We start from the raw sequence: 288,358 nt of genomic DNA, 5'->3' as shown, positions 1-288,358 counted from the left end.
TAGCCTCCATAGTACCCCATTCTCAGCTCGTGGCACCCATATACCAGGTTCTGATCCCGGGATCCTACAAAGAGGATTTCCAACATACATTTATCTCATAAGAAGTATAACCATAAGCATAACCCACAACAACAACAACCAGAAACATCACCACATATCTACTATAATAAAAAACTTTAAGTACAAAGCATAATGGAAATACAATATCAATATCAAAAGCTCCAGAAGACAACTGCACGCTCCAATCTCAATGCTGTCGCGGCATCCTAGTGTCACCTGCACACAATGATCTTACATAAGCTTATAGAAAGCTTAGAGAGTGGTGTAAGTGTGTGCACAAGGTAAGTGCCAAGTATGCAATATCAGAGCAATGTGGAAATATGCCGGTAAGCCCATGAATGCTGTTAGCCGTACCAAGGCTATGCAATGCAAGGCATAAATGCTATCGGCCATACCAAGGCCATACGATGTGAAGCCTACGTAGCCAAATGTCATATGTGAGATGCAACGGAAGCATGTCAGTCCTCATTTGAATCCACATAACAATACAGCTCATCTCTGGAATATCACCGGTAGTACACTCCAAACTAGATTGTCGCTCCATCGCATGCAACAAGGTGAGTGGAAGAAGCCATCAAATCCATTAATCGATGCATAGCCTCAGCCTAACTGGCCATGTATCTGTAAGTTTTTTCAATTTGAATACAAAATTGCTCAATTTAAGCTCTTCCATATTCTTATACATGTTGAATACTCAGTTGTACATCTCAAAGTATAACTGCTATCTTGTCTGGAGGAATGGCCTGAGAGGTCAATGCTCCTTTTTGCTTCCTAGTACCGAGCGTTGGACTATTGTTCAGATTCAACACTTCCAGGACTGCTTGAACCAGCGCATCCTGTACTAGAGATGGTGCGGTTGGCATAAAGGGATCGATCCCAACAATTTGAGTATTTCTTCTATTCATAATTAGTAATATTATGCCAATAAATTAGAGACGGTCTTACCAGGTGTGCCAAAAACCACTGCTGCTCGATTTTCGAATATTAGAATGCGGGTGTGCCAAAATTGGATTTACGGTTTAATTCAAACTAAATAGTTATGACACCAAGTGCCAAGATAGGCAGACACGTAGTGTATGATTGAGATCTGATGAGATCGGTTGCCTATTCAACCATTCGCTCAATGTGTAAATAGGATCAGGCAATATTCAGAGGGTAGGATTCGTTCATTGATGATGGGTTACACCTATGCCCTTTTCGATACATATAAAGGAAAATGAGAAAGGAGTTCTTATAGTCTGCCATGAAAAATAATTGCAAAACACATTCCCAAGTGAAGAATTGTAGCCAACGTGCAAGCGTAAATTCAAATTACACCTAAAATTACTAGCTACTTGATTAGCGCTACGGATTAAACTACGTAATGTAAACAACAAACTGAAAGTAAAAGATTATACTAAGAAATGTAATTAACTTAGTAAGAAAAGTAAAGTGATTACACTAAAAAATGTAATTGACTGGTAATTAAAAGGATAATTGAAAGATAATGTGTGGTTTTGATTGGGATGGTATGAAAACTTTTTTTTTTCTTTTTTTGTTGAATTCCTTTATTATTTATATCTTAAATTTGACTATCTAAATCCTTCCCACATTTTGACACTTGCCATAACAGCTTAATACTATTTGGCTTTGTCTGTTTTTCTTCCACCATTTGTTCTCTAACTGCTTTTTTACTATTATTCTTCCATCGGTCACTTAAACAATAATATAGCATTGATTGATGTGTTCCATTGTGTTATCAAGAAATCTCTCCAATATATATTTGTAGATCTTCTAATCCACTACGGCTATATGTTTGCAAATCTTCATCCACTATTCGCATCCATTCAGATCACATGAATACAAATTCGATTGCTTATGATAAGGAACGATGATAGTGGGGATGAACATGGACAAAAATGAATTTTCTAGATATTGCACCCACGTGGTAGGGGCATATACCCGATTGATGGCTTAGATCTTAAACATATATTTCGTAGTATCACATCCTCTGGCGTGTGTAATAGCTGCCTTGTACGTGCACGGGGGCTAGGAAAAGCTCGTCCTTACATTAAGATGGCACTGCGAGCGTGTAGAGTGGGGTAAGCGAGTTGGGTGGGCGCTGTGGGGCCCACCGTGATGTACATGTCTTGTTCACACCGTCCATCAGTTTTTCCGTCTACTCAAGGGTAAGCCCATGAATGAAGCGGATCCAAAGCTGAACTCAACCACACCAAAGGAAAGAGTGGGAGATGATGACAGCCACCGTTGAAACCTTCCCAGGGCCTAACGTATTCTTTTATTTTTCATCGAACCTATTGCTAAGGCCATGCAGACCTGGAAGACTCAAATAAGAAATATCAGCTTCATCCAAAACTTTTGTGGCCCCAAGAAGTTCTCAATGGTAGTTGTTCAATCACTACTGTTTCCTCTCTTGTGGTTCCCTTGTTCTTTCGTTCTTCTTCATTTTGGGCTCATGCCTTAAAATGACCTTTTAAAGCGAATGGACGGCTTGGATAAAACACATACATCACAGTGGGCCCCACAACGCCCAACATCACCTAGCTGGGTGGTGGTGGGTCACCACCCAATCCGCTCCCTGTAGGGTGAGCTGCGCACGAGTTCACTTGGCAAGCATCGGTGCGATCATGGTGCCACGTGGAACTTTTTGGTCCTCTCTTTTTGCCACATGCCACATGGCAGACAGATCGACTAGCATCAAAACAGCAATATTATACACCAAAGGCAGGAACCTTACTGTACGCTTTTGTAATAGTGTGGCTCACCCATTCATTTGATGCAACAGTCATAGGAGAGACCTACCGTCGATGGCCCATGTACCGGGAGATTTTATTCCTTAAAAAGCTTTATCAAGCCCACGCGCATGTGCAATACAACTCACACAGGTTCCATCATGGTGTGTACGAATGAGATCCAGTCCATCCATCAGAACGGCACGCTATATTGGTGTCCTAAACTTAAATCATTTTGATCCAATGGTCAGGTGGGACACAGTTTGCAAAAAAAAATATACGGCTCTGAAAATCTTGGCTGAAGTTCCTGAATTGGGGCCCACCTGTTGAGTGGACAAAATTTACTTTTAGGAAACCATGTACAAGGTCGGACCAACCTGATAGATGGATTAGATCTCGCACCGTACGATGCTGGCACATGTGTGGCGTGTACATTATTGCACACGCGTGTGGGCTTAGCGAAGCTCTTGATTAAACCACGTGTGTGATATTTTTTGCGATGATACGGAGAGCCGAAGAACTGGATAAGGTAGAGCCATCTCTCCATCGAATCTTCGTAGGGTTATCTGTAAATCAGGACCATTCATATGATTTTTCCTACAATGGATAAAGAAATGGAGAAAATATACATGGGTCCGACGGTTGTATCCCTTCGATCGGTGGTCATCAAACAGACGGTAAGAAATTGAGATAGATAATATCAAATATTTAGCGGGTGAAATTGAAGGAGAGTGATGGATGGATTGGATTATAGGTTTGATTTTCAAATAGTAGCTATTCATAATAGAGATAGATCTGATTTATACACCGTACTGCCACATGTACTGCAGAGATTACTGCATAGGGATGGCTCTACAGTATTCTTCCGGTCTCCCTTGTTTCTCGTCCATTTAAAAAAATAGAAAAAGAAAAACAACCTTTGGCATTTTTAGTCGAATATGGACCGTTGATGTATTTTCTTCCTTGACTTTCTATTTTCTGGCTATGAATTGAATCATTAGTATTTTTTTATCGAGGACATTTTTTGTGGACGGCTGTACAGAATGAGCACATGGAATCAGTGGTTATGATTACCGAACCATGGGCCCCACTAGGAATCTCACGCTTTGAAGCCAATAAATCCTTGGGCGAGCCTAGACCAGAAGATATGTATAGTACACTCGAATTTTCCTTTTTGTGCGAGTACGGCGCAATCTTCCTGTGATCTAGACCGTTGGTCTGTTTTTTTTTTTTTCAGTACGCTCACCTGAATATTCTAGTTAGTGGCTTGCAGATAGATGGTTAAGAAGAAAAACAACAACGGCCTGCATTCGACTTACAGAAGGGCCACATTCGATGATCGAAACCGTTCCTCAAGTGGAGCTCCACCTGGATGGCTCATCGGGGTCAAACCGTTGGTCAGGTAGGATCCATCAAATGTACGGCTAAAAGCTAGAAGGCCAACCGTTTACATCCAAGGATCATATCTACTAGTTGGGTGGTTGCGATAGGCCAAACTCCTAAAACAGGCCAGACTATGTCAATAATTTTGACCACCCAAAGTGGGTCCCACCCCGCGGACTTCTATTTCATGTAGTCTACGCCGAGAAATGATCAGAGTCCGTTGGCTGTAATGTAAGTTACGACACAACCATTCATTCCCACCGAACGTCTCAAATACGTTGAATATCCCATGCGGACAAAAGGTGGGGCACACCGTGAAGATCACCTGATGTGAAAATCAGGTGAATCCACACAGAGCAGGACAGAGCGTAGATGCCAATGGTTATGAGTTGGTGAAACTGGTGTGGCCCACCTAGCGAGAGGATCGGCCTATTTTTGTACTAGGAAATCATCGTAGTGGCCCACTTTCATATGGACTGGGCCCAAAAAAATCAGGTCCTTCAACCCACAGGTGGGATAGACAATGGAAAACAGCTGACATGAAAAGTCCTAATCGTTCAAATTCTGCGTGGGTCCACCTTAGTGAATATATGCCATTGGTTTTACAACGTTTTTCCTGTGCCGTGACTTTTTACTTTATGGTGTTAGCTTGTTAGTACACACTCCACCATTAGCCACCCAACAGGGAATTGATACCAAGACCTCAGTGTTGAAAAATGTGTTACATGTGAAACTCAAGTGGGCCACATCATAAAAACCAATTCAAATTGAATAAAACTCTGCAAAAACCAATGAAAATTGAATAAAACTCAAGTCAACCGTTAAAACCTCCCGGGGGCATAAAAGTTTTGGATCAAGTTATTCTTTGTTTTTTTCCCTTCATCTGGCCTGTATGACATAATCAATAGATTGGATGTCAAATAAACAGTATAGTGGGCCTTAGGAGAATTTTAATGGTGGATATCCAATCACTATTGTTTTCCTGTGGTGTGGTCCACCAGAGATATATATCCCTCTCATTTTTTGTGTGAAGCCCTAAAATGATGGGTAAAAATGGAAAAACGGAATGTATAAAACACATGCATCATGATGGGCTCACAGAGCACCAACCACCAGCCACACAGGATTGGTGGTAGGGGGAGTAGATACATGTCGTGGGAAGACGAGCGCCTACGCTCCCCGTGCTCCCCGCGTTGTGTGAACGGTTCAAAGGGGACGCGGATGGGATACTTACATACTGAGTAGCGAGACTGGGCACTGAAGTGACGTCAGCAACTTCTGTGGGCCCCACCATGGTGTATGTGTTGTATCCACACCGTCCATACATTTTGAGATCATTTTAGGGCATGGTCTAAAGAATGAGGCGGGTCCAAGGCTGGGGGTGGGCCCCACCATAGAAAATAGTAATGAGAGTGATGCCCATCATTGAAACCTTCCGAAGGTCCACCATGATGTTTATTTCAGATCCCACCTATTGATGTGTTAAAGCAGATATGAAAGAAGGGAAAACACAAATATTGGCTTGATCAAAAACTTTTGTGGCTTTTAAAATTTTTTAAAGGTGGGCGTCACTCTCCATATTGTTTTTCTATGGTGGGGTCCTCTTGAGCTTTGGAGATGGGCAATGTAGATACAAAACATACATCATGGTTAGGGGTGTACATGAACCAAGCCTGCTCAGTTAACTTGCTCGACTCGGCTCGAAAAAGCTTGACTCGAAACTGAGTTCAATCCGAGTCAAGCCATTTTTTATAGCTCGAAAATGAGTTCAAGCTGACCTCAGCTCAGCTCAACTTAGATCAATACTCGCTTCGACTCGGCTCAACTCGGATCCACTCAAATGTTAATTAAAAACCCTAAAACACTTTTCATTTCTCCCCCCTTTTCAAAATACGGCCGCCAGACCCTAGCACCCTCTCCCGCCAAACCCTTTTCATTTCTCTACCCTTTTTAAATTCTCTTGTTTTGCAGATTTGTATAGAAACAATGATGCATTTGACTTGTACAAACATGCTAGCGGAGAAGATCGACCATCCTCTGGATACCATCAAAACCAATGGCATCTAGAATGTTTTGGCTCTTAGGGGGGTACCATCAAAGCCAATGACTTCCTCGTCCGATGATTTCTAGTACATTGCCGGATTTCTCTTCTGTAGCAAAATTCTGATGATTCGCAAGACGATTTCAACTGTCTACGAATTGGTTCGTATTTTCTCCAAATTCGAAATTCTTTTTTTCCTCCTCTAATTTTCTTCATTTATTAATCTCTACTTAGAAGGTGTTTGAGAAAATACCTATAAAACCATTACCTTTATTTGTAAAATAATGGGCTTTGGAAGTTGAAAAGGCCGAGCTATACGTCCTAACGAGGGGTTGAATAGGATTATGCCAAATTAAAATAAAATAATTGCGGAATTGTAAGAAAGATGGCACAATTCAAATAATAATAAAGCACAAGAATAACAACTTCAAATGTACTAGTCTTAAGAGGTTGATACAAACTTAGGTCTAAGGACAATCTAACACCAAAAACCAAAGGCTTATGACAGGACAACCTTACTAGAACGTTTGTAAGTATCAAAAACCCAAACTAACAAAAAAGCAAAGGAAATGGCAAATAAAATAAACTAAGTTATTACAACATTCCTACAAGTGCTTAAAATAAATTACACCATTTACCGCAAATGCTTAAAATAAATTACAACATTTAAACACATAAGTACATTCAATCATTCACCACAACTTCAGGAATTATAGTGGTTTTCTTGTGTGTACACCAACTGTTGGAAAACAGCCACACAACTACTCTACTCCTAATATCCACTCCCTTGGGATATTAGCGTTCACTATGAAAAAAGGTTTTCCAAGGTTTACCTTAAAACCTTCAAAATTGTGTCTTTGATTGGGCTTACATAATTCCAAAAACCCCACACTCTGAGATTTTCTAGATCACCTTAGACAAAACCAAAAAAAGAGATTTTTTTTCTGGCACAACCTCAAAAACAAAAAAGATACAAAATTGTAAATAATACTTACCTGAAAATTCTCCTTTAAAGACGCTTGGTAGAACCGATCCGATGAAGACGAAGATGTTCAATATCCAGTCTCACAGATGAAAAGGTTCTAGTTCTAAATGTTTTTTAATTAAATTAACTTATGCTAACTTGATTTTATTTTGATCTCAAAAAAGGAAAAAACTCAAATCCCTTCTTAATATAAGATTGGAATGAAGATCTCAAAATCAAATAGCAACAGCTAATTAAAGAGAATTTAAAATGAGCACAGAATAGCTTAATAAATTCACAAACTTATCTCCCAAAGTGGTGTCTTGATTTTTCTTTTAATGAATGAATAAACTCTGAAATTCATACTTTATATATAAGTGAAAATACTGTTCACTCGACTGGTTTAAGGGTTGGTTCGACTGGTCGAAAGACCAACAAAATTTTAAAATTTCTGGCGCGATAAGATAAGACCGTTACTCAATTGGTCGAGTGGCCTGCTCGACTGGTCGAATGGCCTGCTCAACTGGTCGAGTAATGCACTCGACTGGTCCAGTGGGACCAAAAAATGTTGTTGGACTTTGAGTCGAGCCTACACGACCACTACCAGAAAACGGGGCAAAGGCTACAGATAAAATCCATAGCCTTAAACCTATGGCTATGGTTCTAGTCTGTAGCATGACCGTAGTCGTAGGTGCCGTAACAATAGGTTTGGAACCTATAGCTACGAATTTAATCCGTAGCTATAGGTTACAACAGCTACAGATATAATCCGTAGCAATTATATCTGTAGCGATAAATATAAACAGCTACGGATATTATTTATAGCTAAAAGTCTGTAGCAATATGCCAAATTTAACAATGGCTATAGCTGTCGGATTACCGGCTTCAGTCAATATCCGTAGCTATTTCGTACATTAAAAAAATATATATAATCATTTGTTCATTCAATTACCACCTGTATAATCATTCATTCATTCTACTACAATCAATTACAATCATTCATTCATTCCATTATAATCAATTACAATCCTTCATTCAATCAATTATAATTATAACCAATTACAATCCTTCATTCAATCAATTACAATTACAATAATGCTGAAAATACAAATCTTTGGCTTCATTAGAGAAATTTGTTCGACTTCACCCTGAAATTTCAATTATAAAGAATTGAAAGAGAAGATATATTTTGACGGTATGATATTTTTTTCACAAGTAAATAGGCCTTTTTCAGCCATCACCCACCAGAAGAATCAAAAACCGATTATTGTCCAAGTCCACTCCTTTTCCTTTCAATTTCTTAGTAACCTCTATAAAATTACTTCCACGGTCATTTATGTAGTACTTTGAAGAGTTGTCTCGAAATGCAACTCTAGTAAGGACAAAGTTACTTCCTGTAACAGCTTCGTATATTCCATCATCTTACAAATAGTCATGGCATTCATAAATCAGTATGACCATTGGGGGAAAGAAAAAAAAAGTGAAAGAAGTGCATCATGTATAACCATTTTTTTGTCTTAATGAATTAATAAAAACTCAAAGAGGAATGAAATTGACACAAAAGGAATGGTCTCACCATATGGTTTGTAGGGCCAAAATAAACGTCTGGACGATTTCCGCAAGGAGGACCATTGGTAGCCACAAGTACCCACTTCCCAAGGAATGGTCTCACCATATGGTTTAGGTTATAAGTTTATGTTAATGTCGTAGGTTATAAGTTTAGGTTCAGGGATTTGAGAATACATTTACGTTTTAGGTTTAGGTTTAGGTTTTACGTTTAGGTTAAGGTTACAGGTTTAGGTTTAGATTTAGGTTTAAGTTATAAGTGTAGGTTATAGGTTTAGGTTTAGGTTAGGTTATATATTAAGGTTTAGGGAATTGAGTTTAGGTTATAGGTTCAGGTTTAGGTTTAAGTTATAGGTTTAGGTTTAGGTTATAGTTTTGGGATTTGAGAATAAGTTTAGGTTATAAGTATAGGTTTAGGTTAATATTATAGGTTATAGGTTTAGGTTATAAGTTTATGTTAATGTTATAGGTTTAGGTTTAGTGATTTGAGAATACATTTAGGTTTTAGGTTTAGGTTTAGGTTATAGGTTATAGCTTTAGGGAATTGAGAATAGGTTAAGGTTTAGGTTTAGGAAATCGGGTTCGGGTTTGGGTTCGAGATCGGATTTAGGTTTGGGTTTTCAAGTTTAGGTTTAGGTTTAGGTTAGGGAGTTGAGTTTAGGTTTAGGTTTTAGGTTTAGGTTTAGGTTAATGTTAGGTTATAGGTTATAAGTTTAGGTTATGTTAAGGTTTAGGTTATAGGTTTTGGTTTAGGTTAAGGTTAAGGTTTAGGTTTAGGTTTAGGTTATAGGTTATATGTTATAGGTTATAGTTTTTGGGAATTGAGAATAAGTTAAGATTTATGTTTAAAAAATCGGGTTTGGGTTCGGGATTGGGTTTAAGTTTGGGTTTTCAAGTTTAGGTTTAGGTTTAGGTTATAGGTTATATGTTATAGGTTATAGCTTTTGGGAATTGAGAATAGGTTAAGATTTATGTATAAGAAATCGGGTTCGGGTTCAGGATTGGGTTTAAGTTTGGGTTTTCAAGTTTAGGTTTAGGTTTAGGTTAGGGAGTTGAGATTAGGATGAGGTGTAAGTTTAGGTTTAGGGATTTGAGAATACATTTAGGTTATAGGTTTAGGTTTATGTTTAGATTATAGGTTTAGGTTATAGGTTATATGATATAGGTTATAGTTATAGGTTTTGGTTTAGGTTAAGGTTATAAGTTTAGGTTTAGGTTTAGGTTATAGGTTTAGGTTTATATGTTATAGGTTATAGTTTTTGGGAATTGAGAATTGGTTAAGGTTTAGGTTTAGGAAATCAAGTTCGGGTTCGGGATCGGGTTTAGGTTTGAATTTTCAAGTTTAGGTTTAGGTTTAGGTTAGCAAGTTGAGATTAGGATTACATGTAGATTTAGGTTTAGGAATTTGAGAATACATTTAGATTTAGGTTTTAAGGTTAGGTTAAGGTTATAGGTTTAGGTTTAGGTTATAAGTTATAGGTATAGGTTTTGGGATTTGAGAATAGGTTTAGGTTAAGGTTTAGGTTATAGGTTATAAGTATAGGTTTATATTTAGGTTAAGGTCTAGGTTTAGGTTATAGGTTTAGATTAGGGAGTTGAGATTAGGATTAAGTGTAGGTTTAAGTTTAGGGATTTGAGAATACATTTAGGTTTTAGGTTTAGGTTTAGGTATTTGAGAATACATTTAAGTTTTAGGTTTAGGTTTTGGGATTTGAGAATAGTTTTAGGTTATAAGTATAGGTTTAGGTTGGGTTATAGGTTAAGGTTTAAGGATTTGAGTTTAGGTTATAGGTTATGGGTTATATGGTTTAGGTTATAGGTTTAGGTTTAAGTTACAGGTTTAGGTTTAGGTTTAGGTTTTAGGTTTAGGTATAGGCTTAGGTTATAGGTTATAGGTTATATGTTTAGGTTAAGGTTTAGGGATTCGAGTTCGGGTTCGGGTTCGGGTTCGGGTTTAGGCTATAGGTTTTGGTTTAGGTTATAGGTTATAGGTTTAGGTTAAGGTTTAGGTTATGGGTTTTGGGATTTGAGAATAGGTTTAGGTTATAAGTATAGGTTTAGGTTGGGTTATAGGTTTTGGTTTAGGTTTAGGTTATAGGTTTTGGGATTTGAGAATAGGTTTAGGTTATAAGTTTAGGTTTAGGTTGGGTTATAAGTTTAGGTTTAGGTTTAGGTTATAGGTTTTGGGATTTGACAATAGGTTTATGTTATAAGTTTAGGTTATAGGTTATAGGTTTAGGTTTAAGTTATAGGTTTAGGTTTAGGTTAAGGTTTTTGGTTTAGGTATAGGCTTAGGTTATAAGTTATAGGTTATATGTTTAGGTTAAGGTTTAGGTTACAGGTTATAGGTTATAAGTATAGGTTTAGGTTTAGGTTAAGGTCTAGGTTTAGCTTATAAGTATAGGTTTTGGGATTTGAGAATAGATTTATATTAAGGTTATAAGTTTAGGTTAAGGTTATAAGTATAGGTTATATGTTTAGGTTTAGGTTATAGGTTATAAGTATATGTTTATGTTTAGGTTAAGGTCTAGATTTAGGTTTAGGTTATAGGTTTAGGGTGTGGTTTAGGTTAAGAGTGTGGTACCTGCAAATACAGATATAAACACGGCCTATCCAAATGGTCGGCCCCTCCAATGTTGTCCATAGGAAATGGATTGCTTCATCATGGTCATAATAGCAGTTATATGTGGGACCCATATTGATTTTGTTTATTGATTTTATTTATTGATTTTGTCATTTGAGGGCCCACATATGTGCGACCCATCTTGTTGTATGTATATAGGGAGGGCCCATAGTGGCGGGGTCCCTCCCCTCCATCACGTCTCTCTCTCTCTCTCTCTCTCTCTCTCTCTCTCTCTCTCTCTCTCTCTCTCTCTCTCCTTCCTTTATTTTGTGGCCCACATGATGAGTGTATATGGTGTCTTGACCGTCCATTAAATGGACCCCATGGCCGACCAAACCACGTGGGCCCTACCTGAAGGATGTTGGGAAAATACAAATATTAGATAGATCCAATCAAGTGAGGCCACGTCCATGTGGGACCCACCTGGTGAGTTATATTCACACCGTCCAGCATCCCTAGATGCTGGACGTGGAGTGAAGTGTGAACAGACAGTGGATGCACTAACAAATAAAATAATATATTTAGCTTGATTTAAGCTTTTTAGGTGGGCCGCTCATGTAGGCCCCTCCATGATGTATGACTTCAATCCACGCCATCCATCCTATTTCCCAACTCATTTTAGGCGTTGAGCCGAAAAATGAAGCCAATCCGACTATCTAGCAGGCCATAGCATAGAAAATAATGTTCTTTTACCTTTGAAATCCACTTGATGTTTCTACACACCGAAATATATTGAATATTGGGCTTATGGGTCTGTCTTGAGCCCTGGAATCCAACAGCTAGGTCGGATTCACCTGATGCAGGCCCCGTATACGAAAAACCTCAAGAAAATAGGTTTTCAAAAAAAAAATTTAAATAACACAGCAGCAACGCTGCTGCTACTGACCATCCAGAGGACACGCAGCAGCGTCCTGCACTGCGCTGTGGACGGACAAGCAGGGACGTAGGTCCTTACCTGGGCCCCATCGTGATGTGTGTGATGCATATTAACACCGTGCATTGGGTAGGCCACCTTCCAGCAGTGGGCCACCTCCAAAAGTCAGCCGCGTGTGGGACTCGGGTGGCCCACATGGCAGGAAACAGTGTGATTGAACGGCTACCATTGAAACCCTTTTTAGGTTGATAGAAGTTTTGGATCATTATGAAGTTCATTTTTTCTCTTTATCCAGGTCCGTGTGACCTTATCAACAGTTGATGACAGATAAACGTTATGGTGGGCCCCACGTGGGACCTACTGATGTAAGTGTTTTACCCACTCCATCCCCACGTGTGGGAGGTGGGATGGTTGGTGGACCTCACTCCAGCTATATGGCTGTTGTAGTGATGTTACCATGGTCTATGGGGCCTGCCTTGATTTATGTGATATATATCCACACCGTCTAGAGGTTGTGGATCCCTCATTATGTATGTTATATCCACATCGTCCGCCATAGCATGTGGGACCGACCATGATGTATGTGTTTGACCCACTGTCCATCTATTTTTGCCAAATCATGGGCTGCCTTATGAAGCCCATCTTGATGTATTTGTGGTCGTCCGTTGAGGCCTTCCTTGATTTATATGAGGCCCATGTGATGCGACCCATTTAATGTATTTGGGGCCCATTTGATGAGGCCCGATGTAATGTATTGGGGCCCATGGGCAAGGCCCAATGTGATGTATTCGAGGCCCATGGGCATGGCCCAATGTGATGTATTCGAGGCCCGTGGGCGAAGCCCAATGTGATGTATTCGAGGCCCATGGGCAAGGCCCAATGTGATGTATTCGAGGCCCATGGGTGAAGCCCAATGTGATGTATTCGAGGCCCATGGGCAAGGCCCAATGTGATGTATTCGAGGCCCGTGGGTGAGGCCCAATGTGATGTATTCGAGGCCCATGCAATGCGGCCCACTTGATGTGTATATGGCCCTTATGTGAGGCCACGAGCTCATTATATGTTTGGCTCTATGTGGGTCATTCCTTGGGAGCAATGTTGGTTAAATGACCACGTTGATGGGCAATGTTGGTTAAATGTGCACATTGTGACCTTCCCTTAGACCGATTGTCGAGGCCGATTATCGAGGCCGGTTATCGACACCAATTATGAGTATGTGACAACATAGCATCATAATACATACCCATACGCATCATCTACATGTCTGTTATGAGATGTGATTGACCATTGCATATGTCATTGGACAGGTTGCTATGAGACTTCCTGATAGGCAGAGATTGTCTCACATAAGCGCACGATATGCGTAAGATGGATGCATGACTGAATTGTATGACTCATGTATCTTGCATTGCATGTTGTAAGTACTGTACACCCTAGCAACATCAGGGTTGTGGCCTCCACAGGCATATCGTGGATGGCCAAATGGGACACCAAAAATATTTGATTCTAGCATATGGGCGTCATAGATTCCCTGGGTGTAAATCCCTAAACCTCCGTGGCTAGGAGACGCCCCAACGTCAAGACCAAGTGGATTTATATGAGCATATGAGGGCAGTATATCAGTAGGCCGCGTCTCTCACTGTGTCGTGGTCTGTTGGAAAGGGGTGTGACCTTACCTGCCTAAGTGAGGGGGCAATATCTAAGTTGAGTCTGACCGGCTTAAGGAATGGGTCCGCTATCGACGATTCAGGCCCGATATTGGCAGCGGATAGTGAGGTCTCTTCCACTTACCCAATTGTGAGCTCGGATAGGGGTAGCAAGCTAGCGTATAGTTAATAGACCCCTGTGATGATCTTAGAGAGGAACCGTTCTGATATATGGACTTATTGAGCAGGAGTTGCATACTCATTCATTCATTCATTCATTCACTATCCACTCGGGTTGGTGGTGCGCAACTATTTTTTACGTGTACCTTCACAATGGCCAGGATTTCAGTTGGGGCGCACGACTAACCTAAGATCAGGAGTTTACCACATTGTGTCTGAGTATCTAAATTTATGTATGGGACTGGTTTGGATAGAAGTCCCTTCTGGTGGACCCTGTAGCCTGTGATACTACGTACTATCATCTCGACTTCACACTTCAACTTGGTCATTTCATTCGCATCGCATATTGCATTACATCCGCAGGCATGTGGCATTTTGGGTTGCTATGTTTCTGCACTTATATGGCCTAGACGGACTTAGCAGGATTTACATGTTGCATTGTATCCTCGGCATCTGATATTTGGCTCTCTATGACTCCTCATTTGCATAGCTGATTTGTATTGCGTACTCTGATATTATATGACTCATGGACTTACTAGTATATTTTCGCTTACTCTGAATACTCTGATATTGCTTACTTGGCACTTACCTTACGCACACTTTCACCACCCTCTAAGCTTTCTATAAGCTTATGCTCGATAGATACGTGCAAGTGGCATTAGGTTGTAGCAGCGTTGAGCTTGGACTATGCAACAGACTTTTGGAGCTTTGATTTTTGACATTTGTATTTCCCTTTCAGCATTGTATTAAACTGTTTATATTAGTAGATATGTGATGATGATGTTGCCTTTGTCATTTGGGTAAACTTGTGGTTATGTTTATTACAAGGCAAATGCACGTTGGAAAATCCTCCTTGTATGATCCCAGGATCGGAATCTGGCGTATGCGCATTGGGAGCCAAGAATGGGGTACTACGGTAGCTATCAGTACTGGATTCGACAATCGAAAATTTTTTGAGATTGATTTTCGAGTTTGGGGTGTGACAGACGAGCCTCCCCGTAGTGTCCATTGAGCAACCCAAACTCATGAGCTAAATATGGTGGTATGAGACACTATATTCGAGCCGTCTGCCTACTTTAAGGTGATGAGCCTTTCTCGCAGTAACCTCGAGTATAAAATATGCCTACTATCGGGTGATGAGCCCCTTGTAGTGACCTCGAGTGTGAATTAAGCTTATGCTGAGGTGACGAGCATCCCGTAGTAACCTATAGTGTGAACTTGCGAACTTGCCTATCGTATGTGATTAACCATGATTGACGACCCTAGATGGATCATTGTTTGGGTAAATGATATAAAGGAAGGTACCTTAGCTTTCTCAACCTACTGTATGAATATGACTAATAAATCACTCAGTTAACATGACAATGCATCGCAATGCATGTCCCTTAGGCGTTGAAGAGCACGTGTCCGGAGTGGTGTATGCCGCGATCGTGAGATGATGTCGTTGAGGTAGTGCAGGCGAGGGCATGTATTATCACACCCCGAACTCGAAAACTGGGCTCACATAATTCCCGATTGCCGAATCCGGCACCAACAGCCTCCGTAGAACCCCATTCTCGGCTCCCGACACCCATTTACCAGATTCTGATCCTGGGATACTACAAGGAGGATTTATAATTATTAGTCTGATTCATAATGAGCATAACCAAAAGCATAACCCACGAACAATAACCACGAGAACACCATCATAAAATCCACTATGATCGAAAAATTTTAAGTACAATGCATCTGAAGGGAATACAAGATAATGCAAAAGATAGAAACTCTAAAGTTCGTCTATACGCTCCTGCTGCTATTATGCTACGGCTGCGTCCTGGCGTCACCTGCATGCATCAATCGTGCATAAGCTTATAGAAAGCTTAGAGGGTGGTGTAAGTGTGTGCGCAATATAAGCATGCTCAGAATGCAAGGTCAGAGTAATGCGGAATCATGGTGATGAGTACACAAATGCAATCAACCGTACCAAGGCTATGCGGTGTAAGATATGAATGCTATCAGCTATAACACGGTCATGTGATGCGAGATGCAAATCAAGCATGCTAATCCTCATCATATATCAGTACAGTTCTCATTCTAGATAATCACCGAGGTTCAATACACTCCAAATGGCACTGTCGCTCTCCTAGCCGCACAGTCCAAGTGAGCGTAAGAAACCTCACTATCCGCCTGGCCAATAGTCTGCCAATACCTATCCGGCACGTCAATAGCGAACCCATTCACGAGATGGTCAAACTCAGCCTAGTATTGCCCCCTACCCTCGGGCGAGTAAGGCCACACCCCTTTCCAACCGACCACAACACAGTGGGAGACGCAGCCTCCTGGTATTCAGTCCTCATGCGCTCATATATCCACTCAGTCTCGACGTTGGAGTCATCCTCTGGTACTATCAGGTTTAGAGATTTTCACCCAGGGACATCTATGGCGCCCGTATGCCAGAACCAAACATTTTCGGTATCCAACTCAGCCACCCATGATGTGTCTGTGGAAGCTATGGCCCTGATGTTGCTAGGGCATACAATAATCATGATCACACAAATGCAAGTGTATAAATCACCCTACCAAGCATGCAACAATCCTGTGCGTACTGAGCGCTCATGTGGGGCGACTCTACCTATCAGGGATCCCATAAACGATCTGCCTGAAAGCATATGCTATGATCAATCACTTCTCATATGAGGCATACATATGATGCATATGATCATGAATCATGGGTCTATGCTATACATGTTATGTGGTGATGGGCTCTGATCAAAACGAAGATGGGCCTAGACGGCCTACACACTGCAAGTATGGGCCTATTAATAGGCCCTAGGGAGAAAGTGACAATGCAGACATTTAACCGACATCATTCTTACAATGTGGGCATCTAACCATCATTGCTCCGAAGGTGTAGCCCGCTATAAGATTAACACGTATACCATGGTGGAATCATACTACTATGGGCCTTATGTACGTCCTATAGGGCCTTGACCCATGGGCCTCCAGTACATCAAATGGGCCTTATACATGGGTCTTGCATACATCACAATGGGCCTCATAATATGGGCCTTATACAATTCAAGGTGGGCCTTGTATGTATCACGGTGGGCCTCAAAGGACGGCCTACAAACATACCAAGATGGGCCTTATCACATGGCATTAAAATATTTTCCAAAATGATTGGACGGTTTGGATGAAACACATGCATCATGGTGGGGCCCACACTAATGGAGGGTGTGGATTACAATACATACTTAAGTGGGTCCCAAGTGGGGCCTACCATAATGTTTATTTTCCATCCATCCCATTAACAAGGTCACTCAGACATGGGGCCCACAGTAATGTTTATTTTTCACCCAACCTGGGCCCACAGTAATGTTTATTTTCCACCCAACTTGGGCCCACTGTAATGTTTATTTTCCATACAACCTGTTGATAGGGTTGCGTGGACCAGGGCGCCCACTATAATATTTATTTGCATCCAACCTGTTGACAGGGACACGTGGACCAGGGGTGGGACTAGGGCCCACCGTAATGTTTATTTACCATGGGGCCCACGGTCAGGGAGAGGGCCCACCGTAATATTTATTTACCATTCAACCTATTTATAAGGTCACCGTAATGTTTCGGTTTGAACCGAATTCGGTATGCGGGACTCGGCTTAGGATCGCGCGCAAATGTCGGATACGGTGCGAAGGTTGCCGAAATTCGACTGGAAGGACCGTGGAAGGTAATGGAATGGTACAGACTAGGACACGGGTGTTACAACTCTCTCCTTCAAATAAAAATTTTATCCTTGAAATTTACACAATCATTGCAACTAGACTTAACTCATGATAGAAGAGGAAACAAGGCATCATCAATAAAATCGGAGACAGCATACATGATACAATATATGATCAATCATCAAAGAGATGGGAATAGCGCTCTCGAATCTCAGCCTTGCTCTCCCAAGATGCCTCATCAACAGAATGGTGACCCCACTGAACCTTCACCAAAGGAATGACCTTGGTTCGGAGGACCTGTTCCTTCCGATCAAGGATACGAACTGGCTGCTCAATGTAAGAAGCGTCCTCACGAACCTCCAACGGCTGTTAATCAATGACAGGAACTACGTCTGACCCACACTTTCTCAACATAGAGAAGTGGAAAATGTTGTGGAATCCAGACAACTGAGATGGCAAGGCAAGTCGATAGGCCACGGTGCCAATGCGCTCAGTGATCTCGAAAGGTCCTATGAATCTCGGGGCAAGCTTGCCCTTCGCTCCAAATCGAACTACGCCCTTCATGGGCGAGACCTTGAGATACACATGGTCCCCTACATCAAACTCCAAGGGATGATGCCGGCGATTAGCAAAACTCTTCTGCCGGCTCTGAGCTGTGCGCATCCTCTGCCTGATGATATCAATAGCCTCTGACGTCTGCTGCATGAGCTCGGGACCTAGGAGATGCCGCTTTCCAACCTTAGTCCAACAACTCGAAGATCTGCATGGTCTGCCATATAATGCATCAAAAGGAGCCATGCCAATGGTCACCTGATAGCTGTTGTTGTATGCGAACTCAGCCAATCACAGATGCTCATCCCATCTACCCCCGAAGTCAATCACGCAGGCCCGAAGCATATCCTCAAAGATCTGGTTAACCCTCTCGGTCTGGCCATCGGTCTGCGGATGATACGTGGTACTGAGCTGCAAATCAGTGCCCATAGCTCTTTAAAAGCTCTTCTAAAACTGAGACATGAACCTCAGATCTCGGTTAGAAACGATCGAGACCGGAACACCGTACAGTCTCACAATCTCCTCGATGAATAACCTAGCAAGCCGGTCCAAAGGCCAAGTCGCACGAATCGCAAGGAAATGTGCCGACTTCGTCAGACGGTCCACAACAAACCAGATAGCGTCATGACAGCGTTGAGTCCTCAGCAAACCCATGATAAAATCAGTAGATATGTGCTCCTACTTCCATGTCGGGACACGCAATGGCTGCAATAAACCAGGAGGTCTCTGGTGATCGGCCTTGACACGCTGGCATGTGTCACACTTGGCCACAAAACTGGCAATCTGACGCTTCATCCCTGCTCAAAAATACTGTCACCTCATATCACGATACATCTTCGTCGAGCCAGGGTGGATGGAAAACCGCGATCAATGTGCCTCGATCATAAGATCTCTGCGCAACTCGGGAATATCCGGGACACATAATCGGCCTCTGAAGAGAAGTCCACCATTAGCACCAATCTGCCAATCTGTCTGACTCTCAGATGCTGCCTCTGCTCGGTAATCCTATAACGACTCATCTGTCTGCTGAGCCTCAATCACCCTGCGACAAGAGAAGGTTTAATTGACAGGCTCGATAGCTGAACAATAGAAGACTGCAGACCAAAATCAAAGTCGTACTCTGCTATATCCTCGAGCATCCTCCACTCCTGAATCATCATATGTGCTACCAGGCCTCGTGGCTGATGGCTGAGGGCATTTGCCACCACATTCACCTTGCCTGGGTGATACTGGAGGTCGAAATCATAATCCTTCAGAAGCTCCATCCAGCGTCTCTGCCTCATGTTCAGCTTGGACTGAGAGAATAAATACTTTAAGCTCTTGTGGTCAGAGAAGAGCTCGAACCTGACCCATAATGATAGTGTCTCCACACCTTCAATGTAAAGACAACTGCTGCCAGCTCTAAATCGTGTGTGGGATAGTTCAGCTCATGGACCTTGAGCTGACGAGACGCGAAGGCTACAGGCCTGCCGTGCTGCATCAGGACAGCACTTAATCCAATACGCGAAGCATCAGTAAATATAACAAATCCATCACTCCCAGAGGGAAGAGTGAGGATAAGAGCGGACGTCAGACAGTCCTTCAGCTCCACAAATGCTCGCTCACAGGCGTCACTCCAAATAAACTCTACACCCTTCCGAGTCAACCTGGTCAACGGGGATGCGATACGGGAGAAGCCCTCAATGAAACATCGATAGTATCCCGCTAAACCAAGGAAACTGCGGATCTCGGATACAGTCGTGGGCTGGCTCCACTGACGCACTGCCTCAACCTTTGAGGGGTCCACTGTGACACCCTCCCTCGTCACCACGTGACCAAGGAATCTCACCTCCTCCTGCGAGAACTCGCACTTCTCCAATTTCACATACAGCTGGTGGGCACGGAGGGTCTGCAAAGTGATCTCCAAATGCTGCATATGGTCCTCACGGGTCCTCGAATATATTCGAATGTTATCGATGAAGACCATCACAAACTGATCGAGATATGGACGGAAGAACTCATTCATCAACTGCATGAAGACCGCGAGTGCATTGGTCAGCCCAAAGGACATGACCTGAAACTTAAAATGACCATAATGTGTCCTGAAAGCTGTCTTCGGGATGTCCTTCTCTCGGACACGAATCTGATGATAACCGGAACGCAGGTCAATCTTTGAAAAGAACTGTGCACCCTACAGCTGATCAAACAAATCATCTATCCTCGGGAGCAGATACTTGTTTTTAATCGTGACCCAGTTGAGCTCGCGGTAATCCACGCAGAGCCTCAACGAGCCATCCTTCTTCCTGACGATGTGTACCGGCGCTCCCTACAGAGAATTGCTCAGACGAATGAATCTCAACTCACGTAACTCATCCAACTGCCGCTGCAGCTCATGCAACTCCATCGATGCCATACGGTACGGGGCCTTCGAGATAGGTGCAGTACCAGGCACAAGATCTATCTAGAACTCAATATGACGATGCGGTGGCAATCCCGGAATCTCCTGGAATACGTCGGGAAAATCACAAATAACTGGCCACTGATCAATACAAATGGCAACAGGCTCCTCAACGGCGCAGGACATCAAGCAAGATAGCGACTCTCCTCTGGGCTCGGCAATGAACTGGGATTGTGGCAAGCCGGGTATAGAGAATGTGATATTCCTCACGGAACAATCCAACACGGCGTGGTACTCGGCAAGCCAATCCATGCCCAAGATAACGTCGAAATCTGACATCGGCAGCATAATTAGATCGGCGGGCAAAAAGATATCACCGACCAGAATCGGGCAAGAAAAACAGAAGCGGCCCAACACTGTGGCCTTCCCCAAGGGTGTCGACACAGTCAACCCCTCGCGAGCAGGCTTTGTCGGTCATCCAGTCGAATGACAAAAATCCTCAGACATGAATGAATGCGATGCACAGGAATCAAACAGTACACGTGCGATACATGCGGAGACGAAAAGAATACCCTCAATGACTCCTCCAGATGACTGCGGATCTTACTGAGCTGCGTAGAACCTAACCTGAGCTGGCTGGGGAGGTGTATGTCCCCTCTGAGGTCCCTGGTGCTGATGCTGCCTCTATGGCGACTTGTACTGCTACCTCTGCTGCTGTTGGGGCCTCGCGGCTGAGGTGGTTGCGGTCGTTGCTAATGGGGTCGCTGCTGTGCTGGAGGATGTTGCTGAGGTCGCTGCTGCACTGGAGGCTGCTGCGGTGCTCTCGGAGGCTCTAGATGAGGGCGAGGGCACTCAAACAAGCGGTGCCCTGTCCCACCGCATCCAAAACAAGCCTCTGTAAACGGCTGCTGGGGTAACGCTGGAGGTGCTGCTGGTGCTCTAGCAGGTGGGTGGCTCATATACCTCTGTCGCCGTCGATGCTACTGCAAGCTACTGGAGGGGGCCTGACTCTTCCGATTCTGACCCCTCCTCTGATCTCGGTCACCCTGCAAGCCGGCCCACTCAGTCTCATAAATCTGAGCCCTCCGCACTACCGCCTGAAAAGTCGGAAGCTCATGTCCAATAACACGGCCTCGAAGACCGTAACGTAAGCCGTTCTCAAAACAACGGGCCTTCTTCCCCTCATCATCAACCATATATGGCACGAACCTCGATAGTGCCACGAAACGTGCCACGTACTGCGCCACGGTCATGTCCCCTTACACCAGAGTCTCGAACTCCAGTGCTCTCTAACGTCGAATATGGTCAGGGAAGTACTGCTCCTCGAATCGGTCGATAAAGTCCTCCCATGTCCAGACATAGTCAAGTCTTGTGACGTGGGTAACGGAGGTCCACCAGTGCTCGGCCTCGCCCTGGAAAAGAAACACTGCCAACCGGACTCGCTGCTCGGTCATACATGACATGGTATCAAAAATATTCTCCACATCGGAACGCCATCTCTCAGCTGCTGTCGGATCTGGCTCGCCCTGGAAACATGGAGGATCAAGCTGTCTGAACTCACGAAGAAGGGCGCTCGAGTGTTCCTGCTCGGTCTGGGCTGGAGAAATAGCTGGGCGCCTGCCCTGCCCCTGAAGCGCAGCAGTCACAGCCTGCAACATCTACTGTAAGTACGAGGCATGGTCGGATCCGCACCAGCATCAGGTGGGGAACGTCATCCTCAGGCAGGAGAGCAGGGATCTCTAGTGGTGGAACTGGAGGCGCAGATGGTAAAGCTGAAGCCTCAGGTGGTGGAGCAGGGTGGGCTCGGGTCACTCTCCTGGGCGGCATGTCCTATAGGAAAGAACAATGACGCCAATCAACCTTGAGAATCGCACGTTAGGGAACTCAATCGGAAGGTTTCACACTCGGAAGCTAACCGCCTTAAACTCATAGCAAACATGTGATGTCGTTCTCGGTTATTCCCAAGTTATGCTCTGATACCAACTTCTGTTACGCCCCGAACTAGAAAATCGGGCTCACAAAATTCCCGATCGCTGAATCCGGCGCCGACAGCCTCCGTAGAACCCCATTCTCGGCTCCCGGCACCTATTTACAAGGTTCCGATCCTGGGATACTACAAGGAAGATTTATAATCATTAGTCTGATTCATAATGAGCATAACCAAAAGCATAACCCACGAACAATAACTACGAGAACACCATCACAAAATTCACTATGATAAAAAAACTTTTAAGTACAATGCATCTGAATGGAATACAAGATAATGTAAAAGATAAAAACTCCAAAGTTCGTCTGCACACTCCTGCTGCTACTATGCTACAGCTGCGTCCTGGTGTCACCTGCACGCATCAATCGTGCATAAGCTTATAGAAAGCTTAGAGGGTAGTGTAAGTGTGTGCGCAATATAAGTGTGCTCAGAATGCAAGGTCAGAGTAATGCGGAATCATGGTGATGAGTACACGAATGCAATCAGCCGTACCAAGGCTATGCGGTGCAAGATATGAATGCTATCGGCTATAACACGGCCATGCGATGCGAGATGCAACTCAAGCATGCCAATCCTCATCATATATCAGTCAGTTCTCATTCTGTATAATCACCGGGGTTCAATACACTCCAAATAGCACTGTCGCTCTCCTAGCCGCATAGTCCAAGTGAGCGTAAGAAACCTCACTATCCGCCTGGCCAATAGTCTGTCAATACCTATCCGGCACGTCGATAGCAAACTCATTCATGAGCTGGTTAAACTCAGCCTAGTATTGCCCCCTACCTTTGGGCGAGTAAGGCCACACCCCTTTCCAACTGACCACGACACAGTGGGAGACACGGCCTGGTGGTATTCGGTCCTTGTGCGCTCATATATCCACTCGGTCTTGACGTTGGAGTCATCCTATGGTACCATCGGGTTTAGGGATTTTCACCCAGGGACATCTATGGCACCCGTATGCTAGAACCAAACATTTTCAGTATCCAACTCAGCCACCCACGATGTGTCTATGGAGGCTATTGCCCTGATGTTGCTAAGGCATACAATAATCATGATCACACAAATGCAAGTGCATGAATCACCTTACCAAGCATGTAACAATTCTGCGCGTACCGAGCGCTCATGTGGGGCGACTCCGCCTATCAGGGAGCCCATAAACGATCTGCCCGAAGGCATATGCTATGATCAATCACTTCTCATATCAGGCATACATATGATGCGTATGATCATGAATCATGGGTCTATGTTACACATGTTATGTGGTGATGGGCTTTGATCAAAATGAAGATGGGCCTAGACGGCCTACACACTGCAAGTATGGGCCTATTAATGGGCCCTAGGGAGAGTGACAATGCGGACATTTAACCGACATCATCCTTACAATGTGGGCATCTAACCATCATTGCTCCCAAGGTGTAGCCCGCTATAAAATTAACACGTATACCATGGTGGAATCATACTACTATGGGCCTTATGTACGTCCTATAGGGCCTTGACCCATGGGCCTCCAGTACATCAAATGGGCCTCATACATGAGTCTTGCATACATCACAATGGGCATCATAATATGGGCCTTATACAATTCAAGGTGGGCCTTGTATGTATCAAGGTGGGCCTCAACGGACGGCCCACAAACATACCAAGATGGGCCTTATCACATGGCATTAAAATATTGTCCAAAATGATTGGACGGTTTGGATGAAAACACATGCATCATAGTGGGGCCCACACTAATGGAGGGTGTGGATTACAATACATACTTAAGTGGGTCCCAAGTGGGGCCTACCATAATGTTTATTTTCCATCCATCCCATTAACAAGGTCACTCAGACCTGGGGCTCACAGTAATGTTTATTTTCCACCCAACTTGGGCCCATAGTAATGTTTATTTTCCACCCAACTTGGGCCCACTGTAATGTTTATTTTCCATACAACCTGTTGATAGGGTCGCATGGACCACGGGGCCCACTGTAATATTTATTTGCATCCAACCTATTAACAGGGACACGTGGACCAGGGGTGGGACGGGGGCCCACCGTATTGTTTATTTGCCATGGGGCCCACGGTCGGGGAGGGGGCCCACCGTAATATTTATTTACCATTCAACCTATTTATAAGGTCACGTGGACCTGGGGCCTACTGTACTGTGGCTCACAAATCCAGTCCACCCATTATGTGTGTCCCACTTTGCTGAGGGTTCAGACCAAGCTCCAGCCGCATCAAATTTTCAGGTAGGCCCCACTAAGTGTTTTTATATGTTTAGGCAAGTCTTCACATGATTTTAAATGATGTGGCCCACCTGAGTTCCGTATATGGCTGATTTTTGCGGTGGACACCTGGTCTGTGGGGACCCATCAAATGCATGGTGTTGATGTTCTAAACGCATTACGGTGGGGCCCACAACTAGGGCCGTGAGGGCCTGCCAGGCCATCCGCCCGCCAGCCGCAGGCAGCGCCTGTTACGTTCTGACAGCAGCAGCACTACTGTGCATGTTGTTTGTTTTTTTTAAAAAAAAAAAATCTGCAGTTTTTCATAGATATGGCCCACATCTGAAAAATCCAATCTGGCCATTGGATTCTACAGCCTCTAATCGACCAAATGAGACCAATATGCAATGTGTTCTCGGCGAATAGAAGATTCAAGATGGTTTTTAACAGTATTGCCGTTATTTCCTATGGTATGGCCCGTCCAAGAATCGGATTGGTCCCAAAATTTAACTCAACGCCTAAAATGATCGGGGAAATAGGATGGACGGCTTGGATTATATACAAGCATCAAGGTGGGACCTGCATAGCAGCCCACCCCAAACTTTTAAATTTTTTTTTTAATAGCTGCTAGTGCATGCCCATGTTAGTACACGCAGTTCATGACAGCCACACCGTCCACGGCTGCACATCCAGCGTCCCTAGACACTAGACAGTGTTGATACAACCCATGCACCATGGTGGGTCCCACATGTACATGGCCCACCACCATGCTTATATATATATTATTAATATAAAATAAATATAATATATTATTTATAGCATGTGAGACTTCCCACCATCCCAAAAATGGACGGTGGATTTCGCCTAAAATGTGGTGGGCCACACCATTGATGAATGGAGTAGATTTAACATGATTTGGTGGGGCCCACTACATTCTAGGGAGAGGAAAGAGAGAGAGAGATACGGTGATAGAGAGGAGGGACCTCGCCACTGTGGGCCCTCCATTGATACAACACATACATCAAGTGGGCCCCACAACAAGTGGGCCCTTCAAATTGAAAACAACGGTAGATCACCCACCTTTAGGGCTTCTCCTTGCTCCCTTAGGCTCCTAAGTTCCTTGCCTTCAACTTTGATGGAGGTTGATGGGGTTTTGATGGTGTGGATGAGAGATGAGAGGAGTGGGCCACACTTGATTTTTTATTTTTTTTGGGAAAACTTGGGAATGCTTGGACGTGTGAGGCTTTGAGTTGCTTAGGAGAGAGTTTTTAAGAAATAAGGGAAAATGGAGAATTAATGGATGAAGGGATGGGTGGAGTGGTGGTTGTAAGGAGAGGTATGGGTTGGGTTGAAAATTTTGTAAAAGATGTATGGTTGTGGTTGAAATTTGAAAAAAGAAGAATGGTGAGGTGGAGAGAGAGTGGAATTTTGAAAAAGTGGGGATGAGTTGTTGTACTTGAGGTATGGTTGTACTTGACATTGATTGATTGATTGATTGATTGATGGGACATATCATAGAGATTCTCTCGATATTCGCAACGCACGGCGTTTCTTTAAAACAAAAGCTGGCCCACATCTCCTGGCCTGGGCATCGGTTCGGTGCGTGAGTCGCAGCGTCGAAATCGTGGCAACGGCACGGTCGCTAAGGTACAGGTTTCAGTTCGAGCCGACTTCGGTATGCGGGACTCGGCTTAAGATCGCGTGCAAACGTCGGATACGGTGCGAAGGTTGCCGGAATTCGACCGGAAGGACCGTGTAAGCTAATGGAACGGTACGGACTAGAACACGGGTCTTACATGCATCATTACAGCATATCATTCTTGCATTAACAAGAATATTTAGGACATGATTGCTGTACTGCTTTATTATTACTACTTGATTGAATTGATAACATGTTAACCTTTGCCTTATAGCTCCACTGAGTTGATCACTCACTTCCACTCTGGGACGGTGTTTTAAAACACCAACCAGACTCTGTTGTAGCTTCAGGTGATGGCGATGCTTATGAGGTGAAGCCTGACTTTTATGATGACGAGTAAGAGTTCTCCTACATGCAACTCTCTGGCAGGTCTATGTAGATCTGGAGTTGCGTCGATAGGGTTATAGGGATACAAACTAGATGCCATTACATTGTATCATTTTGTAAATTTTGGAACTATACATATAATTATTTAACCTAGTGACATGTTCATAATCTGGGGACTTACAACCACTTATATGCTTTATATATCTATCATAGTCTTCCGCTTACGTAATTAAATTATTTCTGATGTATGATATGTTGTTTTAGTGTAATCTCATTCATGTTTAATGCATTAATACGGACAACATTCAATTATCATTATTTATGTTGCATAAGTGATGCGACGGATCTCGGGAGTTGAGTTCTACTTGACACTCGAAATTCGTGGGGTCATACCTCTTTTGGGCTGATGGAAGCTGGTGAGCTGGTGGAAATGTGGAAGCAATAGGTACCTTCACCATAGCTTTTTAGCGCTTTGGTTGAGGAGTTGTTGTTTCGGTTGGTGAAGTTTGCAGGGAAGATGCAGTGATCGATTTAGTCTTCGACTTATTTACTTTTCGGCTAGGAGTTGCGGCTGATTATGGTGTTGTTCTTTTCTTCCTCGAAGTTCTATGGTAGAATATATCTGAGCTATGATATCTTGTGAAGATTTATTGATCAGTTTTTTTTTATAGTGGCTATCTCACTAGGTGTCCATTACTTAAGGCTGATTTGGATAGCAGGATAGATCGAGAGTCAGGCTGGCCAACTGAAAGGTAGAATGTAGAGAGTGATAAAGATCGATGCGATCAGTGATCAGTCCTGTGAAAGGAGGTTGATTGCAGGTTGTTTGAGTAAATGGGCAGTTAATGCACTAGATAAAACCAAATTGGAGAGCAAGCAAGTTTGGGAAGTACTGTTCGATCTTGACCTTAGCATTTTTGTTAGTGTCAATTGTACCACCATAAGGAAAATCCCTGTAAATGACGTAGCTCTCTCACACAAGGTACATCTGAGACATTTCTTGATCATCCTCCTAATCATATCAGCCAATGAACCAAGCAAAGTCATATTCTCTGTCATGAAAAGGAATGAACAATTGACTCCTTTTGCCTCTTTCCAAAGAAAAGAAAGAAGTGTTATATATATATATACAAAAAATGGTTTGAATTCTTGAGGGGAGTTGATGATGCGTTCACCGTATGAAGAATAAATAGCTTTATAGTAGATGAAATATCCTGCATCAGAATACTAACTTAAGTAGCAGAGCATTACACCTAGGTGTACTTTGCTGCTCATTGTTTTTAGTAGTTTGAATGCAAGCGTGCCAGAATTGAATTTGCGGCTCAATTCAAACTGAATAACTATGACCCCAAGTGCCGAGATAGACAAATATGCATTGTATGACCGAAAGCTAATGAGATTGTCCGCCTATTCAACCACTTGCTCGATGTGTAAACACTAAACAGGATTAAGCAATATTTAGAGGGTAGGGTTTGTCCTCTAATGATGGGTTATACCTTTGCCTTCAGTATGAAAGGATTTTTCGATATAAATTATCTGTAGGAATGAGAAAGAGATTCTTATAGTCGGTCGCGAAAGACAATTGCAAAACACTTCTCCTGATAAAGAATTGAATCCATTATATGAGCTTAGACTTAAATTATAACTATAACAACTACTTGATTACTGCTACGAATTACACTATGAAATTATATACAATAACTAGAAAGTAAGGATTATACTAAGAAATGTTATTTAATATAAAATAATTGATAATTGAAAGGGATAATTAGAAGATAATGTTTGTATTTGATTGAGTTGGTACGAGACGAAATCTTTTCACTGCATTTATCTTTTATTTATAGCTTTACCCTATCCATCTACATTCTTATTTCATTATGCGAAAAAAATAAATACTTCAATACGAATAACTAATGGTTAAATTTTGAGAATTTAATATAAACTTCCTAATATCCATATATAATATCCATATATGTAAGAATAGTGAATGTATTCCCTCATCTTTTCTCGTTGTTAAAAATCTGACTCACAATGTAATCTTGGGAACTCCATTCATTTTAAAAATTCAACCCTTCATTGTTTCATCAAGAGAAATCACTGCCGTAAAAATAACAAAGAATTAAAATTTGAATTCATTAATCCTCCAAAAATTGGAAAATTTGATGTAATAATCAATTTAATAACATACCGATAAAGCCATCTAAGTTCCAATTATAACTAATGATGTCTCTTAACTTAGAGGGGACCCACCAAAATCAAGCTGTGGATGTAACACTCATCACGGTGGGCCTACCAAATGCGCCCTGATGTGCATTAGACATCCACCCATCAATAGGATGCACCCTTCCATGGTGGGCCATGGGCGTAAAACTTTGGCCAATCCATGACTTAGGTGGGCCACACCACGGCTCCTTTCTGATTGTTTATAAGGCTTAACAAGATGTGGTTCAGACATCTAACCCATCCATGATGTATGTTTAACTCGGATGAGAGGGCATACCAAATTTCAGGCCCATTCCAAAACCTAGTGCCCTACCAAGTGTTTTTATATGGTTTAGGCGTGATGTTAGATGGTGGCTCATCTGAGTTCCCATGATCCAAAAGAGACTCACCAAAATGCACCGTGTGATGTCTGACGCACATTATAATGGGCCGTAGAGACCTCATAGGAAGCTTCCATGAAGTCAACATTATAATACCATGTCCCTGCAGTACTGCTCTTCTAAATCTGTAGCGCGCAAGGAGCTTAATGTGAGAACTTATGGTTAGTATTATAAGGGAACACTAATCATAAGGAGCTGAATGTTGTCAGTGGATTGTCTTAAGATCCGTAGGATTGGGATCAGATCACCGACTCTGTTTGGCACGCCAGGCTAATCACGGGATTTAACATCCAATCCCTTCAAATACCATCCAATCCCTTCCAATCCGACCGGCCAAACGGGCCCTTAGTCTGTACCACATGAATCATAGGTGGATGTAATTATTGGGTATTGAACCAAATCTGTGGTGACTCATCTGTTGGTTGGAATGGATGTCACGAACACAGCATGGAGGGCCCCATACAAAATCAAGGGTGGGTGTTCCCCTCTTAATAATTTTCCTTGTTATGGCCTATCCAAATCATGAATGAGCCTGATTTTTGGGCCATCGGTTTAACATGAGGTGACACATCTGATGGTCGAAGTGGATGTCACATACACATCACGGTAGGACCTGAACAAAATCAAGAGTCGGTGTCTCCCTCCCAACCATTTTCCATGGTGTGGCCCACCGAATGATGAACCAATCTGATTTTTGGGCCCTGAGTCTAATATGAGTTGACACATCCGATGGTCGGAGAAGATGTTATGTACACATTACGGTGTGGGCCACCCCAACCATGCCCAAAAGTTCTCACGTTAAGCGCAGGCTCCCAGGGGATATTAGAAAAAAGAAAAAGAAAAAATATATATATATATATTTCTTTACATGTGTGATCCACTTGATAAAAGGAGATATTAGAAAAACTCAAAAGTGAAATGGGGTTTGGGTCGTGCCTAAGCAATTTTTCCAGGGTAGGCCCATGTCAGGCCTGTCAGACTAAGCCTGTATCAGGCTTGGCTGGCCTACCCTGGCCTGCCCATTGCCTCCTCTGGCTCTACACGTAGTCCTATTTGACTGAAACGTAAATATCAACTGAAACGACTAAAAAACTCTCAGCCGACAGTCTCGTTAGGCCCGTTTTGAATGGAGGTGGAATAACGCCTAACGGGATGTTAGGCTTCTTGGGTTGGCTTCCAGTCAAACCATAGAGACCGTAGGATATTTTAGTGGTACTTGTGATGCACAATATAATATAGTTTAACGTACATGGATGCCGTCCGTACTCCACTTTTATTCAAGTCGTAAATTATGGTGACAGTTTGCTTCAACTCTTAAAGTGGTGGTGAATGGCCCACTGTAAATGTGTCATCCGTGCAATGCAATCCAGATGGTGCAGATCGCAGGACCCATCACTAGATATTTGGTCCACTGACCATGTCTTTTACATTTATATTCATACACTGAGGACATTTAATTACGAAGGTTGGCTAGACCACACCCCTGACTATGTTAGTCCGTTCTTACATGAAGAGTAGGAGCTTGATCTTTATCATTCTTAAATTTCTCCCACGAAATTGATAGATATTTGTCATCAATTGTGATGTACGGTTAGGATCACTTTATCGTTGTTATTTTCTTACTATGCTCCATTGACGATGGGGTCCGTGATTGGGTGGACTCAGATAAATCAAGACAGAGCCGGGTATGATATTTTGAACAGTAGAAATTAGGTCCATTTAACTGCTTGTTAGGACAAGTCCCAATGTGGGCCGGTTTGAATCCGATTGGATCTGGATCCAGTACCTCACATGGTGAGTTAGTGATTTTTGAATTGACAAATCTTTTGTTTGGTTGAAGTCTTAAGTGGGCATAGTCATGATTGCGTAATGTAAGCACCCAAACCTAAGATAAAAGGTATGCAGAAAATTGAAAGGGACTGGGGATGGAGTGGGATGGTACCCTTTTAAAGGGTTGACGAGTGCTGCGTAGAGTAGAATCTTGAGCTTGGTATTATTCCATTAGGATAGGTATAGTAGGATATGCATTGATAGATTAGGATCATACAGGGGCATATATAGCTGTATAATTCTTGTAAGATTGTATCTTAATGTATATATTGATTATTCTATTAATAAGATATAAATGATTTTCTGCAATGCAGTCTCTATATTATTATGTTTTAAAAGCTCTAAAAAAGTGGACGAATCACACAAATTAAACATTTTTCAATACAACAGGGTTTTACTTTTACCTCTCCTCTCTTGGAAAAGAAACCCTACATCTAGAGAGAGAGAGAGAGACAGAGAGAGACAGAGAGAGCAATAAACCCTCCGGGGTTATTTGGCACCATGGATTTGGGGGGATTTCAAATCCCTTTATTGTTTTATAGCATAAAGTACCTAGGTGAGAGCTTGGATTACACCTAAAATCCTTTCAATAGTTGCATGTGTAACATATGTGTCATTGGACTATTATTTTATTGGGCACATGGCCCACTAATGATATCCAAAAAACAATTAGATTATCAATTGCATCACTATAATTACTTTAATATGATGATCAACACTATCAAAACATTGTCCATGTAAATCAATGGTTAAAAATCATTGGTTAATCACTCGAACATGATCTTGTGCTTGTGACCCATCTGAGACTTAGGAATTTCATCATTTTTGGACAAAAGCATATATTTCAGCAGGCTTATTACAACTACTGTGTCAAACATTACATTTGTCACTAATTAGAGATATTAAAGTTAATTTAGTAATTAAATTCAAAACTCTATAAATATACCATACATAGCTAGATTCGGATTAAAGTTGATTCCCAATCCAGGGTGCCAAACACAATAAAAGGATTTCAAATGCAGGGGGTTTTGGAGGGGTTTTGGAGGGGTTTCAAATCCACACCCCCGAGCAGGCCCATAGTTATTAGAAATTTTACTACTATGTGCACCTTATTAACTTCCTCTTCATTGAACATTGTATTCTGGAAAGCGTCAGTAGTCTCTTGTAGTGATTCTATACGCCAATGAGTGTGAACTATCTTGTTTTGCCGCAACCAAATATTCTTATAAGGGGTGAAGTTCCAATGGAATCTAATATAATTTATTCTTACATTTCCTTAAGCATTTGGTTGTGCACTTTCACTTTTTCCTTCCCTTTTGCTTTTTGCTTTAATTATAATATTTGAAAATAAGAAAACTAATTATAATATAAAGACTACAAAATAAGTATTGTGTTTGGCTCCTTGGATTGGGAATCAACTTTAATCCCCTCTCACAAAACAATCTAAGATTAACCAATAAAAAGACGAACCGTTACGATGTTTAAATCCAAACTAAATGGCATTTGAACATGGTTAGACCAGTAGTCATATCTGCAAAAACAAGGCTTGTAGTAGATATCATTTTCGCCACGTAGACGATGCGAGCCAGTTGCACCCAAGGTTTAAAATCAGTGCTTTATTCACCATCGAATGTGGCCCGTTTTGTACTTTTTCATGGACAATGTAACATGCAATGATGTTAATGCTATGACTGAGATAAGTATATATATAGAAATTGACATATTTAAATCCGTTTTGTAAGGGTTTTGGATTGAAAGCTGTCGTTGGTCAAGAATGATATGATACAATACATGTATTTTCCAAAGGCCCGATTAACGCGCATGCATAGCATTGCGACAGTATCCAAAAATGGTGGGAAACAATCACCAACGTCTTCTTTACTATTTTAATATTTTAATAGCTTGACTAAGATGTGACCCTTGGTCCAGCTTCTATACTTTGGTCGTTATCTACCCAAAGTGGACCTACTTAATCTAAATATATTTAAAGAGAATAAAAATAAATAAATAAATACATAATCTGCTTTTGTATGGAAAAGACAGGTGCCTTTAGATGTTCTTTGCTATCGTTTTGAGAAGGCCTCATTATCTTAATGGCAATTGGACAAGATATCCTTGGGCGCCATTCCTTTCGGTGGGTCAAAAAGTCAAGTTTCTAGGTAAGAACGTATGTTCAAATTGACTCGAATATCTATCCCCAGTTACATGGAATCAGGTACGCAAGTTGCACGAGGGCCTTCTAAATGAGACGTGGGTGCGTAGTCCACCACCTCCTTATTTATTTATTTTTGTTTTATACATGTCGCATTTGTAGAACAGTTATAGCCTGTTCGGGCGGTGGGATTAGAAGGGATTAGGTGGGATGAGATTCAAAAAACATAATTACTACCTATGGCAGGGATTCTCCCCGTTGCCATGGGATAAGATTAATGTCATGCTTTGTTGGTAATACGGTGGTATATTGAATGGATATACCCACCATCATTTGAAATTATTGAGAATAACACACTTGTGATATCTATAAGCCGTTCATTTGTTTTGTAACCTCATTTTATGGCATAGGCCTAAAAATGTGATAGATTCAAAACTTATGTGGCCCCAAAGAAGTTTTCAACAGTAAGTATTCAATCCTCGTTGCTTTCTATAGTGGGATCCACTTGAGCTTTAGATTTACCTGATTTTTTGACCCATGCTCTAAAATAATCTTGAAAAATGGGTGGACGGGGTGGATATAGCCCACACATCATGGTGGGACCTACACAACTTGCTAACATTGAGTGAAATTGACACAGGACCCAATGCAATTCCATCTAATCTAATTCCCTCCCACCCCCCCCCCCCCCCCACCAAATCCCTTCTAATCCCACCGCCCAAACACACCCTTAGAGTCGTGGCAAAGAATTACAGAGAGTTGTCCTAATGATTTTTATTTCGGATCATGTTTGAGTGGAAACGTTTTCATTATCATTATAGTGAGAACTAGTTCAATGGACCCCACCATGATATGTCGATGATATCGTCTCTGATGACCATGTACCCCATCCCTTGTTTGGCCATGGACCCAAAAATCAGGCCGGTCTATGACTCATTTGGGGGACAGGAGCAAGAACATTTGGGAGGGAGATGACATGCCCTCTCAAGCATTCTCTTTAATATGCCTCACCAGAGCCATGGATCATCGTAATGTTTGGGCCCCTGGCTAAACATGGGAGAATGTGCATGATAGTAGGAGTGGATGTCATTAACACATCATGGTGGGGCTTAGAGCCGGAAAGAGTATTGTGGGCCCAGCTGGAAAGAGTATGGTGGGCCCCACCGTGGAAATAACCTGGGTCCAAGACCAAGTTAGTCAACCCAACAGACGGGCCACACTGAAAATCATCATACAGCCGTTGATCTGACTCAATATTGCTGGTATGGTCCACATATGAAGTGAATTAATGGTGCAATTGGTGGGCCATGGTACAAAGTGGTATGTGGTTTTTCATGTACACCACGGGTCACTTCAGTGGAACATTTGAATCACTGAAAAGTTTGAACATACCGTTAGAGTCACCTCGAGGGGGGGAATTAAGACCACCTAAATATTAGGTGGTTGCAAAATCTTGAGGGTGTGGCATATTGTGTTTTTAAAAATAAATTGGTATTTGAAAAATTAGCTAGCCTCTTGTTTCTTTTGTTTTGGAAAAAAATATTATTTTTCATGGCTCTCTTATCTCATGTTAGAAATGACCATGAAAAATATAAGCTTATAAGAGAGGACTTTAACATTAGGCTTGAGTTCTTTCATGGGGCATATGAATTTAGTTTAATGGAAAGGCTATGCCGTTAGCTCAAATCTATACTATTAATTACACACGTGCACATGATGAACTGAACTGTTCTGATTCTAATTTATGTGTGGACTAAGAGTACACTCGTGTTAACCAGACACACACATATATTTGGGTAGTTATACCAGTTGAGCTTAACCCCAACAAACTTAAACCATTTGAAACAGTACTTTAAGCAGCTAGTCATGGTTTATAAATAGACAGACTCTAATTCATATTAAATTCTACATGCTGGTTTGGGCTCATATACAATGAGTGTACCGATAAAACCTGTCCAGGATTCCTTTATACTTGGGATACGGTCCAAGGAATGCATATTTGATTTCAAGCGATTGGCTCATTCACGCCTACAATCACATATAAGTATCTTTTCTTTATTATTTTATTTCTTGTTTTTCGAATTCTATCCACTGTTTTCAACTCATCTTTTCCAACATGGCCCACCTAATGAGTTGGTGTGCATTTTACCACATGTGATCTTTGTGTGGGTTGGATGTTCTACAATGGCGACACATTGGTGGAAAATAAAGCTTTAAGTGCAAGAGACCATCAACAATTCAATTAATCAATTTAAACTATCCATCAAGCTAGCTCAATCATCTATGTTAGAAAATGGACAGTCAAGATTATTTATAGTAAATTCAGCCCGATCAAAATTTTGATCCATTTATTTGGGGACTACCATAGATAACTCATGTTTATGTGGAAACTCATTCATGAGAGATCCCATCAGTCTCATGAAAAATTCATCCTGTCAAAAGGACGTCCAACATATGTGAATGAATTTTCTGTCAGACTAAATAGACCCATTATCCCCATGCTATTAAGTGCACCACTAGTTATTGATTTTATTTTGTAACCGAGGGATTTTTTTACTGTGAAGTTCCTGTTAAATTCCGAAATTGTACTAAGCCTCCTCCAAAAATGAAATTACTGGAACCTCCCTCTTTTATACTCAATTTTGCATCAACTCTTCGAATCACGCAAATTCAATGAGCTCTCTTGCGGAGGACGCGGATTAGCTACTGACAGTTTGAGTAGCAAGACTGGCTACTGAAGTGACGTCACCAGGTTATGTGGACCCCACAATGATGTATGCATTGTATCCCACCGTCCATCCATTTGGAAAATTCATTTTAGGGCTTGACTCAAAGAACAATGCAGATCTAAAGCTGTAGTGGACCCCACCACAGAAAATAGTGGGAGAGTGATGCCTACCATTGAAACCTTCCTAAGGCTCACCATTATGTTTATTTGAGATCTAACCTGTTCATGAGTTAACACAGACATGGAAGAAGGAAAAACACAAATATCAGCTTGATCGAAAACTTTTGTAACCCTTTAAAATTTTTAATGGTGTGGGTCACTCTCTCTACTATTTTCTGTGGTGGGGTCCACTGGAGCTTTGGATCTGACACATTCTTTATCTTATACCCTAAAATGACCTCTCTAAATGGATGGACGGTGTGAATATAAAACATATATCATGGTGGGGCCCACAGACCTTGATACAGACCTTGATGACCTCACTTCAGTAGCAAGTCCTCAACCTGTCAGTGGCTAATCCGCGTCCGCTTGGCGCCACGCCCTCACTCCTTGAATCACGCAGATTCAATGAGCTCTGTTGCGAGGCGCCAGGCCCATTAGTCGGAGGCAATGTAAGCATGAGTACCTCACTGAAGTGACTGAGATCCTACCTTTAAACAGGTGAAGCCCAACAGGTGGGCCATGTGTACAAGGAAAAAATGCATGGTCATTAAATAAATAAATAAATAACCAGTGGTCCAAATACAACCTCACATGGCCCATCATATGAGTTGGGATACCTAACTTATGTTACCCTATGGCCCCACCTGATAAAACAGGCCTTTCCACCAACGTGTCAATTGTGAATAAATATCTGACCATGCAAAAGGCAGGCCGCATCATAAAGATAATCTGCGGATAAATGATCAAAATGTTCCATTTTTCTAGCGGGCTACACCATTGTAAACTAAGGGATAGAATGTATGTGTTTGGCCCATCTGACAAGTACATTGTTTAATTTTTCGTTCCGTAATGTTATGGCCCACCCTTTTCTCAATTTCAGCTATTCACGGAAGGAACACATTGGCATACAATCGTGAAAGGGATGCGGCTTTGGTGGATCTCTGACTGTGGGGCCTATCATGATGTATTTTCATTACATCTTTGTCCATCCATTTTGACTGCTCATTGTAGGGCATTATTCCAAAAAAAAAAAAAAAAAGTTGTTGTAAATCCAAATCACAGGTTCCACCACACCACAGAAACAGCGGTGATTTATCATAAAAAGCTTCTTGTCGGACACAAGTTATGGATCAAGCTGAGATTTTTTTATTTTATTATTATTATTATTATTTTTTTTTGTTTAACACACGCACACACACCCTACACACTCACACTAGCTAATAGAATTTCACCACCTATACCACCTATGGATACTCGAACCCTTGACTGGGTGTTGAAACTCCTGAGAGTCTAGCACCCGAGCAAGAGTAAGGATCCGATCAAGCTGATTATTGTGTGGTCACTTCTTCCAGATCTTTGTTGACCCTATCAATAGGTTTGATAACATAATAATAATAATAATAATAAACATTCCAGTGCCCTCAGTTACATGGAATCAGGTATGCAAGTTGCATGAGGGCGTGGGTACGTAGTTCACCATACCCTTATTGATTTATTTTTATTTTGTACCTGTCACATGAGTAGAACAGTAGAACCATGGATAAGGGGGTGAGTTTCATGCATGGCAAAAGAAATTCAGAGAAATGTGCATCTACAATGATTTTATTTTCGGTCATGTTCCAGTGGAAACATTTTTACTATAATTATAGTGCGAACTAGTTCAACGGGCCCACTCTAATATATCCATGCCACCATCTCTGATGATCATGCATGTCATCCCTTGTTCGCCTGTGTGCCCAAAAATCAGACCAATCCATGAATCAGATGGGGCACAGGAGAAGGAACATTTGGAAAGGAGATGAGGTGCCCTCTCAAGCATTCTCTGTAATGCAGCTCACCAGAGTCATGGATCAGCATGATTTTTGGCCCCCCACCCCATGGTGGGCCCCACCGTGGAAATAACCTGGGTCGAAAACCAAGTTGGTCAACCTAGAAGGCAGCCTACACTGCAAATCATTATACAGCCGTTGATCTGACTCAATGCATGTTGTGAGGATGGTTTCATTCAATGTTATTGGTGTGGCCCACGTAATGAGTTGGTTGGTCTGCATTTTGCCGCAGGTGATCTTTATGGTTAAGCCCATGCTTTTGTGTGGCTTGGATGTTCTACAAAGGTGATACATTAGCGGAAAATAAAGCCAAATGTGCGAGAGATGCTTTGGCAATCCAATTAATCAATTTAAACTGTCCATCAGCTTAGCTCAATTATCTGCTACCATGCAAAAAATCACACGGATTGAATGGTTGTAACCAAATGACCAATCAATTGGAAAATTGATGGTCAAGATCAGTTGTATTAAATTCAGCCCAATCAAAATTTTGATCCATCTACCTGGAGACCATCATAGGTTATTCATGGCTCCGTGGAAACTCATTTATGATCGATCCCAGCCGTCACATGGAAGATTCATCTTATAAAAAGGAAGGCCAACATATAGGAGGACAGGATCATCCAATCAGTATGATTTTTGTTTCACACTAAATGCATTAATTGATTATCCAGATGCAATTAAGTGCATTATTAGTTATTAATTTTATTTCGCAACTAAAGGTTTTTTACAGTGAAGTTCCTATTAAATACCGAAATTAGACTAAGACCCCTCCAAAAATAAAATTACTGAAACCTCCATCTCTTATATTCAATTTCACACCAACTCGAATCACGTAAAATCAATGAGCTCTGATGCGGAGCGCAATGCCCTTTAGCCGGAGGCAATGTAAGCATGAGTACCTAGCAGAAGTGACTGGGATCCAACCTTTAATCGGGTGAAGCGCAACAAGTGGGCGATGTGTACAAGGAAAAAATGGATGTGTGCAAGGAAAAAATGACTCATGTGTACGAGGAAAAAATGGATGGTCATTAAAATAAATAAATAAATAAAACGCTAACCCATATCCAACGTACACATTGACCCGCCATATGAGTTGGAATACCTAGCTCATGTTACCCCATTGCCCCCACTTGATAAAACTCGCCCTGCCCACCAATGCATCAATTGTGTGTAACATCTGACCATGCAAAAGGCGGGCTAGACTTCGTCCAATCCAAACTGAAACTGAGTCGAGTTCCGGTCACCCACTAACTCGACTTGATTCGACCCAAAATCTAACTCAGTACTTACTCAACTTGATCCAAAACTCGACTTGTACATTAAAAAAAATAATAATAATAATAAACCAGATTCGATGTTCCAAATCTTAGATGCCATATAGCCGATGGAGAGGCCGCAATTCCAGTAGGTGCACCTAGGCTTTGAGTCGTGACTTCAACTCGTGGATACTTGTTACACTTGACCTAACTTGGTGCTGATTCGACCCAACTCAGTACCTCCGACCAAATCGGACTCAGTCTAAATTAGTCCAGGCCAAAATCAGACTCAAATTGAGTCAGGCATGTTGGACTCGGTATCGAGTTGAGTCGAGTTCAGATCAGGTCTATTTCAAAACTGGTTTGAGTTGGGGTCAACCCTAACTCAGTCCGACTTGACTCGATGCCCAGCTCTTGAAAATATATCATGATAGGCCCCAAGGTCAGAGATGCACCAAAGTCGTGTCCCTTTTATGTTTGTATGCTAATGTGTTCCTACAGTGGATAGCTGAAATTGAGAAAAGGGTGGGCCATAACATTTCCGAATGAAAAATTGAACAATGTACTTGTCAAGTGGGCCAAACACACACGTTGTGTCATACCAGCTATCCCTTGGTTTTCAAGGGTGTAGCCCACTTGATGAATGGAACATTTTGATTATTTTTCCCCATATTATCTTTATGATGTGACTCAGTTCAAATCGACTCACCCACTTGGTTTGGGTCGAATTGGGTTTGAACGAGTCAGACGAGTCGTGTCTGCCAAGTCAAGTTGTCCTATGCCCAACTCTAATTTTCGTTACATTCACACCATTCATCTCTTTTGAAAGCTCATTGTAGGGCATTATCTAAAAAAATGTAGCAATAGTGATTTTATCCGTTGGGACTCGTGGAAGCACATAAATTAAAATCAAACAAAGTAATCACAATCGCACAAGTAAATCCAACTAGAGAATAATCCAAATTTATGTTGAAAAATCATTGTGGGAAAAAACCACAACATAAAGTGAGAATGCGCTATGAAAAATGAAGTTACAAGAAATGAAATCTTACCGATTAAAGTCTCAAGAGGAAAAACCATAGCCTTTTTCTCTCCAAAACCCTCAAGCACGTCCTAGAGAACCCTTAACCTTACCCTAATTCTAATTACATCCAATATATATACTACCACGACCAAAATAGGAAATAAATCGTGCACTTACGCAATTTTGTGTCTCTAATGGGACCTTCGATGGCATCAACAGCCATCAGGGACCATTCGATGACATCGAAGCAACCTTCGATGCCATCGAGTAGTAACTTCGAAACTGTCCAACAATAAACTAGGATTTTTTCAGATTTTCTCGATGGGATCGAGCATCTGTCAATGGCATCGACATCTACTCGATGGAATCGAGTAGTCTATCAATGTCATCAACAGATCCTGTTACAGACAGATTTAAGACATTAGACAACAATCTCCATCATGTTTTCAATTTTCATACTTCATTGCTCATTTTCCATACTTGATCCTCTATCTCTACTTCGCCTCCATCATATCTTCACAATTATCGCTTCTCGTGCACACTCCGTCTTCATTCTATCTTTATTAAACCCAGAGAAGCTGAACAAAATTTGAACTTCTCTACATGAACTACCTTTGTAAGCATGTCAGTCGGATTCACGTGTGTGCAGTTGTTCATAAGAGTCACAACTCCTCCTTTAAGCACCTCTCGGATAAAATAATGACAAACATCAATATGTTTCGTATGTAAGTGATAAACAGAGTTTTTTGCCAACTTAATCACGCTTTTTCTGTCACAATTAACAGGTATGACCTCCTATTAGAGCCTTAACTAATTTGTTATTCCCCACAACCAAATCGCTTCCTATTGTGTTTGGTTCCTAATTGGAAATAACTTTAATCTAAATGTAGCTATGTATGTTGTATTTATAAGGTTTGAATTTAATTACTAAATCAATTTTAATATCTTTAATTAGTGAACGTATGCAATATTTGACATAATAGTTGTAATAAGCTAGTTGAAATATATACTTTGCCCGAAATTGATGAAATTCCAAGTCTCAGATGGGCCACAAGCTCAAAATCACATCTAAGTGACTAGCCAACGATTTTTAACTATTGATTTACATAGATAATGAGGCAGATTAGATGGTGACAGGTTAAGTAGCTAGACTCACCAGTGAAGTCACGTCACCATGTTCCATGGACCTCATGATGATATATGTGTTGTATCCAAAATGTCCATCCATTGGGAGATATCATTTTAAGGCATGAGCCAAAAAAATGAGGCAGATCCAACGCTTTAGTGGACCTACCACAAAAAACAGCCGGAAGATTGATGCCCACCGTTGAAACCATCCCTAAGGCCTACCATGATGTTTATTTTTAAAATCCAACCTATTCAAAAGTTGACAAATACATTAGAGAAGGGAAAACACTAATATCAGCTGGATTGAAAGCTTTTATAACCTTTAAAAGTTTTTAATGGTGGCATCACTCTCCCCACCGTTTTCTATGGTGGGGTCCACTGGAGCTTTATATGTAACTCATTCTTTGGATATTACCCTAAAATGATCTCTCCAAATGGATGGAATGCCTGGATATGAAACATACATCATGGCGGGGCTAAAGAATTGGTGATGTCACTTCAGTAGCAATCTCGCTACTGAACCTGTCAGTAGTCAATCCGCGTCCCATGAATAATGTTTGGACAGCGCTGATCACTGTTTTAAAGTAATTTTTATAGCAGTTCAATTACCCAATGATAAACTAAGTATAACTTTTTGTACCAAAGTTGCTTAATTTTTAAGTGCATGTGTATTAGCCATCGCACCTACCCAGTGTATTAAAACTTTTCTCTATGAAGAAAGTCATACTTATATGATGCCCAACCCAAAGACGTCCCCACTGTTCTTAAATCTTTGACCATGTTATTGTGGACCCAAGTTAAAGAAATTAGATAAAATTTGTGGCGAATGTCAGATTGGAAAACAAACTAGGAGTGCTCATAAGAAAATGAACTCCAGTGCCAAATCCAAACCCCTTGAACTCCTACATATGGATCTCGTTGAACTAACTATAACAAAGAGTCGAGGCAGTAAAAAATATATACTGGTAATTGTAGATGACTTTACCAAAATACATGGGTAGCTTTCATGAGGGAGAAATCCGAGACTCTCGATGAAGTGAAAAGGATACTCAAGCGTATCCAAACTGAGAAAGAATCACATGTCACCAAAATCCGTAGTGATCATGGTTCCGAATTCAATAATAGTAGTTTTGAGAAGTTCTGTAGCGATCATGGAATATCGGATGAGTGTTCTGCACCGAAGAGACCTCAACAAAATGGGTTAGTTGAGAGGAAAAATAGAGTACTTCAAAAAATGGCTAATATAATGTTAAATAGTATGAAACTTCCTAAAAAAATTGGGCTGAAGTTGTGAACACGGCGTGCTATATCACTAACCATGTTTATGCGAAAAAGTCTAATAATAAGACTGCATATGAACTATGATTCAATAAGAAGCCTACTGTTAAATACTTTCGAGTTTTTGGCAACAAGTGATACATTTTACGTGATTAGGAAAATCTGAGAAAATTCGACACTAAAAGTGACGAGGGTATTTTCCTAGGATATGCGCTAAATAGTTGAGCGTATCGTGTTCTCAACAAGAGGATCGGTGTTATTCAAAAATCCATTAATGTGGTTATAGATGATCACTTGAATACGCCTGTCTCAAGTTCAGAAGATGATAAAGTCTCTTTATTTGATAAATCAGACTCTTCATCTAGTCAAAATGACATTGAACTATGGTTAGTAAAAGATCATCCAACTAATCAAATTCTTGGAAATTCTCTCACTGGTGTGTGCACTCGTAGACAATTAGAAAACATCTGTAATTATGTGTGCTGCACATCCCAGATTGAGGTAGCTAATGTAAGAGAAGCTCTTACTGATGAAAACTGGATTGTAGCTATGCAAGATGAACTTAATCAATTTGTAAGGAATGATGTATGGTACTTAGTTCCTAGACCTAATAATAAACATATTATTGGAACTAAATGGATATTTAAAAATAAGTCAATGAACTTGGTAATATTGTAAGAAACAAGGCTAGACTGGTTGTACAAGGGTACACTCAGATAGAAGGCATCGATTATGATAAAACCTTTGCTCTAGTATCTCATCTTGAATCTATCAAACTATTTATTTCTATTGCTTGTTACAAAAAGTTTAAAATTTATCAAATGGATGTTAAGAATACATTCTTAAATGGTGATCTACATGAGGAAGTATATGTTAAACAGCCTAAGGGTTTTGAAGACTCTAAACATACTGATCATGTTTATCGCCTGAAAAAGGCACTCTATGGATTGAAACAAGCTCCCAGGGCATGGTATGAGAAATTGACTAAGTTTTTACTAAGTCATAACTTTATAATGGGGAGTGTTGATAAGACACTTTTTGTAAAGAAACACAATGATCATATACTGATAGTACAGATATATATTGATATCCTTATCTATGGATCTACCTGTTCTAACATGACTGTTGAGTTTGTAGATTTAATGAAATCCAAATTTGAGATGAGCATGGTTGGAAAACTGAACTATTTCTTAGGTTTACAAGTAAAATAACTTCCTGATGGGTTCTTTATCTCTCAAACCAAATACGCTCTAAATTTGGTTAAAAAATTTAGTTTTAAGAGCAGTAAAAATTTCAATATTCCTATGAGTACGACACTTAAACTCTCTAAGGATTCAACACATAAAAGTATAGATCCTAAGTTGTATCACAATATGATAAATAGTTTGTTATATTTAACTGCGAGCCGACCCGATATTGCATTTAGCGTAGGAATCTGTGTTAAATATCAATCGGACCCTAAATAGTCCCACCTGATAGTTATAAAGTGCATTTTAAAATATGTCATAAGTATGGCCAAACTTGGTCTTTGGTATCCTCATGATACTAATGTTCAATTAACCAATTATTCGAATGCTGATTGGGCTGGTAATATGATGACCACAAGTCTACCAGCGGTGAATGTTTTTATATTGGGAACTGTTTAGTTTCATGGCATAGTAAGAAACAGAGTTCCCTATCACTTTCCACAGCTGAGGCTGAGTATATTACAACTGGTAATGTATGCACCCAGCTTGTGTGGATGAAGAGAACGTTAAGTGATTGCGGATTTGTGCAAGATTATATAGTATTATATTGTAACAATTCTAGCGCAATTAACATTTCTAAAAATTCAATTCAGCAATCATGAACTAAGCATATTGACATTAAATATCATTATATTCATGAATTAGTAGAAGATAAGATTATTTCTGTGAATTATATTCAGACTAAAAATCAACTTGCAGACATATTTACAAAACCGCTTGATAGGAACAGGTTTGCTAAGTTGAAATTGGATATAGGTTTGTGCAATATGAACTAAATTGCATGCGTTTATTTATAATATATTGCATATTTTTATTTTATTTATTTTTATAAACTTTTTAATTTTCAGAATATGAAAATATGCAAAAATTTTGTGGCACGACCGATCGAGTATGTACTCGACTAATCGACCTGCTCAGTTTTGGAGATTTTTATTGTGCAAAAAGCATTTTTTCTTCATTTGTTTCATCTTCCACAACCAGCCCTACCACGATCGGTTGAACCCCCCTTCGATTCCTTCATGGTTAGTGCATCTTTTTTATTTCCTTATGGATTTAAGTTCTTTGCTCTTCTATTTCCTTGGTTTTGTAGTTTATTTCAAAGTTTATAGTGGTTTGTTGGGTTTTCTAGCTAAAAATTTGATTTCTTTGAAATCCATTTTTCATTTTTTGTATTGCTTATATTCCTTGTCTTTCTTGTGCAATGGATAGAAGAATTAAGAAAAGAGTCTCTCGTGGTCCCTCTTATTCTTATTCCGTTTCAATCACGGTGCGCCATCTTCAGTCACCCAAAGAAGATCTCGAGTATGTGCGGGATATTCAACTATGCAATGTGATTGTTAAACAGATGGTCAACTCTGATCATTTGGCACCTTTCGGTATTGTTCTCATCCTTCAAGCTGTAGGTTGGGCCAACATTTTACATTGGGGCGGTCCGGCATACCATTCCATAGCGCAGGTCATATTTGATTGCATTAGTGACTTCTCTACTGAGAATCTGACTTTTACTATTACAACCAGAGAAGGTCCAATTGATGTGGACTGTCACTTAATTTTTGGATTGATGGATCTTCCGGTTAATGATGACGGTATTCTTATCTCTACTCTAGTGGCAAGACTTTCTGACTCTGAAAAATAGATGTTAACTAAAGTATTATGCAACATGGATGCTGATTGGAACTCAGGTGTGGCGCTCAGTTCCAACTATATGTTACCCAGATAAAGGATTCTCCATCGAATTTTCATTTCTAATGTCTATCCTAGGTCTGGTAACAAGACTAAACTTACTTCTTTCATGACTCGCATCTTTCATTCTATTGTTACTGGTGTTCCTGTATGTCTTCCATCTCTTATCTGTTACATCATTATTCAGTTTCGTCTCTATTCGGGTCATAGTGATATTTCCTTTACCTATCTTATGACTGCTCTAGCTACCCATAGTCTTGTGGCTATGCCTATTGGAGAAGCTCCCATTAACCATCTTCCATTCAACAATTCGAACATAAATAAGATGAATCTGAGGTTGGCTCCTAGCCAAGTTGATGTGGGTGCTGGAGGAGCTGCTGAAGAGGAGGATACTTTACCTTCAGATGATGTTAATATGGATGACTTATTTGATGAGATTGATGAGTTAGACTCTGCGGTTGATCCTGACTTTCATCCTTCTGACTTTGATGTGTGTTTGTGATCCCTTGAGGAGAGGGTGGAGGGTCTATATGTGTCCTAAGAAAATCAATTTAAATACATGCGCAAATATCTTAGGCGCATTAACAAAGGACTACATTAGATAGATCCTTCTATTCTTGCTCCTTCATCTGGATCTGATTATTTTTTTAATATGTTTTAATACTTTTTACTCTTGGATTTATGTTGGGATCATGTGTGTTGGGATATTTCATGGACATATTTATACTTTTTAGTATGTAGTCATGGTATTATGCTTTAAGTTAATATTTTGATTATCATGATGATATTTCTTATCTTATTTCATTTACTTCTCTTCTCTTTGTACTTCTTTCCTTTGTCCGATTGTGACAAAAACGAGGAGAAATTGTAGAGGTGTGTGATGATGTCGAATTTTAGAGTGGTATGTATTTTTTTTACAGGTTCTACTAATCACCTCTCCTAGATTGAGGGGGAGTGATAAAATGAGGGGGAGATGTGTCTGTTGATCATTTGTTACTTAAATGGTGCATAATTCTTTATTATGCATATAAATGATGTATGATTCCTTGTTGGTACATGACTGGTGCATGTTTCTTTATTTGGTTTTATCTATTTGGTTTTGTCACAAATTTGACAAAGGGGGAGATTGTAAATGCTATTGTATAAATCTAGCACCCGTTGTATTGTCAAATTTTGTTGTATCAAACTATTTAGTATTTGTATCATGCTGAGTTGAAGTGATCAGGTTCATACATGTTAAAATTCTTTGGATTTTCATCAAACTTGCCTACATCTTCAAGTTGAAGTGAAGCGTGTTGTTTCAAGATCAAATTCAAGAACTCAAGTTCAAGTTGAAGTTCAACTATTGTACTTTAAAGACTCAAGAACTCAAGTGTGACTCAAGCTTATGTTCAAGACATCAAACTCAAACTTCAAGCATCACAAATGTTCAAGATTTTAAAGCGAGTGATGTTTCAATTGATCCAACTCACAAATAGGTTTGGATGACCCTAGATTAACCCTAGATTGTGTCATATTCGTTGTATATTTAATGTGGGTCATTTCATGTGTTTATAGGTTATTTTCTCTACTAGTCTTAAACCTTGTTTGACTAGTCCAAGTACTAGCTCGACCAGTCTAAGAGTTTTCTCAACCAGTTTAAGGTTTGTTGCTATTTTTTAGAATTTTCTGTTAGACTCTCGACTAGTCCTGAAGACTACTAGACTAGTCGAGTGAACAGTGCTTGACTCAAAGTCCAACAACATTTTTTGGTCTCACTCGACCAGTCGAGTTCATTGCTCAACCAGTTAAATAGGCCACTCGACCAGTCGAGTAACGATTTTATCTTATCGCGCTAGAAAATTTAAAATTTTATTGGTCCTTCGACCAGTCGAACCGACCCTTAGACCAGTTGAGTGAATAGTATTTTCACCTATAAATAGAGCACGAATTTCAAAGTTTATTTATTCATTAAAAAAAATCACGACACTACTCTAAGAGATAAGTTCGTGAATTTATTAAGTTATTCTGTGCTCATTTTACATTTTCTTTAATTAACTTTTTTTTATTTAATTTTGAGATCTTCATTCCAATCTTATATTAAGAAAGGATTTGAGTTTTCTCCTTTCTCGAGATCAAAATCAAATCAAGTTAGCCCGGGTTAATTTAATTAAAAATCATTTAGAACTAGAACCTTTTCATCTGTAAGACTGGACTTTGAACATATTCGTCTTCATCGGATCGGTTCTATCCGGCTTCTTCAAAGCAAAATTTCCAAATAAGTATTATTTAAAATTCTGTATCTTTTTTGTTTTTAAGGTTGTGGCAGAAAATCTCAGAGTGTGAGGTTTTTGGAATTGTGTAAGCCCAATCAAGGACACAATTGTGAAGGTTTTAAGGTAAACCCTAAAAAACCTTTTTTCATAGTGAATGCTAATATCCCGAGGGAGTGGATATTAGGAGTGGAATAGTTGTGTAGTTTTTTTCTAACAGTCAGTGTACACACAAGTAAACTACTATAATTCTTGGAGCTGTGGTGGATGATTTAATATTCTTATGTGTTTGAATGTTGTAATTTATTTTAAGCATTTGTGGTGAATGGTGTAATTTACTTTATGCACTTATGAGAATGTTGTAATAACTTAGTTTATTTTTTTGTCATTTCCTTTGCCTCTTTATTAGTTTGAGTTTTTGATACTTACAAACGTTCTAGTAAGGTTGTCCTGCCATAAGCCTTTGGTTTTTGGTGTTAAGTTGTTCTTAGAACAAAGTTTGTATCAACCTCTCAAGACTAGTACATTTGAGGTTGTTATTTACTTGTACTTTATCATTATTTGAATTGTGCTATCTTTCTTTAAATTTTATATTTATTTTTTAATTTAGCATAGTCATATTCACCCCCACCCCTCTAGGACATATTGTTCGGCCTTTTCAAATGTTTATCCTTATGGGGCCATCAAGATAAAGAATTCGACAAATAGGAATGTTTTCAAAGTGAATGGACATTGTCTCAAGCTATATGTTGAAAAGTTTGATTCAGAGGACATGTCCATGCCTCTGACTGATCCTGTGTACCAAGATTGACCTCCTAGTCTGATGGAGGTGTAGTTAGGTTTATTGCCTTCATAAAATTTAGGATTAAAATAGTTTGATTTCATTTTGTTTAGTCTTCATGCTAGCCCATCTTCACATTGAGAACTTTAGAAAAGCTTCAATTCTTCTTCTTCAGGCATTATCTTCCTATCACTTCCCATTTCTTTTCATTGCTTCATGTGCATTGTTTGCTCATATCTTTTACATTGAGGACTATGTAAATTTGAGGTTGGGATGTGGATTGAATTAGATAAACTAATTAGTATTTTCTTAGTCTTTGAACAAAAAAATTTGAGAATTTTCAATTTTTCAAATAAAAAATCTGTTTGGTAAACAAAAGTTTGTGCACTTAAAAATGTTTTGAGTATGATAATAAAATGGAGATTGAATTTTGAGTTTTTGGAGCTTGGTCAACCAAGTAAACTATCACTTAAGTTCTTGCACTTAAGTGATAGTTGAATCAAAGAAGAAGTTTGAATATCATTTTAATCTAAGTCACAAGCTACATTTAAATTACTTTCTATGAATTGTATTAGAATTTCTCATTGTTAGTATATGTATCATTGATGGATATTGAGAATTAAGTCTGTAGAATTCGATCCACCTTAAAAAGATGAAAATAACCAGTTAAAAATAATGAGATCGACAAAAAGGTCATGAATAATGAAAAGACTGAAAAAGAATGAAAAATATGAAAAGAATAAAGACGTAAAGTTTGAAAAGAATAAATTAGAAAAAAGACAGTCGATATAAAAGCAAAAACTAGGAAAAGAAGAAAAATGAGATAAGTTCGAAATCAACATTTGATTATTCAATTAGTCTTGAGGTGATGAGCATGGCTAATATTATGAAATGATAGTATTTTTATGGAAAGTAAGTTGGAAATGACTGATCACATTGGAAAAACTTGATATATGAACTTATGCTCTTAATTGATTGATAAGAACCTATTTGATTCATTGCTGATTTGATTCGGATCTAAGTTTTCAAATTTTCACTCTTGCTTCTTTGAATTATACTCATTCATACTTGTTTACACAAAAGATTGTTTTCTTAAAGAACTTTGAACACTGAGAATTGAAGATCACTTCACTCATATTTTTCTCGGGAATAGCAAAATGCTAGTTGAGGGGTATGTTGAGTGTGTAATATTACATATTTCTCTCTATTTATACCTTAGTTTTATAAACATGATAGTGTTTAATCGATCTAATTATGCATGTTTTCATGTGCGAGGTAATTTCGAGAGCTTAAGGTGAAATCGATGTCAAAAGAAAGATTTACGTTCAAAAGATTACTGAATGAAGATTTGAAAGTCATTACTGAAGAATTCACATGCCAAAGATCCAAAAAAACCAATGAGGAATGAAGAGAATCAAAGATTTGAAGTGAAGAAAAGGAATCTTGAAATTGTCATGAAAACAAACATATTATTAAAATTGTTCTAAAAAGCATATTCTGAAACTCTGAGTTTTTTAGGAAACTGCGCAGAGTAAAGTATATTTTGAGAAACTGCGTAGAGTGTGTAAATTTGAGGCGGTTTCTAGATTTTTCCAACTAGGTGCGAAAGTTGGAATTCCACAACTATAAATAAGACTCCCTAGGATGCTCCAAAGCATTTTCTAGGGTTTGGAACGGTCTCAAGAAGCATAGCTCAAGGGTGGAGCAACCGTGTAACACCCCGAATCTTCAGGACCCGAGTATATGACCCGTGTCCCAAAAGCTTGAGTGTTAACTTTAAAGGATGGTCAAATTCGAGTGTACCTTTTTTTTAAACTATCAGAGTAGGCAGATGAGCGTAGTGTGGACAAATCGACATAAAGGAAAATTTTATTATCGTTCAAATATATAAAAAGCTGCCCATAATGACTTATACAAACCAATGTCTCTGAATTTAACCAAGTACAAGATTTACATGAATTTAATGCATGAAGAATAGCAGAAAGCATATAAATATAAGCCGCAAGATCACGCAGCTCCTCCAGGTAAATACAACTATGCATCCCTGACGATCGTACCCTGCTCCTCATCAAGTCTGAACATACATATCACTAAAGCCACCTGTACTACCTGTATGGTTGTATATTTGATGGATGAGTAGCCAACTCAGTGTGAATTTCCCTCAAGATTACACACCGCCGCATTAGGTAAGCATAGTTATAAAGCGACCAGACAACTAAAATTGAGTAAATGCAGTCTTATTAGATGCATGGATACATGAATGCAATCATGGACCCGGGTAAAACATCCAAACAGTCTGTGCCCTAGGAAAAACATCCGAACGGGCATTGGGGTTGTCACCCAAGGATGTGACTGGTCATCAGCGCAACACTCGGCGTAATCACATGGGCATGAAGATCCAAGTCATCATCATAAATCGAATGGCTGGTCATAAGCGCAACATTCAGCGTAATCGTAGGGCAAAGTGATCCAAGCCATCGTAATATGCCATACATGCATGATTAACCAAGTCATTATTAGTCCATTTACAACTAGCCAATTTAGATAAGCTTAAAGGTCATTACGGGGAGCACATGGCCCAGCGTAACCCGACAGCTTGGGCATAGTGTCCCATTACTACCATCCCCGGCCCATGAGGTTACCATCTTAGGATGTTTAATGGAAAACCGTCGATTAGTGGCCAATCATATTATAGTATATGGGGCTTACCATCGCATGGTTGCACGGTATAAAACATCAAACTCATGTAGGAAAAATACTAGAACAAAACCATATAGGGCGATATCAAACAAGCCACATAGGGCAATTTTCAAAATATGCCTCATAGGGCGAGTATCAAAACCATGCAATAAAAGACCATCCTTGAAAACCATTGGACACAACAACCCTAGGTGGTAGGCCCACATCCATGATCCATTTAGACCATCACTCAATAACCACTAAGCCGAAGGTCCATTTTAATCACAACCAGTTGGGTTACATCCCAAGTATGGGTGTACATTTATAGGTGAGGGTTTCCCACTAATGTACCAGTTTAAAGTCCATAAGCAATACACAAATAATGAATAAATATACAGGATGAACATTAAGCATGTAATATAGAAATTTAATTTCAATAATTAACACGTGTGCTTATAGAATGGAGATATCAATTATAAATTGAAATAAAAACTATAACTTAAGCTAATGGGAAAATGGAAAGCTCAAGGGGAAGAATCATCACCTTATACTTTGGATCGCCTTCTAATGTCGCTAAGTGCTTGCGCCCTTAGAATTGTATCCTACCACAAATCATGAACTTGTATAATTAGGTCAAAGTTCTAATCACTACCTAGGGTTTGGATTTATTTTAGGGTTTTAATATGGAATTAGGGCTTCATCCTGGAGTTTTAGCTCTAAGAGTTGAATTAGGGTGTAGGTGTAGCTTAAACACAATGTAATAATATGGTTAGTTACAGTTTTAACATTAATGATATGACTAATATTTGTGACCATGGTAATACTAAGTATTACAATGTAACAGTGTAATTTATTTTTAATGATAATATTCTTAGGTGATGGATACTACACTAACATCGTTAATGGTAACTTGCTTATAATGACTAGCATTAGCGCAAACCGTGTTTTGATGTAGAGTTAGGTTTCCATCCTAGAGTTTAGCCTTAGACTTAGGTTCTAGGATCTACATTGTAATTGGCGTACAATAAATTATAATGTTAATTTAATAATTAGAAAAATGATTATTAACCTTAATGTTATAATTAATGTTAGCTAAGATGGTGATAATAATTATTATGATAATAATAAATACGATGATCTATTATTAAAGCAAGACCTATTATAGTACTAAATCAATTGATTTACTTTAGGAGTGAAGGCTGACTTATATCTTAGTTGAGATTAGGAAATCTATTAACCAACTAAACTACAAACTGGAATTTCAATGAGAGGTAAAAGGATGCACCTAGTCGACTCGAATAGGTCGAGTTAACTCGGCTCAAATCTTTTCCCTTTCTCTTTCTTCTTCTCCTTTCTTTCTTCCTCTATTTTCTTTCTTTTCTTTCTTCCCTGGGATGAACCAGACCGTTTTAGGCCCATCTCGGTTTGGGTTTGACAGCGTGTGCAGCGCCCCCACTCTCTTCTTCTTCTCTTTCTTCTCTTTTCTTCCTTCTCCTTTTTTTTTTCTCTTCTTCCTATTTCTCTCTATTTTCCATGTGCTGGAAAGTCTAGCAATGTCTAAACTGGACCAGACTTACGCCCAACTCGGACTGAACCAGGTCCGACACTCGCAACCCGACCCAGCTGGCTTGGCTCGGGTCGAGCTGGTGCAACGCTCGACTGCACCCTCTCTTCTCTCTCATTTTTCTCTCTCCTTCTTTCTCTTTCTTTCTGTCTGATTAGAAACGTCCCACAGGGGGATGCCAATTAGGCCAGACTCAGCCCAAACTCGACTCGTTTCGAGTCACTAGGTGCGGTAGAACGGCAAAGAAGAAGGTCGGCCTCCAATGGTGGATTGAAATGCGGCCCAGCGTTCTTCAAAATGAGGCTACTGGAGGGTCTAGCCCTTCCATATGGTGCTTGCAGATGGGTTGTTTTGAAGCTTTGGAGAGATTTGGGTGGTGGGTTCTAAATGGAGAAGAAACGGCTAGTTTCATGGCTACGGCTGCAAAAATAGAGGGTGAGTTACTGTTCCTCAATCCCCACGCCTTATATGCTTGTCCTGATCCCTCCTAAACCATCGGATCAATAGCAAGCGGCCAGGATCTCCTCTGGCTGAAACCGCCTCCAAAACAGTGGACGGAATGGGGACCGATTATGGTTTTGAGCCCTAAACTGCTGTTGGAATGAACGGCTGAGATGTCGCTAGGATGGATGGCTGGGATTGGAAAGGGGAGAGGGCACGCGGATCGCTGAGCTGGAAAGAAGACAAGTATCCATTTTCGGAAACGTTGTCTTTGTAGGTCTTGTTTGGGTCGAAGATGGTGCGCATGCACATGTTCTCCAACACGTGAAAAAGAGTAGGTTTTGGTTGGACCTATGCTGTGCACATGATGGACGGATCAGATTGTCCATATGATCTAAGATGGTGGCCCATAGTAGGCCTCAAACAGACGTTGTCCGTCGACTGTATGCAAAATGAAGAGAGAGAGAGAGAGAGAGAGAGAGAGAGAGAGAGAGAGAAGGAGAGAAATCTCTCTTTTTATGGAAATTACGGGTCAGACCTGTTTGATCGTGTTTGGGAAGCTGGTGCACTGCAAGTATGCACCAGTTGTGCACACGCACTCCACTAGGTGGGGTCCAACATGATGTTTACAGGAAATCCACTCCGTCCAATCCATTTAGAAGTTCTAAATTAGACCTGGGATCATGGATCAGGCCGCTGAATGCCTATGTGGGGCCCACAACGTGATTTAGGTCGTATTGGTGGGTTTTTGGTCAATCTAGTGGTCGGATGATTTCGAAGTTGGACGTCAACGGTTAAAAGGGTCCAAGGGACCACCCAAGCTAGAAGTCACTTGTTAGCTCATGGATATATGACCTGTTATATTTTAATAACACTAAATATCACGTTATACTACTCTTAATAATGTTATTTACTATTATTATTATTACTATCACTTATATATTTTATAATATCACAAGTTATTATCCTGTAAATTATACGAATGTTAGCATGCAAAGGTTAATGTATATATCATTTGTACATTATTTGTAGGGTCACATGTGTTATGTTTTAATTTCATATAAGTTATTAAATTGTTTGGAATATGTCATTCATTGTAACCCTTTCTAGCATATTTTATATTTAGGTATTATAGATTTTGTAATTTATATTAATTTAGAGTACACGATAACACCCGAGTACTAAAAAAATACAGGTTGTTACAAACCGCCAAAGAGTTTTTCTTCTTCCCTAGTTTATTTTTCATGCTTTGTTTGAGAAATTTGGTTTCAATCATGTCTATGGTTGACTAAAATTCTTAACTAGGACTAAGAGGTAAAGCTTGCAGCATGTTGAGATGTTTATTTTGCTTTGATTCTTGTTTTTATTGAATTTCATTGATTTCTAGTTTGATATTAAATGAATATTTTTAACTTTCTATGATTTATTGTGACTCAAATTACAATAAATGTTATGATAGATTTAGATATCTTCTTTTCCTATTTTGAGATAGTGAGATTGGTAAATCTCATTATTTACCATCGTCTCCTGGGCATGGTAGGGTGATGGAATCCCTTCCAATCTTTATAATTCTCCTCTATTGAGATTTAGATTAATGAAAAGTTGAAATTTGATTTAAATTATTTTATCTTCCAATTGGATAGAATAGGACTTCAATTCCAATTGTGCTGATTGAATCAAGCAAGGTAGCATCTTAATAGCTATAAGTGGATCCTTGGCACCCTAGTTCCCACATTTAATTAATAGTTTAAACATTATTCACAATTACTCTTTTTTATTTCAAAATTCAAATTTATATTTTTTTCTAGTTCTAGTTCTTTTCAAAATATGTACAAGTTTGAACTCGACCTCGTTCTCACGAGTAATTACTACACCGCGACCCTACACTTGGGGTTGCGAACACTTATTTAGTTATTGAGGATAAGATAGGATCTTAAGATGGACTGGAAAAAATATATATATATCTTTTTTAAAATGCTATTATATGGATTGCCTTCAATCCATTTTTACTAACCGTTTAGACAAATTATACCATTTCTCAAGGTAAAGTTAGAAATCAGAATATCAAAAAGCATGAAAACACCAATTGTATTATAACACACAAAAGGTTAAAGTGATTAATTAAACCACCCAATTAGAAAAATAAACAATTGACATAAAATTAATAGCGCTAAGTAATTTTAGCTAATTAAAACCCTAGCCTTGAAGGCTTGTTCACTAATTGAGGATAGGATATTAAGATTGACTGTAAAAAATATGTAGTAAAAAAAAAAGTTACAATATGAGTTGCCTACAATCCATTTTTACAAAGAGTTTAGATGAAGTATATGCTTTCCCAAGGGTTTTTTTTAAAATAAAAAATAAAAAATAAAATCATAAGACAATAAAATACTAATTGTATTCTCACGTACAAAAGGTTGCATCGTGACCAATTAAATCAACGCCGTCAGAATAATATTAGCTAGTTAAAACCCTAGGCTTGAAGGCTTGTTCACTTACTATAGAGGTATTCAGGACAATGATCAAAACAGACACTTAAAACGACCCTAAATTGTTTGGACAAGGATATGATGAGGGTGATCACGGGAATTATGAGTCTTATCGACATTGTGTTCAGACATGGAACTTTTGAAAATAGCCATTATTAGATATGAAATTTCGTGGGCCCCACGCCGCCGCCGACCTGCCATTTGAGTCAGTGTGGCACCATGTTGGAAAAGGAGATTCCAAAGTGCATGGCAACAACGGATAGGAATTTGATCATCTAAGGATCAAGATTGTCAAATCTTTCATGTCTAAACCTGGCCTGTGTGGTTTAGATTCTTTGTGGTTTTGGGCCAAACATCAACTCATGTTATGGGAGAATCACTTGATGGAGATACCGAAAGTCGATATCCTGTCGAGCATCTCAAGTAACATCATGGCCCATATATGCATCTACCATCACGTCTTCTCTTCGGAAGTGAGCCCCCCACATTAATCAATTGGATCGAACATTGGATTGGATCCTCGTCATGATGGTCGAGCTGATACTTTCAACCTGTAAGTCAACTAGGAATAATATGATCTTTGATATGAGGTCATCTATAGGAACCTCATGTTCTTAGTTGGAACAAGTGGGGTCCACTGTTCAGTGATTCCCACCATGGATAAACCATACTCCAAAGTAGTTATGGATTGCAAGATCTGAGTCGTCCAATCTTTGGCCTCTTTTTAAGTGCATGAATTAAATTTCTATTTTATTTTGTACGACATGACATGGCTCATCTAAAGTTGGTTCCATTAACGGTCTGGATCACTTAGAGGTGGCCCATTTGTAGAAATGAAGCTTGACGGTACTAAAATTCTCTGCTGAGCATTGCATGGGGGCCTGTTTGGATTCGTGGAAAGAGAAGGGACGCGGATCGCGTCCTACCCCCGGCCGGACGGATTACCGTCCGGGTAGGTCTTTGTGGGGCCACCATGGTTTAATTGTTTTATCCATGCCATTCATCGTTTTTCTCATATCATTTTAAGGTATCAACCAGAAAATGAGAGAGGTAAAGATCTTAAATAGACCACAAAGTGGGGAATGAATGTTCACCATTAAAAACTTCTTGGGAGCTGGACCAGTTTCGGATCAAGCAGATATTTGTTTTTTCACTTCATCCACGTCTACATGACCTCATGAATAGGTTGGATGGTAAAAAATTAAAAAAATTAAAAAAATTAAAAAAAAAATCACATTGGCCCTTAGAAAGGTTTCAACGGTGGGTGTCATTATCACTGCAGCTTCCTTTGGTGTAGTCCACTGGGGCTGTGGACCTGCTTAACCTTTTAAAACATACCTTAAAATGATCTGAGAAAAGTGATGAACGGCGTGGATAAAACACTTACATTACTTTGGGCCCCATAGAGGCCTGCCCGGACGGGGGTAGGGCGCAATCCACGTCCGAACACGAGGTAAGTGGAGTTTATGAACAAAGGCTATTTTTAGAAAACGGTATGAAATGGAAAATTATTTCCTTGATTATGGTGATACGTGTTTGCTATTAAGATGGACTGTGGCACATTCGTCGTGTATACGACATGTTGCCTTGGCACATGTGTGACAATAGCACGTATGATGCTTACAGATGCATGGTAGAGCATGTTGCTCATGTGGCATGTTGATTAGTGTGGCACATATATTACATTGTCACACATGCTGCCTTGACACACGTGTGACATTGGCAAGTGTAGGATGCTTTAAGATGGTATCACATATTGCACATGTGGCATGTTGATGAGGGTGGCACATGTGAGAGCTTGAAGTTAAGGATGGCAGATGTTACACATGCAGCATATTGGCATGTAGACACACTTACAATGGTTGGTAGTACATGTTACACATTAGCATGTATATAGTGCTTTCCAATGGATTATGTCCATGTGGGCACTAAATGAATATTTGTACCGGTAGAACACTTGAAGATGGTTGGTGACATATATTGCACATGTGAGGTACTTAAAGATTAACAATGGCATGAAGCACATGTCGTGAATGTAAGACTTTCAAAGATAAGGACAGAATTAGGTGCACATGGCACATTAATGGTGTATGACACACTGCAAAGTGGGTCACTAGAAAAGGGAAAGAGCATGTGTTGCACTGGCACACCCATGGTATGGTGCTTTAAAATAAATGATGGTACATGCTCAACATGTGACACAATGGGATATGTGGAAAACTTGAAGATAGATGATTGCAAATGCATGACATGTAGAAGATAAGAAATAGCACATGTGACAAGCAGGTAGACTATTTTATTTATTTAATAATAATAATAATAATAATAATAATAATGAAGAAGAAGAAGAAGAGTTAATTTCCACCTATTTTAATTAGAGAGTGTTTGATTTTTATTTAAACATTATGCAAATGAGTAATTACTACTTACTATTGCATTTACCTTCTACAACAGTAATTGCTTGCGCATTGATAGCAAACTTGTTTAGAATGCTACCGCCTGAACCTGAGGAAAGAAGATTTTTATCTGCTAATTATCCGTGGGAATCACTGTTATGCATACCTTCGATCCATGCCCCCATCTATTTTTCCCACATGAGTCCAAAAATGAGGCAGATCGGTAGCTCAAGTAAACCACACCCCATTATTAAACAAGGGGAATTGAATGCTTAATGTTAAATTCTTCTTGTGGGCCACCGAAGTTTTGAATCAAGATGGTATTTGTATTTACGTATGCGTGAAGTGATAAACAAGTTAAATGATAAGTACACATTGCTGCCGGCCCGAAACTCATTTTGACTTTCAATGATAGGCGTTCAGTTCAACATACTTTTCTATCCACTTAAGCTTTAGATATACCTCATTTTTTGGTTCATGCCCTGAGACGAGCGTGTGGAATAGATGGACAGAGTAGAACAGACCTATGCATAACAACAGGTTCCACAAATCTTGCAAGCATAATTCTATCTTATTTCCCTGCATTTATGCCAAAAGTCCCAATTACACCGTAAATACCTCTCTTCCATTCACATGCAAAATATAATAATTACTTTGAAAATTAAATAAGCCTTTAATTTCTTGAAAATGATGTTGCTTAAGATTAAACTAGAAAATAAGGGACCTTTTCAAGACAAGTAAAATGAAAATGGTGTTTTCAAGAAATTTACAAAAGAAAAAAAAAATTGTCATTGTCATGAAAATAAAATTTTCTATATTTATATTTCAACCAATCCAAAACAAACCCTTATCAAATTTCTCATGGAAAAGATTTAGGTACATCCCTGCAAAGCAAAAACTAGGGCTGGGCCCATAATGGGACAAGCAGACCCAAGCCCAGTCACCCACCTTTATGCAAGATCCGGGCCGTCCATTAGTTGTGGTCCACTGCAGGTAGTTCATTACAAAAATGCCCACGAAACCCGAAAAGGCGCACAGGGCAAATTCCAACCCATCTTACCCAAAGTCGTTCGGGCCCGAAAGTTTTCAGGGTAGATGGCCCACTAGGTTTATCCGAAAGGTGAAGCTCCATGATATGACTGGACGACCCAATAATCAGGCCGATCCATTCTTTTAGTGCGCCACACTATAGAAAATAATGTACACTATTCGTTAAAATCGGGTCTAGATTTGGTTGGGGCTCATGTTCCGCCCGGATCCGAAACCGGTCCTCTTCAGAAACATGGCCTTCGTATGGTACCCGATATGACCCAATTTCTGAATGGGCGGACCCGAACCAGACTTGATTGTCGGTCCAGCCGTCAATCTCGATCTTGATCGTGATCGTGATCCTGATCCGATTATAATAGGCCAGATTCTTCTTATTAACGGTCAGGGTACCAGTTTACAGCCCTAACGGTTCAGATGAGAGCTCTAGAATTCATACATATGCCTAGCTATGGACTGACTTGGGCCCATTGAGCTTGCTGGACCAGATCAACACAGAATGGCCCAGTCCTGATTTGCGGGCCAATGAGATCTGCTGGACCCGACTTTCATCCATGCCACATGGACCCAGTCTTACAACCTGGAGGTTTGCTAATTCCACACGTATATGGGAACGGTACCGCACCCACATGTGATACATGTGCGAATATAAAACGTGTGTGAGATCTGATCTTTCCGTCAGGTGAGATGCGCTGTTTAGATCTCCTGTCATAAAAATCAGGCCATTTCATGTCTTAGGTGGGTCACAGCATGTCATAAACAAACGAATGGCTAGAAATTTAAAAAAAAAAAAAAAAAAACTGTTAACCATCGATTAACTTGGAAAATTGTGGCCCACCTAAAGAGTGGAAATGTCTCTTACAATTGTTTCCAACGTAATGGAAAGCTCAGATCTCACACATGTTTCATATTTGCACGTGCGCCCCACATGTGATAGCCCTTATTGCTATCATGGGCTTACTTGAATTCTGGACCCGATGTATAAATGGGTTGATCCAGCCTATTAACGACCTGCTTAGGCTTGTGGGCCCTCTTTTACAACCGTCCATGCTGTGGCCTAATCCAAGGCCCAGGCCCATTTATTCTTCCCATCGTCATCTGCTGATCATGAACATTGGGCCAGCAATAGAGTCCTCTCCGACACCGTAGGAAGAGCCGGTGTTCTATGGTTCCACCGTGATTTCTGGTCGACATCCACTCCGTCCATCGAGTAACTGATTTTTTGAAGTAAGGCCCCACACCAGATTAATTTACATTGTTCCCTTGGTGCTTTCGCAGGAAGTTCCTGTGCTGGGAACTTAGGTGGGGCTCACTGTGATGTTTGTGAGAAATCTTCCCTGTCAATCCGTTTTGTGAGTTCATTTTAGGACATGTAGCCAAAAACAACTATCGAAAGCTCAAATGAGCCGTACTAAAGGAAAATGTGGTTAGGGAAATTCTTACCGTTGAAACCTTCCTGGGTTCAACAGTGATGTTTAGATGCCATCCATACCGTTAATAACGTCATTCCTATTGGGATGAACTGAAAACGAAAACATTAGCATGAATTAAAACTTCTATGGCTCCATGAATATTTTATCCGTGGACGTTTTATTATCACATTTTCAGCTCACTTGAGCTTTGGATACTGTTAATTTTTGACAACATGTCCTAAAATGAATTCACAAAACGGATGAATGGGGAACATTTTTCAAAAACATCACAGTGGGCTCCACCTGGTTCCCAGGGCAGGAACTTCCTTCATTGATGGTCGGTGCTCTGTGGGCCCACCATGATGTATGTGTTTCATCCATTCCGTTCATCCATTTTTAAAGATCATTTTAAGGCTTTAACATAAAAATAAGAGAGATATAAATCTTATGTGGACCACACCACAGGAAAACAATAGTGATTGGATATCCATCATTTAAATCCTCCTAAGGCCCACTGTACTGTTTATCTGACATCCAATCTGTTGATTAGGTCACAAAGACCCAGATGAAGGGAAAAAATAAATATCAGCTTGATCCAATACTTTTATGGCTCCCAAAAAGTTTTTAATGGTCAAAGTTCATTCAACACTGTTTCTTGTAATGTGATTCACTTGAGATTGGGACATATCTCGTTTTTTGTGTAATACCATAAAATGATCTACAAAAATAGATGGACAGCATGGATGAAACACAAACATCATTATGGGGCCCACAGAGAACCAAACACCAGCCATTGGCTGGCAGGGGAGTAGCCAATCCGTTTCTAACTTCCTCCGACAGGTGTTGTAGAGGGAAACGGATTGGCTACTCCCCCTGCCACTAGCCAATGGCTGGTGGTCAGTGCTCTGTGAGCTCTACCATGATGTACGTGTTTCATCCATGCCGTCTATCTATTTTTCCAGATAATTTTATGGCATAAGACAAAAAATGAGGTATATCCCAATCTCAACTAAACCATATTACAGAAACAGTGTTGAATAAGTGTGGACCATTAAAAACCTTTTAGGGGCAAGCTAATCTTTGGTTGTTCCCTTCATCTGGTCCTTTATGACCTAATCAACAGATTGGATGTCAAATAAACAGTACAGTGGGCCTTAGGAGGATTTTAATGGTGGATATCCAATCACCATTGTTTTCATGTGGTGTGGTCCACTTGAGATTTATATCCCTCTCATTTTTGGTATAAAACCCTAAAATAATCTGTAAAAATGGATAAATGGAATAGATGAAACACATACATCATAGTGGAGCCCACAGAGCACTTACCACTAGCTACGACGGTGGTGGCAGGGGGAGTAGCTAATCCGTTTCCAGATTCTAGAAAGGGATTGGCTACTCCCCCTACACCGGCCCTGTGGTTGATGGTCGGTGCTCTATGGGCCCCACCATGATGTATGTGTTTCATGCTTTCCGTTCATCCACCTTTACGGATCATTTTATTAATTGATCCCAAAAATGAGAGGTATATAAATCTCAGGTGGACCACACCACATGAAAATAATAGTGATTGGATATCCATCATTAAAATCGTCCTAAGGCCCAATGTACTTTGACATCCAATAGGTTGATTAGGTCATGCAGCCCACATGAAAGGAAAAAACAAAAATCAGCTTTATGCAAAACTTTCATGGCCCCAAAATGTTTTTTAATGGTTGACGCTCAATGGTTGACACTCATTCAACACTGTTTCCTTTAATGTGGTCCACTTCAGATTGGGATATACCTTATTTTTGGTCTCATACCTTAAAATGATCTGTTAAAATAGATGGACAGCATGGATGAAACACATACATCATGGTGGGGCCCACGGAGCACCGACCACCAGCCATTACCTGGTGTCAGGGGGAGTAGCCAATCCGTTTCCAGATATCTGGTCCCGTACGCCCTAGCTCATACATGCGAGCCACATGGCTTGATTAGCTGAAAATGAGAAATTTCTTACTGTACAACCCATTTATGGCCACTAACCTTTGACGCCCACTTATTTTTACCTCCTAGTAGAGCTCGGCATCAGATTGGGTCCAACTCAACTCGGGCCGAGTTTTGCTTGGCCTGACTCGAACTCGGTCCGATCCGAAACCGAGTCAAGGTCATCTGACTCGAACCAATCCTAACTCATGCTGGCCTTAATCGATCCGAGTCCGACTCGGTCAAGAAAATAGAGTCGGATCAAATTTGGCCAGGTTTGGATCCGTTGTGCTCCACAACTTTTATAACTACTCATACTGTAAGCAAACGTGTGCACTGCACGCTTAATTGAACTATTCCATGCGCCACATCTTAATGGTTGTTTGCACCTAAGATTTAAAAAAAAAAAAACAATCCTATAGTTTAAAATTCATTCTAATTCCTCGGGAACTTGGGGTCCATCTAACAAATGAAAAGCAAAAAGAAAAAAAAAACGAAGAAGAAAAAAATCAAATTGCCAAACATGGCCTGGATAAACCAAACAAGGCTCCACATCTCTGTTGGTTTTCATTCTTCTAAAATGTTTATTTCTTTGTGTATATGTGGCCACTTGATCAATGAATAGATTAGGAACATTCAAGTGAGACGAGAATTTTATCAATTTTAGGGTTGCAATGGATCAGGCCTGGGACCAACCATGCCAGACTCGAGCTTGGCTCAGGCCTTGAGCCTTCGGTGTCAGACCAGGCCCAGTCTAAACTGGCCCATTGCCACCCTTCCCACCCACAAAAACACTATTCTTCTCATTCCAATTTGTCCATTTGAGCTTGTTTTCCATGCTACCCACATGCTTGTTAAGTTCAAAATGAAGTCACACCAAAAACCGATTCAGGGAACTTCCAAATGCGGCCTTGGGTATTCCATGAGCAATATTATTTTCTTCTCACTGCAATTCCTGCCTATTTGCAGAGATGTCATCATCGGTGCTAGTAGCAATGACGGAACTCTTCTGGTTGATGGCCTTGGTGATGGAGTATTCTTAGAAGCCCTTGGGCAAGATTTCAATTTTCTAAGAAACACATCCTTCAATTTACTCCAAGGCTGCAGAATGAGAAACACAAAAACGGTATGTGTTCGTACTCAACACTCCAGTTAACAGCTGATGACCTTGATGCATCTCTCAGTCCCACTGAAATTAGAAAAAATGCACACTTGTTTGAATCTTCTTGTAGGAGTATATCTCGTGCCCATCCTGTGGACGGACTCTGTTCGACCTCCAAGAGATAAGTGCCGAGATAAGAGAGAAGACGGCTCACTTGCCTGTTGTTTCAGTAACCCTAGAGCCTTCCTGCACTCCAATAGAAGAACATTAATAGACAACATAGTTTCCTCTGAACAAAAGCCTAAACAGTTTGTTGTCTTTTTATGGCAGATTGCAATCATGGGTTGCATTGTAAATGGGCCAGGAGAGATGGCAGATGCAGATTTTGGGTATGTATTGATGCAGCCATTTCCTATCTGTGCAATGTGTCACATTTGTAGATGCTATTGCTATTGCTTAAGAGATAGTATCACAAAAATAGTATTCAAAGCAAAACCTAATAAAGTCTTAGTGCTCACCATCTTGCCAACTTTCTACAAAATTGAAATAAGAACTCTCTTTTAGCAGTTCACTTCTCACTCGAGGTTCCACAAAAACATTTATTTTATTGTGATCTTTCAACCATCTGCACGGATAAGAATGGATAAGCCTAACAAAGAAAACTAATGTCGTGAAATAAAACCAAGCATAGCTATTGCACATGATGAGAAGAGATGATAAATAAGGAGAAAATCAATCCATTATCACATCACAATAAATGTCACAATAACCTTGTCTGAGCAAGTGTAGCAAAAGCACACTTGCTTTTCATACATCCCAAACATTTCAACCAGAAAGTAAATGGCCATAACATACAACAATGGTCCTACCTTAGGCATTTAAAAGTATCTTGATATCCTTGCTTTTGTTTGTATTAGTCTGTTGGGTCTTTGACACATAACTAAAGCAGTGTTTCCTGCTAAGATGCTCCAAAAAATTGTATGTGCTGGGTGTACCGATCCATGTTGATACCAATACTGGCATAGAATACTGTATAGCTATGTGTCAAAGAGAGGCCCACCACCTTGATTTCACCCTGTCTTTCTGTCTACAGATACCTCTGCTGAATTTTGATTCTTACAAAAATATCACAACCAAAATTCTTCGTCTCTTAATTCCTTTACATGCAAATGCTATGCGTGCAGTATTTTCTTGCATCAAGACAAGAAATAAAGAGAGGCCAAAAATAAAAGTAACTGACCTTACAAAAGGCGAAATAAGGGACTGTTGAAACCGAATACGACTCCGAAATATCAGGTTGTTCTTCTGCTTCAAGCCTTCAACCTGAGAAAGGAACAGAAACAAATAAAGATTAATATATTGGGATAAATGATTAAAAGAAAGCAATGTCAAGCATATAACCCTTAACCCCACTCCCCAGTCCCCACATCAGAAAAGAAACATATTCTGCAGGAGGTTTTTGGTCCATAGCTAAAAAGACAAGCGGCCAAATGGAAAAATCCCTTTTAAAAAATTCTTTACTTCTACTGGGCTTTGCAAAATCTAACACAAGCCCATCAAATCCCTATTCATTGGTTCCATGTTGGAGGTTTGCTAAGACCACACTTGTGTCCAATACAGATCAACATACAAACGGTGGTCGAGATCTAATCCATCCACAAGGTTAGTCCCATCTTTTAGATGTTTTCCCAAAAATAAATCTAGCCAACTGCTGAGGTAGGCCCCAAGACACTGATGAAAGTATTTACATTGCTTTCATCAGTGTCTAAGGCATTGTTGGGTGCTTTCTCCTTCAGACACTGAAATCCTTATGGTGGAGAAAAAAGATACACAAAACAGGTATGTGGTTACAGGAAAGCTTGCAGGCTTACATAATTGAGTGTAAAACAGTCACCAAGAATACAAAGGAATATAATAAAATGCACTGAAAGGAGAGAACAATAGAGTAAACCTGCATTGTAATCATGGAAAAGCTCTCTAATTTTAACATAGTTTACAAGCTTAAATTGCAAGCTCTGGGATCAACACAAAATAGGCATTCATATAATTCAACACAAAATGGAGCTCCCTTGTGTTGGATGAGAAAAGGGAGCTTTTACTTTTTGGTACACAAATTGTTACACAACCATGCTCAAAAATCACAAATTATTTTGGTGCACAATGAAACAAGTTGCCAAAAAAAGGCCAAAAACAAGAATAAAAAAATCCAGAACAGGTCATAACAGTTTCAGTGTCCAGGCCAGTAGCAGTCCAAAATGAAACCATTATTACTTGCACCGATTCATTCCATTTCAGTGCTTCATTGCCCACTGCAGTCTCTGTTGGCAGCAATACAAGGCTGCAGTGCAAAGCAGAATGAGTTGGGCAAGTCATATCAATTTTGATCTCCAGGAAAGTCCCAATTCAAAACCACCATTTAAAGCAATGCATGGCCCGAGATAAACAACCTAATCCACTATCTATACATTTAATAGTGTGATGACGGAATTTTAGCAACTAGAATCTCACCAAAGAATGATCCAGTAACCATGAGAATAAAAAAAATACAGTATATAGAGCTAGATTCTCATGCATATATAAGTGAGACACATTACATGGGAGATCTGAAAGCCACAGAAAACGTGGGTTTAACATGGTAGAAGAAACCATCATCTGACCCAGGGTTTAACATTTGATATGTTCTAATCAACCGGACTACTAAATGGGATGGTTTGGAACCTCTGTAATAAAGCTGGACAGACTGGACTCTGATGTTGATTTTTAATTGGACTGATTTGTGCAATTATAAAATCAAACCCACTAGCACCAACATTTTATTTTATTTTAATTTGCCAACACCCAACCTAAGTCGTGTAAGAAGCTAATTTCTATGAGTCCCTTTAGCTTGTATTGTAAGTCTCATCTTTTCCCACCAAACTGTCTCTTGTGCAGGCTATCCATGCAGATCCAACATGAAAGTCACATGTTCTGGAAATCAGACTAATTCATTCATTAGATGGACCAAGTGCTCTTCTTGTTAATTTGATCTTGGCCTCTTTGTATATAAGAATGGAAACCTCTATAGATGGACTATAAATGTGGAAAATTACGTTCATTGTTTGTTTTGCATTTATATTTTTCATGCAAACTGATTGTTTGTTTTCATGGATACAAGTTTAGCATCGAAAGCAGAAAGGAGCGCTTACTGTCAGTTGACCCCCAAGACATGACTCTGGATTAGAGAGAATACATAAGGAAAACAAAAAACAGATTATCAACATGGGTTAGGGTAAAAGAAATTTAAAAAAAAAAAAAAAAAAAAAAAAAAAAACCCGAAAATACTTAGGGCCTGTTTGGATGCCTGTAACTTTTCTAAAATGTAACAAAGTTACAGGTGACTTTGTTACAATTGGTGTTTGGGGGAGGAAAGTCACAAGTAACTTTCTCTCAACCTGTGACTTTCTTACAGGAGAAAAAGGCGAAAATTTTACAGGCGCTTGAGTCGTTTTTCAAGTTACCTGTATGTTTGATACAGGTAACGGTTGAAATTTTTGAAATGAAAATCGTTGGGAAGAATCGCACATGCATTGAAGAAGCGTCCCTCTCTCAAGTCTCCTTCTCCCTCTCTCAGTCTACTTCTCCCTCTCCCATCGAGCTTCAGCAAGGTAGGAAACCCCTTTTCTCTCTTTTTCCTTTCTTTCCGTTTTTTTTATTATTTTTTTTTAATTATTTTTTTTATTTTTATTTTTTAATTTTTTGCTTCTGCGTTGACGGACGCAGCTTAATGAGGTGGCGTGGATAATGGCTGATGATCTGTGGGGCCCACCATATTGTATTTGTTTTATCCATGCCATCCATCCATTCTTTTGGATCGTTTTAGGGCTTGATTCCAAAAACGAGGGATATCTAAATCTCAGGTGGACCACACCACTGAAAACAATAATGATTGAAAGTCCACCATTAAAAAACTACTAGGGCCCACTGTAATGTTTGTTTCACATCCAAGTTGTTGATTAGGTCATAAAGACCTAGATGAAGGGAACAAAACAAATATTAGTTTGATCGAAAACATTGGTGGCCCACCAAAAGTTTTTAATGTTGGGTTTTCAATCACATTGTTTCCAGTGATGTGGTCCACCCGAAATTTTAATGTACCTTATTTTTGGGCTGATGACTTAAAATGATATGGAATAATGGATAGATGGTGTGGATGAAACAAATACATCATACTGGGCCCACATAACACGTCACATAGCCTTCATGGCTTACTTATAGTGATAGCATCGTTTAAAAAATTTGCAAATCAAGTCACTTCTGGTTTATGGTTGTACTTGTTGTATTTGGTTATTCTCCTTTGTTAATGAAATCGTTACCCTGAGCTTTGCTAATCCCACACATGCAACCATACATACCAACTTGTCATGTATGGGAGAACCAGGCCATGCATCAAGCGGGTGCCCTTGTGTAGATGTATTGGCCCAAACATTGGCCATTTTGCTCGGCAGATGGATTGTTTCAGTGGTCCACGTTCAGTGTACAAGTTGGCCTTCTGATAACTAGACCATTCTAATTTTATGGGTTAGTCATGGGACACAGTGGACCCATCTGATGGTCAGCTAGGATGTCAAAAACACTTGTAGCTCAAGTTTTTTGCCCACATTACTAGCATTTTGAAAACATGGGCTCACTTTTATGGCCCACCTGTTGATTAGTTTAGCCTAAGAATCGGCCAAACTATTCATTTACATGGGCTTAATAAAATGGAATAATTTTATCCCATCTTTTGTATGTGTCAATCTGATTTTTCAACGATTCCCTATTTCAACTCTATCTAGTGTGAATATCCAACTTATTACCTGTAACAAGGTTACAGGTTATCCTAACATAAAAACAAAGTTGCTGTAAGTAAGTTACAACTTACATCCAAACAGGATTACCTATAAGTAAGTTACATGTAACTTTCTTACAACTTAAAAAAGTTACAGGCATCCAAACAGGCCCTTACCCAATTCGATGCAGACAGAGACGGCACTACAGCAGCTGGTGGGCTCGGATCATTCGTTCGTTCGGGCGGGACAGTGACGGACGGCGGGACAGTACGGGCGTCGGGCACTGAAGAAGAAGAGGAGACTGGAGAGGGTGAAGATCGGGTAAGGTAAGAAAAGAGGAAGAAGATCTGGAGAGTGGAGAGTGGAGAGGAAAAAGAAAAGCAGAGGCTCGTTTGTTATTCAGGTAGGGTAAAAAAAGAGGGGAGGGGTTTAATCGGGCTAGGGTAAAAAAATCAAAAAGAGTATTTATAGTACCCGCTGGGTCGGGTCTGTTTGGTTCAGGCCGGATTCTTTCGGGTATCCGAGTCGGATCGGTCCGGATAGATCTCTATCCGCACCCGACCCGAAATATGATCGGATTTGGGTGGCCAGACTCGATCAGGCTGATCTTAGCCATCAGTTCTGTTCGAAACGGTACCGAGTCAAGTCGGATTGGGTCGGATCCCTCGGATCGGGTCCAAGATGCCCAACTCTACCTTCTAGGATAAGCCCTAGCTGTACAGACAACTTTTCTCACGTCGAAAATGCCCTTGCTTTTCCTACCGCATGCGGATTGGCTGGTGCTCAAAGACGAGTGCTGACGCTCCTCGAACTCCGAGTTGTAGGAACGGTTCAAAAGATATCAAAGTTACATGGGCCCCATAGTTATGTATTTATTATATCCACAACGTTCATCCATATTTCGAGATCATTTCGGAGCATTATCAAAAAAAAAAAAAAAAAATCATATCCAAAGATCAACTGGACTACACCACAGAGTAGCAGGAAAAATGATTTTCATCGTTAAAAATTTTATAGGGCCCACCATAACATTTATTTTCCATCCAATCTATTCATAAAGTCACAAAGACCTGGATGAAGAGGAAAAACAAATTTCATAATGATCCAAAACTTCTGTGACCCCTAAAAGGGTTTCAATGGTAGACGTTCAATCCCCCACTGCCTTTTATAGTGTGGTCCACTTGATGGTTAGATCTGTCTTATTTTTCATCTCAAGCCTTAATACAAGCTCGCCAAATAGATGAATGCTTTGGATATAACACATACCTCATGATTGGACCCACAAAAGCAGTGGGGATTGCACTAGGAGGAAAAAAAAAAGCATATAAATTTTTTTTCTCTTTTTATTAGTTTATTTCTTTATTCATTTAATAAACATATCTCTTAAACTAGAATGAGTTACTTGACGTACCATATATGATTTTGGGGTAGGAGAAGCTACTTTATCTAACCAACCTAGTTATTTTTCAAGATTCCATCAGATCGATGGTTGAAAATCCATTTCATTTACTTCGTGATCAATTTCATTCACTTCGCAGTCAATTTCAATCAGTTCGCAATGAATTTCATTAACTTCAGGGTCAATGTCATTCACTTCGTGGTCAATTTCAATCACTTCACTGTTAATTCCCTTCATTTCACGGTCAATTTCATGCATTTCACAGTCAATTCCGGCGATTCCCCTTCACTTCACGGTCAATTTAATTCGTTTCACGATCAATTCCATGCATTTCACAGTTAATTCCCTTCACTTCACAGTCATTTTCATTCATTTCGCGGTCAATTCCCTTCACTTCACGGTCAATTTCATGCATTTCACGGTCAATTCCCTTCACTTCATAGTCAATTCCATGCATTTCACGGTCAATTTCAGCGAATTCCCTTCACTTCACGGTCAATTCCTTGCATTTTACGGTTAATTCCCTTCACTTCACGGTCATTTCCATTCATTTCATGGTCAATTCCCTTCACTTCACAGTCAATTTCATGCATTTCACGGTCAATTGCCTTCACTTCACGGTCAATTCCATGCATTTCACAGTCAATCCTGGCGATTCCCCTTCACTTCACGGTCAGTTCCATGCATTTCATGGTCAATTCCCTTCACTTCACAGTCATTTCTATTCATTTCACGGTCAACTCCCTTCACTTCAGGGTCAATTCCATGCATTTCACGATCAATTTCCCTTCACTCCAGGGTCAATTGACCGTGAAATGCATGGAAATGACTGTGAAGTGAAGGGAATTGACCACGAAATGCATGGAATTGACCGTGAAGTGAAAGGATTTGACCGTTAAATGCATGGATTTGACCATGAAGTGAAGGGAATTGACCGTGAAATGCATGGAATTGACCGTAAAGTGAAGAGGAATCACCAAGATTGACCATGAAGTGAAGGGAATTAACCGTGAAATGCTTGGAAATGACTGTGAAGTGAAGGGGAATCACCGAGATTGACCATGAAGTGAAGGGAATTAACCATGAAATGCTTAGAAATGACCGTGAAGTGAAGGCAATTGACCGTGAAATGCATGGAAATGACTGTGAAGTGAAGGGAATTCACCATGAAATGCATGGAATTGGCTATGAAGTGAAGGGAATTGACCGTGAAATGCATGGAAATGACCGTGAAGTGAAGGGAATTAACCGTGAAATGCATGGAATTGACCATGAAGTGAAGGGGAATCGCCGGGATTGACCATGAAATGCATGGAATTGACCATGAAGTTGACCGATCAATTCAGAAAATTGACCACCAAACTTCGTCAAATTGATCGCTAATTTCTTGAAGTTTATTGGATAACCACGTAAAATTGACTTAGCAATGCATGAAATTGACCACAAACTTCTAGGTAATTTCTTAAGAATTTAAACGTCCTTACCTCCCATAGCCGCCGTATCAGTGAAATTCGTGTTCGGAAAAAAGAATAAGAGTGCATTGATGTGAAACACGTTCTTCGGATAAAAGCCTACAATATTTCACATTTATCAATGCATTCACATCCTCTCAGAAAACGAATGCAAGTAGCCTTGAGTAGGATGGAACATGAAAGATGTAATATGATAACAGGATAGAGATTCTATGAAGATTTTACGGTCAATTTCAATCACTTCACAGTCAATTCCCTTTACTTCATGGTCAATTCCATGCATTTCAAAGTCAATTCAGGTGATTCCCCTTCACTTCACAGTCCATTCCGTGTATTTCACGGTCAATTCCATGCATTTCATAGTCAATTCTGACAACTCCCCTTCACTTCACGATCAATTCAATTCATTTCACGGTCAATTCCCTTCACTTCATGGTGAATTCAATTCATTTCACGGTCAATTCCCTTCATTTCACGGTCAATTCAATTCATTTTATGGAAGTTTTTCGGAATTGCCAGAATTGATCGTGAAATGCATGGAATTGATCGTGAAGTGAAGGGAATTAACTGTGAAATGCACGGAATTGACCGTGAAGTGAAGGGAATTGATTGTGAAATGAATTGAATTGACCATGAAGTGAAGGGGAATCGTCGGAATTGACCATGAAATGCATGGAATTGACCGTGAAATGAAGGGAATTAACCGTGAAATGAATTGAATTGACCGTGAAGTGAAGGGAATTGACCGTGAAATGAATTGAATTGACCGTGAAGTGAAGGGGAATCACCGTAATTGACCGTGGAATGCATGGAAATGATCGTGAAGGGGAATCACCGGAATTGACCGTGAAATGCATGGAATTACCGTGAAATGAAGGGAATTGACTGTGAAATGAATTGAATGGATCGTGAAGTGAAGGGAATTGATTGTGAAATGGATTGAATTGACCTTGAAGGAAGGGGAATCGCCGGAATTGACCATGAAATGCATGGAATTGACCATGAAGTGATTGAAATTGACCGCGAAGTGAATGAAATTGACCTCGAAGTTAATGAAATTCATCGCGAACTGATTAAAATTGACTGCAAAGTGAATGACCACGAAGTGAATGAAATGGATTTTCGACCATCGACCTGATGGAATCTTGGAAAATAACCAGGTTGGTTGGCTAAAGTAGCTTCTACTACCCCAAAATCATATGGGGTACGTCAAGTAACTAATTTTAGTTTAGAAGATATTCTTGTTAAATGAAAAAAAAAATTATATGCTTATATATACATATTTATATAAACATATATTAAAAAAAAATGTAGGTAGAATAAAGTTATTCATGTTATTAAAAAAAAAAAGGTGCATAGCGGCACTACCTACGGTGGTACTGCTATGTGGTAGTCCGTACACTTATTATGGGCTACGGTTATAATCCGTAGCCATAGCACTCTATATTTCAGAAATCACATTTCTTATTAAGAGGGGTGTACTCAATGGCTGCGCCTATGGCTACGGTTATAAGCCGCAGCCAGAGGAAACCACAGCTTTCAGAAATCACGTCTGAATATAGCAAGGGCATTCTCGACCCGTGAAAAACTGTCCGTACAGCTGGGGCTCATTCTTGGAAGCTAAAAGCAAGTGGGCTTTAAAAGGTTCCTGGGCCATATATGGGTCGTACGGTTGGAAATTTCTCGCTGGAAATGAGCTGGTCTTTTGGACTGTGTAAAGGGTATCTGTGAGATTAACGCCTTTTTTTTCTTTTTTTTTTGCTGTGTTGCTTTTATGGGTCCATCATGAGGTCTGTGTTATATCCAAACCGTCCATCTATTTGGAGAGCCCATATTAAGGCTTGAGACGAAAAATAAGATAGAGCTAACTATCAAGTGGACCACACTGTAAAAGGCAGTGGGGAATTGAACGTCTACCATTGAAACCCTTTTAGGGGTTACAGAAGTTTTGGATCATTATGAAATTTGTTTTTCCTCTTCATCCAGGCCTTTGTGACCTTATGAATAGATTAGATGGAAAATAAATGTTATGGTGGGCCCTACAAAATTTTTAACGGTGAAAATCAATTTTCTCGCTGCTCTTTGTGGTGTGGTCCAGTTGATCTTTGGATATGATTTTTTTTTTTTTTTTTTGGATAATGCTCCGAAATGATCTCGAAATATGGATGAACGTTGTGGATATAATAAATACATAGCTGTGGGGCCATGTAACTTTGATCTATTTTGAGCCGTTCGTACAACTCTCGGTTGGAGGAGCGTCAGCGCTCGTCTTCGAAAGGAAGGGAGGGGTATTTTCGTCCTCAAATTCGCTGTCCGTACGAGCAGGTCTAAGTTCCAAAACTAAGTTTGTATTGTTTCGTAAAAACAGCTGGATAAAAGGTGGGGTCCACAGTCCTAAATTTCTCTTTTGAACAAGAGGTGCGCACTAGTGGTACCGGTAAACCATCGGGAAGATGAGGGGCCCAGGTGATGTCTGGACACCATCCAACTCATTCATCAGATGCATTATCTCAGGATGAACCAAGATCCAACGATTCAGTCCGATCCATCACTCAAGTAGGCCACCGATAGTGGTACAAAGGAGGAGACACCCACCCTTTATTTTCACTGGGGACCACCGAGTTGTGAAACCTCTTATTTTTTTGGCTGACTCCTCATCCATTTCAGATGAAGTTTTTGAACCCAAATAATATATAAACACTATGATCTGCAACCCCCCCATTCACATTTAACGTTTCCAGTGCACTCTCAACTTTTTCCCTGTTCTGTTGCTAACCTAAGATTTTGATCGAGCTGATTTTTGTTTCCATCAAGTAACATGATCACATGCATCCAATGGACGGGTTGGATTCCGTGAACACATGATGGAATCCCCACATCTACAATGGATCACTGTAGCTTATGTGGTAGCCGTATCACTGGAACGCCCCCAATCAAAGTTAGAAATGGATACAACAAAGTTAGAAAAAACCGTTTCCTAGAAAACAGCCGTCCGACCATTTTCCTTGGCATTGTAAAACCTCCAAAGACCCCTTCAAAAATAGAGGCTCTCTCTCTCTCTCTCTCTCTCTCTCTCTCTCTCTCGTGGCCATGGATCAGAGCCACCCATTTCTCTCCCAACCCCTTTTCAAAAGACATGCAACCTATGCTTTCTCCTTTCTCTTTTTCTTACTCTCTTTCCTTGTTTGCATGACTGTCATTACACCATTCCACCCTTATTCGCTTCTAAGTATCGGTTTTCTATCCGATATTCTATCAAAACACCGAAATTTGGCCTCACAAGCTTATGATTATTCAAATGGCAGATGGGTCCACGATGAAAGTTATCGTCTCGGATCCTATTTTGAGGACTGCCAATTTCTCGACCCAGGCTTCAAATGCCATCAAAATGGACGGACGGATATAGACTATCTCAACTGGCGTTGGCAACCAGACAATTACGATCTTCCAAGGTAGGAATTCGGTAAACAAATTGCCTCAATGAACATTGGTGCTTAAACATGCAAGTATGCATTGGAGATGGTATTTTAAGTTTGCATGCTTACGACAGGTGGCCCAACGGCGTCGCATAGTGTATGTTGGCATTTTGATTTTGGAACTTTGCAAGTGACAGTCAATTTCCGATCTCTAAAATTGTCAATGACAGGAAGTACCCCCAAAAGGAACATTTTTGATATCTTGGGTTGTGATCATTGCATACCAATTAGAATAAAATTAAATAAATTTTATAAGACAAATACAAGAGCAACGATGCTTTATGGGATAGAATGTTAGGCTAGTTAAAAGAACAACATTTTCATAAGATGAGGATAGATTAAATGAGGATGTTGAGATAGGCAAGTGGTAGGGCGAGGGGCAATAGGAATAGGAATAGGATTATAAATGAATGTATTTGAGGGTAGATAGAAATAACAGCAGTAGGTAATAAGATGAGAGAACCAAATTAAGTACAGGGATCAATGTTGCTCCTACAAGCCAATTTCAAACCTCTCCATACCAACCAGGCTCACTTTGCTTAATGAAATAGGCGTTAACAATGTACCTTATTCAACTCTTCTAACCTATGGTTCTATAGCTATACTAATTAGGAATGAATGAGTTGGTTTAAGTCAAATGTTCTATTTTTTTGTCCTTGATAGAATAGAATGGTGGAAAAAGATTCATGTAGACAACCTCGATTAATTGAGATAACATTTAGGTGATAATGATGATGAACTACCAAGGATAAAATGAAATAAATTTTTTTTTATTATATAAAAATCAAATATTTTCTCACATTAATATAGCATTGTATTATCAATAATAATTTTTTTTAAAAATCAATTTTGCCAAACAAATGTTTGATTCCTTAGAGATGTCCTAAAAGGTCCAGCAACCCAACGTTGTTCCCTTAAACAAGAAGGTCAAGTCTCTCTACTTAAGATGGACCTTGATAGTGAGATACTCAGGGTTATCTTTCCTCTAAGTTGATAAGGTTAATTGGACTTCTCACATCTTCGCCAATGGACACCTCACCAGAAGATTACTATATTTTTAACTTCTATCTAATAGGTCCCACTTTGAAATCGCATATACGATACTTGAGTCCCTGACTTGTTTAATTTAATGCACCTCACCATTAGGACCAGGCAAACCAATAATCAGGCTGATCCAACCATCATGTAGGCCACATGTGGTGAATCAGGAGGTATTTCTGTGTACATTATTTTTTATGGTGTGGCCCACCTGATGATTGGATTCAACTTATTTTTCATATGTCAGATCAACATGGTAGGGTGTGCCTGTTGGACACTTAAGGTCATAATGCTCGACTTTATCTTCTTTAGGAAAGAAATAGATGATATTTTTCTCAAAGAATTTTGCTGTGAAAATACCCTAATCTGATCACAAAATTCTGGAGAAAAAAACTAACAGAGATTCCATAGCCATGCATAGGAAGATAACTATGTATATGAAAGGCGGTAACATCATCATATGCAAAGCACGTTTCATTTTTGGCAGATAATGCATACTCTTTAATTTCTTCTGTTGTTATTATTTGTTAATTTATCTCCTGATTATAGATTCAACGCTAGTGAGTTGCTTGAAAGGAGCAGAAACAGACGCATTGTATTCGTAGGGGATTCAATAGGAAGGAACCAATGGGAATCTCTAGTATGCATGCTCGCACAGGCAGTTTCAAATAAGTCTAGCATCTACGAAGAAAATAGAAACCCCATAACCAAGCACAAGGGCTACCTCTCCATCCGGTTCGACACCTACAACTTCACTGTTGAATACTACAGGGCGCCATTCCTGGTAATAGCTGACCGCCTGCCTGCAAATTCCTCCCATAACATCAAGAGCCTGGTTCGGGTTGACACGCTGCATCGGCGCTCTCAACAGTGGGTCGGTGCAGATGTTCTAATTTTTAATGGTGGACACTGGTATAGCCAAGACAAGACGGTAAATATGTAAGTTTTATTATTATTATTATTGCACCATCGTGATTTGTAACAGGTCCAATTCAATTCAGTGCTATTGACCTCCTCTTCTAGAATTCAATGAAAAGAAATGCCTTCATGTGCCAGGCCATCCATCTACGGGGTTCTAACCATGTATGGCCCACGGTATGACAATCAAAGCCATCTGACAGAAGAAAAATGAAAATGGTCTAAATTCAGTGGAGGAAGATTATCTTTAGTATTGTAGGTAAGAGCCACTAGATGGACGGTCAAGATCAACTTCACCACCAGCAACATGAAATGTCAGACACTAGGATGGTATCGAAGGAAATATTCAACTGGCAATAGAAACATTGTGTTTTGTCTTTCAGGGGTTACTATTTTCAGGAAGGGGCAGTCATAAACATGGCCATGGACGTGAAAGAAGCTTTCAGAAAGTCCCTACAGACATGGAAGCAGTGGGTCATCGAGAATTTAGATCCAGAAAGGAGTCATATCTTCTTTCGGAGCCACTCTCCAGTGCATTACAGGTAAATAGAGCAGCCCCTTCCTTGGAAAAGGCTATACCAAGGAACTGTAGGATCCACAATGGCAAATGATATGCAGAATATCCGTGCTATATATGAATTCCCATAAGTGGGCCCCACAGCTGATGATAGAGATCACTAATCGGACTGGACCCAGCGAGGATGGGCAAAATCTCCTAGATTGGATCTTTGTTCTTCGGATGTGGGCTGTTGCCGTATATTCAAAAGCATGAACCATCAAGGTAGGGACCCATCATGGAAGTGATCCTCATCACCAAACCATGGGCCCCACCTGTAGGAACTCAATATATGGATATGGTACTATGAGGCCGACCTCATGGGAACTTTCCCATGAGGTCGAGCTGTGTGGGCCCCACTGTGATGTGTCAAACATCAACACAGTGCATTTGATGGGTCCCATTTAGGTTAAAGGGATATCCAAAAATCAGTTGTATATGTAACTCAGGTTGGCCATACCATCTAAAACCATGTGAAGACAAGCCTAAAACATATGAAAGCCCCATTGGGCCCTCCTGAATTTTGGATGCGGCTGAAATTTCGTCTGACCCCTCATCCAAGTGGGACACACAATGGATGGGCTGGATTTGTGAACCACATCTCAGTAGGCTCAATAAATGATTATCGATGTTTTAATGGGAGGTAATCCCTCTCAACTGTTGTATGTGGTGTGGCTGACCCAAGTCATGGATTGACTTGAATTTTAAGCACCTAGCTCGCCATGGAATGGTGCATCTGACTGATGGGGTAAATGTTCAACACACATCATGGTGGGGCCCACATAGCACGACCTCATAGAACCATTTCCCATATATATATATATAGAGAGAGAGAGAGAGAGAGAGAGAGAGAGAGAGAGAGAGAGAGAGAGAGAGGAATGCTGCTCTCACCCCGGCACCTCCTTATGTGAGCACCCGTGTCTTAGGCACAAAATCTGAACGGTTTGCGTGATGCAACAACCCTTGAAACTCAATGGGCCCAATTTCCAGCCTGATCCAAAACTCTAGTGGGCCATAATAAAGAGAAATGCAAATCAAGAGAGGAAATTGTTTCCTTTTTCCATGGCCCACCAGAGTTTTGTATTGGGCTGAAAGTTAGGCTTGTTAGGTTTCAAGGGGTGCCGCATCACGTTGATCGTTCGGATTTGGTGCATAAGACACGTGTACAAAGGTGCACACAGGTGAAGGTGGGCAGGTGAGCATTCATATATAGACATACACACACAAGTCAAGAACCCTACATCTATCATACAACCATGAGCCTAAGCAGCTCCGGTGTGTGCAATAAAGCTAGCACACAACCCACACATGTGCCAGCATGGCAAATAGGTCTGAGATTGAAGCAATCCATCAGGTTGCTCTGAACTTGTGCATGCGTGCCCCAATATTGGAAACAGGTGGCTGGGTAGAAAACTTCAGCCAAGCTTTTTGGAGCCAGGCATTGGTTCTGCAAATGATGGCCCACCTGACCAGTGGGTCAACCTGATTCTGGAGCTAGGGCAGCAATGTACTGGTGCAGTTCTGATGGGTGGATTGGATATCGGGCCCAACGTGCCATGCTAGCACATGCGTGGCATGTACATGAGCTTCAATGCACCCACGTGTGGGCCTACCAAAGTTCTATAATCACATGCAAGATCATTACATGAACAATCTACTTGCAGGGGAGGACCATGGGATGGCAACGGTAGTTGTAGTTCTTTTAAGGCACCGGAAACCAACTATTTGGAACTCGAAACCGAGTCATGGAATAACCAATTCATTTCGGAAACAATCAAAGAGATGAGGAATTCAAAAAGAAAGGTTGAGTTCCTAAATATAACATATCTTACAGAGTTTAGGAAAGATGGCCACCCTTCGATTCATCGGGAGACTGCAAGGCGGATTGCGCTTGTGGAAGACTGCAGCCATTGGTGCCTTCCGGGAGTGCCCGACACGTGGAATGAGCTTCTCTACGCCCGTCTGTTGTTGAACTGCTATGGCACCAAAAACAACACACAAAGTATAAAGATAGCTTAAGAAGCACTTTAGATCATGTACAGAAAGAACTTGCAGTTTCTTAGATTTACTTGCTTTTATCAATGTTTTGGATTTTTACCAAAGAAGAGGTTTGCTCAAGCACATCCCAACGCATTGCAATACTATACATTGGGGACTTTAGCCTTTGAATCTGGGTCATCTTCCAATGACCCAAACTGTTTATATGATGAGGAGGACGGAGGGAGGGATGTATCTAAGCAAACCTCACCAAAGGAGGAAAGAATTCTATGATACTCATCCTGAGGATATGTATGGTTTCCTCAGGTTTTGAATCCGTACATGTGGAGTTGTATTGATCTGATGGGCTGTATTTTGATGACCATCCACAGTCAAATATTCAATAGAAGTTCAAAAAAAAAAAAAAAAAAGGAAGCTAGGATTTCAAGCATGTGGGGATCAATCATCTGAATCATCAAATCACAGGCCCCACTTGTTGGTGTCCATCGGATCAATCGTCTGAATCACCAAATGAAGGGCTCCACTTGTACGGATTCAAGGTCTGAGGAAGCTACCACATCCATGGGCCGAGGATCACATAATTACTGATGAGGAACATGCTGCATCCATAATTCAAAAACTCGATGACTCAACTTGAGTCTTGGCCGAGTCAACTCAGCTAGACAAGATTTCGAGCAGAGTCACTAAGAAATTTGCTGATGAGTGAGACTCATCTAGTAGGCTTGCCAACTTGGTAAACTCGATGCGACTAGGCAAAAACTTGAACTGAGCCACTCAGTAAATGATTGCCTTTGTAATAATTTTTTTTAAAAAAATAAAAATAAAAAATCCAAATAGGACATGGGAATAAAAAACACGACCTCACACCAGAGCACATGCGCTCTTACCAATTGGCCATGTGCAGATTTTCCGCCAAAATGAGTCAATTTTTACACTCAATACTATTTTAATTACCTATTATTAACCCAACCACATCTTAATTTAATTATCAAATGTCAAGTCTTCGGGTCAACTTGACCCAGCTGAATATTGAGTCAACTCAAGTTTTCAGCTTTTTGAACTATGGTTGCATCTGGAGATAAAACGTCTAGCAATTAAATTACCTGGTTCAAGGGGTCACAAGTTGTCCACACTGTTTTGGTTCAAGCAATTCACCTCTGCACCATCCTCAGGGCTTGTCTCGCCCATCTCCATCTCCTTCACTTTCTCAAGCTGCCTCAAGAGATCCAACCTCTCCGGTGCATATGCCGAGGGAATCTGCCAAAAGGAAAGAATATCCAAGTGTAACAATTGGGAGATCAATGCTTTGAGGGGCAACTGCCAAAGAAGAGATTTTGGAAAAAAGGCGAAACACATACCAGAGCAGGTACGTATCTTTGGATGGCTGCCAGTATGGCTGCATGCCCAACTGCTGTAACCTGAAAACAATGAGGAAGTTGACCTAACATTAGGTCTGTAGTTGGTAAATGAATAGTTTAAGCAATCACAAACCTATTTAAGCACTTCAGCAAACATGAGCTGTGCCATAGGTGCATGCGGTAGTAGGATTCTAACTGTACTCTCCAGGAACATGCCGAAGTTGAATGTGCATGTGAGATCCACACCATTGGTCATATGGACCTAACTGTATAACCATGCCTCAAGAATCAGGCCAGTCCAATCTTCATGCGGGGCAGTATGTACATTGAATCTGAACCATTTCATTAACTTTTTAACCGTCCATTTATTTCATGCATGTGTGGCCTGTCTAATGAGACCAGCCTAATTCTGAGGACACTGGGACCCACCAGATGAGTGGTCGCCACAGACTAAGTACTGCCCGTGAACCCAGTTTCCATCAAATCTGTTCTCCTAAAGGCTCTTCTGGGAGCAAAATCTAGATTGGTTCCACAGATGGAGCTGAACCCATCCTCTGTGTTCAAGGTGCCATAAAAACTAAACAGAATTAAGCAGGAATCCCTTTCCTGTTTTTTTCTGCTTGAAATCTCAATTAGGATAAATAGAAAGGTCATGTTCTCATTCCTATTCATATTTAGGTAGAAACAATCGTCTGCTATAATGGCATGACTTCCAAATGCACTCTTCGAGCTTCTTACTGATTTTTCTTTTCTACATTCTGAGAAATTCACTGCAGAAGGCAACAAGTAGTGCCTCCGAAAGGATTACGACTTTGTAACGCCTAGTAGAATGAGCCACATGAAATGGTCCCACTGATTGGCGATCTTCACCATCAACAGAGAGGGAGGTAGAGAGCACAGTCCACATCAATGCCTGCCTCCCCTGCCTCTCTAATCAATGAGACCTTTGGTGTGGCTGCAGAGAGAACTACTAGAACAGTTTGGATCAGAACATAGTGAGGCAGAAAATAGAGAATGACAATGGGCAAAAGTCATTGAATTAACATTTTACATTTCTTTTTCTCACTCAGCAGGGCAATAATCTCCAAGAAGTCAAGAACTTCCCTGAAAGTAATCCCTTTTTTCCTAGTGGAACTGAACCCTCCATCAGGTGGCTCAACCTATAGCCTTCCTGGCCCAAAAAACAGGCAGTCCGCTCATCTTGTGTGCCATAATACACCAAACAAATTGATGGCTAAAAAGATTTGGTTTAGCTTTCCATTTATTTTGCACATTGGTTGACCTGATGAGCAAAGTGGCCCAATTTCCAGATCAGTCATATGCAGTGGGAGCCTCCTGGATGCATGGCTTACATGTTCCATGCGCATGCCATGTTGGCATATGTGGAGGTGCACTCAGGGACTTAGCTAGGCATGAGTGTGGGATAGAAACCCTCAGGGAAAGATTCAGTAATCAAGCAAGACCATGGTGTGCTGTAAAGTCCATTACGTAAAGGTAACAGTGGCAACCGTTACCCGTTACGGGGTTGTAATGATAATAGCAGCCGTTATAGAAAAAATGTCTTGTAACTGGCGTTAACGGCTCATTACGCCCCCTGTAAAGACAAGGTAACGGTGGCAACCGTTACCCGTTACGGGGTTGTAATGGTAATAGCAGCCGTTATAGAAAAAATGTCTTGTAACTGGCATTAACGGCTCATTACGCTCCCTGTAAAGACCGTAATAGCCCGTAATGGTCTGTTACAGGGCAAATACATGTTTTTTGGATTTTTTTTCAATGTTACAGGGTAGATACAGGGTGTTTTTTTTTTTTTTTGGAACTGTAACGGCGGTTTTGGGAGCCGTAACAGCCATTACAACCTGTATCATAAAGGTAACGGTTATAGCCACCATCGTTACGGAATACCATGAACAAGACCATAACAAAAACTGAAATAGGTGATCAACAAGTATAAAGACTCACAGGAAGAAGCATGAGAATGCCAATAGGAACTACAGATGCCAAGTCAGTTATAGTTCTCTGAAGAGCTTTCTTTTCTTTCTCTGTAAGCTCATCTCCCATGAGGGCTCGTCTAAGCAGCCCTGCCGCTGCTGCTACATCAATAGCTAAGAGTTGAGTTCCTTGCCAAACATCCTGATGACACAGAAACAAGGAGGTTCATCTCCGAAATATGTAGGGTAAAATGATAATAAGAAAAAGTTTCATGATTCATGAACAAGACATTGACATCATTGGGCATATAACCTCTCAAAAATAAATAAATAAATAAATAAATTATTGGGTATATAGTGTCATGGTTCGATTAAGAATAAAAGGTTTACTATGGTATATAGTGTCATGGTTCGATTAAAGAATAAAAGGTTTACTATGGTATATAGTATAGTTAAGTCTATGCGATGGATTTTGGGCAGTTAGGAATTGGAATATAGGATCGTCAATTAAGTGCCCCCACTAAAAAATAAAAATTAAAAAAAAAAAACAAATATATAAATAATCCTGAATTTCAAATCCAAATTAAAAAGGCCCCTCTGAAAATCCAAGAGGTGGGGTGCAAATCCTGGATTTTCAATCCTCTTTGACCATCATACCTGCTCTGCCAAAGATAATTTCTGGATTCTACAGGACGAAAATCCAGGCTGCCAAACACAACTGAAAGAATGCAAAATCCAGGTCTGAAAATCCAGGATTTGGATTCTTAAGTATGAATCTAAATCTGCCAAACAGCCCAAAATTTGGAAGTCGCATAAATAAATGCATTTCTGCACAAGGATTTGGCAAAACTGTAAATGGAGTATATTCTGTGTTTTCAATTACATGGGAAAGAAGAGACTGTGAATTAAGAAAATCTATATATGATCCCAAACAATGTCCCATGAGCACTGTTGGAATTTGGGATTATTCATAGCAATATAGATCATTCCTTGTTTGATAGAAGGAATGAGAAAAAGAGTTTGGGATTATTCATTGCAATATTGATCATTCCTTGTTTGACAGAAGGAATGAGAAAGAGAGTGATTCTCATTGTCTATGTGGGTGACATAGTACTCACCGGTGATGGCTCTTTGGAGATAGCTACTTTGAAGGCCTCATTGCGACAAAGCTCAGAGCTTAACAATCTACGGGCTAGGGCATCTTTGCTATTTTCTTGGGATTCAGGTAGCAGGTTCTAAAGCTGGTTTTGTTCTCTCCAAATGAAATATGACATTAAATTGTTAAAAGAAAGTCGAACAGTCGGTAAGCCAATTGATTCTCCAATGGATCTTGATCAGAAATTGTGTTGACAATCAAAGATTTTACAGAAGATCCAAGGGTGTGCAGGAATGCTCATTTATTTTACTACGACTAAACTGATATCTCGCATGCTATGGGTGTTTTGATCAATTTGTGCATGTTCTCAGTCATATCATCATGATGCTGTTTTACTTATTTTTGCATTATTCGGTACTTAAAAGTGTCTCCTAGGAAAGGATTGTTGTATCAATCTAATGTGCATCTTTTCTCATGTTGACTGGGTTGGATCTCTTACTGATTGCCATTCAACTATGGGCTATTGTAAATCCATTGGAGGAAATTTGCCCACCTGCAAGAATAAGGAACAGTGTGTAGTTCAGTCTAAAACTGAAGCATAATATCAGACCATGTTATGTTCTACTTGCATTATCTGGCTCGGAACTAAGTTCAAGAGATTGGTCTCCCTCTTGATAGTCCTTTGCCATTTTGTGATAATCAAGTTATCGCTCACATTGCCAACAATCCAATCTACCACAGGCACATTAACCATATTGAAACCTGCAAGAGTAAGGAACAGTGTGTAGTTCAATCTAAAACTGAAGCCTAATATCGGACCATGTTATGTTCTACTTGCATTATCTGGCTCGGAACTAAGTTCAAGAGATTGGTCTCCCTCTTGATAGTCCTTTGCCATTTTGTGATAATCAAGCTATCGCTCACATTGCCAACAATCCAATCTACCACAGGCACATTAACCATATTGAAGTTCATTGTCATTGCGAGGGAAAAAGTGCTGAACAAAGACATTGTTACTCCAGCTTTCCATATGTGCAATCAACTGGTCAATGTGTTCGGAGAATCTCTACAGTGCGATTGACTGAAGATACTTGTTTCCAAGCGTTTAAGTGTACTGGATCTGGATGTATTACATGTCTGTGGCTTTTTATTCTATGTAATAAGGCTGTTTTGGGTGTTTTGGTTTCTATTCTATGTAATAAGTGCAGTTTTGTCTTTTCTATTTCATTACAATAGAACTGATTAGTCAATTTCCCCTAATTGGATCAACCAATACCTCTCTATTTTCCTCATTTCTTCTTCTCTTCTCCTCATTTGATAGCGTACATAGCAAACGATTTCTACAACCATGTCTTAAATAGATACTTTGAAGGATGGGAAATACCTGGGTATCATGGACCACTCCAAAACAATTTAAATCATGTGCTCAAGGATCTAACCATCTCATAGCTTTTGTAGACATGCATTTAAGGCCATAAGTACTGCTTTGTCATTTTGTCATGTTTCACAATACAGAGAAGTTCATATCCAAGGTATTAAAAAATGGTTATGTAACGGCTGCAATGGTAGCAGTGGTGCCCATTATTACATGATATGGGGCCATAATGCCTGATTTGGGGAAAAAATGCCAGTAATGGGCCAGTTACAGCTGTTTAACTGTTACATGATATGAGGCCGTAATGCTTAATTTGAAAAAAAGAAAGTAACGGGCAATACATTTTTTCCTTTTAAAAAAATAACCATTACAGGGCTGTAATGGCCATTATAGCCCATATCTTAATGGCCATAAGGCTGGCCATCACGGGCACCATTACCATTATTGAATACCTTGTTTATATCACATGATTGTATGGCTTCAAGTGCAATATAGCCATAAGTAGGAGGAGACCCTCAGCAGTGGGTTTTGGAGACATACCATATGCTGCATAGATATTGCAGCTCAAAGAATCTCTTTTTTTTTTTTTTTTTTTGAAGATTGCAGATCAAAGATATCTGCCTAATAAAAGTGGGAAATACTCTCACCGTGCTAGTTTCTTTTAGCTTTTCAATTGATTTGCCAATGAAGCCTTCTTTCTTATGCACCTGTACTATTGTATGACCTGCTGCAGCTGCATCATAGTCGACACCGTCATCTGCAAGATTATTTTCCTGAGAGAGCACATACACCTCACCTTCATTACAAGGAAGTGGTCGTCACAGAAATCACCCAAAGAGAACTATGAGTAAAGCTTTTGTAAAATGTCATGCATGGAGTGTAGTAGAATTGAAAATTGCCATACATTCAAAGTCAGGCTGCAGCATCCAGCAGTTAACAATTGAAGCAAATGAGCAAGTGAAATTACATGAGTGCTTGAGAGAGTCGACAATTTTTTGTTCAACCCAGAAATGGTATAGGTTTGGATGACCTTTCAATAACCTATCAATAACAAGAAAACCATTCATAACCTAATGTGTTGATAAAGTGGGCCCCATTATGCTATAGGCCACCCCTATCAAAATGATCCAATTCATCTGATGAAAATGTATAATTACAACCAAATGTTCCACATCCAGATCAGAATGTTAGGATATCTGATTTGGGGGGGGTTGGGGTTGGAGGGAATCTTCCATCCAACATAGGAGTCACAATTTGGATCACCAAAAGGTGGGCCATACATGTGTCATTGGTCAGAGATCCAACATTAACGTTTCCTCAACAAAAATGATCATTGGTTGAAACAGCCTATTGAAACATGAATCAAGCATAGGCACCAGTGAAGGAATGTGAAAATAAAGCTCCCAGAAGGATTTAAACAATGTTAGTATTAAGCAGTATCTAAGGCATTGAATTTTATTTTTATTTTTAAAGATAAGTTTTATTGATTTTATTTTTATTCTTAAAGATAATTGTTTTATTGATTAAATGACCAAAAGATCAAAGACTTACAAGATTGACACGGTATTACAAGAGAGGATGCACCTACTTAGAGTGGGAGACCCCGACACCCATTCAATTACATTGCTTTTTGCCCTATTGAAAACCCGCATAATATTCCCTAATAAGTTGTTAAAACATCTATTGTTCATTTCCCTCCTCATTGCCCACGTGCCCGCAAGCAAAGCCCTACTCCAGATTCTCCTATCTTGCCTATTCCTCCTCCATGCCATGACCAAGACAGTTCTCAAATTGACCTTGGCATCATCCATGCCACCCCCCAAATGTTGTCAAGAACTTAACCCTCATCCCCCTTGCAAACATAAAATGAATAAATAGATGATGACTCATTGCTCTACCAACAGAGTGGGCAAGTATTGATAACAAACAGTCCCCTCTTTCGAAGATTGCCAATAATAAGCACCTTGTTCCATCCCACTAACCACGCAAAAGCCACTATCTTGAGGGGGGCACCATAGGACCAAATGAATGACACATGTGATATGCCATCTGCCTATGGGGACTGCTAAGCTTCTTATAAAAGGATCTAACAGAAAAGCAACACAACTTGTCCTTAAGCCACTTCATCGAATCCAGTTCCAAATAAAGCACAACACCTGAGAGCTGCTTCAATAACTTCAAAAAATTCCAACTCCTCACGCAAATTCCTTCTACATGGCAACGTCCAAACTCCACTAAAGCCTTGCCATGGAAAGTACTGAGCTATAAATATTTCTGGATCCAAGGACACTGAAGCTAGCCTTGGATAGTCATCTTTCAATTTTCTACTTCCTAATCCCAAAATTTTATGCTTATTCCGCCCTACTAAAAACCCCACCCCACCCCTTCCTTAAACCTCCCATCCATACCCACAATCGCCTTCCGCATCCTCAGACCCTTGTGTATGGATGACTTTTGCGGCCACCATCCTATTTCCTCGACCCCATATTTCCTAACAATTATTTCCATCCACAGACTATCATTTTCCACGCCCAATCTCCAAAGCCATTTACCAAGAAGCGCATTATTCATAATTTCCAACTTCCTAATACCCGCACCTCCTTCCTTCTTCAATAGACACATATTTTCCCATTTCATAAGATGGATTTTACTTTTCTCCTTTACTCCACTCCATAAGAAATCCTTCATCCTTTCCAATTTCTTTATCAATCCAAGAGGGCATTTGAAGAGGGATAAGAAATATAGTAGGAGATTCGAAAAGGATGACTTAATTAGGACAATCCTTCCACCTAAGGATAAATACCACCGCTTCCAAGACAACAATTTATTTTCGAATTCAACAACTCGAGCACAAAGGTGCCTAGCGAATTTCCTAATGCATAGCAGCAACCCCAAGTATGTAGATGGAAATGTTCTAGCTTTACATCCAAACACCACTTACAAATTATCGACTGCCTCCTTGGTCAAACTTATACCCAAAATTTTGCATGTATGAGTACTCACTTTTAAGCACGAGATTGCTTCCAAATAGCATATAACTTCTCTCAGATTGTCCACTTGGGACTCATTTGTATCGCAAAACAAGATGGTGACATCCACGAACTAAAGATGGGACACTTGTAGATCTCCTCTATCCACCTTACATTCACTTATCAAGTCCAACGACCCCATTATCCAATATTTTGATAAAAGCCTCTACCACCATGATGAAAAGGAGGTGATAACGAATACTCCTGCCCAATGCACACTTGAGTCAAGGTGTCCTGTATCGGTTACGTATTGGCCGTATCGTAATGGTAACGGCAGTGGCCGTTACGAGATACGGGGCCAAACACCTTGTTCCATCCCACTAACCACGCAAAAGCCATATCTTGAGGGGAGCACCATAGGACCAAATGAATGAAATCATTCTATTGCTATTTTCGACCACTCTTAGCTTGATATTACAGATAAAAACAACTTATATTACGGATTTTCTTGATTTGAAGCTCCGTGGGCCATTTTCCAAAAATTCCTCAAAAATAGGCATTTATACTTTTTATTCAATGTTTTGCTGTTTTAATGGTAGAATATGATGTGTTAATCATAATAGAAGATATTAATGTCCATTTTACAGATTGCTGTTGTCATTTTATATTTTTTTATAATTTTTTTCTATTTACACACTATTTTCGGCCCTTTTTTATTTTAATTCGAAAAATTATTTTTTATTGAATGTTTTGTCGTTTTAATGGTAGAATATGATGTGTTAATCATAGTAGAACATGTTAATGTCCATTTTACAGATTGTTGTTGTCATTTTATATTTTTTTATGAATTATGAAAAATAATTGCAAACACCTACACATGCAAGATATTTTTATATTACATTCATTCTAATATATCTATCATTGATAGTAGATAGTTAGAAAATTAAATATATGAGTTTTGCTGTCAAATCCAGGTTGTCTGGTTCATGAATTCATCAGACAGTCCGATACAACTTCTCACCAAAGAGTGGACCGTTACACCACCGTAAACATGTTCCAATTTATAAATGAATGCATATTTAGAATGCTTAGAATATTCCGGATTTAATCCGTATTTTTTCATATTTTTTTGGCAAATAAAAAAATAAAAAAATTTGCGCCATTACGCCCCCGTATCGCTGTTACACCCCCGTATCCGTATCAGTATCAGAGGGCACCGTTACGCCAACCGATACTGATATGGGATACCTTGACTTGAATCCATTTCCTCCATTTATCCACATAACCGTGACAACCCAATTTGTAATGTAGGAAGTGCCAATCAACATGATTGTATGCCTTTTCCAAGTCTAGTTTGCAAACTATACCGCTTTTGCCTTCCTTGTGCTTGGAATCAATATACTCATAGGCAGTCAATGCACTATCCAATATTCGTCTACCTTCTACAAAAGCACCCTGGACCTAGGATATATCCCTTCCAATAGTGGCTTGAAATCAAATGGATAATACTTTGGCTAAAATTTTATAAGGGGCCCCAATCAAACTTATCGACCTAAAATCTCTCAAACTATCTACACCCTCCTTAGGGATCAACACAATGAATGACAAGCCGAGCTTAGCCGGAAGTTTGCTACTCTAGAAGAACTCATAGATAAAAGTGAAAACATCATTTTTTACTGAACCCCAAAATTTTTGGAAAAATGCAAGGGGAAAACCATCTGGTCCCGATGTCTTATCCCCACCCAATTCATCCACTGTTGCCTTGATTTCTTCTTCCAAAACCGGCCTCTCCAGAAAAGCTACTTCCTCCTCAAAGATAGTTTGGATGTTAGATTATCTAGCCTTGGCCTCTCCCAACTTTCATATGTGATATCATAAATTAATCTTCAAGAGCTCAATTCTCATATATGGATGCCCGTATTTCACATGGATGTGATGAGTAAAGCATGCTAGTTTAGGAGTTATGATGCTCGAATCCTTTAAAGGAGGTGGTACCTAAGCCTGGTACATGGATACTCCAATAAGGATAATAATACAAGGTCCCTTCTTTGAGGATCTAAATCTGCTGGGATTTGAAGTCTTAAACAATTAGCTTTTTAGAATTATAGTGAATCATATCAATTGGACCACAAACACAACTTGTTATATTATTGGGGAAACATTTTGGCATGGTTATACTTCAACACTTGCCATACACATATCTTAAGAGCTTTCATTTTGAGGATGTATCAATCCGGATCATTGCCATAGTCGATACTCATACCCGTAGTCAGGTTACAATTTATGAGTGCAAAGATTCATGAGTTGTTGTTGGTAATCGAAAACAACATCCAATCAATTACTTAACTTGTACTAGAAATTCTTTCCATTGGTTCAAGTAGCATTATGATTTTATATGACTATTTATATGGAAATTTTTAATAAAGCATTTCATTATTTTTATTTGATTATTTTTTTAGACAAATGAATTTCATTAAAACACCTGCAAAAAGGCGAGAAAAGAATACAACCCAACTCTTAACTCCAAAGAGAGAGAGAGAGAGGAAAGTTTATTAGACTTTACTGCTTTTATATAAGACACCCAACCTAGAACACCACCCTCAACTTTGCTAATAATCTCTTCCATTAAAGATCTCTTGCCCTGAAGAAACAACTATTCTGATCCCCCTAAAATAGACCGAATAAGTTGTCATAATAAGAAGTCTCTAAATCGTTTTCCCAGTTTTCCCCACCCCACCCCCATGCCAGGCTAACAGGATGTCCTCAATAGACTTTGACATCACCCAAGCAGCATGAAAAGGTCAAGAAAGTGCTCCCACACAATGTTGTTAAAATTGTAAGATTTACTATTCGAATCGTATTGTACGATACATATCATACATACGAATCACAATTGGGGGATTATCGTACAATTCGATTATGAATCGTATGATTTATCACGAATCATACGATTCAATATTTCCTTCAAAAAACCAGCAGCATCCAATAGAAAAAAATTGATTTTTTTTTTTTCTCTGCAATTTTTTAGGGTTTTTACTTTTAAAAGCTATTTAAGCCCCACACTCATTAGAATAACATATATTTTGCTACTTCTGAGAGATTTTGGAAACTTTTGGAGGTTGTGGGCCAAAGGAAACCCAAAGAGAAATCAACATAACTTTTTTGTCGCTCACTGATTTCGACCGCTGCTTGTTGCATTCGATTTCTACATCAAATAGGTAAGAATACATATAAAGTATTTATTTATTCTTTTCTTTCATATATTGGTGAAAATATGAGTTTTTTGGAAAAGAAAAATAGTATATATTGATTTTTTCAAAATTTTGCAATTTTTGTTTAGGGCTTTTGTGTTTAAAAGCTATTTGTGCTCCACATACATTATAATATCACTTCTTTTCTTCCTTTTTTTTTTTTTTTTTTTTTTTTTTGAGAGAGAGAGATAGTAGTGAGTTTTGGTGTTTATGTGGGCCTAAATTGATTTTTATTTCAAAAATTTTCTCGTTTATTTCAAATTTTCACTAGTTTTCTCATTTTTAATCATTTTTAATCTTTTATGTTTGTGTGGGGCCTAAGTAGTTTTTTCTTAATATGCAGGCTTGTCACTTGTGTGTTGGTTCTTTTTTAGCATTGGAGATGAGAAAAAAATCGAAGACCAGGGACGACAATGTTATATGGGAATATTGTTCAAAGATGAATGAGAACAATAATATCTACCTAAGATGTAATTTTTGTTGAAATGCATATTAGGAAAGTGTGTTTTGAATGAAACATCACCTAACCCAAACGAAGAAAAATGTAGCAGCATGTCCCCAAGTCGGTGATGATATAGCGGAAAATTAAAGAATTTACTGGATGGTAATGTTAGTAACAAGAAGAAATGGGGTATATTGTTGGAAGTGTTCCTATTACTGATGATGTCGCTGAAATGGGTGGAGGAAAAAGAAAAAGAACAATGGATAATTTTATGGGAAGAAAGAGTGGGCCAAAAGAAAAACAATAAGGCACTCTAAACAAAATCTAGAAGAAGGGAGATAAAGACTATGCCTCTCTATTTCTTGTTTCCTATATGCAAATGCTCTACCGTTTAACCTTCAAAGGAGCCCATTCTTCGCACCTGCGATGGACGTGGTTGCTGCATTTGGGCCGAAATTGAAACTTATGTTATATTACGAAGGAATAAAATTTTGAAAATGGATGTTAAATCGATAGAGAAATCTATTGATGTTTATAAAAAGAAATGGGGTAAGACTAGATGCACAATAATGTCAGATAGGCAGACCGATGGAGTGTATTAGGCTAATTAATTTTTTTTTATTAATAATCCAAGTGATACTGTATTTTTGAGATCTGTTGATACATCAGATATTTCAAAAAATGAGGATAATTTGTTAGGCTTACTTGAGTGAGTTATTGATGAAATGGGCGAACAGAACGTAATACAGGTAGTTACGGATAGCGCATCCACCTATGTGAAGGCGGGTCAAATGTTAATGGAAAAGAGGAAGACATTGTTTTGGTCTCAATGTGCTACCCATTACATAGACTTAATACTTACAGACATTGAAAAGTTGCAAGTTCATTCGGAGACCGTGACGAAAGCAATGGCTATAACAGTCTATATTTATAAATACTGTTGGGTCTTGAAATTTATTTATTTTTTTAACACACGCACACACACCACCACACACGCTTTACTGTTGGGTCTTGAATTTAACAAGGAAGCACACAAAGGGGGTGTTGACCTAACCGGCCATAACAAAGTTTGTTATGTGTTACTTGACTTTGAAAAGCATCCATGAAAATAGAATTAGCTTGAGATCGATGTTTACCTTAAAAGAATGGAAAAGTAACAGCTTCTCCAAGATCGAAAAGGGGAAGCATGTTCAAGACAGTTTTGGCTAATGTAAATTTTTGGTCATCTATCAAGTTTTGCTTGAAGACCACTCCCATTGGTCAATGTGCTATGGCTAGTTGATTCAGATGAGCAAGCCATGGGATATATTTGTAAAGCAATGGATCGGGCGAAAGAGGCTATAGAAAATTTTTTTGAGACGTGAAGAGGCGATAGTCGGCTATATGCAAAATCATAGACCAATGATGGAATCTTAAGTTGCATAGGCCCTTACATGCGGCAACTTATTCTCAAATACTAGATTTCAGTATGATGACAATTTTCATCAAAATTTTGGAGATTAAAACCAACTTATATGACTGTATTGAAAGAATAGTCCTGGATTCAAGGCAAAGGGTCATTATTGATGAGCAGATGGATACGTTCAAAAAGGCCTATGGTTTATTTGGAAGAGAGACAATAAAATTAACTAGGACGACAAAATAGCCTGATAATTTTACTTACAATTATTTTGCTTCTTTGAGTTTGATGTTGTGCTTATGGTTTATGAATTAGTTTATTTATATAATTTATATGATTGGTTTTTAGGTTTATGGTGGGAGTTGCGGAGACGAGTGTTGTAATAGCTATTCGTATTTTGAGTTTGACATGTAGTGCTACTGGTTGTGAGCGCAACTGGAGCACTTTTGAGCAAGTGAGACATTATTGAATTCATTACTCAACTTATGAATTCATCACGTGGTGACCAATAATAGCATTATATTATTACATTCATTGGCTTGCAGATACATCCAAAGAAGAGGAATAGACTTGAGCAACAGAGATTGAATGCGCTCATCTTCGTAAATATAATCTCCAGCTCGAAGTTTGTCAAGCAAAGAGAGAGGACTAAGGGCTTGATCCTATTGCTTATCATATATGGAATCTGATGATGAATGGAACATGGAGAGAGAGGTTTCTACACTTCCTAGTTCCTACAGATACCACTTGAATGGGCACATATGAATGCTTTGGCGAAGGATTGGAGGATGTGCAAGGAGTAGGTGGATCCACATCAAGATCAGATGGGTGACGTGGTATGATTACATGTTGTGTGACTCATATTTTTATTGTTTAGTCTTGTAGCCTTATAATTATTAATTAATAGTCTTATACTATAATGCATTATGCAGCAAAAACTATTTTACAGGTCTTAGAAAACTTGCTATTCGTAAGTAAAGCGAAGGGAAAAATGGAAGTGGTAGAAGAGGAGGAAGAGGAGTTTATTTCGACATTAAATTTTGAAGATGAAGATGATGTTGATAATGTTAACATCATTGGTGATGAGGAAGATGATGGCGTTGTCGTAGCCGATGAAGAATAGATTCATTTGGACTTTTTATTTCCTTTTTTACTTATAGAAACAAGTGAATTGAGAATACATGATACATGTAAATGGGGATGGGGAAAATGTTATTTTTTGAATCATATAGAAAACTTACATGTACATGGGATGAGACTTCCTTTTTTAGGCCACTTGAGGAGATGAACATGAAGATGATGTTGATAATGTTAACATCATTGGTGATGAGGAAGATGATGGCGTTGTCGTAGCCGATGAAGAATAGATTCATTTGGACTTTTTATTTCCTTTTTTACTTATAGAAACAAGTGAATTGAGAATACATGATACAGGTAAATGGGGATGGGGAAAATGTTATTTTTTGAATCATATAGAAAACTTACATGTACATGGGATGAGACTTCCTTTCTTAGGCCACTTGAGGAGATGAAACTTCCTTTTTACTGCAACCACTTTCCGCAAGAAGTCTTTACTTGACTTTTCCAATTCATCCAACACTAATTTAGGCCATTCGAAGAGTGACAAAAAGTGCAGTGGCATATTAAAGAATGTCACTTTAATAAGAGTTAACCGTCCTCTCAAAGATAGATAAATAGTGTAGAGCATTTGAGATGTCCTCCAAAAGACAGATAAAGCAATTGCATAGATGATGAGGACATCCGAGCACCAGTCAGAGTATACCGGAGGAGGAGGAGAGCTCTTTATATATATATATATATATATATATATATATATATATATATATATATATATATATATATATATATATATATATATATATTTAATGGTTAGGTGATGCATACATGAAGCCCCGTTGGTCCAATTCAAGTGCCTAACCTGGTGAACACATGCAGGACATCGTGATGCATACATGAAGCCCCGTTGGTCCAATTCAAGTGCCTAACCTGGTGAACACATGCAGGACATCTTAATCGTGGGCCACGAAATAGTTTAGTTTATTTAGTTGTTTATATGTTTATTATTATTATTATTATTATTATTATTTTGTTTAGCTTATATTTTTGTTGAGTTTAGGGAGTTGGGAACAAATTTTATTTTATGGAGCATCTTTATGTGAAACTTTTAATCTGAGAGCATCTCTTTGTAAAAAGTCTTTCCTGAGACTATATGAGGCTTGGACGTCGACACTCTAGCCCATTATTGTATATGAAATAATTTTTAAAAAAAATAATTCTCTTTCTCTTTGCTTTGTGATGAAGTAAAACTTTCTGTGATTGGAGTGGTGTGAAGCCATAGAGTGATTCCATCTCATCTATCTTATTTTCTTCTTTTAAGGTAATATCTACACTTTTCTTTTCTTGTCTCAATCTTTCTTAATCCACATTCTCTACTCCTCTATTTTCTTTGTTTTCCATAAAACTTATCCCCAATCTCCCTTCAAAACCCATTTAAACCTAGGCCGACTTACACCGTACCACCGTACGGACCTCCACACGTAAGCATACGACCGTACTGTCGTCTATACAACCAACCCATCTCCTCCCTATTTCCCTCTTTGATCCTTACTCCTTTCTCTCTAAAATCCATAACCCAAAGCCTAAAACCCTCAAGTCTAATTCTAGAACCTAAATTTCCCAAAACCCTAATCTTAAACCCTAACCCTAAATCGTCCTAAATCTCAAAACCCTTAATGCTCAAATTCTAACCTCCTTAGACCTAAGCCCTAATCCAATTACCCAATTTCCTAGTTCCTAAAATTAACCCTGACCTACCAAAACCTTATAAAACCAAGAGATTCCCTTTAGAATTACATCAATGCCTATGCTAGATGGAAGCCCTACCTTCCATAGGTCCTATCTAATCATGTTTTATAAGATCTAACTGATAGGTTGTGATTTAGTCTTAAATATGAGCATAGTTAAATGCTTGAATTCATTAAGCTTGTGATATACTAGCATTATTTTGTGCTTGTAAATTGTTCTAGTTAATTTGTTGATGATCTCATTGCATCATTCTAGGCTAGGTCATCCGTCCTGCATCAGTAGAGCATTTGAGAGTTAACCATCCTCCCAAAGACAAATCATTTGATTATTGTAGAGAAATTAGTCAATAAGTGTGTGGGTGTGTTTCAATGGTATGCTAGAGTACAAAATGTATTTTCATTCTAATCATAATGAATTGAGGAGAGGGGCAACTCCCAACTCTTAACTCTCATACTCTCTTCCTCGATGGATACAAATCTTGGGTTACAACTAAAGGGTTTACTCAACAGTAAATAGTGGACTTTGAAGAAACAGTTTCTCCCATGGAAAAGTTGAAATTCGATTCGAGTTCTCCTTCTATTGTCGCAAATTTGTGATGATCACTTCATTAGTTAGATGTTAAAAAATGCATTTTCTTCATGGTAATCTGAATGAAAAGGTGTATATGGATCCTCCTCCATGCATCACTTTTGTCCATGATAAGGGGAAGGTGTGTTGCTTAAAGAAAGCAATTTATGGCCTTAGGCAGTCCCCAAGAGCTTGATTTGAGAAGTTTAGCACAATGGTTGTGGAGTTTGTATTTCTACGAAGTGCATATGATCACTCGGTCTTCATCATGAAGAGAAGTGAGACTAACACAATTATCATAGTATATGTTGATGATATTGTGCTTATAGGGTATAGTAACATGGAAATAAGATTGTGTTGTATAGGTGCTGAGGAGTTGATTGATCACCTCTTCATTCATTACTTGTTTGTTTGAAAGATGTAGGACCATTTTCTTGAGGTGTTCCATATTGCTTGGGTGATGTCGAATTCAGTCGTAGACCTATAGTGGGCTTGGCATGAAGAAGAGTGGGGAAAGTTGGCAAAGTGATGCGGAGGCTACTCATTTTAGGGGTCTTTTAGGCTATTTGGGGGGACTGTAATAGTTGTTTCCATAATAGACATTCTTCGGTCCAAGAGGTTATAAGGGAGATTAAGTGTAATATCTTGAGTTGGGCTCCTTATTAAGTGTAAAGGTAGTTAATCTGTTAATATTTCTTCTTTCTTCAAGGTGTAGTGTTGGTTGTGTTCTTTTGTGCGCTTTGCATGATTTTCTAATAAAATTTTGTTACCTCTCAAAAAAATGTGGAAATTTAAAAAGACCAAACATTAAAAACATGTGATTAAAGATTTTGGTCCTCAAAGAAAGTATATCCTCGATCTGTTGATGAATACGACATGTTGAGGGCTTGTCCGGTTCATTCTCTAATTGAAGTGACGCATCACTCATATGAGGAAAGATTAGAAGCTCTTCCACACCTAGTTGTATTAGAGTCTCGTGGAACGGATTATTCACTTGACGGTCATGCAACCTGATATTGTTTATGCAGTCAATGTGGTTAGTCAATTCATACATGCTCCCCTCGCTTCCATCATATTGAGGCTTCTTATTGGATCCTAAAATATTGGAAATCTGCTCGTGGCAAAGGTCTTCTGTAATCATTTAAAACTTAGTGGCTATTGTGACACTGACTAGGCAGGATCATTTAATGATTGAAGTCTAAGGTTGGATATTTGCACATTAATTGGTGGTAATTTCGTCTCTAGGAGAAGCAGGAAGTAGTGTCGTTGCCGATCTCTGAAAAGGCCCAAAATTGAGCAATAGCTAACACAACCTGTGAGCTTTTATGGCTAAAGTTCCTCCTATATAAGATGGCTTTCCTCCTCCAGCATTGATCCCTCTTCATTGTGATAATCAGGAGGCTATCTTAAATTGCCAACAATGCATATTCCATGAGCGCACAAAACATATCGAATTGGATTGCCATTTTATTCGAGAGAAAGATGTTTCCAACCATGCCTTTTGTTAGATATGACAATCAACTTGCAGTTATCTTTGCCAAAGCTTAGAATTGTATTCAGCTTCATACTGTCTTGTACAAGTTGGGCATGGCTAACATTTCTGCTCCAGCTTGAGGGGGAGCATAGCAAGGTATCCCGTATCGGTATCGGTTGGTGTAACGGTGCCCTCCAAAACTGATACGGATACGGGGGTGTAACGGTCCACTCTTTGGTGAGAAGTTGTATCGGACTGTTTGATTAATTTTTGAACCAGGTAACCTGAATTTGACTACAAAATTCATATATTTAATTTTCTAAATATCTAATTTACATACTTAACAACTTAATATCTTTCTCCCAATAGTTCTTTAAAAAAATGAAATTAAATTCAGGTAGATGGCGTTGCCAATTTTGGGCTGACTTGGAGGACCAATCTATGCCCCAAATTAGCCTCAAATTCATGCAATTTATTGCCATTATCCCACTTATGTATTGGTGGACATTTATTGGATAGTGAATCATGAAAAAAATCAAAAGGCCCTATTTTAAAAAATAAAAGTCCACAAAATAACAATTAAAACTATTCAAATAATTTGATTTTGGCATTGTGAGTTAGCAATTGCAGTTCATAATTTAATTGGTAAATTTTAAGTTAATATATATATCTTGTGTACAATTTTTTAAGGGCCCAATTGTGAAGTGATTGTGAAGTGCAGCACACGTGTCAAAGTTTTTTGGGCCCCACCCGTGATGAATGTGTTATATCTAAACCGTCCATTCATTTGACGAGATCGTCTTAAGGCTTGACACGAAAAATAATACAGATCTAATTATCAAGTGGACCACACTGCAAAAAGCAGTGGGGGATTGAACGTCTACCATTGAAACCTTTTTTGGGATCACAGAACTTTTGGATCAATATGAAATTTGTTTTTCCTCTTCATTCAGGTCTTTTTGACCTTATGAATAGATTGGATGGAAAATAAATGTTATGGTGGGCCTACGAATTGTTTAACGGTGAAAATCATCATCTATGCTACTATTTTTGGTGTGGTCCAGACGATCTTTGGATACGATTCATTTTTTGGGTAATGCTCTAAAATGATATTTAAAAATAGATGAACAGTGTAGATATAATAAATACACCACTATGGAGCCCATATAACTTTGATCTCCTTTGAACCGTTCGTACAACTCGGAGCTTGTGGAGTGTCAACGCTCGTCTTAGCGTGACACGTACCTACAGCAGCTAAGCTGGTGTGTGGTACACCTGCAAAAAAAAAAAAAGAGGGAAAGAAGAGAAAAGAAAAAAGAGGGAAAGAACAGAGAGAGAGAGAGAGAGAAGAAGAAGAAGAAGAAGAAGAAGAAGAAGAAGAAGAAAGAAGCTGCGGCCGAAGCCACAGCAGGGCCGCAGCTCATAGCCACGCGGTGCATTCCGTTTTCGATGCCGGAAATGAAAAAGTAACCGATTTGGGATACCTTGGCATAGAAAAATTAGTGAATAAGTCTCTGTGTGTGTGTGTGTGTGTGTGTGTGTGTGTGTGTGTGTGTGTGTGTATTTCAGTGATATGGCAGAGTACCAAATGTATTTTCATTCTAATCTTAATAAAAGTTGGGTTAGGCTTCCAACTCTATCACTCTCCTGCTCTGTTTCTTTATGTTTTTCCCTTGTTTCTTCTTATTTTCTCCTCTTACTATGTAAATCCCCTACATGTACGAATATCTGAAAATTTTCCTCCGAGTATTTGTAAAATATTTCATTGAATGAGTTCCTTTCGCAAAATGGATTGTGCTCTGAGTAGTTCAATATGTACAAAATGTCAATCTACATAATACCAGATGTCTTGTCACTATAAAAATATCGACAATTACTGTACCAAAAGCTAAACCTAAAGATGCAATGCCCTCACAAGCATCTGTTCTAACAGTTGATAAGAGATAATTCATCTATTTTTACTCTCACAAAAGCTAGAGAAATGCAAGACAAGGATTAGCAAATTTTTTCCCCTGTTTTTGCAGAGAGTGCAGCTACAACTAAGCCAAGGGCTCAAACCTAATTCATTCCCAACTTGCAAAGGAATATCCTAAACTTGTCCTCTTTGAGGGCCTTAGTATGGTGAAAGCTAGCTGGTCCTAGCTTCTGATAAATGGAATTCTGATGTTCCCTTTTGTCACTTGTTTTTGACAGTATTAGTCAACTTGTTCTTAAGCAAAACTAAAATGTAAAGAAATCATGAAATTAGTAATTATACAACAGGTATCTAATAATGGAAGTTGTAGTAAGAGTTCATTTGCAAAACTAAAAATATAAGCATCTAAGCCTTATCCCAACTTTGTTGAAACTGTAATGTAAAAAATAAATTATGAAATTAGTAATTATTTAAGATATTCAGGAATTACCTCCTCATTCTGACTTCCATCAGTACTTCTTTGAACTCGTTTCTCTAGTTCGAATAGCTCACGCCTTAAGAGTTCAAAGCGGCGAATCTCATTTGATTCTGAGTCAGCAATACACATACTGGCACTGGTAGTTGTCTGTTCACATTTTTCATCTTTCTGCACCGAGGAAAAACACTCCAAAACTTAAAATTTCCTAAAATGGAAAATGAAATGATAAGCATTACCAAAACTAAAAACATACATCTTTGATTTTGAACATCCTATTCAGTCCAATGACCCAATTAAATCAAAGTACATTACTGAGAAAAATGGAATGGACCTAACACAATGTGGATGTGAAAATAGGATATCCCATTCTGTCCCATCTTAATAGAAGCTTCTTGATTATCAAACATGTACACTGTCGGGCTTCGGCATTACTAGGTTGGATTCAACAATTGAAAATGTAAAATCACACCTAAAATCTAAGTCCACATGGTGTGGCTCACCTGAGTTTTGGATCAGGCTGACTTTTGGATTGCCCCTTCATCCTGATTAGTGAGACATGATGAACGTCTTTCATGGAATATAAATACCATGGTGATTCCACACACAAAAATAGTGTTAGTGGCCCACATGGGTTGTGGAGTTGATTTTAGGTCCCAGAGCCTAAATTTGAGGGTGCGCCCTGATGCATGGAGAGGATGTTACACAAACAACATGGAGGACCCACAGAGCTCAAGCACTTCTGCTTGTTGAATACAACAGGTTTTGTACAGGATATGGAATCCAGTCCCATTCAAGCATGTCTCTAAGGACAGATAGCATTCCAGTTCCTGGGATATTGCATAGAAAATGCAGCCCTTCTTTCCCACCGACATATCACGTGTAGAAAATTGATATGAAAAGCAGGCCAATCTGTAGAGAAATTGGAACACCATCAAAATCAATGGAGAGCCATTGGTATACCGTATGACACAATGTATTCATATGGAGCTGGCCGCTCAATGTGTACCTCACCATTAATGCACCCCAGGCCAAGATCAGGTAAGCCCACTCAATTGATCAATAAGCCTGATTTAACTGGCAGAGAATTACAGCAATCACCATGTGATGGAGTTTTAGATTGGAATCACAAAGTGTCTTGCAACTGCAATCAGTGTTCGAAATATCAGTATCGCGTTACGTATCGCACCCTTGGGATACGGATACATATCGGTTATCACATGGGATATATTTGTTGTATCGCGTAATGTATCACTGTTGTTGGAAACATGGGGAAATATTGGAAATTGGTCAATCTTTTCAATGAAATTTTAGTGATTGTTAAAAAATACATCAATACACTTACAAATCAAAACATTACAAAAAACAAGTGCACATAATAGGTTTTCTTTGTATGGGGTCCTAATCTGTGTTGTCTAACTGAATTGATGCAAGTATATTCAAAGTCTATTCATATAATTTATAAATGTAAGAAGACATGTGGAAACACAAGCAATACATTCAAAAGCAAAAGAAGAATCACTAGATAAGGTTACATACAATACATGTTTGATTTTGATTTTATTCAATTTTCTGCAACTCGGTCCTCCAAATCTCGAAATCGAATCTCCCAATCCCTGATTTTTCATGCAAAACATGAAAAATCATGGATTTTTCATGATTTTTGAAACTGATTTAACATGATTTACAGAAAGAAAAAAAAAGGATTGAAAAAAAAAGCTCACCGGGTCGAACATGTGGGACATATCTCACTGCTTGTGCATTACGTATCGCACTGGTGGGATACAAGATATATCGAGGGATATATCGGCCGATATCGTCGATATTTAAAACATTGACTGCAATTATCGGAACTGCATGGTCAAAATTTTCTGTGGGTTGATCTGATAATAATCAGATTCATAGGCTCTCTGCTAAAAAACTTTCCAAGTAGAAAACAGTATCTGTTTTGAAACTTTACAAATTTGAACTAAATAGTCCAAATTACAGATTTAAGCACCCGGTTTTAGAAGCTAATAACAAACTGGAATTCCTTTCACAAATTTATAGCCGACTTATTAGAAACAATTCCCGAACTTGCATCAATCCTACCCGGACTATGAATCAAATTATGTTGAATTTATTTGTGAACTATCTCAAATCGGCAATGAATTTCAAATCGGATTGGCACGATTTAAATCAACCAATATCAGCGGATTTTAGCGATTTGAACTACGAATCAGGTCGCTTGAACCGATTCGCAGTTTGAAAACAGAAATGCCAATTTAGGTAATCATGGGCATAAACAATAACTGAGTTACAGTAAACGCTGGCCGTACTTTTTGATCCATCATTGATGATTGAGGCTCTGCCTTTTTAGTTGAATGTGGCACAAAGAACCTCCATAAACCAATAGAGTTGCTGATTACCCTGAAAAAGAAAACTTCTGTTATTGTTGTCGTCATCGTCATCATAGCCACATCCTAGTTATTTTCCATTGAACATATAAAAAAATAAATGAAAAGTCATGTTGCTTGACTCATGATGCTGACATTGTCTGGGAACCTTACTGCAATAATAATGTCCTGATGCACTATGACGTGTATGATCCACTGAAGCACTGGCTATGCAATTGGACCTAAGGTTCACCAATCCATACCAGTAGTCTGATGGGTCTCATGCTACATATAAAAATCTACAGGATTGTTAGACACTAAGCATCCAATTCTTTTGGTTTTCCCCACATTATGTCTTTTTATTTTTAACTGTCTTTATATGCACTAATAGAATGGTCAGGATCTTCCAAAATGAGAGCCTTTTGGGTCATCCACCATCCGTGGTTTGGCCCTAAGATCAACAGTCTGCTTAAGTGAACCATGAGCCCCACTTTTTGCACTGCGCACATCACGAAATTATATATGCCGCACAAGGACCTCTAATTCCTCGTAGAACAAGTCATGTTTCTGATGATTTAACAAAGAAAAATCATATTTCTGACCTCTGCTGATTAAAATAAAATAGAATAATATGAAGAAAGCAGTAGAAAATAGATCCTATCATATGCTCAAGTACTCCAACCTGTTTGAAGGGCTCCTATCTCCATCATAACCATCATTCATCGGAATAGAACCTTTTCCAGTTTTTCTCTTCAAGTGCTGCCTCTTCTTACTGATAGAAGACTGTGAATGACTGTCATCCTCTCCCTAATTGATCAGCATGGAAGTCACTATAAACGAATGTTGAATCAAGACCCACGATTCAGTATCTGGGCTAAAACTGTTCCATGTTCCATTGCAAACCAGACAATTCAATGTGAACTAAACAAACAAGGCATGGTCACATAACAACTACAGAAAAGGTCACGAGGACCGCACAGACATTTCCACTTTTTTTTAAAAAAAAAAAGGAAAGAAAGAAAGAAAGCAAAGAATAAAGATCACTGGCCCAGCCAAAAATAGGTAATCACCAAAGGCATGTTTGGGTGCCACTTAAAAATGAGTTCATCTCATTTTAGTTAATCAAGTATATATTAGAGATCATAGTTCATATAGATTGTTGGTTATAATTTAATCCGTACAAAAAATAATTGATCTCTAATACATAATACATAATTACCAAAATAATTGAACTCATTTTTAAGTGGCACCCAAACACACCCAAAGTCATTGCAATTGCTTATGAGTCAACTCTGATCCATCAGATTGGAGGATTGTTGCTTGGCTATTCCATGATGGGGCCAAAATGGCTGCTAAGAAAATCTTGGTCTGAATCATTCGTCTGTGTTTATGCAATAGTCCACGTTCACTAGTGTAAATCAGAATGTTAGAATGTTCCATAACCATGTTTATGCAGACACCTATCAATAATATGGCACACCCAAATGACTGTGTGAATTGCTTGACTATTAAAGCATTGGCCCTCAAGCGCAAGAAAGTTAGAACCTCCCCATTGTTTATCTTTTAATGCAGGCCCAAGGCCCACCACGGGGTCCTACACATGCTGAATTGTGGACTGCATTTCTGCTGATTTTGGGAGCTAAATTTCAGGGTCTGCCATTGCTTTCTTTAGATGATAATAGCTTCTAATTTTGTTGACTATCTTATGATTTCGCAGATGATTTTCTGGATCTACACATGCTATTTTTAGGCCGTTTACAATAATGCTAAATCCTTGTAGATACAGTATATATTTTGTATAGATTTGATTGATTTGGAATCAATCCAGAACTAGATATCATTATTTAACAATGTCTAGAGATTCTAAGGTGTCTTGGGGTCTATTGAAGGGGTTGTTCTAGGAGGTAGAGGGGACACTTTTTCTAGATCTTTTAAAGTTCTCAACCACCTGTGACTAGTCAAGATTTCAATAATTGTATGCCTCCTTATACAACTACTCTTTGTTTGTTTGCATCATATATTCTAATTTCTAGCAATTAGACTATTGAATTCTCTTTGATTTGGTAAATGAATTGCATCATCTCATCTTTCCGCTTATTTCTTGTTAGCCTAGAAAAGAAATAGATGAAAAGGAGCCCATGAGGAAATTTGGGGCTACTACTAAAATGCCAAGAGTCTTAGGGTACCCACCCCTATGGAACCCTCACCTAGGTGAACTGGACTTAACAGAACCGCAGAACTCGGAATCTCACCAAATGGCCATTACGTCAGTTTTGATGGAGGGAGACATCACACATCTCACAAGCAATAGCTGTCTCAACGCACAAGGCTCCCTCTCCCGTCCCAATCTTCAAGTTCCCTATGATAGATGGTTCATCTCTCCCATCGCAACTCAACACCACAGTGGACTCCAAAATGATGGACAATGCCGATAAATGATCTGACATTTTCTAATATAATTAGTATGGACCATCCACATCCTACGAATTGATAGGATGGTTCGAATCATCCAATCTAAGTGATTTAGAAAGAAGGGAAACAAAGGTTCCACATGACTGATGGTCCAATTTCTTTTGAGCAGAAGAAAAAAAATTATTAGAGAACTGGCAACAAAAATGAAAGGCAGCATACAAAATGTTGAGAGAAGATAAAGGCAATAACAACCACAATCCACATCAACATAATCAATATAAACCATCCACTTTCCTAGCGATTCACCAGATGGTTAGGATTAGAGCTGGGCATCAAGTCGAGTAAGACCAAGTTAGGGCTAACTCGACTCGATCCGACTCGAGACCGAGTCTAGCATGCCTAACTCGATCCGAGTTCGGTCTGGCCTAAACTGATCCGGACTCGGGTCGAGTTGGCACCGAGTCGGATTGAGAGATGAGGGAGTGGAGAGGAGGAGGATGAGGGTGGTGGGTGGTTACCGGGCATGGAAGAGGAGGATGAGGGAGGGAGGGAGGGAGTGGAGAGGAGAGAGAGGAGGAGGAGGAGGAGGGTGATGGTGGTGGGTAGTTGTTGGGCTTGGAAGAGGAAAAGAAAGAGGAGGATGAGGGAGTGAGTGGAGAGGAGAGAGAGGAGGAGGAGGCGGGTGATGGTGGTGGGTGGTTGCTGGGCTTGGAAGAGGAGGAGGATGAGGGAGGGAGGGAGTTTTGGATCGAGTCGGGGTAGGGTGTGGCAGGTAGGGTTAGAGGGTCGGGTCAAGTCGGGTTTTGGATCGAGTCGAGTCGAGTTTCAGATCGAGTCGAGTCTAACCGGATCGAGTTATTGGGTAACTCGAACTCGACTCAGTTTGAGTTCGGCTTGGGCGAAGCCGACTCGATTTGGACCGACTCACCCATTCGGTTTGGGTTAAGTCAGATTTGAACGAGTCGAACAAGTCGAGTTGGCCGGATTGAGTCGGATCGTGCCCACCTCTGGTTAGGATCATCTCGTCAATGGGATTTTTTGAGAGGGATGTTGGTGGGCCCTACATGATGGAGAGTTGATATCAATAATCAAACTTTTATTAGTATAATGAAATAAATATGGATGATCCATTTTCGTAGCCATTGGCTAGATTATTAGGATCATCCGATTGAAGTAATTTTTTGCAAGGTATGAGCAATCAAAGGTGGGGACCACATGATGGATGGTCTATATCAATGATCAAACCTTTTCCAATATAATCAATATAGATCACCATTGATTAGGTGATTACGATCATCCGCGATGTGAATTTTGAGAAGGATGGGCGATTAAAGGTGGCAACACATGATGGATGGTCTATATTGATCATTAAACCTTTTTCTAGTACGATCAACATGGACCATCCATTCCCAAACTATAAGTACCATGGATAGGATTGCACAACCAAAGTTATTTGAGATGTAAGGGCAATCAATGTAGGTCACATGTGGTGGATGCTTGGATGGTCCGTATCAATGATTGGATTTTAGTACAATAATATGGAATGTCCATTTTCCTAGCAATTGATCTGACATTGAAAGGTTATTTGAGAAGGATGGTCAATCAAAGAAGGGCAGCACATGATGAACAATGCGTATCAATGATCAAACATTTTCTACTATAATTATGGCTGCAACTTGGGTTTTGATCAACCCAAACCTAATTGACCCAACCTAATTTGAATTTGGGCTGGTTTGGATTTGAGCAAATCCGGGTTGCATTGGGAATAATCACATGTATTTGGGTCGGATTGAGATTAGGTTGGGTTGGGTTGAGTATAGAAGACTTCATGTTGGGTTCAGGTTGGAATTCAGGTCAGGTCAGGTTGTGGATTGGGTCCTCTTGAGGTCACGGTAGGCTCAAGTTGACCCCCAACCCAACTCAATTTGCCTGTGCTGCACCCCTACAATCAATATGGACCATACATTTTCCTAGCAATTGAGTGGGCCACTGTATAACTTAGGACAGGGCCACTTCATGATGAACCCCACCCCACCCATGCAAGGCCTAAATCTTGCACACATGTTCCAAAACTAATTTGCAACAATCTAGCATTAGGATAAGTTCTAGGGTTTTGTAATCCAAATACAACAACTAATCCATGGAACTCTAGCAATGTCAACCAAACAAAAGAAGCCCATTTCCAGGAAATCTTCTTCTATGAAATTGAAGTTCCATGGGCAAAAAATTACCCAAGGTCACTACTTCAACACATCCAAACGGCCTCTAAAGTAGAGTGCATCTGGAAATATCTAGTACCAACATTTGCAACTAGTATTTGTAGTTTGTTTAGTAAACATATAGCTATTCTAGGAAGCGTCAAATGCTTGCAGCTTACATTATTAGTTATATCTCAGGTTCAACTCAAGGTCATCACTGTGACTTAGTGACCAAAGGACTCATTCAATTTTGTACCTCTTACAAGACATATGGCTTACTGTTATGGATTTTGCCGAGCGGTGGCAACGTCCAAACAGAACCAAACTAGGTAACCAATCAACTTGATAATAATGGCATGCCTATGAGTGATATGTGAATAATTTTTGTGAGGTCTCAGCTACGTTTCATATAATTCGTATCTAAATTCTAATAAACAGAAGTGCATGTACTAAGAATTCAAAGGAGCACATCTGCTTTAGTGAATCAATGACGGCAAAGAATATACAGCTTTTGTAGGACATACAATCATAACAAAAATCAAGTAATATGCACTTAGATGTATTATTATTGGGCTAGTGTATCAAGTAATATGCACTTAGATGTATTATTATTGGGTTAGCATGGAAGAAAACAGACAGTTCCTTGACTCAAAACATAAGTAAACCAAGTCAAAGACAGGAGTGCAATTCTTGTAACTAGAAATGTCCCAAAAACTTGTCATAAGCTTGTAAATTAAGAGCCAAATCAAGAACAAAGTACCTGCTGAAGTGAAGCTGCTTTTGCTCTAAAAGATGCCTCAAGAAACTCTGCTTCCTTTTTAAGCTTCCTTATCCTCTCAAGGTCAGAACAAGCAGCTTTTAACTGTTCCTTTCCAGTATTGGAGCTGGAAACATGCATCTTTTGAAGCAATTCTTCCAATCTTCTTAGAGCTTCATCAACATTCTCCAATGCCTGAAGCCGGATACATTGTCATTATATCATTAGAAGCATGTAGTTCTGATAACAAAGATATCACAATACCTCCTACAGGGAACTCTATAGGGTATAAATCTAGAAGTTTTCAATAAAGTAAAATCTAGCCATACCATCATTCATATATTTCGACAATAATAATGGGGGAAGACTGGACACCCTACCACTAAATGAAGGGCGAATGTTAATAAAGAGTGAGGGTGGGTCACCCTACCATATCCATGAACAAGCTTATAGTGCCAAACTATACAACAAGGACCATCCATTTCCTACAGAATTTGCCATGTCCAGCATGAGACAAATGTCAACACATCAATGATGGAAAATCTGAACATATCTTGTATTCTTGTATAATTATCAATACTTGGAAACCCTTTATCAAATCCTAGTGCATTTTCAATTGTGTAGATACTTTTTCTTTTAACAACATTGTAGCAATGTACAGACATAAAAATTATCTCCAGTTCTCTAAGGTCCATAAAAAGGACTGCTATTCAATTAAAAAAGGCCACGTGTATTGACATTCATACACACGCAAACAATCAATGCAGATGTGGCAATAAAAATTGTAGATCATGATGTCATGACATCATGACATTCATTATGTCATAAAAACTGTACCAATGTTCATGATATTCATATGCATGCAAACAATCAATGTAGGTGGGGTAATAAAAACTGCAGATCATGATGTCATGACATTCATCATGTCATAAAAACTATATCGACGTTCATGATGTTCATATGCACACAAACTATCAATGTAGATGAGGCATGACTGAAAATCATCGGCCCCATTCTAGTTGGGGCATGACCTAAAATCAGATTAAGTGGATGATCCTAACCTCTTAATAGATATTTGTTGAATTTGGATTATTAACTACTTTTCATTTCACTAGTTGTGGTAGGTCCGATGAATTAGAAAAGAGGATGTTCTCTGACTATATAGAAATTGTCAAACCGTCACTTCAGATCATTCATCCAATGGGACCCAGCTTGGACGGCCAATACTTTTTAAGATTCACTTTGGTTGCTACGGCTTGGGTTGACACACATGCATTCCACATGCATATGGGATCTTAGTTGCAGGTATGTGCCACTCCCACTTCAAATCAACGCTTCAGACTCCAACTTCCTACCTAGTTGTTTATACCAGTGTTCGAAATATCACTATCGTGTTATGTATCGCATTATTGGGATACGGATATGTATCGGTTATCGCATGGGATATGTCGGTTGTATCGTGTAATGTATCGCGGTTGTTGGAAACATTGGAAAATTGGTTGAATTTTTCAATGAAACTTCGGTGATTGTTAAAAAAGACATCAATACACACTTCTAAATTAAAACATTACAAAAAACAAGTACGCATGATAGGTTTTGTTTGTATGGGGTCCTAATGTATGTGTTGTCTAACTGAATTAATGCAAGTATATTCAATGTCTATTCATATAATTTATAAAATATAAGAATACGTGTGGAATCACAAGCAATACATTCAAAAGCAAAAGAAGAATTACTAGATTAGATTATATACATGTTTGATGTGATGTTTGGACATAAAGATTGCAAACAATTTGTGAGAAATTGAGATTTTTTATTTTTTTTTCAAATTTCCGCAACTCAACCCATCTCCTCCAAATCTCGAAATTGAAACTCCCAATCCATGATTTTTCATGCGAAACATGAAATTTTATAGTATTGTAACAATTTGACACTAATTTAACATGATTTACATATAATAAAATGATAGAAATTTGAAAATGCTCACCAGATCGAGGATGTAGGATATATCGCACTACTTGTGTGTTTCGTATCGCACTGGTGGGATACAAGATACATCGTGGGATATATTGGCCAATATCGTCGATATTTAAAACACTGGTTTATACTACTCGCTAACATTTTGAAAAAACACACTTCCCACTCCCGCACCCAAATCCATTGCTGTTTCACTTCATACTTCATGCAATTATTTCTCAGACAGGTGAATGTATATGATCCCATGATTAATATTTAACTAGTTATACCCGATAAACGGCATGCATAGACTATAGTAGTAATTGTCAAAACATCAATTTATTCATTTGTCTCATAGGACCCAGCTAGGAGGACCATGCTTCTTAAGAATCACATTGGCAGCTACAGCCTAGGTTGACACATGCATTCCACCCATGTTTTGGATGTATGCATACATATGTTATGTGATCTGGGACCTTGGCAAACCTGGATTAGCAACACTAGATGTCAGACAAACGTTCCCATCATTTGATCATCCAGATCTAACTTTAAGTAAAATGAACAGTCTGATCCAGAGTTCATTGGTTCTAGATGGGACCAATAACTGCTGAGATTGTAAAATAATAAGCCATCAAAAATTCATAAGGGGGCAGATCACAACTCGTAAATCATAAATCTAAAGGAGTGTGATTTTTATCATTTTTTATTTTTTTATTTTTTAAAAGAAATTTAAAAAATAATATCATAAAAATATTTTTTAAATTGGGATATGATAAAATCTTTTCTGTTCTATCATAGTGATGGGGACGTCACGAGCACACACATGCCCCCTACACGCGTACGCAAGGAAGAGGGCCCCGCCATCGATCTGAATCGATGACAACGTCCAAGGAGGGTCTCCTAGTTAAAGTACTGTGTTTTAGTTCGTTAGATTGGACCCAATAGTCATGTTAATCCCATCATGGGTTCTCATGATCGTGGCCCACTATTCTAATTAATCTAGTACTTTGGGTTTTGCTTATTATTGTTATTAGGAATATCATGGACGGTTTAGATTGCTTGGATTAGTTGCTATTTTTTATTACTTCGTCTCCAAGCAATAGATTACGCACATGGCGCGAGTTTTGGAGTATAGGGTTTTATTATAAATAGGCACCCCTTGTAGTCTTTTTTTCTCAATGGAAGATTAATAAAATTTCTGCGTTTTTCCTACTCCTCTTTGAGTTGTGAAAACCTAATTGGGTGCGAAACCCTCCCTTCTTCGAAGGGCTAACTACCGTGGTGGGAAGCCACACCTATCTCGATTTGCCCCCACCTTCTTCCATCCATATTTCTCCTCCTACAAGCATTCCATCTACAAATCCATCAATATTTGCAAGCATTTTTCTCTCTACAGCAGATTTCCAGAATTTGGCCCTACAAGAGGGCTGAAACTTCGGCGGAGCACCACGCACAAACCGTGCATCAGATCAAGCTGAGATTTGAGGGTTTTGGAGTCCATCCCTGGCCGACCAGGGCTAAGGTGGCCTTTTTCTGAATAGTAGGCCCCACACGTGCCGCCGGGATCACACACACTTGCATCTGGGCCATTGCTATTGTCCACACATGCAGTACCTCTCCGGTCCATCTCTCTCCTCTCTTTCACTCCTCTTTCACCCAAAATCCCTAAGCCTAATCCTAAATTACTCAAATCCCCAATTTTATGCCCTTTCTTCTACCATAGGGTTCCCCGAATTGAAATTTCTGAATCCCTTGGATTGGGGGAATTATTTTTGTGCATATGTTGTTGAATTTACCCTCCTTTTATTCTGGTTTGGTATATAATTTTGATTGATCTGGCCCTAGCTTATGTAGGCCTGGGCCTACATAGATTCCCCTTGATTGAACACTTGAACTTTTGTGTGGGATATGGAATTTTGTGTAATTGTTTAGAACTAACGTGATCTAAAGCCTGAAAATCTTGAACATCATATTTGAATTTCATGTCCTGCATCAAATTTGGTATTAGAGGTTAGGGTTCTTGTAGGGGGAATGCATTGCATGTTTAGGGTTTAATTTATTTGTGTCCATTATGCATTAAGTACATCATATAGAATTGTTTCGAGGTCCATAATTTCTGATATAGGCTGCTGAATTTTCTGCTATCAGAAAATCCGTATCTCTTTGCTGGATTTTCTGTTGACAGATTTTTTGGACAAATAGGTTGCTGGAAATTGAGTAGTATTGCATCATTTTCTCCATACAGAGTCCTATAGGAGCATTTAGTCCTATCTAGGTGCATATAGTCGTAGTAGAAGGTCCTTAGATTGAGTTAGTAGTTGTATGCCCACACGTATGGGTCGTGGTTTCGGCGAAGGTGTCCCGTATCGGTATCGGTTGGCGTAACGGTGACCTCTAAAACCGATACGGATACGGGGTCATAACGGCGATACGGGAGCGTAACGGCCCGTAACGGCGTAAATTTTTTTTTTTGCCTAAGCATTCCAAATATGCATTCGTTTATAAATTGGAACATGGTTATGGTGGTGTAATGGTCCACTCTTTGGTGAGAAGCTGTATCGGACTGTCTGATTAATTTTTGAACCAGGTAACCTGAATTTGACTACAAAATGTATATATTTAATTTTCTAAATATCTAATTTATATATTTAACAATTTAATATCTTTCTCCTAGTAGTTCTTTTAAAAAATGAAATTAGATTTAGGTAGATGGCGTTGCCACGAACAATCTATGCCCCAAATTAGCCTCAAATTCATGCAATTTATTGTCATTATCCCACTTAAGTATTAGTGGACATTTATTGGATAGTGAATCATTCAAATAATTTGATTTTGGCATTGTGAGTTAGCAATTGCAGTTTATAATTTAATTAGTAAATTTTAAGTTAATATATGTCTTTTGTATAATTTTTTAAGGGCTCAAATTAGGCGGGACTCGGATTGTGAAGTGTAGCACACATGTCAAAGTTTTTTGGGCCCCACCCATGATGAATGTGTTATATCTAAACCGTCCATTCATTTGACGAGATCCTCCTAAGGCTTGACACGAAAAATAATACTGATCTAATTATCAAGTGGACCACACTGCAAAAAGCAGTGGGGGATTGAACGTCTACCATTGAAAACTTTTTTAGGATCACAAAACTTTTAGATCAATATGAAATTTATTTTTACTCTTCATTCAGGTCTTTTTGACCTTATGAACAGATTGGATGGAAAATAAATGTTACGATGGGCCTACGAATTGTTTAATGGTGAAAATCATCATCTCCGCTGCTATTTTTGGTGTGGTCCAGACGATCTTTGGATATGATTCATTTTTTAGGTAATGCTCTAAAATAATATTTAAAAATAGATGAACGGTGTAGATATAATAAATAGATCACTGTGGAGCCCATAAAACTTTGATCTCCTTTGAACCGTTCGTACAACTCGGAGCTCGAGGAGTGTCAGCGCTCGTCTCAGCGTGACAGGTACCTACAGTAGCTTACGCCTACAAAAAAAAAAACAAAAAAAAGCACAGAGAGAGAGAGAGAGAGGGAGAGAAGAGGAAGAAGAAGAAGAAGAAGAAGAAGAAGAAGAAGAGGAAAAGAAAGGAAAAAGATAAGGTTTTTTTATTTTATTTATTTATTTATTTTTTCCAAGGCCCATAACAGCCGTTACGGGTTAGTAACGGCCGTTACTCCCGTAACGGGCCCATAACGGCCATTACGTGTACAAGAAAGGGACTCGGCCGATACGGCCCCGTATCGCGTAACGGGTACCACCGTTACCGTTACATATCGGCCGTTATGGCCGATACGTAACCGTTTTGGGACACCCTGGCAGCCGTCGCTGGGCTAGACTGGATACGCGCATTACCCAACTAAATACCTCCACCAAAGCAAACCCCACCATTGGGGAAGATGCCCAATCTCAGGCAGGTGATCAGGAGGATAGACCAAGGAATAGAGGTGACCAAGGAATCGGTTATGACCCTGATGCGCAACTTCTCAAAGGAGTTAGAGTAGATGCCCCCATGTTTGATGGCCACTTGGACCCTAAAGCTTTTCAAGATTGGTTGGCAGACATGGACCACCATTTTGAGTGATACGACATGTACGGCCTTGTGACTAGAGAGAGTGCACCAGATACTAGTGTAGATTTACCCACTGAGGCCATTCCGGTAGTGGATGAGTTTCGTGATATCTTTCCTGATGATCTACCAGATGAGTTTTTCCCTATGAGGGATATACAGCACACCAAGATGTGAGAAACCGTACTACCTATAGCCGAGTTTGCATTTAATAGTTTTGTCGATAGGTCCACAGGTATAAGTCCTTTTGAAGTCATTACTGGTTATAAACCTAAGAAACCTATTGATATTGTCCCTATGTCACTGTCCCATAGGCTGTTAGAGTCTACAAAGTCTTTTGCGGATCACATTCATTCATGGCACCAAGAAATCAGGCAGAAGATCATGACTAGTAATGAACATTACACACTTTCTGCAGACCAACATAAACGTTTCAAGGAATTCAATGTAAGAGACTGTGATGGTCCGCATCAGGCCAGAGCGGTACCCTCGGGGAGCCGTTCGTAAATTACACGTACGTAGCGCTGGACCATGCAAAATTATAAAACGAAACGGTGTCAATGCGTATGTGGTAGATCTTCCACCCTCCATGTCAATTAGTTCCACATTCAATGTGGAGGATCTAGTTGCATTTCAGGGGGCCACTGATGCATTGTCCATCCTTATGACTAACCATTCTGATTCCCCAGACTTTTTCCTTGATCCGTAGCCCTTTCCCAACCCATCTTCCCAGACTCTACCTCCCATACCTACCCTTTCCGACCAATCGTCCCAGCCTCTACCTCCCATACCTACCCTTTCCGGCCCATTTTCCCAACCTCTACATCTTATACCTACCCTTCCCACACCTAGAGATGAGATAGAGGATATTCTGGACCATCTAATAATATCCATGTCGGACGGCAGATTTCAGAAGTACCTGGTTAAGTGGCAGTCACCCTCAGCTTCAGACAATACGTGGTTCATTGAGGAGGAGCTTCAGAAACTTGATCCCGACATCTTGGAGCGGTTCACGAGTCTTGTTTCGCCAATGGCAAAATCTTCGCAACCGGGGAGAGCTGATGGGGACATCACGTGCACACGCATGCCCCCATACGCACGTACGCAAGGAGGAGGGCCCCACCATCGATCTAGATCGATGATGACGTACAGGGAGGGCCTCCTAGTTAAAGGACTACGTTTTGATTCGTTAGATTGGACTCGATGGTCATGTGAATCCCACCATGGATTCTCATGATCATGACCCACTATTTTAATCCCTAATTTTACACCCTTTCTTCAACCTTAGGGTTCCCCGAATTGAAATTTCTGAATCCTCTCTCACTCTCTCTCTCTCTCTCTCTCTCAGGCAAGCGTATAGGAAAGTAGTCTTTATCCACGGCAACCATATAAATTACCGAACAGCCCGATCCATGAATAGACCGAACAGCCCAAGGAGTAGGCTTCCGATGCGGAGACTATTCACACTGAGGAGTCTAAAGCCGAACAATGGCTCTACGGAACATTCTCCCGATGAAAGCGTAACAAGTGGGCGGCCGGAAATGATTCTATGGCAACATTTTCACCAAACACTGGGTGAAATTGTTCTTTTGTGTGGGGCCTATTGGTGATGTGCTGATAACATCCAACCATCCATCAGATCTTGAACATCCAATATGAATTTCATGTCCTACATCACAGTCTATCAAAATATATGCAGAACATCAGCATAATACCACAAGATCAACAACACATTGTTTGTTGTTGATAGAAACATAAAATAAACATGTTTTTCTATTCCAACTTCTAATTCCAAGCTCCTAAGATGGAAGCCCCCAAACAAACAAAAGGGAATCATTCAAATCTCTCTCAACCTATACTTAAAAAATCACAAATAACCTTTATTTTAGGATAATGATAATTTACTAAAAAACATGTTAAAGCCAACACACAAAAAAAAAATAAATAAATAAAAATACTAACCCAAAGAATTGTCGAAATGCCCAAAATAGCGCAGTGAACTGTTGCAAAGTTGAACCGCCAAATGACTCTACCTTGTTTCTTAAACCTTCCTCCATGCCAAGCTAGGAGGAAATCTTCCATTGTCCCCAGCATTACCCACACGATACTAAAGACTTCAGTGAAGCCCTCTTACACCTTTCGAGCGAAAGGGCAAATGAATGAATAGGTGATTAATGGATTCTACGTTATTCATACACGTAACACAAATGTTTGGAAACATAAACGATCTCTTTTGGAAATTATCAATAGTTAGCACCTTCTTCTTCACCACTAGGCACTAACCAAACAAAAGCCACAACCTTGGGAGGAGTGCCATAATACCAAATCTTGGCTATGTGATTTCGACTCTCACCCATTAGGATCTCTCGAAGGGCCTTGAAAAAAGAGTAGATGGAGAACCGACCCGAGGGCATACACCTCTGAATCCTCCTAAATCTCTCTTTCAAAATCTTTTACATTAATAATATGAAGAGACTTGCATTTGGACTTCCTTGAAGTTCCAAGATCGCCCTTCTTGGTCATCTCCTTCTTTCCGGTATACTCCTAGGTGGAAGAGAACTCAATCTAATTTTCTTGCCCTCAAACATGAATGTACAAATATTTAAGCGACTGAATATTGTAACGTCCAAGTCAAATAGTCAGGCCCTACCCAAGATGATGTGGCCAACATCCATGGGAATCACATCGCACCACGGTGAATCCTTATACGACCCAAACTAGATGGGGATACAACATCGATGTGAGACTGGAGTGGAGGACTCATCAACCCACTCTGTATGGCTAAGGGTGAGACTCGGCTTTCAAGCTCAGTCAACTCACGGTGCCGGTGGAGACCACGTTGGCACAGCTGCCACTATCCACGATCGCTTTACAATTCGTTTCTTCACACTTAGTATAAGTGTAAAAGATTGTGTTCCTGCGCCAATCATCATTTTCTTTAGACAAAGGTGCATCTGACTACTGCGAGAGTGTAAATCTCCTGATCATCTAACTCCTCATCACTAGCACCAATATCAAGCTCTTGTTCCTCTACGTCGGAATTGTCCTTGTCATCCTCACCTGCCTCATCTATCATAAGAGCTTTACCTCTTTCTTTTGTTTGGGCATTCATTTGCGAGGTGATCATAACCATTGCAATGGAAACACTGCATTTACTCCCCTTCAAACTAGTGCTGACTAGACCCTTACCTTTAACATCTCTGTTATAGGTGGAAGCACCAGTTGGAGCTGAGGTCTAGCTCCCAGGGTTAGGTTTGGCTCCCTAAGGAGCAACAATGCCACTGGAATCACGAGACCCAAACCGCTTCATGGTCGGTAGCACTAGGTATCATTCAAGCTCATCTATCCTAAGGTAGGCCTCCTCTAGTGTACCAACATCACGAGGGATGAGCTCATGCCCAATCTCAAGGCGCAGGCCCGTCCTAAAATAAGACAGAGTCACAACAGGAGCTCATCGACATCACATTGCATCATGCACTTCCGGAATCTCTCGATGTAATCCGATACAGACATAAACCCTTCACTCAAGGATTGCCACTGGTCCAAAGGCTGATTATGGTAGGAGAGCGGGACGTATTTTTCTTTAAGAAGCTTTTTCATCTCGACCCATGATGTAATGGATTCATCTCCACGCCACTCTGCCTTCCATTATGTATTGATCTAGAACAACTTGGCTTGACCCATCAACTTCGTCTTAGCGAAACTTGCTCGACAGCAATCTAACATATCATGCTAGATTGCTTTAAGAAGCTCTTTCATCTCAACCCATGATGTAATGGGTTCATCTCCACGCCACTCTGCCTTCCGTTATGTATTGATCTAGAACAACTTGGCTTGACCCATCAACTTCGTCATAGTGAACCTCGCTCGACAACAATCTGACATATCATGCCACTCGAATAAGTGGTACATGTCAACCAACCAGTAAAGAAAATGCTTTGAGTTCAAGAGACCATCAAAATTGGGAGCATCGACTTTGACACTCTTTATAACCATTTCCTCAGGGTTGTAACGATCCCGCGATTCTCTACGGAGCGCATGGGCGTGCAGTCCTATATGACCTACTCCCTAACCAAAGTTCCTATTACGACCCCTAATGGATTCTACTGGGACTGGATCCTGCTCAACTAGGTACTCATCTGTTGGCTCTCTTGCCTGAAATTGGAATCTTCCCCGGTGACGGGGGTACCGTGAAAGGTAACTTCTAGCCGCGTGATACGCTGGTTGCTGGCAATCAATTGCGCGACATTAGTCTTATTGTGTCTTAATGGCCGTCAAACAGCGGTTAATATTTTCGAGAGCCTTAACAATCTGATTCGGGTTCATGGTGGGGAATAGACCAAAACCACGACATGTTCATGTTTGCACACACTAAATGACCCCAATGAGAGACAACCTACTTAAATGTGTAATATATGATGAATGCAGTGAAAAAATCAGATTTGACGATACTCAATGTTATGTTATATGATGCACATGTATTCGATGTATAATGGACCCTCAATACCTTAACCCTATGGATAGCCTTAGAATGATTCAAATAAGGCTAAAACTGAAAATACAGCAACTAAGTGTCTCAAAGTCGCTAAATCCGAAAATCTCATAGGACTTTGAAAATACCCAAGAAAAAAATCCCGCAAGCTATATGCGACCTATATGCATTACTATGGGTATAGTAATTTTATCAAACATCTACCCTACACTAGACCTAAGCTTTGATACCAAATTTGATGTAGGATGATGGAAACCATCCTAGGATGCAAGATGAGAGATCAATTACACATTAATTTCAGCAATCAACATGTAAAATCAAGCATATCAACATAATAGATTTGAAAATTCAGATTTATAGCACGAAGATTTTAGGTTATCACATACGCGGTGCACGAAAATATAAAATAATTCAATAGTGGCCCACTTGGAAATAGGGTCTTCCACTCTAGCGTTGGTAGTGCAACAATTACGTGAATAGATAATGATGCAAGCAAAATTTTGGTTTTGGGAAAGTCACAAAAAAATTTCAGATTTTCATCAGGATTTTGGATTCATGGATGGAGATTTAAGATTGGGGTTTTTAGGGATTCAAATGATCTAGGGATTAGGGAGATTTTGAAGGAAAGCAAAGAGGGAAAACCCCAAATGGGGACCCACATGTGGTTGCCTGTACGGACGCATGTGCATGCGTGTGCACGTGCGGGTCCACACGTGACTAGGTAAAAGGAAAGAAAGAGAGGAGAATTGGGTAGGGTTTTGATGGGTTGAGAAAGTTGTAAGGGAAGGGGAAGAAGGAAGACCAGAAGAAGAAGAATACATTTTGAAGAAGAGAAAGAAGAAAGATGCACCCTGGGGAATCCACCACCAAACAATCCTCTACCCGTTCACAATTCAATTAGGAGGGTTTCTCACAAACCCTAAAACACATGGAGGAAAATTCCTTCACATAAGAGAGCTTCTTTCATTCTTTTTTTTTCTTCTCAATAACTCCACCAGGGTTTGACGTCCATAATGAAACTTCAAACTAAGTACAACCAGTGTTCAAAATATCAATATCGCGCTACGTATTGCATTCTTGGGATACGAATACGTATCGGTTATCGCATGGGATATATCGGTTGTATCGTGTAATGTATCGTTGTTGTTGGAAACATGGGGAAACATTGGGAAATTGGTTGAATTTTTCAATGAAACTTCAATGATAGTTAAAAAAGACATCAATACACACTTATACATCAAAACATTACAAAAAGCAAGTACACATAATAGGTTTTCTTTGTATGAGGTCCTAATCTATGTGTTGTCTAATTGAATTGATGCAAGTATATTCAATGTTTATTCATATAATTTATAAATGTAAGAAGACATGTGGAATCACAAGCAATACATTCAAAAGCAAAATAATAATCACTAGCTTAGGTTACATACATGTTTGATTTGATGTTTGGACACAAAGATTGCAAACGATTTGCGAGAAATTGGGAAATTTTGATTTTTTTTTTTTTCGAATTTTCCGCAACTCGACCTATCTCCTCCAAATCTCGAAATCAAAGCACCCAATCTATGCTTTTTCATGCAAAATATGAAAAATCACGGATTTGTAACAATTCGACACCAATTTAACATGATTTACAAAAAATAAAACAATCAAAATTTGAAAATGCTCAACGGATCGAACATGTGGGATGTATCACACTACTTGTGCGATTTGTATCGCACTGGTGGGATACAAGATATATCGTGGGATATATCGGCCGATATCGTCGATATTTAAAACACTGAGTACAACTATGCCACTCACTTAAGTGAAATAACCCATCATCCAAAATAAGGAAACTAAAGCACTTATTATGAATCCCAACTATCGAATAAATCCTAAAAATAACAAATAAATAAATAAAGGAAACAAGATTAGAGTCCAAGGGGCCCAGATCAGGAAGATCTGGTGGTTCAATGGCCTAATCGACAAAATCCAACAGTCGAATCAACACAAAATAAAAATCCTATGACTAAAATGGTCTCTTAAGCAGCCAACATGCATCATTACAAAGTGAGATCTTCTTGATGCACGTCCAATGCATCTGGAGTCTTCAAAATGGCCTGACGGGCCCCATCTAGAACTCGTCTCCCATCCACAAGGAAAGTTGCGTTGATGTGGGCGGTCGCCTCTATCTTTGGTACACCAGAGTAGGTCCTCTAATGTTCCCATCAAACCACCACTGCTTCCCCCTCCCTTTCTAGCCATCAATCTCCACACACATGTCATCAACTCATCATGTGCCTTCACCTTTTCTCTGAGCCCGTCCCCAAGCCACAAAAGTCAACGCCATCACTAAGCACCACTCGAGTTGTCCCCCCGAGCCTCTTGCTCCCCCCTACGCATGCCCGTTACAAGCCAACTCTGTTCCTTGAACCTCACTTCCACCGCCCTACATGGTTAAGCCCGTGATAATCCATAATCTCTCACCAACACCCTCCCGCCATCTTATCGCCAAAGTATGCCTCCTTGCATGTCACTGCTTCCTTCTCCCTCTCACCATTTGTCCCTGGAGGTGTACACAAACCGAGCTAGCTCGGTTAGCTCGCTCGACTCGACTCGAAAAAGCTTGATTTGACTTGGTTCGAAGCTAAGTTCGAGCCGAGTCGAGTTGGCCCCAGCTCGACTCGACTCAGATCGAACCCAGCTCAAATCGAACTCGGATTGAACCAGTTCGGTGACTCGATTACTTTGATATTGATGTTGTTCACCAAGTGTTTGATGAAATGACTTAAAGAAGTGTGGCTAGTGGCAAGGAAGGTATATATATGAAACCAACACCCTTTTTTCTTGATTTTTATGTTGCTTAGAAGGTGTCTGATAAAATACTTGTAAAACCATTGCTGCTGTCTCAAATATAGTGAGATTTTGAAGGTGCATTCCAAGTGTTTGTGAAAATGCTGCAACGGCGAACTCAGCTCAATCTTGGCTCGAACTTGGCTCGAACTACTGACCGAACCGAGCCGAGCTTGCAAGTCAAGCTCGAGGACCGAGCCAAGCCAAGTTCGAGCTGAGGTCAGCTAGTGGCCGAGCCAAGTCGAGCTGAGGCCAGCTCAACTCGGTTCAACTCAATGTACACCCCTATTTGTCCCCATTCGCCATCTAGAGGATTGCACATAGACACCCCGTGGTTTAGTAATCCACTTGACCACCCAAATGGTACTCCATCTTCCCCAAATCGACCCTCCCCTAGCACCAAACAAGATGCCCATCATATCCACTCATCACTAGGGCGCACACGGATTTGGTGATAACCACTTTGGAGGTCAATTTTTGAGAAGATAATAGCGTTAGCCATCATATCCAACATGTCATCAAGACACGGTATGGGAAACCGATACTTGACTGTGATTTTGTTAATGGCCCTACTATCAACACACATCCTCCATGTATCATCCTTCTTAGGTGTAAGAAGGGCGGGCACGGCACACGGGCTCATGCTCTCTCGAATGAAACCTTTTTTTAGGAGCTCATCAATCTATCTTTTCAACTCTACATGCTCCTTTTTTTCATTCTATAATGAGGGAGGTTTGGTAGAGTCGCCCCAGGGATCAAATCAATGGCATGTTGTATATCCCTCATAGGGGGAAGCTCATTCGGTAGATCCTCAAGAAAGACATCACGAAACTTATTCTCTACCGGAATGGCCTCAGTGGGTAACTCTACACTAGCCTCTGGTGCACTCTCCCTAGCCACAAGGGCGAACACTATCGAGTCCGGCTCAGTCTCTCACTCAAAGTCTTTGGCATTTAGAATATGGAGAGGCTTAGACTTGGACTTCGATTCCTTCAATTCTTTTGAGCCACTCACACTACTCTTTGTGGTGGACTCTTTTCCAATCGTGTTCTTGGGTGGAAGTGGATTTAGCTTGACTTTCTTGCCCTCAAACCAGAATGTACATTAAGCTTGACTCATGGGGTGGAAGTGGATTTAGTTTGACTCTTGGCTCACAAGCTTCATCTTGGCAAATCGGACTCGACGAGCATTCGACATGTCGTACCACTCAAAATAGTGGTCTATATCCGCCAACCAATCTAGAAAAGCTTTAGGATCAAAGTAGCCATCAAACGCAAGGTGCCCCGTATCGGTATCGGTTGGCGTAACGGTGACCTCTAAAACCGATACGGATACGGGGTCGTAACGGCGATACAGGGGCGTAACGGCCCGTAACGGTGTAAATTTTTTTTTTTGCCAAAAAAATATAAAAAAATATGTATTAAATCCGGAATATTCTAAGCATTCCAAATATGCATTCATTTATAAATTGGAACATGTTTATGGTAGTGTAACGGTCCACTCTTTGGTGAGAAGCTGTATCGGACTGTCTGATTAATTTTTGAACCAAGTAACCTGAATTTGACTACAAAATGTATATATTTAATTTTCTAAATATCTAATTTATATACTTAACAATTTAATATCTTTCTCCCAGTAGTTCTTTAAAAAAATGAAATTAAATTCAGGTAGATGGCGTTGCTAATTTCGGACTGACTTGGAGGACCAATCTATGCCCCAAATTAGCCTCAAATTCATGCAATTTATTGTCATTATCCCACTTATGTATTAGTGGACATTTATTGGATAGTGAATCATGAAAAAAAATCAAAAGGCCCTATTTTAAAAAATAAGAGTACACCAAATAACAATTAAAACTATTCAAATAATTTGATTTTGGCATTGTGAGTTAGCAATTGCAGTTTATAATTTAATTGCTAAATTTTAAGTTAATGTCTTTGGTACAATTTTTTAAGGCCCCAAATTAGGTGGGACTCAGATTGTGAAGTGTAGCACACATGTCAAAGTTTTTTGGGCCCCACGCATGATGAATGTGTTGTATCTAAACCGTCCATTCATTTTGACGAGATCGTCTTAAGGCTTGACACGAAAAATAATACAGATCTAATTATCAAGTGGACCACACTGCAAAAAGCAGTGGGGGATTGAACGTCTACCATTGAAAACTTTTTGGGGATCACATAACTTTTAGATCAATATGAAATTTGTTTTTCCTCTTCATTCAGGTCTTTTTGACCTTATGAAAAGATTGGATGGAAAATAAATGTTACGGTGGGCCTATGGATTATTTAACAGTGAAAATCATCATCTCCGCTGCTATTTTTGGTGTGGTGCATACGTTCTTTGGATACGATTCATTTTTTAGGTAATGCTCTAAAATAATATTTAAAAATAGATGAACGGTGTGGATATAATAAATACATCACTGTGGAGCCTATAAAACTTTGATCTACTTTGAACCGTTCGTACAACTCGGAGCTCGAGGAGTGTCAGCGCTCGTCTCAGCGTTACACGTACCTACAGCAACTTACGCTGCCAAAAAAAAAAAAAAAGGAGAGAAGGAAACCGAAAAGAAAAAAGAGGGAAAGAAGAGAAGAAAAAGAGGGAAAGAGGGAAAGAAGAGAGAGAGAGAAAGAGAAGAGGAAGAGGAAGAAGAAGAACAGGAAGAAGGCCGTAGCCGCAGCTGCCCGAGAAGAAGAAGAAGAAGAAGAAGAAAGAGAAGAAGAAGAAAAGAAAGGAAAAAAAGGTTTATTATTTTTTTTTCCAAGGCCCGTAACAGCCGTTACGGGCCAGTAACGGCCGTTACGCCCGTAACGGTCCCATAACGACCGTTACGTGTACAAAAAAGGGACTGGCCGATACGGCCCCGTATCGCGTAACGGGTACCATCGTTACCGTTACGTATCGGCCGTTACAGCTGATACATAACCGTTTTGGGACACCCTGATCAAACGTAAGGGCCTCTAACTCCCTTGTGGGCATACAACCACTCACTCAACTTAAAGGCCCTCTAATACAAACTATATGCGTCTAAATGGGACTAAATGATCCTATAGGACTCTATATGAGGGAAACTACATAACGCTACTAAAATTCCAGCAATATAACTGCTTAAATAATTTGTTAACAAAAAATTCAGCCATAAAATTTGGGGATTTTCTGACAACAGAAAATTCAGCAACCCATATCGTGAATGACGAGTCCTAAACAGCCCTATATGAGGAGATTTGATGCAAAATAGACATAAATAAACTAAACCCTAAACATGCAATGCATTCCCCTATAAAAACCCTAGGCTCTGATACCAAATTTGATGCAGGACATGAAATTAAATACGACATGCAAGATTTCAAGCTTTAGATCATACCAATTTTAAACAATCACAAACTTCCACGTCCCACATACGATCAAACATTCAACAAGGGGAATCTACGAGGGCCCAAGCCTACACAAGTTTAGGGCTGGATCAAATAAAATTATAAACCAAACAATGCCCAGAGGAGTATAAGATTCATCCAATCTTGGAAAGGATTGTTCCACAATTCAAGAGATTCACCATGTTTCAATTCAAGGGAAAATCTAGAGTTTGCAAAAGTTGAAAATACTTGGAATTTAGGATTATCTAGGGTTAGGGTTGGGGTTTTAAGGCGAGAGAGGAGAGAAATAGAAGATATCCAGAACCTGAGATGATCCATGCGTGTGGACAATCACTTGGCCCAGGCGCACGTGCGTGAATCCCTGTCCGCACGTGTTGGGCCCACGGAACTGGAAAGCACCACCTAGGGTGTGGTTGACTAAGGGAGGCCCACTCTCACACCAAATTTTGTGTCGATCCGCCACCCGGTGTGTGCGTGGTGCTCCACTGAAGTTTCAGCCCCTCTGGTGGGCCAGAATCTAAAAATCTGCTGTGGAGGATAACTTGGGCACAAAAAAAAGGTGAATCTGAAAATGGGAGGGTTGTGGAAGATGATGAAAGTGGGGACTAAGTGGGAAGTTTTGGGATGGTTGTGGCTTCGCACCACGATAGTTAGCCCTTCGAGGAAGGGAGGGTTTTACACCTAATTAGCTTCTTCAACTCAGAGAGAGAGAAGAAGAAAAAACGCAGAATTTTATTTATAAACTTTCAATGAAAAATACTTACATGGGGTAGCCTATTTATAAGAAAACCCTAAGCCCCAAAAGCCACACCATGTGCACACACTGATACTTAGAGATGAAGTAACAAAAATAACAACTAATCTACGCAATCAAAACCATTCATGATGTTTCTAATGATGATAATAACCAAAACTCAAAATCCTAGATCATCTAGGGTAGTGGGCCATGATCATGAGATCCAATGGTGGAATCCACATTATGATCGGATCCACTCCAATGCTCCATAGCATAGCCCCCTAACTAAGAGGTCCTCCATAGATGTCATCGTCGATACAGATCGATAGTGGAGCCTTCCTCCTTGAGTATGTGCATAGGGTGGGGGGCGTGTGCGTACGCATGATGTCCCCATCACACTACCTGCCCCTCCGCATCCTTCAAAACAGACGATTTTGCAGATCCCTCAACCAACTCCACTCTTTCCATCAAGCCATAACAGTCGACTACTCCAACTATAGCTACCACATCCTTTGAAGGACTTGAGCCTTCCATCTCTTCCCTACTCCCCCTTCGATTCCCCTATATCAAAACCTTCTTTACTACTCCCCGCCTTGGTCTCCCCCTTGCCAAGACTAGTCTGCCTCTCTTTCCTTACCTCCCTCCTATTTCACTGCTCAATTCACCACATCAGGCCCATCCCGGGCCCTTTCAATAGAGAGCCTTCGACTACCGTAACTCTAGCCATTTAACACAGCCACCGCCCGTGGGACATCTTCCTACTTCTCCATCTAAACAAAAGTGGAGCCCCTAGGAGATGAGGAGCCCTGCATCCAAAAGATAACCACCTCCACTGCTCTCACTCGCCCAAACACCCTTAAGAACTGTCTCCAACCAGCCCTCTAGGAAGTTCTCCACAAAGAGGGTAGAATATTCCGAGAGGCCTAACCACACCAGTACCCAGCCATCCTCCTATGCTTCCTTTGCGACTCCCTCTTCTCCTCCTTCAAGAGTCAATCCATCAGCTTGACTTCTACCCCTTATACTCCCTCTCACCCGATGTCTAACCCCAACCCCTCCTTCCAACCTAACCTGACTTCAATTCCCTACCCCACTCTACTCCCTCAATCATCCCTATACCTCCCCAGTCCTTCCTCTCTCCCGAAATTTATCCCAACCCCTATATCTCCCTACTACCGCTTCAAAACCCTTGCCCTCTCCACTCCCTCACCTCACCCAAGCCCGGTCCTTAAACTCCCTACCGTGCAAGATTCCCACCCCTCGATTCCCTCTTCCCTGGCCTCGATTCCCAAGCCCTTTTTTATCCCTTACCTAATTTCAAGCACCAGCCTCCCTTCTACCTGATTCTGTTGCCTTGGTCTTCTTTCCTTGCCCGGTCAAATCAGCAACCTTTAGGAAGATCTTCTCGCACACCTCTCTCAGAAATCTAATAGCAAGTTTAGCTATTTATAGACCACAAATAACTTTCAAAAACAAGGGGGGGAAAGGAAAGCAAATAGCAAGTTTATAGGCCACAGTTCAGCCAACACCGATGCTCCTTGTTTCTTGATTTAATCATAAGATGCAAGTGAAATCATAATATTCGAATCATGAATCGTTAGATTTACCCATAAATCGTAAGGTTCAATTTGGATATTTTGGTAATGGGAATCAAACAAAAGGTTTAAGTCCTTTACCTAGGATTAATTTTGAATAGTAGGATCAATTCATAGATCGTAATATTTTTAATAAGAATGTCTAGAATAATACGCCATATCATCAAAATTTAGCATTTCTCAAAAACAAAATAGTAAGAAATGTTAATAACCATGAAATTGAAAGAGCATCTGAAAACAACGATCAATGGATACCTCATCAAAAGAATCTAGCTCTTTGTCTGTTGATGAATAAGTTCCAGGCCCAACCCTATCACCTGGATACTGTACAGTATCTTCTCTCATTTCACTCCTGCAGCTCATATTGGAAAATTATGCACAATTTGTCAATAATCTATCAAACCAAGAGCTAATGAACATGTATATGTGATGCACTGATGTCCTTTAGAATTTTAAAATAAAATAAAAAGACAAACAAGGAACCATTAGTTCCTAGCCTCAAGGAACTTACTTTCGTATCCCTATTTCTTCCATGCATTCCCTTAACTTGTTGTGTCTAAAACATACAAGATAGTCAGCAACAGTGAAACAAAATACTCATATGATCTCATGTGAAGAGCATTAAAATCCTCTTAGTGCCACATGTTCAAACATTGCACATGCACACAAGATCCAGACACTAATGAAAATTCTGACAGCAACATGCGCTAGCCCAAAATTCAGGACTCATCGGGTATCCGCACGTGTATTTTGAACATTTGGTCAATTTCTCATATCCGTCCATTTTCTCCTTGCACATGTGGCCCTCTTGATTAGTGGGCCAGGAAATGTTCTCAGTGGTGCCAGCCTGATCAATAATTGGGTCTCGGATGTGGTCCCCATACTGGCAATGTGCCACGGAGAGGCCATCCTCTTCACAAGGACTCTATAGTAGGCTTATTTGACCATACATAATACAAGATTAAAGAGCAACATGAAATATTTTAGACATTCATAGATTAGTTCTTACCCTCTAGAAAGAAATTTTGCTGCTTTGATATTAGAAGGGTTCTCAAGCCATGTACTGTACTTAATAAAGCTTTGCATCCAATAAGAACATACATCTAATACTTTGGGAATAGCCTCCCGATTGGGAAGAATTTCTTGTTTTTCCTTCTTTTCATGAGATTTCTTCAAGGCATCTGAATTACTAGGATAGAAAGGAAGCCACTCCAACTCTTCACAAACCACCTATTGAAAAGAAGAAGAAAGAAAGAAAGAAAGACGAATATTGCGACTAGGCAAGGAAAATTTATCAATCAACATCAATGAGCAATCGAAAATGATTTTTAACATGCTTACTGCTTACCTCCACGTATAGTTGGTACGAGCTTATGGATGACAGCTGAGGATAATATAATACACTTCCCCCAATGAGGTACCTGAAACAACTCAAAACAAATCAAAAGAGAGCAAATATGAAAGTAAAAGGTAAATATCACAAAACAAAAAGGGCAACCAGTATCATAGATGATAAAACAGTTATTGGGGTGATATGGTAATCACGTAACTTATATAGGAAAGAAAAATGGTTACTTAATTTTTATCATTTGGATAGCATTATTGATGCAGGACAACTAACCACTTGATCTAAAAGCTCAAACTAATAGAGCGTGACGAATCAATCCCTTTATCTCATAGCCTAGGCCCCACTTCCCATGGGTTAGGTCCTTGGCCGAACTTTTGTACATGAGTCGAACCAAGTCGAGCTTGGCATAGCTCGACTTGGCTCGGCCACTAGTTGACCCTAGCTCGAACTCAGCTCAGCTCGGTCCTTGAGCTTGACTAGCCAGCTCAGCTCGGTTCGGTCAACAACTCAGGCTAGTTCGAGCCTGTGCGGCATTTTCTCAAACACATGAAGTGCACCTTCAATCTCTCACAGTTTGCAAAATAGCAACAATTTACAAGCATTTCATCAAACACTCGGTAGGCTGCATCGAAATCAAGATCCAATGGTAGTTTTGTCATGTAATGTTTGTTTTTTTGGTAATGATTTGTTTCATATCCATACCTTCCTCGCCACCAGCTGATCCCACGGAGAATGTATCCACCCGAAACAACACTTCGTTGAGTCATTTCATCAAACACTTGGTGAGCAATAATGTTTGTTTTTTTGGTAATGATTTGTTTCATATCCATACCTTCATCGCCACCGGCCGATCCCACAGAGAATGTATCCACCCGAAACAACACTTCGTTGAGTCATTTCATCAAACACTTGGTGAGCAACATTAATATCGAGAAAATCGAGTCACCAAACTAGTTCGATCCGAGTTCGATTCGAGTTGAGGTTTCATCCAAGTCAATTCGAGCTCGGACAAGCTCGAACTCAGCTCGAAATTTTTCCGAGCCCCAAAAATCAACTCGACTAGGCTCGAACTGAACCGAGTCGAATCGAGCTTTTTCGAGTCGAGTCGAGTGAGTTAATCGAGCTAACTCGGTTCATGTGCAGCTCTAGCCGAACCCCCCTTGTGGGCCCCACATCACATGGGTTCTGCCTCACACGGGTGGGCCCCACCTCACACAGGCCACCCACCCCGAGAGTGCCCTTGCATCCCACAGGCCACCCCACTCGAGCCTGGTGTAAAAATACCCCTGCATTAATCACCCCCAGTGAGAAGTCTCAAACACATGACCTCTTACTCTAATACCACTTTGATGCAGGCAACTAACCACTTGCTCTAAAAGCTCGAACTAATAGAGCGTGGCGAATCAATCCCTTTATCTCATAGCCCATGCCCCACATCCCATAGGTTAGGTCCTCGGCCAAACCCCCCTCGTAGGCCCCACATCACATGGGTTCCGCCTCACACGGGCCACCCACCTCACACGGGCAGCCCACCTCAAGTATGCCCTTGCATCCTATAAGCTACCTGATATCACTTTGGTGCAGGACAACCAACCACTTGCTCTAAAAGCTCTAACTACTAGAGCGTGGCGAATCAATCCCTTTACCTCATAGCCTAAGCCCCACATCCCATGGGTTAGGTCCTCCGCCGAATCCCCCTCGTAGGCCCTACATCACATGAGTTTTGCCTCACACAAGCCACCCACCACTCATAGGCTGCCCAGCCTGAGCGTGCCCCTGCATCCCACAGGCCACCCCACTCGAGCTCGATGTAAAAATGCCCCTGCATTAATTATAAGTAGACTTTTGTGGAGAAATGCTTTATTTTGATCATTAATTCTTATATGTAGTAATTCTCCCTTGGAGACATGTCATCAGAGTCTTGCTAAACCTTCTCCTACACAAGTATCATCATAACCATGTTGCCACCGTATGAACCACAGCCAGATATTCAGCCTTCAAGCTAAATCCAACCACAATAGAATGCTTCCGTTGGATATGGACTTCCAATAATGATTGTATGCCTTGTCACGTTCTGATTTGCTTTTGCTCCACAATGGCCAGTCCAGGACTATTTATTGGTCTTAACATATGGAAAAGGATTTTTTTTTTTTTTTTTTTTTTTAAGGTAATGATTTTTATTACAAGGCGAAATCCACACCAAAAAAATTTTAAATTTTTTTTAAAAAAAAAAAAAAAAAACATACAACGTACCCAAGGCGCCACAATTGAATAAGCCCTACAAAAAACCTCCTCAGACCACTTGCATTGGTTTTGGAAGCACCTATCATTTCTCTCTACCCATATTGCCCATAGGCCAGCTAGGAGAGAAAGCCCCCGCTGCTTCCCACTTTTGTCCCCACTTCCTCCATGACATGGAAGGAACAAATCACCAGTAGCTTCAGGCATCAGCCATTGTAACTGAAATTGACCTAGGAATATATTCCAAATTTCAGCAGCAAAAGCATGACGAATGAAGAGATGATTAGCGGACTCAGCTTCACGCACGCACATTACACAAACATTGGGAATAAAGATCAACTGCCTTTCTCTAAAGATTGCAAATCATGAGGATTCAATTTCTACAAACAAGCCAAACAAAAGCCACGAGCTTCGAGGGTCCACCAGAGGACCATAAAAGCTTGGTAGGCATCCGCATTCCTCTCCCCCAATGTGGTAATCACCCCATGAAAGGATTTGACTGAGAATTTCCTTGATTTTTTACATTTCATTCCCAACCTTCCTCATCGTGAGGAGACAAGCTCAAAGGATGAAGCATAGACAACAAGCTTGTCATTTCTTCCAATTCTTCCTCTGTAAGGTTTTTCCTACAAGGCGGAGACCAAACTATGACACCATTTTTTGTAGAGTTGTACTGAGGGTCTAGAGCTAGTCTAGCCAGTTCTGGGAAAACCTTGTTTAGTGGTCTTCTGAAGAGGAAATTTATACCTCATCAAATGTATAGCATTCAAATTACCACTATCTAGCTTAATTCAAGCAATTCTCTCCTAATTGCAGTCAATAAATTTGGTTATTGGTGGAAAGCAGAAAATGGAATAAATCATTAGTATGACTGAATTACTCTTACCAGACAATCCTTAATAAGCATAGTGGTAATCTAACAACCAACTACTCATCATGTTGTACAGTCCTTAGGGTTTATGCGCAGCGGAATTACATGCAATACAATTTTAATCAAGGAACCCGCTCCAGGAAACACTGACCACGGTAACATCAGATTTCTAAATCAAAAGGAAACATGAAGATTGATGAGATTATATTCATACCTGGACACAGTGAATGAGTATACGGTCTCTGTTGTGTAAATTTGTTGATGTCAATCTCCTAAACCAAGAGTCTCTCCCTAATTTATCGCAGATGAAGAAAACCACAAGAGAATGCATTTACCTCTAGTAGGGGCCAAGGAAATGCACCTACCATCTACTCAAATGGATCACACCAAAAAAGTTGGCAAGCATAATGAATAATGAAGTGAGGGATGAACCTCTCTCTCTCTCTCTCTCTCTCTCTCTCTCTCTCTCTCTCTCTCTCTCTCTCTCTCCGATCGATATTCCCTTCTATAATAGTATATAATATAAGGAGTTAAGGTTTCATGGGTGCACTCAGTATGATGCTCTACCACCCTGCGGATTTCAGTGTACCCTACTGTGAAGGAAGCCCGTCAACCCGCCTCTATCATGCACATACCTATGATTTAATCCCTCCACTATCAAGGCCATCCACCTATGACCTAGATGACATGTTAATCATGAAGTAGACCATCACATCTGGGCCATCGAATCATCATCAAGTCTGATCAAAACAATTCTAACGATTAAAATAAAACTTCAATGGTTGAAAACCTTTTAAACATATTAAAACCTTTTAAGTGTTGGGTCAGTAGAAAAACCAATTGATAAGCTCTTGATCTATATAGATCTTGCCCTAAATAAGTACCATGGTAAATTCAATGGATCCCTTGTGGGCCTACACAAGAATCAATAAACCCCAATAGACATCCAACATCACCCACATTCAGTGGCCTCTACATAGCCTTATAAAGTGAACCAAAGCCAACCAATCAAGATCCAAGACCCTCACTCGCCCTCAAGTCTAAGGATTAATCAATTAATATGCACAATCAAGTCCTTGATCACATGATCACAAGGCAAGCTAATAGGCCCCAAACTGTAACTTCGATCCACTAATGTGAGTGTCCAATGGTCCAGATTAAGATCCCATATCTATGGCATACTCATGCTCTTGTGTAAGGTAAGGGCAAAAGGCAAGATAGATACCAAGTTGGTTCCCGATGGTGGAGACCCTCCATCCTAACCCAAGTCAGTCCCCGCACACAAGATGATCGTACATCTCTAAGATCGATGTCTATAGATGTGTTCTTCTAAGCATTTGTGTCAGTCATGGCTCATCTGGGTACTGAGATCCATGGAAAACAACTCTCCTTGATCAGTGACTACTATGTCCAATCTCAAGTTCCTTAGGACCAAAAGATGTACTATGTACTCCTCACACTACCCAATGAATATAAGATTAATGTAATACTAAATATGTCTAAGGGTATAACACATGTCCAAGTAGGACAAATGGTCATCAAAATCAATGATTGAGATCAACCCTATCACATCCACATGGCCAATCGATTAGGTTGGACATTGGTTTTGCAGGCAACAAATTCCAACAATGTCGACCCCATTCCATAATCCACAAGTTAATATGGACCTTAATTTGGTCACATGACAGGGGAAGTCTTAGGTACAATTTGCAAACTCAATTTTGAGGTGACCAACATGGAAATGGTCTACCAAAATACCAAAAGCATTAAATCATTGCCAAGAAATAAATACCTAAAATAACTATTCCTCCTTTCCAGAGAATGAGGAAGTGTTCTCTAAGACATACATTTAGATGGGTTTCAATACCTTGAGGCTTGGAAGAAGAAATTGGATGTGAAAGGAATTTCCATACTTTTAACAAGTCTCTAATCTTAGTTCATGCCTATGTGACTCAAATTTTAAGTAATCACAGTCTACCTTTTCTCATTTGAATGCATAATCTTTTGCAAAGGTGGAAAGTACTGTAGGGAGGTTTGCTTTGACCACTAATGTAAAGGGCTAAGGACCAACCACCAACATGATCTCGATCATGCTTCAGGAGGATCAAATCAAGGTCACATTTCCAGGATGAAAAATGAAATGCACAACCTATAGAAACGTAAACCACATTAGGAGAGGGGTTAGGACCAACATGTGTAATCACCAACTGCAAGCGTTCACTAACTCGATGATTATAGGCTTTAGAACTTAACCAACAAACTTGCTTATATAGGCACCCACTAATGTTTGTCCCTACCAATGATGATGGGATTGAATTTCACATGGACTAAGTGATCTGGTTCTATGGACGCTTCATCGAGAAAGTGAATCCCTATGTTACCTGAGTAGAGAGTATGGATATAAGGATTAGGTTTAGAAGTCCTCTACAAAAACAAAATCTGAGGCGGGAATGCCAATGATTGGTTACTGCTCACAAGTATAATCATGTTTTAAAAAAATGTAGCCCAATTTGTACTTTCACTATAAATTCCAAAGAACCAACAAATTTGGTGTTCAAAATCGTAGTAGATACATATTCCCGTCTTAGGGAGGAGGGATTCCTTGTCCTTCTCCTTATGAGAGCATTCAAGTATCCGACTCAGATACTCCATTTTTCTGAAGGATGCAAGTGTGATACATTAGCCAACACCAATTACCTAGGACAAGGCTTACATGAAGGTGATAATCAAAGTATGATTTGAGGATCCTCCTCTACAGCCTTTATGGAACACAAAGGTATTCTCACCAGTGTTTGAAATATCGGTATCACATTATGTATCACATCCTTGCGATACAGATATGTATTGGTTATTGTATGGGATATATCGTCTGTATCCGGTAATTTATCGCACTTTTTGGGAAACATGGGGAAACATTGGGGAAACATTTTTCTGAAGGATGCAAGTGTGATACATTAGCCAACACCAATTACCTAGGACAAGGCTTACATGACGGTGATAATCACAGTATGATTTGAGGATCCTCCTCTACAACCTTTATGGAACACAAAGGTATTCTCACCAGTGTTTGAAATATCGGTATCGCATTATGTAATGCATCCTTGGGATATAGATATGTATCGGTTATCGCATGGGATATATCATTTGTATCCGGTAATTTATCCCACTTTTTGGGAAACATGGGAAAACATTGGGGAAATGGTTGAATTTTTCAATGGAACTTCACGGATTGTTAAAAAAGACCTTAATATACACTTTTAAATCATAATATCCCAAAAAAGAAGTGCACATAATAGGTTTTCTTTGTATAGGGTCCAAAGCTATGTGTTGTTTAACAGAACTAATGCAACTGTATTCAAATTGAATGCATAACATTTAGATCTTATGTAATCATTCCATCAAACACTCCTAAATACTTGGAAATTAGTCTCAATTGACAACTGGTTGAAGTAAAATTTCAAGAAAAAAAATATTTTAATAATTTATAATTAAAAAATGATTTTTATTTTCTGAAAATTGACAAGGACTTAACAAATCAATAGACCAGCCCTCATACATGCTTGATTTCATGTTTGGAGTGCAACATTGCAAGCAATTTGGGAAAAATTGGGAACATTTTGAAATTTCCCCAATCTTTCCCAAATCAGACCACCTACACTCGAATTTCGAAATTAGAGTGTATGTGATGATCGTTTCATCAAATACTCCTAAATATTTAGAAATTTGTCTCAATTAATAGTTGGTTGAAGGAAAATTTCGTAAAAAAATATAGAGAACATGAAGAACCAATGGATATTGAAATCAAAGCTTTAACTCCATGATTTTTCATGCAAAACATGAAGAACCAATGGATTTATAACCATTTGACATTGACTTAACATAATTTCCATTAAAAAAAAAACAAAAAAAAAAAAAAAAAAGGATCAGAAATTGAAAATGCTCACCAAATTGAACATGTGAGATACGGCACTACATGTGCATTTCGTATCGCACAGGTGGGATACAAGATATATCGTAGGATATATCGGCCGATATCATCGATATTTTAAACATTGATTCTCACTAAAACACCTCCAACTTTCTTTCCTCTAAACATTAATGAGTGTGAAGCAACACTCATGAACCATTTGGAAAGTCTGACTACCAAAGAGACAATAGCACCATCTCTAAGAGGAGTTATTATGAACATGTTTCAATGTTGTACCTAAATCGATATCTATTTAGAATCACATGTTTATAGTAGTGAAGCAAAGTCTAAAAGCCAAGTATTGGGCTATGTGATGCAGGACCAATGCGTGAACCAAGTATTATGTGAGATCAAGTAGCAAAATTAAGGTAATCAACAAACGAACATAAAGCTTACTATTATGATAACTGATACCAAGTAAACCATAAGAATATCATGCATAATCCTAGCTTAGGTTACCAACATCATAACACAAGATCATTAAATAAAGGAAACTAGAATGTAAAGCCTATTTTAAAGTAAAAAACCTAATACTACCGAGGGTAAAATTAGGGCTAGGAAAATTGAGGAAATCCAGGATTTAGAGTTTATATGATCAAATTGGATGAAGGGGCTAAAAGGTTTGAGGTTACGAAATGGGAATTAGGAAGGATTTTGGGTGAATTGGAGAATGGGAGAAGTTAGGGTTTGTTAGTTTGGGAAAATAGGAAAGTTAGGGATTTCTAGGTTTAGGTTAGGGTTTGGGACAATAGAGAATAGGGTTTTAATTCTACGATGATGGGAAACCAAAAGGGCCAAGGTGTGACCGTACGGCCAACCCGCAGGGCTCACACGTGTGGCTAGGTTGGATGGGTTTAGGTCTTTTAAGGCTTGGATTTTTTATGGGTGTGGGAAAGTTAGGTCTAGAAGAAGAAGATTTGGGATTGGAGAACCGAAGAACTTTGAAGAAAATACATTGATGGATAATGAAGGAGTGATGTTGTGGGGATAGATGGAGACCCCGCACCTCCGTTAATGAATATTAGCCTCACACCAATCTCTCTTCCAAATCACATGGAAGTATTTTCAAATCTCATGAAGATGGAAGAAGAAGAAAAGAACAAAAGCCTCTTTTTTTTTCACAAAATCCAATGAGAGAGAGAGAGAGAGAGAGAGAGAGAGAGAGAGAGAGTTACACGCCCACCCTCTTTTATAGCTCCAAGAAGTTTTAATGATTACAATAACCACCATGTCTTGTGAGTTTTAACGAAAATAGCCCTAGTCTAAATAAAATCAACTCAAAAACACTCACAATGATGTCCAAACATAACATAAACAAAAATAAATCCTATAAGCTGATAAGGTCAAAGAAAAATTAGTGTGGACGATCCACGATCAATGGCCCGATCATGTGATCCAACAGCCCGATCATCACATCCCTCCAATCCAACAGTCTATATCACTCCATAAAGCAGCTCATGTGCATCTTCTTAGTGTGGACTCTTCCAGATGCTCGCACATGCACATGGGGTCTTCAGCATGATCACGAGTACTCGCCTAGCCACAGGGAAATCAGTGCGGCCCGCCTCCTCGTCTGATACGTACGCAAAGGTGTACGTGTAGTGATGTCCTCATCACTATGACTCATACAACATGCAAGTTTGTCTTGTTAAGGACAAGGAAATCGAATTTACTTTAAAATGAACATGAACTGTGACAATCAGGCAACCATATGTTGCATTCAGTCCTGTTTTCCATTAAAGAAAGAAAAACATTAAGGTAGATTGTCATTCTTTTTCAAAGAAGTAGTTGCAAAGTATGTATGTATGCCTTACATGAGTTGAAAATACCAACAGGAAAATGGTTCAGAAAAGTATTCAAAAACTAAATTATCGGAAGGTATGGTATTGGTGGAATCTCATCAAGAGGAGCAAGTTGAGCATGATAAATATCTCTAAATAAAATCAAACGGAGTGTTGTCAGCGTGTATTAGGTGTATACCTACATGGGCATCATTGTTATTTTTCTATACGATAGGACTTGCATGTGATTAGCTTTTAGGAATATTTTGGCCATTTTCTTAATTGGTGACCAAGGACATTCTGTTATGATTGCCCAAGTTAACAAAAAAATTTCTCCTTCCCCAAATACTTTGAATACGATCCAAATTAACAGCATAAATAAAACCAAATAGCATCAGACACCTGATGAAGCTTTCAATAGGTTCATCTACAACATTAAAGCCATTTGCAGACAAAAAGGACTGCGTGCTTCTTCCCAAGGCAACAAAAAACCCAAATATTGCCAAATCCTTGTCCAATACCTGCAGAAGACAGAGTAGAGCCTGATCACTTGTTTCTACAAGATCAAACAGCTGAAAATCTGCATGCGTAGAAATACTTTCATAATCACAGATACAAAGTTCTACTTTGCATATATTATTTAATATGCATGGTGGTGCATGTTTCTGCACAAACTGAATTTATAAAATGGATGATAATACAGCATTCAGAAAACAGAAAGAAAGAAGACGCATGACAAGTAATATAAGTTTAACCACATTCCAGGAGAATTATAGAAAGGTGGGTGCATGTGGTAAAGAATTAATAAAGGCCTGAGCTTTTCTTTAAATTCACAATCCAAGTTAAAAATAAGAAAATTTAGAGAAGATAGCTGAAAAACCAAGGGAATAAATAGCTACTGAAAAAGAAAAAGTAAACATCTAAGAAATGCTAGATCTAGACATCTAGAAAATAGACATCCAAAAGAACTGAAAACAATTCTGCACTTTGCGATGAATGGAGAACACCACAAAAGTTTCCCAGATTGGAAAAAAAAAAAAAAAAAAACCCAAAAAAACCCATTCATTCACTCGGTGGCCTAGAAAAAAAAATGCTCAAGGAAAAACCAAAAAAAAAAAAAAAAGGGCCTAATAACGGATCGCATGCCCACACACGTATCAATAGTCTGGATAAATGAATCTTAGGCCCCAGTCACAAGACCATGCACATCAGGACACTGACAACCTGATGCAACAGGACCTGCAATTCCTCTTCGATCTAAAACAGAAACCCATCAATAGATGAGAGAATTATGGCCATGTCTGCTATAACCTTGCCACGGCAAAAATGATGCCAAAAATAAAAAATAAAAAAAATCATGGATGACCGAAGTGGGAAGGCATCAGTTTCTGACCTCAATACTTTCGCATGTGGTAAGCCTTGACCATATTTTCTCCCTATCAATAGCTCGTTGCAGTTGTTGCTGTATAAGTTCCACCCAGAAAGCAATCTCTTCAATCCCACGATCATTTTTAACTCTACAAGATGCAGCTCGAGGACCAAAATGGACAAGAAATTCTCTACGCAGACCAATATCCCTCATAGAGTAATAAGTTTGGCGTATTGGAACAAACTCAACAAACTTGTCCATAAATCTGCCAGTTATATCTGGGACCATGGAGAAAAACTGTGGGCAAGAAACTTTTGCTGGACCGAGCTTTGTGATTGCAGCCATGCAGCTCAATGCAAGTATCAGGAGTGACGGATCACTAGCACTGCCTGAACTCGAAGACACTCCTTGCCAGCATCTGACAGTAAAAGAGAAATTGCATACTTCATCTTGGAAATTTAAAGATATGCACTAAAATATAAAGCTTTGGATGCAATAGAGGAAATATACAGTGCCCAGCATGAATTACTAGCATTTTGACTTGGCCAGAACTTCATACATGTGGAGCCCACTTTCAGTGATCCAGTCCATCCATCTTGAGGTCCCAATCATTGACAGATGGTGTTGCCACAAGGCCCATAACCCTCCCAGTGGACAATTGTAACCATCCAATAATTGATCTCAAATCGATGGTTACGGAAACAAGTATAGCCAATGGTCCATTTGCAACGGAGGGAACACTGCCGGTTGGGTGGCTGCCAGCTGGTGTGGCTCAATTGAGGAAATGTTTGGTCCATCTACCATCTATTGTGGGGCATACCAGATGAATGTGTCAGTCAACATGAATGCTTAGCCCAAACAGACATTAGTAATTCAGGCGAAGCGTTGTCTAAAACCTCAATGCAAGAACATATTACTCCCACCACATACACAGTTGTAGCAGCAGTAAAGCGTGGATCCCTTTCAAAATAATTAACAAAAGTTGTCACAACCACAGGATGTTGCTGAGACCAAAACCATTCATAAGCTTCTGGTTGCTTGGCGGATAACTCATCCCTGATTAAGGTGTCCAATGGAGCAGATTGCCGTGATAAACTGCAATTAAGCAATAAAAATATTGAATCAACAAGTACCTCATGCATTAACCAGAGAAATGTTGGAAATACTCATCAATGATGCAAGACATGATTTAATGCTAGCATGTAATGTGGACATTATGAAAGAGTAAATAACGTAATTCAATTAACAAAAGATGCTAACCCAACATGTAATTAAGAGTAAACAATAGGAAATCAAATCTAATTTAACCTAAATCACATGCCCACTTGCTGAGAAATCACATACATCAATTAAAACTAAGCCCAATGGAATGATAGAACTTCCAATTTAGCATAGGCACGTTCCACACTCAAGGGGCGGGCTTGTAGGTTCTAGGATTAGGGTTAGGAAGGGAAAATCTGAAATTTAGAAAATTAGAGCTCATAGTAATTGGAGATTTTGGAATTATGGTTCTTAAGAATTTGGGGAAAATATGAAATTATGGCTAAATTAGGTAAATTAGTCAAGGGGATTGATGGACTTAGGTATTGGTAGAAAGAAATTAAGGTTTTGAATAAAGGAAAGTTAGGGATTTTGGATCAATTAAGGAAATTAGAGATTTAGGGATTGAGAATTTGGGAAAATTAGGGAATTAGAGAATCTAGGGTTAGGGTTAAACAGGTAGATTTATGGATAGGGAATCAAAGGGTTTTTATGGGTGAAACAAGGGAAATCAAAGGATTGAGGGGTTGTTCGTACGTTCAGCCTAGGAGCTCGCACATGTGGCCGTACGGTCACACGTGTGGGTCATTGGCTAGAGTTTTGGGGTCCTCAATGGTTGATTGGGCTTGAAGTTGAATGACGAAAAGTTAAAGAAAATGATGATTTGGATGGTTTTGGATAGGAAGGGAAGAAAAGAGATGAAGTTTTTTGGGAAAATACCTCTTTTTTTATAGAAAGGAAGAGAGAAGGAAAATGATAGATGGAATCCTCGCACCTCTGTTGAATGGGGAATGGAATCATTGGCTAGAGTTTTGGGGTTCTCAATGGTTGATTTCGGTTGGGGTTTTAGTTGAAGAAAAAAATGATTTGGATAGTTTTGGATAGGAATGGAAGAAGAGCGATGAAGTTTTTGGGAAAATATCTCTTTTTTATATAAAGGAAGAGAGGAGGAAAATGATAGATGGAAGCCACGCACATCCATTGAATGGGGAATGGAATCACACCACGCCCAAGCTCCAAATTGCATGGAATATTCTTCAAATCACATGAAGAAAAGAAAAAACAAATTTATTTATTTGTTTTAAAATAATTGCATTTGGGCTCCCCCCCCCCCGATCATCCCGTCCACCCGATCAAACGAACCGATCCGATGTGTCCATCAAACTCCTATATGCAGCCCACGTGTATCTTCCCAGTGTAGGGTCTTCAAATATGAACGAACATACACGTGGGGTCTTCAACATGGCTAGGAATGCGAATTGGGCCCAGTGAGCCTCATGTAATGGTCACCTAGCCATAAGGAGACTACCCCAGCCCTCCTCCTTCAGTATAGTGCTCGGATGTCCTCATCAATTACCCTCAGCTAGGGAGATTTAACATCTAGAGAAATAAAGTTACAGTGATGCTCGAGGAGATCCGGGTCTCGTCGTTAAAACTCTGCCTCTATGATCCACATACTGTTTAACTTTGGTCTGCCTTTCCACTTGACAAGGTACTCCTGGTAACCTTCATGTCATGTGAAAACTGCTTCTTCAACTAAGAGATCCTCTATCTCATCTCTTCTAGTAGGCATGGATGGTACAAGTGGTAAAGGTTGAGAAGATGGGTCAAGTAATGGCCATAGGTCATGGGACAGGTCAGGGGCATCATCATCAATGTTCATGTGAGGGTTATGGGAAAGTCCATGAAACAGTACAGGATCTTCCACATTAGATGTGGAATTGATACCCGTGTTAGGTGGAAGATCTATCAAGTAAGCATTCAGACCCAGTCTTTTCAAGATTTTATAAAGCCCAACACTACGGGCTTGTAATTTTTTTATGGTTCCCTGTGGAAACCTTTTTGGACGTATTCTAAACATGACCTCATCACCCACAACAAACTCTTTGAACCTATGATGCGAGTCAGCAATCATTTTGTAAGTTCTATTAATTATATTGATTCTTTTTCTAATCTCCACATGCATGTTATGCATATGTCGTGTAGATGCATGTGCAGACTTTAAAGGCCTGTGGAACACTGACATGGGTATGCAATCTATAGGGTCTTAGGCTCATCTACTTGGAAGCGGATTGGTTAGTATACCACACACCATCGATCTGGCTAGTGTGTTGATGTCACCAAGTTTTGTGGGTCCCATCATGAGGCATGTGTTATGTCCAAATTGTTCATTCATTTGGTGAGCTCGTCGTAAGGCTTAATTCGAAAAATAAGACAAATCGAAAGGTTAAGTGGACCACACTGCAAAAAGCAATGGGGAATTGAACGTCTACCATTGAAACCCTTTTGGGGGTCACAGAAGTTATGGATCAAATGATATTTGTTTTTCCTCTTCATCAAGGTTTGTGTGACCTTAAGAACAGATTGGATGGAAAATAAACGTTATGGTGGGCCCTACGAATGTTTTAACAGTGAGAATCATTGTCCCCACTGCTATTTGTGGTGTGGTCCACTTGAGCTTCGGATATGGCTCATTTTTGGGCTCATGCTCTAAAATGATCTCGCCAAATGCATGAATAGTGTGCATATGAGAAATACATCAGTGTGGGGGCCATATAACTTTGATCTCCTTTGAACCATTTGTACAACTTGGAACTCGAGGAGCGTCAACACTCGTCTTTGCAGGACACGTACCCACACCAGCCAGTTTGGTGGTGTGTGGTACACCAGCCAACCCGCTTCCCATCTACTTGTCTTTCCACATCCACTTCCTCCCCGACACTCATTTGAACGTGATGAAGGTTTGGAAGAGTCAACGCACGTATGTCCCGCACCGGTGCAAGCTCATCTGGTATGTCCTCTGGAATAACAAAACTAGACTCCTCCAATACTGAACTCACCTCAGTTGGTAACTCTACACTACCCTCGGGTGTAACCTTAGCTGGCATCTCCATAATAACCCTAGGTGTGATCTCATCATTTACCACGTGGGTATACACTATCAAATCAGTTTTAGTCTCTTTTTTAGACTCTTTGGCATAACTATAGGAAGAGACTCAAGCTAGAGTTTCGTCACATCTTCAGGACCACGTTTCTTTACGTCTTTCTCTTCCAAGGAGCTTTTGAGCGGGAGAGGCATCAAGACAATCATTATGTCTTCATACGGAAACGAACAAGTATTCGAGCGACCGAATAGTGTTACGTTCGTGTTATACAACCAACTCATGCCCAAAATGATGTGGCATACATCTATATACAAAACATCAACTGGATGGGAATGAGACAACACTGAGAAACGGGAATCGAGGATGCATCAACCCATGAGACTCGACAAGGCTGAGGGTAGAGCTGTACACGAGTCGAGTCGAGCCGAGTATCGCCCTACTCGTACTTGGCTCTTAACGCCCGAGTCCTGCTTATACTCGGCTCTACTCGGCCAGCAAGCATGGACTCCGTGCTCATACTCTACTCGCCCGAGTACGAGCCGAGTACTAGTAGAAAACGAGTCGAGTCGAGTCGAGTCCAAGTTTTCGAGGCGAGTTCAAGTATGAGCAGAAATCGAGTCGAGTAGAGTCCGAGTTTTCGAGGTGAGTTCGAGTCCGAGTCTGAATTTGAGCCCAATCTAAGCAAGGTTTTCAAGAAATGAGTTCGAGCTTTAAGCCGAGTTCGAGTTATAAATTGAGATTCATTTGAATTTCAATTCGATTGTCAATTGGAATTCGAAGTTAAACTAAAATATAAAAAATGCACATAATTTATGATTTAAAAACTTCGATAATTACATTAGCATATTTATATTACATTGTTCAAAATGACAATTTATAACTAATAACCTCCATAAGAGGAGTGCCTTCCTATATTGTCATCTGATCCATCGGAACTGCTATCTATTTTTTCATATACAAATTAGTTCACTTCCTCTGAGTCAGAAGGCGAAGAGATATTTCCTTCGTGCTGTTTTACACTTTGAACTAGATTTTTCAAACTTGCTTTATGTGAAGAATTGTATGTAGTACCCAATGCCCTATAAAATTCACCGAGACGAGTCAGGAATTTGAATTTGTTACTCTTTTTCTTCTTCTTATTTGTAGTACTCGAGTAACTCAACCCTGCTTCAACATCATGTTGTCTTTGACTCGAATATCGCTGAAGTCTAGAAACATCTTCCATACTGCGTTTTAAGGTGAGTTGGAATTATTCTTCCTCCAAAGCTTTTAATCTGGCTTCCTCCTCTGCATCTTTTGTGGATGTCATTCGTGTACTAGATCCAAAAGCAGAAGGTTTGGATGGAGTGGAAGGTTTTCTATTCGAATCTAACAAGGCTTGAAAAAGAATTTGGACATCCTTAGGGGCATTGGGGCATGGTTTTACATCACCACTTCAACATGACAAGTATAAGCAAAAGCGATTAGTCTTGTTCACAAACTTTGTGTCACACAAACCACACTTAATCTTTGTTTTTCCAGACCTTGGTGGTGATTCAACTAGGGAAGTATAGTCCCAAATGTTTGTCGATGGCTCAGATGGCGACATATCTACATTCAATTTTTAATAAAAAAATCAGAATATTGATAAATAAATTGATCTTGATATAGGAACAAAAGAAAGCAATATAAATGTATTAAAATTCAAAAATAAAAGCAAATGAACAGGCATATGTAAATAAATATCAAAGATTCAAAGTCTTCCAAACCACATTCCAAAAGGACCAACACTTTCGTGTTTGCAGTTGTAGTGAAATAATATTACAGATCATTCAACATTCAACCAAAAAAAATTGAAAAACCGAAAATAATTAGTGATCTGTAGGTAGAGACTCGTCACGAATCTCAATCGCCTCTTCTTCATCATCATCATTCATATCTCCACCCCATATCGGGCGCAACCAATCTTGCGTACAAATCAACGCTTCAACTATATTTGGCGAGAGTGAGCTTTGATACTTGCTCACAACCCTGCTCCCTGTGCTGAATGTGGATTCTAATGCCACTGTTGAAATTGGTATTGATAATGTCTCATGCCATCACAACTAATGTAGGATATTTTGATTCACTAACCCTCATCTTCCACCATTCCAACACATCAAATTCGGATCGCACTACGATTGACTCCTTGAGGTACATTTCTAACTCTGATTCTTTAGTATCAACTCCCATTCGTGCTTGTGCCAAGTATGATATGTATTCATTTAGCACATCCGGATTACTAGGTACAGAAATATCCGCATCTCTACTTTCTTCAACACCCGTTGCAGGTAAAGTATTAACATACGATTTGTACAAATCTTCAAGGGCTTGACGAACCTTAGACGTCTCTGCTGCCGCTCTTTCAGTAGGATAAAGCTTCATGAAAATAAAGCTAACCAACCCTATATTACAACGAGGATCAAGAACAACTGGCAAGGACATCAACAGATGACATTCGTCCCAGTATTTATCGAACTTCGTCTTCATACCAACTATCATCTGGTGTATGAAATCTGGACCCACACTGGCATTTTTCTGTAGAGCATCCTTAATCTTCCAAAGAGACGGAAGAAACAAATTCGCGGTTGGATACTGATTCCCAGAAAAAATCTTCGTGCAATCGTAGAAAACTTTGAGAAATGTGTGAACTTGTTGTGCTTTAGCCCAATCATCTGTGCTCGGCAACCAAGAATACGTTTTGTCACGTGCCGCATATTCAGGAATGCAAGCTGTAATTCCATTGCCATATCTAACATTTCATAGGTCGAGTTCCAACGTGTACAGACATCCAACTTCAACATTTTTTTAGATGGCACATTCAAACGTTGAATGATGTCATTCCATACACTCAGTCTCGATGGCGACCCCCTTATATATTTCAAACTTTCTCTTATGTTCTCTATAGTGTTGTCAATTGCTTTCAGCCCTTCTTGTATAATCAAATTTACAATATGGGCACAACATCTGACCTGAAATATTTTTCCTTCAAAAAATAAATTTCCTGTAGCCTTGAACTGGTTATGTAAGCATGAAATGACACTGTCATTTGCTGAAGTATTGTCTAAAGTTATTGCTGAAATTTTCTTCTCAATGCCCCAGCCTTCTAGACAACTGTAGATGCAATCTGAAATAAGTAAACCAATATGTGGAGGAGGAAGGTTTTTGAAGTTCAAAATTCTCTTGCATAGTTTCCAATCCTTATCAACATAGTGAGCGGTTAATGAAATGTATCATTTTCTTTGATTGGACGCCGTCCATAAATCAGAAGTCAAAGCTATTCTGGACAATAAAGCCAAAACTTCTTTCAGTTTCATCTTCTCCTTTGCGTACATCTTCATGGTTTCTCTCTGCACTGTGACGCGGGAGACATTCTTGGCCCGAGGGTTAAGGAATTGACAGAAAGCCCTAAACCCTTTACTTTCTATCATTCTGAAAGGTTTTTCTTCAAAAATTACTAATCTAGCATACCACTTATTCAGCTTCTCTTTGTCAAACTTATGAGTGGACACTACGCCTTGGGAGTCGTCCCCTTCTGACTTCGTAAATGACAGCAACTATTGGCCAGGAGGAGGGAGTCTTGATTTCTTAGGACACGTCTTCAAATGTCTAATTAGATGTGTCGTAGATCCTCCTGGAATCTTGCTGAATAACCCTTTGCAGTGATTACACTTTATCTTCTGTACACCGTTAACTGTCACATCTTCGAAATCATCCCACACTGTTGATCTCTTCTTCTTCCCTTTGCATGCAGTTGACATGTCTGTGTCTCCTTCTACGATTAGAGGAGATGTGGCTGATGCACCCATTCCAGGGGTATTTGGGCTTTCGGCTTGCCTAGCCATCTATAAAATAAAGTTCTCGATATGTTATACGGTTATACCTAAACAGCTAGACCGCTAGACGGGCATACTTATTTAACTGTCTAAATTAGTCACCCATTCAAGGTTGGATAGATTGTAATGCCTTCATTTTCCAATTTAAATGCTACGCCGAAATTCCTGCAGCATCTCCCCTTATCTCTCCAGAATATATTAATCTCGTATTTGATTCCCATGTCAATCATCAACACAAAGTGTGGACATTTGACGACGGAAATAAATACATGAAATATATCCAGAGAGAAAAAAGAGAGACTAGAACAGGCATATGCATTTAAATTGGAATAAATGAAGACATTACAATCTATCTAACCCTGAACTGTCCAAAAAGGGACAATTTGAGAATTTCTATGCATCCAAGAACACACTGAATCTATGTCTGGCAACATAGAAATCCTCAAATGGGCAACTGATTATCTTATACTACAACTAGAATAATAAAAATAATAATAAAACCTAACAATCAAACAATAAATGAATTGAAAGTGTAATCTAAAAAATGAATGCTAAGTGTAATAACTTGTGTGCACTAAGCATTCCTCAACCCAAATGCCAAATCCCATTAAGAATTTTCTCCTAATGGAATTTCCACTCTCTAATGAAATGAATCCTCTATTTTACTAAAAGATAAAATATACATGTATAGGTTTAGTGATATGACTGGGTTTGATGAAATTTGGAGATCTAGATCATAGGGTTGTCTTTATGTATGTCTTTCACAAAAAGGATTCATTTATGTATGTCTTTCACAAAAAGGATAGGAAAGATACATCATTCCTATCAACACATCCACATCATAAGGACCTTCGACACCTCCTGCCTTTCGCTAGCATATGAATGTAATGTAATGTAGCAGAGACAAGCAAATTAAAGACATCCCATACAATCCCTCACATGGAATCTAGTACCCAAGAAAACAAACATACTTCGAGTTGATGCACTACTAATGGCAGAGTACTAAACTGGGTTGCAGTCTCATCATCTGTGAGCCCTGAATCTTCGAGGAGTGGAGTGTTATTTATTTATTTTTTCTTGGTTTCAACTTAAAAAACATTCTCCATCTATCAATAGATGTAAAAAGAATAATAACATACCGCTTCTATGTTTGGTTGCACCAAATATCATTATGTTTCATGATAAACCAATATAATTTGGTGCAAAATATCACGAAATTTCTTGATATTTGTGGCAGCCAAACACACCCTAAAATGATTATTAGGCCATGATGACGCCATGGTTTTTTTTTGTTTTTTTTTTTTTTTTAACACACACCACATGGGTACTCGAACCATGACCTTAGTGTTGGAACCCAAATGGTCTACCATTGAGCCATGAGTAGGACCCATGATAACATCATGGGTTGAACCAGTTGGATAGGACCTCCAACAAAAGCAGGTTGTTGGGTTTGTGGTCCTACAACCGACCAATTTAACCTGGACAACCCTGATGTAATTATTAGGCCATGACGGCTCTACGATTTGAGTTGGACCGGCAATCCAACTTGTTTGGATAGTACCACTAACCAAAATGGCTCGGCTCTGGTCCAGTTTTTAAAACATTGGCACGAATTCCACGTACCTCATTAGGGTGGAAATTTAATTCAGATTTATATGGATCATGAGCATTGGACCAGAGGGGCCCACCATGGGTTGCACGTGGCCCAATATCACCTCCATTGGATGATCTTTAGAACCCCTCTCTCACATGGAAAAAAAAAACCCACTTTCTTTTAGAGGGGAGCAAAGGTCCATCTACTATAAGACCATCATTTGGATTGTCTATATCAATCAACATGCTATGAGGAAAAGAAAACCACCTTCTTCTTGTGTAGATTGAAAGGTGTAACAAAATAATATACTTTCATCTAGTCTTTAAAATCAAGGTTGTTTAAGTGAGTGTGTACTCTATTAATGGTCTTATGGTCTAGCAAGTTGATGATCCCAGCTATCTATATAAAAGGCCACATATGACATAACTGATGATGGTTGCGACTTTCATGCAATGGCCCACAAAATAATATTTAAGGAATTTCATTTTGTACTTTCTTCTTCTACCTTAGTATTGAGTGTTCAACTAAAAAAACATTCTCCATCTATCACTTGTCCATTGTTTTCTGTGGCCCACCCAGTATTTGGATAGGTGTGTTTTGGGGGCACCCCACACTCAGTGTCCGGGTTGGACAACATACACACAAAATGGTGGGCCCAACACAAGAAAATCTGCGGACGGACAGGGGGCACCGGACACAAAATGGTGGGCCCAACACAGAGATTCTGTAATCCATCAAAATCAACTTCGGAAAGCAACAGATTCAAAACGAAATTCTTACCTGATGGATGGACAAGGGCATCGGGCAGGGGTGGGACGAGTTGCGGACAGGGCAGGGCAGGGACGAGCTGTGGACAGGGGCGTCGGGCAGGCCGCAAGGACAAGCAGCAGGGAGAGAGAGAGAGAGAGAGAGAGAGAGAGAGAGAGAGAGAGGAATGGCCCAATGGGTAGGGACAAGAGCTGGCCGATGGGAGGGAAAGAAAGGGAAGGGTTTGTTTTTTCGATTTGGGCAAGCGGGCGAAAGCTAAAAGCGACCGGGATTAGGGCTTTAGTTGTATATATATATGGCCCTGCTCGAGTACGAGTCGAGTACCGAGTCGAGCACCGAGTCAAGTACTGAGTTGAGTACCGAGTCGAGTACTACTTTGCTCGTACTCTACTCGAACTCAAAACGAGTAGAAAAAAACCACTCGTACTCGGCTCTAACACCTGACGAGTCAAGTCGAGTACTTGCGAGTCGAGTTGAGCGAGTACCCGAGCTTAATCTGCTTGTGTACAGCTCTAGCTAAGGGTGAGGAACACTAGCATACTCAAGCAGTCCATGATGCTCGTAGAGACCACATTGGTGTAACTACCACTATCAATGATCACCTTTCATTTTTTGCCACCACACTTGGCATGAGTATGAAAATTTGAATTCCTACACCAATCATCACTTTCTACAATCTGGCTTTAGGCACAGCTAACAACTGCAAGTGGCACAATCTCAATTCCTTCAATTTCATCCCTGGTTTGTGATTAGACATCTTCCCCAGTGTCGGGGTTCGCCTTAAGGGAGGCTTCAAGCCGATTGACACACGCATTAGTCACGGTCAATTGAGTCACGATGGTCCTATTGTGTGCCTCAATGGCCGCCAGACAGTTATTGATAGCATTAAGAGCCTCCGCAATCTGTTATAAATTCATAGTGGGATGTAGGTCAAAACTACATCTAGAACGAGTGGGCATACACAAGGTAACTCTTAAGGGAAAATCTAAATCCTAGGGTAATGTTATCACAAAGATAAAACCAACCTACAAATCAAGTTGGACACGTCACGGACACTAATCTGAAAACTCAGCAAGCCGTTAACCTAAAATACTATGCTGAAAATTCAGCAAGATAACAATCTAAGAGTACCAAGCTGAAAATTCAGCAAGAGTGTAATCTGAAAACTACAAACTGGAAATTCAGCAAGGCGACAACCTGAGATTACTACGTTGAAAATTCAGAATTGGTAATGTGAAGAACGCAAGCTGAAAATTCAGCAATGGGACATTCCAAACTAAGAACAAAATTCAGCAAGATGAACATAGATTTTATATGTAATGTATGTTCTAACAACTCTATCTGTAAATTCTATCCTAAATATGGCTCTATCATAAGTGCAACACAATTTTATGCTAAACCTATGTCTCTGATACCAAATTTGATGCATGACACATGATCAATAGAAATTCCAATTTAGCATAGGACGTTCCACACTCAAGGGGCCGACTTGTAGGTTCTAGGATTAGGGTTAGGAAGGGGAAAATATGAAAATTGGAAAGTTAGGGTTCATGAGAATTGAAGATTTTGGAATTAAGGTTCTTTAGTATATTGGGAAAAGATGAAATTTGGGCTAAATTAGGTGAATTGGTTAAGGAGATTGATGGATTTAGTTATTGGTAGAGGGGAATTAAGGTTTTAGATGAAAGAAAGAGATTTTGGGTCAATTAAGGAAATTAGAGATTTAAGGTTTTAGAATTTGGGAAAGTTAGGAAAGTAGAGAATATAGGGTTAGAGTTTGGGTTTGGGTTTATAGGTAGAGTTAGGGATAGGGAATCAAAGGATTTTGATGGGGGCAGCAAGGGGAAATCAAGGGATTCAAGGTTTGTTCGTACGGTCAGCCTAGGGGCTCACACATGTGGTCATACAGTCGTTGGCCAGAGTTTTGGGGTCCTCAATGGTTGATTTCGATTGAGGTTAAAGTTGAATGACGAAAAGTTGAAGAAAGGGATGATTTTGATGGTTTTGGATAGGAAGGGAAGAAGAGGGATGAAGTTTTGGGAAAATACCTCTTTTTGGATAGAAAGGAAGATGATAGATGAAAGCCCCACACTTCCATTGAATGGGAAATGGAATCACACCACACCCAAGCTGATGGTGACATCATGCACTCACACACGCCCCTCCTACGCACGTACGCAAGGAGGGCCCCACCATCGATTTGGATCGATGACGACGTCCGAGGAGGGCCTCCTACTTAGAGGACTGCGTTTTGGTTCGTTGGAGTGGACCCGATAGTCATGTGAATCCCACCATGAGTTCTCATGATCGTGGCCCCACAATTCTAATTAATCTAGTACTTTGGGTTTTACTTATTATTGTTATTAGGAATATCATGGACGGTTTAAATTGCTTTGATTAATTGTTATTTTCGATTACTTCATCTCCAAGTAATAGGTTGCGCACATGGCGCGAGTTTTGGGGTATAAGATTTTATTATAAATAGGCACCCCTTGTAGTCTTTTTCTCATTAAAGATTAATAAAATTTATGCGTTTTTTTCTACTCCTCTAAATTTCTAAGTTGTGGAAATCCAATTGAGTGTGAAACCCTTCCTTCCTCGTAGGGCTGACTACCGTGGTGCGAAGCCACACCTATCCCAAATCGCCTCATCTCCTACCTTCCATATTCACCTCTTCCTACAGTCATGTACGCTTCAAATCCACCCTCTATTGCAGCCGTTTTTTCCTCTACAACAGATTTTCGGAATCTAGCCCTGCAGGGGGGCTGAAACTTTGGCGGAGCACCACGCACAAACCGTGCATCGAATTGGGCTGAAATTTGGGGGTTTTATAGCCCACCCCTGGCCGACCAGCCCCAAGGAGGGGGATTTTGGGTTTGTGGGCCTCACACACGTGCGAGCAGGATCACACGTATGTGCGTCTGGGCCATCGCTGTTGTCCACGCATGTGGTGTTCCTCTGGTTCGTCATTCTCCTCTCTTTCACCCCTCTTTCACCCAAATCCCTAACCCTAACCCTAACCCTAAATTATTCAAATCCCCAATTTTATGCCCTTTCTTCAACCTTAGGGTTCCCTGAATTAAAATCTGTGAATCCCTTGGATTGGGGAATTATTTCTGTGCAAGTGTGGATGAATATACCCTCCTTTGATTATTGTTTGGTCTATAATTTTGATTGATCCGGCCCTAGCATGTGTAGGCCTGGATCCGCATAAGATTCCCCTTGATTGAGTACTTGAATTTTTGTGTGGGATATGGAATTTTGTGTAACTGTTTCTGAACTAGTGTGATCTAAAGCCTGAAAATCTCGCACATCACACTTGAATTTCATGTCCTGCATCACAAGCTCGAAATCACATAGAGTATTCTTCACATCACATGAAAAAAAGAAAACACAGTTTTATTTTTCAAAATAATGGCATTAAGGCTCCACACACCTCCATTTCTCTTTTATAGTTTTAAAAAGCATTTACAAAAAAGGCGCTCTCAGATACAATTCTCAACATAAAGACAATAAATTAAAAGTTATTCCAACTCCCTAGTTTAACATGAATATAATCTATACAAAAAATAAAGAAGGATGTAAATAATCTAAACAACTAAACTATTCTATAGCCTATGTGGGTCCACGATCAAAATGTCTGATGATGATGATCCAACAGTCTGACATCGTGTCCACTTGATCCAACAATCCGATGTGTTCATCAAACTCTTCTATGCAGCCCACATGCATCTTCCCAGTGTGAGGTGTTCAAAAATGCAAGAACATGTACGTGGGGTCTTCAACGTGGCTAGGAATGTGAATTGGGCCAAGTGGACCCATGTAATGGCTGTCTAGCCATAAGGAGACTAGCTTATCCCTCCTTCGGTATGGTGCTCGGATGTCCTCATCAAATGATCAAACTAAAAATACGTGGATCAAAAGATAATGAGTCAACAATTTAACTTAAGAACATTATTGAAATCAAAATAGTGGAATTATGCCTACTTGTTAAACCTGACCATGACAAACATGTTATTAAACTAAAGGGGGAAGCTTGACTTTTAACTAAAGTGAGTTAGATATAGCCAATTAGTGCCAAGCATAGTTACCAAAATCACGAACGGCAAAAAGGCGGCACGGGAAATGTTCGTGATTAGTGGTTAATTCAGTCTATATCATGAAAAGTACAACCAAAAATTCAATCAAAAAAATAGATATGCCAAAAAATCAGAGAGTTCAATGTTCAAGTTTAATAAAGTTTAGACTCAAAAAAGGGGGAGTGAAAAAACAGCTAATTATGTGTATTTGTGTATATATTACATATAATTAAGGTTAAAATTAAAAAAATAGAGATTGGTGGTCGCCACCCATTGGTAAAATTGAGTATAAGGTGAAAATGTTTATAGAGACGGATTAATTTATGTGAGGATTACTTGAAAAGGAAGGATTCGAGAGAGGCAAAGAACACATTCAACTATCTATGTACATTATTTTTCATACATATAGACATTCTAATTATTTTATTTGCCCAAAAAAATTGTTTTCTTCCCTATCATTAGAAATATAATGAGTTTTAAATATTCGATCAATTATACGAGTTTTTTTCTTCAAAAATACAGAGTTTAAAATAGTTTTGCAAACTAAAGGTAGCAACCACATAAATTGCACATCAGCTGATCAAGATATAAAAAACATGAATTCCTAGATTTTACAACAATTTTTATGAAAGCATTTCATTTGCTTCTCTTCCATGGAAGTTTCATTTTCCAAGAATCTGATCATCTAGCATGAGAATATTAAATAAAAATTAGTGCATGAATGTCCAATTGCCAAAACCACTTAGAATTCCAAAGTTTCAACTACATGAACAATTGCAAGAAAATAAGAGCTATCAACAGCCCATGTGCCCATATTTCACCAACTCATCCCACAGGGAGCTGATAGAGTCTCCGATCCAAAATTAAGCTAGAAAAGAATCTTCATAAAAACTTAAAAAGAGAACCAAACTAGAAAGATAACTGACCTCCGTTGTACAAAAACATTAATATCTCTGTCCCTTCCATCTCCTCGTGAGGAAATTTCAGAGGCGGCTTGCAATAAAGAATGCACGGCAGCCTGGAAAAACAACTAATGTAAGTTCAAACAATACAGGATTGCAAGTGTTCAAGAATTGACTCAATCATAACCATAATTACAAAACTCATCAACTCGAAACTTGGCCTGGTCAACTTGGCTCAGTTGAATTTCAACTCAAGTCACATCGATAACTCAGTTTACCGATTTAAACTTGAAGAAAAGATTTGATCCGGAACCTCTTTTACGGATAGCACATTGTGTGTTTATTTAGATTGTTAATGAATTATTTAACCAGCAGAACAGCGTTCCAGCTTTGCTACACTCTTATGTCAATGAATATATTACTATTTTAAATAATATCTAAATACCTAGTTGAGACTTCAAGCTGACCAGATCAAGTTTTTGAATTGACCTGACCTGATTGCACATGAAGTAGAGTCAGATCCTTGGGTTTTCAAACTATGATTTATGTGCAATGCAAAATGGATTTTTGTCAAGAGTTCATGGTATGAAGCATGCTTTCTACTTCCCATGGGTTAAAAACATGAGTTACAGAATAAATTGAACAGGACTTAATAAAACACCATATTATTTGTCCATTCAAATATTACGCCATTGACACAAACCTTCATGTGCCTAATCCATTGCTTTGAACAATATGCAGAGTAGATAGTGATAAAGAAACTTGCATTATACAAAATAACAATGATGATGATGATGATTTGCTTAAGAAAAGAAAAGAAGAAAATGTCGAAACAACTTCTGTTAAAGAAAAATAGATGCCTCAAGGGATAGGCAATGAGGCCGGGGTGGGAGCAGGGAATCATTGTTTCCATCATTGTTCCCATCATCGTCATCATAGCCTTATCTCAGCTATATGCGGTCACCTTCTTTCTTTTTTTTTTCAAAGATAACGAATTTTATTAAAGAAAAAAAAAAAAGCAACAGAACAAGGACTGCTGAGATAGCAGACCAGAGGATTAAATGCCTAAAACCAGAAAATCACTTTCCTTGCTGCCATTGACAAGAACCCCCCATTCTAAAATTAAATTCTTGGCCCTAGAGCACACCACGTGAGCTGAAGACTGCCTGCCATTAAAGCATCTATCATTTCTTTCTCCCCACACTGACCACCAAATGGCAAGGAGCGCCATTTTCCAAATCTGAGATTTGGCTTTGCCAAGCTTAATACCGTGCCAATACGAGATCAAGTTGGCCGAGGAATTCGGCATACATCCACTGGCGTTAAACCTGTAAAGGAACTCCACCCAGATTTGAGAGATGAAGGGCAGTGAACAAGGAGGTGATCCACCGATTCTTCGTCTTGCATGCAGCAGAGACAAATATTGACCATTTGCATGCCTCTTTTACGCAGGTTGTCGACTGTAAGGACCCAATTCCTGGCAGCCAACCAGGCAAAACAGATGTACTTCGAAGGGGCAGGATACTTCCAAATAAAAGGTACAGCATTAGCCGCAATGGGGAGGCTAGGAGCTAGGACATGGTATAGCAATTTAACTGATGTTGGACTTGTCCCTCTTCCAGAGGATGCTATCAGAGGCGGATATATTAGGATTCGTCTTGGATATACATTCCAGCAGCTCCGCAAATTCATTGATCTCCCAATCATGAAGGTTCCTGACGCATTTAATGTCCCAAACAATGTTGTTGCCCGAACGATCATAGCAATTAACAACAAAAATAGACTTGTCTGGAGCCAGTCTGTAGATGTTTGGGAATCTGGTTTCCAGGGACTCCTCACCCACCCATTGGTCTTTCCAGAATCTGATGTTCGCACCATTGCCGAGGTCAAAGCTGACGTTATCGATCACTGCCTTCTTGGATCACAAGATCTCTTTCCATATATGAGATGCCCTATAAGCTGAAGAGTTAGTGGTCTACCACCCTCCGGGCGACCTCCCATATTTGCCTTTAACAATGGAGATCCAGAGAGCATTACCCTCTCTGCCCAGCCTCCAAGACCACTTGCCAAGGAGGGCCTGATTCATGATCTTCAGATTGCGGATGCTCGCGCCTCCTTCTTGGAAGTGTTTGCATACTTCTTGCCATTCAAGAAGATGCAACTTCTTCTGGTTTTCCTTTCCACTCCATAGGAAATCATGGCGCAGCTTGTTGATTTTCTGAATCACCGAGGTAGGACAACGTATGAGCAACATGAAGTAGGTCGGAAGGTTTGACAGGGCTGATTTGATAAGGGTCATACGACCTCCCATCGAAAGATATTGGCACTTCCATCTAGCTAAGTAATTCTGGAATTTGGTTACGATCTTATCCCACATTGACTTCGGGGGCGGGCCCAATGAAAGGGGGAGGCCCACAAAGGTGGAGGGAAAAGAAGCAGTAGGACATCCCAACATGTCAGCGAAGCTGGACAACTCTTCTTCCGTGAGGTTGACACCAAAGATTTTCAACTTTGTCAAATTCACTCTTAGACCTGAGACGGCCTCGAAACAGTGTAAGGTCGTGTGAAGGTTTTCAATACATTTTGGTTCGGCTATCAGGAGGATGAGGGTATCATCAGCAAACTGAACGTGAGAGATAGGAGTAAGAACGCCCGGCATTGGAATGCCTTTGAGGAGCCCCGTGGCCTGACCCCGAAGCAACATTTGCGATAACGCCTCTCCAACCAGAAGGAAGAGAAGTGGGGACAAAGGATCACCTTGCCGAATGCCTCTCGAAGAGTTAAAGAAACCTTGAGGAGTGCCGTTAAGCATGATTGAAAAATGAGCTGTCCTTAGGCACTCTTTGATCCAACATATCCATTTGTCCCCGAAGCCCATTCGGTCCATCATGTAGAAAAGGAAATGCCAGTCGACGTGATCGTATGCTTTTTCGATGTCAACTTTACAGAAAATGCTCTTGGCACCAGACTTGTGACAGGAGTGAAGGACTTCATTTGCAGTTAACGCGCAATCCACGATCTACCTACCTCTGATGAAAGCATTCTGATAAACAGATATCAATTTTCCCATAACCTTGGCTAGTCTGATGGACAGAATCTTGGCGAAAATTTTATACGGGCCTCCAATCAGGCTAATTGGCCAAAATTCAGAAAAAGAGCTTGCTCCCGCGACCTTTGGAATCAGAGCGATGAAGGAGGCGCCTAAGCCTTTGGAAAGTCTTCCCCTCTTATGGAATTCCATCAAAAAATCCATAACATTGTGACGAATGGTATCCCAAAAAGTTTGGAAGAAGCTCATAGGAAATCCATCTGGCCCTGGGGATTTTTCACTTCCCAACGAGTCCACTGCCTCTTTGGCTTCTTCAATAGTAAAGGGCTCCTCGAGGAGTTTCGCCTCAGAGTCATCCAAAGAAGTGAAAGAGATGCCATCAAGGGTGGGCCTTTTCCATCCTTCAAAGGATAGCAAAGACTTGTAATGGCGGACGTCGAGATCTATAATCTCCTACTTATCATCTATCTAGGCTCCATCTACAGAGATGCTGAGAATTGCTTTGGCTCGGGCCCTCATATTTGCTATGCAATGAAAATATCGGGTATTTCTATCCCCTTCAGCTATCCATCTAGATCTCGAATTCAGCTTCCAAGAAATTTCATCTTCCAACGCCCTGGGAGAAATGGATTGGATGATTTGAATACGCCTGCTAAGCCTTTCAATAGTCGTAACTCCACCCTCAGTTTCAGAGTCTATGAGCTGGAGTTCCGTGAATAGAGCTTCCGTCTCATGCTGTCTTTTGCGAACTTCCTCTTCTTTTCAGACTTTAATTATGTCCTTGATAAATCTGAGTTTGCAGAGCAGTCTATGGCCAACAAATCCTTCAACAGTGCATGTGGACCACCAGTCTTCAATTTTCTGACGTAAACCTTCAACTTTGAAGAAAGACGAATTGAATCAGAAGGGTTTAGGCCCCCAGTTGTCTTCTTCCATACGCAACATTATCGGGCAGTGATCTGATGTCGTCCTAGGGAAGGCCAACTGAGAAGCATTTGGGAGGGCCTCCAGCCAATCCATAGAGAGGAGGAATTTGTCCAACCTCGATTGAATTTGATCCTTTTGGCCATCCGACCAAGTAAATCTGGCCCCTGAGATTGGGAGATCGACCAACTCCTGGTTTTGAATCCAGTCAGAGAAAGCCCCCATTACAGTAGACACCTTTCTGCGACGAGAATGCTCCGAAGCAAAGCGGACGACATTGAAGTCACCTACAAAACAACAAGGCCCAGTGAAAGACTGTCTAGCTATAGACAGTTTAACGCAAAAATCAGGCCTGAGCGAGTCCTCATTTGGGCCATAAACCACAACAATGAGGCAACGGAAATTAGAAAACTTATCTTGGAGAATAACCAACACTGAGAAAACTCCTGAGGAGGATGACTGAATTTCCCACTTTGAGGACTTCCAAGCAATTAGAATGCCACCCGACAAACCGTTAGCATCCAGCGTCATCCTCTGAGCATCCTTGGCTTTCCAGATGGAGGCCAGAAGCCCATCATTGAATATGGGAACTTTGGTTTCCTGAAGACATATCACATCCGGATCCTTCCTGCCGATAGACTCCTTGATCATGCATCTTTTGTGCTTCGACCCCACCCCCCTCACATTCCATGAGATGATTCTCATTTGGGCACGGAGCTTCCCCGCCTTCCCTTTCTGCCTTGTCTCGCACTGGCCGCTGCTAGAAGCCCAGGGCTCGATTGAAGGCTCTGAAGTTCCCTGTTGATCGTGGATTTAGATACTTGCCTGTTGGGAGTCTTGGGGGTTGAGAGTGGTTTTCCTCTGCTTTCGATGAAGTGGAACAGCGCGACATAATCTTCATCATTGTCGCCGAACGACGGACCGAGGGATCTGCCAACGTGGCCTACCGCGTCCCTGATCCATTTCTTGGTATGGATCGATTCAAATAGTTCGTCCTTGCTATTATCCGAGTTGGTGATGACTTCAGCAGATTCCTGGTAGCAGTTGGAGAAACCTGCTTGCACCCGTAAAGGTTCTGCCTCAAGCACATCATCAGGTATGTCTTGCTAGAAAAGAGTAATGGGGCCAAGATCAGCCCAATCTTTTGGTTGTATCCCGGATTTAGCAGTGGAGGTTGGAGGATAGGAGCATGACTGGGATTCGGATAGTTGACTCTCTGACTCTACCCCTTCAGAATAGTCTTCGCCCATCGCTGAGGGGGACGGAAGTCGGACCGGAGTGGGACAAAGGAGTCGAGGGAGGAAATTTAAGACAGGAAGGTTATATCTGGAGTCGGGTTTGGGCTAGGAATTGGGATAGGAGAGAGAAGGTTTGGGCAGAGCCGGGTCGACAAGAGGCCCGACTCGCTGGGCCCGATATCCAGTAAAGAGGGTGAGGTGGGGGCTACAAGATGTAGAACTGACGTGGGTGTGATCGAGAACCGCAAACCGATCGTCCACGTGTTTAGATAGCAACAGCCCGACGTTAGAAACCTCAGGGTTACTCGCGCGCTGAGGAGAAAGGAGACGTGGCACGATCTACTCCGTCTGCTCATATGAGTATGACGATACGTCGTTTCCCGGGCCCGTTTGACGATACAGCTACAGAGTGTGATCGACACGCGTCAGAGAAGGCTGCTCCCTCGGAAGCTTCCCTTGGAAGGAACAGGCGTCGTGTGCAGGACTCAACACGTCGACTTCGGGTGGTTCGCCATGTAGCACTTCGACTAGCGAAAAGCAGCCGCGTTCATCCATGCCAGCGGCGAGGCTCGTCCTCATCTCCAAGTTCTTTTCGATCGTCCCGAGGCGAGTCATGTGGCACCAATTCCAAATCGACGGTATGGTCGCACGATCGAGGAGCGCCATTCGTATCACCACGTGTCTCCATTAAGGCAGGGGGTCTGACGAGAGGGGCGTCTCGAGGTCGATAGAAGAGTCGTAATTCGCCGCGTGGCGAACGTTCTGGTAACCTTGTTGCAGCGTCTTTATGAGGGTCACCAACCTCACAAAAATTTTTCGGTGTCTCGCAAGAGTACTGAATATGTGTACCTTCTTCATCCCTGTTTCGAGCGGGGGGAGATCTCGGCCGCTGCGCAGGAGCCCTGATCCTCCATAAATCCCCCCAACGAGGAAGGGGAGAGTTCGAACCTTCCTTTTGAATGGGGAGTTCGATCGAGCTTTCCTCTACAAGGACAGTGATGGAGGAAGGGAGGGGCGAGCCCTTTCTTCTCATTACTCGGACCCTTATCAACCCCATCTCCACCCCTCGCTTTGTCTTTAAATCCAGCTCCACAAAGGAACCCAGGCAAGAAGCAGCAGCATGGAAAAACTCTTCATTCCAGAGCTCAAGAGGGATTCCCCAGATTAGAATCCACATTTCCTCGTTGCCAAATAACGAGAACTCATTCCAAGATAGTACGCCTCTGATTGGTCCTTCCCTGTGGATGGCCCCCGCCACGAGAAGAGCCTCCAGATTGACTCCCGGATCGCCTTTTACCCAAACTTCATTATAGTCGATAGGGCGTAAGCTGTATGATCCAACTCGAATATTAGTGCACTCATCGATCTAATCATGAATCTGCGAAATGGTTGCATCCGTAGAGGCCCTAATCACCACTGTGTCCTGTAACGCCTGCTTTGCTTTGATAATTCCATCATGTGTAATGCTGATGGAGGGGGAGAGTTCATTTCTGGAGTCAGGGAGATATGGACCACTTGTTGGTCGCGAATCAGGCTGGGATGGCAGTTGCCGGCAAGCCTAGACAAAGACACCAATACATCCTGATATGAAGGTGCAGGGGAAACTGCAGTTGCCTTCCATATGTCATTGGAATTAGCAGCTTCATTGTATATGACTGGTTTGGGAGCAGGAATTGTCTTCTTTTGATTTCTCTCAGGCCCGAACCTTGCGCATTGCACAAGGAGTTTATTCCCTTCAAAGCTTTGTCCATGTAACATGGAGACAGCTCGAGAAAGCTCATCCTCAGAACTCATCCTGCTGAGAGCGAATCCCCTGTAATGCCCACTGATTCTGTCCCTTGGCATTATAACATCCATAACTGCCCCAACCCTCCCGAATACTCTTTCAAGATTCAAGGGTACCATCCGATTGGATAACCCTTCACAAAAAGGGTAGGTAATGAATCGTATTTTTTGTTTCTCTTACTTCGATCCCGCTGTTTCCCCCTTACCAGAGTCCAGTCGTCTGATTTCTCATGCTCTTGCGTCGACGCATCTGCTCGTGCTTTGATTAAGCTGGTACCGCCTTGAGTTCGGAGGAAGCCCCTTTTGTTTTCCGATTGATTCTCGTTCCGGTCGTTCTCGCCTTCATTATCATCCTCGCTGTTCGTGTTATCTGTTGTCGTTGTCTTTGCCTTCGATTTCTGATCGGTTTTTGTTCCGGTCGCCTTCGATTTCTGATCGGTTCTCGTTCCGGTCGTTCTCATCGCTCCTTTAAATTCAAAAAGGCTTTTGAGTAATAAAGATCATCCCGTTTCACCTTTACAAGTCCTGTTTCACCAATCATATATAAAGCCCTATGTAAGTAACTCTGCCTATCTCTAGCCAAGTCCTTTAGCCCAACCAGATTAATCAACATTCCCCTCCTTACCAGAGCCATCTTGGTTACTTGTGGCAGCAGAGGACTACCATCTCGATCTGTTGTCCATCATTTTGTCTTTTTACCTGACTATTCCCAGGCTACTTTGGATCTTAGATGCACAAAGTGGGAGTGGGAGCAGGGAATCACATGTTTTTGGAAGTTAAAAGTTCAAAGTGTATAGGAACTTTAATTACCACACCCCCACCCTCATAATTATGTCATCAAAAATATGCATTGCGAAACAAGCACTGAATCTCTAAATATTAAAGATACACTTCTATAGAAAGTTAATTTCTTAAAATCTTCATAAACATGTGATTGATCTGACCATACAAAGATAAGCATATGATTGAAATTAAGATTCTTAATAAAAGTTATATGATTTTTTTTTGACAAATCCAATGTAAATAGAAGATGAAAAGCATGAATCTTTAGCAGAGAATTGTGGTTCCTACAAGAATTCAAATTGAAAATGCATATCCACAGTTTGAAGCAGGAGTGCTAGGTGAAATGGACACATCCTTCTCATTCTTAATTTTATTCTTCCCAGTCGTCCTAATCATTTATCTCAATAGCCTCATCTTTGCAACATTCATCTGCTAATCATATTGCCTCTTAACTGTGCAATACTCTGCCCGTATAGCACAGCTAAACAAATACTTATCTTATAAAATTTTGCCTTAAATTTCATTGACATGCAACAATCACACAACACTTCCTAGGTGCATCTCCCTTTCATCCACACAGCTCTAATTCTATTGGAAACATCTTCATCGAACTCTCCATCATTTAAATGATAGAGCCAAGATAACAAAATAGATCACTTCAATGAATCTCCTAGCCATCTCTGACTATTCCTACGAAAGAAGCATTCAGCTAGTTTTCAATACTATATTATAAAGCCTTCCTCATTCCTATTAAGCATTAAACCCCCCTTTAAGTCTCATCAATCAACACGACGTTATTGGAAACAACACAGACCAAGGTACCTTATCCAGGATACTAGCAACAAACAAAGATAAGAGCTTAATGTGGACCCCTAACGGAGACTAAGCGGCTACTAGGAATGCATGTCTCACCAGAACCCATTTTCACTCTGAGGATGGCACCATATGATACTGACAGTTTAGATTCCTTTTGAAAAAGTCTGCCTTTCTTCATTGACAATTGCCCATTATATAGGTAGATTACAAGCTATTTAGGGAAGAAAATACAAGCTGATCTTCAGCCCCTACCATATATACATCTATCTAAATATACTGTACAGCTAATATATCCTAATTAAGGAAGGAATAAATCTGTATAACTGTCATATCAGTCAAAGCTGTAGATATTAGCTGTAAATCTGCTGTAGATATTAGCTGTAAATCTGCTGTAGATATTAGCTGTAAATCTGCTGTAAATCTGTAAATCTGTAAATCTGTAAAGCTGTAAATCTGCTGTGTAGATTGATATTTCCTTTGACATCCCCCCTCAAATTGATGCTGGTAAATCGACAAGCATCAATTTGCTAACGAGAAAATGATGGCGCTGACGAGGCATGGATTTTGTAAAGATATCGGCGATCTGCAAAGTTGTGGAGATATGTGGAAGAGTGATGACTTGATGATCATAGGCTTCCCTGATTGAGTGACAGTCAACCTCGATGTGCTTGGTGCGTTCGTGATAGACAGGGTTTGCGGCAATTTGGATGGCACTAGTGTTGTCAGCGTGGAGTGGAGTAGGATGTACGGGAATGAAACTGAGCTCTGTGAGGAGACCACGCAGCCAAATGATCTCGGAGCTTGCTGCAGACATGGCTCGGTACTCGGCCTCAGTAGATGATTTGGAGACGTGGTCCTGCTTCTTGCATTTCCAAGAGATAAGGGCATCACCAAGAAACATACACCAGCCGGTAGTAGATTTCCTGGTGTCTGGGCAGCCAGCCCAGTCAGCGTCACTATAGGCTTGTAGCTGAAGTGAAGAACCGGAAGGGAAGAATAAGCCACGAGTAGATGTCCCAAGAATGTAGCGAATGATGCGGCGGACTGCAGATAGATGGAGATGCCTCGGTGCTTGCATGAATTTGCTGACGGTATGAACAGCATAAGAGATGTCTGGTCAGGTAATGGTTAGATAGATAAGACTACCAACCAACTTCCGATAGGTAGTAGGATCCTCAAGAAGCTCCCCTTCGTCACGTCGATATTTCACATTAAGTTCCATGGGGGTGTCAACCGAAGTAGCGTTGGTGAGACCGGCTAGCTGAACCAGATCTTGACTATACTTGTGCTGATGCAAGAGGAGACCGTGCGGCTGATGATGCACCTCTAAACCCAAGAAATAGGTGAGCTGGCCAAGATCTTTCATGTGAAATGTAGAATTCAACAAAGTCTGAACCGCAGAGATTGCCTCCAAGTCAGAGCCAGTGATGACGATATCGTCCACATAAACAAGGAGGACGACGATACCTGTGGATGTCCTTTGTAGAAAAAGAGAGGAGTCATACTGACTTTGAGTGAAAGAAAAACTAAGCAAAGTGGATCGAAACTTCTCAAACCATACTCTTGGTGCCTGCTTCAAACCATACAAAAAACGTTTCAGTTTGCAAACATCAGTAGGTGAGGAAGTGGGCATACCAGAGGGAAGTTTCAAGTAAACGTCTTCCTTGAGATCACTGTGGAGAAATGCGTTCTTAACATCCATTTGATGTAAGGGCCAGGATTGGGATGCAGCAAGAGCGAGTATAGTTCGGACAGTGGTCATTTTGGCGACCGGTGCAAAGGTCTCATCATAGTCGAGACCATATTCTTGTTTGTTGCCAAGTGCCACTAACCGAGCTTTGTAACGATCTATGGACCCATCGGAATTAAGCTTGATAGAAAACACGAACTTACTGCCAAGGGGTTTCACGGAGGAGGGACATGGAACAACATCCCATGTTTGGTTTTCTTCAAGTGCGAGAAGTTCGGTTTCAATTGCTTTTCGCCAACACTCATGCTCCATTGCCTGTTTATAAGATGAAGGAAGAGAAATAGACGACAAAGTGGCTGTGAAGGATGAAGGAAAAGAGAAACCAAACCTATCTGGGGGTCTACGAACCCGAGTACTGAGTCGGAGAGAGGGAGGTGCAGGTGCTGAAACAGGAGCAGCAGTCGGGGAAGAAGCTTGAGGGGGCTCAGGAGGTGCTGAAGGTTGGTAGGAAGTGGCGGTGGAGCGTCGTCGATACACTAGGAGAGGTTTAGAAGGGACTGGATCTGCAAGAGAGTTAGGAAACATAGGCAAAACAGAAAATGAAGGAGAAACATGATCTGATGGGTAGAAAAGAAATATTGATTTTCGAAAAAAATCACATTTCTAGAAACTCGAATGCGACATAGATTTGGATCATAGCAAAGAAAACCTTTCTGCTGTACTGAATATCCTAGAAAAGCACATTTAATTGATTGAGCCGTAAGTTTTGTGCGTTCATGTGCAGGAAGATGAACATAACAGACACAACCAAAGGTACGAAGGTTAGAATAAGTTGGAGGGTGACCAAATAACCTGGTGAAAGGTGAGTCATGGTTCAATGTGGGAGAAGGCAATCTGTTAATGAGATGGACAGCAGTGGAAAGAGCTTCACACCAAAATCGAGAGGGCGTGGAAGATTCTAACAGAAGAGTGCGAACCACATCAAGAAGGTGACGGTTCTTCCTTTCAACCACTCCATTTTGTTGAGGTGTCGAAGGGCAAGACCGTTGAGAGATGATGCCATGATTCTGTAGGACGTCCTGAAACAAATGAGACATATACTCACCCCCATTGTCAGAACGAAGGCTGTTGACATGGGCCGAACATTGTGTCTGAATCGATGCATGAAAAATCTTAAAAACAGAAAATACTTCGTCTTTGGAATGAAGGAAATAAATCCATGTGAAACGACTATAGTCGTTAATAAAAGTGACAAAGTATTTGTAATTAGCATGCGAAGTGATTGGTGCCATACCCCACACATCACTATGTATCAGATTGAAAGGTTTGACAACATGCGGTGTGTGAAAAGGAAAGGGTAGAGTTTTACTTTTGCCAAGTCTGCAAGAATTGCAATCAAACTGAACAACACTAAGAGATGGTGTTTCATTATTCCCAAGAAAACCAGATTTCAATAAAGCATGAAGTACATTAGAGTTTGGATGTCCGAGACGTTTATGCCACGCTCGGTAATCAACATGAGCAGAATTACAAGCGACAAAAGGCAAAGAAAAAGAAGACAAAGGAAATTGAAGAGGAAAAAGACGTCCCACTTTAGGCCCCCTCGCGATCATCCGCCCTGACTGTTGATCCTGCACAACACAACCAGATTTAGAAAACTCTACTTTACAATTATTATCAACTAACTGACCGACAGACACAAGATTGGTGGTAAGACCGGGAGATACGAAGACATCAGTGAGAGAGGAGGAAACATCACCAGTGGCCGTGATAGGTAAATGATTGCCATCAGCAGTATGAATTTTGAGATTTCCAAAATATTTGTTTACATTGGTAAGAGAAGCAGCATTGTTTGTCATATGATGGGAAGCCCCGGAATTAAAGTACCAAGGAGATGATGTAGTGAAGGGTTTACCTGAGAGTCCTAAAGCTGAAAATGCAGAAATGATCATTTGTTGAATCATGTCAGGGGTCACGGGTTGGACTGAAACGGGAGCAGGAGCAGGAGCAGGAGCACTTTGTGTTGTATTCACCAAACTACCCGCACTAGAAGAGCCAACTGAGACAGTATATGCTGTCTCCGATTTCTTGGGGGGTCGAGTTGGGCATTCCTTGATGATATGGCCATCCCTTTTGCAATAGTTGCAGAATTTTCGGGGACAGTTTGCAGCATAATGACCAAATCCCTTGCAACAGAAGCACTGAACAGTGCTCATATCCCTGCTTCGTGGCCTGCCTTGTGCTGCATAGGCTACAGGAACAGATGTAGATCGTCGTTGTTCCATGGTGGTTTGAGTGAGAAGGCGCTGTTCCTCGTGAAGAAGATCATTTAGGCATGTATCCAAGGAGGGGACAGATTCTCGGTTCATAAGATTGGATCTGGTGCCTTCAAATTCAGACCTTAGTTTCATTAGAAATTGATCCCTCTGAGTAGTTTCATGGACAGATTGAACAGAACTAAGACCTTCGGATGGTAAGTCAGCATAAACTATATCAGTGTATTCAGCCCAAAGATTAGTGAATCTAGAGTAAAAATCGGAGATAGAAAGACTATCCTGTTGGAGAGTGGCCAATTCATGTTCAAGCTGGAAACGACGAGCAGTGTTTTGTTGACTATACCTTCTTCAGGTATGTCCACATCTGAGCTGCAGTCTGAGAAGATCGAAGGTTCAAGATGATGTTGGGTTCAACGGATCCCAAAATCCATGCCATAACTTGTGCGTCCTTGACTTCCCACTTGGCGTGTCGGTCTTTGTCTTTGTCTTTGTCAGGAGCTAGGTTACTGCCATCAACATGTCCCCACAGCTCCTTACCTTTGACGAAAATCCTGAAATGAAACGCCCAAGCAGAGTAGTTCTTGCCATTGAAACGAATCAAAGAAACATCAGACTTATCGGAAGACATGAGGTCAACAGAACTAGAACAAGAATAACCGAGACTAAGAAACTTGAGAGCACGAGACAAATGGAAATTTAGAGCTATAGCTCTGATACCATGACAGTTTAGAGTCCTTTTGAAAAAGTCTGCCTTTCTTCATTGACAATTGCCCATTATATAGGTAGATTACAAGCTATTTAGGGAAGAAAATACAAGCTGATCTTCAGCCCCTACCATATATACATCTATCTAAATATACTGTACAGCTAATATATCCTAATTAAGGAAGGAATAAATCTGTATAACTGTCATATCAGTCAAAGCTGTAGATATTAGTTGTAAATCTGCTGTAGATATTAGCTGTAAATCTGCTGTAAATCTGTAAATCTGCAAAGCTGTAAATCTGTAAATCTGTAAATTTGTAAAGCTGTAAATCTGTAAATCTGTAAAGCTGTAAATCTGCTGTGTAGATTGATATTTCCTTTGACAGATACATTGAAACCTTTCCTACTCATCACCCATCACATAATCTCCCTAGGTACTCTATCATATGCTTTCCTAGGTTAATCAAAACCATGTGAAAATCCTCCTCTCTATACTTCTCCATCAATTGTCCATGCAGAAAAACATCTTCCATTGTTGATCTTCCAGGCATGAAGCCAATTTGATCTCCAGTATCATTGTTCCTTTACTCAGTCTAACTCTACCACCCCCTCCTAGAGCTTCATATCATGACTCATAAGTTTGATCCCTAGTAGTTGCAACTTTGTGGGTTTATTTTCTTCTAATAAGTATCATATGATCTTTCTTCTCCACTCATCTAGCATTTTCCTTTTACATAGTATGGAAAGTTGTAAAAGGCATTGATTCGTTAAGCTAAGCCTTGATATAAGGAATAGAAATCGTCCGCTTGAAATGCAGGCCAAAGCATGCTGACCAAACCTCAAAATGACTGTAACACCTGCATAGCTATAAAAGACATGTTGCCTGTAACAAAGCAATATGGCCAAGAACCACAGACCTTTTCACTCAATGGATGCAAGATTTATATTGCTCAAGCAGCAAACCTTCCAACCTTAGCCAACCCCAACTCGAGTGAACTTTCCAACCTTGTCACACCTTTGATAGCAATTCTCATTTCCTTTTTCACCTTATTCCCCATTAAATATGCTTTGGGAAAGGAGTCTTTTAAACCTAAAACATATAATATGAGTAATGCCTCTAGATCACAGTCAAAAATTTTGGTTCAGGGGACATATTCTCCTTGCATATTTATTAGCTTCAATTTCAGTTCATCGATCCTTCATCAAATCTCAAAACCTCGAGTGTACGCCTTCAACTGATGACACAGAGGATATGATCCTTGGTTGTGTGATTGAAACAGCTTCACTACTAGATGAAATGTCTTCCAGAATTCGCATATGCAACCATAATGTCATGATGCAATAGTCGGTTATGTTTCAATCATGCAAGAGAAATTGTTAGGTTTGACACTACATGGCATAGGCGTATCTGTTGTGCTCATTGGTCTTTAATGGGATCCTCATTCCATGCTTCTTTAGAGGGACCCACATAACATGTGTCCATGCTATCATGGTTTCGTTCATTAAATAGATTCTTCTCATGTATCACATGTTAAAAGTGGGAGATGCACGTATTGAAGCAAGTGCATGCATTTCATTTATTTTACACTTGTGAACACATGTTTTCTCATGTGCATGCACTTTTGTGATTTCACCTTTGGTTTATGGATCATCACCTTTGGTTTATGGGTCATCTTGATCGCTCTGTATGAGTTCAGACTTTGTGCTGTGTGTCTATAGGCGTGATATGAACATTCCATACATAATTAAGAAATCCATCTTTCCCCTAGTGTACCTTTGGGGTTGGCTCTCTACAACTCTTTTTCAAACATCTTCATTGAGGGAGATCAAGTCTAACCTTGAAACACTATTAAGCCAAGGACAAAGGCGTGTTCCTCCTTCAGCAGTGTAATTGCAATTTTTTGTATTCTGATTTGTTGTGTTTGGTTGTAGTTTTGCAACAACTTAAATTATCTCCCAACAAAAATTACTAAGTAATAGGGTCAATCAATCTTAAAAGTATGTTTCTTACACGTGTGCATCACAGTCATAGCTCTAAGTATTGGTTTTTTTGGAGTCTTGACTCGCCCAGAAACCAAAACTGGCATCCAACTAGTCTGCTTTCTGAGTGTAACTTGCCAGTTGAACCCAGCTCAGCTCCGCTTATGGACACGCCCTTCGATTCGATCTTTAGTTTTTATCTACCCAAAAAGTATAGGAAAGGAAAGGACGTCCACTAATACCAAGTTGACTCAGATATGTTCATCAAGTTAAGAAATAACAAGAACAACTGTCAGAAGATCCCATGATAATGGCAATTGTCTGTTCGCATTCATTGTATTACATGTTTTTTTAAATATACTTGGGGCTACCAGTACAGTGGGAGACCAGACATACAAGCCAACTAGTACTTTGTGATCTTAATTATTGTGATTAATAATTTCTAATCATATTTATCTGCACCATAATTGTGACTTTCAGCACCAGCAAAAACAGCTCTATGTTTCTATCTTTCCAAATTTGAGTTTCATCGATGCTGTCAATATTATATTTTGTTCAGGTTAATGAAAAGGTTTATTTTGAAATCATGGAGAAATGTTTTTGTGAGTAAATGCAACTAGTTCAACAACTACTATGCACATGAGTGAAATTGTTTCCTTGTGATTAAAAACGACACCCTGTGTGGACGAGCAACATCAACAACTACAATATTATCATTCTCTCCTCAATTCAATAATGAGTAGCCGCTTGCACCCAATTTGTCAGCTTGACTAAGTCATTTTTTTCATAGTGGAACTCCCCGTGATATAGCTACAGGTCTACAGCCTGCCAGCTACAATACCTCATAAAACTTGCTCACCAGGTCTATCATCAGCAACACCCTGATCCATAGCTCAAGTGGTAGACTGAGTGAAAGATACCTCGTTTCAACACTAAGGTCTTGGTATCAATTCCCTAGTGGGGGTGGCTAACAGTGAAGTGTGAACTGATAGTGGGTGTACTAACAAGCTAACAAAAAAAAAAGGTCTATCATCAGCAAGTTGGGTAAAAGAATTCTATAGAACAATTACATCATATGAAAGTAGTTGTGAAAAAGTCTACTTGCACAATATCTATAATTTTAATCTCCTTGTAATTCTAGGGAACCACACAAGGTCATATAATGATGGCAATGAAAACCCAAGGACAGTATCACGGTATCTTCAGGCTATAACATGGTTAATATAAAGTGAAACAGTTCAGTTCAGTACTTGCCCAGCCCAACAAACTATACACATGGGGCGGTGAAAATATTGGAGATATTGGAGTCTCGTCCATCCATGAGGAGGCCTGCCACCAACCAGACTAGCAGCTCCTATCACGAAAGGTGAGCCCAGACAGTACTGTTACAAGGTTGAATATCAAATACCATTTTCCAATTGAGCAGCATGTGATGCCTCAACATTATGATGGTAAGGTTTCTTGAAATGTATATAATATAGCAATATGCTGTTTAAATTCATTATATGGCTTTTTTTTTAGATTAAAAAAATGTTCTAAAACAGTCCCACACAAACAGTATGTAAACTTCCAATGGAAGTAATAGGATCAACCTGATAGGAAACTGTCTTCACCCATGCGTTCTTGTCTACACCGAGCCATGCCTTCGAAAACCAAAAGCTCTTAGATGATCCATGTTCTTGAATGGCCAACTCAAAAACCCGTGCAGCATCGTGTAAGGACTGGATTAGTCCATTGCTAATATCTTCACCTTGCAAAGACTGATTAAGTTTGACCTTCATTTCCTCCAGGTCGCTGCTGGAACTTGCTTGGGCAGTTCCATTGACTGTTATACCATCATCAGTGGAAGCTAGCGGGGAGAGGCGCAGCATCCTTCTAGCTTTACAAAAGGTGGGGTGATGTTTTCTAAATAATAGCGACCGGCACATTTGATTGTGTTTATCATGCTCTGACAATTCATGCCTCAAATGGCACCTCCTCTTTGAATTACTGAGAGATTGTAGGTTGTTTAGATCAAGCACTTCCTTGCAGAAAAAATGAATTCCAACAGCTTTATATGAATAGTATGAATTTGAAGATCTGCAAACAAAAAGAGTTTTGGAATCAGCTGAAAGCACACCCAAGGAAATCTCTATGGAAAAAAGTTTAAAAAATTAACAAGCAAATATAGTGCATATTTTAACCTACCTCATATATTAGGGAAAAAGTAAATAAAAAAAAATAAAAAAAAAAAATAAAAAAAAGAATACCAAATCTTTCCTCGTATCATTTTCCACGAGTAGCACTTTTTTCAGTAAATTATGGCATATTACCAGTGTTCAAATGTTACTTTTGCATGGTGTACCAACCCCTTGGAAATTACAATACCTCAACATGCAAACGGTACTTTTTCGGAATTTTATTGAAAATGAAATAAATAAAATATAAAAGATCTATATGTGTGTGTGTGTGTAGGCTAATTTGGTTCCCATATTAGTTTGTTCCTCAATGAAACATACGGTTTAATTCACAATATGGCTCCAAGGTTTTAAAATTGCAATGCTACCTGGATGCACGACGCCTAGGGTTGTGTGGGTGTGTGCGTGTCTGTATACATGGTTTTACATGTATGTACCATGGTGTATTAGTTTGTTTTTAGTGCTTAAGGCCATTTTCATCATTTTACTTGTTTTATTAATAAGTTGTCATTAGGACAGTAGACCCTATACACACCTTCTCCCTATCAAATGCCTTTCCGTTCTTTCCTCTCTCCTCTATTTTCTTCTTCATTCCTTTGCACTTATACAGTATTTGAGCATTTCGATTTCTGCTTTTCATCCCCCCTTTTTAAAAAAATAATCTTCTTGTCTTCAGTCCCACCAAGAAAGTAATAACTGTACAACTGTTTCTCAGAACTGTGGGACATTTTGAAGGCCACATGGTTGATGTTTGCAATTATGTGGAATGATAGGAATCTAGCATGATGTAGACTTTTAGATCAGTTTAGGCACACTGGACATCATCTATTGGTATTATTTGATGAAGATTTGTGTCAATCTGGAAAAAAAAAAAGCAGCAATCCTAATGCATTGAGGCCACACATCACGTTGTGTACCACTGGATGTCCAAAGCGGACCCCGTTTGACATATTCACGTCTCATGGTGTTTCTAACCCATGGGTGAAATTGGACTGTGAGGGTCCACAAATCCAATTGGGTGGCTCTAGATGTTAACCAGCTCAATTGTTGGCCCCAACAATCAACAGTCCAACTAAAGTCAATAAAGTCCATTCATACACACACATGCACAAAGCAATTAAATTGGGAGAAGTAAATCCACGACTCCACAATACAGCAAGACTGGTGTCCACTACTCTTAAAAGGAGGAGGGAGAAGAAAAAGAGAAGACTGGAGCTTCACACCCTCTTTAGCCAACACATTGGCTGTGGAATTTGTTGCTCTACCTACAACAGTGAATGAAGTCTTTAGCCCAGACACAGTGGACCTATTTTCATTTAACACAAAGCTACACAATATGGATGGTTCCAGCTTTTTTTGCCCAGATCACATTGCTCGTGTCACTTTCAACCAGTGTTCCATGTCACAACAATATTCGATGGTATATCAGCCAATATTTTTGGCATCAGTGATCAGTGATACGATACTGTCCTGGAAAACAAAAAAATACAATGTGGCAACGATAATATGGTTGATACATGCTGACATGTTGCCATATCTCTTGATATTTCCCATGGTATCTGTGATATTAGCAATATTTGCGATATTTCCTATGATATTTTTGATATTTCTCTCTTGTATCTTCCACTTAGAGAACTTTGAAATTAGTTTCTCTCTATTAATCTTCTCTACTTCACATCTCATCTTCATTATATCTTTTCAATCATGAAAGTGACATTGAATCGCTGATATTGTTGCTCCCTTGTTATTTCTTCCTTTCTTTTACTTACCAATCAATAGTGCTCTTAATACTCAATTCTCTATTCAGCCTTCATCTTTCCTTAATTGCTTTCTACTATTTCTAGCAATGAACCATCTAATACACAACATTCTATGCCCTTTCATTTGCCGACCATTTGCTCCATAAGATCCTAGTACCACCAATCAAGGTTGGCAAACCCAAGACTCAAGTGCGTGGTCTCGGGACTCAAACCTGCCCGAGTCAATGCAGTGACTTGGGCAAGTCTATGTTTTGTAAAATTGGGCCCATTGTCCCCTATCTAGTGATACATACCATTGATATGATGTCTGGCATCATCCAAACAACTGATATAATGGGCCTCATCATGATGGCCCTGTTACAAATACACCAGATTCAAAGAACCTGTACCTTGGCTCTTTTTTTTTGGACAAACACTTAGAAGCTCTAAGAGAGTGTGATGCTTGATACATACGCACTAAGCACACATGGAATACAAGTTAATTTAAACTGTTGTGTCCCTATTACATGGATCACAATTAAAATTTACCCCAATTTGATTTTTTAAGTGATCAATTGATGCACATTAAGTTGATCTTGACATAAAAAATAGTTGATGGTCTAAACTTAACCAACAAACCTCAATTACTCAAAGAGCATCCGTAACCATTAATTGGATGGTTAGCATCATTTGATTAGTATGCTTTTAGAGATGTGCTCCATCCACGATGCACCCTACTATTTGGATGGCCTGGATAGGAGTACATGAGCATGTGAGGATAAGTCGCTGACAAAAGAGTCTACCCCTTGTTTATTTCTTTGATACCATGGAAGAGTGTGATGGTAGCTAAGTACTCAAATTTATTTACTTATTTATTTATTTATTTGAACAGGTAAACCATCCTAAATGTGCACCAATGTTAAATAGCTATGCTATGTAGCGTGTAGCTTACACTATGTAGCTTAGCATAGACTTAATGCTGCATAGCTCATGAAAATAGCTTTAGTCACATGTAGCCTACGCTACATCATAATTTGCATATGCTACGTGCTATGTAGACTAAGCTACATGCTATGCTCACATGATGTTTTCAATGATTTGTTACATTTTTCCATTTCCAATAAAAATTAGTTGACCTTTTTAATGCTTTTAGTAAATTAATGTAAATAACAATATTAAATCAGTTTCATTGCTCTTTCTTTACCTTTACACTTAATCATTGCCCTTTCCTATTAGTTTAGGTTGCATTTTGTTGCACCAAATATTATGAAATTTTGTTAAATTTCATTATTAATCAGTCTAATCTGGTATAGAATATCATGACATTGGTGCAACCAAGCGGCTTGATTAAAAATCTAGAAGTTGCATGTAGCTTAGGCTACACGCTATGCAGCTTACACCTCACGCTTCAGAGAGGTGAACGCTATGCTACATGCTATTCGCTATTTAAAACACTGATGTGCACCCACTGTAGATGGTTTATCTTCTCAATAGCATATTGATTGAATGATCATAACCCTTGATTAATGGACATGTGCTTGTTGAATTCTGAAGATCAACAAATTCTTATTTCAGCCAACCCTTAAATATCAACCAATCAGCAAGCTAGGAGTTTAAATCAGTGTAGATTTTAGTAGCAAGTCCATCTAAATTGGAGCCCACGATTTGGATGGTTTAATATTAGCTTCTTATGTGCCACGACGTGCACGATTTTGTAGTGCCTGCATATCAACTATCACAGTTTGCCAGATTACCAAAGCTTATCTCTTTTAGGGTTGAATGTGAATCATTGCAGTAGCCCAGAGCCCGCAGTAATGGCAGCCACAATGAAAAGAAGGAAGAAGGAAAAAGGAGGAAGAAGAAAAGTACATCTGTAGATGAATCATCCCGGTTTAGGGACTAGTTCAAGTCACCAATTCATGAGAAAACTCGGGAAAACATATGGTTTTTTCACCCCCACTGAGCCTCCATCATTTTTTACTCGGTATGGCATAAAAACCGGGTCGAATCGAGTGAGTCCTGAGTCAACACGCTGAATCAGCCAACCTTGCTTCTAATACCTTGTAGTCTACACCTTCTAATATCCTCTGGCACAAAAACACTCATCTTTTGTGCTAATTCAGTTGTAGTTTTTTGTGTTTTATTGCTTGTATCGTATGACAATGAAGTCATTTTGAATATAATTGCATCATTTATGGCCAAAATAACATAGTTTTGTCCCTAAAAATGGACAACTTTTATGCTCTCTTTTGTAATGATTTGACTTCTGGGTCTGTAATCATGTGTCTTCTGACAGTCCCTGAAATTCCACTGAAAATTTCCACCATTTTCCTAATGTTTCCCTCAGACCATGATTAATTAGTACACTTCCATAACCCAAGGGTGAAATGCATAGTGTGATACCAAAAGTTTGAAAACTGCCTTCCGCAATAACCTTCTCCTTGAATTGGAGGAAATGACCGAACTGCAATTGGGTTACTTCCCAGTTTGACCCAAAGGTTGACTTAACTACAATACAAGGGCAACTTCCTCACTATGAATCCTAGGATAAATCATTTCTTCCCTTATAAACAGAATGTTGAAATTCAGTTCACTTCTGCATCCAAACGCAGCCTTCGACAAATCAAATCTCAAACATTAGTAGTCATAGTAAATTAACGGCAAAAATTGGAACTAGGCACCAAATTGCAATTACGATGGTTTCAACTTTCAAGCCAGACCCGAAACAAACATAACTGCAATCTGAGGCCTATTTCCTCATTAGGAATTGCGAGAAACATCATTACATATTGGTCTTGTTATCTTCACCTTATGGAGATTCGTAATTAAATTCAGTTGTGCATCCAAATGCGGCCTAAAGGAATTGCCGCAAGCACAAATTCCTTGAAGGAGTTAAAATACCTCTAAGCACTGCCCTAACTTCCATGAATATGAAGAAATTGAATAAAAATGTGAGAAACTACACGATACTACGTGAATAGTCCTTTACACAGTATATACGCGGGTTTCCCGCTCCTGATGATCTTAGCCATTGGATTTGCAGCCTACAGATAGACAGGTATGAACAGAAATACAACAACAGTCCACATTCAGCTGAAACGAAAATTCCAAATATTGGCCGCGATGATGATCCAATCTTTAAGATTTTCAGAGCGTGGACCGTCCACAGTGGGACACAACAGTCCAACGGTCTGGATTACCGATCCACGGACTCGCTTATACTGTGCAAAGATGCTGATTGCCTACGAGAATGAGATTTTCGCACCTTGAAGATATGAGATTCTGCTGGTGGAATCGAACTGCCATCTCTCTCTCTCTCTCTCTCAGAATGGGATTTCAGAAGGTTTCGAGAACTGAAAAGGGGATTTCGAAAATTACAGAAACGGAAATGAAGAGAGGATGCGTTTTTGTACGTAGAGGGAGATGATATGGTAGAGCCGAAGAACCGTAATACGGTAGGGCCACGTCGCTATATTCCACGTGTCATGTCATCATTCAATAAGATTGCCCATCCAGGATCTGGGACCACTGTGGATGGAAACTGATTCAAGTTATGCATAGATCGGGTAATCCTAGCCATCTGAACAGTGGCCTCCAAATCGACGGTGAGAAAGAAAAAAAAATATTTAAGACCAACATTAAGTGCTGAAAATTAAATATAATTTATAGTTATGATCTTCTGATACGCACAAATTTCGGAATAACGTCCATTTATAATGAGGTATACTATTTTAACGGCTCAGATTGAAGGATAGCACAGACACGTGTAACGTATAGATGAATCTACCATATTCCCGTTCTTCCATCCCTACCGTATCGCCTCCTTGTAGGGCAGAAGGCGCGACACGCTTTTTGTGCTGTTTTATCGGTCGACGTGGGGAAACGGCAACCGATCACATCACCAGCACTGCACGCGGATTTCTTACAATAAAACTGTTGTGGGGAGTTGTACAACAAAAATCCCCGTGGGCCCACTGTATTGTTTGTATTAAATCCTCTTCATCCATCATTTGCAAGAGGTTGTATCAGATGCAACTTTAAAAATAAGACTAATCTAATAATTAAGTGAGTCACACCATAGGTAAAAGTGGGGATGAGGACTCACGCCATTGAAACCTTTTTGAGTCCCACTGAAATTTTTGATCAGGCTGATATTTGGTTATTGACTTCTTCCTTGTGGGACCACGTTATAAATTATTTGGATGGGATATAAACATCGTTGTGGCCCACACTAAGGTTTCAATGGGGGCTTCCGCATCGCCACTGTTTCCTCTGGTGTGGCCCACATAAGTTTTGGTTCGGCCTTATTTTTGGTGTTATAATCCAAGTTTATCTAATAAGAATGATGGACGGACTGGATGTCACACAATAATAATGGTTAGCCACACGGAGCTTTTTGTTACACGAGCTATCTTCCGCCACCGCTGCAGAAAATTTGGTCCGCCGCTTCTAGATTTGTGTAAGTAATCAGCAGTGAGGGATCATAGCGTCCTGACTGCCGGAAAGGTTCCGTACATTTGGTCCCATGTTTCGTAGATCCGGACCGTTTATACGATGTGACTCATTTTAGATGGGAAATTGCTCAGAGATCATGTCTGGTTGAAAGATTCTATTGCTTCGATAGGTAGAAGACAGGTGGACGGTTTAAAATAGGATAAGGCGAGTGTTCAATATATGGGAAAATAATAAAAAGATCGTGGGGTTTTAGTCCTGAATCCCTGCGGTGTGTATGATGAGAACAACGGTCTGGATCACCAAATCATGGGACTCCCGTGTACGTGAGTGAAAATAATTGCTAATCACCTTATCAGGTGGGCATATATGTATTTCGTCTCAGATCATCCGGTGTCCGTTCGTTTCAATGGTCTGGCCCACCTGATGAGCGGAACGGTCTGGTTTTCGCGCAAGTTTCATAATGAGGTCTACCTTTTAACGGCTTAAATATCCTACACGAATGATCGGTTGGCATGAACCTGATCATTTTCAGGAATAATTCCCTCTTTTCCCTTATCCATGAAGCCCGAGCAGCTGACGCTCACCATATCATATAGATCAGACGAACACTGATGGTGAATCATTAACATGGTGGTATTGTGGTTCGATTTACCATTTCTATCACCTTACAAGTGCTAAATGTCTGGTAAATTCAAACTAAACAACTATTACACCAAGCTCCAAATAAGTGGTGGAGAAAAAATAGAACAACTTATAGATTGGACTAAGTCTACAAATCCGCACGGACCCAACCGGGGTAAACTACTTAAGGGCCTGTTTGGATTCGTGCATAAGAGTGCGTTGTATCATATTATAACTGAATATTCTTGAATATTCCCATTATTCAGCGTTTGGACAGGAGCGTACATGCGTCGTATCCTATGCGTGCGATTTCATACCGTTTCCAAAAAATCGTGCGCACGGTATAGTGTTGTCAGAATTCAGGCTTGCCGTCATTACTCCCGAATGACTGCACTGCACTGTATTATCATTTTCGAGAATACTTTACGATGACTGAATTGAGTTTTGTCGCAAGGGAGACGAAAACTTCTCTACACCAGCGGCATTAAGCTTCACTGAAGAGGTTGCATGTCGCCATTGCATACAGTTTCGTCTCTTCCGAACCGCTAATTACAACTAACCGTGGGTAGCATAACCTTCTCCCCCGTTGCTCTTCGAATCGTGCCGGATCACCCCACATCGTCCGACGGAAGGGTGTCCCTACAGGTATGAATCTCATTCCTCCGGTAGGGTGTGATGGTGTGTATACGGTCGGTCGTATACATTTGTATCTGTGAAACCCCTATTCGTAGTCCAGATACGTTTGATAGGTAAATCTCAGCAGGAGAGAATCCTACCTCGCATTTTGGAAAGGACGGTTGCATGCCTTCCAAGTTGCAGGTAGGGTGTGATGCTGTTAGTGCTTGCAGATAGTTTGATATTTCGATTGTTCTTATTTATAAAAACCTTGAATGGCCTCATTTCTTCAAAAATTTCTGTAACTGGAAATGTTTCTGTTCTCCTAAGGCTCTGCTACTTTCGGTTAATCTGTCTGAGGTATAACTCTTCAAAATCGCTTTTCTGGACATTTGCACTAATTTTTTTATGGTTATTATGGAGTTCTGATTGCCATTTGAAGATGAATCTCTCTTAGGAGAACAGGTTTTCCATTTTCAGCTATGTATCCCTTGCTAACTGTCAGGATTAACAGTGGAAGATGTTTACTAATAACATTACAATATGCATATTTACAACTTAATTGTCCTCTGAGGATATGTTTTTTTTACTGGTCCACTAAGAAAATGGTTTTTTTTCCATTTACCATTTTCTACTTTTTGAAAATAAGCAACGCATGCTATGAGAGTTCAGTATTAAACCGTCATCTCCTTATTCAAATCTTTTTCATCGCTAAATCGAACCCTAACCCCTACAACATATCATGCGCTGATGCAGACAATAGAAGTCTTGCAGTCCTCAGTGCAAAATTTCCAACTCTTTACAATCTCTTTGGCAAATAACAGGTATGTCATTACTAATTTTGAAATACTGTTTTTATCACTACGTATGATTTTCCTTAACAGCTACTTCACTCATAATATGAATTTGTATTTCAGAATCATTAAGGGCCTATTTAGGTACCTGTAAGTCACTTACAGGCGATTGGCAGTTAATGGCAAGTCAATTACAGGTGAAGGTCAATTACATGGGCATGTATGGATGCCTATAAGTCAATCACAGGGAAGTGACTTCAGTCCCCCATCCCCTTATAAGTTTTTTGGTAGATTTTCCTGTGAGTGACTTACAAGCTGTAAACAGATATTGATACGATGTCTGTACGAACTGTGAGATGTATCCATGCTTGTATATGTTCTAATCAGGGTGATACCTGTTGAACTTCCTAAACATGTTCTGTATTATGATTTGCATAACTAACTGTAAGCAAAATTTCCTGTACCATTAAATTACCATACATGAATATTCATGTGTACAGCAAAATAATTGTAAACAGATATTTGCCTTCATTTATTTTACTGTAAACATAATTTCATATTTGTTGTCAAATATGTATTGGGATGGTCACTCAATAGCTTAATTATATGTGTAACTGTATAGTAAATGAAACAGAAAGTGTATATTAATGTATGAAACATTGTGCATAAAAACACATGCATGACAAACAGTTAAATTTTATCTGTAATGCCTGTCACACATCCTTTTCATACTTTGAATATAATTTTACGGATTCTTTGTAATTCCTAATTAGATAAATTTCATCTCCAATAGTCTTATGGCTTCCGATAGTGCTGAAAATAGTGATAAAAGGTCATCTGCTAGTGAATGGACTGAGAGTGAAGTAACTGTTGCGTTAGCAGCCATAGCAGCCACTGCATGTGTAATGGGCGCTGCAGAATATTATCGTCGTTACTGTATTAAATCAGAGTATAAGGATTGTTATATTGAGAGGGATAGATTTGTCAAAGGCATAATACGGAAAAGCGATGTTGATTGTCTTGCACAACTGAGAATGGGCAGGGACATATTTTTTAAATTGTGTTCATTGTTGAGAGATCGGAAACTCCTATCCGATTCCATGAGGTGTAGTATGGAAGAGCAAATTGTAATGTTCTTACATACAGTTGGACATAATGTATGTAATCGTGTGATTGGTCATCGATTTTTAAGATCTGGTGAGACCGTAAGCAGACACTTTACTAGGGTGTTGGATGCAATTATCGGTCTATACCCAGAGTATGTGAAGTTTCCTGGATTACATACACCCAAAGAAATATCTGACAATCCTTTATGGAGTGCATACTTTCAGGTAATATTATACAAGAGTTAGATGTCATTGATAAGAATTTTAATTCATATAAGGATTGAACTGATCATGTGGCACACGTTTGATTGTAGGACTGCATCGGGGCCCTAGATGGCACCCATATACCGGCTTATTTGCCAAGAGAAACGAGCTCAACTTTCAGAAATAGGAAAGGATATTTGTCTCAAAATGTTCTTGCTGCATGTACCTTTGATATGAAATTTGTGTATGTGCTTGCTGGTTGGGATGACTCTGCATCCGATGGACGTGTCTTGCAAAATGCAATAACCCATCGCCCTGATTGTTTTCTTATTCCTCATGGTGATCACATATAGGAGGTGTTTATTTACATTTTAGGAGTTTATGTATGAAACATAACTGAAATATTGACATGCAATGTGTAGAAAAATATTATGTCGTTAATGCTGGATATGCACATACGCCCGGGTTTATGGCTCCCTACCGAGGTGTGCAATATCATCTGAATGAGTTCCGTACTGAAAGAAAGCCCACAAATAAAAAAGAACTTTTCAATTATCGACATGCCTAGTTGCGAAATGTTATAGAGCAGTCTTTTGAGCTTTAAAGGCCCGCTTTCCTATTCTACGTACTCCTCCCCAGTTCAAGTTTAAAACACAAGTAAAAATTATAATAGTTTGTTGTGTCCTTCATAATTTCATTATTGTTAGTGGTGATGATGGACTTGCTGAGGTAGTTGAGGACAGTGGAGACAGTACGGAGGATGTTGCACCATCTCCTGTAGATATATCTACTGCGAAGGAAGGAAGAGCTTTATCTTGGGTGACGGACCGCTGTCGGGAAGAGTGGGCAAGGAAGAGAGACGAGATAACTGAGAGAATGTAGAATGACAGTCTTTCACGCACCAGACAACGTAGTTAGTTTTCATTGGTTATGTACTCATCTGCTATATTTATAGTAGGAATATTTCAATACTTATTTACTTTTACTGTGGATTTTCTGAGATAGGATAGCTTATAAAATCTTTTCATGTTCCGTTATAAATCAATACTTTCGTGGATCAACCGTATGCTCATGTCATGTTACTATTAATATGTTTTGCTTGTAGGTGAAATGAATTTTCTGAGAAGTTCCGCATATAATCCGAGGAATAGAAATGTGGACTCATCACCTACAAGAAGGGGTGGTCATCTACACCTCAGTCCAAGATCAGCAACACAACCTCTTCAAACTCCACCAAAAACCGCTACGCCCTCTAGGAAAGGGCCCTCACCTAGGGGTATATCTACCCCTAAGCGTAGGCAAGCCTCTTCTAGGAAAATGAGTAGAGTTCAGTGGTCCAATAATATGGACAATTCGTTGGTGGATGCCCTGGTTAAACATGTCAACCTCGGCCTTAAGAGTGATATTGGGTTCAAACCTGAGGCCTACAAGGCAATCATCAAAGAAATCAATGATACATGTGGCATATTACTTGAAAACCATCACATTTCTAATCGATTGCGGACCTTGAAGAGGTTGTATATTTTTATCAAGGATCTGCTTAGTGCATCAGGTTTTGGATGGGACTCTGACAAAAAGATGGTCATCGTTACTGATGATGTGTGGGCTGGATATATTGCGGTAGGATAATATAAATTTTTTCTTTTCAGATATTCTAAAATTTCTTGCTTTTTAGTATATGATTTCTAATTTTCCCTCTGCATGTACAGTCTCACCCATATGCGGAACGTATGCGAGGAAAGCACATCGATAGATGGGATGACTTGGCCTTCATATTCAGCAATGACTGTACCTATGGATCATTTGCATGCACGGCTTACCCTTCACCTATTTTTGGAAAGCGGCGCAGTCGATCCGAAATGTATTCTGATGACTGCTGTGACGAGGATGCCTCTGATACTGTACGACTCTCATCCGATGATGAGGACGATCAGAGGCATACTCCCCGCACACACACAGGCGAGGGATTCATAAATAGGGCCAAGAAATATAACAAAAGCCCAATAGAGGAAACGTCAAGATCTTGTCATAGTCATTTGGATGAGAGTGACATCAGTCGTTGTAGGAAGGGTAAGCCAAGGGAGCAAATAGGGGACATGATGGAGGAGATGGTAGATGTTGTAAAGACCCTGACCATAACTATGGCGTAGGGTAAAAGCATGACCCGTGTGCAACGATTGCTGGGGATACTCAATGACGTGAAAGGTCTGAGTGCTGAGGATCAGATTCGGGCTCGAGGGTGTTGCAATCCGATTTGGTCAGTGCAGGATATTTTATGAAATGGGACACGAGAGAAGAAAGGAATGGATAGAAAAAGTTATCCTTCCGCAGAGTGGCTAGGAGTGAATTTGGGATGAGGACTAAATATATTTTTGGACAATGGTGTTTTCTAGACTTTTTTTTTTGTGGCTGGTTATGATTACTGTTTTATCCGGGCCCTACATGGCTCAGTTGGAGGATTTAACATACATACTATGGATGTTTAATTTGCTGTTGGATCAGTACTTCTTCCAACAATTTTTGTGACCTACAGATTTCGAATGTGCTGTATGTATATGTCAGAATGTTGCAGTTTTCTTACAGGTCATTGAACCATTCCAAAGATAGCTTATAATGATGCAGGTTTCACTTTCTAGTTTCTACACTTATGGCCTGGATCATCCTGACAGGATGTCATTCATCATTCATATATGCTTCTGTATTTTAAATGTATAGTTTTGCTATTGGGATTAGCTGACAGATAATCTTCACATGATGGGACTGATAATCTGATTACGAGAGAAATTTGGAATGATAATCTTCAGATTTATATAATTGGTTTAGTTGTTTACTATTATTAATAGTTAGTTTGGATAATATCTGATAGTTTCATGTTAGAATATTGTTTTTGATTCTCAGGATTTCTGATAGGTATCAAATACTTTTACTGTTACAGTTCTGCTATTCAGGAACTTTTTCTTCCCCGATTTCATTTCCTATATACAGATAACCTTCCTAGATTTGGACACACTATCCTACAGGTAAATATTGTTATTACTCTTTCTGATTCTCAGCATTATTTGATACACTCTTGTATGAGTTTTTCTTTGGATAGGTTATATGGACTTCAAATAACTGAATCAGAGCGACTTGAATCTATTTCTATATTGAGAAACTTTTGACCTTCATGATGTAACAGGCCGACACTTTCACACAGGCAGCATATACAGTTTCGTCAACATTTCTTGGTATGTCAAAGCTCTTATTTTTGGGCTGAGAAACTGTATGTTTTCAATTGCAGAGAATATGAAGAGGAGGTTTTACGTAGTGTTTGAGGGAAGAACGCCCGACATATACGAGACGTGGGAAGAGTGAAAAGCTCAAGTTCATGGATTCAGTGGGTGCAAGCATAAGTCATTCACGGTTTACGAAGATGCCATGCTTGCATGGAATCAACACAAGGTTGGATGAAACTTTAATAACCATTCGTAGGATATAATAAATTAAATTTTCATGTTTGATTTACATATCTTACAATCAAATTTTTAACAGAGATTATGAATTGTTTACTATATTATTAAGGCCACCGCCATTGATAGAGGAGCGGACAAAACATATGTAACTCGGAGAATTCGTGCATCAACTACTACCGCGATGATGGATAGTGGGACATGTGTAGCTGCAACCATAGCGCCAAATGTAATTGGTGACAATGGTTATGAAGATAGCAATGAAGAAAGAGTGGGACTTGATGGTCCACGAAACGAACCCGTAATCGATTGTCACCTTGTTAGTATGCTGCTTGGTCTCTTCATATTGTTTGCGGCTGCTGGCGAGTTTTTTCTCTCTTTGTTTACATGAATGTCCACAGAAATCGAATAATCAAACGCATCTGTATAATTTCTACAATTGGAGGACTATTTAAAAGTATGTAGTTAAGGATGTCTCTTTTGGAATTTTTTTTATATGTTTTTGGTGTTTTGTTTTCTGGAACTTTTAATATCATCTCCTTCTGAAGTTATGATAAGTTTCAGGTTATTTTCCACTTTCGTATAATCTCTTCCTTCTCTCAATAATATTGTACGGCACGATGGTGCCCTAGATATCTCTCAGTCAATTCTTCAATAAGCGATAGGGGGCGTGGGTGACATCCGACCTATACATGGGGTCCACATATCACAGATATGGCAATCTCGGATTGCCACAGTTTTATTATATTTATCTGTATAGAGACGTGGTCACAAGGTTTGGCCTCATTGGTAACGAAGGTGGGCCTCATTGACATGTGTATTATTGGTTCAGCAGTGACAATCCAGCATGAAATTTGTATAATTGTACAATACACATACATAATATGTCCTATCCAAACAGTGATCTATATTACGTACTGTATACTATGCCAAACAATACCTCCTATCCAAACATTGATTAGTATCTAATTGATTTGGATGTATTCTGAAAACCGTCCAATGTATACATGAACAGTACCCGAATACAATACAATGCAATGCAATACGCGAATCCAAACAGGCCCTAAGAGGCATCCACTGGCAAAGAAATGCCGACCACAAAGTAAGTCGATACAACAGTAAATCCACTCAAATGACTGACCTATTGAATAAAGTTAGCATAACTACATGTCGGTTATAGCTCGGTTATAGCTCGGTTATAGATCGACCCGACCATAGGTTAAATGTAGCTCAGACTTAGGTCGGCATAACTACATATCGGTCATAAGTCGGTTATAGATTGACTCGATCATAGGTTAGATGTATGTAACACCCCGGATTTTTGCCAACCTAGAGTTAGACGTCCTTAGGCAATGGGTCAACCATAACACTCTCAAAGCTCAATCCCAAAGTCTAAAAAAAAAAGTCATTTTTCAACCCATTTCCTTCAAAATCTCACCTTTCATCACCTCATTCTTCAAGTTTCTCTAAGTACTTTCATATTAGACACAAATCCTAAAGTTTAAATGCTGAAGAACTATACTTAAACTAAAACTTACTGTAAATGGTATATACATGAATAAAATGGGATTTCAACTATTGACTTTTTGGAATCTCATAATATAAATAGGTTAATTGGATAGATTAGCTTCTCCTAACCCAAAATCATATATTGTACATCGCGTAACTCATTCTCGTTTGCAAATGAGACCCGATAATGCCTCGACGGACTCGTGGGCCCAAACGACTCAATTCGGGGGGACCCGGGGTGGGTCCCACATGTTTCCGGCAACCCCCGGGGGGGGGGGGGGGGGGAGGACATCGCCCCTAGGGCGAGCCCTCGCCCATATGTCCAGTGACCGGCGAGGGGCTCTGTAAGACTCGTGTCCTAGTTCGTATCGTTCCATTAGCTTCCACGATCATTCCGGTTGAATTCCGGCAACCTTCGCACCATATCCGACATTTGTGCACAATTCTAAGTCGAGACCTGCCAAAGTTGGCTCGAACCAAAACCTATATCTTGGTGACCACGTCGTCGCCGTGGTTCCAACGCCACGACTCACGCACCGAACCGATACTCAGGCTAGAAGATGTCGATCTGCGTTTATTCCGAAGAAACGCCGCGTGTTGCAAATCTCGAGGGAATCTCTACGATATGTCTCATCAATCAATCAATCAATCAATGTCAAGTACAACCATACCTCAAGTACAATAACCCATCCCTACTTTTTTCAAAAGTCCACTCTTTCTCTACCTCACCATTCCTCTTTTTCCAAATTTCAACAACAACCATACGCCTTTTACAAAATTTTCAACCCAACCCATACCCTTCCTTACATCACCCATCCTTATCATCCCATCACTTCTCTCTCTCCCTCATTTCTCAAAAATCTCTCCAAGCAACTTAAAACCCCAAAACGTCCAAGCTTTCCTCTCCCTCCCAAGTGTGGTCCACCTTCTCATCTTCCATCTCAACCATCCAAACCCCATCATCCACCGTCCAAGGCAAAGGCAAGGAGCATTTGAGGCTAAGGGAGCAAGAAGGAGGCCAACGAGGTGGGTGATCGACCGGTAGATTTCATTTCATTTAGGGACCACTTGTCGTGGGACCCACAATGATGTATGTAATGTAATAAGGGGCCCATAGTGGCGAGGTCCCTCTATCTTATCGGTTTTCTCTTTCTCTCCCTCTATCTCTTTCTTTGATGTGATATCTTGTGGCCACCACAGTGCAAGACAATCTTGACCGTCCGATCGTGAGGCCCACCTTTCAACGGGTCCATCGGATGGCCGAGATGAAGGAAAAAACACAAATATCAGCTTGATGCAAATCAGGTGGGCCACATTCACGTGGGACCCACCTTAATGTGTGGGACACGATCATGTGGGACCCACCACAATGATGTGTATTATGCCATCCAGCGTCCAGAGACACTGGACGCCTGGCTAACATGGAGTGCGTACTAACATGGGTGTGTACTGATAAGCTAACACAAAAAAAAGGGGGAAAAAGTTAGCTCTTAGGGTGGGCTGCCCCTGTAGGCCCCATCTTGATATACAAATCCAATCCACGCCGTCCATTCCATTCCCCACGTGTTTTTAGGCGTTGAGTAGAAATTTGAGGCTAATCCGATTTTCAGGCGGGCCATACCATAGGGAATAGTAGTGTATACCATTAAAGCACACCTTGAAGCTTCTATTCACCCAAAACAGCCCACATATTGGACTTATTTGGTTGGTCTTGGACCGTGGAATCCAATGGCTGGAGTGGATTCATCAGCTGTGGGCCCTGCAGGGGAAAAACCACAAAATTTCTTTTCTTTTTTTTTTTTTAAAAAAACAAAACACAACAGCAGTGCTGCTGCTGCTACTGAAGAAGGCGCAGGCAGCGCCTGCACTGGCCGCTGACGGACGGACGGGCTGGGGCTGTGAGCCCCAGCTGTGGGCCCCACGTGATGCGTTTCAAACATCAACACCGTGCTTTTGGTGGGCCATCCTCCTGGATACGGTCCACCCAAAAATCAGCCGTATATGGAACTCAGGTGGGCCATACCATCTAAAATCATGTGAAGACCTGCCAAAACATATAAAATCACTTGGTGGGGCCTACCTAAGTTTTGGATGTTGCTGAAATTTGGTCTAGACCGTCAGCCAGGTGGGACACATATAATGGGTGGGCTGGATTTGTGAACCACATTTCGGTGGGCCCCACATCCACCTCCAGGTCCAGGTGACCTTATAAACAGGTTGGACGTCAAATAAATGTCACGGTGGGCTCCCTGCCCACGTGACCTCATCAACAGGTTGGGTGAAAAATAAACATTACGGTGGGCCCCTCCCTGACCGCATGGCCCTATGAACCGGTTGGGTGCAAATAAACATTCCAGTGGGCCCCTGGTCCACGCGACCCTATCAACAGGTTGGATGGAAAATAAATAGTATGGTGGGCCCCCTGGTCCACGCGACCCTATCAACAGGTTGTATGGAAAATAAACATTACAGTGGGCTCAAGTTGAGTGGAAAATAAACATTTCAATGGGCCCAGGTTGGGCCCCAGGTCTGAGTGACCTTGTTAATGGGATGGATGGAAAATAAACATTATGGTAGGCCCACTTGGGACCCACTTAAGTATGTATTGTAATCCACACCCTCCATTAGGGTGGGCCCCACCATGATGCATGTGTTTCATCCAAACCGTCCAATCATTTGGAAAATATTTTTATGCCATGTGATAAGGCCCATCTTGGTATGTTTGTGGGCCGTCCGTTGAGGCCCACCTTGATACATACAAGGCCCACCTTGATTTGTATAAGGCCCATATTATGAGGCCCATTGTGATGTATGCAAGGCCCATGTGACTAGGCCCATGTTGATGCATTTGTGGCCCATCATTGAAGCCCACCTTGATATGTATATGTGAGACCCATGTATGAGGCCATTTGATGTATTAGAGGCCCATGAATCGAGGCCCATTAGGACGTACATAATGTCCCTTGTAGTGTGACTCCACCATAGCATATGTATTGACATTCACAACGGGCCACGCCTTGGGAGCAATGCTGGTTTGACATCCACATTGAATGGATAATGTTGGTTAAATATCCGCATTATAACTCTCCCTAAGGCCCACTGATAGGCCCATACTTGTGGTAAGTAGGCCGTCTAGGCCCATCTCTGTTATACACAGAGCCCATCTCTTTATACATGTTTAGTATAGATCCATGATTCATGATCATCCACATCATATGTATGCCTGATGTGAGGAGTGACCGATCATAGCATATGCCTTCGGGCGGACTGTTTATGGGCTCCCTAATAGGTGGAGTTGCCCCATATAAGTGCATGGTACACGCAGGATTGTTGCATGACTGATAGTGTGACTCATGCACTTGCATTTGTGTGATTGTAGTTACTGTATGCCCTAGCGACATTAGGGTCATAGCCTCCACAAACACATCGTGGATGGTAGGATTGGATACTGAAAATATTTGGTTCTAGCGTACGGGCGCCATAGATGTCCCTGGGTGAAAATCCCTAAACCCGATGGTACCAGAGGATGACTCCAACATCGAGACTTAGTGGATACACGAGCGCGCGAGGGCCGTATACCAGTAGGCCTCGTCTCTCACTGTGTCGTGGTCAGTTGGAAAGGGGTGTGACCTTACCCGCCTAAGTGAGGGGGCAATTTCTAGGTTGACTTTGACCAACTTGAAGAATCGGTCCGCTATTGACGAGCCGGGCCCTATATTGGCAGGCAGATAGTGAGGTCTCTTCCACCCTCCCAGTTGTGCGTCCGGATAGGGGCGACAAGCTGACATGGAGTGTACTTAACCCCGGTGATTATCCATACTGAGAACTACACTGATTTGATGCTCTAGTGAGGAGCTGCATTGATATGTGGATGAGGATTGACATGCTTGACTTGCATTCTGCATCACATGGCCTTGATGTGGCCGATCGCATTCATGTTTTGCACTGCATGGACTTGGTATGGCTGATTACATACACATGTTCATCACCATGATCCCACATTTCTCTGACCTTACACTCTGATCACGCTTATATTGCGCACACACTTATACCACCCTCTAAGCTTTCTATAAGCTTATGCACAATTGATGTGTGCAGGTGACGCCAGGACGCAGCCGTAGCCTCGTTAGAGTTGGAGCGTGCAGTCGAGCTTTTGGAGTTCCTGTTATTATCATCACCTTGTATTTTTCTTTTACATGCATTGTACTCAAAAGTTTTTGATCATAGTGGATGTTATGGTGGTATTCTTGTGGTTACTGTTTGTGGGTTATGCTTTTGGTTATGCTCATTACAGATAAACTGATGATTTGAAATCCTTCTTGTAGCATCCCAGGATCGGAACTTGGTGTATGGGTACCGGGAGCTGAGAATGGGGTACTACGAAGGCTGTCGGTGCCAGATTCGGCGATCGGGAATTTTGTGAGCCTGGTTTCCGAGTTTGGGCCGTGACAAGCTCGCCGGTTTGGCGAGGCCTCGTCCATACAGCAGATTGGGTAGCCCGTTTTCTGTAATTTTTTTGCGCATTTTGTCTAACTTTGAAAAATCATATCTTCCTCGTTATAACTCCGATTTAAGTGATTCAAAAACTAGATTGAAGCTAAATGAGTCTAGTTTTATATAAAAATATGTGAAAAATATAATAAAATAATTTAATACTATTTAAAGTAGGTTATTGTGACAACTATCTAAAAATCACTTGTTGGACAGCTGCTGCTTTTGGAATTTTTAGAATTTTTCTACAATATGAAATCTCATGAAATTTGGTGGAGATGGGGTAAACTTGATGATGAACTAATAGAAAAATAATTAAAATAATATAATAACTAGAAGTGTAAAAATGGGGCATAGAATGGCCCTAGGACCGTATTTTACCATAATTAGGGTAGAATTTGGTTAAGTATTAAACTGAATACTCGGTAGAATTAGCTTGAACCACTTTAAATACGAAGTACAAGATCCAAAAGAGTAGGACCGCTAATGCTACGTTACCTAGAAACCTAGGATTCAATTCTAAACCCAGTTGCTCTCGGGAGTACTTTGAAACTTCGTATTGGACCTGGACCTCTCATCGAAAGTCCGATAGTGATGAACTTAGATAATTATGACCACCTACTTGGACTTGACAATCACCTCGAAAATCAAGTCTAGATGATATCCTGAGACGATTTTCTTGAGTCCAGAGTGAAAAGTGTGAGAAAGGTGAATTTATTTAGAAAATAAATATGAATTTAAGTAATCTGAGTCGTGTCGCTTGCGTGCTATTTATAAGCATTCTGACCGTTGGATTCTGACCCAAATTCACCCTCGGATCAGGAAAGATGGCCCACACATGTCAAAGTGCTTGTGGCCCTGATCGAGTTAGATGACCGTTGAACTGAAATTGGTCCGCCATGGACAATTTGGAAACCCGATCGGACTGAAAACTTAACTTACTTAATATCCATTATTAGTGAGCTTAAGTCCGACTGCATTCAGTAAAAGGACCTCCAGAAACGCTCCATTGAATTGAAATAAACCCGATTTGGTTATAACCTAAGTATACCTTGGCCCTGGGGCTAATTCCATCAATTTTAAGCCTATATAAAGACCTTAAACCCTCACTCTCTAATTCCATACGAATTTTCCAAACCCTAGCTAAGAGAGAGAGAGGAAAAGAGAGAGAAAGAGAGAGAGAAGTTGGTGAATCAGGAATTCCTTCCAGTTACTCTGCGTACCTAACCTGTCGCTTTTGAATAGTTATCTCAGCGATTCTAATCTCATTTTTGGGCAAGTCAATAAAACCCTAACCTGATTTGGAACTTAGAATAGTCTAAGTGTTGATGTAGCTAATCTAATTCATGCCTTAGGTTGTCTTTTTGCCGTTGACGAAGACTTATCGTCTAAATCAGATCCGTTGCACACTTTCTAGTTTAAGGTACGGACTATATTCGTATAGGTTATGGTTTTCAAAGCTTTCAATGTCAGTTAATGATTTATTACTGACGTGGGTGCCATTTCACATGCCAAATGCGATATCTGTTTCGTTTTACGTAGATATATAAGCAATGTTGTAAATAGTGTGATTCATGTGTTTGTTGAAATGTTTGTATGCATTTGGAATTTGATGTTGTGATTGCCATGATTATTTGTCGTAGGGATATGATTGTTATCTATGCGACAACTCCTTGTCAAAAGGATTTGCCCTAATATGTAATATGGCTGACATATGTGATGTATGTTGCCAAGGGTAGTCTAAGTGCTTGTGAAAATGTCTGAATAAGTTCGTATTTAGTAAGGTGTGAATTATGAGGGACTTGAGATGTGAAATCCCAACTATCTTCCTTATATGTACTATTTCCTCCATGAATTTCTTAGTCTAACTATCCGTGTTAACTATGTTTATGATTTCCTCCATGCAAGTTATTAATGTTATCACTTTACTTATGAAATGCATGTGTATGAATTCTCGTTATCTTGTATCTTATAATATGTTTGCTATTATGGTTGAATGTGTATGGGGCCACGTTATGGTCCAGGCAATCGATAACAGCTTTGAAATCGTGGCTGAGATTCATTCGCCACGTAGGACGTGTTTGACGAACCTGAGTCGTATTAGGGTTGTCGGCAGTGGTTTGGCCACACGGAGTGTTTGCGCACTTCATGTCGTTAAACTCAACGTGCGCTCGTACTAGTCGAGCTCTTCAAGTAACCCGATTGGCCCGATATATGTTCACTATGTATGGACGCTACTGTTTGAATCTAAGGTACCAAACTTACTAGTGCAAATCCCGTTAACCATGGTACCTCAATCCGCTAAGACTCATGAGCCGGACATGGTGGTATGGAACACCGTAGTCGAGCTGTCGGCCTACGCTGGGGTGACGAGCCTCCCCGTAGTGACCAGTGAGCAAACCAGACTCGTGAGCTGATTATGGTGGTATGGGACACTATATTTGTGCTGTCGGCCTACATTGATTGGTGACGAGCCCTTTGTAGTAACCTCGAGCATACCTTGAAACTGCATTGAGGTGACGAGCCTTAGTGTATCAACTAAGGTATGACTAGGCATGCATTGATTGGTGACGAGCCCTTTGCAGCGACCTAGAACCATATGATCGTATGAGATTGTCTAGGACTGACGACCTTAGAATGGATCACTATTTGAAAATTGATATAGGGATGGTACCTTAGCTTCCCAATCCTGCTGTATGAAAAGGACTAATAAGAACTTAGTAATCATGTTCATGCACCGCATTGCATGTGCCTTGGCGTTGTGGAGCACTTAGGGAGGTTGTCATGCGTACCGTAAGATGAAGATGTTGAGGGAGTGCAGGCGAGGGCATGTATCATTCTACAAACATCCTTGCATTAACAAGAGTAATTAGGACATGTTTGATTGTACTACTTTATCATTACTGCTTGATCGAATTGATAACATGTTAACTTTTACTGTATAGTTCCACTGAGTTGATCACTCACTCCCACATTCTGGGATGGTGTTTAAACACCAACCAGACTCTGTCTTAGATGCAGATGATGATGCAACCCACGAGGCAGAGCAGGAGTTTGAGGATGATGAGGAGGCGTTCTCCTCTATGCAGTTCTCAGGCGGGTTCATGTGAGCCGTGTCCTAAGCTATGGGGATTCAGGGCTTATTTTGTAATGGTTTATTTTATTCTGATACTTGTATTTTGAGACAAACACTTGTAATTATGACCTGACAGAGCATACATATCTCAGGGACTTATATTGATATATATATATATATATATATATATTCTTTTAGTCTTCCGCTTGCATATTTTACTGGTCCCTGGACTATGTTTGCAGTTTTGGCTTAATCTACTTCATGTTTTATGCACTAATACAGACAACATACGTTTATCATTACATATGTTGCATAAGTGATGTTTTGGAACTCGGGAGCTGAGATATGCTCGACCCCCGATTTTCAAGGCGTTGCAAGATGGTATCAGAGCATGATTTGGATTAAACTGGACCTGGGTTATGGTAACACGACACACACTGACGCACTCTGATTTAGGAAGGGGGCGATGGAATTTAGAGACGACCTTAGAATCCCAAATTTTGCCGGTGGGCAAGATTAAATACCATAGTATAGCCCATACGTAACCGAGACCATGTAAAAATGATCTCACATCCCCACTTCTATTCACCCAAGCTTCCGTCTTCTTCTACATCTTACACCCATCCACCACCATTATCCAAAAAAAAAAAAATACTACTCTTTACAACACTTCACCTTCATTATATCCTCCTCATTTGGGCACAAAACCCACATTTTTGTGTCCCATAACCTTCACAACCTTCAAATGTTGGGACATTTAGGGCCCGTTCGACCAACTGCATTAGGTGAGATTAGGGTGGATAGAATTGCAAAAGTAACAATAAATGCATGTGTAAGGTATTGTCCCTAGATTGGGTGTATCCCATGGTTTCCAATGCCAGGTTGGAATGTATGCAATTAACAGTAAATCCCGGGATTTCCTTTCAAATTATACTTGGAATTTCATCATCATGGGATTTGGAAATCCCATCTCACACTTTCCAACACAAGGCTCATTTTCTAAAGCCTATAAAATTAAATTTTAATCCCATCCCACCCTCCTTCCAAACATGTCATTCCCAAATCCCGAGGTGGGATTAACAATGCAATTAGCAGGTATAGTCCTATGTGTAGTGCTCGAGCGCAATCACATTTAAGTCCGAGCAACAAAAAAAAACATCTAGTGTATAAACATAGACTTTAGAATACAACTAGTGGATTACCGCTACTCATAAGTTAAGACTGGGCTACTAGTTATACTAAGGAATGTAAAAGACTAATTATGCTAAGGTAATTGAAAGATAGACTTAGTTAGTCGGCTCGATTAGCTTGGAGTGAGGCCTCATTCTTTCGATGAATTCCCTTAATACTTAGGGAAGTTGTTTTGATTTAGAAACTATTCATGCATAGAGAAACTTATATATCCCTCGGATTGAACGTTAGGTCAAATCAACAAACCCCTTAGACTTATCTTCTTAAGGACTTGTTATAATTGAGAACAGGGAATAGAAAAGCTATATATAAGCGATGTATTCGTGGTTTGAATCGCATTCTCAATCTTGGTAGATTACCAATGAACTCAATGCTCTGATCAAGCAGAAGATCAGGATCGACTAGGATTAAGAAACGATATGACAAATTTTCTGTCCTAGCTAGGCAGAAGATCTATGTATCTGGCTCAGACCCACTACACAACTTTCCTTCTGTGTTGGCCCGACCACTTACAACTAAAAGTTTATTACTTCGTCTTTGAGAAGTGTTAAGAACCTATAGCCAATAGAGATTTTTCTTTTAGGGCCCAAGAAATGTCTCCAAAGGGCAATAGACAGTTACGAATTAGGTCCCGAATCACAGACTATTCTGGCATACATATTGTGCATATGAACTTAGAGAGATAGTACTAATAATGTATAAATTATATTACGGTATTAAACTGGACATGATTAAAGAGGGTAAGTCAAGACCGTAGTAAGAGTCCTTCTTTAGTAGAATTAGGCATCTTGCCACCAACTCACACCCATCTCTAGAATCAACCACAATAGAGATTAGGCTCATTTCTATAACCATAGGTATCAATGCCATAGTACACATCATCAATAAAAGGAAGACTAATGTATTAGGAGATCGTATCCCATTTCATGTCAAGGATAGGTTCCAAATTACACCTTGTCCCAACAGACGAACTGGGACAGAGATTCTTGAGCCTTAAGAGTAGAAATAATTTTTAAGAGGGGTAGAACACTATGAGCCCGATCTAGTTAGGTTGGCTAATGCTTCCATTTAAATCAAAGTGGCGCAGCGTAAGCGTAGTGGATAGCTGCTCGGGTCTCAGCCTTGATCTTCTGGAGCTTCCCATTGGTCTCCTTGAGCTTTGCCCTAGCATCCTCAAGCCTTGCCTTTAGCTCAGCCTCCCGCTGAGCCGACTTGTTGGAAGCCTCTGCGAGAAGCTTCTTTGCAGCATCCAGCTCAACCTCTAAAGAAGAAGCTCGAGCTTTCGCAGCAACAACCGCAACTTGGAACCGTGCGGCCTCGAACTCCTTTTGCACAAGCTTCTCGCACATTTGCTCCTGCAGCTAACTGATATCTCGATGCACCTTCAGCATGCAAAGGGTAAGCTGCCAAAAGAAAATGAGGGAATGAGCAAAGTCGAATAAAACAAAGAAAAATCCTAAGGAAGCGTACTTACCCCGAGAAGGCTCTTCACTGCAGATGCGAGGATCGCATTTGTGAAAAAGTCCAACAAATGAAGGAACTCCTTCTTAGGCACGTTCCTGTCAGCCCAAGGCAGAAGCTCCTCTATGGCTCCATGGAGGCTCCGACGCCCCTCCTCCTCCCGAACCTCTGCCAGTAAAAGGTTGGACAGTCTTTTCAGCCTCCATAAAAGGCTCGACAACTCCCTAGGCCTTCGCAGGGGAAGCCTCCTCATGAATAGTCATCTTGACCGTCGCCTCAGCAGCTGGAGGGGCAGGCTCTTTTACCTGCTCTTCATCTCCAACCTCCACCATGATGGGTGATGAAGGTCCGACCTTTCCCTTGCTTTTGGAGGGAGGCCTTCGCCTTCATCTTCTTCTTCTTCGGTGCCGCAACTTCGTTGAGGGGTGGCGCCTCGTGCTTCGAGATGGGCCTCATCAGAGGGCAAGCTTCTAGCATCTCTGCATCAACAACAGGAGGAAACTTGATTACGAAATTCTATGAAAATTTTCTAAGTCCTAAAGGTTGGCCAAGGTTCTTACCAAAGCTCTTACGGGTGAGGGCGAAGTCTAAGCCCGACTTGAGTAGCAGTTCAAGCTGAAGAAGTATTCTCCAAAGTCGTTCCCCCTTCCCTAGCGATCTTGCTCCCTTGATCCGAGCAAGAGCTCCAGCGTCCAGCAGGGAAGCGTTCTTGGGAATAGCTGCGCCAGGAGAGATGAGACATTTAGATAAGTCAGTTAAGGAAGAACTAAAGCACGCTCGGATCGACCAGTTAAGGATGAGTTAAGTCCGAGGAATACCAACCTAGTTTAGAAAATGCTGTGGGGACCAAGTTCTAATGGAAGGTCAAGTCGACAACTTCCCAACATCCAAATGTCCAAAACCACTTTTCCCTCTAATTCTTATTGGATGATGGAGGGTCAGTGATGAGGCTCCCTCTATCCCCCCGTAAGGCAGAAAGATAATACCAGCTAGGGTAGAATTTGTTCGACTTCAACTGGAATAAATGGAGGAACTCCTTGATAGTAAGCTCGGGCTGTTCTAGCTCAGACCATAAGACCGCACAACTGATCAATGCCCTCCACTCGTTAGGGATCATCTGCCTTGGAGCCAAGTTCAGGCGAACAAGTACCCGCCTTATAAGACCTTGCAGAGGAAGCCTAAAGTTGCACTAAAGGGCAACCTAAAAAATGGCAACTGCCCCCTCTGGAGGATGATCAAGAAGTTCATCCGGCGAAGGAACATGAAGGATCACGGACTTAGGGATATGGTACCCCAGCCTTAGCCAAGCTAAGTCTGCCACAATAAGGGTCGAGGCCATAGGACCTCTTGGACCCTCCTCGTTAGAGGACTCCTCCGGATCATCCTCTTCACCAAACAAACTCTGTTCCACCCTAATCGACCTCTTCGCCCAGAATCTCTCTATTGCTCTTGATGATTGCAACACCTGGAAATCGACGTTGGCCATCATTACCAACGGCGATGATGGATTCGACATGGGAAGGATACTCGCCCCATTGACGCCATCGAAAACCCCCTCCCATGAGCTCAAAGAGTCAGACATAGTGACTTTTCTAAATGTTGAGTCCCTAACAAAGGAAGGAAAAAGAAAGGAGGGGGCGAGTGAAGAATGGAGCTCACTGGGGAAGAAATGACGCCTGGTAGCTGGTAAGAAACAATCGCCAAAAATCGTTGTTGCCAAGTAAGGAAGACGACTGGAGAGGGAAGATGTAAACGGACCCCTCGGAACGCATTAGGGCTTTTTCTTATATAGGAGAGCCACGTGGCAATGTTTGAGTGCTCCCATCAATGCGGGTTCCATACGACATCCCCTTAACTACCCTGTCTCGACACGTGGCATGACCTTATGCGTCAGTCAGCCCTAATATCAAGGATTGGCCATGCGTCATTCTCCCCGTTGGTCTAATGCCAAAATGATGGTCTGAGAGACCACGTGCCCCCGAGCCACGTAATGCCACATCGACTACTCCATACATGATTACTGACACGCCTCGACTCCTGTGCTGGCTAACATACCTGGCATTTATGACTACATAACTCGACTAAGCTACGTTTAACTTACTTCCTGAGCCTCTAAAAATCAACTCAAAAGTAAAGGGGCTTACTATTGGGGGAAAAATAGAACGACTTATGGAATGGATTAACTCTACAAACTAGCACGGACCCAATAGGGCTACAGCACTTAAGAGACATCTACTGGCAAAGAAAGGCCGACCAGAAAGTAGGTTGATACAACTGTAAGTCCACTCAAATGGCTAACCTATTGAATAAATTCGGCATAACTACATGTGGATCATAGCTCAATTATAGATTGACCCAACCATAAGTCAGATGTAGCTCGACCTTAGGTCGGCATAACTAATATCAGTCATAGGTCGGTTATAGATCGACCCGACCATAGGTCAGATGTACCTCGGCCTTAGGTTGGCGTAATCTCTGATAAAGTGAATGCTGATCTGTCGAAGAGGCTCAGCATTATCTACTTCCACTTTATCCGGCGCATCCCCTGCCCGACCTTGTCCCGAACGAATAGTCTGAGAATCTCTCCAACATCCCAAAGATCTCTCTCAAGATCTTTGAAAGATAAAATCAGATCCCAGGGATCCCGGACGATCGTAATCCCAAGAAGATCTCTGGGAGATCCGAATACCCATGTGGGAAGATCTCTAGTACAGCATGAGTCCTAAATGGGGAAGGCTTCCAACGACGTTATCCTCCCTCTCAACTATATAAGAGGATCCATAGATGGTGAAAGGTACATTCATAACACTCTATTTAAATATACGACTGGTGACTCTTTTCCTGAAAGATCACCTCTTACAAAGACCCGATTTCCTTACTTAGGCATCGGAGGGTCCCCTGTACTAGCCAGGGTCTCCTTTGCCTCTTAACTTCTTGTGTGCAGGTTACAGAGGGTTAACCAAGGAGGGTCTATAGGAAAACTGAATCAACAATAAGGTGACAAAGTAAGCATGTGACCGAGATTGAATAATATCAGTTGCATATTTAACCAATTCTTATGATGTGTTAAAATAATAAGGCGATAGTTAAAAGATAAGATTTGTTCTTTTATAATGGGTTGCGCTTATGTCTTCAGTGTGAAAAGACTTTTTCAATACAGATAAAGGAATAAGAAAGGAATTCTTACAGTCGGTTACAAAATACCTTTCTTAATGGCAAACTCTGATTGATGCTCACACTGAATCTACAATATAAGCATAGATTTTAATTACAATTAAAGTTAACAGCTACTTGATTAACGCTACGGATTACACTAAGGAATGTAAACTGAAGCAAAAGTCAATGATTCCACTACGAAATGTAATTGACTAGTAAAAAGTAAAGGGATTGCATTAAGGAATGTAAATGACAAATAATTGAAATGATAATTGAAAGATAGATTTCGTTTGGTTGGGTTGGTATGAGATAATTTACTTTGCTGAAATCATTTGCTATTGATACCCTCAATTTCACCATCTAAATGCTTCCTACATTTTGATGGTTGTTATAATCATTTAGCACGTCATAACACTCTTTGCTTCTAAACCTATCATCTTTCTTGTAACCACTTCAGCACGATCACTCTTCACTCAAATGCTTAGTAGATGATGTGGCATCACTTGATGCACTTTAGTTATATTACCGTATAATCGTCTTTATATATCCCCAAAGAGCTCCAAATACACCATGTAAATCCATCCAGATCACATATAATTTGTTTTGATTGGCTTTCGCGGGTATTGGCAACAATGGGGATGAACATTGCTTCCCACGTCGCTTTGCCTTTGGAAAAATGTGAAAGTAATAGATGACTTATTAATGTCCTAGAGGGGGGGGGGGTGAATAAGACAAAACCAATTCCTTATATTCTCAATCGCACAAAGTATTGAAACCTTAATTCTAATTAATTCGTAGGACGACCTTCACCTAAAGTTTTAGAAAGGACAACATTATTTCACGATGTCCTTGAAATTAATATTTCAAAAAGTAAATGTAGATAATAAGATAAATCAATCACCACAAATACATAGAGAATTATAATGGTTTGGTGCTTAACACACACCTACTCCACTCCTAAAATTACTACCCACATAATTTTGGCTTTCCACTATTTTAAGGTTTTCACAGGTTCACCTTAACAATCTCTTATGGTTCTTATGATTTTCACAGGCTTAGTACAATAACATCTCTTACAACTCTTGTGATTTTCACTAGCTTACCATAATAAAACATCTTAGTGATTTTCATGGGCTAACCACTAATCAACCCACTGAGATTTTTAGGCTATCTCAACAAACCCAAACAAAGTAATAAATTGAAATAAATGCTTATCTTTATGTGACAAAACATCGATGTAAAGATACTTGATGAAGTCGAGGCTTCGATCAATGCAGAGATCTTCTTTATTTGATGATGATAAAGTAGTGTATGATTAACCAGAAAGGATATAGAGATCTAATGTTTGTCAAAGAATAAAAACCCTAATAGCTGTGTGTCACACCCCATACTCGGTAACTGGACTCACAAGGAACCTGATGGCTGGTTCTGGTCACAACAGCCTCCGTAGTACCCCATTCTCAGCTCTTGAGGCAGGTTCCAATCCTAAGATTTTACAAGGAGGATTTTCATAACAATATAATCATTCTAATACGAACATACCCAATATCACAATAAGTATATCTGAGAATAACAAATGGCATACATCACAAAATCCACTAAGAATTTAAACTTTTACAAGTTTACATCAAGCCCAAAAGGACATACATCAGATAATAGGAAAAGAGAGAGAAATCAGCAACACTGGAGTCCTCAAGCTCAACTCTACTCCACGCTCTGCCTCTACGACGCCTGTCTAGGATCACCTGCACGCATCAATCGTGCATAAGCTTATAGAAGCTTAGAGAATGGTGAAAGTGTGTGTCAATGGTGCACAGAAGAATAGCATGAGGTATAAGGAAAGAACATGCTCAATGAGAATATCACTAGCCTTACCAAGGCTTATCATGAATACCATGCAATGAGTACTGGACGTCATACCAAGGCAATGCACGAAGGGGCTTACACAACCAATGTTAATGCGATGCAAGTAATGCTAGTGTTCATATCCAAACCACATATCAAGTACATTTCCAATCATAAGAAAATCACCGGGGTCCAATACACTACTGAATGACTGCCGCTCTACAGACCCCGCATAGTCAAACGAGCATAAAAGACCTCACTACCAGCCTGTGAACAGGCAATCACTAGCAAGGCCCGACGGTAGGGGACCTATTTACGAGTTGTTCAAACTCAGCCTAGCAATGCCTCCTCACACCAGGAAGTTAAGGCCACACCCCTATCCAACTGACTACACGACAGTGGGAGTCGCGGCCTAACGGAATAAGGCCCTCGTGCGCTCATATATTCCACTCGGTCACGGTGTTGGAGTAGATCCTTGGTACCATGGAAGTTTTAAGAATTTCACCCATGGGCATCCTATGCACCCGATATGCTCAAATAATATTTTCGGTGTCCACACATACGGCCATCCAAGAACGTCCCTGTGGAGGCAAGGCCCTGATGAAGCAAGGGCGGTATTATCATGAAATGCGATGGCAATGCATGAGTCACACACACAAATCATGCACTAGCCGCAGGCACACAATGTGCACAAGGGGAGAAACTCCATCCCTCAATGACCACCACACAATGCAACCAATTCATACAGATGATATATAGGGTCACGAAATGTAAGTGGGCTACCTGTGGAAATTATGGAATCCTCTATCCTAAGGAGGGTCAAGGTCTAGGCACATAGACAGATATTCTAAGAAGAAGAGAAATCCTCTAGTGGGGGCCCAGTAATTTGGGATGACCCACATGCTAAGAGAGAGCCATGGCCCTAAAGAGGGATGGCCTTAGCCAACCCAAGGTGGGCCTTTAACCACCTATAAAGGCCTCTATGGGCCTACCTTAGGGCTATCAAGGAGGACATCCAACTTCAACTGGGTCCCAAAAAGGTAGCTCGCTACGCATATGATAAGAGATCTAAAGTCTAAGCAATGTATAGTCTAGTGGGCCATACCCCAAGTCCAAATTATAGGCCATGAAGTGGGCCATCAAGTGAAGTTTGGGCCCAACCATAAGGATCATGGGTTCACTCATTGTGGTGGGCCCAATGGACAACCCATTTTCCTAACATAAGGGAAATCTTTATATTTAACACAAGTAAGTTGGGCCTCACATCTCGGCCCAAGTATGGATTTATTGTAATGGGCAAGCAAGGGCCCAACTACTTGAGTAATTGGCCCTTAAGACCCATCACAATGGTGAGGTAAATATAGGACCCAAGGGCCCAACGGGCCTATCAAAAGTTCCAGCCCAACTAAGGCTATAAGGCTCATTAACTAGAAGACTAACCCAAGAAGAATCCAATTGGAATGGGTCTTTAATCATGCACTAATTAAGCCCAAAAATAAAATTAAAATTGTAAGATAATTGACTTAAATCTTCCCCAAATCTAGTGGGCCATACTGCCCTAAAACAGACATTCATGGGGCGGCAACATTGGGCCCATTGTTGAATTTCCAGCCCACCCACTTTCTGGGTTTGTTGGAGTCTAGCAAATAAATTGATTTATAGTATTTATGTTAGGATGACCCACACAGCACTGTGGGTCCCACCAGATGAGAGGGAAATACATAACACACACTAGAAGTAGGCTATGCTGCTGGAATACAGGCCCAACAAAAGCCCAAGGTAAGGGCGTCCTATGGTGGTCAGTCCTACGGGCCTGGGTATTTGGCCCAAAACTGACCTAAATTGCAGGACACACCATGGTCAGTATAGGGGCCCATTGGCCCTGAAAATTTGTAAGGTGGTCCTTCCATAGGTGATCCATACTTCCACAAAATTTCACAATTTTTGGATAGCTAGAAGTATTTTTATTAATTTAAATAAGACGGTCTATCCAGAAAATCGGACAGACCTGGATGTCCTAACGTGGTGGGCCAGTCCAGCCCTTGCTACGGTGTGTATAGGAATTCATTAGCTTCAAAAATTGATAGGTGAGTCCCAATGTGGGTGGACCATATTCTTATAAATTTTCATGATTTTAGGATACCCAAAAGTATTTTAATTAAATTGAAGAACACAATCTATCCAGGGTAGAATATTGCTGGAATAGAACTGTGCTAAATTTGGGCCATCCAATGGGAGGGTTCTGGGTCTCCAAAATTCTTGAAATTTAGACCCAAGGTCTCTCATCAAGCCTAAAATAAGGTAGGACCCAGAAATATAGCCCACATCTTAGAAAGTACTTTTAAAACTTTGTTTTTCATGGGATTATATTGCTGGACTGCACAATAGAAATTTCTGGCAGTCTAGTATGTTGGCCCACCCTTTTGGTTGCCCAAATGGGGTCCATTTGCTTTAAAATTTTGCAGGTAAGTCTTAACATGGGTAGGAAACTCCTCTAAAAAATTTTATAATTTTTGGGATAGTAAAAATATTTTATTTAACTCCTACAATTTATGGACAGATAGGTATTCCTGAAGAAATCTACTGCTAAAAAAAATGTTACTGAAAATGTGACTGTCCATATGTTTAGGACCACATGGGGTGGGCCTGGACCCACCCAAATCCTTAGAAAATTGGAAAAAAGGTGGCCCTACATCTGGACACCCACTTATTCCAGAAACTCAGGTAAAAATGCTCATTTCTAACTTATAGTGTTGCTGAACTATCCAGAAATTTCTGGACAGTTAGCCCACTTTGGCCCATCCCATGGGTCTCAATCATGGGGAAAATGGTGTGGGCCCCATTTCAAATCAAAGTGGGGTCCATGTACTACAAAATTCCCAAGAACATTTGGGAGAAAAGGGTATGCAAATAGATCCAAACATTAGCTCAAAAGTCATGTTCCAACTGGGTCTGAAGTATGGACAACAACATATGTTGTCCATGTTTCGGCCCATGTAATTAAATCCAAGGGTTTAATGCCCTGATCCATCAAGTGGGGCCCACCTTGATGGGTTAGCAAAAATCTAAATCCATTAGTGCATTAGAATCTCCATGAAAAATCAAGTTTGGAGGCCACCCAACCCATGCATGCATGGTGGGTCTGGACGTCCAACAAGATGGGCTTGGACGTCCCATCTCCCTGATGGATCTGAGATGTTGCTGACCTTCTTGGTGGGCCACACCTCATCAAAAATAAATAGAAGAAAAATGAGAGAAGGGGAGAGAGAAGGAGAAAGATCCGGCCATTGGTGGAAGGTCCCGCCACTAATGGACCTTCCATATTACAATCCATGCCATCCACATGTACATATGTTACATGCAAGCTATTATCTATCAAGAAAAGTTGCTGGAGGATGGGGACACCTTTCCCTACTATGCATGCAAAGACTTAAATGGTCTATGAGATGCTAGAATGAAGAGAAAGCATCATCATGGTGGGTCTATGGAGAATGGCCCACCATGGAAGGAATGAGTAAGATCTAGCCCATGACCTCCATCCTAGGAGCCATGTAGGACCTCCACCATGGATTGGTGGGTCCTACATGCTTCCATGCATGTAGCAAAAAGGAAAGGGAGAAAGGAAAGAAGAAGAAGCACCCACTTTGAATCTTCAAGCAACCACCAACACTAAGTAATTCAAGCTCTAAGCTTTAAGGTTCAATGGTTAAGATGAGTTTGTGGTAGCTAGATGGAGGAAGAAAGGAAGGAGAAGTTGCTAGAAATTGGGAGAGGGAGGGTTGGACATTCCACCATGGAAGAGAAAAATCAGAGAAATGAAGGAGGAGAGAGAGGAAGGGAGGGTTGTAGGAGAGTCATCATTGCTCTCCCTCCTTGGTTAGAGAAAGCAATCATGATCTATGGTGATACAAACAATATTTGCTAGGGTAGGTTAGGTGTGGGTAGTGTTTAGGGTGGGTAGTATTTATTTCATGAGAATTGTAGTGTGTGGGTAGTGTGCATGGGAACTTGTGCCATGAGAGTGGCCCATATGCTTTTGTACAAAAAGTGGGCCACATGATGAAATGCTCACAACTTTTGATCTATAAGTCAGATAAGCGCACAAGACACGTCGTTGGAACCGCAACGACGAAGCGAATAGGATAGCATAGGTCTCGGCTCGATCCGAGTTGGGTCTATGTGATCGGACTCAAGGATGACTGCAAACACAATTCGAGGGTCGCGGGTCGCCGAAATTTGACCGGTAGGACCGCGGGACCACAAGAAATGAAATGCATACTCACACACATACATGCACGTATGTGAACTCGGGTCGAGTCTTACGCTATAGATTCAATTCTCTATTCTCAAGTAGAGTATATTTTACTCTCTAATTGAATTTAAAACTAAATTGAGAAATGAAATTGAATAAGCTAAAATAAAGTAAGAATTATCACACAATTAGCTTTGCAAGGACCTGCGTTTCTTTCTTTCTCTACTTGAAGATGATTTATCACACTTTTTCGTATATAAAAATAATGAGAGAATGTCCTTATTTGTAGCCAAAGGATTTGGAACTTCGATCAGCCTAAGAATAGCTTCGGTTGGACGAATTTCAATGATATTTTTCCAACGACTATCGGAGTTTATGAGATAAGATATATCTAAAATTCGACTGGCTCGAGCGAAAATTCGGCTAGCGGAATACAGGGCTCAGTTGGGCAAATCCCCTTAAAATATGAATTTTTCCATTGTTGGAAACTTGACATGAGACACCTTCAGGCTGGCCGAATTGCAATAAAATTTTCAGTTTGATGTTGCTATAAACTTAGCTGAGGCTGAGGTTGGGCTGGCCGAATAACGGAGATTTTACATAGTAAATTTTATACATTTAAGCATATAAGGTCATGTTTAAAAACCTCTAAACTAAGGTCTTTTTTAGGGTCATTCTACTTAATGATTGGCATACACATTGATCTTTTACTTATAACCATACTGAATCTTTTATTCTTGTGATGTTGAGCCACTCTTCATGAAATGTCATAGAGGACTAAAGTGCATTGAAGATCTAACCAACATTTTGTCTACAAAAGTTGACAACTACATATGTGCTTCGAATACAAGTACTTACAATCTCCTCCTTTATTAATTTCATGACAAAACACATATACACATTGTTGAGTGTCAAATATTGCATATTTTTTCCTATTTATATCTTGGTTTTATGAACATGATACTGCTTAAAGGTATATTTTGTGCATGTTTATGTTGCAAGGTAAATCTAAGAGCTTGGATTGGAAAGAATGTTAAAAGCATGTATTTGATGCTTAAGAAACACCAAAGTAAAGAATAGATCTTTGGAGACCAAGATTGAAGATTTCAAGACCCCAAGATTCAAGAAAACCAAGTGGAAAAGGAAGGAAGTCGAAAGAACAAAGTGCTGAAATTCACTTCACTTTGTCATTGACCACCGTTCAATGACATCGAAGCCATTGTTAAATGACTTTGAATTTTTACACAAAAATCAAGTTGGTTATTGGACAAATTGAAGACATTTTTCGATGGCTCGAGGAACTATTCGATGACTCAAATATCTGTTCAATGACATCGAATCTCATTCGATGGCATCAAAATTTTTAAAGAATTTTGAAACAACCCGCTGGACTATTTTGGGCACATATTCGAGGAATCGAAGACAATTCGATGACATCGAAGGTTTGTTCGATGACATGAAAAATTACGTAGTCCCTAAAGGCGTGACTTTCAGAATTCAACTTACGTTCGATGACATCAAAGGCTATTCGATGTCATTAAACACATTATGCAGAGTTACACGGACTATGTAAATTAAGGCGGTTTTGCGAAACTAACCGGACTAGGCTATAAATATCGGGTTCCTACAGACTTTTTGGGAGATCTAGGGTTTGGAAGAGAAGTGCAAAAGGGTGAAGTCATCTTCCAAGAGTTTTTTTCTTCCCTTTTTCTTAGTTTTTAATGCTTTCTTTGAGGATTTTAGATCCAATCATGTCTATAGTTGCCTAAATCTCTTAGTTACGGCTAAGAGGTGAAGCTTATAGTGTGTTGGGATGTTTTTCTTGTTTTGATTATTGTTCTTATTGAACTTATTTGATTTTAATTTGATATTTAAGGAATACTTTTAATTTTTAATGGTTTGTTGTAACTCAAATTACAATAGATCTGCAATAACTTTGAGTATCTTCTTTTTCTTATTTTGAGATTGTGGGATTGGTAAATCCTATTGTTTGCCATTGTCTCCAGGGCATTGTTTGGTGATGGAATCCCTTCCAAGCCTCACAATTATCATTCATTTGTAATGATTTAGATATGAGTTCTTTTGTAAAAACTGCTTATAAATGTGCTTATAACCATATAGAATCATTAGATTTTCCAAAACTCGTAATCAACAATAATTATGAAAATGCCACTATAGACTTATCCTTGGGAAAGGTTGTCGCTTACCAGTGAAGTTGCAACATAAAGCATACTGGGCCATGAAGAAGTTTAATTTCAACATTGACGAAGCTACCACACTGCATAAACGCCAGCTTGTGAAGTTGGAAGAAATTATGAAAGATGCGTATGACAACGCAAGAATATCTAAGGAGAGGATGAAAGTGTTACATGATAGAACATTTTCAGGAAAATATTTGAGTTATATTAGAAAGTTCTCCTTTATAATTCTCATCTCTACTCTTTACTGGAAAACTACAATCTAGATGGATTGGCCCATTCATAGTAAAAAACGTTTATCCTTATGGGGTCATGGAAGTTGTGAATCTTAAAAATAGTAATGTATTTAAGGTAAATGGTTAGAGACTGAAACCGTTTATTAAAAATTTAGTTCCAAAAGAAATATCCATACCTCTGGAAGATCTTGTGTACCAAGATTAATCTCCTACTTTGATGGAGATCATTTCCCTTACTTGCTTAGGATTTAGTTTTCTTTGGTAGAGTAGAATGTTTTGTTTGTAATTTTTTAGTTGCCGAAGCACCAATCTTCGAGGTTCGCTCCCATACATGTCGTTCTGTAGCTACTTGTTTCCACCTTATTCTCTTTATTTTACAGCTCTTATGTTACTCTTATTGCATATATTTTATACATTAAGGACAATGTAAAATTTAGGTTGGGTGTGGGATTCCATAAGAATAATTTTTGAAATTTGATTTGAGATGAAAATTCTAAAATTTTAAAATTTTTAAAAGACAATTTCTGTAACTTTAAATAGTTTCAAGAAATAAATCTGAGAGTTAGTATTGAATCATTTTTTAAGCTTAGATTTTAGTTACTTAATGGATTTTAAAATTAAGTTCAGTTTTATGATATTTAGTTGAAAAGTTTTAAACATTGATTGAGTCATGAATATAGCGTATCATATTTAACTTACACATTGACCTTAGTTGGATATTGAATTGTTGAAGTGATGATTATTGAGAATGTTAAAAACCAAGCTTGGGGAATTTGTCCATCATGTCCATTGAGAAAAGTGAAAAAATAATACTTGATTAAAAAATAGTTGTTGAAAAGGGCTATATGTTGAATTTTCCATGAAAAGATTGTTATATATATATATATATATATATATATATATAATGAATGGACAGAGGAAAAAAAATGGGTAATATAGTGAAAGCCATCGATTAAAAAATTTGAAAGCTGAAAGAGTAAATGTTGAGCTATAAGCAAGTTCTAGTTTAGGCTTTGGTTGATTTGATTATCTCATTGATTATCATTATAGACATGAAATGGAAAAAATTGGATTTGTGGTGGTGTTAAGACTAGACTACATAGTACATTCATGAAACTCAATATTGAGAATTATTCAATTATATGATTATTACTTTAAGTTTAATCAGGATATTTATTAAGGTACTGGAACTTAGGTGAATGATATGATTTAGGTTCTTTTTGGATTAGTTTGTTAGAAATTATTTAAGATTACAGGATTTTTTTAAAAAAATTTTTTAATACGGAGTTTTTTCTCGCATGTTTTTCTCGGGACTAGTAAAATGTTCATTGAGGGTATGATAACATCTAAATATTACATATTTATCCTCTTAATTGCATTAGTTTCCATGCAATCAAAGTGCTTAATTGATTAACTAACATATTTTTTTTTTACATGTGAGGTAATTTGAGAAACAAAGATGAAATCATGCTTAAGAAAGAGAATTAAAGATAAAAAGATTAATCAAGAGAAGACTTAGAATTCACATGCCAAAGATATAAGAAAACCAAGTACAAAAGATGGAGAAAAGACTGAAAAATCACACAATTTAATAACAAAAATAACAAACCGTTCGATCCTACTAAGGTTGATTCGGTCTGATCAAATGTGCACATAATAGTCTAGCAAGGAACTGTGATTTTTAAAGATAATTCGACTCGACACTTAGGTCTGACCGAAGCTATGTTCGGTGCCACCAAAGGAGAGTTTGGTGCGAACTAAGGGGTAAAAGGATTTAAATAGATTTTTATGAAATTCGGCTGTAGCCGAAGGCGTCTTCGGTTGAACTTATGCGACCGAAGGTGACTATTGGTGCGACTAAAGTATAAGAAAAGTGTATAAATTTGAAGTCAATTCCAAGTTGGTGTGAACTTTTTTCTATTTAAACGGGTGTTTTAAGCTATTCTAAGTACAAATTAAGGCTTGGGTGAGGGACTTATGAGTGACAAAGCTTTTTTGAAATCATCCTTCATTCTCAATCCTTCGGTTCTTGTTTGTTTGTCTAGTTTTTCTTCATGTTTTCTTTAAGATGTTATTCATGTTGGATAATCTCTTAACTAAGACTAAGGGATAAACCTTTTAATGGATATTTGATAGTTAATTCATTTCTTTAATGAAAGTTAAGATTTTTATATTGAATTATGATTGGATGTGATTGAATTCATACATTGAAGAAGGAATCAATCTGTAAAATTGATTAATCTAGTGTCACCTCCAAGTACATTAGATGTTTTTAATTCACTGTGATATGATTATGTAGATCTTCATGAGAGATCAAGCCTATTTTGATTCTAATTTATGTTAAATGTTTTTTTATTGATATTACTATGTTATATTCTGATTAGAATAGATTGGAATCCAATTCTATTTGAGTTATCAACTCGAGAAGACGAATTAAATTCAAAGTTTATTGATTGGTGATTCATATATCCTTAGTCTTTTTTATAATTGTTTTACAAATCTTTCTATTCTGCTGGATTAAAAATTCAGACCAACCATTTTCCATAGATTAAGTTCTTAGTTTATTCTCACAAAATTCCCTGTATATTGACCTCGGTCTTACTGAGTTATTACTATATCGGCTCCCTATACTTGGGGTTGTTAACCCTTAGGTTCGATCACAAGTCTTTGTCTTCAAGCTCCAAATATTCATGCCTTTAACTTGAACTCCTTTAAGCCTTAATTCCACTATTTTAAGCATATATTCATCCTTAATTCCATAATTACTTCGCATGCAGAAAGCATATGTTAGTATATGAATTTAGTACTTAAATGCAACTAAAACTAATGCAATTGAAAGGATAAGTATGCAATATTTAGATCTCGACAGCTATGAACTATCAATTCAAGTCTCGTTAACTCACGCATTAGCACGAAGCAATGGTTTCGAACCCACACAACCCTTCTATCACTTCGACAGACATTCAATAGGGGCCAAAATGCTACTAAGATCATTCTTTAAATTGATCTTTAATATTGTACAATTGATCTTTATTGTACAATTATTTGTATCTTATTTTATAATCAGGGGTAATGTAAGGAATGTAATAAGAACTTAGATTAATGATATTTTAATGATGAATATTCTTTTATTTGATTTTTCCTTATTATTTTTAAAACACAAATATTCCAATCCCCAAAATAAAATTTTGACCAAAACAACATCCATGGCCTTCCTAGCGACAAGTTGTATGTGGTCACGACATCAATCACCTGATTAGTAACTTTTGTGACTAACTCCTCAATCTCTAAGATGACAGTAATGCATCCTAAAACCCACTAACTATCTTGGTTGAATCCTTGAATGATCATGGCATTGAGATGTAGTGTCGATTATCGGTACCCCAACTTTTGAAGTGTCTCCAGCGGCATGAGGTTTACTATAGAGCCATCGTCGAGCATGCATCTTCTAACTTCTATTCCTCGTACATATTAAGTAACCATGAGCAGTCACTTGTGGTCTTTAAGGGTGATAATTCGATATTCTTTCAAGAATGAAATGATGGACGCATAATTAACTAGCGCCTTGCCTTTGGCTTGCTCATCATATTCTCCCAGCTTCATTTGCTCCTCTGCTTCTGTTTCAATATATGTGATAATCATTTCTTGGACTTCCTCATTCAAGAGGGCATAGAGGAGCACCTTCCTATAGTGTTTAGACAACCGCAGGGCATCATCAGTGTTCAATCTCATGGGCACTTTTTTTTAATGATGTACTACATTGTACACGACTAGCACCTCCCTTTCTTCTTGCCTTAACTAGTCTATGGTCATCCTATTCCCCACATTTCTTCTCCCTAGGCCTTGAGGTCTCCCCACAAATTTTCCTAGGGGTTAGACTCCTACTTGGATCTTATCTTGCTATATGGGGTTTTGGTAATTGTCTTCTTGATCATAGTTGTAAGACCCCATCCATTCCGTATCATTTTCTATGCATATGTGCACGATGATCAACACCCTTAGCTAAACTTGGATTGGCCGTTCATAGTGCACACCCAACTGACCGGAACGCCAAGACCTCGAAAACCTATTTCATATTGACTGCCCCGTCACCACGATCGTGTAGGTACAACCCGTGCGTCTGTATGACACTCCGTTAGTGAGATATGCCGTGAAGAATCATTAGTGTATCATGTGCGCATGATGCGATATACTCCATTCCAAATATGTGCACAATACATGCCATGCACACATGCACATGCCACACATAGGTGAGAGAATCTCTACCCATGTGTGTGATGTCACACACCCATACCTCCCCTCTCTCATGTGCATGCATGGTCAACTCTTCTCCATACCATACCCTATGCATGACATCATCACATCATGTCATCCATGTCCCTTTAATCCAACATTAATTCTTAATTATGCACAATTTTTCATAATCCTAGCCTAAGCTAACATTAATCACATTAGCGTAACATAACCAAATTTTTATCTATTTCTCTACAAATACCCCTCCATCCCTTAGAATTTCATCATTTTTCTACACAAGAGAGAGAGAGAGAGAGGAGTGATCTTGGTGGGCCATCAACTCCATCAATCTCATCCCTTCCATCCATCTCAACCATCCATCTAGTCCATCAAGGTGAGTACACCCTCCCCACTTATTTTTACTTTTGTTTTCATTATGTTTATGAATCGTGAATATGATACTCTAATGTTACGAATGGTGTGGATGATGAAGATAGTATGATTGATGGTGAAGATAATTGCAATAATGATGATGATGCTATTAATGGTGTGGATGCATAGGAGAAAACATATATAATCAATTTATTATAGAGTTCATGTGGGACCCATTGATAGTGGGTCCCACCAAAATGTTAGTATGACATCCAAATCATCTAAGCATTGGCCCATTGGGCTGGCCAAACTCACACACACCCATGCACACATGTGCACCTATAAAAAATAAAATTAAAAAAAAAAGTAAAAAAGAAAAGGGGAGAGACACTGCTGCCAGCAAGCAGTGTCTCAACTGCTTGATACAAAGGGGCAGGGACTGTGGGCCCACAACAGGCCCCACCTATGTTGAATATATTTAATCCACGCTATCCATCCGATTCCCAACCTCATTTTAGGCACTGAGTTGAAAAATGAAGCGAATCCAAATCTCTGGTAGGCCATACCATCAAAAAGGTTATTTTAATAATGATAGATTGTTAGGGCCCACTATGATGTTTCTATGCATCAAAACATATTGAATATTGGGCTTGTTACATCTGTCCCGGGCCATAGAACCTAATAGACGAATTGGATCGTCCTATTGTGGGCCCCATATTTGAAAAACCATAAAAATAAAATAAATAAATAAATAAAAATAACATCACCTGGATGCTATTGGTGTCAGCGTCTAGATGACGCTTGCTGCAGTGTCCTGGTGCTGGACGCTGGAGGGAAGTGGGCCCTACCACAGGCCCCACCATGATGTATGCCAAGCATCTACACCATGCATTTGATGGGTCCCCTTTAGAAAGTGGGATGCCCCAAAATTTAGCCGTACAAAGAACTCAGGTGGCCCACACCATCAAAATAAATAAATAAATATACGAAGTTAAATAAATTAGCAATATTCATGGGGTCTGATCACGAGGTATGTGTTATATCGAAATCGTCCATCCATTTGGCGAGTTGTCTTAAGGCTTTTAAAAAAAGAAAAAAGAAAAAAAGAAGATAGATCTAACTATTAGGTGGTCCACTCTACAAAGAGCAGCAGGGGATTGAAACGTTTACCATTGGAACCCTTTTGGGGTCATAGAAGTTTTGGACCATTATGAAATTTGTTTTTCCTCTTACTTCAGGTCTCTGTGACCTTATGAACAGATTGGATGGAAAATAAACGTTATGCTAGACCCTATGAATGGTTTAATGGTGAAATCATTATCTTCACTACTATTTGTAGTATGGTCTAAATAATCCTTGTATATGATTCATTTTGTTTGGATAATGCTCTAAAATGATCTCTAAATATAGATGAACAGTGTAGGTATAATAAATACATCACTTTGGGATCCATGTAACTTGATCTCCTTAAACCGTTTGTACAACTCAGAGCGAGCTCGAGCATATAAAAGCACTTGCTAGGGTCCACCTGAAATTTGGATGCATCTGAAACTTGGACTAAACCCTCAACCAAGTGGGACACACATAATGGATGGACTGGAATTGTAAACCACATCTCAATGACCCAACAAATGATTGTGAATGTTTTAATGGAGGGTAACCCTCTCAACTTTTGTGTGTGGTGTGGCCCACATGAGCCACAGATTGACTTGATTTTAAGCCAAGAGGCCCACGTAATGTCTACATTAGATCTGCACCGTACATTGTCTTTGATAGACCATTTTAGTACATGAGCCCAAAAATAAAGCTGATCTAAATTTTAGGTAGGCTGCACCACACGAACAGTAGAAATTGAATATTTACCATTAAAGACTCCTTGTGGGTCTACCACGATGCATCTGATTTATTGAGTCCGTACATCATCCTTGACCAACCCATTGCATGGTATGGTTTCAAAAAGCAGGCTGATCCAAAGTCCACTTAGACTGTACCACCTGAAACAGTAAGGAATGAACTCTTATCACTAAACTTTTCCTAGGGCCTAGGTTAATGATGCAATGTATATCCTTACCATCCATCGACTTCACCGAATTGTTGGAGTGGATCCTAACTTCAAGTGGGTTACACACAACTCAACCTTGTGGGAAATCCGCATGGATTCCACCACATAGGACCCAATGTGAATTCCATTGGTGTTGAGCCCAAGAATGTTAAGGCCCATTTTAAGTGAATGTCATGTGGGTCCATCAGTGGTAGCCTTGTTTGGGCCAACCATTGGACCTCTTTGACAAGAGTTTGTAATCTTCATGTGTTGAATTTATGACAGATTGGTATTGTAATTTTTGAAGTAATGATGATTAATCCCTTAAATGGGCTGATTGTGGACAGCCCTTGATCACTTGGCACTTTGGTTAGAGTGCGGCCTTAAGTAGTAATATCACATGATATGTGTTTAAAACTCTTAAACATGTTTAATTATAAAAAATGTGTAAACTCTAGTTGTGTGAGGGTGCCTTATAAGTGTTGGGCCCCTTAATCATGTGGGCATGTGACGTATATATGGCCACCTAATCATAGGCAATGGTGGAGTATATGTAGTCATCTAACCATATGAATGTGAAACACGCACAAGGCCACCTAACCGTATGAAATCAAGTGGCATTGATGGCTATTCAACAACGTAGGTTTGTGCTTATTGATATAGACACCGCCACTTGAATCACGTATGACCAAGTTGTATACTAGACTGAATGTGATGTAGGGTTATGTTACCCAAGCTAATGCTATCAAGGTCCTGGATTCTATGCAATGTGATCTCTAAACCGTAAATGGTATGATGAAATGTGGCCCTTGGCCCTTAACCATGCGACACTAAATATGAGTCATTATCTATGTGACGGGTGAAGTGGTTATAGTATAAGACTTATCATAATTGGTGTAGCCTAGTATTCGTATGTAGGATTATGGTTGCTCAATTATGTTTGGATATTTTGAAATGTGGACACTAGATCATGATAGTAATCATATACATACTAAACTAAGTGAAATTGTGGTACTGGCCACCTGACTATGTGAAAGTTTAAGTAAAGCGGTTGCCCCATTAGTGCGGCTCGTTGATTCAGTCCACTTGATGTATATGAGGCCCATTAGTGTTTAAGGTCCATGTGTTAAGGCCCATATGATCTATTTGGATCCCATTTGATGAGGCCCGATGTGATGATTATGTGGCCTATGGGATATGGCCCATTATGATGTATATTGAGGCTCATGGGTCGTAGCCCATTATGATGTATATTGAGGACCATGGGTCATAGCCCATGGTAATGTATATTTAAGCCTATGTATTTGGTCCGTCGTGATGTGTATTAGACCCTTGAGTGAGGCCCAACGTGATATACATTAGGCCATTGTGTGATGCTATTGGCCCACTATACGTTTGGCTCTATGTGGGTCACCCCTTGCGAGCGATGTTGGTTAAATGTCCACATTGATGGGTAATGATGGTTAAATGTTTATATTGTGACATTCCCTTAGGCCCTTTGTTAGGCCGATTGTCGATACCGATTATGAGTATGTGACAGCATAGCATCATGTACATGCCCATACGCATCATCTGCATGTTTATTATAAGATGTGGTTGACCACTGCATATGCCATTGGGCAGATTGTTATGAGACTCCTTGATAGGCGGAGATTGTCTCACATGAGCGCATGGTATGTGCAAGATTGATGCATAACTGGATTGTATGACTCATGCATTGTGTGTTGTACGCCCTAGCGACAACAGGGCCATAGCCTTCACGGGCATATCATGGATGGCCAGATGGAACATCGAAAATCTGTTATTAGTATCGGGCCGCCATAAATGGACCTGGGGGAAAATTCTTAAACCCTCTTGGTACCAAAGGACGCCCCAACATCAAGACCGAGTGGATATATATGAGCGCATGAGGGCCATATACCAGTAGGCCGCGTATCCCACTGTGTCGTGGTCGGTTGGGAGGGGGTGTGGCTTTACCCGCCTGAGGGAGTAGGCATAGCTAGGCTGAGTTTGACCAGCTTGTGAATGGGTCCACTATCGACGTGCCGGGTAGATATTGGCTGACTACTGGCCAGGCGGATAGTGAGGTCTCTTCCACTTATCCAGCTGTGCGCTTGATGGGGCGGCAAGGTGGTATAGAGTGTACTAAACCCCGATGATGATCCCAGAGATGAACAATACTGATATATGGATTTACTGAGTAGGAGTTGCATACTCATTCATTCATTCATTCACTATCCACTTGGGCTGGTGGTGTGTAACTATTTGTTACGTGTACCTTCGCAATGGTCAGGATTTCGGTTGGGGCGTGTGACTAACCTGAGATCAGGAGTTTACCACATTGAGTCTCACTATCAAAATTTAGGTATGGGACTGGTTTGGATAAAAGTCCCTTATGATGGACCCCATAGCCTGTGATACTACGTACTATCATCTCGACTTCACACTCCAGCATGGTCATTCCATTCACACTGCATATTGCATTACATCCACGGCATATGACATTTAGGTTACTGTGTTTTTGCATTTATATGGTCTAGATACGGCTGACGGTATTTGTGAACTCATCAGGAATTGTATATTGCATTGCATCCTCGACATCTGATATATGACTCTTTATGACTCCTCATTTGCATAACTGATCTGTATTACGTACTCTGATATAGTATGACTCATGGACTTATCAGTATTTTCGGTTACTCTGATATCGTATAATTATGATCTTGCCAGTATTTCCAATATTGTATGATTATAGAATGACAATATGATGATGATGATGTAATTACGGATGCATGTAATACGGTTATGGCTGTGGTATAGGAGAAATGAAAATATGACTTAGTGATGTTGGAAGCATTGACTTGGAATGTTCCTATTTTGCATATGCATTGCATTGGCATTGACATCATACTTTACATACTACACGCCTTTCACCATACATGATTTTTTCGTGGCATATTTATCTTGCTTGCATGTAGGACACACTGCACACACGAGTGTTCTCACTAGGCTTTTTGTCTAAGCTTCTTATTTTTCATTTTTTTCAGGGCTAGAGTAGCTTGGAAGACATACTTGCTTAAGTGAATTTGGGAATGTTGACATTGTGTACCTTTTGGAAAGTATTGTACTTGTAACTATCAAGATTTATAATGGAGAGTGTTGCTTAATATTTTGATCATGGATCTTCATGCTCAGGTATTATTATATGCATATATATATAAAAATCAGTCAAAAATCTTTCTTATGATGTGTTAAACTCTGGACTTGGTGTATGGAAGTCAAGTGCTGAATTCAATGTATCATGGAAGCTGTCTGTCCACGGATTTTGTAAGACCCGTATCCTAGCCTATACTGTTCCGACGACTCCCGCTATCCTTCTCGTCAAATTCCAGCAACCTACAACGTATAATCGATGTTTGCGCACGACCCTAAGTTGTATCCCGTAAATTTGAGTCGGCTTAGTCCGAGACTTATATCATAACGACCGCGTCGTTGCCACGATTCCGATGCCGCGACTCGCGCGCCAAGGCAATACACTGGTCGGGAGATGTGGGCCAGCGTTCGGTGCGAAGAAAACGCCACACGTCACAAATCCCGAGAGAATCCATCACATCAATCACCTCGTTCTTCAAAAGTACACCTATTACTCTCCCCATTCCTAAGTACAAAAGGTAATCCCAAAAGTCAACTTTCCCATCACCTCACCATTCTCTCTCCCATCACTTCTCTTACACCTCTCTCTCTCTCTCTCTCATTTTTCAAGCTCCTCTCTCTAAGCAACCCACGTCCATGGCTTCTAAGAGGAGAAGTAGTATGGCCCACCTTCCTTACTCCCATCTCTACTGTTCATGATCCAATCTCGACCGTTGAAGTTCGTCCATTGATGCTCTAGGATACTTTGGCGAAAGGAGGAGAAGATCATAAGTGGGTGTTTCTTATTCTCTCTCTCTCTCCCTCTCTTTTATTTTTTTTATGTGATGATTTGGCTGTGTGGCCCACCCGAAGGGACCCCACTATGAAGTATACATCTCATCTATGTTGTCCATCAAGTGGGCCCACCTAACATCCCATAACCCACAGCCGGGCGTGGGAGAACACAAATATCTGATTGGTCTAATTTGGTTGGCCGCATCAATGTGGGACCAACCTTCAAAATGTGAGTAACCAAATCGTCCAGCGGCCACGCTGTGGAGTGTGGGTAGATTGTGCAGTGTATTGCCGGTAACAATACAAAAAAAAAGGAGTTTTTGGGTGGGCCACTCATACAGGCCCCACCCTGCTGTGTCAATCTAATCCACACCGTCTATTCCATTCTCCAGATCATTTTAGGCGTTGAGACAAAAACTGAAGCCAATCCGATTTTCTGGTGGGCCATATCATAGCAAACAGTGTGCCTACCGTTTAAATCAACCTCGATGTTTCGATACGCCAAAATATATTGAATACTGGGCTTGTTTGGCTTGTCTTGAGCTGTAGCGACCAATGGCGGGGTCGGATTCCCCTGATGCGGGCTCCACACATGAAAAACCTTAGAAAAACACATTTTCTATAAAATAGAATAAAACCAAAATGCAAGGTGCAGCCTTTGCTGCTGGCAGACCTCAGGACGCCGCACGCACTGGCGTCCTGCGCTGGACGTTAACGGGCAGGGACGTGGGTCCCTGCTGTGGGCCCCACCATGATGTGTGTCACGTCATCAACACCGTGCATTCAGGCGAGCCCCTTAGGGAAGTGGGCCACCTCGAAAATCAACCTTATACGTGGCTCAGACGGCCCACATCTTTGGAAACAGCGGGATTGAACGTCAGCCATTGAAACCCTGTTTGGGTATCACGGAAGTTTTGGATTAATATGAAATTTGTTTCTCCTTTTCATCCAGGCCCGTGTGATCTTATTAACGGGTTGGATTGCAAATAGACATTACGGTGGGCCCCACGTGAAACCCACCCTAAATTATATGTTTTATCCACACCGTCCATGGCTGTGGACGGTGGAGCATTGATGTATGTGTTTTATTTACACCGTCCAGCAGCTACTGGACAGTCGGGCCCCATCTTGGCCTATGTGTTCTATCCGCACCGTCCACCCCTGGACGGTGGGACCACCCCACGTGTGGGGCTGATGTGTGTGCGTGTGTGTCTATATATATATATGTTATTGTATATTATATGTATATATATATTATATATAGATTTTTTTGTTATATTATATTATATAATATATATATGATGGTGGGCCTTCATGAGACCCACCATAATGCATGTGTTGTATCCAAGCTGTCCATCCATTTTGGAAGCTCCTTTCATTGCGTGAGCTAAAGAATGAGTCAGATCCATAGCTCATGTGGACCCCGCCCTTGATGCATGTGTTGCATCCAAACCATCCAACCATTTGGCAAGCTTGTCTTAACAGGCTTGAGACTAAAAATAAGCCAGATCTAAAGTTCAAGTGGACCCCACCATTTAAGGTAGTGGACAATGATGTCCACCATTCAAAATTTCTAAGGGCCATGGGAGTTTCCTATTAAGCTGATATTTGTTCCACTTCATCTATCATTATGTTAATTTACGAACATGTTGGATAGAAAACATATATTATGGTGGGCCTTAGGAACTTAAATGGTGGAAATCATTATCACCACTTTTATTGGGGTGTGGCCCATTTGATATACATAGGGCCCATTGGTGTGGCCCATTTGATATATGTATGACCATGTGAGGAGGCCCATCTTGATTTATTTTGTGGCCCATTTGTTGGGCCCACTTTGATATATTTTGTGGACCATTCGAGGTGCCCATCTTGATGCATGCACTCCATATTCACATCATCCTGTAGCTACTGTACGGTGGGGCCCTCCTTACTATATGTTATTATATGTGTTGAATAAGCATACCGTCCATATGCAGCGTGGGCCAGCATGATGTATTTATTTATCCTCACCGCCCAATCTCTGGCCGTGGGATGTGGAACCCGTGTGACATATGTATTTCGTTCCATGCAGTCCATCTGTGTGAGGCCCACCTTGATGCATCCGTTGTACATATGGATCCCACGTGATATATATATTTTTATATCCATACTGCCCAACTATTTGGATGCGATGCACCGTGATGTATTTTTATCCATGCCCTCCAAGGCAGGTACCCCATTATGATATATATCAGGGCCCATGGGTTGAGGCCCATTGAGATGTATTCAAAGCCCATTTGGTAAGGCACAGCGTAATGTATTTGGAACCCGTGAGCAGAGCCCACCTCATATGTTCCACCCTAACCGTCCAGGTCATATAGGGCCAGCCTCGATGTATGTTTTATTCACGCCGTCCGTGGGATGTGTGACCCACTAGATGTATGCATCCTATATCCACACTAACCATCTGGTTGGGCCCATCTGCTACATGTGCAGGGTCTACCTATTGTGCATTTGTGTGGCCCATTGATGCAACCCACTTGATGTGCATGAGCCCCATTAGTGCGGCCCATTAATGCAAGGCCCGTTATGATATGTTAGGAGCCCATGGTTGAGGCCCATTAGGATGTGTTTATGACCCATTTGGTAAGGCCCATAGATATGTATTTTCGGCCCATGGGTCGAGGCCCATTGCAACGTATTTCTGGCCCGTATGTCGTGTCCCATTATGACACGTTTTTAGCCCAGTTATCGACGCCTAACTTGATGTGTGTAAGGCCCATTAGTGCAGCTCATTGATGCGGCCCATTTGTTGGACTGACGCCCATTGATGCGGCTTAATGATGCGACCACCGTGATGTACATATTAGGCTAATGGTGCGACCCAATATATCGACCCACCGTGATGTGTAAGCCCACGTGCTACATGTGTAAGGCCCACCTGTGATGACTATTTGAGGCCATCTGTGGATATTTGGGCCCACCTTATGTTTGACTCTATGTGGACCACTGCTTGGGAGTAGTGTTGGTTGAATGTCCACATTTTTGGGTAATGATGGTTAAACGCTCGCATGGTGACCTTCCCTTAGGCCTTGTTAGGCCCGTTCTCTTTGTACGTTAACCCGAATAAGTGGGTCCCCATTCGCCATAGATAGATGGCTCCGTGCTATCAAATTGATATGACCACGGCTGAGAGCCGATCTTTACATTATTGTTGATTAGTTGTCCATTTATGGACCCCGCCTTCTTTATACATGTTGATTATCGGTACCGATTATCGAGGCCAATCCCGAGTGTCGATTCCAAGTATTGAGGCTGAATATCGAGGCCGATTGTTGAGGCCCGATGCGATGTATATGCGGCCCATATTTGAGGACCGTTGTGATATGCATTCAGGCCTTGTTTAAGGTCTAATATGATGTATATGAGGCCTATGCGATGAGGTCCATTGGGATGCATTTGAGGACCAGGCTATGGAGCCCATTATGATGTACTTGAGGCCCACGAGCAGGGCCTGCCTATTGTGTATATGTGTCCCTTGAGTAAGGCCCACTGTGTTGTATATCAGGACTTCGTGTGAGGCTGTGGGCCCATTATATGTTTGGCTCTATGTGGGCCATTTCTTGGGGGCAATGTTGGTTAAATGTCCACATTGTCGAGGTCGATTGTTGATGCCAGTTGTTGATACCGGTTATGAGTATGTGACAACATAGCATCATGATACATGCCTATACGCATCATCTGTATGTTTGTTATGAGATGTGGTTGATCATTACATATGTCATTGAGCATGTTGTTATGAGACTCCCTGATAGGCTGAGGTTATCTCACATGAGCACGCGGTATGCGCAGGATTGATACATGACTGGATTGTATGACTCATGCATCTCACATTATGATTATTGTACGCCTTAGCGACATCAGGGCCGTAACCTCCACAAGCATATCGTGGATGGCCAAATGGGACACCGAAAATATTTGGTTCTAACATACGGGGGCCATAGATGTCCCTGGGTGAAAATCTCTAAACTTCCGTGGCCAGGAGACGCCCCAACGTCGAGACCGAGTGGATACATGAGCGCCCGAGTGTCGAATACCAAGAGGCCGCGTCTCCCACTGTGTCGTGATCGGTTGGGAGGGGGTGTGGCCTTACCCGCCTGAGGGTAGGGGGCAATACTAGGCTGAGTTTGACCAGATCGTAAATGGGTCCGCTATCGACGTGCCGGATAGGTATTGACAGACTATTGGCCAGGCGGATAGTGAGGTTTCTTATGCTCACTTGGACTGTGCGGCTAGGAGAGCGATAGTGCCATTTGGAGTGTATTAAACTCCGGTGATGATCCCAGAGATGAACTGTACTGATATGTGGATTTAGTGAGCAGGAGTTGCATACTCATTCATGCATTCATTTATTCATTATCCGTGTCGAGTTGGTGGTGAGCAACTATTTGTTACGTGTGCCTTCGCAATGGCCAGGATTTCGGTTGGGGCGCGCGACTAACCTGAGATCAGGAGTTTACCACATTGAGTCTGACTATCCAAATTTAGGTATGGGACTGGTTTGGATACAAGTCCCTTGTGATGAACCCCATAGCCTGCGATACTACGTACTATCATCCCGACTTCACACTCCAGTATAGTTATTCCATTCGCACCGCATATTGCATGACATTCGCATCATACGGCATTTTAAATTACTACGTTTCTACATTTATATGGTCTAAATACGACTGACGCTATTCGTGAACTCATCAGGAATTGTATATTGCATCGCATCCTCGGCATCTGATATTTGACTTTTTTTTTATGACTCCTTATTTGCATAGTTGTTCTATATTGCTTACTCTGTTATCTTATGATTTATCATATTGTCAGTATTTCTACTTACTCTGATAATTCATGATCTTGTCAGTCTTTCTGCTTATTCCGATAATGTATGATTTATGGATTAGCAATATTTTCGGTATTGTATGATGATGGCATTGTATTGAATACTTGGCACTTATCTTGTGCACACACTTACACCACCCTCTAAGCTTTATATAAGTTTATGCACGATAGATGCGTGCAGGAGATGTTAGGTTGCAGCATTGTTGAGCTTGGAGCATGCAGCGGTCTTCGGGAGCTTGATTTTCGATTGATCTATTTTCCCTTCAGCATTGTACTCAAATGATTATATTAGTGGATATGTGATGATGATGTTGCCTTTGTGAATTGGGTAATCTTGTGGTTATGCTTATTATGAGTTAAATATACGTTAAAAAAATTCTCCTTATAGGATCCCAGGATCGAAATCTGGCGTATGAACGCTAGGAGCCGAGAATGGGGTACTACGGAGGCTGTCGGCACCGGATTCGGCGATCGGGAAGTTTGTGAGCCCGATTTCTGAGTTTGGGGCGTGACAGATTTGGGGCGTGACAATGGTGCCACTGCATCAACATCTTTATGGAGCGCTTGTAGGTAATTGGAATCTTCCACTGGAGTTATTTCTAAAACCATGTTGCATTATACGTGTGCCAGTTCAGGCTACTTCTCCTCTCTGTTTGCCTTTCCTTTTTTCGTTCTTCGGATATGAGCAGCTTCCCGACCTTGGCAAGCTACCTCCCTCTATTAGCCTTTTCATCTTTTCTTTTCTATAAATCAACATCGTCTTTCTAATCTCTTGTGGTTACTGACTAGTGTCCATGGCTCTTTTGTCTCGTTCATAGTGGACATGGGTAACAGTGTGATCGCTATCACTCCTGGCAATACTGGGGTTGTTATGATTATTGTAACTCTCCCTTTCTCGGCTCCTTCAAGGTTAAGGTTGATGACCCCTTGATTGATCATTTTCTGAATTATCCCATTTAACATGAACCATCGCTCTATCTTGTGACCGATCACCTGGTGGTATTGGCAGTACCTTGGATCTTGTACCTGCCTTACTTCATTTGGCCAGAGTGGCTCGGGTGAATGCAGCACACCTTCTTTAATTAAGTGATCCATCATGGGAGCTAGATCATCTTCTTAAAAGTGTACGTACAATTGGCCCGGTCCCTCTCTTCTATCCTTGTAGGGTAAGTGGCTCTGAGCTCGTTCTTCTCCTTTACAAGTCTGGTATTTCTCACTTCTTCCTTACTATCGAGATTGTTCTGTTTTGTCTCCAGAGCTCCTCCTGTACACTGATGTGACATGCCACTCGTCTTGTGTCTCTCCTTGGCTAGTCACTCTTGAAAAGTTCTTTAGCAGTAGCCTCCTCCATCAGATGAGCCTTGGTGTCTAAATCTTGAAACGTTCGGAAGTCATTACCGGCTAGTCTATAAGTTATGGTGGGCTCCATTCCCCCCATACACATCTTAACATGTTGCTCTTTGCTTGGAAACTCCCTATACATCATTCCCGTTGATCTCCAACAGTCAATAAATATGTCCATGGGTTCTCGCGACCTTTGTTGAATAAATGCCAAATCAATCAAAGTTAACTCTCTTTTTGAGGAGAAGAATTTAGTGATGAAAGCATCTTGAATCTACTTCCATTTCTTGATTGACCTGGCTGGCAGGGTAGCATACCACCTGAAGGCTTTCTTGTTAATGTCAAGTCAAACAACCTGAGGCAGTATTAGGGAGCCATGGCGAAGTTTTCCATCATCGTAGTGAAATGTGTCAGATGTTCTTCGGGTGACCTGTGAGTCTCAAACTTCATGAAGTCCGGGCATTTAAAATTAACAGGGAATGACACTTAATCCACTTTTGGCATGTACAGACCTTGATATGTGTACTTCCCTCTCTTTTCCTTCTCTCTCTCCATCTGCAGAGTGTTGGAGACTATTTGGTATAACTCATCCCGTGTAATCTATAGTGGTTGAGTGGGTGTGTGTTCGCAGGGTGCTATTCTTAGCTGGCTTTGTAGTTCTTCAAGCGGGAGACCCTCTACAGATTCTTGTGACCCTTCTGCGGACTGACGGGTTGGTAGTGTAGCTTAACTAGCATTTTGGGAAAGTATCACCATCATCATCTTCTGCAACTCTTTGAACTTCCTAAGCAAGCTAGCTTGTACTTGAGATATCTCACTTATATGCCCCCTGAATAGATGATGCATCACCTTCATCTACTTCAATTGTGTTCACTATTACTCATCGAATCAACTAAGATGTTGGCATCACACCCTTCACATTACCGTTGCTTTGATGGCCGAAATGGATGCCTTAGGAGCCTTACAAGTCATTGAGGTATCCAAGTCGCGAGAAGGGTGCACTGTTATAAGGAGTGTTGGAAATTTCTCAGTGATCATCATGAATCCGTCTTTCATGCTGGTGGCCTTCTATTTTAAATTGATGTTCTGATCGGGATGCACTGGCCGCCACCGTTTGCAACTCATTTGGTGGGCGGTGTTTCAACTTTCATCTAGGGAATCCTTGTTGCAACTTTCTTCAACTTGTTTCCTTCTCCATCTTGGACCAACTGTCAATCCTGTCATAGTACCTTTTCAGCGGGCTTGATGATGGGGAAGATACTAAACCCTCTGCCAGTTAAGAAACTAAATGCAACCATCAAATCGAAAGTCGTTGTCTTTGTTTCCATAGATGCTTGCTTAAACTGCCAGTGGATCATAATAATTGATCATTAGTAAAACAAATAGTGATAAGCAATGCAACATGACCTTACCAATCCATGGGAGCTATATAAAGGAAATTATTCTTTTGCCTTAAATATGAAGGGAAGAACATTCCTATTGAGAGTCACCAGTTTCGTGCCCTTATGGGCATCGAACGGTCCTCCCTATGGCATATCTATTTACACTAATTTACGTCATTCATGTATGTCATGAAATGCCCCATTGGCCACATATTGATGTTAGAAATATAATAGGGGTCATAAGAAATGCCACATATTGAACAGCTAGGATCCTCTAATTTGTAAGACTTTTAGGCCATCATCCATAGTGGTGCCATTAGATCAATGGTCTAGATTGCCGAACCATGGGCCTTAACTCTTATATAACACATTTTGGCTCTATACTCTATACATGTCCTAAATCTCCTGATGTATCATGAACCTATGATTCCTCGCACACGAGGCCGACCTTGATTGAACTGCATTAATTTTCTGACTCATTCAAAGCTCAATTCCATATACACCAATCAACAATTCCATTTCTTAGAACTGGGAAAGTTACGGTTTCACTGACTCAGATAGAATTGCAATTGAGAAGATTCTTATCCATGATTATGGCTTAACTACCATGACCTTCAAACCTCGAGCTTGTGAATAATCACTTCTTTGGTTTTAAGATCTTACAACTATATGGAAAAGAGTAGAACTAGAACACACGTGCATCAATCAAAGGAAATGGTTGCAACTTGTAAAGAAAAATTTGTTCATTTCACTATTTTAAATAAAAAGGAATTTGCTGGGGTAAGTTCTCCCATTGTTCCCGTAGTCCATACCAACAAAACTAGATCATTAGTGGGTGTAGAAATTCTTAGCACAAACAAGAGAAGATCCATACATGTATGTGTAGATACTATTCACTATTATTGTTCTTAAGCATGGGTGTGTATTATGCGAGCGTGCCAGAACTAGATTAGTGGTTCTAATTCAAACTGAACAACATGACCCTGAGAGCCAAGATAAGCATACACAGAGTATAACCGAGTTTTAGGGGAATCGACCACCTATTCAGCCACTCGCTCACTTGTTCATAGAGATTAGGCGAAATTCAGAGGGTAGGGTTCGTCCTATGAGAATGAGTTTCTTCCTTGCCTTCCATAAGAAATGACTTTTCAATATAGGTTAAACAATGATGAGAAGAGATGTAACATCCCAAAATTTTTGCGGCCTGAGTACATACTCGTGCCCGAGAATTTTGGGTGTTAATAATGTATAAATTGGATGCTTTAAAAATTGTGCCATTTTTTTCATCTAGATCACATCCAGTTACATTCATGAAAGTAACCATTCACGAAAATAAAATTGACTGTATATATTATTTCATTTGAGTAAAAGAATTTAACAAATTATTAAATGGCCTCTCAATAGGAGCTTGTTACATTATCGAGTTTGCAGCGGAAATATAACATTGAATCATAAAACTATCTCCTTATTCATTCAGTATAATCTTCTATAGGGAGATGGTCCTCTAGGTCTTCAATTTGTACATCACCTGCTTCATCTGTATGGTTGGAGAGGGTCAATGCCCTACTCATGGTGATGGTTATCCTTTAAAATTAATAATAATTCAAGAGATTTATAAAAATAATGCAAGGGTTCTGATACGTCCCGTACTCCACAACTAAAAGAGGTATCGATATGTGCAAGCAACTTACATGAGATGCATGTCTAGCAAAGTATATACGGTTCATCACAGTTTACGATCACCATAATGTGGAAAATGATTTAGAGTTATCCGACTTGCCCCGCATTCCATTCTACAGATATTCGTCGGTGTGTCCTACGTTAACGTGGATTTACATGGTTATTCCAAGGCGGCATAACACATGACTTGGATGAATTACGTGACATGATTTTTTCATGGAGCGACTATTTGCAACATCCAATTCCGGAAGTGATGTAACACGTTTTGTAAATTACTTACATCGATTTGTGCACCACTACTCAAAATTCATGGAATTATGTGTTGACCAATGGGGGCTGCTACCTGAATCGCATTACGTCCATGATATTTATTTGATCGCTAGAAGTGAAATTTTCAACATAATACTTGCACCAAAGAGGAAATAAATTAAATCATGGGAGTTTTGGAATTCCAAAACACATGCCCAAGCCGTAAAGGTAGATAGCACAAGGCTAACATAATAAAGGAGGAGAGTAGCAATGACTCACTCAACAAAGAGGAGAGTAACAATGACTAACTTAACAAAAGAGGAGAGTAGCAATGACTAACTCAACAAAAGATGAGAGTAGCAATTGCTAACTCAACAAAAGAGGAGAGTTGCAAAGGCTAACTCAACAAAATTGGTAAGGCAAGGGCAAAGCTTATAATTAACATCATACCATAATTCTCAAAGGGTAAGTAATTGTTGGTGATAAATTAAACAATTATAGAGAAAAATCATAGTAACATGAAAGAAAAGCATGTAAGAGGCGGGATGAATCATATCAACTTAAATCAAGGTAAGGTTAAAGGAATCCCTCACCTTAGGTTGTCTGACCTTACGGTTAAATGCTCGAGACGCACTTCAAGACCAACTCTTATTCTAATTCACCTGGTTTTGAATTTGATTACGGTAAATGTCAGATTAAGTCTAAGTTTAGTGAGTCTTAGGAGGCTTCATTTAAATGGTGTTATGTGTCACATATGTTGATAAATTCTGATTTAGAGGGTTTTAGGTGTACTCTTCCACCGAGTCGACTCGATTCGACACGATAATGTTCTCCACCTCCATTGTTTGGAAAAAGGGCAAATGTTTGAAAGGAAAGAGAATAGGAGAGGACCTAGGCCTGATCTATTTCTGAGGCAGTAACTTGGTGAGTTGCCGCACGTGATCAATCCTTCCTTCTTTGTCAACGATGGATAATAGTCCACATGGTTCTTCTTAATACGGTGATCATCCGGTTCTCTCTCTTTCTCTCTTTCTCATTTCCTTCTTTCTCCTGGTTTCACTAAATGTGTCTTTAGGGGATGAGGTGGAGATTTATAGAGTTTTTCTTGGTTTTCAGGAGATTCCTGCATAAGGTATGCTGGCAGTGTGAGCTACGTTCGTTATTTAGGAGCCCTTGGCTTCAGTTTTCGGGTAGGATACTTCCTCCTCCTTTCCAAGAGGTTGGTCGCTTCTGGAAAGGCCCATAGAAGAAGGATCGTGATCATGTTAGAACGTTCAATCAGGTGATCGAGAGGTGGCCCACGAATCTATGGTCTGGATGATCCTACAAAGTGCTCTTACACAAACACGGTTGCCGCATTTTGCGGTTCATCTCCGTGGAAAATGGCGGAACGCCGATCACTCCACTTCTTTCCTTCCTTTTCTGCCAATGTGGAGGTGGTCGAAACTCCCTTGGTTGGAGGATGGACGGAAGTTCTTATGGTGAGATTTGCGCAGTGCTTGTTCTTCTCGCGGTTTGCAGAAGAATTCCCTGGGTATACAAAGAGAGTTGAAAATTTATTTTTAAATTGAAAATTCAAAAAGAAAATTATGCTAAACTAAAATTAGAACTTGAAAAGGTTGTTTTAGAAAAATCTCATTTTTTCGATTGTTTTGGAAAAAAATAAAATTAGATTTAATTTTTAAGTCTCCTGAATTATAAAAACTTAAAACAGAAAATAATTTACTAAAACCTGAAGTTTCTTCCTTTTAGAGTTCAAAGGACACTTGGAATTATGCCCTTGGTGACCAAAAACTTGATAAATTGTTAACCTCGTCGAGGCGATGTGGTGACAAGTCTGGTCTGAGTTATATAAAAAATAACTCTTTAAAACCTAAGGATTCTGCTCTTATTTTTGTAAGAGGAGAATCCTCAAACAGTCAAACTCTAAAGGAAAGACTCTAAGAGATTCTAACTGTATAAGGAATGACTTCAAAAATTCAAAAAATTTTCAAGTCTCTAAAATAAATAATAATGTCATCAGTTATAAACACTAAAAGAAAAATAAACCTCCCTTAGCTGAAAAAATTATGGACTTACTTAAAGAGTTATTGAATCCAACTCAGATAAGATAGGAGTACATAGAAAACGGAGAAATCCTAACTCCCAAATACAATGAAAAATAAGAGATCCTCCTAAACCTAGAATCGTAATGAAATGGGTTCTAAAGGTTAAGTGTCTTGTTGCTCAAATAGCTTTCAAAGCTATTAGTCATTCAAGATGGTACCTAGATAGTGGATGTTCGAGACACATGACAGGTGATAAGGCGATATTCTCAAACATCAACGAAGTAAATGGCTACTCAGTTACATTCAAAGATGGAAGCAACCGTAAGATAATTAGCCAAGGTATAATGTACAACTTTCTAATTTGCCTCTCTTTGAAATTGTGCTATATGTTGAAGGATTAAAATATAATCTTCTAAGCATATCTCAGATCTGTGATAATAAGCATAGTGTAAAATTTTTAGATCACGGATGTGAAATTATAAATAAGAAAGGAAGTGTAATACTAAATAGTTGCAAAACATCTGAATATTACTATATAATTAATAACTCTTGCTTAATAAACCATTCATGTTACATAGTCCAACCAGACGAGGTTTTCCAGACTTTCCAACTTCTTGGTTATAGTCGGATCTCCCTCCAGCAAAGATTGGACGGTTTGGATCTTGCTTGAATTGTGAGATCTGGGGATGGTGGTGCCATTTTCAGAAGATATCATGGGAGGATTTCCCATCGACATGAGTCATTCAAACTCTGTTATAGCGAGCGGGCCGGGAGTGGGAATTTGGTTTAATTGTTGATCCAGTGTGGTCCACTTGCAATAGTCTCTCAATGGATCCGCTCCACTCATTTGTTTTGTGGGCTAATGTTAGGCCATGAGCCAAAATATGAAGTGGATCCAAGTTTTGGTGGGCCACACCATTAGTCAACGTGAGGACTAGGTTCATCATTGAACCAAGCCATTATGGGAAGTTAGTTACGTGCACTATACGTGGTTGCATGTAACTTTTTGATTTTATGAATGGCTGGGTAAAGGTTGGATCCAATGTGATGTTTAGTGAGCAATCCACTCTGTTCATCATGTTTACAAGATCATGTTTGGTGTTAAAACTCAAATAGTGCATAATTTTCCCCATATCTTGGTTTTATGAACATGAATCAACTTAATGTTCTATTTTACTCATGTATGTGTTGCAAGGTGAATTTAAGAGCTTGGATTAAAAAAGGGTACTAAAAGCATGGATTTGATGCTCAAGAATCACCAAGGCAAGGGATAGATCTTAGGAGACCAATATTGAAGAATTCACATACCAAAGATCCAAGAAAACCAAGCGAGGAATGAAGAGAATCAAAGATTTGAAGTGAAGAATCCTAAAATCGTCATGAAAAAGTGTATTCTGAAACTCTGAAGTCTATTTTGGAAAACTACGCAGCGTGAAGTCTATTTTAACAAACTACGCAACGTGAAGTCTATTTTAGGAAACTGTGTAAATTTATGGCGGTTTCTAGAGTTTTCCAACATTGTACAAAAGTTGGAGTTCCTCACTTATAAATAGGGCTTCCCAGGGCGTTCCTAAGCATCATTCAAAGCATTCAAGAGCAAGATTTAGGATTTTTAGAGGGTTTTGAATTTTATTAAAGTTTATAAATTATTTTTTTTCTTTTAAATATTTTCTATTTGCATTTATTTCTTTCTTGTTGCTTTCTTTCTCTATTCTAATTATGTTTTTCTAAGTTCCCTCTAGCCCAAGATAGAAGGGAATCACATTGGTTTAATGTTTTCATAGTTATAATGATTGATTATTTTAATGATGAGAATAATAGTGTATGTATGTTATTTATTGTTTAGGTTTAGTTTTTGATCCTCATGTGAGATCCATATATTTCCATTATATGAGATCCACATTGATGGATAGGCTTACCCTAGATCAATTAGATTTCCCAAATAGAAAAGGTTCTCAACCTACTACATTTTTTTGATTCATTACTCATGGATATTGTTGAGGGTCAAATATTGCATATTAGACCCCAGTTACTACCTGGATTTACGAACATGACACTGCTTAACGGTTCCTTTTAATCGTGTTTGTGATGCAGGGTGTATTTACGAGCTTGGATTGAAAAAGATGCTAAATGCATAGAATTGACGCTCTAGAATCACCAAGGCAAGGGACGGACTCCAGGAGACCGAGATCGACAGAAGTGCACGCCAGATATCCAGGAAAATTGAGAAACTGAAGCTCAAGTGGCCCGAAATTGGTCTAAAATGCAAGATTACATGGTTCCCGCCATCCGATTGACATAAGACTTCATACATGTGATGGGGGCCATAAATTAACTGTACATATTAAATTTCAGCAATTGAAGATCTCTGGAAGTGGGCCAACGGACAGATCTACCCCTTTATTCACTAAGTGGGGCCCACTTGCTATCTGGATATGCTTCAAAATTGTCCTTGACGGCTTAAAGAATATGAGAAAAAGGATGGACGGTGCAGATTTTTGATAAGCATCATAGTGGGCCCTACATATGGTGCATGTATATCATGTACATTGTATGTACGCCAAGCACCACGCCGCTTTCCAAATCCAAACAGCGCCCGCCCGCGCCTGACCAGTTTTCAAAACAGAAACGGCAGTTGCCATTTTCAGTTGCGCAATGAACGGCCGCAGGCTGTTTTTGCGGACCTTTATGGGACCCACACGTCACCCGTACAGAAAATCCGAGCCGTCCATCTTGTAGAGTGGCTCGAATACTACAAAATTTTGCTAAAATTTTACACCCATGCGTGCACACGTGTGCGATACAGAGGCCACAAACAGGCGATTTTGCGACGTTTAAAATTATTTTTGTTGTTATTTCTTCTCTGGGCTGCGTCAATGGATGTTCAAAACCATCCATTCTTGACTAAAATTTCGTCATGAATGCAATGGACGGGGTGGATTTCCCTGAAAAAACCTATGTGGGGCCCACCGATCACGACAACAAAGGAGTGCGAAAGCTTTCGCAATCCACGAAAACTGACTTTTCCAGGCGGTTGTGGCCCACCATCTTTCATCATATGGAAAATCTGAACCATCCATCATGTAGAGGTCTCAAAAACGTCTTAAGGGACGGTGTTTCTTTGGATAATGAGCGAGGAAAGTAGGGAGTTTTGAAGCTCCGAACTTGACTGTGAAAAATCTTTCGCTATGGCTGCGACAGCTGCTACGACAGCCCTCCACCTCCTCCAGTAGCTATAAAAGAAGGTTTTGGACGTGGGGAGATAGCATTCAGATCTAGAGAAGGATCTGGGCTGGACGTGAAGCACCGAACGAGGGAGAGAGAGTAGAATTGTTTTTTCTTTTTCTTTTTCTTTTGTTTATTTTATTTTTGTTTAAGGGATTTAGCCTAATCATGTTGCTAGGCTAAACCTCTTAGCTAGGGCTAACAGGTGAAGCTTGTAATGTGATTGGGGTGTTAGTTTTGCTTTGATTCATGGTTATTGAACTCTTATGGATTCTAGTTTGATTATTAAGGAATACTTTTAGTTTTTAATGGTTTATTATGACTCAAATTACAGTAGATCTGTAATAGCTTTGAGTATGTTCTTTTCATTATGAGATTGTGAACTTAGGAGGCCCTGTTGTTCGCCATCGTCTCATGGGCATGGTTGGATGGTGGAACCCTTCCTAACTTTCACAATTCTCTCATGATTGGCTGTGAGATTGGTAAATTGTTGTTGTTTGCCATAGTCTCCTGGGCATGGTTAGGTGACGGAATCACTTCCAAATCTTCACCAATCTTATCTGTTGATGATTAGATTCATGAGAAGTTCAGAGATCTGACAAATCTCTTCTTACCAACTGGATAAGATAGGACTCTGATTCCAGTTGTGTCCCTGAATCAGTGCAAGGTAACTTCCCAATTACTACAAGTGGATCCTTGGCACCCTAGTTTCCTACCTCTGAATTCTTTAAGTTTTAGATTAATATTTCACTATTATTCCTTAAATTTTATTCAATTTAGATTTCATCTTATTTTAGTTCTAGTTTTATTTAGTTTCAGATTACGTATAGGTTTCAGCCCCTTGGGATTTGACCTCGGTCTCACCGAGTTTATTACTACATCACAACCCTATACTTGGAGAGTGAACAGATATTGAATGCTTAAAATCATTGGCGCTTAAGAAGATTTATCAATGGTGCAAATCTATAATTTTTTAATCTTTTATATCATTTATTTAAAATGTTTAAATTATTTTATTTTCCGATTAGGCCGACCATAGTGCTCAGATCCTAGTTGTGTTATCCAAGTCATCATGATTTTGGAACATTAACCTATGTCTAGAACTTTAAAGCTTGAGTGTTGTTTTCAAATTAATTGAATTCCATACATTCAAAATCTTCAAAATTATTTCATTTGTTTAGTTTCCATTATTTAGTTAATTTTATATTTAATTTTCTCATTCTCACAATTCATCTCCCTATAGGATCGACCCTGTAGTCATAGGATATTACTTACGAACCTCTGCACTTGGAGGCAAGCAATCAATTGGCCATGGGCTCAAATGTGGGACACATTTAAGCCCTAGGTGGGCCACACATTTTAAACATGTGTTGGTGCTAATTTAACGTGAAATCAATACTTCCACAACAGATTGCTTAAGATCTTGGTATATACATGAGTAGGTTATAAGTACAATTCTACCCTTTTCTTTAGTCCAAACTTCCTCGTCCGTATCTCGTAACTTCACCCTCTAAACGAGGTGAAATTTGACAGGTGATCATTATTTTACATGCCTCTCAACTGGTTAAATTTGGGCCATGATCTATCCAGGATGACCAAGATGCTCCTTTAGTGGCTAACACACTCGGTAATTCAAAATAATATTTGTACACCTCTGATTGACAAGTTACCGGGTAGTTTAGACCTAAACCCTAATATCTTCATGATGATCGGTTTACCGTGATGTTCGTGAGGCCCGTTTGGTGGATCCAAACATGACGAATAGTCATATGACTTGCTAAAAATAAGAAAACTTGATGGTTAACACTCTGACCATGTAAGTAGGTGAATGTATGGTTAGTTTCATAGATGGATGGACATAAAGTGGGTTTTTGGAGTGATTAGGGGTAGCACATGTATATTGTTATATTCAAGTGTCTTGTTCACATGTGTAAGTTTTTCAGATTGTAGTTCTGATGGTGGGTTAAGCATATTCATAGGTGATGAAAAAAATGAACGGATCAAAATTTCAACTCGATAAGTGTATGGGTGGATGTAAAGATCGAGTAGCTAGTTTACTACAATCGGGTGGTCCAAAATCAAAGTGGATGGTTAGATGTCTCTATCTAGCAATGCATATTTGACTAGTGGTTGGTTATGATAGACGAGTAAGAATATTTGGGTATATAATGATCCTATCTTAAAATCAACGATCAAATTGTTTGATCCATGAATGAAGATTATTCCCAACGGTCAGATTCATGTTGGAGAATAGATGTAAGGTTAAGATAGTCGAATTGGTATCGTACACATGTACATAATAAGTTAAATTTTATGGTAACACTCGAGAACTTTCAATACTCGGGTATTAAAAAGTTCGAGGTGTTACAATCTACACCCTTTAAATAAAATTCCATCCCTAAAATTTAATTACTTCCACCATTTATATCAATTTATTGTGATTAAGTTTACATCGTATTCTTCATGATATAGATATATATGTCCAGGCATGCGTTTAATTGGCCACCTAAAGACGGGACACTACAATCTACCCCCCTTAAATGAAAATCACGACCTCGAGATTTGTTATTTGGATTAAACCTGCTTGTGCCTTGTTTGAATATGGTTCGTAAATCCATGGCTCCGATCATTCTAAATCCTTGAGGAATACGATAAGATTTTTCATTTTTTACCACAAACGTATCCTAGATTTTATAAAGGATAGGCCAGATTATCCATTTCCCGTTGAACCTAATTTTTGGTGTCATCCTTTATATGAAAGGTTTTAAATTCCAAAGATTGTTTTATATTGACAGCCTGTCGATCCTAAAATTTTAATTTCTGATCCATACGTCCAATTTATTTGAAATTTGGAGTCTAAGCCCTTGACTTATTCTTGACACTCCATAAAAATTCACGGGGAAAGATTCTATAGTTTGGGAGGTGTTTCACCCTTGTGATTTGTATAAAAGCTTGCTATCCAGCAGCAATTTCTACTAAATTTTGCTACTGTCAGTTTTTTATGGAATTGTTTACAGACCTAATTGAGATAAAATTTTAAAAGAGGTTGATGGAGACCTAAGTGATCTATTGAAATTTTTTTAAAATTTTATGATGCTTCTTCTTTCTGAAACTAGTCGAGATTTCACAATATGTCGAAATTTTGTTGAAATAGTAAAAATTTTTGGAAAAATTAGAAAATCTCTATTCCCATAATGGAAACCTGTTCTTCTTGATTTTAACCCCATTTAAGGATGACTTTTAGTTTAGAACAAATTTATTCAATTTTTTTTTTTAGATTTATTATGGGGGTACCTAGATTCATAAGTTCTAAATTTCACGTCTAACTTAATATTTCTAATGGGGAACCTAAATATGGGTTTTTAATTCCTCAATTTCCTAGTTCCTTTGGGAATTCAATTGATTATATGTATCTAATTCATAATCCTATCCTAGTGGTGTAAAAATTATGATGGTCCATTCCCTCAAGCCCAGTTAATCTCATTCTCATGCTCTAATACCAACTATAACATCCCGAAATTTTTGTGGCCGGAGTACATACTCGTGCCCAAGAATTTCGGGTGTTAATAATGTATAGATTGGATGCTTTAAATATCACACCATTTTTTATTAATGTTACTTTTAAATGTTCACACGTGTCACCTAATATAACCGCTTTCGACTGATGGTTTTGTGATCGGTTGTGAATTAAATACCATTTCTACAGTTGGCTTAGTTTTTGTGTTGTCACATCGAAACTGTAATGACAAAACTGGCTCATGTAGTCTTGAGACCTTATTGTCATATCATATTTTATGTGCATCAATTGGCATGCACCATTTATAAAAGCACATTTTGGGTTCCAAACTACACAAACTGGCTTGAATGAAAGCTCTCATTGCTACTACTTCATCTTCTAATGGATTCTCATTCTCTGTCAATCAAGATCATGGAGGAAACTTTGTGGGGGGGGGGGGGGGGTTCAAGCTCTCCCTTACATGATCTTTCTTCTTTCCTTCAAGAGGTTGTTGAGCTTTCCATAGATCATCAACCTCCTAAGGAGATTTTAGAAGTTCTTTCAAAACTCCAATGACTTGGGACGGAATATGGAGTGGCCGCTCAAAAGCTCGACCATTGTAATGCTCTCTTATCTCGCTTGTCATCTTTGAACACTTAACATGGTTCTTTACCAATCCGTCAAAAAACGGCTAGCAAAATATAATATGTTGGACCTGTGAATATAATTTTCATAAGAAAATATTGCGGTCGATAAGGTTAGCACGCAATAATCTGGCTAATGACTTGGCCCAAACCCATCAGCTTCACCCTGATCGGAGTTAGCCTAGATAGAGGAGCTATTCACATTCATTATGTCCCAAACAACACTCTACAAGGAGCGTGTCCATTCTAGCACTACTAAAAAAAGATCGGCCGAGGAAGAGTATGAAGCTCTTGGTCGATGTTCTACTGGCGTAGAACGTTCCTTTACATCACTTGTGGGCCAGCATTCTTCATAGGTGGAGAGGTGACACATGGCGATGGAGGCAAAAACTGCGGCCGCGAACAGATTTGAAGAACTCAAACAAGCCTATTTGTAATCCTATTGAAAATCTTCCTTCTACTATTGTTGTTCTTTGGGGCTTTATTGAAATGCATATCTATTGTAACTACATGACTCTTATTCAAAGTTTTATTTAAATGAAAACTTCATCTATTTTACTGAGTTGGTTCGACTCGATTCCTAATGACTTCCACAAATAAAGGGAAACAATGTTTAAGGAAACAACCATTTATAGGAGCTCTTGCAGTATTTCTGTTTATATCCTTCAATAAGTAGGCTCCTCCTTTAATGACTTGCTCAACAATATATGGTCCTTCCCACGTTGGGGACCATTTACCTAATTCTTGGTCTTTTTAACCAACCGGTAGGACCATTTTCTAGACCATATCACCATCTCCAAAGGATTTTCCCTTTACTCTCCTATTATAGGCTTGCGCTACGACTGCTTTGGTGGCCATAATCAAATTTAAAGCTTTAACACAAACTTCATCCAAATCTTCAAGCTCGGCCATCATCACTTCTATAAACTCAGAAGCAGTTAACTGAGATTGGTATGCAATCTGTAAGGTAGGGATTGTAATTTTCAAAGGTAGAACTGCATCATGTCCATAGGTTAATGTAAATGGATTGACCCCAATACTTGAACATGGTGATACTCTATAAGCCCATAAAGCCTTGGATAGCTTGACGTGCCATTCTCTCAGATTGCCATGTACCATCTTTCTCAGAATATTTTTTATTACTTTGTTACTGGCTTTGGCCTGAACATTAACTTAAGCATAATATGGAGTTGAATGGAGTATTTATATGTTGTATCGGTCAGCCATCGCTTGCATTTCTTTAGCAGAAAATGCTACTCCTCGATCAGTAGTAATATATTTTAGTATCCCAAAACGATGAATAATATTAGTATCAATGAAACTAATAATTTCTCCATGTGCTTTACCTCTACGCACTTGGTGAAATAATCAATCGCTACTATGATGAATGTGTCCATTTGGGTTGAGGTTGGATGAATCAATCCGATTAGATTGATTGCCTCACCTCTTAATGGCCATGACTTTATTATGGGATGCAATTCAGTCATAGGTACATGTCGAACCAGACCGTTCTTCTGACAAGTTTCGCAACCTTTAGCATATTGAACACAATCGACCATCATTTCTAGCCAAAAATAACCATAACACTTGAGTATAAGTATCATCTTTCTTCCTGCTTGATGAGCTCCACACGTCCCCTTATGCACTCCTTCCATGACAGCCATGGCTTTGTTTTTAGATAAGCAACGAAGTAAAATTCCATCAGCCCATTTTCGATACAATTCATCATTGATTAGGACGTAATTGGTGGCCGATCTCCATATACTCCTGTCGGTCTTATCCCATGGATTCTATAAATACTTCATGAGGGGAATTCTCTAGTCTTCTTACTCCAAATCTATTTGACAGATTTCCATTACACCGCTTTGGAAAATAGAAGGTAGAGATATTCTTTGGATTATGACCGACTGACCAGTTGATCCTTTCCATGCTTCTAGGCTTGCAGTTAACTGTGTAATTTCATTGGCATCAATATTATTATGCGAGACCCGACCCGAGTTTGCATGTGTGCATGTGTGTGTGAGTATGCATTTCGTTCATCTTGGTCCCGCAGTCCCACCAGTCTAATCTCGGCAACCCGCGACCATCAGATAGTGTTTGTGGTCATCCTTAAGTTTGGTCATGTAGACCCGACTCGGATTGAGACGAAACCTATGCCATCTTGTTCGCATCGTCGTTGCGGTTCCGATGCCGCGTCTTGTGCATCCATCGGGCTTGTAGATCATATGATGTAGAAAATTTAATTCTAGCCCTTGATCATAATCATGTGGCCCACCTAGTGAGGAGAGCACATTTTTCAAGGTGGCCCACTCCCTTTTTGGTGCAATTTGCAACAAACACTACACACACTACCTAGAGTTCCATCTACACACCCCCTACCCTTAAACACCACCCACAAGCCTACTAACCTACTAAACCTACAATTTGGTTGTAACTCTTTACTTGCAATCATCTCCCCTCTCTAACCAAGGTAAGAAAGCAATCATTACCTAGGTTAAAAGAGATTTCTCTCTATCTCTCTCTCTCATTCTCTCTACTCCTCTCTCTTCTCTCCCTCTCATTTTCTTCTTCCAAGCAATAGAGCGGTAGGATGTCCACCCCATTCTAGCCCCAATCCCCCTCTTTTCCTCCAAATCTAACCTTCCAAATCCCATCTCATCCCTTGATCCATCACCCTTGGTGCACTATGAGCAAGGAGGTCCAAGATTGGATCAATCCAAGGTGGGTGTGTTCCTAGGATTTAGAACTTTTATCTTTATATTCGTAGATTTTTTTTCTTTCATATGAGAAGTGTAGGACCCACCAATCAATGGTGGAGATCCTAAACCATCCCTTAGTTGAGGCCAAATGGCCTCTTTGGTGCATGCATGCCCATGCATGGGGTTTTTTCCTCTATGGGCCCCATCATGGAGGATTATTTGTATTTCATCACATGATAGGTTATCTAGACCATAGAATCATGGTTGGGATGACATCCCAACCGTTGATCTTGAATCTAGAAAATGCATGTGGTGGATCTTTGTTGTAACATATGAACAAATAGAATGTATGGTGTGATTGATAAAGGGGAGGACCTCAATGTGGTGGAGCCCCTCCTCTTGTGACCGATTCTTTATTTTTTCTTTATGATAGAATTTTGATCTTACATGTGTGACCCACCTTGTGGCTCAATAAAAATCTAGACCATCCATGAAGCTTAGACGCCCAGAGCGGTCCATCCTTGAACATGTGGCCCTAAAATTCATCTTAATGGGGCACATGCAAAGGGTATTTGATGATGGGGAAGACATTTGTGGGGCCCACTAGGGTGGTTCGTAACATAAATTCCTAGGGTTAAATCCCATGCAAATGATGTTTATATTTTATTTCCTTCAATTACTTGTTGTTGTCCCAATCTGTCTGGACAAATTTTTGGGCCAACTTGAGGCTAGGATTTAGGGCTTTTGGTGGAGAATTTTGTACCAAGTGGAATATAATTTTTGAAGGTACATATCTCACCTATAAGCATGCTAAATTCTAGCCTCAACTGACCCCATTTGGGTCCCCAAAAGGGTGGGCCAATATGGGTACCTTACTGGATTTTCTGCTGTAATTCCAGCAAGGTTGCAATTTGGAAACTCAAAATTTTAAAATATTTTTTGATCAGGTGGGCCACCTTTGTGGACCCTACCTTGTACTAAATATATATGGAAAGGTTGAAATCCAATTTTTCCAATTTTTGGATGCCCTAGGCCTACCCCATTGGGTGCTCAATCATGGTCTATCCAGAATTCTGCACTTAGCAGAATTTCTGGACAGATTGTATTTCTAAATTAAATTAAAATAGTTATGATCATCCTAAATTTGTGAATTTTTGTAGAGGTGTATCCCACCCATGGAAAGACCATCTTGCAAATTTTCAGGGCCATCGGGCCCCTGTACCATACATGGTGCAGCCTGGAGTGGCCCACCAGGCTGGGGGGTCCAGCCTTGGCTGGCCATCCAGGCCACCTTGTGGGCTTACCTTGATGTATTTTGTGTCCCACCATTCATCCAAGTGGGGTCCATAGGGAGCATGATCATTTTCCCCTTCAATAGCATCCATTTGGAACCCATTTGGATGAGTTTTAGGCCAATTACCCAGGCCTATAGGACTACCTACCCTTGGGACGTCCATGCCCATTGGACCATTGCTAGACTTTCAGTCCAGCAGCATGGTCCACCTATTTTATATCCTTAAATCAGTCCCTTCATCTGGTGGGACCCATAGAGACATATGTGGGCCACCAGGGGACTTATACTTACCCCTTTATGATTTTTGTTGGGCCCTAACAGGCCCATAATATGGGTGGGCTAAAATTTTAGCAAAAGGCCCAAACTGGCCGTCCCTAATGGTTTGTTTTGGGGCAACATGGCCCACCAGATTAAGGGTGGATTATGTACTTGAGATTGCCTTCTTCTAAGATGTCCTTGGGCCTCATTTATGTATGCTTGGAGGCCCACCTCCATTGAACTTTAATTGGACATATACGCAATGTGTTGATTGGCCTTGGTAGGCCCACTCATATTAGACCTTCTAAGTTATGCCCCATTGGACCTCTAGGCCTATACTTACCATGGTATTGTGATGAGCTTAGGGGCCAAAATACACAAGTGGTTGGGCCCTTGGTTACCCTAGACCTTCTAAGTTATGCCCCATTGGACCTCTAGGCCTATACTTACCATGGTATTGTGATGAGCTTAGGGGCCAAAATACACAACTAGTTGGGCCCTTGGTTACCCACTAAATTAGCCACATGCTTGGGCCAAGATTTAAGGCCTAAGTCACTTTCTTTAAACATAAGAAATTGCACATAAGGTTGGGTTACCGGGTTGCCCATTAGGGCCACCACAATATGTGGGATTGTGACTTTTATGGTTGGGCCCAAACTTCGCTTGAGGGCCCACCATATTGCCTATGTATCGGGCCATGTGTGTTGCCCACGAGGCCCTTGGATTGTTTAAGGCCTTAGGCCTTGATTCGCTCGAGTAATAGCGGGCTACCTTTTGGGACCCAGTTGACGTTGGTAGGCCTTGGTAGGCCCACTCATATTAGACCTTCTAAGTTATGCCCCATTGGACCTCTAAGCCTATACTTACCATGGTATTGTGATGAGCTTAGGGGCCAAAATACACAACTAGTTGGGCCCTTGGTTACCCACTAAATTAGCCACATGCTTGGGCCAAGATTTAAGGCCCAACTCACTTGCTTTAAACATAAGAAATTGCCCATAAGGTTGGGTTACCGGGTTGCCCATTAGGACCACCACAATATGTGGGATTGTGACTTTTATGGTTGGGCCCAAACCTCGCTTGAGGGCCCACCATATTGCCTATGTATCGGGCCGTGTGTGTTGCCCACTAGGCCCTTTGATTGTTTAAGGCCTTGGGCCTTAATTCGCTCGAGGAATAGCGGGCTACCTTTTGGGACCCAGTTGACGTTGAATGTCCTCCTTGGGGGCCCTAAGGTAGGCCCATAAGGTGGATATAGGTGGTTGAAGGCCCACATGGACCATTGTTAGGACCGTTTATTCCCTTTGGCTTTTATATAGCCCTTCCTAGCTCATGGGCTACCCCAAAGTATTGGGCCCCCACTAGAAGATGGTCTCATAATAAATTGTCTAAGTACCTAGGCTTGTTTCCCTCCTTGGGAAGGAGGAGTATGTTCCAAGTCTTCATCGCTAAATGACACACCCTCATGACCCATTTGCATTATTTGCGTGATTGGATTGCATATGTGTGTGGTCATTGGGTTGATATGATAGAGGGATGGAGTTTCTCCCCTTTTACACATCGAGTGTTTGGAGCTGGTGCATAATTTGTATGCGTGACTCATGCATTGACATCGCATTCCATGATAGTATCACCCTTGCTTCAACAGGGCCTTGCCTCTACAAGGACACTCATGGATGGCCATATGTATGGACACCGAAAATGTATTACTTGGGCATATAGGGTACATAGGATGCTCATAGGTGAAAATTTCAAAACTTCTATGGTACCAAGGATCTACTCCAGCGCTGTGACCGGGTGAAAAATATGAGCGCACAATGGCCTTACACCTTTAGGCCACGACTTCCACTGTCATGTAGTCGGTTGGAATGGGGTGTGGCCTTACCCTCCTGTGAGAGAGGGCATTACTAGGCTGAGTCCAACTAGCTCGTGAATGGGTCCGCTACCATTAGGCCTTGCTAGTGATTGGCTGTCCATAGGCAGGTAGTGAGGTCTCCTACGCTCGTTTGATTGTGCGGGTCTGTACAGCGGCAATCATTCTCCAGTGTACTAGACCCCGGTAGATTCCTTATGATGGAACTGTACTGACATGTGGACTAGATATGAGGACTAGCATTACTTCATATTGCATTTGCATCACCTATACAAGCCCTTTATGCATCACCTTGGTATGACACCCAGTACTCATTGTATTCTATTCATGAGAGCCTTGGTTAGGCTTATGGCATTGGCATTGCTCATACTTTCCTTCTGCGCACCATTGTCACACACTTTCACTACCCTCTAAGCTTTCTATAAGCTTATGCACGATTGATGTGTGCAGGAGATCCTAGGTCGGCATCGTAGCAGCAGAGCTTGGATAGGAGTTAAGCCGTGGACCCCAGTGTTATAAATCTTCTTCCTTCTTCTTTTGTCATCAGATGTATTTCCTTTTAGCATTGTATTAAAGCTCAAATTTATAATGGATTTTGTGATGTGTGCCTTCGTTATTTTTCAAATATACTTGTTGTGATCTTAGGTAAGCTCTTATTAGAATGGATGTATGACTTACAAAAATCCTCCTTGTAGGATCCCAAGATCGGAACTTACTTTAGGAGCCGAGAATGGGGTACTATGGAGGTTGTTGCGGCCATAACCGGCCATCGGGTTCATTGTGAGTCCGGTTACCGAGTCTGGGGCGTGACATGTAGTCTCTCGTGACATGCATCAGTTCGACTTCCTCAAACCGATTGAAAATTTGAATTGCCAGCACGTAATATGGCAACAATGATGGACTAGTGCATTTAAAAGTTCCTGCCATTTGATTTATCACTAACTGCGAATCACCAATTATCATCACGTTCCTCACCTATAATTCGAGCAACAATTCTAAACTAATTACCATAGCTTCATATTCAGCTTGATTGTTAGTACATTCAAATTCCAATTAGAATGCGAACTCTTATCGATTTCCATTAGGAGTAATCAATATAATCCCTACCCCAGACATCTCGTGTGTCCTCGATCCATCAAAAATTAATTTCCATGGTGTGAGTTGCACATAATGTAAATCTAAAATATCTTGGGGAATTTGTTCCTCAAGATTTGACGGATGATTAGCCAAAAATTCAGCTATGGCTTGTCGTTTGACGGCTTTTTGAGGAACATAATGTAAATCAAATTCAGACAATGCCAGTACCCATTTACCAATTCGACTGCTAAAAATCAGCCGATTTAGCATATACTTTACTAAATTAGTCATGGGTATTACATTTACCGTTTCGACCAATAAATAATATCTTAATATAGTGGCTGTGAAATACAACGATAGACATAACTTTTTCATGGTTGAATACTTTCTCTCGATATCCAACAACGTTCTACTTAGGTAATAAACTACTCTTTCCTTACGCATATCATCATCTTATGCCAGGAGAGCTCCGACCGACTCTGTTGAAGCTACAATGTATAATTTGAGTGGTCGATTTTTTACGTCTGTTGAAGCCGTGATGTATAATTTGAGCAGTCGATTTTTTTATGAGCGGCATTAGTACAAGCGACTTCATTAAATACCACTTAATTTTGTCAAAAGCCAGCAAATGTTCTTCTTCCCACACAAATTTGGCTCCTTACTTCAATTTTAGTAAAGGAGAAAAAACATTAGTTTTGCTTGCATAGTAAGATATAAATCATTGCTAAAAATTAACATGACCCAAAAACCTTTGAAGTTCGGCTTTGTTGGTTGGAGGCTGTGTATTAATTATAGCTTGAGCCTTATTTTGATCAAAGTCGATCCCCCTTTGGCACACCAGGAAACCTAAGAAATTTTCGGCTGATACTCCTAAAGCACATTTTAATGGGTTCATTTTTAACTTATGGAATCTCATCCTCTCCAAAGATTTACGCAGATATACCAATGTTCATTAATATCAATCGATTTAATTACCACATCATCTATATAGACTTCCATAAGGCGACCAAACATATCGTGAAAAATGGCATTCATTGCTCTTTGATGTGTTTCACTTGCATTTTTTTTAATCCAAATGGCATCACCACCCAGCAATACGTTCCCAACGGACCTAGACATCTAAATGTTGTTTTAGAACATCATCCACAACCATATAGATCTGATTGTATCTAGAGTGTCCATCTAAGAAAGATACAATTCCATGTCCTGCAGCTCCATCGATAAGCTAATCGGCCACTGGCATAGGATAATTGTATTTAGGTGTGGCTAGATTTAAATTTCTAAAATCTAAGCACACTCTTAGCTTACCACTTTTGTTCATCACAGGGACCACATTTGACATCCATTTTGCTTACTTAATTAGCCAAATAGATCCAATTTTTAGAAGTCACTTGATTTCTTCTTTAATTTTAATGGTGACTTTGGCCATCATTTGTCTTAATAGCTGCTTATACAGCCTATACCCTTCTTTGGTAGGTAATCTATGTTCGACCAAAGACTTGTCAAGCCCTAGCATGTTGTTGTAGTCCCATGCGAAGTAATCTACAAACTCTGAGAGCATACTCATTAGCATTTCCTTTTTAGGTGGATGCAACAAGTTGTTGATGAATGCTGGCTTTGGGTCATGATCTGTAACACCCCATACTTTCTAGCTTAAATGAACATTTACATTCATTCTCGCCTAAATCCAATCGTTAAAAACAATCCCCATCTGTATATCAAGCTATCTATCTGTCGATTTCCAAGATGGATAATCGTATCACCAGAGAAACCATGGATCGATTACTGTACATCAGATCCACGACCTTGATAGGATGAATGATCGCTTAATTGATTGAGTTAGCCATTAGATTACAAACACAGTTGCTAAAAGTTCCCTAAACGAGTATGCGAAACATTAGATGTGCTTAGGATCAATTTTGGAATTATCCAATCATTAGATTGGTGAGAGTCAACAAAAGGACATAAAACTTACTAAGCGTGACACCTTATTAGGAAGAATCAACCGCCCACTAGTCCATGGTGTCCAAACATGCGCACCCCACTCTTATGTATCAAATTGGTCATCCAATTCAGAATATGTAATATGTAATAATTATCAAATATATATATATATATATATATAACTTATTATATATATAATCTAACTATTTAATATTCATTTATAATAAATAATATAATACAACATAAATATATACACTATGAAGCGTTATTCATATACTTTATAAATATTTAAAATTATATATTAAAATGATATATACCTATAATCCATATTATATTTGTACATTTATAACATCATTAATATAAATTACAAATTATAAAATTTATATTACACAAAAATAAAATATACTAAGAAAACTTATAATAAATAACATATTTCAAACAATATAATTATATATAATCAGAATTTACTATTTAATTCCATGTGATCAGCCCTCGAGACCCTAAATAGTTAATTAAACCAGATTAGGAAAAAAGATCCAACCATTAAATCTTTAAAGATAGTTGGTTAACGCCATTTAGATGCACAAGTCCAATACTATGGCCCATCTAAGCCTTGAATTTGTCTCACCATTGGCCAGACGTCCTAATAGGACCCACAAAATATGATGAACAGACCGGATCTACAAAAATCACCGCTGTGGACCCCACATAGGTGTTGCATGTGCACTTGAAGTGGTGTGCTCGCTGTGCACTAGTCCGGGGAGCCCGGTCAAAGCGGAATGACCCGCAATTTCCTTAAAAAGGAAATTTCTCTCTCTCTCTCTCTCCCGCTGTTGGGATTTTAAACGGACCGAGCCTGTTTTTGGTCACAAGATGGCCCACCACTGGCCCTTTATAAGATGATCTGAACCGTCCATCATGTTGGGCCCTCCATTCCAGTCCAACCGCAGTAATTTTACATTCTGGTGGGCCCGCACGTACACACAGCCTCAATCGCAAGAGAGATGGCATGTAGTAGACTTGTGTTTCCATCTCTCTCAAAACTAGCCGTTTATGATCGATGCAGGACACCTCGAGCTGATCCGAACCATTCAGATTGTAGGCCTCTCAAATCCATCTAGGATGGTGGACCCCACATAAATGTATGCATACGTGTGTATGCTGAAATCCGGCCCAAAAACACCCTCGCACGAGTGACCCATTCCAAAAATGAAAACCATCCCACCACCTCCTCCAGCCAACTGTTGTGATCCATGTGAGGATCCTTCCTCCAATCACAGATCTCTATTTCGGACGAATCCAAACCACCCATGTGCTACTCACGTTTTAGGGCTTTCTATGGAAAACCGATGCCAAAACCGCCATGGTATCAACTATTTCAAGAAAACGGAACACTGGGATCAAATCCCAGCCTTTCATTCGCATCTAACAGACCTTAGAGCATTGGAGCTGCTATAAAGGAGGGAAGAATAGCTAGGTTTTCTCCTCTTGTTGCGGCTGCTCGAGAAAAATCCGCTATTTCCTTCCAAGCTCGAACCCACCAACCAAACGGTATCCGAGCTTTATTCCTCCCATTCTTTGAGCTTCCCTGGGCCTACCCACACTATCCCACGCAGTTGGAATGAAGAAAGAAGCAAAGGTAAGAAATCCACCATTAACGGCTGAGGCTTCTTCCTCGATCCGCACCACCCCTAGTCGCAGCGAATCATGGTGAGTTCTAGTTGGGTTGGATATGTTGCTGGCCAGGGTTGGAAGAAAGAAAGAAAGGAGCTAGGAAGATGGAGAAATAAAGGAGAAAGAAGAGAGAACGAGGGAGCGGGCTCGAGCTAGTGCCGCCCTACACGCTACATCAGGCAACTCGGGCCGATTTTGGACCGAGTTGGATCCGGTCCAGGCCAGCAATCGGTCCTATTGTTGCTAAAATTTCAGCAGGAGAGCGATGAAAGTGCCCTTGTTTGTCAATTAGCATGAGTGTTGAGTCAGCTAGACAAAGGAGCCCCATAGGAAGAATGATCAAGCATCTGCCTCAACTGGATGTGTGCCCGAACTCGCCATAGGTAAATCTTAGCCTCACATCCCATGTCACAAAACACCAGGTAATTAAAACCCTTAAAATTGAATAGAACACCCTAAGGTTTTTTGTTAGAAAACTTTTTTCAAAAACAGGAAAATCTTTAAGTTTTCTACCTTTGTCAATTTATCGATACCTAGCTCGATGAAATCGAACCCTGTTATCGATGTCCTCGAAGCTCACTCGATATTATCGAAATGAGGATATAAGATGTCCAACAACTAAAAAGATCTCTGGACTGAATTATCGATGTATTGATAGACGGTTCAATATCATCGAAATTTGAATCTCGAGTCCATCGAAGTCGACTCGATAAAATCGACATCAAGTCAGTTGTGTTCAAAATGCTACTAAGGCAAATCATGTAATCCTCGATATATCGACGAGCTCCTTGATATCATCAGAATTCAAATCTCAATGATATCGGAAGACCTTCGATGATATCGGATTGGGACACATATTTATCCAGTAAGTTTTCAGGTTATTTTCTCTTGGATTGATAGTCACTCGATAAAATCGATATTCAAATATCGATGATATCGAGGCAAGGTCGATGTCATCGAACGTAGACACAAACTATCCAACAAGCTTATAGAAAAATTCCTTGGAATTATCGATGAATCGACACTGCCCTCGATATCATCGATATTCAAATTCCGATGATATCGAGTGATGCTCGATCATATCATATACCTGATATATTTCAAAGGAAAGTGCTCTCACATTTTCAAATGTCGAGAATCGAACCTCATGTCGATGAAATCGGAGTTCGAAATCTGATGACATCGATGCATGTTCGATTACCTCGACCAGTTGGCAAAAAGTTTCAAAAGCGAAAGCATTTGACAATTGAGTTCATGTCATCAAGCGGCCAGTTGATTTTATCGAGAGTATATGCTCGATATCGAATTTTGTCATAAATGTGACAGTTTTATATCCGTTGGAACTTTTTGCCTATTTAATGAGAGTTTGCCCTTGATTATTTTTGGGAGAGAAAACAGAGAGTGCTTTTATGTGTTTAACCCTAGATCATATACCCTAAACCTTTTCTCTCATGGAAGTTCATCCTCCAATCCACCCTCATCATTGATATTCAATAGAGTGGATTGGGGAATGAACTTCTGCATTCAAGGATCTTACAGCTACTACCTTAATGGCAAATCATTAAGCTGGGATGCCTTGAATGCATAAATGATTGGAATCGCTCTATGTCCCTTATAGAAAAATATTTAATAGAGTAGGATTCCATCATAACCTTGACCCAACCCGTCACCTTGTATTGGTACATCTTCTGAGTTGCAGTTCAAGGGAGCTGAAGATTCTTCTTCATCAAAGGAGGAGATCTTCACAACGTGCTGAATGGGGCTCAACTACTTATCTGTAAGTCATTAGAGTCCAGAGGACCCTTGTGATCATTCTTTGTGTAGGATTGGGTCTAAGGTGTTTCTCACCCCTTGCAAGTCCTCATAAGAGGCCTCCAATAGGAGTGTACATGGGGGTGCTTTGTGTTGACCCTTGCTCTGTGGAGAGCATAAACTCTTAGGTCCTTGTGTAGGTCTTTGACCTATATGGTATAAAACTTGAGTGCTTTGTGTTGACCCTTGCTCATGGGAGCATAAACTGGTGAGGTTCCTTGAGTGGATCCTTGGCCTGTGTGGCCTAAAATTTGGGTGTTGTGTGTTGACCCTTGCTCATGGGAGCATAAACTGTGTCGTGTAGACACGTTGTGTCAGCTTAAGTATAGCTAGGTTGTACTGGTTAGAGGTGAACCTGATTTAAAACCTTCGGTTTGAGGTGAACCTGCTGTGAAACCTCCTTTAGTGAGATCCGGTACACTCAAGGGTTGAGTGCGTCTGCCGGAAGTGGAGTAGATAAGTAGTCGAACCACTATAAAAACATATGTGTTTGAGATTGTTATTGCTTGTGTGATTTCCTTATATATTTCATATTTGCTTATTTGAGATCACACCTCACACAGTCATTTCATCATAAACTATGATTTGCATCTTGTTTATCTTTCGAATAGTTTTATGACTGGATCCTCTATTTGGCTTGGAAGCCATTAGAGTTACTTTAAAGAAATACTGATATATACATATTTTCTTAGGATAAGTTTAATAGGATTTTAAATTACTATAAAATATTTTTAAAAAAGTCCTATTCACCCCCCTTTAGGACATATAAGCATATTCCCACTTCAACTAAAGCGGTCATTATCGCAATTTCAAGTGAGAGAAAGAAGGAAGAAGAGATGTGTGGGACGTCTTCTTTTTCTTTCTGTGTAGCTGCCGAGTTAACTCGATTCACATGAGTTGGGCCAAGTCTGCTGAGTTGGGCCACCCCTAAGACAAGTCCAGCCACCTCTGGACTTTCCAGAAGTAAAAAAGAAGAAGAAACAAAAAAGAAAGAAAGAAAGAAGAGAGGAAGAAGGAAGAAGAAAGGGAGCGAGGACATCGCTGAGTCGACTCGACTCACTTGATTTGAGCCAGGCATCCATTAGTGGACATTCCAGCGTTTGAAGAAGAGAAATAAAAAATAAAAATAAAAAAGAAGAAGAAGAAGAAGAGGAAAACCGAATTCAACTCGCTGAGTCAACTCGCCCAAGTCGCAGGTCAGGGCTAGTGTGTTTGGGGCAAGTCGTGGCCGAGTCTGGATGATGCCGGACTTGCGGGTGGAAGCGGGGAAGAAGAAAGGAAAGAAAGAAATGAGAAATAAAGAAGAAGGGAGGAGAAAGAGGGTTCTTGTGGGTCGAACCGGGTCGACTATGGTGAGTCCACACTTTCTCTCCAGACCGAAATTCTTTCAATTTCAATTGTCATTGTTACCATTATTATCATTAATAATATTAGCCATTAGTAAATTATCTAATCTAATAATAGTTATTATAGACAAGAAAATAAAATAATATCATTATTAAATACTAGTGTATGGTGTTGTCACTCTTAAATATTATCATAATATTAATTATCATCATAATGATTATTATTAATATGTTACCTAATATAAATTATAACACTAACGCTATTAGTTATCTTGTAATTATTAAGTTTGTATTGCAATTAATGGTACACTAACTAGAGTTCAAATCCTAGAATCTAAGTTTAGGACTAAACTCAAGGATGAAACCCTAATTATACATCAAACTCTAAGAATAATTAATCCAAATCCTAGGTTAAGACCTTAACCTCAAATAGTGTGTAAAGCTGGATCTAACCGTACAACTTTGCGATTTATGGTAGGATTTGATTCTGAGGGAACGCACATTTCTTAGCAACGATGCAGGCGATTCAAAACATAAGGTGATGATTTCTCCCCTTAAGCTTTCCATCTCTAAATTAGATCAAGGATAGTTTTTATATTAACTATGAATGATATCTTATAGTTTGATTAATCATTTGATTAGCTTACCTGAATATATGTTTGAGAATCGATAATCCATGATTATGAAATGCAAATGCTAGAACTTGATTCCTAAAGTGACTTTTGAATTATATTTGCATGTGTTCTTAAGTTTTACTTTAATTATTTGAATGATTCCTTAGTTGTTTAAGATAGTTTGTTACTTAATCTTTATGTCATTCTCACTTACTATTGTTCTATTTCTAAGACACATATGAATCAAAATCTCTCTAAGTCATTGAGGGAAACCTTTATCTATGAAAGAGAGTCCGCACTTAAGGTGTAATGAGATTGATTATGCTAAGACTAGACCCTCGACATAGAGGTTATGTTAGTGGCAGTTTAATTCATGGGATTTACCATTTATGGGGTGATTCCACCTACCTAACTATGGAATGAACCATTCAACGTTTTATTGTCGTTGTTTATTCGCATTTGAATCATACATACCGACTCATTTTAATCATTGTATTTAATATCGTCGACATTTCATTCCTACTTAGCATACGATGGTAGTTTTCCATACATTGAGAATTGATTGGCCATGTGTTGATGGGTTTTATCCACACCCTAAGGCGGACTCATTGGCCATGTGTTGATGGGTTTTATCCACATGCCCGAGCCGTCTGCCTACGCTGAGTGACGAGCCCCCCATAGTGACCTTGAGCTTATTTAAACCAGCTGATTGTAATTGGACTAATAATGGCTTCGCTAATCATGCATACATGGCATATTGGCAATGACGAGTGGATATTTCTCAATGCTGTAGCACGTGCCCTCCAGGTTATTAGGGATATCATTTCGCTAGCTGCCAGACCATCGACTATCGATTTACGTACGTGATGTACGATAGGCAGTCGTTATGCGGTACGTGATGTGCTTCACTAATGGCTAGCCTTTGCATGGGTGACAAGCCCAACTGCCGACTGGATAAGCATCCCCAGGTTGATGATGCATTCACACATCCATGCATATAATAGGACTGCATTTTGTTATGTTTTGTTTGCCTGGTTGCTTTCATGTTATACTTGTCTGAGGCGATGGTGTGTAATCTTGAAGAGAATTCACAATGAGTTAACCACTCATCCATCAAATATATAACCTTACCGGTAGCACAGGTGGCTTAAGTGATATTCAGGTTTAGACTGAAAAGGAGCCAGGTATAATTGTCAAGAATGTATGGTTGTACCTGTCAAGAGAAGCTGCGCGATCTTGCGGCTTACGTTTAAATGCATTTTAATATTTCTCATGTATTAAATTATGTTAATCTTGTATTTATTAATATTGAGACATTGGTTTGTATAAGTCATTATGGGCAGCCTCTTGTATATTCTAATGTAAATGCAAATTTCTCTTTATGTGGATTTGTCCACCTTCCTCTTCTCTCTCTCTCTCTATATATATATATATATATATATATATATATATATATAATTTGGCTCTCTATAAGTTAACACTCGGGTTTTTGGGAAACAAGTCATATACTCAGGTCCTAAAAACGTAGGGCGTTACATGATCTGTCCCCAAATTGATTTTAACTAGCAGGTCTTGAACTTGCGGTCGATTATCTTCTTTTTCTTCAGAAAGATCTTCCAGCTTTAAGATATTTTCTTCACTTGGTTCATCTAATTCGGCCAAATTCATGGATAGGCTTTCATTGGATTCCATCAGGCTTTCTTCATGCCTCTTTATCCTAGCTGTAAAGTCAGCCCCAACCTTTTTTTTTTTTTTAAGTGTTTGCATCATGAAATTTCTTCAATGACACAATGGAACACCGGCGATAGAGGATAATATCCTTTGGCCGGGTGTCATCTGTTCGTGTTATCTCTAGAATAGCCTGCATGATGCTATCTGGATTCTTTTATATAGTAATACCAGTAAGACGATTGAGTTTATTTCTACAAGTAAATCTGATGAGTCTCACTTCTTCGTCGTAATAAGAAGCCTGATTGGCATTTGATGTAGCCAGAAACGGTTTATTATCGATCAAACCCATTTCAACCTGACTTTGATTCCAAATAATAACAAATTAATGAAGAAAGGATGGGATACATCCAAAAGAATGGATCCAATCCTGTCCTAGCAATGCATTATAACTTGACGAGGTATTGACCACAAAAAATGGTGCTAAAAATATTTTAGTACGTATAGTCGAATTGACTGGTATGACACCATGTGTATTTGTAATATGACCAACAAAATTGCTTACGGTCACCTCTGATAGAATTAAATCAACTGAGGTTTTTCATAACCTATCCATCATCCTTCTTGGTAATAGATTTAATGTTGCCCCATTATCTACCAAGATCCTGGTCACTGGGCATCCGTCTAAATGAGCCGATATGTATAATGGTTTAAGATGTTATGTCATGTAGTCAGTTGGCTTGTCAATAATCACCTTCTCGGAGGCTCCATCAACAATTGTATTAACTTTTGGTGTTTCATTCTTATTGATCTCACTTGTTTCTCCTTTCTTGAATGGGAAAGAGACATGTTGAATGATTTTTTATTTTTTACGGGGGGGGGGGGTGGGGGGAATCTTCTTTCACATCTCCAGGCATTGTGTTTGGTTATGTATGTCGTGCCTAAAAGCCAGTTGGTAATGTAAAAACCATATTGCAATGGAAAGTTATTGGAGATAGCGAACCAATCATAATTTCTCCACTCAAACCTTGCCCCCATAGTGTTTTAGATCCAGTTTCCTCAATTTGACTAAGTGTTCTTCAATCATAGGTTCAACTGTGAGGCCCGTATCCTAGCCCATACAGTTCTGTAGGCTTCCGCGGTCCTCCTGGTCGAATTCCAGCAACCCGCGATCTGTAATCGGTATTTACGCGTGACCCTGAGTTGCATCTTGTCGATCTGAGTCGGCTCGACCCGAGACTTGTACCCTTGCGACCGCGCGTCGCCAAGTCTCCTACGCCGATACAATACCCAGGACGGAAGATGTGGGCCCGCGTTTAGTTCGAGAAAAATACCGCGCTTTGTAATCTCAAGAGAATCCATCACATCAAATGTCAAGTACCACATCCCATTCTCAAGTACAACACTCATCCCCAAAGTTAACTCTCTCTCTTACAAATCCCTTACATGTTAAGTACACCCATCACTTACTCACTCATCACTCACCATCCGTCTCTCTCCTTACATCACCTCTCTCTCTCATCTCTCTCTCATTTTCCTCCCAAGCAACCGTCCAAGTTCCATGAGAGAGCTTTGTGTGGCCCACTTCCTACCTCCCATCTCCACCATCCAAGCTTCATCTCAACCCTTAAACCTTGTTCCTTTGGAGCTAAAGATGAGGAGGAGTCCAAGAAGATCAAAGGTGGGTGATTTTTTTTCAACCATTGATTATTGTGTATTGAGGGCCCACTTGTGGTAGGACCCATCTTGATGTATGCATTGTATAGAGGGGCCCATAGTGGCGGGGTCCCTCCACCATCTGACGTCCCTCTCTCTCTCTCTCTTTTTCTCTTTCTCTCTCCCTCTTGTGATATGGTGTGGCCCACCTAAGTTATGTGTTTCATTCAGCCGTCCAGTTGGGACGGTGGAGCTCACCTGATGTGTGTATTTTACATCCACACTGTCCATTGCTGGACGATGCTGTGAGGGACACCAAGATGTATGAGTTTTATCCTGACCGTCCAGCCACTTAGACGTGGTCGTGGACCCCACCATTAATGCACGTGTTTCATCCATCCATCCATCTTGGTGGGACGCACCATGAAGTATGTGTTTCATCATCAGCCATCCATCTAGACGCTGCTGGACGGATGTCCAACAGCTGTGAAGGGCACTGTGATGTGCGTGTCATCCACACCGTCCATTGCTGGACGGTGCTGTGAGGGACACCATGATGTATGTATTAATACCACACCGTCCAGCAGGTCTAGATGGTGGGTCCCACTACATGACGTTAGTGTGTTCTGTGGGTCCGTCTGACCATGGGTATGTGTTATATCAACACTTTCATCTATTGGCCCCACATGCAGCTACTGCTGCTTTTACTTCAGCAAGTGTGTGGGGCCAGCATGATGTATGTATTTTATTCACCGTCCGTCCAGGACGTGGTCCACCCCACACGTGTGGGTGGGATCCACATTAATGTATTTATTATATCTGCACCGTCCAGATCTTCTGGACGGTGGCCACACCTTGATGTAAATGTTTTATATCCATGTCATCCATCTATTTTTGCGGGGACCCACCTCGGATGTATGTGATCTATTCAAGCTGTCCATCTGTTTTGCCAGCATGGGAACACCGTGATGTATTTATTTCATCCACACCGTCCAGATTGTGCTGGATGGTGCTGGATGATGTTTGGACAATACTGATTTACATGGACGATGTTTGGACAGTGCTTATTTACATGGGCAATGTTTGAGCGGTGCTGATCGTCATCGTGCGTCGTGCGCCCAATAGAATGATAGTGTACAGTGACACACATGTTACACCTGCAACTATTGAAATGATTTCAGGCGACCCACATCATAGTGGGACCCATCATGATGCGTATGTTATCCAGGCCATCCTTTAGCTGGACCGCTGGTAGGCCCAGCTGTGATGAGTAGGCCCACTTGCTACATGTGCAGGGCCCACCTGTGATGTATATTTGAGGCCCACCTATTGGGTATTTGAGGCCCACCTATGATGTATATGTAGCCCATGTATGCGGCCCTCTTGATGTATAAAGGGGCCCATTGGTGCAGCCCATTGGTGCGGCCCATTGATGCGGCCCACTGTGATGTACATGAGGCCCATGTTTGAGGCCCAAAGTGATGTATACCCAGCCCATGTGATGGGGCCCACCTGTTATGTATTTACGGCCCATATGTCATGGCCGATTATGACATATTTTCGGCCCATGTGAGGTGGCCCATTGTGATGTATTTGAGGGCCATGTGCAGGGCCTACTTGTTGTGTATTTGAGGCTTGTGTGATGAGGCCCATTGAGATGTATTCGAGGCCTATGTGATGTGGCCCATTGTGATATATACTAGGCCCATTATTGTGTATGCATGGCCCATTTGGCGAGGCCCATTGTGGTGTATTAATGGCCTATGTCATGCGGCCCATTGTGACGTGTATGAGGTCCAGGTATGTGGCCCGTTGTGATGTATTTGTGGCCCATTTGATAAGACCCATTGTGATGTATTTGTGGCCCGTATGGCGAGGCCCGATGTGGTGTATATGTGGCCCTTGAGTGAGGCTCAATGCGATGAATGTGCGGACCGATGTAATGTGTGGTTTCACTATAATGTATGTAATGATGTTTGTGTGGGCCATTGTTTGGAAGCGATGTTGGTTAAATGTCCACATTGATGGTTAATGATGGTCACATTGTGACCTTTCCTTAGGCCCATTGTGAGGCCCATTCTTATTATGATTAGGCTGTCTAGGCCCATCCTTAATATGAGGAGAGTACATCATCTTATAACATACTTAATATAGCTTCACGATTCATGCCCATACGCATCATATGTATGCTTAATATGAGGAGTGATTGATCATAGCACATGTCATAGGGCGGATTATTATGAGACTCCCTGATAGGCGGAGTTGCCTCACATGAGCGCGGGGTACGCGCAAGTTTGATGCATGACTGGATGATATGACTCATGCATCTCGCATTTGTGTGACATGACCACCGTACGCCCTAGTGACATCAGGGTCGTGGCCTCCACAGGCATGTCGTGGATGGCCAGATGGGACACAAAAAATGTTTGGTTCTAGCATACGGGCACCATAGATTTCTTTGGGTGAAAATTTCTAAACCTCCATGGCTAGGAGACGCCCCAACGTTTAGACCGAGTGAATATATATGAGTGCATGAGGGCCGTATACCAGTAGGCTGCATCTCCCACTGTGTCGTGGTCCGTTGGGAGGGGGTGTGACCTTACCCGCCTGAGTGAGGGGGCAATATCTAAGTTGAGTTTGACCAGCTTGAGGAATGAGTCCACTATCGACGAGCTGGGCCCGATATTGGTAGGCGGATAGTGAGGTCTCTTCCACTTACCCAGTTGTGCACTCGAATAGGGGCGAAAAGCTAGCGTAGAGTGTAATAGACACCGGTGATTATCCTAGAGATGTACGGTATTGTTATGTGGACTTGTTGAACAGGAGTTGTATACTCAGCATTATACTCATTCATTCACTATCCACTCGGGCTAGTGTTACGTAACTAATTGTTTTGTGTACCTTAATAATGGCCAAGATTTCGATTGAGGCGCGCGACCAACTTGAGGTCAGAAGTTTACCACATTGAGTCTATCTACCTAAATTTAGGTACGGGACTGGTTTAGATAGAAGTCCCTTGTGATAGACCCCATAGCTTACGATACTACATATTATCATCCCGACTTCACACTCTAGCTTGGTCATTTCATTCGCATTACATTCGCGGCATATGACATTTTGGGTTGTTATGTTTTAGCATTTATATGGCCTAGATGAGGTTGACGGTATTCATGGACTTGTCAGGATTTGCATATTACATTGCATCCTCAGTATATGATATTTGGCTTACTATGTCTCCGCATTGCAAAGCTGATCACATTGCTTCTTCAGTTATGATATTGGCTTATTACGTTTTTGCATCGCATAGCCTGGATAAGGCTGATGGTATTTATAGACTTATTAGCATGTTTTTACATTACTCTTATATTACATCCTGAGCACGCATACCTTGTGCACACACTTTCACCACTCTCTAAGCTTTCTATAAGCTTATGCATGATAGATGCGTGCAAGTGGCATTAGGTTGCAGCAGCGTTGAACTTGGAGCGTGCAGCAAACTCCTGGAGTTTTGATTTTGACATATGTATTTCCCTTTCAGCATTGTATTCAAATGTTTATATTAGTGGATATATGATGATGATGTTGCATTTGTGATTTAGTTAAAATTGTGGTTATGCTTCTTATGAGACAAATGTACGTTAGAAATTCTCCTTGTAAGATCCCAAGATTGGAATCTGGCGTATGGGCGCTGGGAGCCGAAAATGGGGCACTACGGAGGCTGTCAGCACCGGATTCGGCAATCAGGAATTTTGTAAGCCCGATTTCCAGGTTTGGGGCATGACACGACCAAGGGGTCATTTATCAAAGAACTTTCTCTAGCATCAGCAGTTGATGAGAGTTCATTAGTTAGTCATTCCTCTATTAGGAAACAATCTTCACTAAAGTAATAAGACGGATTACCATAATTGTCTTCTTTTTCTTCGGAACTTTCCGATCGAGTTATGTCATTAGGCAGATCAGTACTCCCCTATACCTCCATTGGCATAATAGCTTCAACTGTATTCATAATTACTTGTTCATTCAGCTCTGGAATTTTCTAGAATGGACGAGGGAGTCTGGCACATGGCCAAAGAGGTGGTCCTTCCTTTTTCTTTCCTCTCTTTATTTCAGCTCTTTGCCTCTGTCATCGATGTTTTTGAGTCCTTGTCATGATTTCTGGTGCTATTGGAAACTTTAGGTGGACAATTCGTTTCTACTCATTCTTCCTGGTATTAGGAGGCCTAACCATCCTTATCGGAGGTGGTTGTCATTGTGAATAATGATTGTAATTTGTGTTTGTTGAGAATCAGTAATCATGACTATTATGGTATTCTCTTCCTCTTTTAGGTGGATTCCCTGGTCGTGATACGATTTATCATACACATCAGTCACAAATCTGAGGATTTGGATACTTACCTCTCATAATAGTTGATTGACTATATTGAGAGTAGTGAATTTTATGATGTTTTTACCAATATTGACCGTTTCTGCTTCGCGAACTGCTTGGGGTAAGGTCAATTTTAGTCCTTAGACGATCTTTCAAATCAGTTGTAACCACATTCACCTCCACATTTGCCAGGAATGGGTCGGCGTCGATTAACATTCTTTCTTTGTCTTTCTCAAGAAATTTTAATAAACCGGGATCAATATAATCTTGGATAACATTCCTAAAAATAACACATTTATTATTAGTTTGTGATTGAGAACCATGCCATTTGCAATAATCAATTTTTTTATAAATCATCCGTCGAAGGTACTTTATGGTTTATAGGAACCTTAATGAATTTCACTGCCAACAAGATATCAAATATCTCTTCAACTCAAGTAATATTAAAAGTATATACTTTTTGGGCCTTTTGCGTATTTGGGGCAGTCAATTCCGCTTTAACCAACGTTTAGCCACTACTTCAGCAATTGCAATTTCATATTTAAGATCATTGTAATACGATCCTAGAGATGAATTGACTCGTCTGGCTCCTTGCACGAGTTCCTCATAGCGAGAGACATTTTTAGTCAAATCATATAGGTCTGTAAACTCTGTGCCAATAAATTTTTTATAGAATTTATATTCTAAACCATCTTATGCAAGTTGCAGGAACTCGGCTCCAGTCATAACCACTTTACAGTGACTTCTCACCTGCTTAAATTACTTAATATAACTTTCACATGGCTCTTCAAGTAGTTTTCTGAACTGTGCAAGATCGGCCATAGTTATTTCTCTGTCTTTATAACAGAATTGAGCATGAAACTTCTCTTCTAGCTCGTGCCAAGTATGTATTGAATATGACAATAGATTTGAGTACCAAGTAAACGTTACAGTGGTCAGAGAATGACTGAATAATTGTAATTTATAATAATCATTGTTGGCTAATTCACCACAATGCATGATGAATCGGCCGACATGTTCGATGGTACATTGACCGTGTTCACTAGGAAATAGAGTAAAATCCAGTCGATAATTCATCAACAATGGATGTTGCTGATCTATCCACTCAAGATATGACTTGTGATACATAGGGATAGTATTATGGTTTAAAACTTGGCGAGCAACTTCCTGAACAAGTTGAACGATTTGTTCTCGATCAATTCATTGTGGTTCTACAACAGGTGGTTGGTTTGGACCGAATCGACTAAGGTTATCCTAAAATTTGAGTCATTGCTTTGGATTAAATCTAACTGGCGGCCTTTGATTTATATTTTCAGGCATGAAATCCCAAACTTCCTATTTAGGTCACCTAACCTCTGCAAGAGGTGGCGTGTTCCTAGTTTCTAGAACAGGAATCAGTGGTGGATTACGCTGCATTGGTGGTATAGGTGGCACTCTAGTGCATGGATTGCAGCATATTGAAATCCGATTGCAAGTTGGGGCGAGTTAATCTCCTCTTCATTCCTGAACCTGCTTTTCACTTCATAGGTAAAAACATGTAGAATAAAATGCTAGTTGCAACTTACAAGCTAAACATGTTGTGATTATATAATAACTAGCAATGACCAATAGCCAAATAGCCATTGTGATCAATTCAGGCATAAGACGCATTAAGCAACTTGCCATATCAACCCGATTAGGACTTTCTCCATTGTGCAAGTAGGGTTTCTGCACTTTACAGGCAAAAAGAACGGTATAAAAAGAAAAGTATATTTGGAAACACAAGTCAGCCCGTCTAGAGGCATCAAAAGCACATTTGCACTCTTTCCAAACTGAGTCTCACCTCACAGTAAAATGAAATGAGTTTTTACACTAATTATTTATCAGAGAAAACATTGACAAATCCAAGGAAACTTAAAGAAAATGTCAACAACAACATAGATGAAAATCCCCATGGAAGTTTGGAAGAGAGCTAAAAAATTTCTCTCTTTCCTGGATTATTTCGTTAAATCATTTAAGCTAAATACTGCAGATATACAGGAAAGGGTCTTCTCGATCAAAACAAACAGAAACAAATGGATGTGAGTTAAGAGAAAAATCAATGGCATGCACAAAGACGTTTAACATAAATCATAATGTAAAGATCACACAGCGAAAGCTTTCCAAAATGGATGCATATTTCCCGTATATTAAGGTAACCAATAATGAGATATCATTGGACAAGAAACTCACATTTTATCAACATGACTGAAAAACCTTCCCTATAGCATAAAGAACATGAGAGAAAACATTCACTGTAACTAACATAGCACAACAGTAACAGTATGAGAACTAGTAACTAACCACTAGCTGCTCTCAGTCTTCCTACCACCCCCACAGACTAGATACTTCAATATATATCCAAAAGAATGTTTCCATTTTTCAGTTAGGAGAGCAGCAAATGTAAGAATATTGAATACTCGAATCGACATAGAGCAGTCTGTACGTTGGTGACTCCATTGTTGTCCCAATTCAAAATAATCCTAAAACTGCCATTGATAAAATCATTAACTCAATCGTAGGTCTTATATTCCGAGTGTGGGGCATTATAAATCTGGTTATTGGGCAAATGTTGCACCTCAGCTCCCACACAAGCAAAGGGAAGGATAAAACAAGTACTCACCCTGGAACTATATTATAAAGAGCATATCAAAAGGCCAAACTGTGATGATCCATGGAACGGTTCAACTCAATTGCAGCCACAAAGTACTTGCACCATCAAACTTCGTTCAAACAAATCTATGAATCACATCAATATTTCATGTATAATGAGATGAGCTTCCTCTTTTCAGACACCATGTAAATCAAAATGGTCAGACCATATGTCTCTGTTACATGATCAATGGATTGATAAAAATAATTATCAAGGAAAATGGATTGATCATAAGAAAATGGCCAATGCATCTCAGTAAGTTCCTAACACCCGCTTGGTAGTTTTTATGTGAAAGTTAGGTCTACAAGCATATCAAACACAAAACTGATTACCAAAAGTTTTTTTGGAAATAAGATTTCAACAACAAAGAAAAATAACTCCCAGTAATCTGATCCTAATTTCCAGCAAGTATTTTAAAAGATCAACAACTATTAAACAAGCTCAGATCACTAAAATCTATTCCATATTTCCAGCAAGTATATCAAAAGCTCAACAACTATGAACTAAGCTCTTGATTTTCCTCTTCTTTGAGCTGAGTTGTTTGTTTTTCATTTTTGTGTGGGTTGTAGCGGGTGCACGTTGTTTGTTGCTTTTCAATAAAGTCCTGTAATTAGAAAAAAAAAAAGAGAGAGAGAGAGAGAGAGAGAAAAGAACAACTCCTTTTGTTCATCAAATTCTTTATGATAGGAGAAACTTGGTATAAATGTAGTAATATTATCTGTTTATTTTCGATAATATGTTTTGTACACTCCAAGCACAAAGATATCAAAAAGAATGGAGAATCAAAGACAGCAGCAGAAGAACGAATTTTTGTATATCAGGTTTATGCAACAAGTGACTTAAGTGTTGTGAACCAAAATCCATTTCTTCCAAATGGATTTACCATAAGAGAGGATTTGCATGTACTTGTCCGTCTCCAACTAAGCCAGCCTCATTATATATATATATATATATATATATATATATATAACTATGAGATGCCAGCAAGAGCTATGAAGTTAAGGAAACTTTTTCTCCTTGTCAGTACCCTTGACAATTTAGTAAATGTAAACATATATCTTTCTAATTTAGGTCCCACAAATTGCCTTGAAAATTGATCATGGGTATTGAGTTATATCAAAACCATCCAATTTATTAAAACAACGATATGTTGTTAAACAGATGTCTTTAATCTTGGTGGTCCGAGGTGCTCAACCAGTCGAGGGATTGGCTCGACTAGTCGAAGGTCTCTTCGACTGGTCGAAGCTCTCCTTCGACTAGTCAAGGGTTATGCAGACGGTGCGCGATTTGTGCGCTGACTGCGAAAATTTGAGACAGTTTCTAAGGATGTGCGTAAGTGGGAGTTTCCCATCTATAAATAGGAGTCCCTAAGACTATTGTAGGATATTCTAAGACTTCCTAAAGGTATTCCAAATGTTTCTAAAAGGGTTCTAAGGTTATCAAAGGGTATAGCGAGGGTGAGATTCAAGTTTGTTTGAATCAGGTAAGTCTTTTCTCTTTGTAATTTCTATTTTCATGGTGAAGATCTGTCGCTTTATGCCGTGGTTTTTTTCCAAAAGGGTTTTCTAAGTTAAATCTTTATGTTCTCTTATGATTGCTTGGTGCTCATGGATTGCTATCCTAGATCCATATCTGTGTGATTCCGCAGGCCAAATCTCAACACAATATGAGTATAGTAAATAACATAAAAGGGAAATTCATAAGCCACCTTTGGTGAGATAAACAATACATCAACAACACTTCAAACAACTATCCCTAACAGTGCAACGTTGGATTCGAAGAGAGAGATATATCTATCCATAAATATAGAGAGTCAAATAGGAAAAGTACAAAATAGCTTTCTTTTGAAAAAAAAAACTTAAAATTTTTGTTGAGTTCATAAGGTTTTGTTAAAATGAACATCTTGCAAAAGTGAATTGAACATAAACTTTTTGCCCATTTAGAAGCATGCAAATTTAGGTTGACCGAAGCTAGCTTTTGGGGCCCATTAAAGGCACCAAAAACTGTCCCGTCCCTAGTTTTTCAATTCTGGGCAAGATGACTGATTAGTCTCTAATCGAGCAGTGCAAGGCCTACTCCCGTCTATGGGACGAGTGACCGCTAGAAGACTTACTATGACTATGGATGTTATTGCGTCATATCCGTAGAAACCATTTTGAATGGGTAGGGCATCATAAGGCTCGGAATAGTGGGGATCCTTAGCATTGGCACGATTCTCGCAAGTACGAGTTACTTTCGGAGTTTGTTTCCAACCCTTGATGGTTTTGTGTGTTGTTGAATTCCTTGTACAGAATAGCCCCTTGTAGGCATAACAATAATTGTTATTTGGGTTTTACATTTGAGCTATGCATAACGAGCATGCTGATATGGAGTTTCGATTACGATGTTTCTTCAGACAGCATGAAATGCATGAATGGATTCGAGTTGTTGGCATGGTTGTTGCATCAAGACGGTGGTCGCGTGAGTATTGTGCTTTTAATAGGTCAAGCTTGAGAGCCAAAGTTGTGACTTTCGAGGCACCCGGAGAAGCGTGTCATGCATGAACTGAGCAATTCGAGTCACTTCAGGTTGTCCGGAATTCAACTGTTATCAAGGACGGTCCTAGGGAGGTTCAGAACCCATCTTGAGCCTTGAGAGTCCTTACGAAGAGCAAAATTGGCATGTATATATAACTGTCGCGCGGAGGCAGGACATTGACACACGGGGCAAGTGTGCGGATGCGAGGGTTATGTACGCGGGACACGCGGGCGCGTAAACGTGCGGGTTTGGTTGTTGCGCTCCGGGCAGCGGAACTGTTGCGTCAATCCACTTGTGCCACCGTGCACGGCTCGCTAGTCGCCGCACCGGCTGGCCAGGCATTCATGCCAGGGGACTTCGTCCCATTTTCTTTCATTTCTCTCTGTTCCTTTCTTTAATGAGGCCAGTGTTAACGCACCCGGGGCCTTGCCAGAGCAATGTTTTTGTTGCTAAGGTATTTCTCACCTGTTGGTGGTTGGAATGAGGAATTTCGGTGATGGTAATGAGAAGTATGGTGACGGGATTGAGATTTTGTTGTCGAAACTGGGGTTTCGATGATGAAAATAAGAATTTTGGGGACAAAGTTGGGATTTCGGTGACGGGCTTGGGGTCCCAATAATGAAAGTGGGATTCCGATGACAGAAATAACGATTCCGGTGAAGGAGTTGGGATTCCGGTGAAGTCCTTGGGCCTCCTCTATTACCCAGCGATCAGAGACTACAAGTTCAAATACCCTTTGAATAATGGTGTGGGGTATTTATAGCCGAGAAAGGCGGCGGAGTGAACGAATGGCAGGATTCCATGTGACGGGCTTTGCGCACCATGTTTGATGGGCAGCGCAATAATTTACGCATCAACCTGAGCTGTTGTGCATCAACTGTCTTCGTGCCTCGTTGGGTCTCTGCGTGGTTGAGCCAGGGGTCACCGCCACCGCGCTAGATGGCTAACCGTCCAGCTGGAGGACTTAGCCATCCATTTTCTTTCTTTTCTTCGATACTTCTCTCTGGGAATTTGCCTGTACTAACTTCGAAGTTTGAGAAAATTACTTAGAAAGCTATAACGCTCCATATATCATAAGAGTGGCCTTCCGACAACTTTTGGATATTATTTCGGATGAAAATGCCCCTACCATTGGTTCAAAAGTCGTACGGTTCTGGAGTGAATAAGAAGTTACCTTTTTTTCAACACCCGAGAAAGTGACAGATTGACTACACCCCTGCCACTAGCCAATGGCTGGTGCTTGGTGGTCTATGGGCTCCACCACCATGTATGTGTTTCATCTATGCCGCTGATCCTTCTTGCCATGTCATTTTAAGGCTAGGGCCCAAATATCAGCTCGATCCAGTGCTCGGGTGGCCCACATAATAAAAAAATAATGGTGACTGTTGAAACTTTTCAGGCTCGTTGTGATATTTGCTAGAAGTGTATACTGCCTATGTCAGGACTTTTTGGGCCCACGGCGAGCTGGCTGACAAGGTGGATGGATCGGATCACCCGATTGTGGGCATTAAGCTATGGTACCAATGGTTTGGTAGAAGAGGGAGTGAACACGCGGATACCATGATCCATACAACATGACAACCACAACTCATATAACACGACAACTACGACCCATGCAAACAATGACCCATATGGGCCCACATTGATATATGTGTATAGTTCATGCCACCCAGCCTTTTTATCTTGTCATTTTAGGGGTAGGGCCCAAATATCAGCCTAATTCGGTGCTCGTGTGGGCCAGAAAATAGAAAATAATAATGACTATAGAAACTTTCCAAGCTCACTGTGATGCTTGTTAGAAGTGGATATTACCCAAGTCAAGACTTTTTGGGCCCATGGGGAGCTAGCCGACAAGGTGGATGGATCGGATCACCCCATTGTAGGGCCTTAAGCTAGGATACCAATGGTTTAATATAAATGGAAGTGAACACATGACAACCACAACCCATATAACATGACAACCATGACCCATATAACATTACAACTACGACCCATGAAAACTACAACCCATTACAATCACAACCCATTTCACATGTAAACCACGACCCATATAACATGATAACTACGATCCATGACAACCACAACCCATATTATATAACAACCACGACCCATATAACATGACAATCACGACCCATATAGCATTACAACTACAACCCATTTTATATAACAACCACAACCCATATAATATAACAACCACAACCCATATAACATAACAACCACGACTCCATGGGAAACCACGACCCATATAACATGACAATCACGACCATAATTACAATACAATATGAATAAAAGTTCTCTTCAACGGGCACTCAGCGAGCTAAAAAACTCTGTTGAGAATGTCTTGTTTTAGCCTGACCAAAAACTCTGTTAAGAAGGTCAGGCTTAAACAAGACATTCTCAATAGAATTTTTCAACTCACTGGGTGCCCGTTGAAAATAACTGTTATTCATATTGTATTATAATTATGGTAGTGGTTGTCATGTATATGGGTCGTGGTTATTACTTCATATGAGCCATGGTTGTTATGTTATATAGGTCATGATTGTCATGTTATATGGGCCAGCGACTCCATGGAAATTATTAATAGAGTTTTTCAGCTCACTAGGTGCCCATTGAAATTGTCAAGTTGCTAGAGTTCGAAAATTGTCTTCAGAATTTAATGTGGAGATCATTGATCTTCATGAAGATCGTCAACATCCCTGAGGAAAAGGAATGATCACCCATAAAGGAAGAATGCGAGAAGGACTCGATGGCTTCTTTGAATATCTCCTCCATTATTTTGATTGAAAGAACAAAGAAATCTATGAATGCTTAAGGTGTTGCAATAAGGATTCCGGTTCAGATTGACTTGTGAAAGTAATTTGAAACCTAAGTACCACTTTCATAGGCTGATCAACCAATAGTTAATGTAACGCTAATTTCGAAGGGTCACGCTGATTCCAAAGGGATTTCGGGGAAGTAACGACATTAATGCTATTTCCTTAAAAAGAATGTGGCGTTGATTTCGAAGGGAAGGGTCGTAGATATGACGAACAATGGGTCGTGGTTGTCATACACAATGGACCGTATATAACGCCCTGAAATTCGGGGGTCGAGCATAACTCAGCTCTCGAGTTTCAAAACGTCACTTATGCAACATATTTAATGATGGATGTATGTTGTCTGTATGAGTACATAAACCATGGAATAGATTAAGCCAAACTGCAAATATAATTCAGGGATAAGTGAAAGACGCAAGGGGAAGACTTAAAGAAATATATGTGTACATGTGCAAATCCCTGAAATACATATACATACAAGGTCATATTACAAGTGTTACTATCAAAAATACAAGCATTAAATGAAATTCATCTATTCCCCAAAAGAAAATCCAGAATTCTCGCGCATCAGGACATGGCTCACAAGAACCCGCCTGAAAACTGCATGAAAGAAAATGCAGCCTCATCATCCTCGAACTCCTGCTCTGCCTCAGGGGTCGCATCAACATCTGCAACTAAGACAGTCTGGTGGGTGTTTAAACACCGTCCCAGAACGTGGGAGTGAGTGATCAACTCAGTGGAACAATAAAGCAAAGGTTAACATGTTATCAATTCAATCAAGCAGTAATGATAAAGCAGAATAATCTAACATGTCCTAATTACTCTTGTTAGTGCAAGGATGTATGTAGAATGATGCGTGCCCTCGCCTGTACACCCTCAGCGTCTTCATCTTACGTTACGCATGACATCACCTCAAGTGCTCCACCTCTTTCAGGCACATGCAATGCGGTGCATGACCATGATTACCAAGTTATTATTAGTCTTTTTCATACAGCAGGATTGGGAAGCTAAGGTACCTTCCTCATATCAATTTCCAAACGGTGATCCATTCTAAGGTCGTCAGTCCTAGACATCTCATACGATCATATGGTTTTAGGTCGCTACAAAGGGCTCGTTACCAATCAATGCACGCCTATCATACCTTCGTTACTACAATAAGGCTCGTCACCTCAATGCGGTATCCAGGTATGCTCGAGGTCACTACAAAGGGCTCGTCACCAATCAATGTAGGCCGACAGTAAGAATATAGTGTCCCATACCACCATAATCGACTCACGAGTTTGGTTGCTTACTGGTCACTACGGGGAGGCTCGTCATCCCCGCATAGGCCGACAGCTCGACTACGGTGTCCCATACCACCATGTCCGACTCATGAGTCTTAGCGGATCCAGGTACAATGGTTAACAGGATTTGCACTGGTAAGTTTGGTACCTTAGATTCATACAGTAGCGTCCATACATGGTGAACATACATCAGACAATCGGGTTACTTGACGAACTCGACTAGCACGAGCGCACGTTGGGTTGAACGATATAGAGTGGACAAACACTCCGTGTGGCCAAACTACTGCCGACAACTCTAATACGACTCGGGTTTGTCAAATCACGTCCTACGTGGCAAAAGCAACCTCAGCCACGAACTCAAAGCCGATTACTGATTTTCTAGACTATTCATAGTCTCAAACATATTCCATTATAACAGATATGCATATACAATTTAGAACAGTAATGGAACAACAATTCAAACCATGTAGCATGTAAGCATTTGAAGAATATCAACTTAACATGGATTTACACATAAGTAATACTTGAAGTTAAACAACAAAGAATGTGACTTGCATGTAAGAAATCATACACACCAATAGGAGAGTTGAGAATCGCTTCTCAACGCCCATACTAGGTTGATATATCACACATCAGATCATTCAGACATTTCTACAAACACTTAGAATACATAGTTCAACTTACATGACGCATGTTGAAATACACGCATTTGAACAATTCCTTTTGCCAAGGAGTTGACACATATACAATTAGCACAAATACACGACAAATAAACATGGCGAACACATGCTCATATTTTATACATATACGGTACTTCCTACATATACATAGAATACACAAATCTCAATATAATGCATACATATCAGGAACGCAAAATAAACATAGCATTTGGTATGTGAAATTGCATCCATAACAAGAATAAACCATTATCTGACATTGAAAGCCTTGAAAACCATAACCTATACTATTAAAGTCCGCACCTTAAACCAGAAATAGCGCACCGAACTGATTTAGACGATATGTCTTGGTCAACGGCGACAGGATAACCTAAGGCAAGAATAGCAATGAGCTACAATAACACATAGACTATTCTAAGCTCTAAAACAGATTAGGGTTAGGTTAACTTACCCAAGGATGAACTTAGAATCGCTGGAATAACGATTCAAAAGTGATGGTTTAAGGATGTAGAGTAATAGGAAAGAATCTCAAATGATTCACCAACTTCTCTCTCACTTTCTCTCTCTTTTTCCCTCTCTTTCTTAGCTAGGGTTAGAAAATTCGTATGGAAAAGAGAGTTAGGGTTTTAAGGTCTTTATATAGGCCTAACATTAATGAAAACAACCACAGGGCCAAGGTATACTTAGGTTATAACCAAATTAGGCCTCTCTCGATCCAACGGAACACTTCCGGTGGTCCTTTTCCCACGTGCGGTCGGACTTAAGCTCACTGACCATGGATCTAGGTCAGGTTGAGTTTTTGTACTGATCGGATTTACAGATCAGCCGTGGCGGACCACACTCAATTCAACGATCACCGAAACTCAATCAGGTCCACAAGCACTATGACCTGCCTGGGCCACCTTCCCTGATCCGAGGGTGAAATTGGGTCAGAATCCAACAGTCAGATTGCTTAAAATCGTCGCGCAAGCGACACGACTCAGATTTCATAAAATCACATTTAATTTCTCACCGTTCTCACACTCTTCACTCTGGACTCAAACAAATCGACCCAGAACATCATCTGGACTTGATTTTTGAGGTGGTGGTCAAGTCCAACATGGTGACCATAACTGACTAAGATCATCGCCATCGGACTTTCGACGCGGTCCAAGTCCAATCCTGAACTTCCAAAAATTCCCAAGAGCAACTGGATTTAGCGTGAATCCCAGATTTCAGAGTAACATAGCGCTAATGATACTACAGGTTTTGAGTCATGCAGATCAAATTTAAAGTGATTGATGCTAATTTCACAAGAAATCGCGTTTAACGGTAATTAACCCACAATTAGCTTCTAAGGAAAATAGAGGTAGTACTCGGGTCTAGGCACAAAATTTTTCGGGTCATTACACCGTAGTTTTTATCCACGTTGGATCGTGGTTGTCATCCAACGTTGGATCGTGGATCGAGGGAAAATAAAATGGCAACCACGACCCATGTAACATGAAAACCATGACCCATATCATACAAAAACCACGACCCATTTAACATGAGAATCATAACCCGTATAACATGAGAACCACAACCCATATCACACGAAAACCATAACACATATAACATGAGAACCACGACCCATATAACACGAGAACCACGACCCATATAATATGAGAACCACGACCTATGTTATATAGATCTTCTCAACAGAGTTTTTCAGCTCGCTGGGTGCCCGTTGAAGAGAACTGTTCTTCATATTGTATTGGGTCATGGTTGTCAACTGATTTCTTATGGTATGTCCCACCTTAGATTTATATCCGTCTCATTTTTGGGATCAAGCCCTAAAATGATCTGTAAAAAATAGATGAATGGTATTCTAATCAGAGAAGTGAGAGTGCAGCTTTAGAAAACGATAGTAGTTGCTGAAAGTGCCCTAGTTTATCAATTAGCATGAGTGTTGAGTTGGCTATACAAAGAAGCTCCATAGGAAGATCAATCAACCGCCTACCTCAACCGGATGTGGGCCCGAACTCACCACAGGTAAATCTTAGCCTCACATCCCATGTCCCAAAACACCAGGTAATTAACCTTAAAATTGATTAGAATATCATAGGGTTTTTTAGTTAGAAAACTTTTTCAAAATTGCGAAAAATCTCTAAGTTTTCTTCCTCTATTGATTTATCGAAAGACAGTTCGATATAATCGAATAGTGCTATCGATGTCCTCGATGACCAATTAATACCATTGAAATGAGGACAAAAGATGTCCATCAACCACATATATTTCTAGACGGATTTATCGATGTATCGATATACCTATCGATATCATCGAACTTTGAATCTCAAGTTTATCGAAGTTAACTCGATAAAATCGACAGCATATCGAATGTGTCCCTGTTTTTCTAAGGAAAATCGTAAAAGCCTCGATATATCGAAGTCTCCTCGATATCCTTGAAATTTAAATTTCGATGATATCGGAAGTACTTCGATAATATCAGTTTTTGACACTCTGTTTTCCAGCAATATTTTCAGGTTGTTCTATCTTAGATCGAGGGTCACTCGATAGAATCGATATTCAAATATCGATGATATCGAGACCTGGTCGATGGCATCGAGAATAGACATGATCTGTCCAGTAAGCTCACTAATAAAATTCTTGGATTTATCGATGCATCGACACGACTATCGATATCATCGATATTCAAATTCCGATGATATCGAGTTTACCTCGATCATTCCTTTTGACCTAAAATATTTCAAAGGCAAGTCTATCTCATTTTTAAATGTTGAGGAATTGATCCTCGTGTTGATGAAATCGGAGTTCGAAATCCGATGACATCGACGCAGGTTTCAATTCCCTCAACTAGCTGGCAAAATGTTTTAAAAGTGTTTGACATTTGAGTTTGGGTCATCGAGCGACCAGTCGATGAAATTGAGAGTATACACTCGATAATATCGACTCTACTCGATGATATTGAACTCTGTTATAAATGTGACCATTTTATATCCATTAGAACTTTTTGCCTATTTATAGAGAGCTTGTCCTTAGTTGTTGGTAGAAAAAAAGAGAGAGTGCTTTTGTGTGCTTAACCCTAGATCATATACACTTAGCCTTTTTCTCTCGTGGGAGTTCATCTTCCAATCCACCCTCATCATTGACATTCAATAGAGTGGATTGGGGAATAACTTCTGCATTCAAAGATCCTCCAACTACCACCTTAATGGCAAATCATTAAGCTAGGATGCCTTGAATGCATAGATGATTGAAATCGCTTTATCTCCCTTATAGAAAAATATTCAATAGAGTAGGATTCATTATAACATTGACCCAACTCGCCGACATGTATTGGTACATCTTCTGAGTTGCGGATCAAGGAAGTTGAAGTTCTTCATCAAAGGAGGAGATCTTCAACAATACGCTAAAAGGGACTCAGCTGCTTATCTATAAGTTATTAGAGTCCAGAGGACCCTTGTGATCATTCCTTTATAGGATTGGGTCTAAGGTGTTTCTCACCCCTTGCAAGTCTCTAGGAGGCCTCCGAAGGGAGTGTACGTGGTGGGTGTTTTATGTTAACCCTTGTTCTGTGGAGAGCATAAACGTTAGGTCATTGACCAAGGTGGTCTAAAAGTTAGGTGCGTTGTGTTGACCCTTGCTCGTGAGAGCATAAACAAGTGAGGTTCCTTGAGTGGATCCTTAGTCAGTATGCCTAAAATCGAGTGATATGTGTTGACCCTTGCTTGTCGGAGCATAAACTGTCAGCCTAGGTGTAGGTTGTACTGGTTAGAGGTGAACCTGATTTAAAACCTCTGGTTTGAGGTGAACTTGTTGTGAAACCTCCTTGGTGAAATCCGTACACTCAAGGGTTGAGTGCGTCTGCCGGGAGTGGCGTAGACAAGTAGTTGAACCACTATAAAAATGACTATGTTTGTGATTGATGTTTGTCTTTGATTACTTGTGTGATTTCATTAAATGCTTTCATATTTGATCACACCTCACACACAGTTACTTCCATCATAAACTCTGAAGTACATCATGTTTATCATTAAATTAGTTTTATGATTGATCCTCTAATTGGCTTAGAAGCCATTAGAGTTACTTTGAAGAAATCCTGATTTACGAATATTTTCTCAGGATAGGTTTGATAGGATTTTAAATAAACCATTAAAAATTTTAAAAAAGTCCTATTCACCCCCTCTAGGATATATTAGCATATTCTTACTTTAACTAAAGCGGTCATTACCGCAATTTCAGTTGCGAGAAGAGTTTTACACCCTCCTTTACAACTAAAAGAAAATACTCTTCAAAAGTAATAACTAGTGATGATAGGAGTGAGGAGGATGATAATATCTCCATTTGCAAACTTTCTCTAGCATCAGCAGTTGATGAGAGTTCATTAGTTAGTCATTCCTCTATTAGGAAACAATCTTCACTAAAGTAATAAGACGGATTACCATAATTGTCTTCTTTTTCTTCAGAACTTTCCGATCGAGTTATGTCATTAGGCAGATCAGTACTCCCCTATACCTCCATTGGCATAATAGCTTCAACTGTATTCATAATTACTTGTTCATTCAGCTCTGGAATTTTCTAGAATGGACGAGGGAGTCTGGCACATGGCCAAAGAGGTGGTCCTTCCTTTTTCTTTCCTCTCTTTATTTCAGCTCTTTGCCTCTGTCATCGATGTTTTTGAGTCCTTGTCATGATTTTTGGTGTTGTTGGAAACTTTAGGTGGACAATTCGTTTCTACACATTCTTCCTGGTATTAGGAGGCCTAACCATCCTTATCGGAGGTGGTTGTCATTGTGAATAATGATTGTAATTTGTGTTTGTTGAGAATCAGTAATCACGACTATTATGGTATTCTCTTCCTCTTTTAGGTGGATTCCCTGGTTGTGATACGATTTATCATACACATCAGTCACAAATCTGAGGATTTGGATACTTACCTCTCATAATAGTTGATTGACTGTATTGAGAGTAGTGAATTTTATGATGTTTTTACCAATATTGACCGTTTCTGCTTCGCGAACTGCTTGGGGTAAGGTCAATTTTAGTCCTTAGACGATCTTTCAAATCAGTTGTAACCACATTCACCTCCACATTTGCCAGGAATGGGTCGGTGTCGATTAACATTCCTTCTTTGTCTTTCTTAGGAAATTTTAATAAACCGCGATCAATATAATCTTGGATAACATTCCTAAAAATAACACATTTATTAGTAGTTTGTGATTGAGAACCATGCCATTTGCAATAATCAATTTTTTTATAAATCATCTGTTGAAGTTACTTTATGGTTTATAGGAACCTTAATGAATTTCACTGCCAACAAGATATCAAATATGTCTTCAACTCAAGTAATATTAAAAGTATATACTTTTTGGGCCTTTTGCGTATTTGGGGCAGTCAATTCCGCTTTAACCAATGTTTAGCCACTACTTCAGCAATTGCAATTTCATATTTAAGATCATTGTAATACGATCCTAGAGATGAATTGACTCATTTGGCTCCTTACACGAGTTCCTCATAGCGAGAGACATTTTTAGTCAAATCATATAGGTCTGTAAACTCTGTGCCAATAAATTTTTTACAGAGTTTATATTCTAAACCATCTTATGCAAGTTGCAGGAACTCGGCTCCAGTCATAACCACTTTACAGTGACTTCTCACCTGCTTAAATCACTTAATATAACTTTCACATGACTCTTCAAGTAGTTGTCTGAACTGTGCAAGATCAGCCATAGTTATTTCTCTGTCTTTATAACAGAATTGAGCATGAAACTTCTCTTCTAGCTCGTGCCAAGTATGTATTGAATATGACAATAGATTTGAGTACCAAGTAAACGTTGCAGTGGTCAGAGAATGACTGAATAATTGTAATTTATAATAATCATTGTTGGCTAATTCACCACAATGCATGATGAATCGGCCGACATGTTCGATGGTAGATTGACCGTGTTCACTAGAAAATAGAGTAAAATCCGGTCGATAATTCATCAACAATGGATGTTGCTGATCTATCCACTCAAGATATGACTTGTGATACATAGGGATAGTATTATGGTTTAAAACTTGGCGAGCAACTTCCTAAACAAGTTGAACGATTTGTTCTCGATCAATTCGTTGCGGTTCTACAACAGGTGGTTGGTTTGGACCGAATCGACAAAGGTTATCCTAAAATTTGAGTCATTGCTTTGGATTAAATCTAACTGGCGGCCTTTGATTTATATTTTCAGGCATGAAATCCCAAACTTCCTATTTAGGTCACCTAACCTCTGCAAGAGGTGGCGTGTTCCTAGTTTCTAGAACAGGAATCAGTGGTGGATTACGCTGCATTGGTGGTATAGGTGGCACTCTAGTGCATGGATTGCAGCATATTGAAATCCGATTTGCAAGTTGGGGCGAGTTAATCTCTTCTTCATTCCTGAACCTGCTTTTCACTTCATATGTAAAAACATGTAGAATAAAATGCTAGTTGCAACTTACAAGCTAAACATGTTGTGATTATATAATAACTAGCAATGACCAATAGCCAAATAGCCATTGTGATCAATTCAGGCATAAGACGCATTAAGCAACTTGCCATATCAACCCGATTAGGACTTTCTCCATTGTGCAAGTAGGGTTTCTGCACTTTACAGGAAAAAGAACGGTATAAAAAGAAAAGTATATTTGGAAACACAAGTCAGCCCGTCTAGAGGCATCAAAAGCACATTTGCACTCTTTCCAAACTGAGTCTCACCTCACAGTAAAATGAAATGAGTTTTTACACTAATTATATATCAGAGAAAACATTGACAAATCCAAGGAAAATTAAAGAAAATGTCAACAACAACATAGATGAAAATCTCCATGGAAGTTTGGAAGAGAGCTAAAAAATTTCTCTCTTTCCTGGATTATTTCATTAAATCATTTAAGCTAAATACTGCAGATATACAGGAAAGGGTCTTCTTGATCAAAACAAACAGAAACAAATGGATGTGAGTTAAGAGAAAAATCAATGGCATGCACAAAGACGTTTAACATAAATCATAATGTAAAGATCACACAGCGAAAGCTTTCCAAAATGGATGCATATTTCCCGTATATTAAGGTAACCAATAATGAGATATCATTGGACAAGAAACTCACATTTTATCAACATGACTGAAAAACCTTCCCTATAGCATAAAGAACATGAGAGAAAACATTCACTGTAACTAACATAGCACAACAGTAACAGTATGAGAACTAGTAACTAACCACTAGCTGCTCTCAGTCTTCCTACCACCCCCACAGACTAGATACTTCAATATATATCCAAAAGAATGTTTCCATTTTTCAGTTAGGAGAGCAGCAAATGTAAGAATATTGAATACTCGAATCGACATAGAGCAGTCTGTACGTTGGTGACTCCATTGTTGTCCCAATTCAAAATAATCCTAAAACTGCCATTGATAAAATCATTAACTCAATCGTAGGTCTTATATTCCGAGTGTGGGGCATTATAAATCTGGTTATTGGGCAAATGTTGCACCTCAGCTCCCACACAAGCAAAGGGAAGGATAAAACAAGTACTCACCCTGGAACTATATTATAAAGAGCATATCAAAAGGCCAAACTGTGATGATCCATGGAACGGTTCAACTCAATTGCAGCCACAAAGTACTTGCACCATCAAACTTCGTTCAAACAAATCTATGAATCACATCAACATTTCATGTATAATGAGATGAGCTTCCTCTTTTCAGACACCATGTAAGTCAAAATGGTCAGACCATATGTCTCTGTTACATGATCAATGGATTGATAAAAATAATTATCAAGGAAAATGGATTGATCATAAGAAAATGGCCAATGCATCTCAGTGAGTTCCTAACACCCGCTTGGTAGTTTTTATGTGAAAGTCAGGTCTACAAGCATATCAAACACAAAACTGATTACCAAGAGTTTTTTTGGAAATAAAATTTCAACAACAAAGAAAAATAACTCCCAGTAATCTGATCCTAATTTCCAGCAAGTATTTTAAAAGATCAACAACTATTAAATAAGCTCAGATCACTAAAATCTATTCCTTATTTCCAGCAAGTATATCAAAAGCTCAACAACTATGAACTAAGCTCTTGATTTTCCTCTTCTTTGAGCTGAGTTGTTTGTTTTTTATTTTTGTGTGGGTTGTAGCGGGTGCGCCTTGTTTGTTGCTTTTCAATAAAGTCCTGTAATTAGAAAAAAAAAAAAACAGAGAAAAGAACAACTCCTTTTGTTCATCAAATTCTTTATGATAGTAAAAACTTGGTATAAATGTAGTAATATTATCTGTTTATTTTCGATAATATGTTTTGTACACTCCAAGCACAAAGATATCAAAAAGAATGGAGAATCAAAGACAGCAGCAGAAGAACGAATTTTTGTATATCAGGTTTATGCAACAAGTGACTTAAGTGTTGTGAACCAAAATCCATTTCTTCCAAATGGATTTACCATAAGAGAGGATTTGCATGTACTTGTCCGTCTCCAACTAAGCCAGCCTCATTATATATATATATATAAAAAACTATGAGATGCCAGCAAGAGCTATGAAGTTAAGGAAACTTTTTCTCCTTGTCAGTACCCTTGACAATTTAGTAAATGTAAACATATATCTTTCTAATTTAGGTCCCACAAATTGCCTTGAAAATTGATCATGGGTATTGAGTTATATCAAAACCATCCAATTTATTAAAACCACGATATGTTGTTAAACAGATGTCTTTAATCTTGGTGGTCTGAGGTGCTCAACCAGTCGAGGGATTGGCTCGACTAGTCGAAGGTCTCTGACCACCAGTCAAGGGATTGACTAGTCAAGGGTTATGCAGACGGTGCGCGGTTTGTGCGCTGACTGCGAAAATTTGAGACAATTTCTAAGGATGTGCGTAAGTGGGAGTTCCCCATCTATAAATAGGAGTCCCTAAGGCTATTATAGGATATTCTAAGGCTTCCTAAAGGTATTCCAAAGGTTTCTAAAAGGATTCTAGGGTTATTAAAGGGTATAGCAAGGGTGAGATTCAAGCTTGTTTGAATCGGGTAAGTCTTTTCTCTTTATAATTTCTATTTTCATGGTGAAGATCTGTCGTTTTATGCCATGGTTTTTTTCCGAATGGATTTTCTATATTAAATCTTTGTGTTCTCTTGTGATTGCTTAGTGCTCATGGATTACTATTCTAAATCCATACCTGTGTGATTCTGCAGACCAAATCCTAACACAATATGAGTATGGTAAAGAAAATAAAAGGAAAATTCAGAAGCCACCGTTGGTAAGATGAACAATACATCAACAACACTTCAAACAACTGTCAGCGCAACGTTGGAATCGAAGGGAGAGAGATATACCTATCCATAAATATAGAGAGCCAAATAGGAATAATACAAAATAGCTATCTTTTGAAAAAAAAAAAAAAAACTTAAAATTTTTGTTAAGTTCATAAGGTTTTGTTAAAATGAACATCTTGCAAAAGTGAATTGAACATAAACTTTTTGCCCATTTAGTAGCATGCAAATTTAGGTTGACCGAAGCTAGCTTTTGGGGCCCATTAAAGACACCAAAAACTGTCCCGTCCCTGGTTTTTCAGTTCTGGGCAAGATGACTGATTAGTCTCTGATCGAGCAGTGCAAGGCCTACTCCCGTCTATAGGACGAGCGACCGCTGGAAGACTTACTATGACTATGGATGTTATTGTGTCATATAAGTAGAAACCATTTTGAATGGGTAGGGCATTATAAGGCTCGGAATAGTGGGGATCCTTAGCATTGACACGATTCTCACAAGTACGAGTTACTTTCGGAGTTTGTTTCCAACCCTTCATGGTTTTGTGTGTTGTTGAATTACTTGTAGAGAATAGCCCCTTGTAGACATAACAATAATTGTTATTTGGGTTTTACATTTGAGCTATGCATAACGAGCATGCTGATATGGAGTTTCGATTAAGATGTTCCTTCAGACAGCATGAAATGCATGAACGGATTCGAGTCGTTGGCACGGTTGTTGCATCAGGATGGTGGTCGCGTGATTATTGCACTTTTAATAGGTCAAGCTTGAGAGCCAAAGTTGTGACTTTCGAGGCACCCGGAGACGCGTGCCATGCATGAACTGAGCAATTCGAGTCACTTCAGGTTGTCCGGAATTCAACTGTTATCAAGGACGGTCCTAGGGAGGTTCAGTACCCATCTTGAGCCTTGAGAGTCCTTACGAAGAGCAAAATTGGCATGTATATATAACTGTCGCGCGGAGGCAGGAAATTGCCACACGGGGCAAGTGTGCGGATGTGAGGGTTATGTACGCGGGACACGCGGACGCGTAAACGTGCGGGTTTGGTTGTTGCGCTCCCGGCAGCGGAACTGTTGCGTCAATCCACTTGTGCCACCGTGCATGGCTCGCTAGTCGCCGCACCGGCTGGCCAGGCATTCATGCCAGGGGACTTCGTCCCATTTTCTTTCATTTCTCTTTGTTCCTTTCTTTAATGAGGCCAGTGTTAATGCACCCGGGGCCTTGCCAGAGCAATGTTTTTGTTGATAAGGTATTTCTCACCTGTTGGTGGTTGGAATGAGGAATTTCGGTGATGGTAATGAGAATTATGGTGACGGGATTGAGATTTTGTTGTCGAAACTGGGATTTCGATGATGAAAATGAGAATTTTGGGGACGAAGTTGGGATTTCGGTGACGGGCTTGGGGTCCCAATAATGAAAGTGGGATTCCGATGACAGAAATAACGATTCCAGTGAAGGAGTTGGGATTCCGGTGATGTCCTTGGGCCTCCTCTATTACCCAGCGATCAGAGACTACAAGTTCAAATACCCTTTGAATGATGGTGTGGAGTATTTATAGCCGAGAAAGGCGGCGGAGTGAACGAATGGCAGGATTCCATGTGGCGGGCTTTGCGCACCATGTTTGATGGGCAGCGCAATAATCTACCCATCAACCTGAGCTGTTGTGCATCAACCTGAGCTATTGCGCAACTGTCTTCGTGCCTCGTTGGGTCTCTGCGTGGTTGAGCAAGGGGTCACCGCCACCGCGCTAGATGGCTTACCGTCGAGCTGGAGGACCTAGCCATCCATTTTCTTTCTTTTCTGTATTGACCTCGAAGTTTGGGCAAATTACTTAAAATGCTACAAGGCTCCATATATCGTAAGAGTAGCCTTTCGATAACTTTTGGATATTATTTCGAACGAAAATACCCCTACCATTAGTTCAAAAGTCGGACGGTTCCGGAGTGAATAAGAAATTACCTTCTTTTTCAACACCCGAGAAAGTGACAAATTAACTACACCCATGCCATTAGCCAATGGCTGGTGCTTGGTGGTCTATGGGCCCCACCACCATGTATGTGTTTCATCCATGCCGCCGATCCTTCTTGCCATGTCATTTTAGGGCTAGGGCCCAAATATCAGCTCGATCCAGTGCTCGTGTGGCCCACATAATAAAAAAATAATGGTGACTATTGAAACTTTTCAGGCTCGTTGTGATGTTTGCTAGAAGTGTATACTTCCCATGTCAAGACTTTTTGGGCCCACGGCGAACTGGCTGACAAGGTGGATGGATCGGATCACCCCATTGTAGGCATTAAGCTATGGTACCAATGGTTTGGTAGAAGAGGAAGTGAACACGCGGATACCACGATCCATGCAACATGACAACCACAACCCATATAACATAACAACTACGACCCATGCAAACAATGACCCATATGGGCCCACATTGATATATGTGTATAGTTCATGCCACCCAACCTTTTTATCGTGTCATTTTAAGGGTAGGGCCCAAATATTAGCCTAATTCGGTGCTCGCGTGGGCCAGAAAATAGAAAATAATAGTGACTGTAGAAACTTTCCAAGCTTACTGTGATGCTTGTTAGAAGTGGATATTATCCAAGTCAGGACTTTTTAGGCCCATGGCGAGCTGGCCGACAAGGTGGATGGATCGGATCACCCCATTGTAGGGCCTTAAGCTACGATACCAATGGTTTAGTATAAACGAAAGTGAACACATGACAACCACGACCCATATAACATTACAACCACGACCCGTATAACATTACAACCATGACCCATGAAAACTACGACCTATTACAATCACAACCCATTTCACATGTAAACCACGAGCCATATAACATGATAACTATGATCCATGACAACCACAACTCATATTATATAACAACCACGACCCATATAACATGACAACCATGACCCATATAACATTACAACTACAACCCATTTTATATAACAACCACAACCAATATAACATAACAACCACGACCCATATAACATAACAACCACGACTCCATGGGAAACCACGACGCATATAACATGACAATCACGACCATAATTACAATACAATATGAATAACAGTTCTCTTCAACGGGCACGTAGCGAGCTAAAAAACTCTGTTGAAAATGTCTTGTTTTAGCCTGACCAAAAACTCTGTTAAGAAGGTTAGGCTTAAACAAGACATTCTCAACAGAATTTTTCTGTTTGCTGGGTGCCCGTTGAAAAGAACTGTTATTCATATTGTATTATAATTATGGTCGTGGTTGTCATGTATATGGGTCGTGGTTATTACTCCATATGGGTCATGGTTGTTATGTTATATAGGTCGTGATTGTCATGTTAAATAGGCCAGCGACTCCATGGAAATTATCAATAGAGTTTTTCAGCTCACTAGGTGCCCGTTGAAATTGTCGAGTTGCTAGAGTTCGGAAATTGTCTTCAAAATTTAATGTGGAGGTCATTAATCTTCATAAAGATCGTCAACATCCCTGAGGAAAAGGAATGGATCACCCATAAAGGAAGAATGCGAGAAGGACTTGATGACTTCTTTGAATATCTCCTCCATTATTTTGATTGAAAGAATAAAGAAATCCATGAATGCTTAAGGTGTTGCAATAAGGATTCTAGTTCGGATTGACTTGTGAAAGTAATTTGAAACCTAAGTACCACTTTCATAGGCTGATCAACCAATGGTTAATGTAATGCTAATTTCGAAGGGTCACGCTGATTCCGAAGAAATTTCGGGGAAGTAACGACATTAATGTCATTTTCTTAAAAAGAATGTGGGGTTGATTCCGAAGGGAAGGGTCGTGGATATGACAAACAATGGGTCGTAGTTGTCATATACAATGGACCGTAGTTTTTATCCACGTTGGATCGTGGTTGTCATCCAACGTTGGATCGTGGATCGATGGAAAAAAAAATGGCAACCACCACCCGTGTAACATGAAAACCATGACCCATATCACACGAAAACCACGACCCATTTAACATGAGAACCATAACCCGTATAACATGAGAACCATGACCCATATAACACGAGAACCACGACCCATATAACATGAGAACCACGACCTATGTTATATAGACCTTCTCAACAGAGTTTTTCAGCTCGCTGGGTGCCCGTTGAAGAGAACCGTTCTTCATATTGTATTGGGTCATGGTTGTCAACTGATTTCTTGTGGTATGTCCCACCTTAGATTTATATCCGTCTCATTTTTGGGATCAAGCCCTAAAATGATCTGTAAAAAATAGATGAACGGTATTCTAATCAGAGAAGTGAGAGTGCAGCTTTAGAAAACGATAGTAGTTGCTGAAAGTGCCCTAGTTTGTCAATTAGCATGAGTGTTGAGTTGGCTATACAAAGAAGCTCCATAGGAAGATTAATCAACCATCTACCTCAACCGGATGTGGGCCCGAACTCGCCACAGGTAAATCTTAGCCTCACATCCCATGTCCCAAAACACTAGGTAATTAAAACCCTTAAAATTGATTAGAATATCATAGGATTTTTTAGTTAGAAAACTTTTTCAAAGTTGTGAAAAATCTCTAAGTTTTCTTCCTCTATCGATTTATCGAAAGACAGTTCGATATAATCGAATAGTGCTATCGATGTCCTCAATGACCAATCGATACCATTGAAATGAGGACAAAAGATGTTCATCAACCACATATATTTCTAGACGGATTTATCGATGTATCGATATACCTATCGATATCATCGAACTTTGAATCTCAAGTCTATCGAAGTTGACTCGATAAAATCGAAAGCACATCGAATGTGTCCCTGTTTTTCTAAGGAAAATCGTAAAAGCCTCGATATATCGAAGTCTCCTCGATATCCTCGAAATTCAAATTTCGATGATATCCGAAGTACTTCGATAATATCGGTTTTGGACACTCTGTTTTTCAGCAATATTTTCAGGTTGTTCTATCTTGGATCGAGGGTCACTCGATAGAATCGATATTCAAATATCGATGATATCGAGGCCTGATCGATGGCATCGAGAATAGACATGATCTGTCCAGTAAGCTCACTAATAAAATTCTTAGATTTATCGATGCATCGACACGACTATCGATATCATCGATATTCAAATTCGGATGATATCGAGTTTACCTCGATCATTCCTTTTGACCTGAAATATTTCAAAGGCAAGTCTCTCTCATTTTCAAATGTTGAGGAATTGATCCTCGTGTCGATGAAATCGGAGTTTGAAATCCGATAACATCGACGCAGGTTTCGATTCCCTCGACCAGCTAGCAAAATGTTTTAAAAGTGTTTGACATTTGAGTTTGTGTCATCGAGCGGCCAGTCGATGAAATTGAGAGTATACACTCGATGATATCGACCCTACTCGATGATATCAAACTCTATTATAAATGTAACCATTTTATATCCATTGGAACTTTTTGCCTATTTATAGAGAGCTTGTCCTTAGTTGTTGGTAGAAAAAAAGAGAGAGTGCTTTTGTGTGCTTAACCCTAGATCATATACACTTAGCCTTTTTCTCTCATGGGAGTTCATCTTTCAATCCACCCTCATCATTGACATTCAATAGAGTGGATTAGGGAATGAACTTCCGCATTTAAGGATCCTCCAGCTACTACCTTAATGGCAAATCATTAAGCTGGGATGCCTTGAATGCATAGATAATTGAAATCGCTCTATCTCCCTTATAGAAAAATATTCAATAGGGTAGGATTCATTATAACATTGACCCAACCTGTCGACATGTATTGGTACATCTTCTGAGTTGCGGATCAAGGAAGTTGAAGTTCTTCATCAAAGGAGGAGATCTTCAACAATATGTTAAAAGGGACTCAGCTGCTTATCTATAAGTTATTAGAGTCCAGAGGACCCTTGTGATCATTCCTTTATAGGATTGGGTCTAAGGTGTTTCTCACCCCTTGCAAGTCCTCTAGGAAGCCTCCGACGGGAGTGTATGTGGTGGGTGTTTTGTGTTAACCCTTGCTCTGTGGAAAGCATAAATGTTAGGTCCTTTGTGTAGGTCATTGACCAAGGTGGTCTAAAAGTTAGGTGCGTTGTGTTGACCCTTGCTCGTGAGAGCATAAATAAGTGAGGTTCCTTGAGTGGATCCTTAGCCAGTGTGCCTAAAATCGAGTGCTATGTGTTGACCCTTGCTCGTCGGAGCATAAACTGTCAGCCTAGGTGTAGGTTGTACTAGTTAGAGGTGAACCTGATTTAAAACCTCTGGTTTGAGGTGAACTTGTTGTGAAACCTCCTTAGTGAAATCCGTACACTCAAGGGTTGAGTGCGTCTGCCAGGAGTGGAATAGACAAGTAGTTGAACCACTATAAAAATGACTGTGTTTATGATTGATGTTTGTCTTTGATTACTTGTGTGATTTCATTAAATGCTTTCATATTTGATCACACCTCACACACAGTTACATCCATCATAAACTCTGAAGTACATCATGTTTATCATTAAATTAGTTTTATGATTGGATCCTCTAATTGGCTTGGAAGCCATTAGAGTTACTTTGAAGAAATCCTGATTTACGAATATTTTCTCAGGATAGGTTTGATAGGATTTTAAATAAACTATTAAAAAATTTTAAAAATTCTTATTCACCCTCTCTAGGATATATTGGCATATTCTTACTTCGACTAAAGCGGTCATTACTGCAATTTCAGTTGCGAGAAGAGTTTTACACCCTCCTTTACAACTAAAAGAAAATACTCTTCAAAAGTAATAACTAGTGATGATAGGAGTGAGGAGGATGATAATATCTCCATTTGTAAACTTAAGTGGAAGAAACTTGCAGAGTTGTGTAATAGTACTGAAAAACCATCAAAATCTCACATGAATCAATCTTGTGTAGTTCTAAGCTTCTCTTCTAGCAGTGATTATATTATATGGGTCGTGGTTGTCATGTTTAATGGATTGTAGATGTCATGGATCGTGGTTGTCATGTTATAAGGGTCGTAGTTCTCATATTATATGGGTCGTGGTTTGCATGGGTTGTAGTTGCCATGTTGCATGAGTCATGGTTGTCATATTATATGGGTCGTGGTTGTCATATTATATGGATTGTGGTTTTCATGTTATATGGGTTGTAGTTGTCATAGATCGTAGTTATCATGTTATGTAGGTCGTGGTTGTCATGTTATATGAGTCGCGGTTGTTGCATGTTCACCACGACACATATAACATGATAACCATGACCCATATAACATGACAACCACGACTCATTCCTCATGACAACCACAACCTTTACTACATTACAACCACCTGATGCAACCTATGTTACTATACAGATATCGTTTGCACGAAATCTATGTATGTCATGTACTAACTTTGATGGACGGTAAGGATCTTACAACCATTAACCCTTACCACATTACAACCACGACCCTCGTGGTTGTCATATTATATGAGTCGTGGCTCTCATTTCCTACTCCTAGATTGCATGACAACTACAACCCATACATGCACATAAGATCCTTACCGTCCATCAAAGTTAGAAAAGTAACGTGCCCTTCCATACTAAAGCTAGCCTGGCATTTTTTGAATATGAGATGACTATTGATAGACTGTAGGAGCGGGAAATGCAGGCTATATGGGTCGTGGTTGTCATGCGGTAAGGGTCGTGGTTGTCATGTTATATGGGTCATGGTTGTCATATTATATGGGTCGTGGTTTGCAAGGGTCGTAGTTGCCATGTTATATGAGTCGTGGTTGTCATATTATATGGGTTGTAGTTGGCATGGATCGTAGTTATCATGTTATGCGGGTCATGGTTGTCATGTTATATGGGTCGCGGTTGTTGCATGTTCACCACGACATATATAACATGACAACCACGACCCATATAACATAATAACCACGATCCATACCGCATTACAACCACCTGATGCGACCTATGATACTATACAGATATCGTTTGCATGATATCTACGTATGTCATGTACTAACTTTAATGGACGGTAAGGATCTTACAACCACGACCCTTACCACATTACAACCACGACCCTCGTGGTTGTCATGTTATATGAGCCGTGGTTCTCATTTCCTGCTCCCAAATTGCATGACAACTACGACCCATACATGCACATAAGATCCTTACCGTCTATCAAAGTTAGAAAAGTAACGTGCCCTTCCGTACCAAAGCTAGCTTGGTGTTTTTCGAATATAAGATGATTATTAATAGACTGCAGGAGCAGAAAATGCAGGCTATATGGGTCGTGGTTGTCATGAGGTAAGGGTCGTGGTTGTCATGTTATATGGGTCATGGTTGTCATATTATATGGGTCGTGATTGTCATGTTATATGGGTTGTGGTTGTCATATTATATGGGTCGTGGTTGCCATATGGGTCGTGGTTTGCATTGGTCGTAGTTGCCATGTTATATAGGTCATGGGTGTCATGTTGCCTGGATCGTGGTTGTGGTTTTCAACATGTTCACTTTTTTTTCTACCAAACCATTAGTACCATAACTTAAGGCCCACAATGGGGTGATCCGATCCATCCACCCTGTTGGCTAGCTTGCTATAGGCCCAAAAAGTCCTAACTTGGGCAGTATCCACTTCTATCCACCTTGTCAACTGATATTTGAGCCTTACCCCTAAAATGACATGGTAAAAAGGATGAGCGACATGGATTATGGACAGCATGGATGCCTTACTCCTAAAATGACACGGCATGGATTATGGACGACATGGATGCCTTATCCCTAAAATGACATGACAAAAAGGATGGGCGGCATGGATTATGGACGACATGAATTATGGACGACATAGATGAAACACATAAGCACGAAGCACCAACCATTGCCTGGTGGTGGGGGGAGTAGCCAATCCGTCACTTTCTCGGGAGAGTAACTACTCCATCTCTCCATGACCGTACGACTTTTGAACCAAGGACAGGGGAATTTTCGTCCGAAACAATATCCAAAGCTTGTCGGAAGGTTACTAGCTTTCTAAGTAATTTGCCCAAACTTCGAGGTCAGTACGGTCAAAATCCCTTTCTCTTTTTTCTTCTTCATTTCGCTCGACCAGAATTTCTACTTTTCTTCCTCCAAAGCATTGGCTCGTCAACTTATACTTGGCCCTTTTTG

The 288,358-nt window shown here is 40.1% G+C and overlaps 3 protein-coding genes and 1 long non-coding RNA gene across 13 annotated transcripts; 2 read left to right on the top strand and 2 right to left on the bottom strand.

Moving 5' to 3' along the window:
• Positions 1 to 8,168: 8,168 nt before the first annotated feature.
• Positions 8,169 to 8,946, bottom strand: LOC131235491 (uncharacterized). Its single transcript, XR_009166168.1, has 2 exons — positions 8,426 to 8,946; positions 8,169 to 8,328 (listed from the first exon to the last, which is right to left on the bottom strand). It is a non-coding gene; the product is annotated as an uncharacterized LOC131235491 (long non-coding RNA).
• A 54,778-nt stretch (positions 8,947 to 63,724) lies between these two features.
• LOC131234605 (uncharacterized) lies at positions 63,725 to 69,114 on the top strand. The gene is made up of 5 exons (XM_058231538.1): positions 63,725 to 64,000; positions 64,107 to 64,205; positions 64,307 to 64,369; positions 67,425 to 67,475; positions 68,941 to 69,114. Exons 1-5 carry the CDS (start codon positions 63,740 to 63,742, stop codon positions 69,112 to 69,114), a joined length of 648 nt encoding a protein of 215 aa, XP_058087521.1. The 5' UTR covers positions 63,725 to 63,739.
• A 5,711-nt stretch (positions 69,115 to 74,825) lies between these two features.
• On the top strand, positions 74,826 to 77,633 carry LOC131234604 (protein trichome birefringence-like 9). The gene is made up of 3 exons (XM_058231537.1): positions 74,826 to 75,107; positions 76,719 to 77,108; positions 77,471 to 77,633. The coding sequence occupies exons 1-3, from the start codon at positions 74,845 to 74,847 to the stop codon at positions 77,631 to 77,633; spliced, it is 816 nt and encodes a 271-aa protein (XP_058087520.1). The 5' UTR covers positions 74,826 to 74,844.
• A 1,687-nt stretch (positions 77,634 to 79,320) lies between these two features.
• LOC131235589 (uncharacterized) lies at positions 79,321 to 177,022 on the bottom strand. 10 transcript variants are annotated; one of them, XM_058232806.1, is made up of 19 exons: positions 176,874 to 177,021; positions 171,285 to 171,771; positions 154,471 to 154,562; positions 140,035 to 140,199; positions 139,129 to 139,522; positions 138,138 to 138,256; positions 128,876 to 128,948; positions 128,537 to 128,757; positions 128,039 to 128,083; positions 127,783 to 127,879; positions 108,465 to 108,656; positions 103,777 to 103,901; positions 103,038 to 103,128; positions 100,735 to 100,890; positions 86,049 to 86,174; positions 82,962 to 83,132; positions 81,000 to 81,059; positions 80,745 to 80,898; positions 79,321 to 79,619 (listed from the first exon to the last, which is right to left on the bottom strand). In XM_058232806.1, exons 1-18 carry the CDS (start codon positions 176,912 to 176,914, stop codon positions 80,758 to 80,760), a joined length of 2,796 nt encoding a protein of 931 aa, XP_058088789.1. In that variant the 5' UTR covers positions 176,915 to 177,021; the 3' UTR covers positions 79,321 to 79,619; positions 80,745 to 80,757. The 10 variants fall into 10 exon arrangements, 8 of the variants coding, with proteins under 8 accessions (XP_058088789.1, XP_058088788.1, XP_058088790.1 ...); XM_058232805.1 differs by having other exon boundaries at positions 79,321 to 79,616; XM_058232807.1 differs by lacking the exons at positions 80,745 to 80,898; positions 81,000 to 81,059 and having other exon boundaries at positions 176,874 to 177,022.
• Positions 177,023 to 288,358: the final 111,336 nt, after the last annotated feature.

Source organism: Magnolia sinica, chromosome 19, assembly GCF_029962835.1.
Source record: "Magnolia sinica isolate HGM2019 chromosome 19, MsV1, whole genome shotgun sequence".
Classification (NCBI taxonomy): Eukaryota; Viridiplantae; Streptophyta; class Magnoliopsida; order Magnoliales; family Magnoliaceae; genus Magnolia; species Magnolia sinica.
Note: the sequence above shows the minus strand (reverse complement) of the source record. Positions and strands in the feature narration are given on the sequence as shown.

Excerpts from the sequence above, each read along its gene's own strand:
- LOC131234605 (XM_058231538.1), top strand. The coding sequence starts at position 63,740 with ATGAAGTCACACCAAAAACCGATTCAGGGAACTTCCAAATGCGGCCTT. Across the intron at positions 64,001-64,106 it reads GAATGAGAAACACAAAAACG|GAGTATATCTCGTGCCCATC; the intron begins GTATGTGTTCGT and ends ATCTTCTTGTAG. Across the intron at positions 64,370-67,424 it reads CAGATGCAGATTTTGGGTAT|GAGAAAAAGGCGAAAATTTT; the intron begins GTATTGATGCAG and ends ACTTTCTTACAG.
- LOC131234604 (XM_058231537.1), top strand. The coding sequence starts at position 74,845 with ATGACTGTCATTACACCATTCCACCCTTATTCGCTTCTAAGTATCGGT. Across the intron at positions 75,108-76,718 it reads GACAATTACGATCTTCCAAG|ATTCAACGCTAGTGAGTTGC; the intron begins GTAGGAATTCGG and ends TCCTGATTATAG. Across the intron at positions 77,109-77,470 it reads CAAGACAAGACGGTAAATAT|GGGTTACTATTTTCAGGAAG; the intron begins GTAAGTTTTATT and ends TTTGTCTTTCAG.
- LOC131235589 (XM_058232806.1), bottom strand. The coding sequence starts at position 176,914 with ATGGCAGTTCGATTCCACCAGCAGAATCTCATATCTTCAAG. Across the intron at positions 103,129-103,776 it reads GATAGGAGCCCTTCAAACAG|GGTAATCAGCAACTCTATTG; the intron begins GTTGGAGTACTT and ends TTTCTTTTTCAG. Across the intron at positions 100,891-103,037 it reads CATCAATGATGGATCAAAAA|AAAGATGAAAAATGTGAACA; the intron begins GTACGGCCAGCG and ends TCCTCGGTGCAG.